At 43.2% G+C, this 288,358-nt stretch overlaps 1 protein-coding gene, 4 non-coding genes and 1 pseudogene across 5 annotated transcripts; all 6 read left to right on the top strand.

Annotated features, from left to right (window-relative positions):
• Positions 1-30,435: 30,435 nt before the first annotated feature.
• Positions 30,436-210,748, top strand: TUSC3 (tumor suppressor candidate 3). The gene is made up of 10 exons (XM_030191432.1): positions 30,436-30,571; positions 75,446-75,615; positions 105,669-105,786; positions 107,235-107,375; positions 116,247-116,387; positions 125,858-125,947; positions 144,136-144,199; positions 166,865-166,939; positions 201,490-201,580; positions 210,459-210,748. Exons 1-10 carry the CDS (start codon positions 30,476-30,478, stop codon positions 210,472-210,474), a joined length of 1,002 nt encoding a protein of 333 aa, XP_030047292.1. The 5' UTR covers positions 30,436-30,475; the 3' UTR covers positions 210,475-210,748.
• LOC115463894 lies at positions 36,583-36,721 on the top strand. The gene has a single exon (XR_003941158.1). It is a non-coding gene; the product is annotated as a U4 spliceosomal RNA (small nuclear RNA).
• Positions 39,465-39,605, top strand: LOC115463899. The gene has a single exon (XR_003941161.1). It is a non-coding gene; the product is annotated as a U4 spliceosomal RNA (small nuclear RNA).
• LOC115463895 lies at positions 40,011-40,151 on the top strand. The gene has a single exon (XR_003941159.1). It is a non-coding gene; the product is annotated as a U4 spliceosomal RNA (small nuclear RNA).
• LOC115463897 lies at positions 40,451-40,591 on the top strand. Its single transcript, XR_003941160.1, has one exon. It is a non-coding gene; the product is annotated as a U4 spliceosomal RNA (small nuclear RNA).
• Positions 55,622-55,773, top strand: LOC115463896 (annotated as a pseudogene).
• Positions 210,749-288,358: the final 77,610 nt, after the last annotated feature.

A 288,358-nucleotide genomic window follows, 5' to 3' on the forward strand; every position in this document is an offset into this window, starting at 1 on the left:
GAAATCAAGACTCTAAATCGAACAACAGCAAAGACCTTCCACAGACCTGTCACTAAAGTGGTGCTCCTCATGCTTCATAAAAAGACATGAACTTTGTAGACTGTTGTCCATTTCATAAGACTCTGAGATATATTCATTTTCTCTCTCTCTCTCTCTCTCTCTCTCTGTCTCAAAACCATCATATGTCAAAGACTCCATAGACATCATTAATTTTCTGAAACAGTACAAGATTAATGAAGAATGCCTATTAGTTACACTTCAAGTGGACTCGTTATACACTAACAACCCTCAAGATGCTGCATTAGATATCATTAGAGACAGTTTAAGATTGAATTCACATTTTAGAAATATTCCTGTATAATTTTTAGTCAGTTTAGCAGAAATGGTTTTAAAATATAATTGTTTCCTTTTTAACAACAGATTTTATTTACAAATTAAAGGGACAGCTATGGGCTGTACCATGGCTCCCTCAATTGCCAATTTGTACAGGGCCAGATTTGAAACGATGTACTTTTGATATGGGCAGGCAATGAAAAAGAATTGATCAACTTTTATGACTGGATTAATGTACAAGATGACAACATACATTTTATAATAGAATGTAATGAGTCTAGCATTCCTTTTCTAGATGTGCTTATATCTCAGAGAACTGGCAACTTCTATACAGACATATACAGAAAATCAACCGATGTCAACAAGCTCCGGGTCTGTAAGAATAAGGATTTTGTTTGGACTTTCAGTGTCTGCTTTTTGTTTATCTCTTCTGCTGTTGCAAGGCACTCAGCGCCTCTTTGCTGTTCCAGTCTTCTTTACAAATACATCCATCTTAGAACCATTTTTGAAAAGGAAACCCAGATATTTTTCCTGTTTGAAAATGGCTCTAAGATGGACATTATTTTTGGATGTAATGAGCTAAATATCCCAATTCTAAGTTGGATTTTTTTTTTTTCAAAAATGCCCCCCACATAAAGTGTGCCATGGTGATCAAAGCAGATATCTGTTTCATGAGTATTTGTTCCACACTGTCTATTATGATGTGTTCTTTGTACTCTGCTGATATTTGACATATTTCTATTATACGATTGTTCTGCGCTGTTTAATGTGTACATTTTTTATACTTTATCATGTTAGTTCCATTTCGGATTCAATGCATCATCCACATGTATCTTATTGATTGTATGTATGCTTATGTTCAGTCATTTCAGTATTGTCATATTGTTAACAAAATTGTTAAGCCGTATAGATTGTACACTGCATTGGATAAATCTCTTTATAAAGGCAGTTAATAAAATCCCAATAAATAGATATTGGGTGATAGTTTCTGGCTAAGTACTACTAAATATCTGCTCACATCTGTGGTTTAACAGGGAGGAGCCTCTCCTGTCCGGTTAAACCCTGATGAATATCAACCTCATAATTGGCATGTGGTATTTTCTTCCCCTGAGGTCTGTACTGTCCCAGGAATGCCTCCACTAAAAGCTAAATGCTGTGTACCCTATTTTATACTCGTGGGCTATGTGGCATTTAGCTCATGCTAATGTCCATTAGTGCATGCTAAGCTTTAGTAAAAAAAAACAAACCCTTATTCTGATAGCAGGTTGAATATACTCACTATTCAGATAAGTTCTGGCACTGCCCTGACTTCACCCGTGCTCCACCCTCACCCTATCTGGAGAGTGTCAAGACAGTCTGTAAGGATACTTATGTAGATGCACTACCCAGATCAGTGACACGTAGTGGATATTGGATGCTGCTATCTGGATAAGTGCTTTTGAATATTGATCCAGTGGTTGTTATTCAGACTACTCTTTAATCTATTAGTGTGGACATATAAGAACTTAATAGCCATACTGGTTCAGATCAATGATTCATCTAGCTCAGTATCCTGCTTCCAAGAGTGGCCAAACCAGGTCACAAGTACCTGGCAGAAAACCAATTAGTAGCACCATTCCATGCTACCAATCCCAGGACAAGCAGTGGCTTCCCCGTGTCCATCTCAATAACCAACAGTGGACTACTGGAGTATATCTTTGTGTTTGAGATTTTTCATGTATAGATATATTCAAACTGTAAAACGTTTTGATATGTGTTTCACTGAATAGTTGTTCAATAGTTGTTGACTCTTTCCAACAGAATGAGTGTAAAAATAATTACAGAAAACTAGTAGAAGGAGCTATAACAAAATTAGAATTAGCTGCAGCATCCACAATATACTATTAAAAATATCAAAATTAAAATTAAAAAACAAACAAAAAAATCTCAGGTGGCTTTCATGAGAACCATAACAAATCTACAGAGCCCTGGTCACAGTGAGCTGCTACAATCCCTAAAAGTCCCAGTTCTACATCACGTTCTGTAAACAGTATGGAAATACTACAACAGCTTCCGTAAAGAGACCATGATCACTGTGACATATATGAAACATACACACATACAAGAAATAATTAAAGGGTTCCTTTAACTTTCCCATTTTAACTGCAAACATTGCATTTCATCTGGAGCCAAATGCAAAATGTGTAGAGACATTACCATTAAGGCATGAGAATGGGATTTTCTTCTTTCCACATCATCTCTGTTTATTGAAAATAACATGAGTAATAGTACATTGAAATAGAAATACACCACTAAACTAACATGCATGAAAAGATCAGATGGTACATTTTTCGATGTTCTACTCTAAATTGGTTGAGACAATTCAATTTTAGCTTATTTTCTTTTACTTAACAAAACTCTAGCATAAAATTACATTTTCTCCCACCCTGTGCTTGAAAATATTCATTGAACCATAAGAATGATAAAGCTAAAATCTCATCACAGGTTTAGGAGCTTTTTTTTTTTAATTTGGAAATAGAGTAACAATTCCTGAAAGGTGTTTACTTATATAACACAAGTTTATTAAACCATTCAATTATTCCATATTTTGCTTTATGTATTAGGATCTCAGTGGTGCACATATTTGCCGATGTAAGACATTTCATCAATCTTAATTTCATTGTTAAACCACATTGAAATTCTAGCTTGTAATATTAGATTTTCCCTTACAGGCCATTTCTCTCGTCCTTAGATTTTGGTGTTTTTAAATAGTGCCTCCCATGTGTTATTGAGGATTATATTGCAATACAGTAACCAAACTGTAATAATGTTTAAAAATGCAAACCAGGGCCAGATGAGAAAAAAAAGAACCTTCTGCACTACTGCCGTGTACAAATTATTTAGTCTTCTGAAAAAAAAATATTAGCTGGGGCTGATCTTGGGTTAACCATGAAGTCAATGGCACTTAAAAGATTTTAAACACTAGCTCATCAAACAATATCAGAAAGTTTATTTATTTAGAAAATGTATACCCCACACAATCTACAGTTCTGGTCAGTTTACATAATCACAACATGGTTTTACGAAAGGGAAATCGTGCCAAACTAATCTCATTGAGTTCTTTGATTGGGTGACAGGAGAATTGAATCAGGGACGAGCTATGGACATAATCTACTTAGATTTCAGCAAAGCTTTTGACACAGTTCCCCACAGGAGGCTCTTAAATAAACTGGAGGGGCTGAAGATAGGACCTGAAGTGGTGAACTGGATTAGGAACTGGTTGACGGACAGACGCCAGAGGGTGGTGGTGAATGGAATTCGCTCAGAGGAAGGAAAGGTGAGTAGTGGAGTGCCTCAGGGATCGGTGCTGGGGCCGATTCTGTTCAATATATTTGTGAGTGACATTGCCGAAGGGTTAGAAGGTGAAGTTTGCCTACTTGCGGGTGATACTAAGATCTGTTACAGAGTGGACACCCGGGAGGGAGTGGAAAACATGAAAAGGATCTGAGGAAGCTAGAAGAATGGTCTAAGGTTTGGCAATTAAAATTCAATGCCAAGAAATGCAAAGTGATGCACTTAGGGATTAGAAATCCATGGGAGACATATGTGTTAGGCGGGGAGAGTCTGATAGGTACGGGCGGAGAGAGGGATCTTGGGGTGATAGTATCTGAGGATTTGAAGGCAACGAAACAGTGTGACAAGGCGGTGGCCGTAGCTAGAAGGTTGTTAGGCTGTATAGAGAGAGGTGTGACCAGCAGAAGAAAGGGGGTGTTGATGCCCCTGTATAAGTCGTTGGTGAGGCGCCACCTGGAGTACTGTGTTCAGTTTTGGAGGCTGTATTTTGTTAAGGATGTAAAAAGAATTGAAGCGGTGCAAAGAAAAGCTACGAGAATGGTATGGGATTTGCGTTACAAGACGTATGAGGAGAGACTTGCTGAACTAAACATGTATACTCTGGAGGAAAGGAGAAACAGGGGTGATATGATACAGACATTCAAATATTTGAAAGGTATTAATCCGCAAATGAACCTTTTCCGGAGATGGGAAGGTGGTAGAACGAGAGGACATGAAATGAGATTGAAGGGGGGCAGACTCAAGAAAAATGTCAGGAAGTATTTTTTCACGGAGAGAGTAGTGGATGCTTGGAATGCCCTCCCGCGGGAGGTGGTGGAAATGAAAATGGTAACGGAATTCAAACATGCGTGGGATAAGCATAAAGGAATCCTGTGCCGAAGGAATGGATCCTCAGGAGCTTACTCTAGATAGGGAGGCGGGGCTGGTGGTTGGGAGGTGGAGATAGTGCTGGGCAGACTTATATGGTCTGTGTCAGAGCCGGTGGTGGGCAGCGGGACTGGTGGTTGGGAGGCAGGGATCGTGCTGGACAGACTTGTACGGTCTGTGCCAGAGCTGGTGGTTGGGAGGTGAGGATAGTGCTGGGCAGACTTATACGGTCTGTGCCCTGAAGAGCACAGGTACAAATCAAAGTAGGGTATACACAAAAAGCAGCAAATATGAATTATCTTGTTGGGCAGACTGGATGGACCGTGCAGGTCTTTTTCTGCCGTCATCTACTATGTTACTATGTTATAAGAATTTTCACATAGAAACACAAACTCTCTGTCACTGTTCCTCAATCTATTTCACACATACGCTACTCCATCTCTGGCATACACATACACTTGAGTTAATTTTCTTTCTCAGCCCTTCCAGGCAATCATCTCATTTTCTTCTCCAAACTCTATCATACTACTGTACCAGCCATTCTCCCTTTCATCTCCCAGTTCCTCCTCACCACTGAAACCAGTCCTCTTCTCAATGTCCCTGAAGTTCATCACACCCCAGCCTTACCTCCCAATCCATACCTTTCTCACCACTACTGATATGTGATAGCTGGGTCAGGAAGAGAGCAGTAGTGCCACAGCATGAGAACCCACTGCTCTCTTCTTCCTGCTGACAACTCATATCATCAATGAGCAGGCAAACAGACAGTCAGGTGATAGACTACACAAGTCTTCAGCTTTGCAGAATGAACTGTCAGGCCTTGTGAGGGGGGGGGGGGGGGTGGAGCATCTCTCCAAATGGGTTATTATTGCACATCCAAGAATGCAATCCTATCAAATGAATACAAAGTGCAAATTCTCTAGCAATCACAGAACAGTTGAGAGACATTAACAAACAAGTATATTTTTTTAGGTGAAAAGAGCCATGTTCATACTAGATTAACAGCACTACATAAAGATCAGCTGTTTTCAGAGATAATCATCACATAACAATAAACCAGCATAATAATGCAGTCCATCAAGAATACCAACCAAATCAATTTATGCTTAGCTCATTAAAAAGGGTATCTTCAACATTCAAAAGCAAGCAAGGAAGAAAATACCTCTGGTTCAACACTCCTACAAAGGCTATGCTTTGCTAAGAGGCTTCATCAGGAAGGCACAGCAGATGAATATCACCGTACAAAAAGAGGTTTTGAACAACATGAGTCATTCCAAGCAAAAGAAAAAAATAACAAAAATCAAAGAATGTCAAAGTGTATAGCTTCTGCATGCAACTGTGAACATATGAAATAAAATTAAATCAGTTTACAGAAGTAAAGGGAAGAACTTAGAAGTTCTTTTATAAAAGCATGGTAAGTTTTTGCACTTACTGTGCATTAGCTGCAAAACTTAATGCATGTTATATGTGAAGCCTGTGTAGTAAATGCAGGGGGCATACCCAGCATATGCCTTGCATCTCCTGCACAGGGCAGACACTTACCACACAGGCACTGCTCCCATACTATCTGCTACTGCATGTATCATGCTGCTGGCCCACTCCAAATGAAAAATAAACAAATCACAACCCTTATATGGAAGGCTGACCCCTAGCAGTATTACTGTGAAACCAATGCTATGGGATAACAGGTGACACTTTGCATCCAGAGCTAGACAGGTTGGGTGCAAAGAGGGACAGCTTCTGTCCCATCCCACTAGACTACAAGGAATGACCCTTAGGGAAGAGAGTGTGTCAGGGTGTGTAGGGGGGGGGAGGGTCAGGTTGCTGTGTGGGGAGGGGTATTAGATGTGGATTCCTGTGAATGTTATGGTAGGGCAGAAGGACCTGTTTAGGAGGGTTAAAATGAAGGGGTGTCTCCTTCAGATTGGTGGAGGTGTCTCAATTGGGGGGGGGGGGGGGGGTCAGATCAGAGGTGGGTCTCATTTGTGGAGAGGTTGGGTCAGAGGAGGGCTCATATCAGAGGATCAGCTGCTGCAGGGGCCTTGTTGCTTTTACTGAAGTAGCTGCACTATAGGAGAGCAAGACTGCACCTACCGCCCCATCTTGAGCACTGTTCCCTCCAACTGTATTGCCACTAGTAGGGGTGGTGCTTCATTGTTGTATTTTCAATCTTTAGGGACAGGCAGGTTCCCTGGAGTCTGCAGAACTTGCCTGTCCCTCACTATTGAAAATGTGATAGTGAAGCAGCACAGGCTGGACTGTAGATAGAGGATTCCAGCTCATCTTAGAGGGAACAGTGGATTAGAGAGATGCTAGAAGCATGGCAGGGGGTAAGTGCAGTGCTGAACTTGATGAGGAAACAGAGGGAAAAGAGAGAAAGAGAAAGAGAGAGAGCAAAGAGAATGGGGAAGAGAGGGGGAGAGATATTGGACTGGGAGATGGAAGCATGCAGAGGGATGAGAGACCTGGAGCATAGGGAACGGGGAAGAGAAGGGAGAGATGCTGGACTTAGGTGGGGGAAGCAGATAGAAGAGAGAGAGAGAGATATCCTCAAAGTGAAGGAGAGGAGGTACAAAGAGGGAGAGATGATAGACCTAGGGAAGGGGATGGAAACAGAGGGTAGAGAGAGAAACCTGGAGCAAAGAGAAGGGAGAAAGAGGATAGACAGATGCTGGGCATGAGAGTAGGAGGGAAGCAAGAGAGAGAGAGAAGAGACCAGGAGCAAAGGGGAGGGGGGGGGGGGGGAAGAAAAGGGAAGGAAAAGCAGAAGAGAAAGAGAGAGACCTGAAGCAGAAGGGTAGAGATGCTGGACCTGGTGGGGGGCAGAGGGAAGAGGCAGAGATACTAGACTGGGGAGAGGAGGAAAGAGAGAAAGAGAGAGAGAGAGGAATGGACTGCGGGAGAGAGAGGGAGAGATGCTTGTTTAATGGAGGGAGGGAGAAAGATATGCTGGACCATAGTGGGGGTGGGGGGTGCAGGAGGAAATGAAGAGAGGGGGAGAAAGTGGACATGGGGAGGGACAGAGACACAGAGAATAGATGCTGGGCATGGAGAAAGTATAGGGACAGGGACACAAAGTGGTGATGCTGGACAAAAGAGGAGGAATATGGACACAAGGGGGAATGCTGGACAGAGTAAGCTGAATATATAGTGAGGATAACGACACTGAGCAGGCAGATTATAAACATGGGGTAGGACAGGGACACATAGGAGAGACACTGAACGGGATGGATAGGAATACAGAAGAAAGATGGATAGTGGGCAAAGAGAGAAAAGAAATATCAAAAGAACAGGAGACCCTGGAAAGAGAGTTATAGTTTATAGTTTATTAAAACTTGCTATACTGCCTGGGCTAACTAGCATATCTATCTAGATAGTTTATAATCTAAAATCACATTTAAAAGAAAAGAAAGAGAACTACGATTATTGGTTTTAGGATAGGAAAGAACATATCACTCATATCAAGGTCATTCAAACACTGGGGGGATTGTAAAAGGACAAGAAGGAGGGAATGTGGAGAATTAGATAGTGGGAGTTGGGTAGAGGAAGGGTGGTTCAAAGGTAGTATTTCATAGTAAATTGCAGTAGCAGCAGATCTAGAGGGATTATATGCTTGGTGGAAAAGCTAGGTTTTATGGCTATCAGGCTATTTTAGGCCTGCACTATTTTTAGCGTGTGGGTTTCCCATGCACACAGGCCATTTTTAGCACAGCTGTAAAATGACTGAAGTTTCTATTTTTCCATTAATGGACATGCGCTAATTTCCCAATTAGCACATGGCCATTACCACATGAACCCTTACTGCTACCTATTTTGTAGGTGGTAAGGGCTCACATGCTAATCCCGTGCTAATCAGAAGCTCGTGACAATTTGACTGCACTAAATAATTAGCACAAGGCACACCGATCCCAGAAATACTGCAGGATGCCTGAGTGCATCCCGTGGTAGTGCCTTTTTAGCACGCAGAAAGCGCATGTTAGTGCTTACCACCACTTTGAAAAAGGGCCCCTTAACAATTTTTGAATGTTGGCTCTGTGCAAATATGGAAGGGGAGAGAATGCCAAAAAATGAGGCTGCAAAAAGAAAGCACAGTGTCTAGTAGATTCCAACTGTGCCAGTTTAGGCTTGGGATAACTAGGCGATGGTCATTTTATGGATCGAAGGAGGCGAACCGGTAAACAGAGAATATTAGGGGTTGCTAAATAATGAAGAAGGCCTAACCTGAAGGCTTTAAACATGAGTGTTAATAGTTTAAACTTATCTGTTGAATTATAGGAAGCCAATGATAAAAAAAACAAAGAAAAGTTTTTTAAAAAAAAGACACTGGGATCAAAGCAATGCTTAGACATCAAAGGTAGAAAAAAGTATTTTTTTCTGAATGTATTAATTGTAATATATCAGCTTTGGGAAATATTCATCTTTGATATCTTGCATTTCAGTTTCTGTTACTATGATAGGTTTTCTATATAGTTCTGGAATGTGTTTGCTTTTTGCAGGGTTTGTTTACTGGAGCTCTGAAGGGATTCCACCTTCTCCCCCACTCCCCCAGTCCCCATTACCTTGAGAGAGTTAGCGTTATGGGTCTCATGTTAATTTTCCACCCAGGGCCCATTCTATGTTTGCTTTTTGCAGGGTTTGTTTACTGGAGCTCTGAAGGGATTGCACCTTCTCACCCCCCCCCCCCACCCCAGTCCGAGTTGGCAATATAGGGGTCCATGTTAATTTTTCCACCCGGGGCCCATTCAGTCCTAGGTACACCACTGTTATGAAACCTTCTGTGCCCAACATATAAGCAGATGATGGACACAGGAAGACACATCTTCAGGCACATAAGTCCCGAAAAGAAGGTCCAAGACCAGGCATTATTGTGGGGAAATGTGACAACATTACAAATAAGTAGATATTTGAGGAATCATTTTTCACTGATTTGTAAAATTGCCACTAGGAAACAATTCAAAATTAAGTAAAATACAGTATTTTTTCCTTGTTAATATGAATTAAAATATACACATGTTTCCTGGAATTTTAAAATGTCCATATCTTAAGAAGCTAAATTATGATATTTCTAGAACCTTTATAAAACAAACAATTTTCAAATAAGTTTTAGACAAATCAGGGTCTTTTCATTTTTAAAGTGTTCAGCATGGAACACTGATGTGCTGCCTAACCACTTTCTAAAGTCTAAGGCAGAGGCAACAGATATTTACTGACTAGCAGAATAGCTCAAATCAAAACCTTGATGCTCCACTCCAGCACCTCATATTTGTCCATAAATACTGTCTCAGAAATCACATTAACAAGTTGTTCCTTACTTGTCACCACCAGCATTGGTGTCAAAAATATGTCTGAAGAGATGATTCTTGTTTGCTGTATATCTTATAAATGCTTAATTGTAAACCTCATAAAATGATCCTGAACTAGTTTTATGGGATGTAAATGGAATAAATAAATAATGCTATTATCACACAGATTTTAGTCATTTATAATTTGTAAATGTAAGTGCTTATATTCCTGTTAATTAGGGATTCTTCTTTGAAGGTACAAAAATTCTGTGCTTTTTTTTCCCAGTGTTTTTGCAAATCAGGTATTATTGTTGGGTGCTTTTTCCAGTTGAATCAAATACAAACCCTAACACAAATGTACTGCTCAAACAAGTACTCACATTCTCCCAGATGTTAGCATATGCTGTCCCACAACTGGCCCTATCATCTTTCTCCCTAAATGCCTTCCCTCAGCTTTCTGAGGCCCTCATGATCCAAAGCCCCGCGCTGTTCCAAACAGCGCTCTAAAAATAGCGCTGGAACAGCGCAGGGCTTTTCTGCATCGATGATCAGAGATAATGCATGCAAATTTAAGCAGAGCAATTATCTCTGATCAAGGGGTAGAAGTGCGGGAGAATTGTACCTGAGCATGCGCTCAGCACAATTCTCCCGCTCTTGTTTGACAGGTCTGGGCTGTCAAAAGCCCAAACCTGTCAAACACAGGGGTTGGAGGTCCATGGGACCACCAAGCCCTGACTACCCCTCCCCCGAGCAAGGCAAAACGGGGGCTGGAGGTCCGACGGACCTCCGTTCCCCCGACGATCTCACCCCCCAATGTTCAGGGAGGGCTGGAGATCCGGTGGGTCTCCAGCCCCCCGAACCCCAGAAAATATCAAGTGGCCACTGCCGGCCAAACCCTCTCCCACCCTCCCACCCAGCGAGCGACAGGGGGGGCTGGAGGTCCACCCCAACTCCCCCCCCCCGCGTTGTTGCACCAATCCCTGGTGGTCCAGCGTGAGTAGGAGTAGTGACAACTCCCTCCCTTCCCCTACCCTCTCTCACCCTCCCACCCAACTAGCGAAGCCACCCCAACTCCCCCCCCCCCCCAGCATATACCAATCCCTGGTGGTCTGGCGTGAGTAGAAGTAGTGACAACCCCTCTCCCGGCCCCCCCTACCTTTAGTTGGAGGAGAGACACAGCCTGCCTCCCTCTTCCAGTGGACGACATCGCAAAATGGCGGCGCCCAGCCCCGCCCATTGCATCCTGGGTTGCACGGGGCGGGGCTACAGACCATGTAAGGGAGCGATTCTCTTACATTGTTTGTAGGCCCGCCAAGCGTATCCCAGGATGCAATGGGCGGGGCTGGGCACCACCATTTTGCGATGTCGTCCACTGAAGAGGAGGGAGGCAGGGAGATATTTACAGATAGGCAGTAGGGATGGCATGGTGTCTGTTTCACAAGTGGGTGATTTGTTTCTAATAGGAAAGGGGATAAAGGAGGATGGATCACTGATGTCTAAGGGTTTCCTCAAGCTCTTTGGGCTATTAAAGGGTAAAGGTCATAGATTTGAAATACTGCCTTTCTGTGTACAACCAAGGCAGTTTACATATATAATATACAGGCACTTTCTCTGTCCCTAGTGGGCTCATGTACCCTTTGTTATACTGGAGCCCTGGGTAGGAGAAGTCCACTTGAGAGTGCCCTAATTCGTGGAATCTCAGTGTGCGGTGATAATTACTATATAAGGAAGAACAGTATTGTAGAATTTGTCCTTGGTAGCCTGTGTTTTGAGAACGTCTATACCCCCACCAAGTGACCTGGTGGAAAGAGAGGGGGGGTGCCTGCTGAGCCAACCCTGACATTGGAGTGGGATCAGGGTCATTGCTGTTAATCCCCTTAGCCAATAGAGGAGCCAACCTGTGGGCTGAGATTAGGCAATGCAAAGGGGACCCAGTGCCGCAGATTTCTCTCTCCTGCTCCTGTCAGGATGCGATCACCCGGGGTCCCGTCAGAAGCAGGAGAGAGAGAGACCCCAGCGCCAGGTCCCCCTTGGAGGCTAGGGCCCGGGGAATTTTGCCCCTCCCCCCCATCTCGGCAGCCCTGCCTGCTATGCGAATATTCCATCACTGTTTTATTATTGCTACCAAGTATTACATATTTGGGGCATTTGCTTAAAACTTTGATGGTTTTAATTCACTTATCCAGACCTTACATGCACATGGTATTGCTTTTTAAACCCAAAGGATATACCTAAGGATGGTTGAATAGTTAGGTATAAACTGTGATGTTTTGGACCGCTTTGGGTCCTGCTGATCTGTACATCTGCTGTCTGGAAGATGGAAAAGAGAAAATAAAAAATAAATGTTGGATGTACTCTAACTTGTTGTTTACTTTTGCAGTTTCTGTATATGGATATCTGTTCTGGTGTGTACATGTGATAATGTCTATTCTTATGGCTATGATTTCTGAACATGTGGCATTATTAAGGACAGTCTTTTTAAATGCCTGGTTGGGTATATATGCTAATCTCAACATTGTTAAATGTTTCAGACATATTCATCGACTTACTCCCATAATTTTGTTATCATCCAGAAAGAAGAGATAAGAGTTTTCAGTTTTGGCGCAGTATAAGTCATCACAAGAATAAACTATCAGAAAACCAATGGACTGCATTACAGCCCATTTAGTTATGCATCAACAAATGAGAGAACTGCATGGAACAAAATATTTATTTTTTTTATTATTTTGACTTATAAAACCACTTGTCCCTGAAACATGCTCAAAACAGAAAAATCCATTTGTGCATCTAAAATGTAAACCTCTACAAAAGAGATGAAAATGAAGATGTGATTCCATGTGCCCCAATGAAAGGAGAGTTTAATTTTACTTCCATTTAATTTCAATATATTCCATCTTTATAACACCAGACTTCCCAAGACAGATTGCAACAACAATTAAGAGGACCTATCAGAAAACAGGATATCCACACTGAGATTTGGCCATGTATTACTGTATTGTATATTATAGAATAGTGTAGAAAAATAAGCACAAAATATAGAGAGTTTATTACTGCTGTGTCTACTTGCTACAATAATCTTTAATTCTTTTTTAGTGATTTTCAATTGTATTTTATTTCATAATATATACACACACATATGCACATTATATATATTTTATTTATTTATTTATTTATTGCATTTGTATCCCACATTATCCCACCTATTTGCAGGCTCAATGTGGCTTACATAGTTTTGTTAACATTGTCATTGCAAGGTGACATATACATTTAATGTTGTGTAGAAGTTAAATGAGGGTGAAAGAAGAAGGAGAAGAGTGATTTAGGTAGCTATAATAGATGAGTTATCTTAATTGAGTGGATTGTCGGGTGGATTATTGTGGCTATTAGTTCTCATTGTGTGCCTTGCTAAAGAGATATAACAGATTTGCGAAAGATAGTTGTTTCGCCTATTGTTCTCAGATCTATAGGCAGTGCATTCCACACTTGCGTGCCCAAGTACGAGAATGTGGTCGCATGCATCTGCTTGTACTTTAGTCCTTTACAACTGGGGAAGTGCAGGTCGAGAAATTTGCGGGATGATCTTGTGGCGTTTCTTGGAGGTAAGTCTACAAGGTTTAGCATGTAGATTGGGGCGTCTGTGTGAATGATTTTGTGTACGATCGTGCAGATCTTGAACGTAATGCGTTCTCTAAGTGGGAGCCAGAGTTTTGCACTTTCATATTTAGTTTTTCCAAATATGAGTCTGGCGGCAGTATTCTGGGCAGTTTGTAGTTTTTTGATAGTCTGTTCTTTGCAGCTCGCGTACAGTGCGATGCAGTAGTCCAGATGACTTATTACCATTGACTGTACCAGGGTCCGGAAGATGTATCGGGAAGAAAGGTTTTACTCTTTTAAGTTTCCACATGGAGTAGAACATCTTTTTTGTCGTGTTTTTCACGTGGTCATCTAGAGTGAGGTTTCAATCAATGGTGACTCCAAGAATTTTCAAGTTTTTTGAGACCGGGAGAGAACAATATGGTGTTGTTATGGTAGAGAAGTGTTTTGTGTTATGTTGTGATGTGAGTACAAGGCATTGTGTTTTTTCTGTATTTAGTGTTAGTTGGAATGCATCTGCCCATTATTTGGAGGCTTTGGTTGATCTCGTTGGTGATTTCACTTAGATCATGTTTGAACGGGATGTAGATTGTGATGTCATCTGCATATATGTGGGGGTGGAGGTTTTGATTGGCTAGAAGTTTGGCTAAAGGTATCATCATCAGGTTGAATAAGGTTGGCGAGAGGGGGGATCCTTGGGGAACTCCACATTCAGGTGTCCATGGGGGTGATCTATCCGCGTTCGTTGTTACTTGGTATGATCTTGTGGTCAGGAATCCTTTGAACCATTTGAGAACTGTGCCTCCTATTCCGAAGTATTCTAGTATATGTAATAGTATTTCATGATTGACCATGTCAAAGGCACTGGACATGTCGAATTGTAGGAGGAGTATGTTGTTACCAGTTGCAATTGTTTGTTTAAATGAGTTCATTGCAGATACTAAAACAGTTTCAGTGCTGTGATTTGATCGAAATCCTGATTGAGAGTCGTGCAAAATTGTTTATTTAGGTATTCAGTGAGTTGTTTCGTCACTATGCCTTCCATGAGTTTAGTTGTAAGTGGGATAGATGCTACTTGGCGGTAGTTGGTTAGGTCCATTGTGCTTTTCTTAGCATCTTTTGGTAACTGAGTAAGTAGGATGTTTTCCTGATCCGTGGGGAAGAGCCCATTCTGAAGTCTGTAGTTGACGTGGTTCGTGAGGTCTGTTTTGAAATGTTTGGGTGCGGATCTTATTAGATTATTATATATATACGTATATATATATATATATATATATATATATATATATATATATATATATACACATACACACACACACGCAGACACACACAGACACATATGGGAAGCTTTCAAAAAGCTGTCAAATTTTAAAAAACACACACATTGTTAAGTAATTAAATTACGTGTGCAAATCCAGATTATGACTGGATTCGTGCACGCATTTTCGGTTCCGCTATATAGAATTCGGGGGATAGCGCAGCACTAAAATCCACAACACAGCATCGCAAATAACAAAGCAAGCTCTGGAGCACTGACATATGCATTTTGAATATAACCCTCCCCCTCACAAATCCCTCAAAAACTCCCTCCCCCCCCAACTCCCCTTGCATCCCCTCCCCCCATCCCCTCGTAAGAGATTGCAAACTCTAGGAGGTTTAATAAAACAGTATAAACCTCACTGCATGTGGCCATTAATGAAAATTAGCATATGAGCCTTTACTGCCACCTATTTTGTAGGTGGTAAGGGCTCATATGTTAATCCTGCACTGATTAGCGTGTGACAATGCTGATTAGCGCAGAAATGCCCCCTCTCTGTCCCCAGGTATGCTCCCTTGACCAAAAAAAATATATATATTTTTTAGCATGTAGGTAGCATGTGCACATTTGAAACTTACAGTGAGACGCCTAAGCATCTCCGGAGTAGCCCCCACACTCTGGAATGCACTGCCTAAAATGCTCCGCTTAACACAAGACTATCTCTACTTCAGGAAGCAGGTGAAGGCTTGGCTCTTCAACCAGGCCTTTAATAGAAGAAGTAACTATATTGGACATGTTTATCCACTCCTATTGTAGCTGAGATAATATTTAACCATCTCTCTGACCTCATGTGCAATTTTCTTCAAATCAGTCACCTTACTTTCTAACTCTTCTGACTTTCTAACTCTTCTTACTTTCTTACTCATCTATATGTTACAACTTTGCCTTACCCTTCACTATCAATTATAATGTTCTATTTCGTACAGTGTTGACATTGCAAATAGTATACCATGCCATATTTTGTATTGTTAGTTGAATATTTTTACTGCTGTAACTGCCTGTTGCTCATGTTTGATCTATTCTTACTGTACATCGCCTTGAGTGAATTCCTTCAAAAAGGCAGTAAATAAATCCTAATAAATAAATAAAACATAAATAAGTGCACCCTGCGATAAGTTCTTTTAAGTTGTGGTAAGCACACAATAGTGTTTACGGCAACTTAGTAAAAGGCACCCTAAGTGTAAGTGTGAGAAATCAAGGCAGGAGCTAGGGGACAGAGCTGGGGTGGAACCCGGGGCCCCTCCCCAGCCAAAAAGGATTCTACTGTAGCTGTTTATTCTCTTGTCTTTAATAGATTGTTTAGAGTTTTTTTTTTTTTTTTGTTACATTTGTACCCTGTGCTTTCCCACTCATGGCAGGCTCAATGCAGCTTACATGGGGCAATGGAGAGTTAGGTGACTTGCCAGAGTCACAAGGAGCTGCCTGTGCCTAAAGTGGGAATTGAACTCAGTTTCTCAGGACCAAAGTCCACCACCCTAACCACTAGGCCACTCTTCCACAGCTTTAAATGTCACTGTTCAATCTAAATGTTAGTTTGGAGGGTCTCAGGCTGTGTTTGCTACCTTAGACAGAAAGACTAATGCAGCACTTATTAAACTTTCTGTGGCCATGACCCTATTATTGTGACCACAGAAAGCACACAACTCTTGGAGGTGCGAGCCTATGATCTCTCAGTGTATATCCCACCTAGGTTGTGACCCCAAATTTGGGTTTTCTGTCTCTATTTGTGGTTCTGATCCACAGTTTGGGAAGTCCTGAACTAACAGCTCTGTGAAACTTCAGGAAAAGAGAGTGCAGCTTGAAAACACATGGCTCTCTGCTTGTAAGCTTTCTTCCCATACAAAATCTTGGATTGTCTGCCAGTAGAGCAGTGATAATAGCTTCTTGTAAGATGTCCTTACCCAGGCAGGGCTAAGAACTGCTAATGAAATGTTAACCCTCATTAGAACCTTCTACCAACATAATGCCAGAAATCTGTAAATCTTCAGATAGAGCTGCAGGTACCAGTAAATACCCTTTTTCCTGTGCTACCAAGTGTTTACTGCTAGATAAGAAATGTCTGTTTCACATCACTGCACAGCCTGACAATGTTCTCTAGGCAACCATCCTGGATTGTTTATATTCCTTGTAAGAAAAGAAAAGTCTGTTAGGTTACTTACTCTGAATATTGTTTCCCCAGGTACAGTCTGGATATTTCGTTTAACCAAGTTGTCTTAGCCTATACAGACTGAAAACCTAAATTGCTTCAGAAACTTCGAAGGATAGATCACTTTGGTTACACTGCAAAACAAAGATAAACCCTCACTAAATAAAGAATAAGCAAACATAAACTACCAGGAAACACCAGAAGCAAGACTTTATATGCAATGAAACACCAGAGAAATAGAAACAGATGCATTTCTTTCTGAATTGTCAAAATACAAAGATACAGAGATACACATTTCTAGAAGCTGATAGATGCAGAAAGCCATGCAGTACAGTTGCAGGCTGATAGCTCAGTATGAGGCTTCCACAGTGAAATTAACAACAAATTAAACCATAGTAATGCGGTAAGCTAATGAGATGTAAATTCAAAGTGTGCAGAACTTGTATGCTAATCAGAGAAAGCCTGCTGGACACAATCACATGCTCACAAAGGTTCTGCGGTGAAGGCAGCTTCACTGTGTGCAAGTCTGGACAAAAAGAAAGTACTAGCAAGCATCTGCGCATGAACTGGAATGTCGGAAAATTAACTGGACAGCTTTGGTTAACTTTGTCAGGATATTACTCAATCCTTATCCACATGATCTAAATATATATGGCTGCCTGCCTGCCCTGTCTATTGTGTCAGTTCAATATTCCATGTGCAAAGAAGGTCAACTGAGACAACAGCTACCTACCCATTTTCCATTGTGAAGGCTTAAGGCTGGCTCTGTTTCCAGGGACACTGAGAGCCGGGACAAAATTGTGCTGGTAGGGTGCTTCTTTGGGCAGATGTGAGGCAGTGTTGGAGCACAAGAACTGCCGAAAGCCACAGAAATGCTATAGTTGTTGCTTCAAGTACTGTTTACTGATAGAAATGGAAGATGTGTCTTATATCAGTTACTATTGGGACAGGGCCCTATGGGGACCTGTTGCTCCCATAAAGGGTGAGAAGCACTGTTCTCTCTATGCTGAGAGGGAGTCCTCCATTTACAATCCTACCAGTGGGGGGTGCTGTTTCACTATTAAATTTTCAATAGTGAGGGACAGGCAAGTTCTGCAGGATTCCATGGAATCTGCCTGTCCCTAGAGATTGAAAACACAACATTGAAGCACCACCCCCTACTGGCAGCAATGCAGTTGGAGGACACCCGCTCAGCTTAGAGGGAACAGAGGTTAGAAGATTCACTGTGTCCCGCCCTCTGACATAACTTCCTATTTCCACAAGGGCGGAACACAGCAAGGGAAGGTCGGCCGACGAGGCGATTTTTCTTCTTTTACAGGCAGACACGAGGCACCGCTCCGCCGCTTCGTAGATTTTTTTAAAGGCTGGGTCATCACGGTGCCGGGTGGCAGGAGAAGAGGGTCGTCAGCACGGAGCTGGTAGGCAGGTGGGGACTGGGTTGGGGAGGGGGACTCAGATGGGTATGGGTGGCTGGAGGGAGGGGGAGCAGGGAAATGAGGATAGTTGCTGGATATGGGTGGCAGGCAGGGGGGACAGGAGGGGTTGCTGGACATGGGTGGATGGTAGGGGAGGGAAGGGGGGACAGGAGGGTCGCTGGACATGGGTGGATGGCAGGGGGGACAGGGGGGTTGCTGGACATGGGTGGATGGCAGGGGGGACAGGAGGGTCGCTGAACATGGGTGGATGGCAGGGGGAAGAGAGAATCGCTGGACATGGGTGGATGGCAGGGGGACGGGGGTTGCTGGACATGGGTGATGGTAGGGGAGGGAAGGGGGACAGGAGGGTCGCTGGACATGGGTGGTTGGCAGGAGGGACAGGGGGGGTTGCTGGACATGGGTGGATGGCAGGGGGGACAGGAGGGTCGCTGAACATGGGTGGATGGCAGGGGGAAGAGAGAATCGCTGGACATGGGTGGATGGCAGGGGGACGGGGGTTGCTGGACATGGGTGGATGGCAGGGGGGGACAGGGGGGTTGCTGGACATGGGTGGATGGCAGGGAAGGGCAGGGGGACAGGAGGGGTCGCTGAACATGGGTGGATGGCAGGGGGAAGAGAGAATCGCTGGACATGGGTGGATGGCAGGGGGGACGGGGTTGCTGGACATGGGTGGATGGCAGGGGGGACAGGGGGGTTGCTGGACATGGGTGAAGGGCAGGGGGAAGAGAGAATCTCTGGACATGGGTGGATGGCAGGGGGGACGGGGGGTTGCTGGACATGGGTGGATGGCAGTGGGGACAGGGGGGGTCACTGGACATGGGTGGATGGCAGGGGGGGACAGGGGGGGGTCGCTGGACATGGGTGGATGGCAGGGAAGAGAGAATCACTGGACATGGGTGGATGGCAGGGGGGACGGGGGGTTGCTGGACATGGGTGGAAGGCATGGGAGGGCAGGGGGACAGGAGGGTCACTGAACATGGGTGGATGGCAGGGGGAAGACAGAATCGCTGGACATGGGTAGATGGCGGGGGGACGGGGGTTGCTGGACATGGGTGGATGGCAGGGGGGACAGGGGGGTTGCTGGACATGGGTGGATGACAGGGAAGGGCAGGGGGGACAGGAGGGTTGCTGGACATGGGTGGATGGCAGGGGGGATGGGGGGTTGCTGGACATGGGTGGATGGCAGGGGGGACAGGGGGGTTGCTGGACATGGGTGGATGGCAGGGGAGGGCAAGGAGGACAGGAGGGTCGCTGGACATGGGTGGATGGCAGGAGGGACAGGGGGGTTGCTGGACATGGGTGGATGGCAGGGGGGCAGGGAGGGTTGCTGGACATGGGTGGATGGCGGGGGAAGAGAGAATCACTGGACATGGGTGGATGGCATGGGGGACGGGGGGGTCGCTGGACTTGGGTGGATGGAGGGCAGGGGAGAGGAGGGCTGCTAGACATGGGTGGATGGAGGAGAGGGAAGGGAGAGAGAAGAAATGCTGGACATGGATGGAAGCGAGGGAAGAGTGAGGAAGGAGATGAGATGAGGGACAAGGAAGAGAGGAGAAAAACTGCACATGGATGTAGAAAATAGGCAGAAGCTGGATCCACTGGACAGTCAAGTCTGTGGAAGACCCAGCTTTTACTTACAAATGTAGGGCAAGAAATGAAGAAGAAAGGAGGAAAGTAAAGAAATAAATGGAAAGGAAGCTCTGGAAACTGAGTTATGAGGATAGATATCAACAGAATCAGATACTGAGCCAGCATGATCAGAAAAACAAAGTCACCAGACAACAAAGGTAGGAAAAAATCATTTTATTTTCATTTTAGTGTCTGGAATATGTCCAATTTGAGAATGTATATCTGCTGTCTTATTTTGCACTGGGTATACTGGAGCTGTAACGGCTTACAGAAATTATTTATAATGAAAAAAAATCAAGTTATTTTTTTCTCCTATACTAGTATAATATTTTCAGTGATGTCTGTTTATATGCGCTATGGCTGGTATAAGGGGAGTGGCAAATGTGGGTGTGGCTATAATAGGGGTGGGGTCATATGTGGTGACTCCACCCACAATGAGTACCGGCACCTTTTTTTCTACAAAAAAGCACTGTGTATAACTGAAATCTGGTTACAGGAAGTGGATATTGTACTGACTGAGCAATGGTCCTGCAGGGAGGGTAAGCGTTGCTGTCATCTTTGGATCAGATTTATGGCTTAAGAAATGTGAAGTATCAAATGTAGGTTCAGATGATGTTATTATGCTACAGATTTTTGACATTTCAGTATGCACCATAGGCGTAGACTGGGGGGGCGAGGGGGGGCAATGCCCCCCCAAACGACGCGAGGCGCCACCGCGCCATTAGTTAAAAAAAAAAAAAAAAAACACATGCAGGCACGCGCTCCTCTCAGTCCGCTTGGCTTCCCTGCCCTCTCTATCTGCGTCCCGCCTTCCTCTGACGTCATTTCCTTTCGGGCGGGACGCAGACAGAGAGGGCAGGGAAGCCAAGCGGACGGAGAGGAGCGTGTCCGTCTACCCCTCTCTCTTCCTCCCTCCCTCCGGCGCAGGCAGCAGTCTTCCAGCGTTCCTGGCAGCGGTAGCGTTGTACACGCTGCCTTTGGCTCTGCCCCGAAGCCTTCTCTTCAAGTTCCTGTTCCCGCATAGGTGGGAACAGGAACTTGAAGAGAAGGCTTCTGGGGCAGACCGAAGGCAGCGTGTACATCGCTACCGCTGCCAGGAACGCTGGAAAAGCTGAAGACTGTTGCCTGCACCGGAGGGAGGGAGGGAGGAAGCGAGGGGGTAAACGGAGTCACCATCTTGGACCTCGGGGGGGGGGGGGGAGGAGAGGGAAGATGGATGGGACTGGGAGGGGTGGGAAGCAGAGGGAAGGAGCAAGAGATGGATGGGACTGGGAGGGGTGGGAAGCAGAGGGAAGGAGCAAGAAATGAATGGGACTGGGAGGGGTGGGAAGCAGAGGGAAGGAGCAGGAGATGAATGGGACTGGGAGGGGTGGGAAGCAGAGGGAAGGAGCAAAAGATGGATGGGACTGGGAGGGGTGGGAAGCAGAGGGAAGGAGCAGGAAATGAATGGGACTGGGAGGGGTGGGAAGCAGAGGGTAGGAGCAAGAGATGGATGGGACTGGGAGGGGTGGGAAGCAGAGGGAAGGAGCAGGAGATGAATGGGACTGGGAGGGGTGGGAAGCAGAGGGAAGGAGCAGGAGATGAATGGGACTGGGAGGGGTGGGAAGCAGAGGGAAGGAGCAAGAGATGGATGGGACTGGGAGGGGTGGGAAGCAGAGGGAAGGAGCAGGAGATGGATGGGACTGGGAGGGGTGGGAAGGAGCAGGAGATGAATGGGACTGGGAGGGGTGGGGAGCAGAGGGAAGGAGCAAGAGATGGATGGGACTGGGAGGGGTGGGAAGCAGAGGGAAGGAGCAGGAGATGGATGGGACTGGGAGGGGTGGGAAGGAGCAGGAGATGAATGGGACTGGGAGGGGTGGGGAGCAGAGGGAAGGAACAGGAGATGAATGGGACTGGGAGGGGTGGGAAGCAGAGGGAAGGAGCAGGAGATGGATGGGACTGGGTGGGGTGGGAAGCAGAGGGAAGGAGCAGGAGATGGATGGGACTGGGTGGGGTGGGAAGCAGAGGGAAGGAGCAGGAGATGAATGGACTGGGAGGGGTGGGAAGCAGAGGGAAGGAGCAAGAGATGGATGGGACTGCGAGGGGTGGGGAGCAGAGGGATGGACCAGGAGATGGATGGGATTGGGAGAGGTCAGGCACAGCAGAGGGAAGGAGCAGAAGATGGATGGGACGGAGGGATGGTGAACAGAGGGAAGGAACAGAAGATGGATGGAACTGGGAGGGTTGGGGAGCAGAGGGAAGGAGCAAGAGATGGATGGGACTGGGAGGGTGGGGAGCAGAGGGAAGCCTACTGTAAAGAAGACACTGCATAAAACAGAAGACACTGGGATCAAAGCGAATAGAAAAACTAAATGATCAGACAACAAAGGTAAATAAAAGTATTTTATTCATAATTTATTAATTGAAATGTGTCAGCTTTTTGAAATGTGCATCTGTGATATTTTGCCTGTAAATTTCATTTCCTTCCTCCATATTAGCATATTCATTTGCATATTTATATATGCAAATGATATGCTAATATGCTCCGCCCATTCTTTGCCCCCCCCCCCCAAATGAAACAGTCAAACTACGCCTATGGTATGCACTGTATATTGTTCCCTGGGCTTCTTAGATCTGACTGTTCATTGTTGATAGACTTCATTGTATCCTACCTGTGGATCTGGCAAGTTATGTATGACATTTTAACATTCCTTTTGACTCCTTAGTTCAGGATCAAGATCATGTATTTTTTGGATGCTTTTTCAGCTTTAGGTTTTAAGCAAATCGTTCAGTGATCAACACATTCAGCAGGACAATGTTTAAATTTAGCTTTTTTGCTTCAAGAAATGATGGGTGGGGGTGCTATGAATATGACTTGTTCCTAGAGGGTAGTCTGACCATTTTTGTGTTACTTTTCAGCTACACTTGGAGAAGACCAGGCATTCTAATAGGGCAGGTGAGGATATGAAAACTATTAGATCAAATCTTGAAGTTCAGATGTTAGGTGAGAATTATGTTTCCCTTTTGAACAATATTCTAGCTATGGATATAGAGGCTCTGTTCCTTTATGGAATGCACTCCTTAAGAACACATTAGATGCCATTGCACCTGAGAACAAGGTTCCTATTTTCTCTAATGAAGGGAGTTGTCCCTGGTTGTGGCTCTGTGACAGTTGAGAAGAGAGCTTAGACATGTACAAAGGTGTTGGAAGAAAAGCTTGACTAGTGAGGATCAAGAGTCTTACTTTTTAAAACTGGATGAGTATGAATTTGTTGTTCATTCTCTCAGGAATGAAATATTATCAGAAAAAAGATTAAGGAAGCCATTAATCGGCCTAGAGAATTATTTCAGTCAATTCAATTTTTAACAGATGCTGTGAAATTTGTACTTAAGTTAGACTTCCTTACAGGTACTGATTTTAGTACCTACTTTATTAAGAAGGTTAATGATCTGGTTCAAAAGTTCAGTACTTGAGTAGATAATATGGGGTTATGTAAGTTGCTTAACTTGACTTGAAGTTCCTTTGACATCGTGGGAGAAAACAAAGTCAACAGTAAATTGAATTTGTTTAAACCATATGTGCTCAGTATTTGTGCTTAGCTTTTAATGCAGATAGAACCAATCCTTGTAGCTATTGTTAATTCTTCACTTACATCAGGGATTATGCTGAGCTTGTTAAAATGTGCTACAATCAGGCCTCAAGCAAAGAATGCCAACATAACAACGTAATAACATAAGCATTGCCATACTGGAACAGACTGAAGGTCCAGTATCCTGTTTCCAACAGTGGTCAATCCAGGTCACAAGTACCTGGCAAGATCCCAGGACAGTAAAATAGATTTTCATGCTGCTTATCCTAGAAATAAACAGTGGATTTTCTCAAGCCCATCTTAATAATGGCTATGGACTTTTCTTTTAGAAAAGTATCCAAACCTTTGTGAAACTCTGCTAAGCTAACTGCTTTTACCACATTCTCTGACAACAAATTCTAGGGTAAGGGAAAGGGAATTGATATATATATTGAGCCCACATAAGATGGGAAAATGTGGGATACAAGTGAACCAAATATACAGCCTTTCTGAGGTTTTTGCAACTACATTCAAAGCAGTTTACCTATATTCAGGTACTTATTTTGCACCAAGGGCAATGGAGGTTTATGTGATTTGCCCAGAGTCACAAGGAGCTGCAGTGGGAATTGAACTCAGCTCCCCAGGATCAAAGAACACTGCACTAACCACTAGGCTACTCCTCCACTCTGCATAACTTAGCAAATTGTCAGCCTGTGTCATTATTACCAGTTTTGGTAAAAGTTATTGAAAAGGTGGGTGTGATGGAATGGGTGGTACATGGCTGGGTTCCCATAGGATCACTCCCTCACCTAGACTGAGAGTGAGCCACCTTAGGGTAGATGGAGTTATACCTGCTGAGTCAGAGGAGATGGGTTCAGGCAGGGAGGTGGTTAAATGCCCTGAGGTAGAACAGATTAGAGAGACCCTGAGGCAAGAGGTGTACAAGGGAGTAGTGAGAGAGACCTGAGTCAAGAAGCCTCTAGGGAGCAGTGCTGAGTGAGGACCTCCAAGCAATGATACAGAGAAAGAGAGAAGGCTACAGTCCAGAAGGAAGAGGAGTAACCTGAACCTAAGATTTTTCCCTGGGGTGGGAAACTGTAATTAGTCAAATCAGTCTCAAGGAACTGATGTGGACAGAAGACTGCCAAGGTAGGAGATAACCTTGCAGAATATTCCTAAAGTATATGAATTTGGTTTGTGTCCAGAAGGGACTTGAGACAGCATTAACTGCCAGTGTGTGGGCCTGGCCAGAAACCAACCCCATGAAGAGTATTGACTAGGACTATATTATGAGAGAGAGACTCTTCTTAAAAGGACTAAGCTTGTAAAGTAAAAGAGCTGAGTACAGCCTTTTTGGTATACATAAATAAAGTACTTTTGACTTTTACCTGCAATGTGTGTGTGCACCAGATACATTTTCATGACATCCTGCAGCCAGCTATTAGCAGTGCTGCCTCAGAGGTACTATGATAGTTGTGTCAGTTTTTGGAAAAAGGCAGACATTTTAGGTCCATGTCAATATGGATTTTGCCTAGCGTATAGGTTTCAACATTAGATATTTTCAGATGAAGAACAGATCAAAATTATTGCTATGTCCTGGTGTTTCATGAGTTATCAGCTGCCTTTGACATGCTAAACTGTTACAAAGACTAGAGACTTTTGGAATGGTTCTTGAATGGTTCAGCTCCCATCTATCTGCCCGATATAAGGAAGTATGATGAGGTAGTGAGGTAACCCATCTATTAGAAGTTTGACTGGGGTTCCAAAGGGATCTGCCCTATTGGCTGCATTATTTCACATTTATTTGATTCCATTTTGTTAGAATTGGAATATATAGATCAGTACCTGTGTTTTACGCTGTTTCACATATGTAACATGCATTTATGACTAAAACAGCATTACAGAATCACTGTGGAGGAAGCCACAAAAAATAATAACATTAAATAAACTCCAATTTAAAAAATGGAAATGAAATGAATGCTAACAATACAGAAATTTCACATTTGAAACAAGGTATTCCAGACTTTTGCACACAACTGTATCATCTCCACAGTATAATTTTACAAAAGGGAACTTTAAAATAATGCAGGAATGTAAGACCTTTGAAGTCAAAATGATTAAATATTTTGACACCCACCAGATAGGACTTAACAAAGATCTAGGTTTTCTAGCCCATTATAAACCATAAAATTATACTGCTTTGTCACTGTCTCCATGCATATCTCCCTGTCCCTCATCCACCCGACTCTTCCTGTCTCTCACCTATCCACCCCCATCTTGTTAGACTGTCACTGAAATGCTTTGATGTTTCACTTATATATACTGCCATCTACCAACATTTGCTTATTTCCGATCTGACGAAGAAGGGCAACCTTCGAATGCTAATCAAAAAATGTATTAAGTTATGTCCAATAAAAAATATATCATCTTATTTTCTTTTCCATGTTTTATTTTGCTTCTGTTGATTATCTTTAAAAGTTGACTAAGATGGCTACCACACCTCTCTACTACAAAATAAAAAGAAACTTAACTACATAAAATTGTGAGAAAAAAGACCTCATACTTGCCTGATACTTACAAGCACTAGCAAAAAATGCTTTGGCTGGAATGGCACCATGGCAATCCTTGGCCAAAAAACTTTGAAAAATAAATGTCTTTTATATTGAATATTGAATACAGGGGTCCTTCTACTAAAGTACATTTAAGGGGTCCTTTTACTAAGCTGCAGTAAAAGGTGGCCTGCGCTAGCGTCAGCACGTGTTTTTGACACGAGCTGAGGCCCCCTTTTACCGCAGTGGGTAAAAGACTGTCTCTTTTTTTGAAAAGAAATGTCCACATAGTAAATGAACCACTTACCACACAGCCATTTTTTTTTTGGGGGGGGGGAGCACTTAATGCCACCCATTTGAGGTGGTAACAGGGCAGCGGGTAAGCACCAGCACTACAAGTATAGAAAATATTTTTGTAGCGACAGAAATGGCACTTGCTGGGGGTGGGAATTACCACCAGGCTCCTGCGGTAGTTCCGGATTGGCTTGCTGCGTGCCAACCCTTTAGTAAAAGGGCCCCTAAGTTTTGAGCTTAACACATTATAATGCAAGATTGGAACGTGTGGCGGCATTAACTGCACATTAAGGACTGGATTCAATAAATAACACCCAAATTTGGGCGCCGAAAATAATCAATACAGAGCACTGTTCTATAAAGAGTGCTCCAAGATGAGTGCTCTTTATAGAATAACGCTTAGAGCCCATTCCTGCACCTGAATTTGGGCACTGGTATTTACGCCAGCTGAAACTTGGTGTAAATACTGGTGCCTAACTCTTAGAATTTAGGTGCAGGAATGGTAATATTCTATAATCCTGCATGCAAATTTTTAGAATGCCCACTGGCGACACCCCTTTTGAGTTGCGCACCAGGGAATTTAGGGTTATAAAGTAGCATGCAGGAAGATACATGCACAAAATTTAATTAATGCAATAATTAGCAGCACTGATTGATTGTTGACATCAATTTATTGCTAGTTAATAGCTGGCTAGCTGATTAATTTTCGCACGCATCTTCAATCCACATGAAAACATTTTTTTTTTGCCATATATAGAAACCATGGGTAAATGCTTAATACACTTTAGTAAAAGGGCCACTTAGTGAGTAGTCAAGTGTAGCAGGATGCTGAATTCATCAGAAAGGAGTGTTGTCTGAATCCTAGCGCTTTAGAAATGTTAAGTAGTAGTAAGTAGTAGTAGTAGTAATACACCTATAAAATAAAGCCCTCTGATTGACCTCACATATAGGCAGGCAAACTGGGATCCTTTAGGTGAATTTTCTAACTTCCTAACTTTCCAGCAAGTGATAGAAGATGCAGAAAATGTATAGAGTAAAGGAATTGACTAGTTAAATCAGTGAGAGGATCTGGTGGCAGTAGAAATTCTCCTCTGAATATAAAACAGAGACTCCTCCGTATAACAGTGTATTATAAGTACATAAGTATTGTCACACTGGAACAGACCAAAGGTCCATCAAGCCCAGCATCCTGTTTCCAACAGTGGCCAATCTGGGTCACAAATACCTGGCAAGATCCCAAAAAAAGTACAAAACATTTTATACTGCTTATCCCAGAAATAAGCAGTGGATTTTCCTCAAGTCAATTTAATAATGGTCTATGGACTTTTCCTTTAAGAAGCCGTCCAAACCTGAGCATCGGCCTGTCAGTGCAAAAAGGAGAGATGTCAGATGCACTATCTGGATACTAGAGGGATTGGGGACCTCTCTATATCTAGAACATAAGAATATAAGAATAGCCATACTGGGTCAGACCAATGGTCCATCTAGCCCAGTATCCTGCTTCCAGCAATGGCCAATCCAGGTCACAAGTACGTGGTAGAAACCCAATTAGTAGCACCATTCCATGCTACCAGTCCTAGGGCAAAAGTTGTCTTCCCCCATTTCTATCTCAATAACAGACTATGGACTTTTCCTCCAGAAACTTGTCTAAACCTTTTTTAAACCCAGATACACTAACCGCTGTTATCACATCCTCCGGCAACAAGTTCCAGAGCTTAATTAATCTTTGAGTGAAAACATATTTCCTCCTATTTGTTTTAAAAGTATTTCTATGCAATTTCATTGAGTGTCCTCTGGTCTTTCTAGTTATTGAATGAGTAAAAACAATCGATTCACCTCCACCCATTCCACATCACTCACAATTTTGTAGACCTCATCATATCCCCCCTCAGCCATCTCTTTTCCAAGCTGAAGAGCCCTAACCTCTTTAGCCTTTCCTCATATGGGAGCAGTTCCATCCCCTCTATTATTTTGGTCACTGTTCTTTGAACCTTTTCTAATTCTGCTATTTCTTTTTTGAGATTATGGTGACCAGAATTGAACACAATACTCAAGGTGAGGTTGCACCATGGAGCGATACAGAGATATTATAATATTTTTGGTCTTATTTTGCATTCCTCTTCTAATTCCTAGCATCCTGTTTGCTTTTTGGGCCACTGCCGCACACTGGGCAGATGTTTTCAGCTTATTGTCTACAATGACACCTAGGTCTTTTTCTTAAGTGTTGACTCCTAAAGTGGACTTTAGAATCGGATAACTATGATTCGGATTATCCTTCCCAATGTGCATTACTTTGCATTTGTCTATGTTAAATTTCATTGTCATTTGGATGCCCAGTCTTCCTACAATACTAAGACTAGGGGGCATGTGATGAAGCTACAAAGTAGTAAATTTAATATATTAGGAGAAAATGTTTCTTCACTCAATGTGTGATTCAACTCTGGAATTCGTTGCCAGAGAATGTGGTAAAGGCAGTTAATTAGTGGAGCTTAAAAAGGGTCTGGACGGCTTCCTAAAGGAAAAGTCCATAGACCATTACTAAATTGACTTGGGGAAAATCCACTGCTTATTTCTGGGATAAGCAGCATAAAATGTATTGAGCTTTTTAGGGATCTTGCCAGGTATTTGTGACCTGGATTGGCCACTGTTGGAAACAGGATGCTGGGCTTGATGGACCATTGGTCTATTCCAGTGTGACAATACTTATGTACTTTTGTAAATAGATTGATTGAGATTAGCATACATACCCAACTGGGCATTTAAAAGTCTGTCTTTTAATGATGCCGCATGTTCAGAAATCATAGCCACAAGTATAGACGGTTATTCAAACATTATCACATTGCAAAATTAAACAACAACTTCTATACAGTACATCCAAAACTTAGGACCCTGTTTACTAAGGTGCGCTAGCGTTTTTGGCATGCGCTAAAAATTAGTGTGCACTAACGCTAGAGGCACCCATAGGAATATATGTGTGTCTCTAGCATTAGTGTGCACTAAAAATGCTAGTGTGCTTACAGCTTGGCTTAGTAAACAGGGCCCTTAATTTTTATTTTCTCATTTCCATCTTCCAAAATTCCAGACTGCAAATGTACAAATCAGCAGGACCCAAATCAGTCCAAAACAGTTTAAACCTAATTGTTTCATCACCCGTAGAATTCACTTTGGGGTTTAAAAAGCATGTAAGGACCGGATAAATGAATTAAAACAAAGTTTAATTCAAATGCCCTTAATATGTAATACTTTGTAGCAATAATGAAACAGTGATGGGATATTCCCATAGCTAGCAGCCTGAGCCAACAGATTTATGTTCCATGGAACATAATTAACTTTGTATGTACTTGGCAGCTAACAGTGTGATGAACTGGACAATGCTGGCACATTTAGACTGACTAGACTTCTAATGATGGTAGCTTTTCCATCCCTATTCAATATCTGTCTTTTAAACAATAAAAACATATCAAATGCATTTTTATAGTATACCAATCCACAAAACAAAAGGAGCATGTTCCTACATGCCCTCTTTTTCTTTTGATATAGACACAAGAAAAAAAAAAAAGATTTTAAATGCTTCGAGGTTTCAACCTAATTCTTGTTTGATGTGGGGTATAAATGTCATAAATAAGTAGATAGATAAATAAATAGCTAGAAACTGTAAATATTTAGCACCTGGTTCTCATAACCGATATCTGTTTTAGTGGTCCTTTATCAGGAGAAAAACAAATCTCTGCACGAATATAACACGTGACAGGGTGATCCTATAACCAGCCCTTCGAAAGACACACTGATTACGATTTATAAGAAATTACTACTCTACTTATGAAAAGTTATTCCGTTATTATATTTTCTCTGCTTACATTCGTATATAAGTGAGATTAAGTAAAAATGCTACCAACAATGAAGAACAACAATGTGGATGCAGCAGCTCATAGGTTTGTTTGCTTTGTTTTGAGTGTACAGGGATGACGCTCGTGCGAAATAGAGGCTACCCTAATTGGCTTCAACTTGTTAACGTCATTCCGACTAATCTCCTTGGTAAGGGTACTCCATTGCCCATGCTGCATGCGTCTCCTAGTTCGCTACCATTGGCCAGTGAGAGAGGAGGATGCCTTCAGCGCAGGTGCCGCGGGTACCGCAACGACAGACATGCCCAGGTCTTCGAATATGTACATGTCTGGTGGATATTGGTTGCTTATCCTGCTCCTATGTCTGCATTCCGGCGGAGGACAGAAGAAGAAAGAGGTAGAGTGAGGCAGCTTCGTAGCGTTTGGCAAGAAATCGGAGCCGTTCTGATGCGTTGCCCTGACAAAGCTTGGGGATGCTCGGAGGTATCCGGAGAATGCTCGGGCTCCGGGTATTCTAATTAAGTACAGGCCTTGCATGTGTTAGAATGAAAATGTTAGGACAGATTTCATCCCCCTTCTAGCCTTTGCTGTGTTTATTTGTTTACAGCATTTGTAATGGCAAAATATGGAATTTAATTTCTTTTCCAAAATAATATTTCTCTACTGAATTTAAATTTGAAACGCTTTAGATAGAAGTTATTTGTTATTTTTCATTTCATATACTATGAAATATACTTCCATTAGTAAAGTTTAAATTTAAAGATAATATATGTTCGCCACAGTTCATGAGGTATGTGTAGTCATTCTTTGGAAGTAGTTTGAATTTTTTTTTTGTTTGTTTGTTTGTTTAAGATAAGAACTTGTTGCATGCAATCATTACTCAATAGGCTGCATGTTTTGAAATTTATGAAAAGTGTTCTTTATTATTCTATACATTTTGATGTTTTTCTTTTGATGAGCCCATAATTCTTGGGGGGGGGGGGGGGGGGGCTATTTCACTGTCACATTTTTAATAGTGAGGGGCAGGCAAGTTCTGCAGGACTCCAGGGAACCTTTCCAGCCCCTAGAGATTGAAAACACAATGTTGAAGCACCATCCCCTACTGGTAGCAATGCTGTTGGAGGACACTTGCTCAACTTACAGGGAACAGTGGCAGAGAGTGGGCATTCTTGCGCTGGCCAGTTAGTGTATCTACACTACCACGAGCTAACTGATTAGCACACAGGTAACAAAATAGGAGGCAGTAAATGGTCCAGCGTTAATTTTTAAAAATGGCCATGCAGTAATGGCAACATTTAGTGCATGGCTATTAATGCAAACAAATAGAAAATAGGCCATTTTATGGGTACGGTAAAAATGGCCTTAGCGAGTGGGAAAGACCTACGTAAGGGCCCTCTAAGGCCATTTATTACCGCACCTTTGTAAAACTTCCTAAATTCTTTATTAATTTGAAATAAAATCATCATTTAGAAATGAGTAGTATGCAAACAGTACTGCTTATTTAAGGAGAATAATTGTCAAGCTGCTTTGTGGCTATAATTAGGGCTTAATTTGTTCCAGAATGGAGCAGAACACCATTTCGGCACTTTAGGCTCGAAGTGATGTCATCAATTGCTGACTCTTATGTCCCCCGCGGTCTGGCTTCTCTCCCTTCTGTCCCCTGTCCAGCTGTTGATGGCATCTACCTTTGTCTCTCACACCCTCCCCCATGTACCTTTTCAGAGCTGTATTTTCTTCTACTGGTCGTCAGCAGCAAGCAACGATTAACATGCTGCTGCTTATGCCAACCGCAGAGACTTCTCACTGATGCAGCTTCTTGGGGAGTGTCGGCGAGATGGCTCTGAGGTTGGCTTGAGCAGCAGCGTGTGAATCGCTGCTCACTGCCGGCGACCAGGAGAAGAAAAGATAGCTTTGAAAAGGTACTTGGGGGGGGGGGAGGGGAGAGAGACAAGGAACGATGCCATTGCCAGTTGGACAAGAGACAGAAGAGCGAGAGATCATATATCATTGGGAGATGGAGGAGAGAAGGTGAAATGCTGGACTAATGGCGAATGGGTGGGGGAGGAAGGAGGAGAAATATTGGAGCAATGGTGGTGGAGGGGAGGAAGAAAAATATTGGAGCAGTGGTGGTGGAGTGAAGGAGGAGAAATATTGGATTGATGGTGGGAGGAGGAGAAATGCTATATAGGGAGGCGAGGGCAAAATAGGGACAAGGGGAGGGAAGAGACAGTGGGACTGTAGATATGAAGTGGTAAAGAGTGGGGAGATGCTGACTATTAAGGGAAAGGAGAAGAATGGGAGATAGAGAATGAAATGTTGACTTGGGAAGAGGGAATGAAGTGGAGAAAGAGGGAAGGAGAGAGAAAGGGAGAAGCTGCACTATTGATAGGGAATAGTGCTGTCCAATTAGCAATTTGAATTGATTCACCGTTTTTAGCGAATCAATTCAGATCAATTTTTAATTGGATAATTCGATTCCCCCTGTGTACCTTTTAAAACTGTTCTTCTTCGCTGGCAGCGAGCATGAGTAGCCAGCGACACTGTTCGCACTGGCTGCAAGCTTTCCCACAACTTCCTGTTTCTGCAGAGGCACAAATATACCACAGGGAAGGCTGTGGGGCCTGTGGTAGCAGTGAACTTGTTGGTTGCTCCTGTTCGCAGGTACAGAACTGTATTCATGCTCAGCAGTATGATGTATGCCAGGCTTTCTGATAAAGACTGGGACTCCAGAATCCCTTCTGTATAATTTTGTGCACAGAGCTTTCCAAAATATGACCATTAGTGTGAATTCTTGTTGAACTGGAGCCTTTTCCAGTAACACTGCTGCAGCTGAATAGGAATTATGAGTGTAAAGTCAGCACAGATTAGGTGGGCCGATGGGTTTTTCTCTGACCTCTTTTACTGTGTTACCCAGTAATGAAAAGGAGGCCTGTTAGAATTTATAATTGTACCTCTTATTTAGGTCCATACCATAACTTTCATCATATAGAGCTGCATCTAATCCCAGTACCATGATTTTCTGTCATTTGTGGCATATTAACTTCCTGGGACAACACTGGGTCCAGAATATCCGTACAGAGTTTCCAAGTTACCTGGTTCCAGGTGGGAGATTTTTGGGCCAGCCCTGGATTTCTGCTAACCTAATCATGGTGCATTATAGGACTTGCAGCACATTTCAGTGGTAGAATCAGGGACTACAAATCCCACATTGCTTTGGCATATATTCTTAAAACTAGAACTGGCCAAAAAGTCTCCCTCCCGGAACTGGTTAGCTTGGCATTTCTGGTAGGACTTGCCTGGTTCTGTATCAGGATATATCCAATGCTGGCTTGATGAATAGGAGGTGGAGGAGTAGCTTTGTTTCCTTAGCGTATGCATCAGATGAATCCAAGAACTGGTGGGTTGTGTCCATCTACCAGCAGGTGGAGATAGAGATTACAAAGCTGAAGGCAGTGATACAAGATGGTCAGCTCCTCCTTCACTTCAGTATATGTCTCATCACCAAGCAGAATCAGACAAGAAACCAGGAAGACTTCTTCACCAACCAAACACCACAGAAACTCGTCAGTCTGACTTAGAGAAACCACAACTGCGATGGACTCCTCTTCAGTGTTCTCTCTCTTCTGTTCTTTGTTTTTTGGGGTTTTTTTGGTTTTGTGTTGTTTTTTGAAACTGAAGACCAGGACAAGAACAGACAGGCAAAACAATCGAGGCTGACAGAGGGCGGAATCCTGGATTCATCTGCTGCTACTAAAGGAAAGAAAATTATCAGCAGGTAAGGCATAATTTTACCTTCCTTAGCATATGCAGCAGATGAATCCAAGAACTGGTGGGATATACCAAAGCAATCCCTAATTAGGGTGGGAAGTTGCTGCTCGCCAACACAGAACCGCCACTGCAAAGGCAGCATCAGAATAGCGAAAGCACACCCGTTCCGCCCAAGAGGTAGACAGCAATCTTGTGAAATGAGCCTGCAACGCCATCGGCGGGATGCAACCTTCCAAAAAATCCACGGAAACAAAGTATCTACAATCCAAAGAGAAAAAGTTGGATCAGACGCCACCGTCCCACAGCAAAAACCAGCGACATCTGCGAATGCCGGAGGAGAACCCTCAGAATATTCAGAAGACGAAGCGCCGGGTACTCAGTGTGAAAATCCCTTTCCCAAAAGGAGGAAAGAAAGAGAGGCTGAAAAGAAAGAAAAGCCAAACCACACCCAGAAAGAAACAAACCTTTTCCGGAGACGGGAAGGCGGTAGAACTAGAGGACAGAACTGAGGGTAAAGATGGGCAGACTCAGGAAAAATGTCAGGAAGTATTTTTCACGGAGAGAGTGGTGGATACTTGGAATGCCCTCCCGTGTGATGTGGTGGAGATGAAAATGGTAACATAGTAACATAGTAGATGACGGAAGAGAAAGACCTGCACGGTCCATCCAGTCTGTCCAACAAGACAACTCATGTGTGCTACTTTTTGTGTATACATTACTTGGATTTGTACCTATGCTCTTCAGGGCACAGACCGTATAAGTCTGCCCAGCACTATCCTCGCCTCCCACCACTGGCTCTGGCACAGACCGTATAAGTCTGCCCAGTTTTGTAAGGTCCTCGTGTAATTTTTCACAATCCTCCGATTTGACAACTTTGAATAAATTTGTGTCATCAGCAAATTTAATTACCTCACTAGTTACCCTTCTCCATGAGCATTTAACCCTACTCTCTGTTTTCTATCTTTTAACCAGTTTTTAATCCACAATAGAACACTACCTCCTATCCCATGACTCTAATTTCCTCTGGAGTCTTTCATGAGGTACTTTGTCAAACGCCTTCTGAAAATCCAGATACACAATATCAACTGGCTTACCTTTATCCACATGTTGGTAAACCCCTTCAAAGAAATGTAGTAGATTGGTGAGGCAAGATTTCCCTTCACTAAATCCATGTTGACTTTGTCTCATTAATCCATGCTTTTGAATATGCTCTGTAATTTTGTTCTTAATAATAGTCTCTACCATTTTGCCCAGCACCGGCGTCAGACTCACCGGTCTATAATTTCCTGGATCTCCTCTGGAACCTTTTTAAAAAATTGGCTTTACATTGGCCACTCTCCAATCTGCCAGTACCACGCACAATTTTAAGGATAAATTACATATTATTAACAATAGCGCCGCAAGCTCAATTTTCAGTTCTATCAGTACTCTGGGATGAATACCATCCGGTCCCGGAGATTTGCTACTCTTCAACTGCCCCATTACGTCCTCCAGGTTTACAGAGAATTCATTAAGTTTCATTATTAGACGAACTTTCCTTCCTGTAACCTAATCCACTCTGTATCCTCTACCTAAACTATGTATTTCTCTTCTCCGGAACTGGTATTTACCGTTTATGGAACTATGTAAGCCACATTGAGCCTGCAAATAGGTGGGAAAATGTGGGATACAAATGTTATAAATAAATAAAAATAAATAAAAAATAATATGATTACCAGATGTGCCAAAGGTTCTTGTATCTTTATCCTCATTTTATAAGATTTGCAAGGGGAAGGGAGTCTTTAGCTTAATGATTCACTGAGGCTTGATGCTCAAAACTCCAACACTGCTCCGAATAGTGCGATAAAAATACAGCCGAACTGCGCAAAACAGCAACGCACTAAAGCTCAATGCTAATGAGTTGCAAATATAGGCACACTCATAATGTTGAGCATTAGGGAGTTCAGCAGGACTGTGCTTGGAATATGTGCAGAAAAGTTCTGTGTTAACTTCGGCTCCTGTGCACATAAACCTGGTAAAATCCAAACCTGAAGCATACATTAGCATCTGTTTTCTGGGCCTAAATATGAGCTTTTATTTTATGGTAACAATTCAAAAATGCGTGGGATATACACAAAGGAATCCTGTTCAGAAGAAATGGATCCAGAGAAGCTTAGCGGATATTGGGTGGCAACACAGATAATTGGGAAGCAAAACTAGTGCTGTAAAGACTTCTACAGTGTGTGCCCTGAAAATAGCAAGGACAAATCAAGGTCAAGTATACATATAAAGTAGCACATACAATGAGTTTATCTTGATGGGCAGGCTGGATAGACTGTACGGGTCTTTATCTTCCGTCATTTACTATGTTATATATGTTATATGATACCCAGCCGTGATAGCTTGAAAAATCATTGACAATTTTTGATAGTCTGTTTTGAGGCTGTTCTTTGATTTTACATTGTTGACAAATTATGGTTTTAGAATTGTGCAGATTACTGATTGGCAATGTGTGAAATTTGCATATGGGATTTTAGTTGGGAATGTATTTTTAGATGATGATATATAAACAGATGTGAGTGGACGTAACAAAGTAATTGGTCACTAGAACTTTGAAGTATGTGACTTTATGTGAGTCGAGGAGAAAACAGGCCTTTGGTTAGCATTGTGCAGAGGCATTATCATAGCCATTGAGGTTTAACCGAGGCGTTGTAATTGCTAGTTGAAAACTTTTCCCAATACCCAGCCGTGATGGCTGAAAAATAGCAATCATTGGCAATTTTGATAGGCTGTTCATTGATTTTATATTGTTGACAAATGATGCTTTTAGAATTGTGTTGATTACTGATTGGAAATGTGAGAATTTTGCATATTTGACTACTAAATGCAGAATGGAGAAATTAGATCTTACCAGCTAATTTGCTTTCCTTTAGTCCCTCCAGACTGGCCCAGCCCAGGAATTGACTGATATGTTATGCACTCCTTCCAGCAGGTGGAAACTGAGAACTCTGACTCTAGAGAGCCAATAAGAGCCCTGGCCAACTAGCCCTAGATTCAGTATATAAGTAACAAAGAAGGAAAAGATGAAATAAAGAACCCCCTTCTGTGCCACCGGGTATCTGAGCAGCCACCCAATGAGGATCATAATGTGCAGGCAGAGACACAGGCACAACTGTGCTGCACAATCACTGAGTCATTTGGCAAATAACGCCTTTTTTTTCCACAATAAATCAACACACAAAGCAGCTCCATCCTTAAACCAAAAAACGGAACCAACACGAAACATGACAACCAGCAAAGTCTTCAATACTATCAACAATGAAAACGGGCAGGACCTGGGCCGGTACGGAGGACTAAAGGAAAGCAAATTAGCAAGTAAGATCTAATTTCTTCTTCCTTACCGTCCCTCTGGACTGGCCCAGTAACTGATTGATGGGAAGTAACAAAGCAGTGCTCTTAAGGGAGGGACCCCAGCAATCCTGACATGAGAACCCTCGCACCAAAAATTGCATTCTGAGGACACTGGACGTCCAGCCTGTAATATTTTGAGAAAGAATGCAAGGAAGACCAAGTCAGTGCCTTACAAATGTCTGAAGGCAGAACCAATGAGAATCCCGCCCAATAGGCCACCTGCCCCCAAGCAGAGTGGGCCTTGACCCCATCCGGAACCTGTTTGCCAGAGAGAAGGTAAGCGGGCACTATCATCTCCTTAAGCCATCTTGAGATGGATGGTTTAGAAGCTGCTAACCCCTTATGGAAGTCTCCAATGAGCAGTAACAGATGATCTGAATGTCTGAATTCCTCCATAACCTTCAGATAGTGCTTAAGAACTTCCCTGACATCAAGAGTCAGCAAACCTGCACTGGTCTTCAGAACCAGAGGAAGAACCTAAGAAAGGCAAAACTACTGACTGAGAGACATGGAAACGCGAGATGACCTTAGGAAGAAAAGAAGGAACTGGACGCAACACCATATGCTCTTTAGAGAACTCCAAAAACGGTGACTTACAGGAAAAGGCTTGCAACTCTGACATTCGTCTAGCCGAGAAAATGGCTACCAAAAACACAGTTTTGAGCATCAAATCTTTAAGAGAACTAAAAGATAAAGGCTCAAAGGGCGACCTAGTAAGGACTGACAGAACCATATTAAGATCTCAAGCTGGAAAGATAGCCCTAAAAGGAGGATGAAGAAGACCTACTACCTTTAAAAAACAAGAAACATCTGGATGGTTAGCTAAGACTTGCCCTGAACGTGTCTGCGAAAGCAAGACAAAACTGCAATTTGCATTTTAAGCGAAGCAAGAGCCAAACCCTTATCAAAGCCATGTTTCAAAAACTCCAGAAGCTCTGGAACGGAGGCTCGTAAAGGAGAAATGTTCCGATCAGTGCACCATGACTCAAAAGTTCTCGCAAGTCCTAACATAATTCAGAGCTGTCGAATGGCGATGAGAATGAAGCATGGTGGAAATGACCTTAGAAGAGTAACCCCTCTGTGTCAACCATGCCTGCTCAAGAGCCAGGCCGTAAGACAAAATCGAGCCGGGTCTGGATGAAGAATCGGCCCTTGAAAGAGTAGGCTGGGATTCTCCGGAAGCCTAAGGGGAAGGGCAGTTTGAAGACGCACGGGGTCCGTGTACCACGGTCTGTGAGGCCAGTCTGGCGCTACCAGGATCACTAGACCTCTGTGCGCCTCGATGCACTGGATAAGCCTTCCCAGAAGATGCCACGGAGGAAACATAAAGAAGTTCCGAAGGCCATGGCTGAAGAAGAGCATCAACCCCTTCCATTCTTGGAGCCTTTTTTTGAGTGCTATTGTGGAGCAGTAAACTGCATTCAGGATTTTGGTGTTCTCTATCCCCTGAAGAAGCCCTATTGTGAAATGGGTCCGTCGGGTTTGGATGCCTACCTGGGATGTTGCATGCAGTCAAGCTCAATCAGGTAAGTTGCATTTACAATACTATCTTTACAGCAATGTGGTGGTGAATATTTATTTTTCAATTTAACGTTATTTTTGCACACTGAAGCATATAAGAAAAACAAGATAAATTTCAAGCACTACTAGAATACGGAGAAGCTGGATCGGGGTTTTTTTAGACCAGTGATTAAAGAATAAGAACTGTGACTGTTAAGTTTGAATTTTCCAGCTTTGTTGCTGGGGGCCACAACTTTCTGAGATCTTTTCCCCCGTTTTTAAATTTTTCGTATGTTGAATCCATACAGCAATTAGACTCGCTTTAGTTGATTTTTTGTGACTTACACAGGCTCTAAGCGAGCCTTCCATTACCTTTTGTTACGTAGATTACTCATTGGAAATATGTGGAATTTGCATATATGAGTGCTAAATGTAGAATTTCACATTTTTCAATTAAGCACTTGAGTTGATTTCGCCACGTTTTGTTTCTCCGATTGTTGGTTTTTAGTTGGAAATGTATTTTTTGATGAAGATATATAAACGGATATCAGTGGCAATGAAGGAATAATTGATCACTAGAACTTTGAAGTGTGTGACTTTATGTGAGTCGAGGAGAAAACATGCCTTTAGCTAGCTTTGCGCAGAGACATTATCATAGTTGATGAGGTTTAACCGAGGCGTAGTAATTTCTAGTTGAAAACTTTTCTCAATACCCAACTGTGACGGCTTGAAAAATAGTAACCATTTGCAATTTTTCATAGTCTCTTTTGAGGCTGTTCGTTGTTTTTACATTGTTGACAAATTATATTTTTAGAATTGGGTAGATTATTCATTGGAAATATGTGGAATTTGCATATTTGACTGCTAAATGCAGAATTTTGCATTTTTCAGTTAAGCATTTGAGTTGATATCCCTCTGTTTTTTTTCTCTGTTTTTTATTTGGGACTGTATTTTTATATGATGATATATAAACAGATGTGAGTGGAAATGATGGACAAAATACTTTTTTCAGTTGGTATTGCCGTGTTTTGTTTCTCCAGTTGTTGGTTTTTAGTTGGAACAATATTTTTATATGAGGATATATAAATAGATGTGAGTAGAAATGACGGACAAATTGGTCACTAGAACATTGAAGTGTGTGACTTTACATGAGACGAGGAGAAAACAGGCCTTTAATTAGCTTTGCGCAGAGGCTTCATCATAGCCAATGAGGTTTAACTGAGGTGTGGTTATTGTTTGTTGAAAACCTTTCCCAATACCCAGCCGTGATGGCTTGAAACATAGTAATCATTGGCAACTTTTGATAGTCTATTTTGAGACAGGTCATTGATTTTACATTGTTGACAAATGATATTTTTAGAATTCGGTATATTACTGATTGAAAACATGTGTACTTTGCATATTGGACTGCAAAATGCAGAATTTTGCATTTTCAATTTAGCATTTGAGTTGATATTGTTGTGTTTTGTTTCTCCGATTGTTGTTTTTTTACTTGTGGTTGTATTTTTATGTGAATAGATATAAAAACAGATGTGATCAGAAATGACGGACAAATTGGTCATTAGAACTTTGAAGTGTGTGACTTTACATGAGGCGAGGAGAAAATAGGTATTTGTTTAATTTTGAGCAGGGACATTATCATAGCCAATGAGGTTTAACTGATTCGTGGTTATTGCTAGTTGAGAACTTTTCCCAATACCTAGCTGTGATGGCTTGAAACATAGTAATCATTGGCAATTTTTGATAGTTTCTTTTGAGACTTGTATATTTCTTCCTATACTAGGTATTAGGCCTGTAAGATGGCCCTGCTGGCTCTCAGTTTTCCTAGCCTTGCTGTCTTCAGCATATTTTTAGTTTATTCTTGCAGCTGCATGTAAGTTACAGTTCTTTCTCAGGAAATGGAAAGTACATGTTACATGTCAAGGTGACACTTGGAAGGGACTGAGGCTATGTTGTCCATATATGGCAGGAACATATGGATATAACCTTGGTGGTGATGAGAGACTGAGGACTCTGCAAGCCCAAGATGTTCCAACGGAAATATGTGTTCAGAGAGGAAGGACACCAGAAGGGGCATAATCGAAAGGGGCGCCCAAGTTTTCCTGAGGACATCCTTGCAGGACGTCCTGGCGAAGGGGCGGGGAAACCTGCATTATTGAAACAAGATGGGCGTCCATCTTTTGTTTCGATAATACGGTCGGGGACGCCCAAATCTGGAAATTTAGGTCAACCTTAGAGATGGTCGTCCTCGATTTTTGGCCATATTGGAAACCAAGAATGCCCATCTCAGAAACGACCAAATCTAAGCCATTTGGTCGTGGGCGGAGCCAGCATTCGTAGTGCTCTGGTCTCCCTGATATGCCAGGACACCAACCGGGCACCCTAGGGGGCACTGCAGTGGATTTCACAAATTGCTCCCAGGTGCATAGCTCCCTTACCTTGTGTGCTGAGCCTCCTAACCCCCCCCCCCCCCCCAGAAAAAAAAAACCATTCCCCACAACTGTACACCACTACCATAGCCCTAAGGGGTGAAGGGGGGCACCTACATGTGGGTACAGTGGGTTTGTGGTGGGTTTTGAAGGGCTCACATTTTCCACCACAAGTGTAACAGGTAGGGAGGGGAATGGGCCTGGGTCCGCCTGTCTGAAGTGCACTGCACCCCGTTAAAACTGCTCCAGGGATCTGCATACTGCTGTGATGGAGCTGGGTATGACATTTGAGGCTGGCATAGAGGCTGTCAAATATTTAAAAAGTTTTTTTTAGGTTGGGAGGGGGTTGGTGACCACTGGGGGACTAAGGGGACGTCATCCCCAATTCCCTTCGGTGGTCATCTGGTCAGTTCAGGCACCTTTTTGAGGCTTGGTTGTAAAAAAAAAACTGGACCAAGTAAAGTCGCCCAAGTTCTCATCAGGGACACCTTTCCTTTTTCCATTATCGGTCGAGGACGCCCATGTGTTAAGCACGCCCCAGTCCTGCCTTCGCTACGTTTCCAACACGCCCCTGTGAACTTTGGTCATCTCTGCGATGGAAAGCAGTTGAGGACGCTAAAATCGGCTTTCGATTATGCCGATTTGGGCGACCCTGGGAGAAGGACGCTCATGTCCCAATTTGTGTAGAAAGATGGGTTCCCTTCTCTTTCGAAAATAAGCCTGCAGGTGTTTTATATCTACTAGATTGCTACATGGTTATTTGCACGCTGGGAGCACGCTGTACTGATAAGGAATTAGACAGTTTCCACAAAGTGTGCATGTACACACAAGAGGAGAGGATGATACAATGTAGGAAATTGCCATATATGTATACGTATAAAAAATAACAGAATATTACAGGAAAATTCATATATGATCACAAGTTAGTTTAGGAGAAATCAAATGATTTAGGAGAAACGAAACTTACAACAGTTTATATGTGATAACTAAGAGACATGGGCTAGGCAGACTTTGTTATTCAGTCTTTGCTTCTGGCTTTTTCTGTGTGACAACCTGCTCCAGCGAGAACAATTATTTTGTATTGTCTTAGTGAGATACTAATAAAACTTTTTACTGGTTGCGCCTATATCTAAGTCTGATTGTCTCTGTTATTTCCAGCCCCTAGGGCTGAAGTGTCCTCTCCTCCCAGGGGACAGAAGGGACTGACTATATATTTTGGTGCCCTCGGATAGGGACTTGTTTGCCCCAACAAAAGAAGCCCGGGCTATTCTTGCAGCTAGTCTCTAGAGCTGGCAAGTTGTGAAGTGGTATTGAATCCTGTGGGGGAAGCAGCAGGATGTGGTAAAGTTCACTGGCATAAGCGCAGTGAGTGGTGTTGACGCGTCAAAGGCACAATTGGTGCGTGTACGTAACTCTGAAGACGTCTGCTGTAAGTATTGCTATTTTTAATTTTGATTTTTATGGGGGAAAATAGGTTTTGGATATATACCGCTTTAGCTTGTTTTTTTTATTGCTGGTTATATTCTTTCTCTTATTGTATTTTTATTGCAACGCTGGCATTTGCTGTTTAATTAGAATTATTGATTTTAGAAAATGGATAGTGCATTTAAACTTGTTTGTACCAGTAATCCTTTATTGGAGAAAGAAATTGTAAAATATAATGAGAATTGGGTGGAGTTGTCAAAGAAAGATCCTTTTATTGATTGGCCAAAGACAGGTAGCCTAGACACTTCTGCTTTGCTTAGTTTGTTACAGTTGTTAGAGAAAAATAAAAAAGGAGGAAGTTTGGTTGAGCATTTGAAATATTATGATATGTGGAAGAGAGAGCGTGATAAGAAACTTGTGAATCAACCCCCTCCTTGTTCAAATGCACAGGCTGGACTGTATCCAGTACAGCCGACTGAAACTGCAGTTGAAGTAGCAGAGGGATTTAAACCTATTCCTCTTTACCCACAGCCTTCTGCTGAACTGCCAACCCCTCGCCCGGAGCCTTCTGCTCCACAGGAGACTGATGGACAGTTAGATTTGACTCCCCGGACTAGATGGATTTATGTTTCTGGTCCAGTACAGAGTGTGGATTGACCTAATCCTCGCCGGTATTTCCACACATTATTAGAACCTGACCAGCTTAGTCCCATTCCCATTGACAATAGTGATGGGGAGGATGATGAGGATGCTCCTCAAAATCCCCCTCGAGTGTATGATCAGCCTGGTGTTCATACAGTGGATAGACTCAGGGATGCAGTGGCTAGGACATTTGTGACGCAGGTGCAAGTGAGTACCTCTAAGCAGATTTGTTTTTTAAGGAGAACATTCAGATTATTTTGTAGATCCATGGGTGGATAACATAGCGGGGTGGACAGAATCTATGGCTACGCAGGTGACTCCTTACCCTTGAGAGGGATCTTTTCAAACTGTGCATATGAACACTGCACGGCTGTGTATTCGTGGGGGTTCTGGAGACCCTAAATGGGATATGAAGTACATGCGGGAAGGTTTACTAGTGTGGGAAAAATATGGGAAGAGATTTAATGGGACTTTACAGAAATGTGGAGTACAGTGTACGCGAGGCTGGGTTCATAATACAAAGTTGGATAATTCTTCAGCCAAGATAAGTACTCTTTCCAAGCCTTATAAATTGTGTTATTTAGGTCTCCTTTACAAGTGTTTCTAGAGCATATGGTTAAGCCAGTGGCAAAAGAGTTTTGTGGAGTTTTTTTTGAAGATATATGACTGATATGGTTCCCTCATTATACAAAAGGCTTGTCCTTTGACAAAGAGGTGTTTCTATAATATCTGATGTCTTTTTTTTCTCCACGTTTTCGCTTTTGTTTGTGTGATTGTTAAATTTTTTCGCCCAGGGGATGCCATAGTTGCTTGCAAACACATTGTATACAAGGTAGAAAGGTATATATTTTTTTGTAGATAAGAGATTTAATGACCAATTTCCACAGATATTTGGTAAATGACAGCCTGGGCAGAATAACCCACCCATGAAATATGTGCCCTGGACTTTTACTGATTTTTACTCAGTCACTGGCTGACTACTTCCGCAACAAGGGGCAGAAGATCAACCTCAAATTCACTACCAAGCCACCTCCTCCTCTTCACCCTTTAAACCACTCCCTCAACCAACCAACCCAGGCCTCCTTCTCCTCTTTTCCTGATATCACCGAGGAGGAAACCACCCACCTTCTTTCCTCCTCGAAATGCACCATCTGTTCCTCTGATCCCATCCCCACTAACTTACTAAATACCATCTCTCCTACTGTCACCCCCCCCCATCTGTCATATCCTCAACCTCTCTCTCTCCACTGCAACTGTCCCTGACACCTTCAAGCATGCTGTAGTCACACCACGCCTCAAAAAACCATCACTAGACCCTACCTGTCCTTCCAACTACCGCCCCATCTCCCTCCTACCCTTTCTCTCCAAGATACTTGAACGCACCTTTCACAGCCGGTGCCTTGATTTTCTCTCCTCTCATGCCATCCTCAATCCACTGCAATCCGGTTTTCGCCCTCTACACTCGACAGAAACGGCACTCACTAAAGTCTGTAATGACCTGTTCCTTGCAAAATCCAAAGGGCACTACTCCATCCTCATCCTCCTCGACCTATCCGCCGCTTTTGACACTGTCAGTCATAATCTACTCCTTGCCGCACTATCCTCATTTGGATTCCAGGGCTCTGTCCTCTCCTGGTTCTTCTCTGATCTCTCCCACCGTACCTTCAGAGTACATTCTCATGGATCTTCCTCTACCCCCATCCCGCTCTCTGTTGGTGTTCCTCAGGGATCTGTCCTTGGACCCCTTCTTTTCTCAATCTACACCTCTTCCCTGGGCTCGCTGATCTCATCTCATGGTTTCCAATATCATCTTTATGCTGATGACACCTAGCTTTATCTCTCCACACCTGACATCACTGCGGAAACCCAGGCCAAAGTATTGGCCTGCTTATCCGACATTGCTGCCTGGATGTCCAACCGCCACCTGAAACTGAACATGGCCAAGACCAAACTCATTGTCTTTCCACCCAAACCCACTTCTCCTCTCCCTCCAATCTCTATTTCAGTCAATAACACCCTCATCCTCCCCGTCTCATCTGCCCGCAACCTCGGAGTCATCTTCGACTCCTCCCTCTCCTTCTCTGCGCATATTCAGCAGACAGCCAAGACCTGTCGCTTCTTTCTCTATAACATCAGCAAAATTCACCCTTTCCTCTCTGAGCTCACCACCCGTACTCTCATCCACTCTCTCATTTCCTCTTGCCATGACTACTGCATCCTACTCCTCACTGGCCTCCCACTTAACCATCTATCCCCCCTTCAATCCGTTCAGAACTCTGCTGCGCGTCTTATCTTCCACCTAGACCGATATGCTCATATCACCCCTCTACTCAAGTCACTTCACTGGCTTCCGATCAGGTACCGCATACAATTCAAGCTTCTCTTATTAACCTACAAATGCACTCAATCTGCAGCCCCTCATTACCTCTCTACCCTCATCTCCCTTACGCTCCTACCCATAACCTCCGCTCACAGGACAAATCCCTCCTCTCAGTACCCTTCTCCACCACCGCCAACTCCAGGCTCCGCCCTTTCTGTCTCGCCTCACCCTATGCTTGGAATAAACTCCCTGAGCCCATACACCAAGCCCCCTCACTGCCCATCTTCAAATCCTTGCTCAAAGCCCACCTCTTCAATGTCGCTTTCGGCACCTAACCATTATTCATCTATTCAGGAAATCTAGATTGCCCCAATTTGATTGACTGCACTTTTTTGTCATTTAGATTGTAAGCTCCTTCGAGCAGGGACTGTCCTCTGTGTTAAATTGTACAGCGCTGCGTAACCCTGCTAGCGCTTTATAAATGTTAAGTAGTAGTAGATTTTCTCACTGCCACCTATTGAAAAGGGAGCAAATCAGTGGTTTGCAGTTTTTGAGAGGAATATCCAGGGACATCACTTGTGTATTGGAGATATTAAAGCATTGCTAGCAAATTGCCTGGTGTTGATATGGAGGCAGTTTTTAAGAGAGCAGGATTGAGTTCTGTTACTTTGATTTCAACTTCACATGATGGGGCAGCTTTTGGTGCTTATAGGCAGCGGGTGTGGCAAGCATTGCGAGATACGTTCCCTACACAGAGAGATTTTTCTTCCCTTATGCACAAGACCTGGGACCCCCATATGGAGTCCATACATACGTTTTTGACAACTTTTCAGGAAGAATGGCGGAGGCAGACGGAGCAACCTTTTGATGCACCGGGCATGCTGCCATTATTCTTACAATCACTAAAGGGGGCATTGCCATTGCCTGTGAAAAAGATACTTGAGAATATTGTTGCTTTTGAAGGAAAATCTTGGACAGTAGCATATGCACACATTGTACAATTTTTGTCAGCAGTATAAATCAGAGTCCGAGAACCCAGAAAAGGATCTTGTGCAGATGCAGAGTAAGTTATCTAATCTTCAGCTTCAGGAACAGAAAAAGGACAGTGCTAAGTTGAAAAAGAAAAAGGTAGTTTCCAAGAAGGTAAAAGAGTGGATGTCAGATCCAGATTCTTTTTTTTTTTTATTTTTTTATTTAACATTTCTTTATTAATTTCAAATTAAACAAAGATAAACCTCTTTGATTAGATACATCCAGTTCAAACAACAGAATTAAAAGGAATAATCTATACATCAATCTTATATTGAAAATGGATTTTATAGTCCACTAGAATAGTATAAGGAGATCAAGGTGGGTTGAAAAACCAAAGGAAGTTGGCATGGCCAAAGTAATTAAAGGAAAACAAGCATTAGTTTCTAAATTTTAAAATTTAGATCCAGATTCTGACTGTGAACTGAGTGAGGATTCAGAGGAGGAGCGTGATATGTATAAGGGTTTAATGAGAATGTGTTTTCAAGGGACTCAGATAAACTGGCAGTCAGGATCCCAAAGAGGGAGAGGTTTTGCCGGGGGGCCCATGACTAGAGGAGATCGTGGATGTAGTATAGACAGCCCAAACCGTAGATTTGGTGGAGGTGAATTGTGGTACGCAAGGACATTATTCTTTTGCATGCAGACAACCTGCTGCTAGACTTCGCCCCCCTCCAAGAGGGAGGGCTGGTGTTCCTACTTACTGGGACCCAGAAGAGCGCCTGCGCACCTTTCAAAATAATGGTGTATCCTGACTTATTGCAGTGATGCAGGTTCGTGCAGGTGTGGAGGAACCTTTTGTTACTCTTACTGTGAATGGGATGCAAATGCCTTTTCTTGTTGATTCTGGTGCTACTCACTCTGTAGTTACTTGTCTGTCCCCGGTCGTGAATTTGTCTTCTGTTTCAATTGCAACTACAGGCTTTACTGGTCTTGATCAAAATACTCATCTTACTATGCCCTGCACTATGCAGTGCGATAGGGAGGCTGCAGTTGCCCAGCTTTTATATGCACCCCAATGTCCTGTTAATTTACTTGGTTGGAACTTATTAACTGCTTTTCAATTTTCTGTCTCTTTTGTTCCTTCTCCTGCTCCTGCATCGCCTGTTTTTCAATTGTTATTGCAAGAAGCCAGATGGGTGGCTGCCGATGAACCCAACAGTTATCCTTTACCTAATCATGATGCCGTATGGGCCACACCTGATAACCCATATGGAAAAGTGAGATCTGTAGCCTCTGTTACTTTAAAAACTAAACTTGAGGGTGTGGGACCTAAACGCTCTCAATACACTCTCAGTAGAGCGGCTCTTGAAGGTATTTATCCTGAAATTCAAAACCTATTGGCACATGGTATCATTGAATTAAGTGATTCTTCTTTTAATACCCCATTGTATCCAGTCCCCAAGGGATCATTGTTGATGATCTGTGAGGACTTAATGAAATGTTGAAAATCCTACTATTTTACAGTCTGTTTCTCTGGGATCTTTTCTCACTGTTCTAGATTTATCTAGTGCATTTTTCTGTGTTCCCCTTCATGTCCAGAGCAGGCCCCTTACGGCTTTCCAGTATGAGGGCCAAACTTATCAATGGACGAGGTTGCCGCAAGGGTATGCCGAGAGTCCTTCTGTTTTCTCTAGGGTGCTTTCTCATGATTTGGCGGCATTTATTTCCTTTTTGCCGGATGATGTCACTCTTCTCTCTTATGTTGATGACTTGCTTCTCTCTGCTGCCTCTGCTGAATCCTGTATGTATTATACTCACAAGCTGCTTGATGTCTTACAGGACTGTGGTATTTAAGGTTAATCCTAAGAAGGCTCAAATTTGTCAACGTAAAGCTTCCTTTCTGGGTTTTGACATTGGATTGCAAGGTAAAACTTTAACTTGTACTTTTCAGGACACCCTTTCTCAATTAAGCTATCCAACTACTGTTTGGCAGTTGCGAGGCTTATTGGGACCTTTTAATTTTTGTAAATTGTGATTGTCGGAGCATAGTAATCTGTTGCATAGAAACCTGCAAATTATGATCAAAAACAGAAAATTCATCAAGCTTGCAAGGTGGTATAGGAAATTGAGATAAACTGTGGATTCCTGCTTTTTCTACACGTACTTTGCCTCTCCGCAGACATTTACGTGGCTCTCCTCCTAGTTCAGCTTTACTATCTCTCACTGATTCTGATTTACAGATAATCACTGATCTTTCAACTCTTCTTCTGGATTCTCCTTTTTTGTCTTTTGTTGATCTGTCTCAGCCTGTACATCTTTGTGTGCATCATGGTGCAAATGGTTGGGCCGCAGCTGCTGCCCAACTCCCTTCCTGTAATCCAGCAGTTTACTTTTCTGGTTCCTTAACTCCAGTAGAGCTTGCCTTTTCTCCTTGTGAACAAGGCTTAGTTGCAGCTTCTTCTGCTGTTCTCAAATTGCATGCTCATATTCCAGGTATTTCTATCATTCTTCATACTACCCATGATGTGTCTTCTCTATTAGCTCACTCTCACCTTACCTTTACTTCCTCATCTCTTGGTTCCTGTGTAGCTACTTTTTTGAATTCTGCTGTAATGCTTGTTTCTATTCGTAAGTCAGATCCTTTCTCCTTTCTTCTGGATCTTTTGGATTTCCCTTCACCCCCTACATATCTTTGTGGAATCCAAACCCTTCCCCTTCCTTTTAATCTCACATTGTCCTCTGATCCTCTTTCGACTGGTTCTTTCTGGTTTACTGATGCTTCTTTGTTAGATTCTACTGTTTGGTTTGCATTTCTTCAGTTTACTCCTACTGAACAGTTGCTTGCCTGTCATCAATATCTTCTGCCTCATGGCTATTCTGTCCAGCAAGCGGAACTTGATGCTGTGGCTGCTACTTTGTTGATTGCACCTCTTGATGAACCTCTCACTGTTATTTCTGATTCTCATTATGTTGTTTCTTCCATTCATGCGCATTTGCGGAACTGGAACCGGCGTGGTTTTGTTTCTTCCTCTGTTTCCCCTATCCAGCCTTTTCATATTTGTTCTTTAATTCTTGAATCTTTAGTTGCTCGCTCTGACTCCGGGCAGCCTACTGCTATTTGTTGGCACCCATCTCATACTGCTCCTACTACTTGGATTGCCAGAGGTAATGCTTTGGCTGATATTGCTGCCAAATATATTGTTTCTTCTGCTCCATCTCCTTCCTCCACTACCACTATTTTTGTTTCTACTCGTTCAACGCCTACTCCTTTATCTTCTTTTCCTTCTATAGGGGATTTGCAACGTTTTGCGTCTACTGAAGAAATTGCCCGCTGGAGCCTTTTGGGAGCTACTAGCACTTCAACAGGAGGGTTTGGTCCAACTGATCTTCCTTGTTGTCCATCTGACTCTTTATTGCTTCTTTGCATGAATGCCATTATGATTCCCATCGTTCTTCTCAGGTGATGTATGATTTCTTATCTACTTTTCTTTGGGCTCCTAATCTTAAGAAGCGCTGTCATTCAGTTGTTCAATCCTGTGCTATTTGTACCACCTCTGTTCCCCTTAGGGGCCCTCTAATTCCATCTGGACACATACCTAAGCCTTCTGGTCCTTTTCTTCAATGGCATTGTGATTTTGCTGATAAGCAGGTGTCATGTTCTGGCTATCTTTACCTTTTAGTGGCAGTCTGCGCATTTTCTCAGTGGATAAAGCTAAGCCGTGCCGCTCAGAGTCTTCTGAGGTGGTGGCATGTTTCCTTTTAACTGACCTTGTTCCTCATTTTGGTATTCCTCAGCGCATTGTTACTGACAATGGGACGCATTTTTGTAACACTCATGACTCTTTTTTTTCTGTAGATCTCCCCTTTGATTGGCGATATGTTTCTGTGTATTCTCCCACTTCTAATGGCCTGGTGGAGCGCTGTAATGGACTTCTGAAGACTAAGCTTAGACAACTGACTGCATCTTATTCTCAATCATGGCTTACTGCTCTTCCAGCGGCCGTATATGCTTTGAGAAACTCTCCACTCCGAGTTTTTAAATTGACTCCTTTTGAACTCTGCACCTGGAGACTATTAGCTCTTCCTCCTCTATCTCAATTTCCTATACCACCTTGCAAGCTTGATGAATTTTCTGTTTTTGTTCATAATTTGCAGGTTTCTATGCAACAGATTACTACGCTCCGACAATCAGCTACTACCCATGATATCGTATCCCCAGTGACTTATCGCTATCAGCCTGGAGAGACCTGGTTTACGGCAAGAATTTTACACACAAAGTTTGGACTGCTCCTGTATATTCTGGACCTTTTCACATTGTGACCCTTACTCCAACATCAGCTTTACTTGAAGGAGATTCTTCATGGACTCACTTATCTGGTCTTCGCCCTTCACCTGCTGTTTCTTCTGGAACTTGAGAAGGACTAGATTTCTTTTGGACTTTGCATTTTGGACTTTGCCATAATGAATTATTTGTTTATTATTCTTTTGACTCTTTGCCATTCTCCTATTCTTTTTGCTCATTTTCTCCCATCTTATCCCTCTTGTTTCTCTTATTACTCTTAATGCTACTCTTAATATGTCTGCTGCTGCTGTTGCCTGGTCTTCTAATGCTTGGTACCATATGATATCTTCTGCTGTGCAGGTTAACTACTCCTGTGTAGCATGCGTGCGTTCTTTCTTTGATCTTACCTCTTTCTTTTGTTCTTACTGAACCTTTACCTGTCCATGAAGTCTTTTGTTTATTGCATGCTGATACTTGTCAACGCATGCCTCTACATCTTCAAGTTCAGGCCACTTAGTGGACCTTGTATAATTGTGAGCATGCTTGTGGTCCTGATCCTTATGATATTATTCTTTGTTTTATTTTTGAAATTCCCCCGCCACCTGTGTCATCTTCTTGTACTCAGACTTTCATTGGTGCTTCCCTTAATGTCTTTTCTTGTTATGCACGTAATGGTTCTGCTGTGGTATTAACTGTTAGTTTCCAAGATTTTTAAAACTTCTTTTGGTTTTCTTTCCTCTAACTATTCTATCTGCAAGACTCCTCATATTTCTCCTTGGTTTGATACCCCAATTAATCTTACTTTTCCTAATTGTACTGAATTTTTCATGTCGTATTAATCGTCCTTTGTCTCATTCTTCTATACCTCTTACTCCTGTTTTTGTGGCTGATCCTCTTATTTCTGCCCCTCTCTGTATTTCATTTTCTGGCACAGGTCAACACTTAAGTATAGTTTTGTCTTGTGTCCGGACTATTCTTTTTAATTCTTCTCGTACTATTTTTCCTTTTATGAATATTTTTTGGCAGTGTTCCACTAATTTATATCAATATATTCCTCGAAATGCTTCTGGCATATGTGCACCTGTCCGCCTGTTTTCACCTGTTGCTGTTTTTCCTGTTTCAGATTTTCCTTTTATTTCTAAGCAGACCAAGCAGTCTAACTATTTTACTTCAGATGAAACTGCTATTCCTGATGAATTTCGTTTATTTTCTAGCACTGAACTTGGTGCTGCTTCTTTCTTTACTCCTGGCTTACAGATGTCAGCAAGTGCTAAGTGGCTTCAGAAAATTTGTTATGATATGTTAAAATTTATTAATTTATCCACTGATGGACTCAATGCTATTTCTGAGCAATTAGTTGCTAATACTGAAATGACTTTACAGAACCGCATAGCCCTTGATTACCTTCTAGCCAGTCAAGGTGGAGTCTGTGTCCTTTTTAACTCCACTTGTTGTACATATATCCCCTCCCATTCCTCTGCAGAAGGTAATTTAACCAAAATAATTGCTGAACTTTGTAATTTGGAGTACAGTATGCGTACTGTTGCTCACCCTGTTGATTTTTCAGCTGATGCTTGGTTTTCTGGCTTATTCTCTTGGTGGTCTTCTTTAGGTGCCACTTTCAAGGGTATTCTTTTTGCTTTGGTTTTCTGTGTATTGCTTTCATATTTTGCTGCTCTGTTTCCTGTCTTGTTTCCTTGTGTAAGAAATATGCCACCAAGGTTTTAATTGTTAATGGTCCCACTCTTCCTCATGAGACACTTCCTTTAATTAATTCTACTTCTTTGTAATATCAACCTCTCCTACCCATCATTTTTGTCCGGTTATTCTTATATTTTTATTATTAATTTTAGCTATATCAGGGTTTTTTTTTTAACCCTTGTGTCCTTTGTCTCTGAGCATTTGGTATGATACTCTCTGAAGAACCCAGTCCCTCACCACCTTGTGTGTTGAAGGCCACAGGCTCTAAGCCCTTTTGACCTTTCAAGATGGAAATGTATATTCCTTCCTATACTAGACCTGTTATATGGTACTAGGCCTGTAAGATGGCCCTGCTGGCTCTCAGTTTTCCTAGCCTTCCTGTCTTAAGCATATTTATAGTTTATTCCTGCAGCTGCATGTAAGTTCAGTGCTTTCTCAGGAAATGGAAAGTACATGTTACATGTCAAGGTGACACTTGGAAGGGACTGAGGCTATGTAGTCCATGTATGGCAGAAACATATGGATATAACCTTGGTGGTGATGAGAGACTGAGGGCTCTGCGAGCCTAAGATGTTCCAACAGAAATATGTGTTTAGAGAGGAAGGACACCAGGAGGCTCATTTTCAAAGCACTTAGCCTCCCAAAGTTCCATAGAAACCTATGGAACTTAGCCTCCCAAAGTGCTTTGAAAATATGCCTCCAGGTGTTTTATAATATCTGCTAGCTTGTTACATGGTTATTTGCACGCTGTGAGCACGCTGTACTGATAAGGAATTAGCCAATTGCCACAAAGTGTACATGCAAGAGGAGTGGATGATATAATGTAGGAAATTGCCATATATGTATACTTATAAAAAATAACAGAATATTACAGGAAAATCCATATATGATCACAAGTTAGTTTAGGAGAAATCACATGATTTAGGAGAAACGAAACTTACAACAGTTTATACAGTGGGGGAAATAAGTATTTGATCCCTTGCTGATTTTGTAAGTTTGCCCACTGACAAAGACATGAGCAGCCCATAATTGAAGGGTAGGTTATTGGTAACAGTGAGAGATAGCACATCACAAATTAAATCCGGAAAATCACATTGTGGAAAGTATATGAATTTATTTGCATTCTGCAGAGGGAAATAAGTATTTAATCCCTCTGGCAAACAAGACCTAATACTTGGTGGCAAAACCCTTGTTGGCAAGCACAGCGGTCAGACGTCTTCTGTAGTTGATGATGAGGTTTGCACACATGTCAGGAGGAATTTTGGTCCACTCCTCTTTGCAGATCATCTCTAAATCATTAAGAGTTCTGGGCTGTCGCTTGGCAACTCGCAGCTTCAGCTCCCTCCATAAGTTTTCAATGGGATTAAGGTCTGGTGACTGGCTAGGCCACTCCATGACCCTAATGTGCTTCTTCCTGAGCCACTCCTTTGTTGCCTTGGCTGTATGTTTTGGGTCATTGTCGTGCTGGAAGACCCAGCCACGACCCATTTTTAAGGCCCTGGCGGAGGGAAGGAGGTTGTCACTCAGAATTGTACGGTACATGGCCCCATCCATTCTCCCATTGATGCGGTGAAGTAGTCCTGTGCCCTTAGCAGAGAAACACCCCCAAAACATAACATTTCCACCTCCATGCTTGACAGTGGGGACGGTGTTCTTTGGGTCATAGGCAGCATTTCTCTTCCTCCAAACACGGCGAGTTGAGTTCATGCCAAAGAGCTCAATTTTTGTCTCATCTGACCACAGCACCTTCTCCCAATCACTCTCGGCATCATCCAGGTGTTCACTGGCAAACTTCAGACGGGCCGTCACATGTGCCTTCCGGAGCAGGGGGACCTTGCGGGCACTGCAGGATTGCAATCCGTTATGTCGTAATGTGTTACCAATGGTTTTCGTGGTGACAGTGGTCCCAGCTGCCTTGAGATCATTGACAAGTTCCCCCCTTGTAGTTGTAGGCTGATTTCTAACCTTCCTCATGATCAAGGATACCCCACGAGGTGAGATTTTGCGTGGAGCCCCAGATCTTTGTCGTTTGACAGTCATTTTGTACTTCTTCCATTTTCTTACTATGGCACCAACAGTTGTCTCCTTCTCGCCCAGCGTCTTACTGATGGTTTTGTAGCCCATTCCAGCCTTGTGCAGGTGTATGATCTTGTCCCTGACATCCTTAGACAGCTCCTTGCTCTTGGCCATTTTGTAGAGGTTAGAGTCTGACTGATTCACTGAGTCTGTGGACAGGTGTCTTTCATACAGGTGACCATTGCCGACAGCTGTCTGTCATGCAGGTAACGAGTTGATTTGGAGCATCTACCTGGTCTGTAGGGGCCAGATCTCTTACTGGTTGGTGGGGGATCAAATACTTATTTCCCTCTGCAGAATGCAAATAAATTCATATACTTTCCACAATGTGATTTTCCGGATTTAATTTGTGATGTGCTATCTCTCACTGTTACCAATAACCTACCCTTCAATTATGGGCTGCTCATGTCTTTGTCAGTGGGCAAACTTACAAAATCAGCAAGGGATCAAATACTTATTTCCCCCACTGTATGTGATAACTAAGAGACATGGGCTGAGCAGAGAGAACAATTATTTTGTATTGGCTTAGTGAGATACCAATAAAGATTTTTACTGGTTGCACCTATATATCTAAGTCTAATTGTCTCTCTTATTTCCAGCCCCTAGTGCTGAAGTGTCCTCTCCTGACAGGGGACAGAGGGGACTATACAGACTGTTCATTGATTTTGCATTGTTGACAAATGATATTTTTAGAATTGGGTAGATTACTGATTGGAAATATGAATTATTTACGTATTTGATTGCAAAATTCAGATTTTAACATTTTGAATTATGCATTTGAGTTGATATTGCTGTGTTTTGTTTCTGCAATTGTTTTTTTAGTTGTGGCTATATTTTTATGTGAAGATATATAAACAGATGTGTTCGGAAATGACGGACACATTGGCCATTACAACATTGAATTGTGTGACTTTACGTGAGGAGAGGAGAAAAGAGGCCTTTAGTTTTGCGCAGAAGCATTATCATAGCCAATGCGGTTTAACCGAGGCATGGTTATTGCTAGTTGCAAACTTTTACCAATATCCAGCCATGATGGCTTGAAACAGCAATTCTTGGAAATTTTTGATAGTCTCTTTCAGTGGCATGCCAAGGGGGGGGGGGGGGGGCGGTCCGCCCTGGGTGCATGCTGCTGGGGGGGTGCCGCACCGCGTGCCTGTTGCCCTGTCTCAGTCCGAGAAAGTTCGCAATTCGCATGTGTTCACTACTCCCTCTGAGTCTGCCCCGGAACAGATTACTTCCTGTTCCGGGGCAGACTCAGAGGGAGCAGTGAACACGTGCGAATTGCGAACTTTCTCGGAGACGGGGCAAAAGACTTGCGCCACGGCACCCCCCCCCCCCAGCGGCATGCACCCGGGGGGGGGGGGGTGTCATTTTGCTGGGGGGGGGGGGGGGGAAGAGGTGTCATTTCGCCGGGGGGGGGGGGGGCGCATCGGCAATCTGCCCCGGGTGTCAGCTAGGGTCGGAACGCCACTGGTCTCTTTTGAGACTGTTCATTGATTTTACATTGTTGAGAAATGATATTTTTAGAATTGGATATATTACTGATTGGAAACAAGTAATTTGCATATTGAACTGCAAAATGCAGAATTTTGCATTTCAGTTTTTGCATTTGAGTTGATATTACCGTGTTTTGTTTCTCCGATTGTTTTTTAGTTGTGGCTGTATTTTTATATATAAACAGTTGTGATTGGAAATGACGGACAAATTTGTCACTAGAACTTTGAAGTGTGTGACTTTACGTGAGGTGAGTAGAAAACAGGCCTTTAGTTAGCTTATACAATATACAGCTGTGAGGGCTTGAAACATTGCAATCATTGGCAATTTTTGGTTGTCTCTTTTGTGACTCTTTATTGATTTTACATTGTTGATTAATGATGTGTTTAGAATTGGGACTCCCCATAGGCAGGCGGTGGTGCCGATGCGCTGGGGAACTTGTTGTCGGGAGCCTCAGTGCAGGTGGTGTTGCGTGTGCCGGCAGGCGCCATTTTTTCTCTTCAGATGCGTCCGGTCCCGCACGTGGCACTCGAGCAGCCGACAGCGGAGCTTTCTTCGGCAAGACCTGATCCCAGCAGGGGGTGGTGTCTCGGCTGAGGTTTATGAAGTGGCGGCTGAGCAGTTTTCTCCAGAATTTGTTTTACTCATGCGTAATTCCTTCCTTCTAAAGCACTCAGGGGGTCCTCTGGAGACGGCCTTGGGCAGGGTCCTTCTTCTTCAGCTTTGCAGTCCTTACTGCCTAAGTGTCCCCGGGTCGATGTTTTTGGAAGAGAACTCGGACTTAGATGAATCAATTTTGTCTGAGCGTTCTCCTTCAGGGTCTGTGGACTTCACAGAGGAAGCTAATATGCCTCTAGAGGACGGCGATGACCCCACTGTGGCACGCCTGTTCCCTAGGGAGGAACTTCCCTCCCTTATTGTGCGGGCACTAGAAAGTTTGGACATTTCCCCCCTGAAGGCCTCTTCGGGTCTGGCTCCTTCTTCCTCAATTATGTCTGGCACTAAATGCCCACCTAGATCTTTTCACGTTCATGACTCTATGAAGGTCCTTATTTCGGCTGAATGAGATACATCGGACAGTGGGCTCAAGGTGGCTAAGGTGATGTGTCGCCTTTATGCTTTCCCAGTGATGGATTTGGAGTCCCTTAATTTACCCACTGTGGATTAGTTGATTACAGTGGTCACAAAAAAGACCACTCTCCCGGTGACAGCACTTAAGGATCCTCAGGATCGCAAGTTAGAGTCCTCCCTTAAGCTTTCTTTTGAAATAGCAGAGCTCAGCCTTCAAGCTTCTGTTTGTGGGTCCTATGTGGCGCAGGCGTGTCTCTCGTGGGTTCAGAAGGTCTCCTCGGAGGAGCTGATCAATTTTCTGCTGGCACTGGAATCTGGTCTGGCAAACCTTGCGGATCTTCTTTATGACCTTTTGAGAGAATCTGCAAAAGGGGTTTCTCTCACAGTCACATTGCACCGGTGGATTCGGTTGTGGCATTGGGCAGCGGACGTAGCATCGAAATCGTGTCTGGTGAGGTTGCCTTTCAGGGGGAAGCTGCTTTTCAACGAGGATCTCAAGAAGATTGTTAAAGCCCTGGGTGACTCCAAAGGCCAGCGCCTCCCAGAGGACAAGTCTAGACCGTTGAGGGCAGGAGTACCCCGGAATAGGTTTAGGGACATACGGCATTACTACTCTGGCCGTGGAGCCTCCTTTCAGAAGACCCGCTTTTCCCAGAGGCCACAGTCCTTTCGCAGTGACCACCGAGCCGCAGTCTCGGGATCTAGAAATCAGCCAGTGGCCAGAACTTCCCAATGATGGGGCCCTGGTCCATCCCCTGCCAGTCATCGGGGGATGACTGTTTCTCTTTCTGGGGGCGTGGACCAGGGTAACGTCCGATGAATGGGTCTTGAAAGTCATCTGAGATGGCTACAAGCTGGAGTTCGCACACCCACTTGTGGCTTTCCTAAGTCTCTTTGCAAGTGTTTCGCCAAGGTCATTTACATGTATACATGGCCACATATGTGTGTAAATGACTAAAATACCCTAAAATGGAAGTATGTTAGTGCCCTCTTATAAAATTACTCTCCACATTGAATAAGTGCTTTTGAATATTGATCTGTGATTTTTTTTTTTTAGGGATCCTTTTACTAAGCTGTTGGTAGAAAGTGATCTTAGTGTGTGCTTATGTGGATTTTTCCTGCATGCTATGGCCATTTTTACCACAGCAGTAAAATGGCCAGTCTTCTGTTTTGTTTTTTTTTCAATTAATGGCTATGTGCTAATGTCAAATAGTGGTCAAAACAGCGTGACAATAATTTTCTTTTCCTTTTTTGTTATGGAGGAAAAAGCCTCTGTAGCCCCGGACTCGAGTTTGTTTTATTCTAGTCTACGGTGTGAAATCTTCATTGGCAAAAAACCTCCTGAGTTCATACTTCATATGAATCATTCTTAAGGCAACAAGCACTTATCTCAATTTTCAATCGTTCCGACGGGGTCCCGTTTCGCCTTGTTAGCTTTTTCAAGGAACTGCCCTCGCACTTGTGCTGAAAATCTGTGGAGCAGAAAACCGTCAATGAAAAACAGCCAAACACATTTCTCAAATATTTTCCTTTTTGATGTATCAGCTTGTAGGCACACTACTCGTTTCCCAGCGTTGATTATTCTGGCAGCTGATCTAAAGATGGTGACAGCTTATATCAACGCACATTAATGCAATCCTTGCATTCACGAAGTTCTATTGGTCTGTGTGTACACGACATTATTTAAAGGGCCACTGTTGCCTAACTTGTTAAAGGGCCAATCCTAAAAAAAACATGACCCACTGAATCATAGTGTTAAGACCATTAGGTTCTAAAGACCTTAACCGAAAAATCCACTGTTGTTCTAGTTGCAAAAGGCGTTTAGTTCTATTGCCTCCTCTTTCATTGATTTTCACCTGATCAATCGCAAAGCAACTAAACTGGGAAAATACATATTTTGTAGTTCCATATCATCAAGCTGATCAATCCATAGACTGGTGGGTTGTGTCCATCTACCAGCAGGTGGAGATAGAGCGCAAACTTTTGCCTCCCTATATGTGGTCATGTGCTGCCGGAAACTCCTCCTGAGTATGTTCTCTATCTCAGCAGGTGGTGGTCACACACAGCAGCAGCTCTGGCTAGGCCTCCAAGCCTAATTTTTAGGTTTTGTTGAGTGCCTGGGGTTGAGGGCTCTTTTGAGCAAGTGCAAACCTGGTGGTGCCAGGTCCCTCCTTTTCTCCCCCCTCCCGCTGGCTCCGTTAAAAAAAAAAAAAAAAAAAAAATTTTGAACGTCCTTAAAGGCGTTTATTTCGACGTTTATTTAAGCGTCTATTGCAGCTACTCACTGGGACACCAGGTCGTTACAACTCGGAGCGGACAGCAGGTAATTTTTACCTTTTTATAGCGGGCAGGGGGTTCCCCGATTCTTCTCCTCGTGGCATATGGCGTCGGAGGGCGAGGGCGCAAAGGGTCGCTTGAGCGCTTCTAGAGGGGATGCGGGGGTCTTAAAGCCTGATTCGCCCTTGTTGGCTGACAGTTTCGTGACCGATGAATGTCCCGGTCCTTCCTCCGGCGTGGCGGTTTTTCCCGCCATAAACGCCCATCCCCCGCTCCTCGCCTCCGCCATCTTGGCCGGCCACGCGGCTCGGACGGCTTCTTCTTGGGCCGCCCTTGAGGTTGGAGACATTAATGCCATGAACGCCCTTAATTTGGGCGACGGCACAGAAGCGGCTAAAGTTAAGAGCCGTTCTTCCCGCGCGGCTCCTTCGCGGAGTTTCGCGCTGGACGCCATTTTGGATGCGCAGCATGTCTCTCCCCCGCTGTTGCGAGCGCCGGTTGAGGGTGCGTCTAGGGCTGTTGCCCAGGCTGCGGAAGTGCACAGTCTGGGGGGTTTCTCCCCCGAGTTTGTTTTGCTGCTGCATCAGGCCTTCCTCATGCACAACGCTGCCCCTGCTCCCTCGTCTGGTAAAGAGGTTGAGGTTCCCAGAGGTAAACGCCCTCGGGTTGATTCCCAGGCCTTGGAGGAATTTGTCTCCTCCGATGTAGATGAGGGCAGCGTGTCTGAGGTCTCCCAACGGTCCTTTGCGGATTCCTTGGAGGAGCCGGATCCCCGCTCGGATGGAGCGGATGACCCCTCTGCAGCGCGGCTTTTTAGCCCAGAGGATTTGCCCAACCTGTTGTTACAGGCCATGGACACTTTGAAGATTTCCTCTCCGGAGGACGTCTCTCCCTCAGCCCCTGTTGGCTCTGCCATTATGCTGGGGACGAAGCGCCCGCCTAGAACCTTCCACGTGCATGATGCCATGCACACCTTAATTTCGGCTCAATGGGATGTCCCAGAAGCGAGCCTTAAAGTGGCTAGGGCTATGTCCCGCCTCTATCCTTTGGCTGTGAGTGAACGTGAGGCCAATCTGTGGCCTACCGTGGATTCTTTAATCACTGCGGTTACTAAGAAAACGGCGTTGCCGGTGGAAGGTGGCACGGCCCTAAAGGACGCCCAAGACAGAAGATTGGAGGCGGCCTTAAGGTCGTCCTTTGAGGCGGCTGCTTTAAGTTTGCAGGCCTCAGTTTGCGGCTCCTATGTGGCCAGGGCGTGCCTGACTATGGTGCAGCGGGCTTCCCCCTCAGATCATTCCTTGAGGGCTGATTGGCCGGCCCTGGAATCGGGCTTAGCCTATTTGGCAGACTTGCTGTATGATGTCTTGAGGGCCTCAGCGAAAGGCATGGCTCAGACAATCTCTGCGTGGCGGTGGCTTTGGCTGAAACATTGGTCTGCTGACCACGCCTCTAAATCCCGCCTGGCTAGGTTGCCTTTTAAAGGCAAGCTGCTCTTTGGGGTCGAGCTGGACAAAATCGTGACCGATCTCGGCACGTCTAAGGGCAAGAAATTACCAGAGGTCAGGGCTCGGGCTAGTACTCGTCCCGGTACCTCCAGAGGACGGTTGCAGGAAGCCCGTCGGTACCGCCCGGGCAAGTCGGGTTCCTCTGCCCCCTCTTCCTTCAAGAGGAATTTCTCCCCCAAGCAGCATTCTTTTCGCAGAGACCGCCGTCCCGGAGGTGCTTCCTCCGGTCCTCCCCCAGGGTCTCGTACCCAATGACGGGGCCTTGGTCCACGCCCCAGTGCAGATTGGAGGACGGCTGTCCTCGTTTCTGGGCGAGTGGACCACAATAACTTCAGACGCGTGGGTGCTGGAAGTCATCAGAGACGGCTACAAGCTAGAGTTCTGCCGACCCTTAAAAGACGGGTTTGTACTCTCTCCCTGCAAGTCTCCGGTCAAAGCTGTGGCAGTGCAGCAGACCTTGGACAATCTGATCCGCCTGGGCGCGGTCGTTCCTGTGCCAGAAAGTCAGCTTGGCAAGGGACGTTACTCCATTTACTTTGTGGTACCAAAGAAAAGAGGTTCTGTCCGGCCTATCCTCGACCTCAAAGGGGTCAATCGGGCCTTGAAAGTGCGGCACTTTCGCATGGAGACTCTCCGCTCTGTTATAGCGGCAGTGAAGGCAGGAGAGTTCTTGGCTTCCTTGGACATCAAGGAAGCGTACCTGCATATTCCCATCTGGCCTCCTCATCAACGCTTCCTGCGTTTTGCAGTCCTGGGACGACACTTCCAGTTCAGAGCCCTCCCATTCGGGTTGGCTACTGCTCCGCGGACCTTTTCCAAAGTAATGGTGGTCATCGCGGCCTTCCTACGAAAGGAAGGGATACAAGTCCATCCTTATCTGGACGACTGGTTGATCCGAGCCCCCTCTTATGCAGAGTGCGGCAAAGCTGTGGACCGGGTAGTTGCTCTTTTGAGCTCCCTGGGATGGATCATCAACTGGGAGAAGAGCCAGCTGCATCCGACTCAGTCCCTGGAGTACCTGGGAGTTCGATTCGACACCCAAGTGGGCAGAGTGTTCCTGCCAGACAATCGGATTGTCAAACTTCAGGCTCAGGTGGACCAGTTCCTGGGAGCCTCTCCTCTTCGGGCTTGGGACTATGTGCAGCTGTTGGGCTCTATGACGGCCACGATGGAAGTAGTGCCCTGGGCCAGGGCTCATATGAGACCACTTCAACACTCCTTGCTGCAGCGCTGGACTCCGATGTCGGAGGATTATGCTGTGCGACTTCCCTTGGACCCAGCAGTGCGCAAGGCGCTGAGCTGGTGGATGCAGACAGACAAATTGTCTGCGGGAATGCCTCTGGTGACCCCAGAGTGGATTGTCGTCACGACGGACGCCTCTTTGTCGGGCTGGGTAGCCCACTGCTTGGGAAGGACAGCGCAGGGGCTCTGGTCTCCTGCAGAGGCAAAGTGGGTTATCAACCTCCTGGAACTCAGAGCCATTCGGTTGGCGCTTTTGGAGTTCATCCCGGTACTGGTGTGGAAGCCTGTACGGGTCCTGTCGGACAATGCCACGGCTGTGGCCTATGTCAACCGCCAGGGAGGTACCAAGAGCGCCCCTCTAGCCAAGGAGGCTATGTATCTTTGCCAGTGGGCGGAAGCGAACCTGGAGCAGCTTTCAGCGGCCCACATTGCCGGAGTCATGAATGTCAAGGCGGACTTTCTCAGTCGCCATACTTTGGAGCCCGGAGAGTGGCAGCTATCTGCTCAGGCGTTCTTGGACATCACGAAGCGCTGGGGCCAGCCGAGCCTAGATCTGATGGCGTCATCGGCCAATTGCCAAGTGCCGCGCTTCTTCAGCAGAGGACGGGACCCTCGATCCCTGGGAGTAGATGCTCTTCTCCAACAGTGGCCGACACAAGAGCTCCTCTATGTGTTCCCGCCCTGGCCCATGTTGGGCAGGGTGCTAGACCGGGTGGCAAAGCATCCCGGCAGGGTAATCCTGGTGGGTCCGGATTGGCCCAGGCGTCCCTGGTATACGGACTTGATCAGGCTCTCAGTGGACGATCCTCTGCGACTGCCAGTGGAACAGGGCCGTGGTGATGGAGGATCCCTCCCCCTTTGGTCTTACGGCCTGGCTATTGAGCGGCAGCGTCTGAGGAAGAAGGGCTTCTCAGACAAGGTCATCGCCACTATGCTGAGAGCGAGGAAGCGCTCTACTTCTACTGCTTACGCCAGGGTTTGGCGTATCTTTGCAGCGTGGTGTGAAGCAGGCTCTCTTTCTCCCTTCACTGCTCCAATTTCTTCAGTGTTGGCGTTCCTGCAAGAAGGTCTGGAGAAAGGCCTGTCGCTCAGTTCCCTTAAAGTCCAGGTAGCGGCTCTGGCTTGCTTCAGGGGCCGCCTGAAGGGTGCTTCCCTGGCTTCACAGCCAGATGTGGTGCGCTTTCTCAAGGGAGTTAATCACCTGCGCCCTCCTCTGCACTCAGTGGTGCCTGCGTGGAATCTCAACCTGGTACTAAGAGCATTGCAGAAGCCGCCTTTTGAACCCTTGTCGAGGGCATCTCTGAAAGACCTGACGTTGAAAGCAGTCTTTTTGGTGGCTATCACTTCAGCCAGAAGAGTTTCCGAGCTCCAGGCGCTCTCATGTCGAGAGCCTTTTCTGCAGTTCACTGAGGCAGGAGTGACTATTCGCACAGTGCCTTCCTTCCTGCCCAAGATTGTTTCTCGCTTCTATGTGATTCAGCAGCTCTGTCTCCCTTCCTTTCGTAGGGAGGACTACCCAGAGGAGTACTCTGCTCTTAAATATCTGGATGTGAGACGAGTCATCATCAGATACTTGGAAGTGACCAATGATTTCCGGAAATCGGATCATCTGTTTGTCCTGTTTGCAGGTCCTCGTAAGGGTCTGCAGGCTGCTAAGCCTACAGTGGCAAGATGGGTCAAGGAAGCCATTGCAGCGGCTTATGTGGCCGCGGGGAAGGTGCCGCCTATCCAGCTGAAGGCTCACTCCACGAGAGCTCAGGCGGCCTCGATGGCAGAGGCCGGATCCGTCTCCTTGGAAGAGATATGCAAGGCGGCAACTTGGGCTTCGGCTCATACATTCTCCAAGCATTACCGTTTGACTGTGGCTGCACGGGCGGAGGCCCGGTTTGGAGCTTCAGTGTTGAGGTCAGGGATTTCAATGTCCCGCCCTGGGTGAGTACTGCTTCGGTACATCCCACCAGTCTATGGATTGATCAGCTTGATGATATGGAAGGTAAAATTATGTATAATCATACCTGATAATTTTCTTTCCATTAATCATAGCTGATCAATCCATAGCCCCTCCCAGATATCTGTACTGTTTTTATTCTGGTTGCATTTCAGGTTCAAGTTTAGTCTTCAGTTACTTCAGAAAGACTTCGTGTTCAAGTTTTTTCACTTGGATTCTTCAAGAGTTAAGACGAGTTTGTGTTACAGTGAGCTGCTGCATTCCTCTCCCCTCCGTTTTACGGGGCTGGATTGAGACTTAAAATTCTGCCGGCACTCCCTCCCGCTTCGTGCGGCTGTAGGGCAGCTTTGTACCCCTCCCGCTTCGGCGGTGTTAGGGTCAGTCAGCTCCTCCCGCGGTTGCGGTTGCAGGATAAGCCAGATCCCCCCGCATCGGCGGGTGTGGTGTCCCTCCCCCGCTCCGCGGGGATGAGCTGGACGGATTCCCCTCCCCCACTTGTGTGGGGATGAGCTGGGTTAATTCCCCTCCCCCGTTTCGGCGGTGGTGAGCTGGGCAGAGTGTCCCTTCGTGGGTGTAATTCTCTAAGTGCTGAGTCCTGCGGATGGAGCTTTGATATCGACATACTGAGGAGTTTCCGGCAGCACATGACCACATATAGGGAGGCAAAAGTTTGCTCTCTATCTCCACCTGCTGGTAGATGGACACAACCCACCAGTCTATGGATTGATCAGCTATGATTAATGGAAAGAAAATTATCAGGTATGATTATACATAATTTTACCTTCTACAGTGTGCTACCAGGGGGGACCCCCAACTGTAATTTATTTAAGCAGGATTTGTGTTCTAATAACTGAACATGTAACTTCCTCGTGGTTTTCCCTACATATAGTTTGTTGCAGGAGCACTGCATTATGTAAACCACATGGTCAGAATCGAAATTTGTGGAGGATCTAATTGAGTACACTCTTGAATCAACTGGATTTATGAAATTGTTGCCTTCTCGAGTAATGGTGCATGTGCTACATTTGCCACATTTATAATGACCATTGGGCTCTCTAGCCCCTACTCCCATTTTCAAAACTGCAGAGCTTAATCTTTCCTTCAGATTCCTTCCTCGTGAGTAGGCTGTGCGTAGACTTTTCTTCATGAATACAGGTGGCATTGCATAATATTCCAGTTTTTTCTCACGATGTCACCTACCACTTCCTCTCCTCGTGTAAATTTTAGAATAAAAGTCTGAAAATCGTCATTGCTTCCTTCTCGGGTCTGGTTGTCCAATAGTAGATGATTGCGTTTACTATACTTGGCTCGTGTGTAGGCTGTTTTAACGATTGTTGCTGGGACTTCCGGCGGAGCTGCTGGCCAAGATGGCCACTGTAAGCTGAGCTCCGCACAGTCACGATCGTGAACTCTGAAGAAAACCGATGTTACCTTCCCCACCACAGCATAGTTAGAGGAAAACCGCGGGGAGGTAATCGAGAAGGAGATCCGACCCCCGGAAACAAAGCAGCGGCGAAAGCAGAGTGAGGAGAATCGGCAGCAGCGATCTACCCCTCCCCCATACCACGAGGCGAAAGGCCAGCACCGAAGAGACACTGGAACGAAGAGCACTCTCTGGTCAGAAGCTAAGATCAGACCGAAAACAGTTCCAGCCTGCTGACAGAGTGAGTTCCATAAAGAACAAGGGTGAATCCAGGACGGGGGGGGGGGGGGGGGGGAATAACGAGAGAGCTGTTGCCTTAGCAAGCAAAACTGAAAGTGGGGGTTGGAGGAACTAACAGAGTGGATAAACAGCAGCATAAATTATGTAATCCGTTGTAACCAGAGCTCAGAGCTGGTGCAGCAGGGTCAGAACATTTAAGGAATAACAAAAGCTCGGCTGCAAGAAAGGCAATTTGGTTTCGAGAGTACAGCATGGATATTTAAAGAGACAGGGGCACCCTTCTTCAACTAATCTAAATTTAGCCGAGGAATAACTGTGGGTGAAGTACAGCACTTAAAATCCCAGCAGGTAGGCTACACTAGTGGTGCAGAACTTGTCTTATACTTTACTGCAGAAGCAGCAGAGCTTGGGAAGTTCCTAGACACCGAAAAAAGCCATCTCAAAAGTGCTACTTTACTATACTGTGTATGGCGACCTATGGATCCAAAAAAGAGCCAGAAAAATCCAAAGGAGGAGGCTCCAAGATGGCGGAGAAAAGCTCACTGTCACCGTCACCGTCGGTAAGTTTCGCATGGGCCTCGGAAATTGTGATGGAGGTTAAGGTGGCGGTGGAAGACACCATGAATCACCAACTGCAACAAATAATTGACAAGCTGGATGGCATGGATCACCGGTTTACAACTTTTACAAAAGACTTTCAGGATGTCCAGCAGCGGCTAGGAGAAGTGGAAACATCGACGCAGGAATCTTCCACAACCATAGTAGACCTTACAAGAAAAATAGCAGTTTTGGAAGATGAAGTAGATGATTTAGAAAACTGTTCTCGACGGAATAACATCAGACTAGTAGGAATACCAGAATCTATAAAGGATGGTGATCTGAGAGAATATTTGGAATCCTGGTTAGCTAAGCTACTGCCCACTGCAAGCACAGCAGGCCTCCTTAAAATAGAGCGGGCACATCGGGTCCCAGGAAAGCCCCTAATGAACGGCCGAGGGTAGTCATAGCGCGGCTGCTACACTACCACCACAAAATAGAGATCTTTACAGCGCTCAGGAAAGGAGCATCTCTCGAGATAGAGGGTCACAAGATACTGTGTTTTCAGGATTATTCCACTAAAGTCTCTCTCCAGCGTAAGCAATATTCACAAGTCTGTGGGAGACTGCATAAACTGCAAATCCGTTTTGGCCTATTGTATCCAGTGAAATTACGGGTCCAGCACAATGGAGCAGTGAAGTTCTGTGAGACTGTGGAGGCGGCCCAGGCGTTTGCAGACCAAATGGAGAGAGAAAGACCGAGTCCGTCTAAAAACAAGTAGACTGTGTTGGTGAGATGGGAATCCTGAGTAAATACGGGAAGAGTAGTAGAAGAGATGAAAAAATCTTATGCTGGGATAGAGTTAAATATCTCTGCTTAGGTTAAAGCGGTTAATGCTGTTATAAAAGTTATGTTGTACAAAGGGGGGGCACACGGTTACATAATTTGCGACACATTTGTTAAAGGGCGTCCCTGATCGGAGACACGGAAGTCGAGCACCTTAGGTGCCCAGGAGGTCCGAGAGTAAGGGGAAGGAGGTACGACAGGGAGAAGGAGGGACGGAAGTAGAACACATGGGTGCTGCAAGGCAAGGGGGGAGGCGGGGACGCCAAGGAGGGGATGGGGCAGGGCAGAGGGGGGAACATTGAGGAACAAACATTTTATGGTTCAAGGAGAACAGGAGAAAGTCGATAACATCTTAGAAATGACACGGAAAGCATATTCTTGTAGAACACTGTCTGGCCACAGGTGGTAGGGGTATAGGCTGGGATGCCCCTCCTGCCCAATTAGCGAAGATATTGGGATCCTGTACCCTAGGTCTAAAGATCATACGTGATGACCCTTAAAGTAGTGACCTGGAACGTGGGAGGGATCTCATCGCCATTAAAAAGACAGAAAATACTCCATGCACTTCATAAACAACAGGTCTCAATAGCAATGCTTCAAGAAACACATTTAAATGCCAAAGAGCATGAGAAATTATGCCGCTGGTGGGTGGGCTCATATTATGAATCTCTGGCACAGGCTAAAAAAGCGGGGGTCATAATCTTGATTAAGAAAGGGGTTCATGTTATGACACACAAAATTATTGCTGATGAGGAGGGCAGGTTTGTACTGGCACATTTAACAATAGAGTGTCAACCTGTAGTCCTGTGTAATGTCTATGCTCCCAATACGTATAGCAAGGTGTTCTACAAACAACTTTTGCGCCATTTAATAAGTTTTGAAGGAACTCCCCTGCTGGTTGGAGGAGATTTCAATGCAGTGGGAGACCCTAAACTGGACAGGTTGCAGGGGAAGAAAAGGGGATTGGGAGCGGACTCCAGAGGCATAGGAATGTTGAGTGAGGTCCTTGACCTGGTGGATGTGTGGAGAACCCTGCATCCATCAGAGCGTGACTATACTCATCTGTCTCGCGCACACGCCACCATTCAAGGATTGATTACATATTCATTTCTCGATCCCTATTTACAAAAATTCGTGCAGCAGGAATAGGCCCTATCAAAATATCAGACCATGCCATGGTAACGGTAATTTGGGAAACATCAGAAGGAGATCCTGGCCCATTTCAGTGGCGATTTTCTATTTGGCTATATAAAGATCAGAGTTTTCAAGAATTCATACTTTAAAAATATAAGCAATTTCAAGACACTAATCAGGTACACAGGACGACTCCAATACTCTACTGGGATATGGCCAAGGCCGTACTTAGAGGGGAGATTATTGCCTATACAAGTCACCAGAAAAAGACATGGGAGAAGGAACAGCTTCGGTTAGAAAAGGAAGTAACACGGGTTCGGCGAGAATATGGACGCCATCATACCATAGCACTAAAAGCCCAGCTTTTGGAACTGCAGCAAACCATGAATGAGAGGCTGCATAGCAGGGCACAAAAAAGTTATGCCTATTATAGATATCATTTATACAAGCATGCCAATAAAAGTGGAAGAATGTTGGCTAGATTAGCAAAACCTCGGCAAGGCCCCTATAAAATAAATACATTGTACTCACCTACAGGAACCTTGGAAAATGAGGATATCCAAATTAATAAAATCATGCATGAATACTATAAGAAATTGTATGCCATTCCAGATCCACCCCTGCTAGACAGTGAGATATATTTGGATGGGCAGGATCTTCCGCATATAGATACAAAGAGCCTAGACATGCTAAATGCTCCCATAACAGTAGAAGAAGTCTCATGGGCTATACAACAGGGGCCATTGGTGAAAGCTCCAGGCCTGGACGGGTATAGAGGAGAATTCTACAAACTATTAAAAGAAGAAATAATAGCACCTTTTACCTCAATGTTTAATACCATAGTGCAGGAGAAACAAATGCCCACCTCCTTAAGAACAGCACAGATCATAGTGATCCCGAAACCAGGGAGGGATATTCAGAAACCTGAATCTTATAGGCCAATATTGTTGCTTAATTATGAGGCTAAACTATTCGCTAAAGTCTTATCCAATCGCCTATCTCGAATACTGCCAGACATCATTGAGGAATCTCAGGTGGGATTTGTACAGGGCAGAACTATTACCAAAAACATTGGAGAAGACGTCCACACAAGCCATGCCGTCGGTATTAGTTAGTTTTGATGCCGAAAAGGCGTTTGACAGGGTAGTATGGGGCTTTCTGTTTGGAACTTTAGACATCTATGGTATAAAGGGATTGTTTCAAGAGGTGATTCGAGCTTTATACTATTTGCCACAAGCCCAGGTGTGGGTTAATGGTATTTTGTCTTCTCCCTTTCCCATATATCGGGGAACTAGGCAGGGCTGCCCACTGTCGCCCTTATTATTTGTTCTGACCCTAGATCCATTGATAAGAAATATCCAGCAGACACCCGATGTACAAGGTGTTCAGATGGGAACAGAAACTTTCAAAATAGCAGTGTTTGCTGATGATTTACTAGCCCACGTAATTTATCCAGAAGCATCACTGATGGCTCTCTTAGAGTGTATGACAGAATATGGCGACTTCTCTGGATTTAAGCTCAATTTAGAGAAGTCTGAAGTTTTGCAGAGGGAGGGAGACCAACTAAGAGATAGGCTGGGACGGTTACCGTTAAAGTGGGCAGAGGAATCTTTTAGGTATCTGGGAATTCGTCTGACAATGGACACCACCAAACTTTATAAAATCAATATAGAAAAGCAATTACAGGATACTAGACGCTCTTTTGAAAGATGGAACCATTTACCGATATCATTAATAGGTAGAATAAATCTATTTAAAATGATCATATTCCCAAGATGGCTCTACCTCTTGCAGGTACTGCCAATACATTTGATCAGTAAAGATTTACGACAGCTGAATAGGATCTGTAGGGGATTCCTATGGGGGGGGGGGGAGAAATCCAAAGTGTGCTTTGAATATTTGAATGATGGATGGGCACGGGGTGGGCTAGGATTACCTTGTATTAAACGATACAGTCAGGCATGCCTTCTGAGACATCTTAGGGATTGGCTGTTTAACACAAATCAATATACCCCACTTAGTTGGGAGCGGGCACTATTTAGGCCTTGGCATTTGAATTTCTTATTACAAGCAAAAACAAAAAGCTTACCACCTAGCATTCGGAACAGAGTATTGCTTCAACCTCTGAGAAGTGCTTGGAGATTTCTTATGCAGTCTTGGAAATATAACCCCAATGTTAGTGATCAGCTCCCATTGCTGGAGGGAATGGGGACTTTCCACCGGGGCTGGAGAAGAGTTTATTTGATAGATGGTCGGCACAGGAGATTACTTTGCTAGAACATTTAATGAATGAAGAGGGTGTTCTGTACAGTTTTCTGGACCTGCAGCAGAGATTCTCTTTAGCCACTAAAGATTATTACACATATTGACAGTTGCATCACTATTGGTTCAGTATGGACCAAGATGCACTAGGCACGAGGTTGGGCTCCAGGCTTCAAGATTTTTTGAAAGGGGATGCACAGGGACAGGTGTCAATATCGAGTTTACATAAAATATTGGAGTCCCTTAGCCCCCCCCGGTGCCTATGAGATACTTGAAAAGACATGGAGCAAAGACTTGGGCTATAAGCTGAAAGCAATAAATTTTGCAAAATTGATAAAAGATATACCAAGACAAGTGAGAGGGGCGGAGCTGCAGGAGAGTCAATACAGGGTAATTCACAGGGGGTACATATCACAATCACAAGCAGTAAGGGCAGGATGGATATCAGATAATAACACTTTTTTGCATGCATTTTGGCGATGTGATCGAATGGAAAATGTTACAGAAATATCTTGAACAACTATTGGGACATAGACTGCTTCCCTCCTGGAGGGAGTGCTTTTGAATAAAAGCAATGCTTATGGGATCTCAGACAAAAATCAGGAGTTATTCTTGTGTAAGGCCCATGCAGTGGGGAAAAATGTATACTCAGACATTGGCTGCAAGCTGAGCCACCCTCCTTTTGGTACTGGAGAAATAGGTTCCATGAGCTAATGCTCTGGGAGGCCAGGGAGGCTTATGGTAACCCAAAGAAAAGAAAGATCTTTGTTATTATATGATCTAAATATTTATAAAATATCTCCGACAAGGCTAGAAGTGCAGTGCTTAACAAATTGGATACGTCCTAGATAGTGAGACATCCAGCAGATATTTGCTCCGGATTTTGGACTGGTTAAGATTGTAAGCTCTTTGAGCAGGGACTGTCTTTCTTCTATGTTTGTGCAGCGCTGCATACGCTTTGTAGCGCTATAGAAATGCTAAATAGTAGTAGTAGTAGTAGTAGTAGTAGTAGTAGTTAAGACCTGTAATAGATATTGCTAGTATAATTGCCATGAAATAAGTAGATAAAGGTAAAGGAGTAAAATAAGGGGGAGGTTGGGGGGGGGAAGGGGAAGGAAAGTATGTAAAATAATGATGATGATGTTAGACTAGATGCATATGTACAATTAATGACATGACTTAATGTTTACAAAATGTTTGACTTTATTGATTTTGTTTGACGTGATACATCATCAATAAAAAAATGTTGAAATATAACGATTGTTGTTGGATACCGTCTATCTTCCAAACTATGTGCAAGGCTCTTGGCCTGTGTTTTAAAGTCTTCCTTATTTGTGCAATTTCTCCTATATCGTAAGAATCGTGAATATGGGAGACTATTTCTTAAATTCTTAGGATAGCAACTTTGATACTGCAGTAGTGTGTTCCTATCTGTTGTTTTTTTAAAAACCGTGGAGAGGCATAATCGAATGGGGGGCGCCCAAGTTTTCCTGAGCCAAGGGACGGGGAAACCCATATTATCGAAACAAGATGGGCGTCCATCTTTCGTTTCGATAATATGGTCGAGGACGCCCAAATCTCAACATTTAAGTTGACCTTAGAGATGGTTGTCCCCGGTTTTTGGCGATAATGGAAGCCGAGGACGCCCATCTCAAAAACGACCAAATCCAACTCATTTGGTCATGGGAGGAGCCAGCATTCGTAGTGCACTGGTCCCCCTGACATGCCAGGACACCAACCGGGCACCCTAGGGGGCACTTTAGTGGACTAACTGATGCACTAACTGAACGGAAAAAGCCCTTCCGTTACCGATCCCTTAGCGATTTGGAAAGGAACGGGCATGTATGAAGGAAATCGCATGCAAATGAGCTGCTCACTGTTAGATCATTTGCACGCGATTTCCTTTCTAAGGAAGGGAAGCCAGTGCAGAGCAGCCAATTGTTATGCGTGGCTGCTCTGCCCCTACCAAAGACGGCTTCATACACGCAGACAAGCTGCGTGTATAATTGCCATTTACAACCTTAGAAAAATACAAGTCCAGGTCAAAACGTCCAAGTGCTTGTCAGGGACGTTTTTTTTTTTTTTTTAGAGTATGGGTGAAGGACGTCCTTCGCTATACCTCTGTTCCTGCGATGGCAGTTGAGGACGTCCAAAATATGGATGTTTCTGTGAGAAGGACGTCTATGCCTGGATGTTTCTGTGAGAAGGATGTCAATGCCTGCTATGCCTCTGACACCCCCTTTATTTATTTGGATTTTGGATCACAAGTAGCAGCAGTGGGATTTGAACTGGCCACCTCTGGATTACAAGACTAGTGCTCTAACCACTAGGCCACATTTGGTCGTCCCTGGGGGGGGGGGGGGGCAGTTCAGGATGTCCAAAATGTTTGAAAGAAGGACGCCCACGCCTTCGCTATGCCTCTGCTGACACACGCATACCTCCCCTCCCAGGGACCTGCATACTGCTGCGACGGACCTGAGTATGACATTTCAGGCTTGCAAAAAAAAGTTTTTAAAGTTGTTTTTTTCAGGGTGGGAGGGGGTTAGCTACCACTGGAGGAGGAGTCAGGGGAGGTCATCCCCGATTCCTTCCGGTGGCCATCTGGGCAGTTTGCGCACCTTTTTGAGGCTTGGTCGTAAGAAAAAATGGACCAAGTAAAGTCGGCCAAGTGCTCATCAGGGACGCCCTTCTTTTTGCCATTATCGCTCGAGGACACCCATCTGTTAGGCACGCCCCAGTCCCGCCTTCACTACGCCTCCGACACACCCCCGGGAAGTTTGGTCGTCCCCGTAATGGGAAGCAGTTGGGGACGCCCAAAATCGGCTTTCGATTATGCCAATTTGGGCAACCCTGAGAGAAGGACGCCCATCTCCTGATTTGTGTCGAAAGATGGGTGCCCTTCTCTTTCATAGTAGATGACGGCAGAAAAAGACCTGCACGGTCCATCCAGTCTGCCCAACAAGATAAACTCACATGTGCCATTTTTTGTGTATACCTTACCTTGATTTGTACCTGTCTTTTTCAGGACACAGACTGTATAAGTCTGCCCAGCACTATCCGCGCCCCCCCAACCACCCACCCCGCCTCCCACCACCAGCTCTGGCACAGACTGAATAAGTCTGCCCAGCACTATCCCCTCCTTCCAACCACCAGCCCTGCCTCCCACCACTGGCTAAGCTTGATAGTCTTCCAATTCACACCTTCTGTCCGAATATTTACATCTAAAAAATGAATTTCATTCTCTGAACTTTCATAGGTGAATTGTATTCAGCCACTGTACAAACATTGATTAAAGCTTGTATTAGGTTGAGTGGAATAGTCCGTTGAATTGGTTAAAGGTATCTTTATGTGCTAATGTCACCATTAGTGTACAGCCATTAAAAACACTGCGTGAGCACTTACTGCCTTCCATTTTGTAGGTAGTAAGGGCTTACTTGATAATGCTGTGCTAATCAGTTAACATGCTGTAATGTAGATGCGCTGATTAGCACAGAGATGCCCACTCTTCACCCCCAGACACGGTCCCTCAACTAAAATATAATTTACAGTGGATGGGTAATGTCAGATTCAGGAATTTCCACAGGATACCTGGAAAGTCCATATTATGTCAGCTGGGGGTCAGTCTTATCAAGGAAGAGATTTTTTCAATAGCAAATAAGTGGGATAGAGCATAGAATAGCTTAGGGGCCAGAAAAAGCAGACATCCAATCTTCTGGGGAAAGCCCCTATGATGTCAGCCGGGGGGGGGGGGGGGGGTTGAGAAACAAGCAGACAGCCAATTAGCTGGGGAAAGCATCTATGATGTCAGCTGGGGAGGGCTTGCAGAATCAAGCAGATAGTCAGCTGGGGGAAAGTCCCTATGATGTCATCTGGGGGTGCAGAAACAAGAAGACAGCCAGTCGGCTGGGGCAAAGCCCCTATGATGTCAGCTAATGGGGCTTTCAGCAAGGAGGAGATTCCAAAGCGAAATCATCAGCGGCAGCCTGAGGGAAGGCAAGTAAACTGCAGGAGGAAGGTGGAGACAGCTACCGCCAGCTCAACATGGACGCCTGCAGTAGTTTCAGCTCCAGTGCATGCCATTTCCCATGCTAGGGAAAATAGTGATTATTTTTTAGCGTGTCGCTAACACGGCGGTAATTGGGCAGTACTGCACGCTACGTGATTACCACCAGATTAGCGCAAGTGCCCTTACCGCCATCTCAGTGGAAGGCAATAAGTGCTCCCCCTCGCATGGCCACGCATAAGATCAATCTTACCACACGGCCATGGCTATTTTCAGCATTTTTTACCTACTGCGGTAAAAAGGGCCACAGCGTGTGACAAAAATAACCCCCGTTACTAGCGCATGGCCCTTTTTACCACAGCTTAGTAAAAGGGCCCCATGGACACTTACCGAGATGTGCTAGGTGCTTTCTTTACCAAGCTGCTTGCTGAATTTACATGAATCTCATTTGCATGCGATTTTCTTTGTACATCGCTCGCTATTTCAAAATCAGTAACTTTTACCATGGATCTAAACGCACACAGTTTTTAACAGGGACTTTTGAGCTTTTGCCCCTCAGTTTCCTAAAAGCTACCAAGCATAGAACATAGTAAATGACAGATAAAGACCTGCATGGTTTATCCAGTCTGCCCAACAAAGTGTAGCGTGCACTCTCCACTCTGTGCAGGTCATTTGCCATGCATCACTTATTCATTTCTTAATCCTATTTGCAATTAGTTTTAGCATATTAACTTTTGATTTGACTTGGAATCTACATCTTGTTTATTTTGTTTGATGTATACAGAATCTTTTAGCTGAAAAGGTGGAACAACTAATGGAATGGAGTTCAAGGCGCTCTGTTATTCGTATGAATGGAGATAAATTCAGAAGGTTTGTGAAAGCACCACCTCGCAATTATTCAATGTTGGTAATGTTCACTGCTCTCCAGCCTCAAAGACAATGTTCTGTATGCAGGTAAGATTATGACACTCTTTAAATATCAAACATGAGTTTGCTTCTTAGCAAAATGATCTCTTTTGAGAACACAATATAGTAATAGAGGTTTATTTAATAAGCATAGAAACATGCCAAAATGAAAATATAATTTAAAAAGCATCTCACAAACCTGTTAAAGTTTAGAATATCCAGTTGTTAATCAACTGCAGTTCAGTCTTTCCTGCCAGATTTTAGTTTTTTTTAAAGTGATAACACATGTACATATTTATTGAATAGCTTGTAATCAATCTAAACTGCTAAGCAATGTTATTATTTTGCTCTAGTGTAATAATAAATTGTGAAGGCTTTTCCCATTTACCCAGTCAAACTGCTTACCTGGTATTTTAAAGTTTACAAAAATGATTTTCTTTTTAGTTCAAATAATTTTTATTGATTTCCATAAACACAAAATATTATATAATGAAAGAACATAACATCCCCAAACAGAATCATACCCCAACCGTTATGAACAGAGAACTATGAAGGAACACTGGGCAGTAAGCATCTCACCTATCACTGCCCAACCCTTCCTGCACCCATCCTGAGCAGAAATGTGAACCAGATGAGAGCAAAATGAAGAATGTATACAAAGTTTTCAAAAAGGCAGGCATTAATAACTGGACTATATAAAATACTTTGGTTTAAGGCAACAGGTCCACATAATGTTTGAGCGGAGACTGCACTCTCCTAAACTTGTCTACGAGTTCTTCTCTTTCAGCTAAGATATACTCGTATTTGTAAATAAAACATAATGAATTGCACCAGAAAAAGTATTTAAATTAGAAGTATGCCTTCAACATTTTCTGATCATCTGAGAAGCTACTGCAACCATATAGCAGTATAATTTCCATTGGTCCTGTTCGTCACTGCCATTTTGCAAATCAGGTGGTAAAAAGAGATTAGCAGAAGACAAAGAGCAGATCACATGTAACACCTCAACAATCTTTTGCCAAACTTGGCTCCAGAATTGAAAAACAAGAGGGCAGTAAAAAATTATATGGTTTATTGTTCCTGTAACTGAGCCACATTTCAAGCATAGCTTGGACACCTGTGTAGTCTTGATGGGGTCCATAGACTCCTGTGGACGATATAGAACATAGTGTGTCGATGAGACGCTGACTTCAAATATCTGATACATCAAGTCCACATATTAAACTACTGATCATCAGTAAATGACACACTCAGTTCTGTGTTCTACACGTCTCTCAAACCTGCAGAAGAGTGTAATTTAGGTTAAGAGTGCAGCTGTTTGTAGAGCGTTGATGCAGTGATACCAAGTTGTGTGTGATTTCACACAAACTGAAGAATAACAGGTATCTTAGGCAATTTGGCAAAAGCAAAAGTTTGCAAACAGAGCAAGTGTTTGAGCATGAGCCATTTAAAATAGTGAGAAAAGGGAACTCCTAATATGGACCTCAAGGCTGAGAAAATCACGAGCTTGTCATTTTGTAATAAAGCATTCAGAGACCATATACCACACATAATCTACTCCGTCCAGTAGATCTTCTTCTGAGCCAGGCGGAGATGAGGATTGTTCTATAATAGAATTATGCTGGAATCTCTGAATTTAATCTTGAACATATTGTCTAGAATAACCAGAGCTCCGAGTGTAGATTTGAAGATTAATTAGTTTTGAGCCTACCAGACAATGAGGCATATAAAAGAAAGCACAGCTTATAGCGTAAAACAGCAACTCTTTCAAGCAGGAGCCAAGCTAGGGCAGGGTTGTCTGTAACTTCTGAAAGCGAGAATGTAGCTTGTTGCAAAATAAATGCTGGATGGTAGTGAAAAAAATGAGGAAATTTAACCCCTCCAGATTCTCTACCACGTTGCAAAATAGGCAGTGCAATTCTAGGATGACAGCTGTTCTGTAGAAAATTCATTATCATTCTTTTTGAGTATAAAAAGATTAAGGGAACAATATTGGAAGCATACTTATGCGGCACATTAAAATAGGAGCAATTGACATCTTGAAAAGTTTTACTCTATCCCACCATGTGAGCATCAGTGGAGACCATCTAGAGCACAGATCATATACCTTTTACAGGAAGACTTTTTCATTTAAAGCAGTGGTATCAAGAAATGAGGGGATCAGTTTAATACTCAGATATTTCATTCATTTGATCTTCCATTGGAATGGAAAGGTTGCCACCAGTTCTTTGGTACAAACTGTGTGGGGTTTGGGGTTGTCTTCTCAGTTACAGGAATATATGAGGAGAGTCAGTTTATGGATGGTTGACAATGGTCTTGTGCTGAATTTAGCAAAGACAAAGGTTATGATTGTCGGCATATCTAAAGAAGATTTGTGGCCTGTAGTGCTTGTAATTGATGATGATCTACTTGAAGTGTGGAAAGAAATAAAATTGTTGGGTGTTTTGTGTGATTCCAAGCTCACTATGATGAAACAGGTAGATAATGTTACCGCATCAAATACAGATATTCCACCAGCAGACGAACTTGCCAAATACTTAAAAAAAAATTTGTCAACCTACGCAAATTCATGCCTCAGGAGAACACTAACCTTAATACCTTCCTCGATGAACTAGACTCACACTCAGGAGAATACCCAGCAGACCGAATCTGGTTAAATTTCACCCAGATCACAGACGAAACAGTTGCACAGATGACCAGTAAGCTATCCACTGCCTACTGTCAATTGGATGTATGTCTCAACTATTTAATGAAATCACCCCCCATCCGATTCATTGCAGATCTCACATCCCACCTAAATTACATGCTCCAACAAGGCCTATTCTCCAAGGACAAAGGCATCATCTCACACTGTTACCGAAAGACACCAAGAAGAAAACAAATGAAATCACCAACTATCGTCCTGTAGCATCCATCCTACTGACAACCAAACTGATGGAAGGCATTTTAGCCAAACAACTCACGGAATACATCAACAAATTCTCAATCCTGCATGAATCGTAATCTGGTTTCAGGTCCCTCCATAGTACAGAAACTGTACTAGTTACTCTCCTGGCCAAATTCAAGCAGGAAATTGCACTAGGTAAAAACTCCAATTCGAGTGCATTCAATATGGTAAACCACAATATATTACTAAGAATACTAGACAAGATAGGAATAGGAGGGAATATACTCAAATGGATCAAGAAATTCCTAACTGCAAGATCATATCAAGTAAGTCAAACTCAAACATTTCACCACCCTGGAAAACCAATTGCGGAGTACCACAGGGATCCCCCCTTCTCACCCATTCTATTCAAGCTAATGATGACCCGACTAGCCAAGTCAATTTCCAATCAAAGCCTTAACCCTTTTCTGTATGCAGACGATGTCACAATATATATACCTTTCAAATCGAACCCATTAGAAATCACCAGTGTAATAAAGAACAGCATAAGCATAATGGATTCTTGGACATCGGCATTCAAACCAAAACTCAACAAAGAAAAAACACACTGTCTCATTCTTTCATCCCAACATAGCACAAACCACCCCACAGCCATACATACCGAGGAATAAACTCTCCCAATATCAGACAACCTGAAAATCCTTGCCATTACCATAGACAACAACTTAACTCGAGAGAACCAAGCCACTGCCACTACAAAGAAAATGTTCCACACAATGTGGAAACCCAAACAGGTAAAACAATTCTTCCAAGGGAAATTTTTCGTAATATGAATCAAACACCTGAAACCAGCAGTGTTACAGCTGGGTGCAATTTTCTTTCTTAGATTTCCTTGTAAATGTGTGGTAAAATACCAATCCCTTAAATATGTTTTTTTTGAACCAGCTCAGCTAACAGCTTTTTCAGTGTCTAGACAAAATAAGGAAACTTGAAAATGTCATCTTCCCCTTAGATATAGAAAATTTATAACACCGAATAGTGTAACCTGTAAACTTCTCAAATTAATGTTCTTAGAAATGTATTTCTGTTTGAATAATTCCACTTTCTGTCACCTTGAATCCCATATTGTGGACTTGAGTGGGGATTTCAATTTAATATTTTTTTTTCTTTTCATTTCAATTAGTTACTACTTAAATTTGAATATATGATGTGAAATGTATCACTTTTCAAACAAGTTGAATACTTGAATATATGTGTAAAATTGTTATAAATAAAATAAAAAAAAAAATATGATTCAAACAATGGTATTAACCCACATAGATTATTGCAATGGAATATATGCGGGATGCAAAGAACAGATCTTAAGGAAACTTCAGACCACTCAGAACATGGCTGCCAGGCTCATTTACGGAAAAACAAGATTTGAAAGCACAAAACCCTTTCGCGAGAAACTGCACTGGCTATCTATCAAAGAATGTATTGCCTTCAAGATTTGTACTTTGGTTCACAAAATAATCCATGGCTTAGCTCCGGGCTACATGACTGAACTAATTGACTTACCAATTAGAAACACAATTGAATCAGCAAGAATGTATCTAAACCTTCACTTCCCAAGGTGCAAGGGCTTGAAGTATAAATCAACATATGTGTCCAGCTTTTCCTACATATGCACAAAGCTCTGGAATACATTACTGAAAGATCTAAAAACAATGAATAACTATCTAAACTTCTGAAACAAACTAAAGACTCCCCTTTTCAAAAAGGCATACCCCACAGAACAGACATACTAATGAAACACAACAATTAAACTAGGAAATGGACAATACCCAATTCCTTGCCGCATATCCCACTCTTGCAATCTGCATGGGACAAACCACCCCAATTCTAATTAATTGAACTAACCACTCTATATTGTTCACACCGGAGTCTGTAACCACCTCTCCGGAACTATGTAAGCCACATTGAGCTTACAAATAGGTGGGAAAATGTGGGATACAAATGTAATAAATAAATAAATAATGTGATTCAATCTGCTTTTTTTTTCATGTGATTCAATTTGCTTTTTTTTTTTTTCAGTTACACCTGTTGTGTATGTTGTGGTCAGTGTTACTGAGATCTGATTGCTGATGTGTAGTACAGGCCATTGTTTTGAGTAAATTGGACTACTGCAGTGTCCTGCACCTGGGACTATCGAGTGCTCGATGCAAGCCATTGCAGATTGTCCAAAATGTAGAGGCCAGATTGGTGGCTGGATTTCGAAGACCGCTCATATGTCTCCAGTATTAAGACAGCTCCATTGGCTGCCAGTGTTCTGTAGTACAATCACTGATTCATCAAGTGGAATATTCTCAAACACCACAGTATTTTAAAGATGTTGTTTGTGTATATCGCTCGGAAGGTGTAATACGTTTATCTGTAGTCGCAGTGGTTCATTATGCAGATACACGAGTATCAGCCCTTTCCATTGCTGGTGTTTTCCTTGGAATGAGCTGTCTGGCCAAATACGCTTATGTGCAAATAGACTGAACTTTAGAAAATGACTTAAGACACACGTTTGTTGCAGTATTTAAAAAAAAATGTCTGTCTAATGAATTTGTAGAAGGTGGAGCAGTATTGAAGTTTAATTTGAATGTATTATAGCTGCATGTTTTATGTTTTTACTAGTAAGAAAGGCCTGTTTCTCAATCAAATGAAACAGGCGCTAGCAAGGGTTTTATCTATTTGTGTTTGTTTTGACCTGAACTGTTTTAATATACGTTTGTTTGTTTTTTTTATTGATAGTTTGTGTTTGAGTGGAGTTCCTAAGTGTTGTACATCATTGTTCTATTGACAGAGGAGGGGTAGTTGTTTGTGTAGTTATTGGCTTTTTCAGGGTGTGTGCATATGATTCAGACAGTAACTGTGTATGTGATAGTTAGATTCTGTGTGTGTGTTTCTGACAGTGACAGTGGTGGAGGTAGGTTTGATGAACTGTGATGGTGCATGAGTGTGTGTGTGTGTGACAGTTACCTTGTGGGGGGGTGGGGGTGGGGTTGGGGAGCTGTGTGTGTTGTGTGTCACAGAGAGAGATTGTGTGTTTATGTGTAAGTGAGACGGGAGGGTTTTTGAGAGGGTGGTACAGTTTTTTTTCTCTGTCAGAATGAGAGAGGGGGGTGGGGTGATGGGTGTGGTGAAATGGTCTGTGTCGGTGTTGGGCTTGTATTGGGGTTCCGAAGTGTTCATCATTTGTGTTGTATTCTCCAAGGAGGGGTCAGTGTGTGTGTCTATGAGACAGACAGTGATTGTGTATGTGAGAGAGCTATTGTGTGTGTGACAGTGCCAGAGGTGAGGGTTACATTTTTTTTCTCTGTCAGAATGACAGAGGTGGGGGGGAGGTTTTAGATGTTGCATGAGTGTATGTGTGAGTCAGTAATTGTGTGTGTGTGTGTTGTGTGTCACAGAGAGAGATCGTGTGTGTATGTGTGAGACAGGGGAGGTTTTCTGACGGGGTGTTACATTTTTTTTCTCTGTCAATGACAGAGGGAGGGAGTTTTAGATGTTGCATGAGTGTGTGTGTGTGAGCCAGTAATTGTGTGTGTGTGTGTGGGGTGGGGAACTGTGTGTGTTGTGTGTCACAGAGAGTAGTATGTGTGAGACAGGGGAGGTTTTCTGATAGTGTGTTACTTTTTTTTTTCTCTGTCAGAATGCTGCTGTTGCTTGGGCTCTCTGGATGATGTCATCCGAGGCTTCAGTCCCAGGCACAGCCAATCAGAATGGAGGCACGGACCCAGGCAGCTTCATGGAATGTTCATGGTGCAAATTATTATATAGGATTGTGTATATATTTCTGTAAACCGCCTAGGTGGGGTATAAGTATTTTTAAAATAAATAACTCCCAGATTCTATAAATGGCTACTAAAGTTCTTGCACAAATCTGCAAGCGTAGCCAATTTGTGTGCGCAACTTAATTGTTTAACAAGCTAATCAGCTCCTTTAAGTGGCCACTAACAAGCAATTAGCACTAATTGGCACTAATTAACAATTTACACATGCAACTTTCTAAGCATATTCTGTAAAGTGGTGCACATAAATTCCAATGCGCGGATCACAAAAGGGGCATGGCCATGGGGGGGGGGGGGGGTCATGGGTATGTTGAGTGTTACAGAATATGCCCGATCTGCACGTAAATAAGACATGGACATTTACACCAGGTTTTAGTTGACATAAATGGCTGTGCATAAATTTTAGTCACGATATGGCTGCTATGCATATTTATAAACCGCATCTGACTTTATGCGTGGTTTATAGAATAATGCAAAGTGCATTTTTTAGGCACCAATTTTTTTGGTGCCATATATAGAATCTGGCCCTATGCGGCATCAGTTCTGATTTAGATCAATTAATCTTATAACCGGACAAACTTCCAAAATTGTCAATTAAAATAAGGAAGGGGAGGAATAGTGGACTCTGGGTGTATGAAATAGAGAAGAGCATCATCTGCATATACAGAGAGTTTAGATGTTTTCTCCCCATTGGTAATGCCCTCCATAAGTATACTTATACTTACTTTGATGTAAAGCACAGAGCAGTCAAATGCCTTCTCAGCGTCTAGAGAAACCAAGAAGGCAGGTTTGTCAAGGTCATGTACCATATGTAGGAGGTGAATGCATAAGCATGTGTTGTTAGAGAACAGTCTACCCTTAATAATCTCTGACTGATCAGGGTGAATAAAATATTGCAAGAGCATAAGGAGACGACTAGCTAGTACTTTAGTGTAGAGCTTAGCAACTACTTACATGGGATCACAGCTGGGCTTGAGCAGTACTAAGGTAAGAGCCTCCATAGTAAAACCTTCCATGTGTCCCTGCTCTAAGAAATTAGTAAAATGGATATGTAGTTTTGGCAGTAGAGGAGTCTGGGAAGCTCAGTAAAACTCTGCAGTATAGCCCTCTGTACTAGCGGGTTTATTACACTGAAGGATTTAAGTTCATCTGTAAGATCTTGTAATCTAATAGGGGCATCTAGGTTTTCTCTGTCCTGCATGAAAAGCGTAGTACCCATTGTAGAGTAAAAAAATTTAGCATATGCTGAATTTGACATTACATAAGTAATGCCACATTGGGAAAAGACCAAGGGTCCATCGAGCCCAGCATCCTGTCCACAACAGCGGCCAATCCAGGCCAAGGGCACCTGGCAAGCTTCCCAAACGTACAAACATTCTATACATGTTATTCCCGGAATTGTGGATTTTTCCCAAGTCCATTTAGTAGCAGTTTATGGACATGTACATTCAGATTGATGAAGGTGATTTAAAACTCATAGAAGTAATCATTGATTTGTGCTTGTTTATAGAATGTACCATTTTCCTATGTTTCCTGACTTTCAAGTATTTGGGAAGCACACTCTCAGTCTTATTGCTAGATTCTTAGTAAGAGGCTTGTTGAATATGGAACTCCTTGCCAGCAATTGTACTCATGATTGATTATATTGAAATTTAAGTCTCATTTGTGTTTAAAGCGTGAGATTATCCCACTTTCCCTTGAAGAGCCTTTTCTAGACTTTGGGTTTCATGTTCTAAAGACTGTGTCTCTTTCTGCTTCTGTTTAGTTTTGTTTGCATTGTATGCAATAATATCCCCACAAATGGTCGCCTTAAAGGCATCCCATCTGACCACTTCAGATATGGGGACTGCTTAATTTAATGAAAAATATTACTCGCTTTTAGCTTAAATATATGTGATGAACTGAGGGTTTTGTAGCAAACTATTGTTAAATGGCCATAGAGTCCGAGGAGTATCTTGACTATTGCTTTACCAACCAACTGGATTAAATCTTTAGTGGTCAAAAAGAAATCTGTTCTAGAGAAGGATTGATGGACCAGTGATTGAAATGTAAACTCTTGACCATCAGGGTTCATAATTCTCCATGGGTCAACCAGCCCTATTGGAATGAGATAGGTATTTATATCTTGTGGGTAGAAAGAGGCCTGTTTCCTTGGTTCACAATCTAGCCACAGTTCTTGGACTTGATCAATGTCTCCTGCTATAATCAGGGAAGTTTGGACCCTTTTCACCAAGGAAGTTTGATAACAGGAGATGGCATGATGTTACAAGGTTGAAGCCAATCTCCACGCACTCCACTCAAGGAGGTTTTAATTCTCCCCAGTACAGCCACCACCATCCTGGAACACCCAAAACAATGAAATTGATAGGGCAACAAACTTCGCCTACCTGTTTCAGCTCATGTAATGAGCCAAGTAAGCTCATGCCATCACCTGTTATCAAGTCTCCTTGGTTTCAACCACTAAAGCAGCGGAGTGAAAGAATGTGGATGATTTGCCATTATGAGCATACATATTAGTTAGTGTGAATGCTTTCCTGTTCAATGAGACGGTAATCAAAACGCACTTCCCATGTGTCATTACAAATCATAGAAACCTGGGACCGAGATCTGAATATTAGCAGTTTTATTTATTAAAATGTCCATCCCAGTATTTTAGAGACTGTTGAAGCAAAGAAACATTGACAGACCCACCCAACCATATTGCAGTTTAAGAGATTCATTATGGTATAAAGGTGTCTCTTGAAGGCATTGTGTCTGCTAAGCTGAGTGGGTGTCCTCCAACTGCATTGCTACCAGTAGAAGGTGGTGCTTCAATATTGTGTTTTCAATCTCTAGGGGCAGGCAGGTTCCCTGGAGTCTTGCAGAACTTGTCTGTCTTTCACTATTGAAAATGTGACAGTGAAACAGCACTTCCCACTGGCAGGACTATAGATGGAGGACTCCCGATCAGCTTAGAGGGAACAGGGCCTGAAGGAGGCCTATATCCACTTGTGACTTTTAAAGAAATTCAAGACCTTTTTACATTTTAGGGATGTTAAGACTGTTCACACACCAAGAATAAAGTCTGAACCTACCCATAAAGAATAAAAAATACAATTGCCATCAAGGTCTCAGGAACCAGAAAACAAAACAGACGAACCTGATGTTAATAAACAGAGCCCAGTATAGAAGATACCAACATTTGCTGCCCTGGACTACCCACCCTTGAAAACCTGTCCCAGCCCCCCTTCCACCCTTGAAAACCTGTCCCAGTCCCCTTCCCCAACTTGTATACTGTCCGCAGTCATACATCAACCAAACACACCAAATTCATCCACCCACCAGACATGCTCGCATTTACAGTCTCCTGCCATGAGGACAAAAAAATACTAAGAACGTTCTGCTGTATTAAACATTCAACAGAAAGTAAGTTCAGAGAAAAACACTGTGTATGTGATTTACATAATAAGATGAGTAAAGCTAATATCAGTAACAAGATAACCAGTAGATCCTTCCTGTACAAAATGTAAATGGAACTTGTCATCCATAGTCCAGTCCCGACTCAAGTGTACCTTTGTCAGTCTGCAGTAAATTTCCCAAGGCCCTCAAAATTCTGAATGTGATTATGAAACGTAACCCGGAATCTTGCCAGGTAGAACATTCCATTTTAGGCTCCCAGAGTTTTCAACTGCGGTCTACATACTAGCAGTTGTTTGCGCTTTTAAGCCTTTGTCAGCATAAGATCAGGTAAGATGAGCAATTTGGCATCTTGCCAGCACAGATCAGTTTGCTTCTCTCTTTAGTAATGCTTGAGTGTACTGTAGCACCTTAAAAATAAAAGGTCATGGTCCATGCTCCACAATCAGCCTGTTGTGCAAAGGTCTGTGTAACATGAAGCTCCAATAACTGTGGTATCTTGGTTATGATAAAGTCAATAGGTTTTGCCCCTTCCACTCCTACAGGCAAACCAATGATATCCACAAATTACACCTTCTACTCTTGTTATTTCTGTCTTCTAGTTCTCTTTGAATTTGAGTAATTAGTTTGCAGTCTCTCTGTATCTTTAGGAGGTCTCCTTCCATGTCTAGCACTCTGCCTTCCAAGTATGGTAGATTTTCTCTGCAAGCTTGAAATTACATTTCAGTATTAGCCACTTCAACCCGAAGGCCCGTATATTCACTGTGCTCTCCTGCATCAGGGATTTCAGTTGCCTGAGCTGTTGAATTATTGGGTCCACCAGCTACTGATATTCACAGGTCGCACTGTTTCCTTTAAGCTGAGTGGGAGTTCTTCAACCACACTGCTGCCAATGGAGGGTTTTGTTTCAATATTGTATTTTCAATTGCTAGCGACAGGCATGTCCTCTAGAATCCTTCAGAACTTGAAGTCTTGTGAGGCCGCTTGAAGTCTCGGCAGTCATTTTAAACAAGTGACGGCAACGACACGGATCAGCAGCAGTGGGCAGGAAAGAGTGGGGATCTTTCCTGCCCCAAACCAGGCCACTGGACCACCAGGGTGATTTCAGGTATGTGCGGGGAGGGAAAGCATAGGTCAGTTCTATTGTGTGGCTCTGTGGGAAACCCGCAGGATCTGAGTCTATCCCCATGGGATCCCTGTGAACCTCAGGCCATCTCCTTAGACCTAAAGGGGATACCCGTGGGATTCCTATGGTACCCACTCCCGTGCAGCTGTCTAGGCCCAACCCCGGCAATTCCATTTGCCCAGTACCCTCCTTTCGAAGGTGCTGCCTGGAAAGGGATCCTGGATTGTACAAGCTATACAAAGACTACACAACACACAACTTTTATTGGTGATACCTGTGGCTGTAGCTTTTTTGGATACACAAATGATTTTCATTACAAATCATAGAAATGTGGGTACCTGAGCCAAACTACGCCAACTGGTTCAATCAATAACATACCAAGATCATACCACAAGGCTGAATATTCTTAGGCACCTCTTGCGGGATGCCCTGCCACTCAGCAAGGAGTCCATCCAAGGCTCAGGTATCCCAGCTGCATCCATCACAGGCACAGTGATCCCAGCTGCACCAAAATGTCATTACACATAATCCATGCAACATCAGTAAACCAGGTTTGAGCACACCCACCACAAGCTTAGCTTAATTATTTGTAACTTGCCCCAGGCAACCCTCACCCAGCTGTGTCCAGTTGTGTTGAGCCAGCGTTGACACAGGTTCTATTCTGGAATTGCTTGCAATTCATTGTTGACCAGTAAGATCCAATGTCAGGCAGTCATCTTCCCAGGAACCCCCTAATTGCATTGCCTAAATTGAGATCTGCCACATTTACTTTTTTATGATCATGCCTCAAATATTATACAACCTGCAAAATTGAAAAGAGGGGTGAAAACTGAACCATGTAGTACCCGAAGATTGGAGGGTGGCTAATGTAATGCTGATTTTTAAAAAGGGTTCCAAGGGTGATCCAAGAAATTATAGACTGGTAAACCTGATGTCCATGCCAGGTAAAATAGTGAAAACTATTATAAAGACAGGACAGGATGCTGGGCTCGATGGACCCTTGGTCTTTTCCCAGTGTGGCATTACTTATGTATTTATATACTTATGTACTTATGTAGATCAGCATGGTTTAATGGGACAGAGTGAGTATGGATTCGGCCAAGGGACGTCTTGCCTTACCAACTTGCTTCATTTCTTTGAAGGCATAAATAAATGTGTTGATAAAGGTGATATAGATTGATATAGAGGGGCATTTTTGAAAGAAACATCCAAGTTGCAATTTGGACGTCTTTGCAAAACGTCGAAATCCAGGGGTGGGGAACCCCGTATTCTCAAAAAAAGATGGACATCCATGTTTAGTTTCGAAAATACCATCAGAGATGTCCAAATCCTTAAATTTGGATGTCCCTAGATTTGGACGTCCTTGGATCTGGTCGTTTCTGACTTTTGGCGATTTTCGAAACCAAAGACATCCATGTCAGAAACGTCCAAATGCAAGCCATTTGGACATGGGAGGAGCCAGCATTTGTAGTGCATTGGTCCCCCTGACATGCCAGGACACCAACCGGGCACCCTAGGGGGCAGTGCAGTGGACTTTATAAATTGCTCCAAGGAACATAGCTCCCTTACCTTGTGTGCTGAGCCCCCAAACCCACTACCCACAACTGTACACCACTACCATAGCCCTTATAGGTGAAGGGGGCATCTATATATGGGTACAGTGGGTTTGTGGTGGGTTTTGGAGAGCTCGCTGTTTCCTCCACAAATGTAACAGGTAGGGGCGGTATGGGCGTGGGTCCGCCTGTCTGAAGTGCACTGCAGTACCCACTAAAATTGCTCCTGGGACCTTCATGCGCTGTCATGGACCTGAGTATAAACAAAAAAAACAGCACCACGGGCCTTTAAAAATGGAACACAGTTCTTTAATGAATGAGCCTTGACAAAAGACCCGACACGGGCCGTGTTTCGGTGACTAGCACCTGCGTCAGAGGTCACAGTGATGACGTGGAAAACTTGGGGAATAACTCGAATATATTCCTCTACCCCACGTCTCATGTAGTAAAAGCTACAAAGCACCAAGGCACTTTCACTTTCTGTATCAAAATCAGCAATTTGAAATAAAAAGTCTGCCCTTCTCAATTGAGATATCAGAGAGATATTAATTTTTTTTACAGAGAGTGGGTCCTCCCTGTGTCAACTTTGTTGTATCTGTGATGTTACCCTGCGCTGTTCAGTTTAACTCACCACAAATATGAAAGTGTGTTTTATTGAAAATTCAAAAATGGGAGTTTTTGACCAATGATTATTAGGAAAGGTATGGAAAACAGGTGTGAGGATGTTATAATGCCGTTATATTGCTCCATGGTGCGACCGCACCTTGAGTATTGTGTTCAGTTCTGGTCGCAGCATCTCAAGAAAGATATAGTGGAATTGGAAAAGGTGCAGCGAAGGGCGACTAAAATTATAGCGGGGAAGGGACGACTTCCCTATGAAGGAAGACTAAGGAGGCTAGGGCTTTTCAGCTTAGAGAAGAGACGGCTGAGGGGAGACATGATAGAGGTATATAAAATAATGAGTGGAGTGAAATAGGTGGATGTGAAGCATCTGTTCACGCTTTCCAAAAATACTAGGACTAGGGGGCATGTGATGAAACTACAGTGTAGTAAATTTAAAACAAATTGGAGAAAAGTTTTCTTCACCCAACGCGTAATTAAACTCTGGGATTCGTTGCCGGAGATCGTGGTGAAGGCGGTTAGCTTGGCAGAGTTTAAAAAGGGGTTAGACGGTTTCCTAAAGGACAAGTCCATAAACTGCTACTAAATAGACTTGGGAAAAATCCACAATTCTGGGAATAACATATATAGAAGCTTGCCAGGTGCCCTTGGCCTGGATTGGCCGCTGTCATGGACAGGATGCTGGGCTCGATGGACCCTTGGTCTTTTCCCACTGTGGCAGTACTTATGTACTTATGATAGATAAAGATCTTGGTACAAGAGGGACTAATGACCATTGCTGAAGGTCTTTGAGATCTTTTTTCCCCACAAAAAAGAAATTATACAGAAAAGTTTTAAAACAATTAAGGTTATCAATAGAAATAAAACAAATAAAACATGGAAAAGAAAATAAGATGATACCTTTTTTATTGGACATAACTTAATACATTTCTTGATTAGCTTTCGAAGGTTGCCCTTCTTCATCAGATCGGAAATAAGCAAATGTTGGTAGATGGCAGTATATATAAGTGAAACATCAAAGCATTTCAGTGACAGTCTAACAGGATGGGGGTGGATAGGTGAGAGACAGGAAGAGTTGGGTGGATGAGGGACAGGGAGATATGCATGGAGACAGGAGGGTGACAAAGCAGTAGAATTTTATGGTTTATAATGGGCTAGAAAACCCAGATCTTTGTTAAGTCCTGTCTTGTGGGTGTCAAAATATTTAATCATTCTGACTTCAAAGGTCTTACGTTCCTGTATTGTTTTAAAGTTCCCTTTCAGGATCTTACCATGAAATCACTGGTACAGTGTTCTGGTTTTGTAAAGTGCTGTCCCACAGGCGTGACATCCTTATTGGTACTAGCGTTTTTCATATGGTGTCTATGTAAATTAAATCTCTTCTTTAGCTTCTGACTTGTTTCTCCAATGTAGCAGCCTTTGTTGCATTTTTTACACTGATTGATATATACCACATTGGAAGATGAGCACGTGAAAGATTCCTTAATGTTGAATATTTTTCCTTTGCGAATGACTGTGGGGTCCTGTGAAATGTTTTGGCATAGTTTGCAGCTGGATATATTGTAAGGATGTGTGCCATTCTTTCCTGTCTTCATTCATATCTCCCTGTCCCTTATCCACTGACTCTTCCTATCTCTCACCTGTCCACCCCCATCCTGTTAGACTGTCACTGAAATGCTTTGATGTTTCACTTATATATACTGTCATCTACCAACATTTGCTTATTTCCGATCTGACGAAGAAGGGCAACCTTCAAAAGCTAATCAAGAAATGTATTAAGTTATGTCCAGTAAAAAAGGTATCATCTTATTTTCTTTTCCATGTTTTATTTCTATTGATTACCTTTAAAAGTGGACTAACACGGCTACCACACCTCTCTACTCAAAACAATTAAGTGAATAGTAGAATGTCTCAGGGATCTGTACTGGTACCAGTGCTATTTAACATATTTATTAATGATCTGGAAATTGGAACAAGTGAGGTGATTACATTTTGCAGATGACCCAAAACTATTCAAGGTTGGGATCATTGAGGCAGCACTGGTGAAAGATTTTGCTGTGTGCCTAATCCAGAGCCCCCACTACATGAGTTCCTCTCACCCCAGTTTGACCTTGGAATCCTCACGGGGTTGCTCAAAACTGCCTGCTTGGACAAAGGAAACTAGTACTAGTCAAGCTCCAAAGTGATGACATGGAGGTGGAGGGCAGCATAAACTCCCAAGGATGAGGGTTTATAAATATAATGAGCAGCAGGGCTACTGGAGACCAGAAATCAATGTGGGACGAATGATGTACTGTTCACCATCTGATCAAACTAAGTAGCTCTGGCGCAAAAGAAAGCTCTGCAAGGGTATTTGAGTGCTAATTGCTCTGAGTCTTGTGTCTGCTGTCCTTAGACAGCAGATAGCTGCTGTAAAAGGTAGGGGAAAGTGAAGAAGTGACTAGAGAGTTGCACGAGGACAGAAATCTTACCCATCCCCGCCCGTCCCTGTTGGAATGTTACCCATCCCCACCCGTCCCCACTGGAATCTTACCCATCCCCACCCATCCCCGCAAAAATTTAAACCATTCCAACCCGTCCCCACCCGTCCCCGCAAGAATTTAACCCATCCCCACCCATCCCCGTAAAAATTTAACCCATCCCCACCCATCCCCGTAAGAATTTAAGGGTACATAAAAGACAATTCCAGTCAGCTCCCTCAGTCTCTCTCTGGATTTGAGCCACAGCACTGTAGGCAAGGAAGGAACGGAAGTTGGAACTTGGAACACTCTGGTGCACGCATGTAAGATTTGTCTCTGATTCACTGGCAGTGTGTGCTGAGAGGTCGCCACTTGCACACGCCAGTTGGTCAGGTGACATCTGATTCTCGTGCCTGTGTTAGAGCTGAGGTCTGTGCACCAGTCTGGGAGCAAAGAGGATTAATAGTAACATAGTAAGTGACAGCAAATAGACCTGAACGGTCCATCCACTCTGCCCAATAGTCACACTCATGATCAATTCATCATTAAATCAACGAGTGTGATATTATATACTTGATTATGGTCTTTCTTTCGTGTTTCTGGAACAAAGACCACAGAAGTCTATCTGGCCCTATTCTTATGTTCCAACTGCTGGAGTTGCCATCGAAGCCCACTCCAGCCTATTCAAGTTCTCATTTGTGGGACACAGACCGTAAAAGTCTGTCCAGCACTGTCCTCATGTTCCAGCCACTGAAGTTGCTGTCTAAGCCCTTTCCAGCCCATCCTACACCAGATTGCCATGTATGAGACACAGACCATACAAGTCTGCCAGGTATCAGCCCTAGTTCATCACAGCCTGAGTTGCCATCTAAGTGTCACTTGACATCCACACACATGCAGCCATTTAAGGTTAGCTTTTATATAACTTCCATTTTCTAATTAGAGATCCTCTGTGTTCATCCCACGCCTTTTTGAATTCCGTCATCATTTGTGACTCTACCACCTCCTTAATGGAAGACTTTCCACATTTATGCTGTTAAAGCAAGGAAGAAGAGGAGGAGGAGGACAGCACTCAAAGAAATTGGTATTCGGTAGATGAGAGGCTGGTGCAGGTGCAGCATACACTTCCACGGGAAGCCCGCAGAACTGCTTCCATCCCTGCGGGAACCCCGCAGGAACTGCCTCCGTCCCCACGGAAATCCCGCGGGCTCAGCGGGATTCCCGCGAACCCGTCCCTGTGCAGCTCTCTAGAAGTGACTCCCAGGCAAACTGTTCTGTTAAATGCCTAACAGTATAAGCTCTGAAGACAAATATTTGAGAGATTGTGGTGTGCTTAGGCAATCCTTCTCTTCTGGGTTTTGTTTTGTAGACAGAAAACACTTTCAAATCAGTGAATCTGAAAGAACACTTTTAAAGCTCTGGTTAGGAGAATGCAGGATTGTGGCTGAAACTAGAAGTCAAACAAAGGGTTATAAAATGGCTTTGTTTAATTGTTGAGTATATGCTTAGAAGTGACATATTCATTAAAAAAAACAGTTTCTTTAAGCTAAATTTTTAAAATATTTCCTATAGGAAACTTGTATGTGCCTAAAATGGGAATGCACTAGGGAAGGAAAGATTTAGAGCCCAACCGCACCCAGGATCTTTGATTTCTGCCAAAATCAAATCAGTGACTGAAATTGGCTGCTCAGTTTTGGCAGATGCCGAAGCTTAGAATGAAATCAGCCAGGCCCTGGCCCCCGCTGCCACTGCTACCACACACATCCAGCCAGCTTCCCTTCTCACCCCTGCCACCACCGCTGCTGCCCACTGTTCCCTCTGAGTTGAGTGGGAATTCTTTATCTACAGTCCTTCTAGTTTCAGTTTCAGCCTTAAATGCCTGGTATTTTCATCCAAAACTGAAAACAAAATTCAGTCGGCCTCTAGAAAGAGTAAACATTGCAAAGATAAAAACTATATTTGCACCCTGGGCAAGTCACTTAACCCTGCATTGCTCCAGGTACAAATATAGATCGTGAGCCCAGTAGGGACAGATAAAGTACCTGCATGGAATATGTAAACCGCTTTGGTTGTACCACAAAAAGGTTGTATATGATGTCCATGATCCTTTGATTGCTGTAATGACTTATTGATTCAGTTACCTAGAAATTCGTTAATAGCTTTACAAGTTGCTCAAACTGGTGTAGCGAGGATTCGCACCAGGTGTTCATGATTTGCACATACTGCTCCAGTGCTGAAGCAATTGCACTGGTTGCCCATTGAACAGAGGATTAAATTTAAGATCTTATTAGTTTTTAAAGTTTTATAACTGTTATTATTGTCTCAAGTCTGTGAATTTATCAGCCGCCAAGGGTATCTTCTTTTCTTACTGAAAGACTAGAAGAATTTTGATCCTCAATTTTCTATATAATTGACTCTAAGTTATGAAATACCTTTTTTTTACTTTTTCATATAAAAGGATGGGGTTTAGACTGTTGTATCATTTATTTATATAAGTATGTTAGTTTCCATTACGTTACTTCTCACTATTCCAGGACTTGTGGGTAGTCATGTCCATTAACCAGCAGATGGAAATAGAGAATACAGAACTGATCACCATTACATAGCCCCTTGCTAGCAGCCCAGTTCCTCAGTGTCTTTTGTCTCCAGCAGTTGATGGACAGACTACCTCTGTCTCTGGTTCTCAGGCCTTGACTCCTGATCCAGTTGGTCAGCTGGTCCCCAGTTGAGCGTAGCGGACAGTTGTAGAGCTGACATACCTAGTGGTGCTGGATCCCTGTCATACTTCCTGCCTGGGGTGTTCTGGACTTTTCCCCTGTATCTACTCTTCTTCCCTTTGTGTGGGTGCCTGTTCAGTAACTGCACCTGAATAAGAAAAAAAAAACAAAACTAAGTTGCAGGCAGCACAGAATGTTTAAGCGGGCCGGTTGTGATGCTGTGCCCTGTCATTGCAGGGGAGTGGCTATGGCCCTTGAAGCATGGACCCATTGCACAGAGTCTTCCCTGGTGTGTTTGGGGCCTGGTGTAGTTGGGGGCGCAAAAAAGAGGAAGGAATAATTTTGCAATCTTCGTTTGGCCTGTGCTTCAGTTTAAAAAAAAAAAGCACGCTTCCATAGCGTTCCACAGATCCATCCAGAGACTTTTGGGTTATATCCCTCTACAAGCAGGTGGAAATAGAGAGAACTTCAGAGGCTTGGTATATGTGGCCACGTGCAGCTGCCAGAACCTCAGTGTTCTCTCTATGTAGCAGGTGGAGGGTCCATATCTGTGCAGCCCTGAATTGACTGGCTCCTTTCCCATCCCCCAGGAGTAGTAGTAGCCTATTTTTGTGGCTTGAGGCATTTTGCTGGGTACACCTGGTGGTGCCGGGTCCCTCCCTCCCCTCCCCCCAACAGTCCCACATCTGGTTGGGCTTCTGAAGATTACTGGCCTTTCTCCTTCCTCTCCTGTCTCTAAAAAAAACAAAACACAACCAGAAGTAAGCTGCAGCATTTTAGCTTTAAAAAAAAGGAAGTCTAGCCAGGACCAGCTCTACTCGGTGGTACTCTTAGCTCTGGTAGGGCTGGTGTGAAGGGGGCACGGCATTGCCTACATCTCAGCTAGTGTCGGTGTAAGTGATGTCTAATCCGTCTGAGACGATTAAGTGCTGCTCCCGGTGTGGGAGCTGGCGAGCAGCGTCGGGCTCATGCAAATTTTGTGCAAGGAGGATCCGCGCAGGCGGTGCCAGTAGAATCAGCTGAGAGCCCCACTGTGAAAGATAGCACAGCGGTGGAGTCTTTTTGGCAGGAACACCAGGCTTCTCAGTGGTTTTGCGCTTCAAGAGCTGAGGTTTTTTCTATACAACAGCATGCAGTGCCAAAAGCTGACTTGAGTGTGCAAAAGCCTGCTTCCTTAGAGTCCCTCCGCACCGGCCCAGGATTGGACTGATGAGTTGTGCACTCCTTCCAGCAGGTGGAGACTGAGAAGTTCTGACTCTGGGAGCCAATAAGAGCCCTGGCCATATGACCTAGATTCAGTGTTCTTAGTCTACAGCAGGTGGAAGGAGGTGAGCCCTTAGTCTCCTCTCTGTTTCTCTCTCTATTTTGTTTCTGTCCTACAAAAAAAATAGTAAATAGGTACTTTTTCTTTTGTGCTCTGGGTTTCTGTTCTTCTGAGGGGTGTTACACCCTGGGGTTCTGGGTCCCTCTCCCTCCTTCCTTCCTTCCTTCTTGTTCTCCTGCTGCTTTGGCTGTTATTATCAGGGAAGAGCTTTATCCTTTCAGAGGAAGGGTGTTTTAGCTTGGGAGAGGCAGCCACTTTACAAAAAAACCAAACAAACCAGTGAGCAGCCATTTCTCCCCTCAGTGCGAACGATCAGAGTAACTCCGTCAGCGCCTCGGGCGGCCACTCCATTCTGTCTCTCACCCTAACTGCGGTAGTGTGGATAAAAAAAAACAGCAAGGAGAGTTCGCCGCGATGGCAGACAAGCTCCGTCGGTGTGGTGTGTGTCAGCGACGGGGAATTGGTGCGTCTGTCACCTGCAAGTATTGTACTGCAGTAGATTCGGCGTCGACTCCCTCTCTGTCAGCTTCATCAGCCGCAGCTCCTCTGGCGCCTGCAGTTGCAGCAGAAGAGTCGGTCTCTGTTTCTAGCTTGGCGGGAAGAAAACACCATTTCGTCAGGGCCTGCTTCTAGTGCAGGTCGGGTCTGCCCTGCTTGTTCTCAGCCAACAGAAAGCTTGGTGGTGGCTGTGCCTCAGGGCTTAGGACATCAGTAGGGAGGTTTCGCCCAGAGTTTGTCCTACAAATGTATCAGGCCTTTTTGTTGAAAAAATCTGGCATGGAGGCTGCTGCTGCTGCTGCTTCTCCTTCGGGAGGTGTCCAGGCAAGGAGTTTGGCCCCTGCAAAATGGGCTCGGGGGGCATGGGATCTCCAAGAAAACCAGCTTTCTGAACCAGATGTAGATTTGCCTTCCTTGAGATGGAAGGCATGGAGGATCAGCAATTGGAGGATTCTCTCTCTGCTGAACCAGGTACGGAATCTTTACCTCTGGGAGAAGACCCTTCAGTGGTGTGGATCTTTCATAAGGGAGATCTTCATGAACTTATTTCCCTAGTAGCTTCCACCCTTCGTTTTGAAGATGACCAGCCTTTGATTCCTGAGGTCCGCAAGGTTGACCTGCTGGTAAAGGGCATTAGGCGGTCAGGAAAGACCTTTCCTATTCACCAGGATGTCAAGGACATTATTCAGGCTCAGTGGGATGTGCCGGATTCTCCTTTTCTCATAGCTAGATCCATGCGGTGGCTTTATCCAGTTCTGAAGGAGGATAGGTCTCATCTTAAGATTCCCATAGTGGACGCGGTGGTCTCGGCAGTTACTAAGCGTAATACAATCCCTGAGGATGGTGGTATGGCTCTGTGAGATGTCCAGGATTGTAGAGTGGAAGCTCTTCCACTCTTTTGAAGATTAGCTTTGACGTCTCTTCTCTGGTTGTGCAGGCGGTCATCTGTGGTTCCTTGGTAACTTAGGCCTGCTTCCGCTGGGCTGAAAGAGTCTTAGACAGATCTTCAGATGATTCCACTTCTATAGAAGCCGAATTGGCTAAGATTGAGATGGGCTCGGCCTTTTTAGTGGATGCCTTGTACGATTTGTTGAGAGCTTCTATGTCCATGGCTTTGAGGGTAGCAGCCTGCCGTTCCCTTTGGTTGAGGGGTTGGACTGCAGTCATGGCATAAATACATAAGTATTGCTACACTGGGACAGACCAACGGTCCATCAAGCCCAGCATCCTGTTTCCAACAGTGGCCAATCCAGGTCACAAATACCTGGCAAGATCCCGAAAAAGTTCAATACATTTTATGCTGCTCATCCCAGAAATAAGCAGTGGATTTTCCCTAAGTCAATTTAATAATGGTCTATGCACTTTTCCTTTAGGAAGCCATCCAGACCTTTTCTAAACCCTGCTAAGCTAACCGCCTTTATCACATTCTGTGGAAATGATTTTCAGAGTTTAATTACACGTTGAGTGAAGAAAACTTTTCTCCGATTCATTTTAAATTTACTATTTTGTAGCTTCATCGCATGCCCCCTAGTTCTAGTAATTTCGGAAAGATTAAACAAACGGTTCACATGTACCCATTCCACTCTACTCATTATTTTATAGACCTCTATCATGTTTCCCCTCAGCCGTCTTTTCTCCAAGCTGAAGAGCCCTAGATACTTCAGCCTTTCCTCATAAGGAAGTCATCCCATCCCCTTTATCATTTTTGTCGCCCTTCTCTATACCTTTTCTAATTCCACTACATTTTTGCGGCAACCAGAATTGAACACAGTATTCGAGGTGCGGTCACACCATGGACCGGTACAAAGGTATTATAAAGTCCTCACTTTTGTTTTCCATTCCTTTCCTAATAATACCTGACATACTATTTGCTTTCTTAGCCGCCCCGCCGCAGCACACTGTGCAAAGCATTTCAACGTATCATCAACGACGACGCTGAGATCCCTTTCTTTGTCGGTGACTCCTATCGTGGAATCTTGCATTATGTAGCTGTAGTTTGGGTTCCACTTTCCCACATGCATCACTTTGCACTGGCTCACATTAAATGTAATTTGCCATTTAAACTCCCAGTCTCCCAGTCTCGTAAGATTTTCTAGCAATTTTGCACAGTCCTCTTGCTATTTAGCAACTTAATAACTTTGTGTCATCAGCAAATTTAATTACCTCACTAGCTATTCCCACCTCTAGATTATTTAGAAATATGTTAAAAAGCAGCGGTCCCAGCACACACCCCTGGGTAACCCCACTACCTATCCTTCTCCATTGAGAACACTGACCATTTAACCCTACTCTCTGTTTTCTATATTTTAACCTGTTTTTAATCCACAGTAGGACATTACTTCCTATCCCATGACTCTACCATTTTGCCCAGCACTGACGTGAGCCTCAGTGGTCTATAATTTCCAGGATCACCTCCCAAACCTTTTTTAAAAATTGGTGTTACATTGGCCACCCTCCAATCTTCCAGTACCATTCTTAATTTTAAAAATAAATTACATATTACTAACAATAGTTCTGCAAGTGTACAGCGGTAGTTAAGAAAACAAATAAAATGTTAGGAATTATTAGGAAAGGAATGGAAAACAAATGAGAATGTTATAAAACCATTGTATCACCCCATGGTCGACCACACCACAAATACTGTGTGCGATTCTAGTTACTGCATCTCAAAAAAGATATAACGGAAATAGAAAAGGTACAGAAAAAGGCAACGAAAATGATAAGGGGGATGGGACCACTTCCCTATGAGGAAAGGCTAAACTGGCTAGGGCTCTTCAGCTTGGAGAAGAGACGGCTAAGGGGAGATATGATAGAGCACATAAGCATAAGCACACAAGCACCACCATACTGGGAAAAGACCAAGGGTCCATCAAGCCCAGCATCCTGTCTCCGACAGCGGCCAATCTAGGCTTCAAGAACCCGGCAACCCCCCCCCCCCCCCAAAAAAAAAAAGTAATAATATTCAATGAACTTTTTCTTCAGGAATCTGTCCAAACCCCCCTTAAACTCCGTAAGGCCAGCTGCTGTCACTACATTCTCCGGCAATGAGTTCGAGTCCAACTACATGCTGAGGAAAGAAAAACTTTCTCCTATTTGTTTTAAATCTACCATATTCTAGCTTCATCTTGTGTCCCCTGGTTCTATTATTGTTTGAAAATGCAAACAAACGCTTCACATCTGTGCGCTGTACTCTGCTCATTATCTTGTAGACTTCTATCTTATCACCCTTCAGCCGCCTTTTCTCCAAGCTGAAGAGCCCTAACCGTCTTAGCCTTTCCTCATAGGGAAGTCGTTCCATCCCTTTTATCATTTTCGTCGCCCTTCTCTGCACCTTCTCCAATTCCTTTATATCTTTTTTGAGATGCGGCCACCAGAATTGGAAACAGTATTCGAGGTGCGGTCGCACCATGGAGCGATACAACGGCATTATAACATCCGTCCTGTTTGTTTTCCATCCCTTTCCTAATAATACTCAACAGGTCTATAAAATACTGAGTGGAGTAGAACAGGTAGATTTGAATTGCTTGTTTACTCTTTCTGAAAATACTAATCTACTAAGTAGTAAATTTAAAACAAACAGGAGAAAATATTTCCTCACTCAGCGTGTAATTAAACTCTGGAATTTGTTGCCAGAGAATGTGATAACAGAAGTTAGCTTAGCAGGGTTTAAAATAAGTTTGAATAATTTCCTAGAAGAAAAGTCCATAGGCCATTATTAAGATGGAGCTGGGGAAAATCCATAGCTTATTTCTAGGATAACCAGCATAATAACTATTTTACTGTTTTGGGATCTTGCCAGTCTGCTTCTTGCTGGCCTCCCACTTAGTCACCTCTCCCCTCTCCAGTCGGTTCAAAACTCTGCTGCCCGTCTCATCTTCCGCCAGGGTCGCTTTACTCATACTACCCCTCTCCTCAAGACCCTTCACTGGCTCCCTATCCGTTTTTGCATCCTGTTCAAACTTCTTCTACTAACCTATAAATGTATTCACTCTGCTGCTCCCCAGTATCTCTCCACACTCGTCCTTCCCTACACCCCTTCCCGTGCACTCCGCTCCATGGATAAATCCTTCTTATCTGTTCCCTTCTCCACTACTGCCAACTCCAGACTTCGCGCCTTCTGTCTCGCTGCACCCTACGCCTGGAATAAACTTCCTGAGCCCCTACGTCTTGCCCCATCCTTGGCCACCTTTAAATCTAGACTGAAAGCCCACCTCTTTAACATTGCTTTTGACTCGTAACCACTTGTAACCACTCGCCTCCACCTACCCTCCTCTCTTCCTTCCCGTTCACATTAATTGATTTGATTTGCTTATTTTTTTATTTTTTGTCTATTAGATTGTAAGCTCTTTGAGCAGGGACTGTCTTTCTTCTATGTTTGTGCAGCGCTGCGTATGCCTTGTAGCGCTATAGAAATGCTAAATAGTAGTAGTAGTAGTAGTAGTAATCTTGCCAGGTACTTGTAACCAGGATTGGCCACTGTTGGAAACAGAATACTTGGATGGATGGATTGATTGATTGACTGAGGGTTTCAATGTATCATCAGTGATGACAGCTAGATCGTTTTCCTTGTTGGTGACTCCTAATGTGGAACCTTCAATCTACTTGCTATAGTTTGGGTTCCTCTTTCCCACATGTATTACTTAAACATCATCTTCCACGTGGATGCCCGATCTTGTAAGGTCCTCTTGCAATTTTTCACAATCATCTTTCTTTTTAACAACTTTGAATGTCTAATTATTTAAGAATAGCCTTCAAAGGAGACATTGTTCCATAAAATTCGCTCAGAAAACTGCTAGCATCCATTTTCATTCTTTTGTTTGGGGGAGGGGGGTGGCTCTTCCGTAGATGTGACAATATCTGGGAATGTGAATTATGGAAGATCCTAGGTTGTTGATGTAGGACTTGAGCCATCCATCGATCTGATTTGTGTATAACCTTCTCAAAGATTTGGTTGTCTGTGTGTTTACATCATCTGGGAAGATAATTGGATTGTCTTTCAGAATGAGTATAGAAGAGAACCAACACTGTGTAGTGGATGAACAGGAAAATAAGTGTCAATTAAGCGTTGGAAATGCTCCACGGTGCTAGCAACCAGATGAAAGGGGAAACAGCAAAAACCGTAAATTGTGAAGCAACAATGGATGAATCTGTTGCAGTAACAGTAAGATGCTTGAGCAACTGGGCACATGATAGAAGGACGTTGCAGATGGTAGGAGTCCGATCAGCAGACAAGACACAAATGATGTAATTTAACAGTGTTTCATTTAAATTCAAAAGCAGTTTCTGCAGTTTTGTTTTGTTTTTTTCATTGAATTCAGTTGCTGATTGTCTGAGATGTGTTAAGGTTTTACATATTGATACTAGCATTTTATAGATGTTATTCCATCTAGTTTGGAACAGCCTGTTTAAGGCTAGTCTAAAGCTTTTAGAGAATGACACAGTGACGAAGTTTGTCCTGTACGAGTACTTTCCTGCTATCTCACCTTTGCTGGTCTGGGGCCTATACAAGTCTGAACCATTCTTTTATAATCAATATGGATTCTACAGCCTGTAGCCTGAATATATCTGAAATCATCAGAAAACAGCTTTTCTACAAAGGAAAATTACTGCTGGGCATACCATGATGACTTCATCCAAGGACACAGTGTTTACTGCACATTCGCCTCCATTTATCTCCTGGGAAGAGCTGAGGAGCATACCTCACAGAGACAGATGGCTCCAGGAGTAAATGAGAATTAAGAGGGAGGTTTGCTTGTCTGGTAAGACTTTCTTTGCTAATAACAAGGCCTCTTCATGACCATGACTTCTGCTGGACAGAATTACACCATTTGTGATTGATCCATAGGTATCATGTGACCCAGAAAGATGCCAATGTTGGACTGAAAAGGAAGACGAGAAAGGAGAAGACCAGAAGACTTGTTGGTGGATAGATGGCTCTGAGAGGAGCGAGAGACTAATTTTCTAACCACACTAGTGAACTTCATACCTTATAACAAACTGATAAGATCAGCTACAGTACTAGGCCTCGCCCGAAAGACTGTGCTATCAGTATTAGAATACAGACTTTGGATTTTGTTCCTGGACTGAGAGACTTGCTGGGGCTTCAGCTTGAGTCTGTAGGAGTATTTGCTGTGATCTCACCCACCCTGAGTGCATATGAGAGCACCTTTACAGACAAAATGGACGCTGCAACCTTTCACCTATATGTCTGGCTACCCACTGTGCAGAAGGCAGCATTTCAGCTTGTAAGAGATTTACTGAAGCCTGCACCACCTCCAAGGTCACTCTGCATCGGGGGAGAATGCCTGTCCCAGGGAGAGAGCTTACGAGATAAGACGGACAAAAGGAAGCTTCATACAGATGCTGGGAGTACATGGGGGAATTATTTCTGATTGGCTCCCAGAAAAGGGATTGATCTGAGAAGCGGGAACAGAAGGACTAGTTCCTGAGAGTTCCAGAGAGGAGAGAGAAGAGAGAAGAACTAAGAAGAAGAACAGAAGAGGAGAACACTTGCATATCTGCAAGCACCTGATTTTCCTAAGAGACTTACTGATAATACCTGGCAAAGCTTTTCCCCAGGTTACAGCTGTCTAAAGGATCTATACTGCGTCTGTATCATCTGTGGCTGATCAAGACAAGTGCATCACCTGAGCTTGTGTGACCTCGCTGAGACCTTCGGCTGAGGCATTGGAAGGAATCTGATCTGGAAACCGGGACGGTGAGATCATAGTTTACTTCCTTCAGGCTGGGTTAGGTAATTAGTCTGGGCTCGGACCCATCAGATGTGTGACGTCAGGATTTATGATCTCTAGTTGCTGTTAGCCTAGTATAAGATTTGTGTGGTAATCATTAGGATCTTGGTATTGTGTTATCTGTCATTACAGATTTAGCCAATAGGATAATCATAGTTATTCTCTATTTTTGGTATCATTGTGCATGCAATCAGGAATTGCTGATGCTATAAGCTGATAAGAGTTTTCTATATTTTTGTATATAACGCTGTATAAATAAACTAATATATTCCATTGGTCTGTCCGTTATTTTCCATGCAGCTAATGTTGGGCAGAGGCCACGCCCCCTAGACATAAGCGAGTACATAGGTAGGAAATTGGCCTCTTACAAAAACATATATATAATCCCCTACAAATTGGGGGCTCGTCCGGGATTATATATATGTTTTTGTAAGAGGCCAATTTCCTACCTATGTACTCGCTTATGTCTAGGGGGCGTGGCCTCTGCCCAACATTAGCTGCATGGAAAAAGTGAAAACGGAATAAATTGTTGGCAAAACTCTGGTTAGAGGTAATTACAAACGTCGTTCATCTGATGTCATCCAGTTCCACATGTCCACTCACGTTGTCATCCCACTTTGACCATCTCGTGGGTCATCATGCTCCTGTGTGCTGTAGTGTTTTGGAGAGACCTTCGTCATTTACGCTATCGCGTAAACACTTTGTCACCTACGGCAATGAGATTGCAAGACTTTATGTAATTACCTCTAACCAGAGTTTTGCCAACAATTTATTCCGTTTTCACTTTTATGTACTAATATGCTTTGCTTTGCATGATGTGATTTTCATGATCTATGTGATTATGGTTCATGACTTGTTTGATTAATTTCATGTGTTAAGACTTTTTGCCTAACTGCACATGCGGGTTCTATTATTCAGTATTTTGCTGTATTAGCATTTGTGATTTCCTTGTGAACATTATTTTGCTTAATTGAACTGTTTTGAAGAGTGTTAGTTTGCATTAGTTAAGATTTACTTTGAAACTTTTTGTAGTTTTGACCATGAAGTTTGTACCTGAATCCTGACTGAACTGTCTGGCTTATTTTTGTAGTTAGGTTGGAGAAGGCCTTTACTCCTTTGTAGTAATTTCCATCTCCAAGGGGGGGAATCTGTAGGAGTATTTGCTGTGATCTCACCCACCCTGAGTGCATATGAGAGCACCTTTACAGACAAAATGGACGCTGCAACCTTTCACCTATATGTCTGGCTACCCACTGTGCAGAAGGCAGCATTTCAGCTTGTAAGAGATTTACTGAAGCCTGCACCACCTCCAAGGTCACTCTGCATCGGGGGAGAATGCCTGTCCCAGGGAGAGAGCTTACGAGATAAGACGGACAAAAGGAAGCTTCATACAGATGCTGGGAGTACATGGGGGAATTATTTCTGATTGGCTCCCAGAAAAGGGATTGATCTGAGAAGCGGGAACAGAAGGACTAGTTCCTGAGAGTTCCAGAGAGGAGAGAGAAGAGAGAAGAACTAAGAAGAAGAACAGAAGAGGAGAACACTTGCATATCTGCAAGCACCTGATTTTCCTAAGAGACTTACTGATAATACCTGGCAAAGCTTTTCCCCAGGTTACAGCTGTCTAAAGGATCTATACTGCGTCTGTATCATCTGTGGCTGATCAAGACAAGTGCATCACCTGAGCTTGTGTGACCTCGCTGAGACCTTCGGCTGAGGCATTGGAAGGAATCTGATCTGGAAACCGGGACGGTGAGATCATAGTTTACTTCCTTCAGGCTGGGTTAGGTAATTAGTCTGGGCTCGGACCCATCAGATGTGTGACGTCAGGATTTATGATCTCTAGTTGCTGTTAGCCTAGTATAAGATTTGTGTGGTAATCATTAGGATCTTGGTATTGTGTTATCTGTCATTACAGATTTAGCCAATAGGATAATCATAGTTATTCTCTATTTTTGGTATCATTGTGCATGCAATCAGGAATTGCTGATGCTATAAGCTGATAAGAGTTTTCTATATTTTTGTATATAACGCTGTATAAATAAACTAATATATTCCATTGGTCTGTCCGTTATTTTCCATGCAGCTAATGTTGGGCAGAGGCCACGCCCCCTAGACATAAGCGAGTACATAGGTAGGAAATTGGCCTCTTACAAAAACATATATATAATCCCCTACAAATCTCAATGGAGGAATCCGATTCTTTACCATTGGAAGTCTGCAATAAAGACGGTGAGGTGAGAACAGGATTTATTACCTACAGTCAGAATAGTTAGTCCATGGTTTTATCTGTGACAAACTTTTTTTTCAGGACTGGTGGTCAGTGAATTACTAGCGGCTAAATGTGTATTTTACACAAGACATATTAGCTGTGTAAGTGCTCATAATCTCCTTAGGGTTTTAGTGGTGTGATTAATTATATTATCACTTATCCATACAGAGATATAGAGTTATTTGGCTAATCATCTATCTTTGTGTATATACGTATACACACACACACATACACACAGATATAGATAGATATAGATCTTGGTGATAATCTAATTTTGGTAGTGCAAGCTTATTTTTGTAATTTGCTTTGCATTTGCCACAGTATTTTTTATACCTAATAAAATAATATATTTCATCCGTGGCATTGTTCCTTTCATTGGTATAGCTAGCTTGTCAGAGTCTAAGGGACAATTAGGTACTATCATATCACAGTTTGTGATATGACAGTACCTAATTGTGTGATTATCTGGTATAGAAGTACCTACAGTCCCCACCCCATGGGCTCTGTCCCTATCCTGCAGATAACCACATATCCACATCCCCATGTCATTCTCTAAGCAGGACTTAAGGAAAGGAAATTATCGGTTAAGAACAAATTTGGCCTTAACTCTGTGTTTATGGCTCTGCTTTATTAACTATATATACTAATGTGTGCTTAACCCATTGTACTTAACAGGCAAGCTAACGAAGAATATCAGGTGCTGGCTAACTCATGGCGCTATTCATCTGCCTTTTCTAACAAACTCTTCTTCACGGTAGTGGACTATGATGAGGGGGCAGATGTTTTTCAACAGGTAACAATTATGGGTTATGCTCTTGAAAGTATTTAAATTGTTGAATTTGATTGGTTTTGTAGATTTTCTTTCAATGTTGTGATGGTTATTGTACAGTATAAAACTAGTAATTAATAAGAATGTTTTAATGACTGGTTAGTACCTAAAACAAAACTGGCTATTTTGGGCGCTTTCTGGAGGTGGCCACTTAACTGGCCAAGGTCACTATATAAATAGGACTGCATACGTTATTCCTGAATGTCTCACTTAACTGGCTCTGATGTGGCCAGCTCCACAAACTCAGAAATTCAATGCCGGAGCCTGGACATTATTATTATTATTAGCATTTGTATAGCGCTACCAGACGCACGCAGCGCTGAACACCTGATACAAAGAGACAGTCCGTGCTCAAAAGAGCTTACAATCTAAATAATACAAACAGACAAGACAGTTACGGGTGAGGGAATTAATGGGAGCTAAAAAGCAGCAGTGAAAAGGTGGGTTTTCAGCATAGATTTGAAAACAGGTAGAGATGGAGCTAGACGTATAGGTCCAGGAAGTCTATTCCAGGCATAAAGTGCCACGAGAGAAAAGGAGCGAAGCCTGGAGTTAGCAGTGGAGGAGAAGGGTTGCGACAAGAGAGATTTGTCCAGCGAGCGGAGTTCACTGGGAGGAATGTAGGGAGAGATGAGAGTGGAGAGTAGACATGGCCTGGCATTGAATTTCCGGGCATAACGCTGGTGGCAGTCAGCAAACATTGTACACTGCCGGCTGAGTATCGACCTTTTAGGTGTTTATTCTCCAGCTAACTAGTGGTTCTTTATGGGGTACAAAAATTATTCCCCAGATATTCAAAACTATTTAACCGGCCTGGAACAGCTCCTAGCCGGTTAAATAGGGTTTAAGCACCTAACTGCAGATATTCAGCAGGAGATAACTTGTTATTTCCTGCTGAATATCCCGGTTAGTGGCTAGCCACTAAGTGGCTATATCTTGATATAGCTGGTTAGGCGTGGATATTCAGTGCCAAACCAGCTATGTTGATTGGTTAAAATTGGCCGCTTAAATAACAGGCCTATCTTTGATTGCTAAAGTTAACTGGTTAGTGCTGAATATCAGCATAGCTGGTTAACTTTTTAGCGGTCAAAATAAACCCACATATTCAGTGCCAGTCGCCAGCTGTAGCCAAGCATTGAGTATCCGGGTTTAACGCCGGCAGCGGACAGCAAACGTGCTGCCCGCCGCCAGCTGAATATCAGGCCCTCTGTGTTTTCACACCACAAGTACCATTGCTGGGGTTCCCTTTTCTGGTGAAATTTGACAGTTCTGTGTCTAAATAGTTCTCTTGGATTTCTATGATGCTCTAACTTTTGTATTCTACTTTCTATTTGTAAATCTTGCTAATTTTTTTTATACATTATAGTTTTGAGATAATTAAAATATAATGGTGGGTTTTCTCTTTCTTCTAGCTAAATATGAACTCTGCTCCAACATTCATGCATTTCCCAGCTAAAGGGAAACCCAAGAGGGCAGATACCTTTGACCTGCAGCGTATTGGATTTGCAGCAGAACAACTAGCTAAATGGATTGCGGATAGAACCGATGTGCACGTATGTAACTTTCTACTATTATTGATGAGCATAAATTAAACTAATCTTCAGTTCCATAGTGTCCCACAGATCAATCCATAGACTTGTGGGTTATGTCGCTCTACCAACAGGTGGAGATAGAGAGAATTTCAGAGGTTTACTATATGTGGTCATGTGCAGCCACCTTAACTTCAGTATTCTCTCTGTCTAGCAGGCGGATGGTCATATCTGTGCGGCTCTGGATTGATTGGCTCCTGGCCTGGTCCCCTGGGTCTAGTCGAGCTTCTGGGATTTGAATTCACTTATGATGGATTTCATAGAAAAACGTCTAAAAATTGGTTTTAAAAATACCAATTTGGACATTTTTATGAGAAAAACATCCAAATGCAGATTTTTGCCACTTTTTTCTCTTTTGAAAATGAGCTCCTTGGTACTCTAGATCGTTCTGCTTCAGCAGATAAAATGCATTTATTTACAGAATTATATTTCAGTGGCTTGAATCCTTTTTAATAAGCAAATCCTGCAGGGTTAGGCCATACAAGTCCTTGACTGCTGCAAACTGGACGGGTTTTCAAGTTATCCATATTGAATATGCATGAAATGTATTTGCATGCACTACTTTCATTGTCTATAAGGGCATCTCATGCATATTCATTGTAGGTATCTTGTGAACTTGACAGGCTGTAGCACTCAAGAGTTATATCTATTGTACATATGCTCTACTTTATCAGATAGGATAGCTTCTTTTTAGCATTTCATATGGAATGCCTGAGGGGTCAATATCATCCCTGTCACTATAATTTATACATGAGTCCTTTAAGTGAAATAATATGCTGCTATAATGTAGAAAGTCATCTGTTTGCAGATGACATTCAGTTGTTTGTCCGTGTGAATGATGGCTAGGATATAATATTGGCTAGGCTGAACTCTAGTCTTCTAAGAAAAATAGATTTAGGTGCCACGTTCTAAAATCTAAACCCTGCCAAGTCAAAGTTATTTTAGATGAGTAGAAAGAAAGAGTCCTTATAGTTTTTTCATCCACTTTGGGCACCAAGCTCAGAAAAACCATGGTTATTTTATTTTTTTAATTCTTCATGTATTTATATAAGTAAGATGTTTATAATGCCAAAAGAAATTTACAAAACAGTACATCACCACCACAGAATAATGTAAGAGTGGTGACTAAGAAGAAATTTAATTGCAAGAGACAAAAGAACATCAAACGGATAGTAAACCAGGGATATTTTAGTTGAAAGTTAGCCGCATTTGATCTTGTAGATCATACCATTTTACTTCAACACCTTCATTGTATTAGTATTACCGATCAGGTCTTAGACTGGTTTAACTCTTATCTATCTACCAGAGAATACCAGGTGTATCACCAGGGCATATATTCTAAGGCTCATTCTCTTATATGCGGAGTTCCACAGGGCTCTGTACTTGCTCCAATTCTCTAACATTTTAATGGCCTGCCCCGTCTTTACTCTTTTGCAGTCTGTAGGTCTAAGAGATTACATCTGTGCAGATGATTTTCAAATACTAATGCCTTTAGACCCAACCAATTCTCAGGAAATCAGTTCTCATAATGACAAATTCTTGCAGGTAGCAGCCTGGCTCAGAATCACCTAATAGGACATTCTCTACACCTCTCCTACCCAGTGGTATACAGACCCCCCTAGTCTCTTCTTTAAAACTGCTTGGAATTATCCTTGATAACTGTCTGACCTTCCAACCACAACTCTCTTCTCTGATCTGGCGGTGCTTCTTTAAACTCTACATGATTTGCTCTATCCACTCACTTCTCCATTCATCAGTTCTCAATATATTGGTCCATTCTTTGGTGGTATCATGGATAGACTACTGCAATTCGTTATACAAGGGAATGCAGCAAAGATCTGTGGGGTTTGCACCTACCTTAGCCAAACCCCAACTGATTACTGCTAGAACACCCATGACTCAGAAGTGAAATAAAAAGAAAAATGTATTCTGGAAATAAGCTTATAGCAAGTCTGAAATACAGAAAAGAAATAGAGGGAGACTTCCCTATTCCCATGCCAGTTCACTGTCTTGGGGACAAGGAGCCTGATGTACATAGATTTTTCTCATTTTTATACAATTGATTTAGTACATGTTATACAATAATGCAGAAACTAATTTCCATTTTAGCACATCCCACAAACCAATCATCTACTTTCCTAATCCAACACATCTGATTTCTATCCTATCAATTATCAGTTCATACCCTAATTCCTAGAATAGCAGTTACGCCACTCCACCTGACTATGAGTCACAAAGCCATGCTATCTTCACCCACCATACCGTGTGTCACAAATTCCAAGCCCATCTTCTCATGCTACTTCACCAGTTTTTTTTTTTATATCACATATTCAAACTATACACCAGCTGACCTTGTGGTTAAGCTAGCAGACTGTTCCCAACTTCCTCTTTTTACTGTCCAGATACAATGTGGTTTCAAACTGTATGTAATTCCTTAAACTCCTCTTCCATGGCAAATTCAAACCTTTAACATTCAGGGTTCTCACGCTAACATTTGTGCTATCCATGCTTCCCAACAGTCATAAGAACAAAAACAACACAGCGCCTTTTCCATGTAATGAGCATCTCGCTGCCAGAACCCTCCCTCCCAGCCACCCCCTGCCTCTCTTTCTTCCCCCCAACTCCTTCCCTTGCTGGTGTAATTGGTCCCAACAGCATGTGTGCTATATCACGCAACACGTGGGTGCAATTCACAAAGGCCTCTGGGACCCCTCTAATCCAAATATTATTTTGGCGGGACTGGTTCTGAAGGTTCTCTGCCTTATCCCAAAGCTCTCTCAGTTCTCTGGAAGAGGTCTCTATACCTGTTTTAATCTCAGCAACCTGTGCTTCACATGAGTCCATTCACTGTTCTGCATCCTCCTGCCTCACCATAAGTCCTTTTTTTAAATATCTTCCACTGCCTCTCTAATGACCTGTCGTACTATTTGGAACTCCTTCTTAAGGTCCATTTTGAAATGGATCATCCAACACGATGCCTGGCGCAAACCCGCTGTGCTGCCATTAGACTTGTCGGATAGTATTGGTGTCATCTTGTCTTAGCACGTGCTCCGCTATCAATGCTCACCCAGCTTCTAGTACTGCCAAGCAACTCCGCACACAGGATACAGAAGCTCCAAGTGCTCCAAAAAGGAGTTAGCAATCATGTACCACTCGGGAGGGTTTAAGATCTGAGGTTGGGATAAATAAAATTATTAATCCATGCCGCGCCCAGGCACAGCTCCAGCTCAAAGCAGCCATCAGGAGCACTGACATCACTTCCATTTCCACTATATCAGTATTCAGGTTTCTAAGTGGCTAAGTAATTAGATAAATTTAGGACAGCAAACATGCTGTCTTACCTTTGTTCACTGAATTAACTTGGCACTGGTCAGTATCGGCCAGTACCCGGTTAACTTTCACATTGCTGAAGTAATCTGGATATTCAGTGCCAGAGGTCTGATGTGCCCTGGCATTGAATATCTGGGGTTAATTCAGCCTGTGGCTGTGAGCAGCTCACAAGTCGCTTACTGCCATGGGCTGAATACTGGACCTTTTGAGTATAAATTGAGGCACCAAAACATAGTCAGTTCTCAAAGAGGCTAATTTAGAAGCACAGCTTTGAGGCTGCTTTAAGTGGAGGAGTGGCCTAGTGGTTAGGGTGGTGGATTTTGGTCCTGGGGAGCTGAGGAACTGAGTTCAATTCCCGGCACAGGCAGCACCTTGTGACTCTGGGCAAGTCACTTAACCCTCCATTGCCTGCCGCATTGAGCCTGCCATGAGTGGGAAAGCGCAGGGTACAAATGTAACAAAAATAAAATAAATAAAGCGGGGTATAAATGTTCTGAAATAAATAAATAAACTCTCAAAGCTAGGAGTATAAATGCTTGGAATATTGGCTGAATATTTTATACCCCATATTGTGGTATTTCCTATGCCACTTCCACCCTGTTCCATCTTCACACCCTGTCATTCTCTGTTGTTGGTCTTATGCATCTTCACTACTGGATGTTCTGTTTCCCAGTACCCAAAACCAAATTCTTGTTTGAGAGGATAAGAATATCCATTTTTGATTTTCTTGCCTCTTTGTGTTCTCACTGGAATAGGGTATTTATCTGCCTTATTGTTCTGAGAATTTGGTCAGTAGCTCAGCATAAAATCAAAACCAAGAAAAGATTAAGTGAACAATGTGCATGTGTGGAGCTTATATTTTGTGTTGTTTTTAAGGAATTCCAAGATCTTGAGGTCTGTGAAAATCTGCACTTAATGGCAAACCCTTTGTAGAAAATGGAGTGCTCCCAGGCACATGGTACCTTTGGGTATATATGATTTATCCCCTTTGTAGAGGGATCCCCTAAACTAGTTTTGCCCTGTTCCTTCTCCAGCCCCTGTTACTACCTGCTAGTAGTGATTTAAATTATTGGTATTAGCTCATAGAGCATATCATGAGGATGTTCCATCTTATTTTGCTAAGATGGTTATACCCTATGTACCTAGACTATAAATCGATGATGTCATCTCTCATGAACTCGTTGGGAATCAATTTGTGTAACTGTGTTTTTTTGGCTTGTGCCTGTGCTTTAGAATAAACTTCTTAATGTAATTCTTGCAGAAGGATCATTGAAAAAATTTCAAAGTTTTACTAAAAGTCTTTTTTCCTCCACTGCATTTGACACACAGGATCCAGGGGAATAGTGTGATTTCATTGAGGGATACGTGTAGGTTCTTAACTATTATGTTTAGATGTTTATATATAATTATTTCTGGGTGATTTTGTTAGATTTATTTTCTATTATGTTAATGGAAGACTCAGTATTCAAAGCAATTTAAGCAGTTGAGGCTCTTGCTCAGTAAAATCACATCCAGCTGGTCATCCACCAATATTTAGCAGCACTTAACCTGGTAGTGCTGCTTAATAACTGGCACTAACCTTGCACCGGGCAGTAGGGGGCATTACAGAGGCAAAGTTGAAGAGGAGCTGGCAGTTATTGTGGGTTTTGGTTGTATTCCAGTGCTGCATAGCTATGCAAGCAAACAGGATCCCACAAAAAAACAGTCCTGCTTAGCTATGCAAGGGCCAGCATTGAACATCTGCCAGCATCTGCATCACTTCCAGGTACCGGCCTGAAGATCATAGCTGTGCTCTCCTCCCTTTCACCCCCCATCAAGTTCCAACTCCCAACCCTCCCCATATGCCTGTATGACCCCTCAATATGACACAACCTCCCCAGCCCCCCTCTTGCAAGACTACCACTAAAGATTGCAGTGGCCATTTTGCATTTGTAGCTTCCAAGGACAGAAGTGAGTGGGGTTTGTTCTTGCCCCAAAGGTCCACTAGCCCACTAAGGATGTCCAGATGAGCCCAGGGGGAGTGGCCTGCTTGGATGTGGGAGGGAGGCTACTCTTGGGGGTGGACCTGGAGGAGACCTTTTCTGGTGAACAGTGTCAGGAGGGGGTCCACTCTTGGGGCATGGGGCAGGAAGAGGGTTACATCATGATGGGGTGGAAGGGGGACAGGTCATGTTGAGGGGGGTTGGGCATGTTGGGGGGGTAGGGTCAGACCATATTTGAGTGGATGAGAGAGGAGATCAGAATTGGGGAGGAGGGGAAGAACAAACCCCAGATGCAGATCCCAGCTGAATATTGACCAGGAGCCACGTAAACTCAGGCATTCAAAACTTGTCCAGCCAGACCCAGATATGCATTGCTAGTGCCCGAACATGACCCATCTTTGAATGTCCTTATGATGGACTTCAGGAAGACCACTTGACCAACAAAGGTGTGTCTTCCTGGACTTCATTGTATCATGGTCTCAATATAAGACAAACTCTGTTCTGGAGGTGTGTTTACCACTGTACTTTACAGCATAGCTCACTAGATAACTTTTTCCAGACTTCTGTGTGACTCAGTAGTCTCAGTAGCTCTGTTGCAATTCTCTAGCCTCAGCTGACCAGGGATTGATCCTTGTCAGCTTTGACACTGATACTTTGAAGCACTTATCTGGAAAGCAGCACCTGCTATCTACGTTGTGCAACTGAAAATTATTACTGACCACGCTAGCAGTATCCGAATAGTGCAAGGGCAGAGTGTGGACAGAGCATGGGTGGTCCTAGGAATTATCTGGATAGCAGCAATTTTCAGTTCACTATTTAGATAACTTAGAATAAATATCACCACTTTCTGCTTTCATATCTGGGTAGTACCAACAGTGGCCACTATTCCACAGTTGATGATTAGAAAAATTACTAACCACGGCATCTAAATATTGACCCAACAATCTACGTTCATTCCAACAGGCAGTGTTATTGGTTTTTCCACTTTCAATGGCCAGTTTAGAGATTACCTGTCAAACTTTCTTCAGTTGGTGTGTCTCAGCTTTGAGATCTTTTTTCCACTTAACATTTATTGAGAGCCTCTATACTTGTCTTGTAGGATAAGTTGGAAGGCTTGGGTTTTTGAACAAGCTTTTTAGGATCACTTACTTTAAAGTTCTTCAAGTAAATGATTGTTCTACATTGTGCTAACAGGCAAATATTTTCCTAGATTAATTGCATTTATTATAATTCATATTTGTTTTGGATATTCTATTTATCTTAATTGTTACCCACTTTAGAGCTCCAGCAATAAAACAGAAAGGGGCTCATTTTCATGACAACTAAGTCACAAAGAGGTGCCTTAAATGACCACTGGAAGGATTAAGGCAAGCCCCCCCCTTTACTCCCCTAGTGGTCACTGACCCCCTCCCATCGTACATATCAGGCTCTATGACAGCTTTAGATGTTATAGCCGGTCCTGTTAGAGAAGCAAGCAGGTCCCTGGAGTACCCTAGTGGTTGGTGCAGTACACTGTAGAGAAGGGGAACCAGGTTCATAACCTACTCTAACTGTTACACTTGTGGTGGAAAGTGTCAGCCCTCCAAAGCCCACCAAAAACCTGTACCCACAAACACTTGCAGTCATAAAAGCTATTGTAGTGGTGTACAGTTGGGTACGGTAGGTTTTTTGGTGGATTTTGGAGTGCACACCATACAATATAAGGGGGTAACGGTGAGATATGTACTTGGGACCTTTTATGTGAAGTCTACTGCAATGACCCCTAGGGTGCCCCACTGCTGTGCTGGGATATTTGTGTCCAGTCTACTAAGAATGCTGACTCCTCCTACATCCCAATGGCTTGATTTTGTGCATTTTTCATGTGGATTCTTTTTTTATTTTTTTCAAATATGGTCCAAAAAGATAGACACACTGAGCACAGCAACATTTAGCAAATGGCCATTTTTGAAAAAAAAAAAGATGTTTTTCAGGTTTGAAAATGGCCATGTTCACAACTGGATTTTTGGACATTTTACGCAAAAAGTCCAGTCAGATTTAGGCATCATATCAAAAATGCCTCTATACATCAACTTCAAATAGATAAATAAAATGTTTAATTTCTGAACTACAATAAAGTAGAGTCCTTAAATTTCTACAAGAATTATTTTTGCTTATAATCAAAGACTTTTGGAAAGAGTCAATAACGGATGCTTCTTGTGTCTTTGGGCAAGTCACTTGAACCGCTTATTATCTCAAGTACAAGACTTGGGGCCTTGTTTACTAAGGCACGCTAGCGTTTTTAGCACGTGCTAAACGCTAGAGACACCCATATATTCCTATGGGTGTCTCTAGCATTTAGCCCGTGCTAATGTTTAGAGAGAGCTAAATATGTGCGCCCTTAGCACAGCTTAGTACAGTGTTTCCAAAACTATGTGCTGCGGCACCCTGGTGCGCTGCAGCATATTCACAGGGGTGCCGTGCAAGGAGATGGGAGATAAGGGCATGCGTCATGTGCACACTACCAACATGCAGCTGGCCTGTAGCTTGGGAGAAGGCACAAGACTGCAAGAGCAGCGAATCCTTGCTTCCCGCCGCTTCCCGATACACAGTTCACCCAAAGCTGCAGCTGAGAAACAATGCAGCAGTGATTCATAATCATTGCCTGCACCGGCCCTGCAGGTTTCCCTCTGCCACGTCCCACTCTGACATCACTTCCTGTTTTCTCATGGTGGGATGTGGCAGAGGGAAGCCTGCGGGGCTGATGCAGGCAGCGAATATGAATTGCTGCTGTGGCCGGTGACACCTCAGAGTGGGACGGGGTTCAGTGAGAGAGGCAGATGCCATGAAAATGACTCTCCAGCAAGCCCAGTTATATTTCATACATTGCAAAGCTGCCAAAGCCACTCGCAGACCTTCTGTCTCAACTTCCCACATCCATCCTCTCCCTCAATGCCCCACAAAATCTCCTCCTGTTTTCTCCATGCTCACTACCCTTCATCCTCCTCCTCCTCCTTCCCCACTCTCTTGAAAGCCCCTATCTATCCCTCAAATGAGCAGGCTTGGGGCTCAGCCTTGTTATTGGCCCCTTGCCTACTACTCATTTAACCATCCACATAGGGGCCCTAATATATATGATTTTAAGACTAAATTATATTTATGAACGTTATCACATTGCACTCGTTTTTAATAATATCAAAATTTTGACGGTAGTATGCATATTGCTTGCCTCTGACGTAGTAGCAATAAGTCACTGGCAGCCGGGGGAGGGAGGGGGGCTGGGGCAACTGTTATATATTTCTTTTGACTTAGAGGTGCCGTGAAAAAATGACTGACACACTAAGGGTGCCTTGAACCGAGAAAGTTTGGGAACCACTGATTTAGTAAATAGGGCCCTTAGATTGTAAACCTTTCAGGGACAGTGTAATATTTTGCATACCTGACTGTAACGCCACTGGAAAGGATTGAGTTTAATGTAAATAAATAAATAAACAGATAAATAAATTTCAAGCTAAGTAGTTTGTTCTCTCTTTTTATTATTCAACAGATTAGGGTATTTAGACCTCCAAATTACTCGGGCACAATTGCATTAGCCCTCCTAGTATCGCTTGTAGGTGGATTGCTGTACCTGAGAAGAAATAACTTGGAATTCATCTACAACAAGACTGGCTGGGCTATGGCAGCACTGGTATGTCAATTTCATTTTTCATTTTCATGTTATTAAATTAATAAAGTACTAAGAAACCATTAATAAAGTAAAAAAACAAAACAAACAAAAACGAGACAATAGAAAACAAAAACACAGTTGGGCCAGTATTCAGCTGGGGAGGCCAACAGTTTTTTTGTAAATGCCAACTGCAGCATTTAAACACATTCAGCATCACTGCACATATACCCTCGGATTCTAAATATGGCGCTCAAAATTGCATGTGGAAATTTGGGTGCATGCTCAATTTCTGCACACAATTTAATTGAATAGCAAACCAAAGAATTACAATAATTGGTCACTAATAATCAATTATCAGCGCTAACTGGCAACATTTAGAATTTATTTGTGCTTCTTGCTAAGCATAGTCTATAAAGATGCACGCATAAATTCTAGTGCACAGATCTGAAAAGGGGGCATGGCCATAGGAGGGGCATAGGCAAGTTATAAGCATTCCAAGAATTTGCACACACCGATAGAATATACCTGATCTGTGCTTAATTTATACCAGGTTTGAGTTGGTGTAAATTTAGGCTCAGATTCCAGCACTAGGCGCTATTCCATAAACAGAATGGCATTTATAGAATAGCACTTAGCACTCATTTTTTTGGGTCTGATTTTTTGGTGCCATTTATAGAATTTAATCCATAGTAAGTGGTGAGGAATATACATGGAGACTGATGATCACCACCAGTTATATTTGGCTGCTAAACATTTAGCTGAGTGGTTTAGTTTAGGATAGCCTTTTTTGCTGGCCTAAACTAAACCATTTAACTATATGTATTGCAGCAGAATCATTACTATACATATAGTTAAATGGAATGCCCTCACTCTAACCTAATTCTTCCCTATCGCTGCTCTGGCAATATCTTTGTAGTGCTTGGAAGTTTAGAGGAATTTTTGGTGGCATTATGGGGATAATCCTGTAAGGACTGCCTAGATTTAGGTGGCAAGAACATGGCATAAATGCTGGTATTCTAGTCATTTACATGCATAAGTCTGCATATATGTACTTAAGTGATCAGTTTCTGGCTAAGGCAGGGGGAGGGTTTATCAATGTGGGCTACTGTTAAGATATTGTTATGACTGGGGATGTGTGAGCCCTTGTGCCCCGACTGAGCACAGCGAAGATGGAGTAACACCACACTCGGTCAGGCAGCCAGACTACCCCTAGCTTCACCTGCACTTAGCCACTGCCCCCCAGGAGTTGAGCCCCTGGGTTTGAGCGACCGGCAGGACTTCCGGAACAGGCGGGGTTGCACGACTACTGACCAGACAGGTGGGCAAGCAAACACAGTCCTGAAGTCCGTAAACAGCAGAGCAAAGAATAGTCATGAAACAGTCCAAAGTCAAGGCAGGCAGCAACACAACGCATAGTCCAGAAACAAGCCAAGGTCAGGAACACTGGAACACAGGAACAGAACACAAAGAGCACCGGCATGGACCTCAAACACAATTGAGGCCGAAGCAACGAAGGACTGGAGGCCGGGCTTTAAATAGTGTTGAAATCACTCTCAAACAGGTGCAGCTGATTCAAGATGGCTGCCCCCATCAGCAGAGATGCCTACGTCCAAATATGGGCTTCCTTCCTGACCTTGTTACTCCAAGATGGCTTTCCAGGACCTGATCTAACCAAGATGGCTGCGGCCATTGATCCAACCCAGATGACGGCTGCCAGAAATAGGAAACAGAAACAGACCCTCCTTCCTTCCTGAAGCTTAACCAACACCAAGATGGCCGGCTATCTTCGCCGGACCACAACTCGCTGGCGAATTGGCCGCGCAGGCCTGGCACCAGGTGAGGAACGTAACAGATATATTATTTTACTGTTAACCCCAGTTATTAGTAACTAGGTCTCACACCCAGATGCAGTAAACCTAATGAGCCAGTAACGTAGTTTTTATACCAGTTCTAGCTGGTTTAGCAAGCGAGTAAAATGAGACATGCACAAAAGAGTTCTCCAAGCCCTTTTCCTATCACGGTAGCAGCTAACGAAAAGGGAATGAAAAAATATTATAATGAGCTAATTACTATACAAATGTGCATGCAAGGCAATGCACAGCCGTTTTCCAACCCGATGCACAGAAGTAGTCCCTTCCTTTACTGTAGAAAATCTAACGGGAGGTCTGGAGCTCTTGGTAATGTCTGACTGGGGCTGTTGTAAGCTGTGGGCCGTCTGTTACTAGTGCTGGTTCTGGTGCAAGGAAGCTGATCTGCTTTGCTTTGCTTTGCTTTGCTTCTTTCTCCCCTCTTCTCTGTTTTCTCTCTCTGGTGAAACAACTGCCCATCCCGTCCTGCAGGAGCGACTACTGCATAGTTTACCATTCAACTCTGCTTTCTCTCCCAAAAGTTGATTACATCCCCAGAAGAGAAATAAGCCACAACCTGCTCTCTTTTGCATGTCCGCGCCGTACACCTGCTCCCTTCTAGCTGGGCGCCAGGTTCTGAGCTCTGGCTGGTGATCACCCACTGCAGCTTCAGAAAGTCACTGCCCGGCATTATTCTGAGCTACTGGGAAGCATGGTTTGGGGATTTTTATTATTATGAGTGAATATGGTATTATTGCCTAACGGAAGGCTGTGAAAACGTTCACCGCTAATTTACCTACCCTAGTGGATCACACTGCCCTGAAGAGGAGAGACAGGACTCTTCACCCTCCCCCAGACACACCCACTTGCTATTCACTCTAATGCCGGGAGCTGCCTAAGCTGTGCCGAGCTGAGCTGCCGAAGCTGTGTTGGGCTAAATTCCAGAAGCTGTGCGATCTCTCCCTCCCCATAAAAGAAAAAAAAGGCTACCTCTGCTATCATACACACAGCTGGTCTGCGTGTATGACAACCGTCTGTGGCATGCGCAGAGCAGCCATTCTTAACGATGGGCTGCTCTGCGCATGCTCAGCTGGCCAACTGGCTTCCCCCCATATCACATGCAAATGAGCCTGTTCGCAAAAGCAACGAGCAGCACATTTGCATGTAATTCTCTGTGGGAATCTCTCTGTATTTCCAGGGACCTTTGTTCATTTGGATATCGGAAGAGAAGGTTACAAGCTAGAATTCTGCTCTACCATCGCAGATTCTTTCTTGGAGGCTCAGTGCACCATGGCATCCAAACGTGAGGCAATAGAGGCCAGATTGCAGTCTCTGCTGGATCTGGGGACAGTAATCCCTGTGCCCCAACTCGAAGTTTGGTCAGGTCGGTACTCCATTTATTTCATGGTGCTCAGAAAAGAAGGATCCTTCTGGCCCATGCTTGATCTTAGGAAGGTGAATCAGTTCCTGAAGGTCTGGCATTTCTGCATGGAGACCTTCCGGTCCTTCATTGCAGCAGTGCAACCAGAGGAGTTTTTGACAATGCTGAACCTCAAGGAGGCTTACTTATATATCCCGATTTGGCCTCCACACCAGCGATTCCTTCGGTTTGCGGTTCTGGGGCTCCACTTTCAATTTCGGGCCTTGCTGTTTAGCCTCGCTACTGCGCCCCGCACTTTCTCCAAGGTCATGGTAGTGGTAGCAGCATTTCTGCAGAAGGAAGGGATATGGGTGCTTCTCTATCTCGATGACTGGCTGATCCAAGCAGCGTCGGAGCAGGAGAGTCGGCTGGCCACTGATAGGGTCGTGGTGATCAACTTTGCCAAGAGTCACCTGGTTCCGGTTCAGACTTTGGGTTATCTGGGGGTACACGGTTTGACACTAGACTGCTCTATCAGGTGTGCAGTCTGTTGTGGTTGTGAAGCCCCCCGGCCTGGAATTATGTTCAGGTGTTGGGCTTAATGGCAGCCATGCTGGAGATGGTGCCATGGGTGAGGGCTCATATGCGTCCCTTGCAGTACTCCCTGCTGAGCAGGTGGTCACCAGTGTCCCAGGAGTATCAGCACCAGTTTCCATGGCTGCCACAGGCGATACACAGCATGAGCTGGTGGCTTTTCAACTCCAACTTGCTGCGGGGGATGCTGACCGCTCCGCAGTGGGTTGTGGTAGTGATGGATGCCAGCCTTTTGGGTTTGGGAGCCCATTGTCTCCATAGATGTGTGAAGGGGCATTGTACAGTGTCAGAAGCAGGGTGGCCCATCAGTTGGCTAGAATTGAGAGCGGTGGTGAATGCCTTGCAGGCCTTGTAGGATTTATTGGAGGCCAAAGTGATTTGAGTTCTATTGGGCAACACGACGTTGGCCACCTACAGCAATCGGCAGGGCGCCACACAGAGTTTCACTCTGGATGCCGAGGCATGCCATCTTCTTGAATGGGCAGAGAACCACGTTTTGTGCCTGTTGGCGGCACACATTGCGGGTCAGAGCCATGTCCAGATGGACTTTTTCAGTCGGCATCTCCTGGATTCGGTGGAATGGGAGTTGTTAGCTGAGGTGTTCCTTCAGATTTGTCATAGGTGGGGAACACCAGAGATTGACCTAATAGCTACCTGGGAGAATGTAGTGGCCAAATTCTTCAGCAGAAGAAAAGAGCTCAGATCTGCAGGATTAGATGCCTTGCTGCAGCCATGGCCGGGTCGGCGCTGCTGTATGTCTTTCTCCGTGGCCCTTGATAGGGTGAGTTTGTCCCAGGATTAGGTGTCTCAGGGGCACAGTCATGCTGGTATGTGGACTTGGTTTGTCTACTGGTGGAGCCACTTTTGTGGTTTCCGGTGTCGCTGGATCTCCTGCCTCAGGGTCCGGTTCAGATGGACAACCCCTCCCGCTTTGCACTTACGGCCTGGCTCTTGAAAGGTTGAGATTGAGAAAAAAGGGATATTCGGACGCACTAATAGCTATGTTAGTTCAGGCTAGGAAGTGGTCTACCATGGAGGCTTATGCTCGGGTGTGGCGGACCTTTGTGGCATGGTGTGCAAGTCACAGATGGTCGCCTTTGAAGGCATCAGTTTCTCAAATGTTGGCCTTCCTACAGGATGGGCTGCAAAAGGGGTTGGCCTATAATTCTCTCCGAGTTCAAGTGGCGGCCCTCACCTGTTACAGGGGGAGCATATCAGGGTCTTCTCTGGCAGCTCATCTGGATGTGGTGCGCTTTTTGCAGGGGGCTCTTCACCTTCGACCCCCACTTCATTGGCCATATCCAGCTTGGCATCTGAACCTGGTACGTCAAGCTATGCAGGTGGCGCCTTTTGAGCCTTTGCGCAGGGCTTCTGAGAAAGATCTGACAATGAAGACGGTGTTTTCAGTGGCCATGGCATCAGCCTGTCATGTCTCAGAGATTCAGGCATTGTCGTGTCGTGACTCCTTTCTTCAGTTTTCTGAAGTGGGTGTCACTGTGCGTGTGGTCCCATCCTTTCTGCCGAAGGTCCTGTCAGCATTTTATCTCAATCAGCCTCTGTTTCTCCCTTCATTTTGGCAGGAGGATTATCCAGCAGATTTTTCAAATCTTTTACTGTTGGATGTTCAACAAGTTCTCCTTTGCTATTTGCAGATGTCTAACGAGTTTCAGCATTGGGATCATCTCTTGTGCCTCTTGGGGACTCAAAGGGGCAATGCAGCATCTAAGGCGACTGTTGCTCACTGGCCTAAGGAAGCGATTGCTTCAGTGTACATCTTGGAAGCTCGAGCTCTGCCTGAAATCTTGCATGCTCATTCTATGCGGGCACAGGCAACCTCATGGGCAGAAACAGGTGTTTTTCCACTGGAAATTTGTCAAGCTATCTGGGCTTCTCGACATACATTTTCAAAGCGCTACTGAGTGGACGTGGCTGCAAGGGTGGTTGAATATCAACAAGTGAAGAGTCCAGTGTATGTGCTTATTCAAATTATCAACACGATGTATTTAAAATTTCAAATCTTCCTTTATTCTCAAACATACTTTTCTTTTTCTATTTTTGTACATAATAAAAAGTTGTTGAGCACTTAGCTATGGCTTGATGGCGGCCAAACCCGTTTCACTTTACATGCTTCATCAGAAGCCGTGCATCAGCATTCTTACAATATCCAAAAAGATGATATCACATATTCTTGTGATCACATTGCATCTTGTCTAACCCCAATTTTTCAATGCAGCATTCTTAGCTATAAGAAAGTTGATGCACGGCTCTTGATGAAGCATGTAAAGTAAAACGGGTTTGGCCACCTTCAAGCCATAGCTAAGTGCTCAACAACTTTTTATTACATATAAAAATAGAAAAAGAAGAGTATGTTTGAAAATAAAGGAAGATTTGAAATTTTAAATACATCGTGTTGATAATTTGATTAAGCACATACACTGGACTCGTCACTTGTTAATATTTAATTATTTGCGTTAGAGTCACAGTAGCCTACCTCTTTTTGCTGCTGCAAGGGTGGTTACACATTTTGGAGCAGTGATTTTGTCTCAGAGAGTGGCGGCTTCCCACCCTATTTAGGGAATGCTTTGGTACATCCCACCAGGTTCTGGATTCATCTGCCTCAGAGACTAAGAAAGGTAAAATTATGTCTCACTAGATAGTTTTCTTTCCTTTAGTCGCAGCAGATGAATCCAGGATCCCCCCTGTTGGTCAGTGTTCTGTTCTGCTCGTTGTTTTGCCGGACTTTTTCAGTAGCCTTTGACTCTATTTCAGGTGCAGTTGATTAAAAAAATTAAAAGAAGACAGAAGAGACATGTTTCTTCCAAACTGATCAGTAGCTGTCACGCTTTGATACTCTGGTTCTGTTCTACCTGTTGAATTGTGGTCGGGAGGAAGGTTTTCAGTTGTTATTTCCCTACTGCTTTCTGATGAGACATATACTGACTGATGGAGGGGCTGGCCGTCCAGAATCACTGCCTTCAGTTTAGCTTATCTCAATCTCCACTTGCTGGTAGTCAGATACAACCCACCAGTTTCTGGATTCATCTGCTGCAACTAAAGGAAAGGTATTGGTTATTTAGAGAATATAACAGTGTATTCTTAATAGAGAAATGATGTTTTTATATTTATTCTGCTTTTGATTATAGGGTTGAGAAAGATAATTTTTGTATGCATATATTGTCTGTTTTGTTGTAACCCGCTCTATATGATTTGTTAAACTGAAAGTAGTGGAGTATAGTAAATTAAGAGCCCTGTTTGCAAAGGTGGGCTAGCGTTTTTAGCTTCAGGAATGAATATGCAGATTGCCTAAAAGTAGATGCTATCTTCCATGTGCCTACTTTTAGCACGTATATGTCCCTGTACAATTTTATTAGAATTAATTTCTGTGTACAGAACATGCTTTATCTATGGAAATAGTTATGAAATTACTCTGACAGTTCATGTCATTAAACTTTGAATGGGCACCGTTGGCATTGCTGCACGGGAACCACTAGCGCGACTTGATAAAAGAGGCCCTAAGTTATCCAGCATAATTTTGATTGGTTTAATTAATCATATCAAAACAGAAATTTTTGTTTAGCTAAAAATGAGATTGAATCTAGCTGGTCAAAAGCTGGCTGACTAAATCTGAGGTGGTCAAACTGAGCCCCATAGCTTTTAAAGAGATCAAGTGAGAGAGAGGGTGTTTTAGTTGAGAGCATTGTCAGGCCACCTACTTTTTAAAGAAATTAGATGGGGCTGTTCACTAGCTCCAGAAGTCGAAAAATTGGCTGGACTTGCATCATTAATCTCTGTGGCTAAATCTGGTTGGGCAAATTAGGTAGCTATCACTGAAAATCTGTTCTAGCAAGATGAATTCTCTCCCAGACAAACTCCTGCCCTTGAGCTGCTCAGTTTTTGAGCAGCCAAATTTAATCACACAACCCTAGTAAATTTTTCAAGGGTCTGATTTAGATTTCTGACTTCAAATGGTAAGTGCTTATTTTAAAACTGGGCTTTTTCATTACTTGTATTCTAAAAGGTTTGTAGCAGATCTTGTATGACTTGCCCCATAGTAGTCTGTGGCTCTCATTTTTGAAGCAGATGGACATCTCAAAATGGCCAAAAAAAAGTCCATCTGCTGAAAACATCCAAGTTATGATTTTGGAAAGGCAGAATGTGGACATTTTACATTGCAATTCCAAATAGCAAGGGGGAGGGCATGTTGGTGTATTTTGGGTGGGACAAGGGCAGGCCCAAAATTAAGATGTTTATCAGTGATGAACAGGAAGAAATGTCCAAGGCAAAAGAGAAGGACTTTTTTTTATCTAGACCTGTTTCAGTCGTGTTCAGGGTACAAAATGGTGCCCTGATTGAGTAGCCAACCACTGGAGGGATACAGACTTGACCCATCCTTAATCTCCCAGAGGTTACTGACCCATCCCCACCCCCCTAAGAAGTGAAAGTGACAGTGGATACCAGGTTCTATGACAGCTTCAGGTATTATGGTCATTCCTAATAGAGGAGCAAGCATGAGGAGTAGCCTAGTGGATAGTGCAGTGGACTTTGAACAATAGGACCCAGGTGTAATTCCCACTTTAGTTCTTTTATTTCTGTACAAATATGTGAACCCTCCTGGAACATAGAAATACCTACTGTACCTGAATTTATAAGACACTTGCAAGCATGATGGCTATTGTATTGGTGTACCTTTAGGTACAGTAGGTTTATATCTATTCCTGGCGGGCTCACAATCAAACATATAAATGGCAAGAGGCGTACTCACTCGCAAATGCGCAGTAGAGACCCTCTCTCTCCCGCCCCCGCGTCAATACGTGATGACGGGGGCGTGACAGAGAGGGAACCTGCGCATCTGCGAGTGAGGGAACCGCCGTCGCCCCGTTCCCCCCCCCCAGGGTTGCCGCCACCGCTCCCCCCACCCACCCGGAGTCGCTGCCGCCAACCACCCTCCACCCGGCCCAGGTACCTGGCTTCACTATGCAAACCGCCGGAACGCAGCACACAGCTCATCTGAGCTGCTGTTGGCCTTCCTTACCTGCCTGTGTCCCGCCCTCGCCGACATTACATCACACGAGGGTGGAACACACGCAGAGAAGAAGGAAGGCCGACGGCAGCTCAGATGAGCTGTGTGCTGCGTTCCAGCGGTTTGAATAGTGAAGACAGGTACCCGGCCCGGGTGGAGGGGTGGCGGCGGTGGCGACTCCTTGGAGGGGAGGGGCGGTGGCGACCTATCCGGGGGGGCCTTTCAACCCCCCCTTCCTTTACTAGCCCGTTTTTACGGGCTCAACGGCTAGTAACATATAAAGGAATTAAGGTGGAATTTGTACCTGGGTCCTTTTTGTTTAAAGTCCACTACACTCACCACTAGGCTGCCCCTCTACTTTGCAGGGATGTCTGTGTAGCCATTTTGGTACAATGATGCCAGACAGATGTTTTTGTGCCCGCTTTTTAGGCATTCATATTTTGGTTGTTTCATTTTGAAAAATGGCTGTTCATTTTGGATGTTTTCAGTGCTAGAATACCCTTCTCACATATTTTTGAACGAGAAATCCCAATGTTTTTCCTGTTCAAAAACGGCTATGAAATAGATGGAGTTTTTTGACATTATGAACAGGACATTCTTTTGAAAATACTCCTCCACACTTTTGGCACTATACTTACTTGTTAGATAATGAGTTTATTTTGTCTTTTAGTGTGTTGTATTTGCTATGACATCTGGACAGATGTGGAATCATATCCGTGGACCTCCATATGCCCATAAAAACCCCCAGAATGGACAAGTGGTAAGTCATTTTATTGCAACAATTTCTAGATTTAAGAATGGGTACCATATATTCCTGGAGCTTAATGATGAAATATTTGGGAAAAAATGGCAATTAAGAAACAGATTTTTTTTCATGATACTGCAGTAAGCTGCAGTAAATGCAGATGCCACTGATGCACTTACTTCACTATCTACCATTTACTTTGTGATAAATATATGCCTTGTGCAGTAAGTACAGGGCAGATGTCCCTAATAGTTACAGCAAAGACTGTGTGCCTACTGTGGATTAATTTTTGCAGCTAATGCATGGTAAGTACAAAAACTTATTCCTCCTGATATTCAAAGCTATTTAACTGGCTAGATATGGCCGCTGACTAGTTAAGTAGCATATCAGCGCCTAACCACGGATATTCAGCGGGAGATAACAGGATTTTTTTACCCTGCCTAGTTTAAGGGCTGTGCACTTACCTTAGCTCCCAGTGCTGCTCTTTTTCTCTATATTAAAAATATACATATTGCACACATACATGTCCCTGTATGGGGTTGGGTGGCAGTTTTCAATGGTTTTGTTTCCTTTTGAAATTCTTTTGATCATTGCCACTAATATGGTATCAGGTTATTTTATATATAACAAAAGAGAGGGAACGAAGTACAAACTAAAGGCCCGTGGTGATCAGGTTATTTTACACATGGGATTAACTATCTTATACATTCCCTCTCTGGACCTTGACTCAGATAAATGTACCTACATTTTGAAGACGGCCTGATATTTAAACACCACGTTTGGTGTTTTTTTGTAAACGCCGGCTGCAGCACTTATGTTATGCATATAGGTATCAGGCGTTGCTGAATATACATGTAGAGTGGCAAGTGCCACCGCTATAGAGAGAGTGATGAATTCAGTTTGCTATTTGGATAGCCATCAGGATAAGGCTAGGACAGCTTTTTATCCTGTCCTAAAGTAACCTGGATAGTTACCCAGGTAACAGAACATTGTCGCCCTTTTTAACTTTACAGAACACCTATGTTCTGCCCTAGCTCCATTCCAGCACTATCCAGATGATGTCAGGACGGGCTGTAATGTTTTTCAGTGGCATCACCCTGTATTTGTTCACACCGGAGCCTGCAAAGGCCTCTCTGGTACTATGTAAGCCACATTGAGCCTACAAATAGGTGGGAAAATGTGGGATACAAATGTAATAAATAAATAATACCACAGAAAATCCACACATACATTATTATGTCGGATTTAGGAACTGTTTCTTGGCCTAAAGATACATTTTTATCTTCTTATGCTGATAATAGTTTTGCTTTGGCTCCAGTCTATTCCGATTTATTTCTGATGTTCTCCCAATGCAGCAACACCATCTTGTGGCTAAAACCGCCTTGAAGATCCAAACTCCTCATTCATGACTCCCCCCCATAATGGAAGCAAACACTCGCACATATTGGCAATAACCCACCATGTTTCACCCTTCCAGAGAGGCCCCTAAGGTTTAAAGTCCTACAGTGTACCCTACCCAACTGATCCCCCCCAGTCACACTCCAGCATTACTGGGAGTCCCTGGGGTCTAGTAAGGTGGGAGTAAATGGGCATCTCTACCACCCCACTGAACCACAGAGACTCCCAGTATGTCCAGGGTATAGATTTGAATGAGGGATAGGGGGAGTGCATCATGGGAGTTTCAAACCTTGGGAGGCTTTGGGCCTTGAAGGGAAGGTTACGTGATGAGTGGGGACGGGGTTTTTTGCTGCAGGGGATGCTTGCATCAGGGGGGTTGTGAACTGGTAGGGTGCTTTCATTGGGATGTTGTGGCTGTGAAAGGGGGTCTTCATCAGGGGGTGGGAACAGATGCTTTGGGTGGCAAGGGGGATTAGATGTCAGGGAGAGGGTTCCAGGTGTCATAATATACTGCTGCTCCCTACAGCAGGCACTTATAGTGCCTCAGGGCAGCTGTAAATATTGATGCCTACCTTTTTCAGTACAGACATGGATTCCCTATGTGAAATTGGAAATCCACCTCTACATTCTACCTTGTTTTCTTCATTATCATTTTTTTTTTGCTCCCCTTAGAGTGCCTAGTAAATTTTGTCCTGTTTTAAGTTTCCTTGATTGTTCGGCTCCGTGGGCCCCCTTAGACTCGAGCTCTGGTTGGGTTGCGTCAAGATTTTTCGGGGGTGAGTGGCATTTTTTTCACCCTCACCATTGAGCCATTTGATTTGGTGTCTACAGTTTTTACTTCTATGTCTCAGAAGGTTCCCAGTGGCTTTAAGTGCTGTTCCCAGTGTAATCCAGTATATCTGGGAATACTCCACATAACTGGTATCTCCAGTATTTATGGCCAGACCTTGATGCTCATTCTTGTGTCCCCCACTGCTTGCGTATGCAAAAGAGGACCCAGAGAACCAGGGAGATCCAACACAAAAAAGTTTTGGTGCCATGTCTGGTCCATCAAGGTCAGCATCGGAAGCATTAGGCCTGATGGGTGAGAAGCGCTAATGTAATTTTTAATTGCTACATGCTAATGGCAACATTAGCGCATGGCCATTAAAAAAAAATAGAAAATTGGCCATTAGCTGTGGTAAAAATGGCCTTAGCATGCGGGAAAAATCTGAATAGAGTCGCGCTAAGGCCGCTTTTTACCATAGCTTAATAAAAGGACCACTTAGACTCACATGTTATATTGTAGACCCACCCTGGGGTAAATAAAAACAGGAGTCTGTACCATTACTATGCAGACTAAGCAATGACTATGTTTTTGGTGACTTCCAAAAATATACATATATATAAAATAAATAATTTAACCAAAATACTGAACTGAAATTCCGAAATAAGATTGTGAAAAATGTATATATACAAATTAACCCCCATCCCCCTTTACAAAGCCAAGCTAGCGGCTGCCAGTACAGTATTGCTGACACAACCCATTCGATGTGATTGTGAATGGGCTCTCTCGGCATTACTACGTGGCAGCCGCTAGCACGGCTTTGTAAAAGAGGGGGTAAATTTATATTATTTCTGTATTATTTAGCCAAAATATATTTGAACATTTTTAAAAAATATTTCTAATAACTTATGATAAACAATTTAAAAAGAAAAAATACATATGATATATAAGAATTAACCTCTGTTAGTTGCAGGAATATGACTTTTTTAATGTTAGGGAGGGAATTAGCTCATTTAAAACACCTCTGACATTACATGTCTGGTAACACAATAAAGATACTTTTTTCATCATTGTTTTTATTTCCATTTCAAAATTTGTTTTTTTTTGTATCTGAAATCTGCTTAGTAGCTGAGGGAGGAAGTTATCAACACTGGCTACCGTTAAGACGTGTTATTTTACTGTTAACCCCCATTATTTGTAAGTAGGTCTCATTGCATAAAATGGATTCTGTGCTAAAATAGCACAAGTTAGTGCCTTAAGTGTAGCCCATATTAATAACATAAGAATAGCCATACTGGGTCAGACCAATGGTCCATGTAGTCCAGCATCCTGTTTCCAACAGTGTCCAATCCAGGTCACAAGTACCTCGATAGCATTTCCCATGTGTGTCTCAATAGCAGACTATGGACTTTTCCTCCAGGTACTTGTCCAAACTTTTTTTAAACCCAGATACACTAACCACTGTTACCACATCCTCTGGCAATGAGTTCCAGAGCTTTACTGTTCATTGAGTGTAAAAAAACTATTTCTTCCTATTTGTTTTGAAAGTATTTCCAAGTAATTTCATTGCGTGTCCCCTGGTCTTTGTACTTTTTGAAAGAGTAAAAAATTGACTCACTTCTACTCGTTCTACACCACTCAGGATTTTGTAGACCTCAATCATATCTCCCCTCAGCTGTCTCTTTTCCAAGCTGAAGAGCCCTAACCTGTTTATGTGAGGAGTTCTAGCCCCCTTATCATTTTGGTGGCTCTTCTTTGAACCTTTTCTAATTCTGTTATACCTTTTTTTGAGATAAGGCAACCAGAACTGAATGCAGTACTCAAGGTGAGGTCGCACCATGGAGCAATACAGAAGCATAACTCCACCTCTTTATTTTGTCTGCATGTCTCTTAAAGGCAGTTGACTGACTTTGCTTTTATTGCAACCTCTCTATCAGGATATCCTAAGTTCCCATGTTAATGGTATCATAAATCAAATATAACTTACTCCAAACCATGTGCTCCTGGGTGAGTGTTGGCTTTGCACTTGAGATTTGAGCAAGGTAAATGCTGCCGCTACTTAGAATCTACTATGGTCCGTTTACCCTGATGAAGCTATATTGCGAAACACACTGGTCACCGGCAGTTGGACCATCTGTGGAATTTTGAAATTACAGTTAAATTTAAGATGTGTTCTGAACTTTTGTGTATTTTTTTTGAAAGTGCATGTTTACAAAGGGTTTTTTCAGCTTGTGATGTAACTTAGCCTTTCAAGTTTTGAGATTAACTATATCTCTAACGGGGTTCTGAGGCTTTTCTCCTCTTGTACTATTACACTGTTTGAAAGTTTATGCATTAAGTTGATTTAAGAATCTTGCATCAATATTATATTTGAATGAACCTTGTGTTTGATGTTATTGAATTGTGTTTCGACTGTTGGCTCTCCCCCAGGTTCTAGTTTAAAAACTATTCTATCTCCTTTCTAAACATCAGCTCCAGCAGCTTGGCTCTGTCCTATATTTTTGGAATAGGCTCCTCCTTTCATAGAATGTTGCCCTGGTCCTGCGTTGGAACAGGGAACATTTCTGAGAATCAAAGGGTCATGGACTTGATCTCCTTTCTGTGGTACAGTGCTGGTAACCAATGTACCAAGACAACAGGCTCCTCTGTAGCACAATCTAAAATCTAGGTGACAGGTGAGGTCTGTCACCTTTACACCAGAGAGGCAGGTCACCAGCCACACAGCTATCGACATGTTCAGTGATCAAATCTCCAGTTAAAAAGTCTATCCTAACCTTTCCCTCTGGGGCAGAGGCTCCTTGAGGCACATCCTTGGTGCAAGAGAATATTGTATCCCATAGAAGGCAATTCCTAGCTACAGGATCATTTTCTGCCTTCTTCAAGATGATGTTCTCCTTTCAAGTGACCTCTTTTCTTCTAACGCAGAGTTAAGATGGAACTTCTCTGCTATGTAACTGTAGGTCTCCTCTGTATAACTTCCTTCTACCTGAACTCCTCCAAGTCTGCTAATCTAGCCTCCAAAGATTAAACTCATTAACTGAGAACTAGAAGCTGTTTGCACTGAGCGCACACATATGACTTCTTACCAACTGGGAGCTAATTATATATGTGGCACTCAATGCGATAGACTAGATAGCATCCATCTCATTGCTTGACTTCTTCTATAGCTTATGGTGAGTTGTTTAGTAATTTAAAGTTTGTAAGGAAGGAGGGATACCTAAACTAATAGAAAGGACTTATTTTATGCTTCAGTTTTGTGTTTGCCTCTCATTGAACTACAAATAATTTCTTGTTTGTGGTGAATTATTTGCTGATGAAATTACCCTTTGGTGACAAATTTTCCTCTTATCGTCTTAATTGGGAAAATTCACTGTAAATTAAAAGATGTGCCTGGAGTAGGTGGAAGTTAGGGAAGGTGGGTGGAAAAGAAGACTAAACTAAGGGAAAGATTAATTATAGATTCTAAATACCTATCTTTTAATGTTTTAAGGCTGTAACAACTAAGGGCTGAAAAGCAGCATTACTTAGGGGGGTAGTTAGCAGCAGCATTAGGGCTTTGAGTCATGTTATTTGCCTTAACGTTGCTTGACCCTACGGCCCTAACTCTGCATGACTAAAAATGTCACAGAGATATTTCAATCACTGTAGGTTACACAGTAATGAGATGCCAAATACACAAATACATGTTTTACATCTCATTACTATGTAAATATCCTAACACAAGTTGCAGTGATACACTATAAGTCGCATTAGGGCCCTAACATTGTGGGGTTATTTCACCACCTGGGAACATTGGGCTGAAAAGCCATGGTCTGATACTCCTGGGCCAGCACAGCAGGGTCTTGGCCCCCCCCCCCCCCCCCCCCCAGCAGAGTGGCCCGGGGGGAGGGCTGGGTTCACCATTTTTCTGAATGCACCAGACTGGGCAGGAGCAACTGGGCTTCACACCCGCCTGAAGACCCCTGAACCACCAATGTATTGAAAGGTAGCCTATGCCTATGTGGGAGGTGGGGAGAAGCTGGCTTCAGCTGAGGGGCCTGTGCCAAGGGTGGGGGAACCTTGCTCTACTTGGCCTGGAGCATTGGGCTGTGGCTTTACAGCACGATGATCCTGGGCCACAAGAATAATGCTGCTTGTAAGGTGGCTCACAAGCAGTGTTATTATTATTATTTATTTTTTTTATGGGATTCAGCAACCTAAGATCATATAGATTGGTAAAAGGCAATCTTCTTCCACACTTTGATAATGTCTCCCCTTAATCAGGTAAGAGAGGCTGCTTACCTGCTTAAGTAGCACTGGCCAGGTCATGCCTGGATTTTCAGCAGCACATATAGTTCCATTAAAAAGCCAGGTAGACTGCAGTAGCACTATCTGGTTAATGTTTGCTCAGTCTGATGATGGAGTGTGGGTAGATCCAAGGGTTACCCTGGCTCTGTGGCAGTGCCTGGATATCTATCCAGGTCATTTAATACAGCCAAAAAGGATATCCTAATTTAATTGGGCAGCTATCTGAGTGTACTGCCATTGAATATCTGTAGTGTGGGGGTAACTCCTGGCAGCCACATTGTGCCCAGATATGGCCCAACACTGAATATCAAGGGACAATTCAGCTGGTGGCAAAATAACTTAAGACTCCCCTTAATCAGTCTAATACCTACTAATACCTACCTTTTAATGTTCTAGGGTTGCAACCACTAAAGTTAAACAAGGCATGTGAATGTTAGAATCTTTAAGCAAATTAGTAACTAACTTTTGCTTTGTAATAACAACAAACAAAATTTTATCAAGAAACCCACAACATTTTCTTATAGATCACCAAATATCACATCAAAGTAATGTTCACTTACCCAGGCCAGAGAGGCAACTTCTGCTTTCCAAACTTCCTCCAAAAAAAGGAAGAATCACTGAAGCATCACCGTTTATTTTTTCTCTTACTAAATCCTTTGGTTATAATAATAGTTAAAGAAATGTTATAACGCTTTGAGTCCAAAAATAAATATCATAAAATCTGAGGAAGCCAAAGAACTGAGATCCCTAATCATCTATTAAAATCTTGATAATACCCCTTTCTTGTTTAATATAGTACTGTACAAAGGTTCTATACTTTCTAAGTTTATGGTGATGTAGATGTTTACCAGCTCTCCAGAGAAGTTTGAAATGGCAAAGCTATGTAGCTACCAAGTAATAAAACCTTTATATTAATATTTATTTCCAGTGGAACTTTAAATCATTAGAATAGCTGCTTATTACAACAAAATGGTCTGTTAATTAGCTACCCATATATCTGAACAATATATTAGAACTTTGACTCTTCTAGTTGAAAATGCACCACATTGCATTATGGATATAAAGTTTTAAGAAGCAGAAGAACATGAGAGGGTAATTCTGTATAAATTGCCTGAAGTTAGGTGTAGGGATGCTGTGTTCTAAACACAAATTTTGTAATTTGTGTGTGCAACTGCCATTATAGAATACTAGTGAAAGTCCACATTTGTGCACCTACTTTTAGGCGCAAGTACTTATGCTAACTCAGTGACTGGAGTAAATGCTTCCGTCTAACTGTATTCTATAACCTGTGCATTGCACACATAACTGCCTGACAGGCCCCTTCCCCTCCCAGGCCACGCCCTCTTGAAGTTATATGGTATGGAATTTGTGTAAGCAACTTATAGAGTACAGACTAAAGTCAGATACATACATAATTGCCAATTGGAGCCAGTTAACACCAATTATTGGTTAAGGCCAATTATCAGCTAATTAAATTATTAAGGGGCCCTTTTACTAAGCTGTGGTAAAAAGTGGCCTGTGGTAGTCTGGATGCATGAATTTGGCACGCACTGGGCATTTTTTAATGCAACTGGGAAAAAAGGGTTTTTTTTAGTGGGGCAGTGAATGGCTGTGCGCTAAAATTAAAAGTAGTGCATGGCTGTTTACTGCCTGAGCACTTACCATCACCCACTGACCTAGCAGTAAGGGCTCACACACTACTCGTGCAGTAATCAGTTAGCACATGCTAATGTAGCCGTGCAGCTGATTACTGCAGGGAATGCCCCCACAATAAAAAATTAAAAATAGTTTTATCTCAGGAAACCAGCACACGCCAACTTCGAAATTATTGCTGGGTGCCCTCGCTACCCAGGCGATAGTTTTGATTCGGCACACGCTACCCGCATGCTAGCTCTGCAGCAGCTTAGTAAAAGGGCCCCTAGCTTTAAGGGAAGGAATTTTAATATACTGTCTTTCTATGGTACAGTCATACTTTTTTTGTCCCTAGAGGACTAACAACCTAAGATTTTTTTTTTGATACCTGGGGCAATGTAGGATTAAATGTCTTGCCCAAAGTCCCAAGGAGCTGCAGTGGGAATTGAACCTAGTTCCCCTGGTTCTCAGGCCAGTGAACTAACCATTGGGCTACTCCATGCAACTGACCTTATTCTATAAGTTGTGTGTGCAAATTTGGAAGCTAGTTGGAAATTTGGGTGTGCAACGTTCTACAATTCGGGGGATAGTGGGTTATTTTAGAAGAATTCCCATTTGCACATTGTGATCACATACATGTATAACAGGTAATTTCAAAAAGCAGCTATTTAGGCATGGAGATCCACACATTTCGCAGATTTTCCAATGAGACATGGATTGGGCATGCCTTGGGAGGGAATACAAATCTACATGTGCATTCTCCATTTTACAAAGGAATACACATATGTGGGGGGGGGGGGGGGGGGAAATAAGCATTGAATTTTGGCACGCATACATTTTTAAAAAGTGTTTGTTTAGGACAGAGTTTTACATGAAGGAATAAAGGAGCAATTCTCCTTAAGTCACCATGCTGTATTTCTCCAAACTGAAAAAAAACAAATAAAAAAGTGTAGCCTCATTACTTAATTGGTATCATTCATACATAGAAGTTGTAGTTCCTAGCTATTTGTGGAAACTGCTAGGTTTGTTTTTTTCCCAATGTGTATGTATGAAATGGCTGCTCCCGCTGTGTGTGCCTGCAAAATACGTTTGCTTCTGCACATCCTAATTGTATTTTATAAAAGACTCCACATTTGGCAGAACATTTAGTAAAACATCACCGAACTGCATATACCCCTATTTGGACATCTCAATTCCAGTCTTAACATCCTATGTGAAATAGGCATTATAATACTATAAAATTAGATAGATAGATAGATAGATAGATAGATAGATAGATAGATAGATAGATAGATAGATAGATAGATAGATCTATTGTCACCCCCTGCTGGTCAGGATGCATATGTGGATCCTGCTACCGTGGCTTGGTTGGTGGGGGATGGTTAGAATCTTCTTTCAGAACAGGGTTCTGCTTGCTTCAGCTGCAAGACAGCTCTCAGGATAGGATACTACAAAAGTCTCATGTCTATTTGTCCGATTATGTTTCCGTTTTGAATGGGAATAGTCTTAGAGTAACTATAAATTGCTTCACACTTGCTTTTCCTTCTGCCAGACAGGTGAAGGCTTTTCGCCTCCTTAAGGCAGTGGTTCCCAAACTTTTTTGGTTCACGCACGCTTAGTGTCCGAGCAGTTTTTTGCAGCACCCCCCTCAGCCACATAGATCTCCACACACCCCCAGCTACACAGTTCTCTACTGCCCACCCTCCCCCACATCATGTTCAATATTTCTCCTTCTCTCCCCCTTGCACCATCTCTCTTCCCTCCACGCTGTGTCCAACATTTCTCCCTTTCTGGCCCCTCTCCGAAGCAGATGAAAAAATAATTAAAGCTGATTTATCTTTTTCCACTGCTCACCTTCACCTGGAGCAGCCATTGGGGGGGGGGGGGGGGTCCCTTCCTCTCTTGTTCTGTCTCTGCAGGGGTGGGGAAAGGCTCTTATGTGCTCCCTCAGTGTCAGGGCATCCACAATCCTCTTACCACCCCTATCTTCCAGCTCTCAGCACCCCTCAGCTCTGCCGCACATACCTGCTGGGCTCCTCTGCAGTCTCCAGCTCCACTTCAGGCTCCCTGCCATTGCTGCTTCTGCTGCTTCTGTAGATGAGCAGCAGTAGTGGCAAAACAAGCTGCAACCATGCTGGACCATCACCAGACTCTCCATACACGCGCTGCTGGCTGTGCCTCGGAGCAGGAAGTGATGTTCGAGGTGGGCAGGATCATCAGCCGCTTGTATGAAGAGTCTAGCCCCTTGTAGCTGCAGCTTGTTTTACTGCTGCTGCTGCTCGTCTAGAGAAGCTACAGCGGCAGGGATGGGTGGGTGGGGGGGTGCGAGTATAGAATGGAGGCAGATGCTGGATTGGAGGAGCAGTAGCAATATGGGTGGTGGGGTGAGGGAGGTCAGGATTTGCCACAGCACCCCTGAGAGTTTTGCTGTGATGCACCAGGGTGCCACAGCGCACAATTTGGGAACCTCGTGCTAGACAATGGAAGAGAGAGAGGAAGAGAGAGATAATGGACCAGCATTGAATATCTGAGGGTTTTTTTCCGTTTCTAACTTAACCGGCTTTGTGAATATTCAGTGCTGGCTGGTTAAGTTAATAGCAGGCAAAGATAGGACTGCTATTTTTGTGGTCCGATTTGCCCGCTAAACTTAGCCGGCCAGTGCTTGATTATTCGCAGATATCCAGCTATATTGCGCAATATAGCTGGTTAGCCGCTATGGACCAGATTCTATATATCACACCTAAAGAATCGGAGCCAAAATGAAATACGCATAGACGTATTCTATAAAGTACACCTAATTTCTGCACGGTTTATAGAATACCCTAAGCACCTGTCCACGCGTCTAAATTTAGTCGTGGGCATTTACACCAAGTAAAACTTGGTGTAAATGTTGATGCCTAAATTACATGCAGACTGGGTGTATTCTGTAACAATGCACGTAGATTTTAGAAATGCCCATGGCCCACCCATTCCACTCCCATGACCATGCCCCCTTTTAGCTATGCGACTTAGAATTTACCCACATCACATTATAGAATACACTTAGACATTTCTGCACATAAATTCTAATTAATGACAAGTAGTGTGAATAATTGATTAATTGGCAATTATCGGTGCTGATTGACTTAACTAAGTTTATTTTTATTTATTTATTAGGATTTATTTACCGCCTTTTTGAGGGATTTCACTCAAGGCAGTGTACAACAAGAATAAGTCAAACATAAGTAATAGACAATTACAGCAGTAAAAATATTCAAACAACGATACAGTGTGAACACAATACACAAAATATTTTAATAGACATCATAGGGTGTAAGCAAAGATAGAACATATAGATAGATAAGATAGAGTAACTGGAGAAAGAAAATAAAGGACTAGTTAAAGAGAGTTGTAAATGAGGTCAGAAAGGTACTTGAACATTATCTTGGCTAAAGTAGGAGTGCATAATCATGTCCTGCTATAATATGTTACACTTGAACTTTATTCTACCACTACATCACTTTCGGCTTTATTTTCGAAAGTGATGGGCGCCCATATTTCGACCTAAATCAGGAGATGGGCGCCTTTCTCCAGTGGGCGCCCAAATCGGTATAATTGAAAGCCGATTTTGGGCGCCTCCAACTGCAATCTGTTACGGGAACGAACAAAGTTGACAGGGGCGTGTCGGAGGCGTGGTGAAGGCGGAACTGGGGCGTGTTTATCGGCTGAGCAGAGATGGGCGCCCTCGGCCGATAATGGAAAAAAGAAAGGCGTTTTTAGTGAGAATTTGGGTCACTTTTTCTGGACCCTTTTTTCTCACGAACAAGTCCCCAAAAAGTGCCCCAACTGCTCAGATGACCACCGGAAGGAATAGGGAATGACCTCCCCTGACTCCCCCAGTGGTCACTAACCTCCTCCCACAAAAAAAAAAGAACTTTAAAAACTTTTTTTTTGCCAGCCTGTATGCCAGTCTCAAATGTCATACCCAGCTCTATCAAAGCAGTGTGCAGGTCCCTGGAGCAGTTGTTAGTGGGTGCAGTGGACTTCACCCAGGTGGACCCAGGCCCATCCCCCCCCACCTGTTACACTTGTGATGGTAAATGGGGGCGCTCCAAACCGCCCCCAAAACCCACTGTACCCACATGTAGGTGCCCCCCTTCAGCCATAAGTGCTATGGTAATGGTGTAGAGTTGTGGGCAGCGGGTTTGGGGGGGATTTGGGGGGCTCAGCACCCAAGGGAAGGGAGCTATGGACTTGGGAGGTATTTTACTTTTTTTTCTTTAATTGTTACAAATGCCCCCTAGGGTGCCCGGTCGGTGTCCTGGCATGTGAGGGGGACCAGTGCACTACGAACCCTGGCCCCTCCCATAACCAAATGCCTTGGATTTGTTCGTTTTTGAGCTGGGCGCCTTTGATTTCCATTATCGCTGAAAAACGAAACTGCCTAGCTCAAATCCGCACACATCCGATGCATTTACCCGGCACAAACCGTATTATCGAAAAAAAAGATGGGCGCCCATTTTTTTTCGAAAATACAGTCTGTCCCCCACCCGTTCTCAGACATAGACGCCCATGGAGATGGGCGTTTGCGTTCGATTATGCCCCTCTAAGTGTACTTATGTGCTCTTTTACCCCTATTTTGGTGCTCAGTTGCTGTTATCTCCTGTTTGTGAAATTAACTTAGGGCTTCCTGTATAGAATTATCCCCATGGTGTTCTTGTCTGTTTCTGTACTTCCTTTATTAATCTTCCTTTTACCCACAAATTCTGTGGAAGTGCTACTAAATCCCTGTCTTCATTGGCAATAGGACTATGAAAGGCCTGTTACAGGCAGCACCAGTGGTGTAGCCAGACACCCAATTTGGGTGGGCCTGAGACTAAAGTGGGCATCAGAAACTCGCCCCTGCTGGCATTCCCAATCCACCACAAGAAACCCCCAGCACATCCCAGGATGCACTAGGCAGGGTGTCGCCATTTTGGGGAGGGGGAGAGGATGAGTGTTAACTGCTCTGATCACATAGGCAGAATACCAGAGAGCTACATCTAAATATAATTTAAATGAGCAGAGCTCATTTAAATGTATTTTAAATGAGCTCTGCGGTATTTCCTGCGCACTTGCACCAGACACCCTCTGATCATCTGCGCTAGGTAAATGCGGGCACTGGATAAATATGGGCAGTATTCTGGCGCTAGTGGCCTCTAGCACCCGCATTTACTTTTGATCATCAGGCTGTCAGTACTTCACTATCATTTTGGGTATATTTGCATAAGTGTATTGTCTCTGGTTTACACTGTTTTAACTGCTACCAAACAATAAATTAGCTTCTGTATTTTTCTACAACATCTGAGCTTTATGTTTTTCTAAGTACTTTGGGTTATAAGAATTTTGATCTGACCTCAGTGGGGCTGCTTATTCTAACCAGAGTGCTACCTTTCATATTTTTTCTTATCTTCCATATGTCTGCTGATTGCCTGACCTCTACTGGAGGCTACACTTATATACTGATGTGATTTGTTGCTACTAATCTGATGAAGGGTGCATAAGTCTTAAAGCTAGTCACCAGTGCATTAAATTTGTCCAATAAAAAAGCATCACCAACAATTTATTTGCTGTCTTTTGTTCCCTTTTACCACTTTGAAATGGATGCACTGACAGATTTTGTTTTGCCCATCTTGTATCATGGGAAAAGTGTTAACCATAAGTACATAAGTAGTGCCATACTGGGAAAGACCAAAGGTCCATCTAGCCCAGCATCCTGTCACCGACAGTGGCCAATCCAGGTCAAGGGCACCTGGCACGCTCCCCAAACGTAAAAACATTCCAGACAAGTTATACCTAAAAATGCGGAATTTTTCCAAGTCCATTTAATAGCGGTCTATGGACTTGTCCTTTAGGAATCTATCTAACCCCTTTTTAAACTCCGTCAAGCTAACCGCCCGTACCACGTTCTCCGGCAACGAATTCCAGAGTCTAATTACACGTTGGGTGAAGAAACATTTTCTCCGATTCGTTTTAAATTTACCACACTGTAGCTTCAACTCATGCCCTCTAGTCCTAGTATTTTTGGATAGCGTGAACAGTCGCTTCACATCCACCCGATCCATTCCACTCATTATTTTATACACTTCTATCATATCTCCCCTCAGCCGTCTCTTCTCCAAGCTGAAAAGCCCTAGCCTTCTCAGCCTCTCTTCATAGGAAAGTCGTCCCATCCCCACTATCATTTTCGTCGCCCTTCGCTGTACCTTTTCCAATTCTACTATATCTTTTTTGAGATACGGAGACCAGTACTGAACACAATACTCCAGGTGCGGTCGCACCATGGAGCGATACAACGGCATTATAACATCCGCACACCTGGACTCCATACCCTTCCTAATAACACCCAACATTCTATTCGCTTTCCTAGCCGCAGCAGCACACTGAGCAGAAGGTTTCAGCGTATCATCGACGACGACATCCAGATCCCTTTCTTGATCCGTAACTCCTAACGCGGAACCTTGCAAGACGTAGCTATAATTCGGGTTCCTCTTACCCACATGCATCACTTTGCACTTGTCAACATTGAACTTCATCTGCCACTTGCACGCCCATATCTGACCCAATGTATATAGTACATTGGCAACACATTTTGGTACAAATTTGTCTTTCCAAAAACATTTCTTGAATCTTGTGGCTGAATGGCAATCTGGACAACAGATCATTTGTACAATACATTTAAGACCTCAGCAAGAAAAGATAGCTAGCCAAAGTTATATGAAAGTTGAGGCAATTGAAATATAGAGATAATTTGAAGTAGGCAAAGATAGTTGAGAGAAAGGAGGACAGGATGCAATTTTCTGCTATATGACATTTCAGTTTAAAAATATTTCTCATGTGTAGTGACATTTGTAGTATTATTTATTATGTTACGTTTAATGTTATTCATAATGTCTCAACAAAACAAGGAAGTGCTGAAGTATGATCCCATGGCAGCAATAACTCTGCAATGTCTGACTTTTGGATGTATAATGAAAAAATAATAAGTGTCTCTTTTAATCTTTTACTGTACATAATTAGGATCTTGCTTATCAAAGATTCTGCTATAGGCATCAAGTAGGGAAAATTATTTTTAAATTGGTTCAGCAGTATCTATGACAAGTTGTAATACTTGTTTTGATCTTCTTATCACAAATAGTAAAAGTTACAGTTTTCCTAGATGTACAAGTATTTTGCACATTTCTATCAAATACAGTGCATTACCCCCCCCCCCCCCGAAATCATTGTACAGATTTTAAATGTTTTATACATGATGATCCCCACCCCCTGACACAAGGGTTAAGAGGTCAAAATATTAACTCTCCCCCCACCTACACACCATTTCCTTACACGCTATCATAAACGAACTCAGTATCCTGACTCAACAACCCTTCACTCTCCTTCCCTAGAGAAAACATCAAGGAACTCAACCCTACCTCGGACACAGTATCAAGGAGCAGTGGTCCAAACTAACCTTAATACCCTGGATCAAAGACTACTACTGGTTTGACTGTCCTCCTGGCTATATATGCAAATCCCCCTCCCATTCTTACTCCTTCCTGTGAAGACCAGTGGAAGATTAAGATAGGAGAAAATATATCTTTCTTCCAACCTACTGCTTTTAACTTTCAAAACTGTACCTTGCACAGGGAACCATGAGTAGTTAGTTGGCACCATTTTGAAGGTCAGTAGAATCAGGGTGGGAGGGAGCCATGCTGTGTCTTGCTCTGATCTTCTACTGACTTTCAGGCAGGGCTTCATTAGACCACTATAATCTCTGAACTGGGGTCAGAGAGATGATGGAAACTGTGAGGGACAGTGAAGCTACTAGGGCCATTGATCCATCATTAATGGGAGGGTGGATATTGGGGAATTTTGTCAGCCATTGAGTATATCGATACTCTGTCTACAAGAGTTACTGTTGAGGCAATTTCTCCAAATGGGTTAGTTTTGTGCATACTATGACAGGAATGAATCTCACACCTAAGCCTGAAGCTAGGGGGTAGGATGGTAAGCTATAGGGGACTGCTACAAGCAGTGTTCATCTGGTCAGTTCGGGCACCTTTTTGAGGCTTGGTCGTGAAAAAAAATGGACCAAGTAAAGTTAACCAAATGCTCATCAGGGATGCCCTTCTTTTTTCCATTATCGGCCAAGGATGCGTATCTCTTAAGCATGCCCCAGTCCCGCCTTCGCTACACCTCCAACATGCCCCCGTGAACTGTGGTCATCCCCCCGACGGACTGCAGTTTAGGGCGCCCAAAATCGACTTTCGATTATGCCAATTTGTGCGACCCTGAGAGAAGGACGCCCATCTCCCGATTTGTGTCAGAAGATGGGCGCCCTTCTCTTTCAAAAATGCCCCTGATAGGGAAACTACTGCTTGCTCTGGGATTGGAAACATGGAATGCTGCTGCTATTTGGGTTTCTGCCAGGTACTTGTGACCTGGATTGGCCTCTGTTGGAAACAGGATACTGAGCTAAATGGACCATTGGTCTGACCCAGTATGACTACTCTTATGTTCATATGAAATTCAAATAACTGAGATATAATATGATGTCAGCTTAATACTAATGAAACACCTAATAACCACGCATTAGAACATTCAAATGACATAGATATGATGCTCATGCTTTTCTACAACACAACTTACCATGTAGCCGAGGTACCAAGTGCAGATATATAGGTGGGGACAAGATGGGTGGTACAGAGTCAGTTGGGATAAATAGATGGGTGGCTAAACTCAAGGCAAGTTCTTTGTACAATTAAAGAAGATATAAGGAACTGGTCTAAGTTGCAGTGTGTGTAGCTAGCTAGTCCAGGTAGAGAATGAGTGGATATGTCCTAAAGTACAAATCTTCTGGTAAGAACTACTGGATCAATGGAAGCAAACCAAGCAAGTCTCCTATCCTTTCACTGCAGGTTGTTATTTGTTGCTTTTTAAGCCACCTAGTGCAAAGAAAGACGTACATAAACTGGCAGCGCAACTTTTTACCGCTGGCAAGTTCATGCTGGCAAAATACTGGAAACAAACACACCAACAATGAACATAATACTCTCTAAGTGTTGCTTTATTTGTTTGATGTCTAAATTGACAGTTGAAAAACGCATTGCATTCTTTCACAAAGTATGACCGAACACTGACTAAATGTCACCCATATTATTCTGGAACATTATTACAAACCTAGTTTCTATTCAAGGGTATTGCTTTGCTTATAATACTGTTGGGGGAAGGGGGAGTGGATGGAGGGATGGGGCAGGGGTTTTAAAGGCTAAGCTGTTGCTGTACTGTATGGTGTATTTGGACAGGCTGTTTCATTTGTAAGTCTGTTTCATTAAAAACAACTTAAAATGGGACTTTAAACATATTAGTTAGCTGGCAGCGCAAACTGCACAAATAGTTTAACTTGAAATGTCTAACTTAGTTCATGTTATACAAGTATATTTAACAGTGCCACCTAAATGGATAGCGCCACTGAATACAAGTACAATTGAAAACATCTAGGTTAAATATTTCAAACTATACCAGTGTCGGCCTTTATGAGGGCAGGTCTATAAAGTATCAAGCAGGTGCCTTTGTGGAGTCTGTTCTATAAAGTAAAGTAGGTACCTACTTTATAAAATACTAGTGTAACTGAGTATATGTGTGCATATGTCTTTAGGTGCAATCACGTATGCCAGCCATAGAGCTGGCATAAATACTCCTGCCTAGGTTACGGAGATACGCATACCACTTATCCTATTCTATAAGTTGCACTCATTAGTGTATGCCTACCTAATTTCATCCAGACTTTGTCCATGTGAATGCCCACCTGTATAGTATGCACCATTGAACATAGGCGCATACTTACAGAATAGCATGTTGCCAAATTATTGTTATTTGTGTGCATATGTGTTCATATATGTGCATAAATTACTCGAATGCCAGCATTTACATGCATGCTTGCTGCCTGAATCTACATGGCTCCTTATAGAATTATATTCTATATGTTTTGTTTCTTTTTTATTTTGCCTAGAGAAATTTACAGTTTTCATGATTCTCAATTGCTATTTTAGTAAACTAACATAAGTCTAGATTTGTTGATATTAGTAATTAATCTTTGATGTATTTTCTTATTTTGCAGAGCTACATACATGGAAGCAGCCAGGCTCAGTTTGTTGCAGAATCACATATCATACTATTACTGAGTATCCTTTATATTGATGGTTCTGTAAACCTCAGGCCATAGTTTTTCAGAAAATATTCCTCTCTGAAATAAGTGTCCTATATTACTTACACGCTGTAAACTGTTTTCAGAAATGTATGATTAAACTGCATGTTTTTTGCAGTTAAAGATGTATAATGCCAAATGTGTAAAAAAAAAAGTATCAAATTTGAAAGTGCACAGAAAATATTCGTTGCCTCTGTAAGTTGTATTTGTTTGGAATTCCTGCTGTATACTGCTTTCTAAGCATACTTTGATTATGTTCCCAAAAGGAACAAGGAGACCAATGATGAGAAGTAGAGAGAGATTACAGCAAAAGGTGGGTTGAGAAATGAAGATGATTATTTTAGAAGCTCTATTCTTGATTTGGATGTCTGAAAAACGGCATCTAGATATCCTTATTTCATGACCATCCAAATCCCAATTTTACAAAGGCGGGATATGGATATCTAATACTACAGTATATTAATATGGCAAGGGGGCATGGTTTGTGTCTGTTTTGGATGGGACTAGGGAGAGCTCAAAATATGGACTTCCAACTCTAATTACAGAAGGGGAAGGGACGTCCCAAATCAAAAATAAGGACATTCGCATTTAGACCTGGCACTTGTGATGTCCAAGTTACAGGAAAGTGCTCTGATTAAGCAGCTGTCTAGTGGAGTAATTAAGGTATGATGCCTCCTTAATCTCCCAGTGGTTGCTGTCCCCCTCCCTCTCCCCTGAATGTGAAGCTGGCAAGGGATACCAGACTGTATGGCAGCTTCAAATATTATAGACATTCTTAACCGAATAGCATAAAGATCTTAGGAGTAGCCTAATGTTTAGTGCAGTAGACTGGGAACCAAGGGACTCTGGATCAAATCAAACTTCAGCTTTTTTATTTTTTAAATTTCTGAGCCTTCCAGGGACAGAAAAATACTTACTGTAGCTGAATATATAAGACAGGCCTGAAGGCTATTGAAGTGGTGTACATTCAGGTAAAGTAGGTATTTTTCTGTTCCTGGAGGGCTCACAATTAAAAAAAAAAGATGAAGTGGGATTTGAACCTAGGTTCCCTGACTCACAATCCACTGCTCCATTAGGCTACCCCTCTGGTCTGCATTGACCTCTGTGTGGCCATTTTATAAGATAGACATTCTTATGCTGCCACGCACACATATATCCATGTCTCTTGTTTTCCCCCATTCATAATTTGGACAATTCAGTTTGTAAATAGGTGTTCATGCTGGACATTTCCAGTATATGGACATCCATCTCACATATATTTTAGAACAGGCTATATCCTGTTCTAAAATGCATGTGTGAAGGACATCTATTTGTGACGTTCTGACTTGAACATCCATTTTCTCAGTTGGACATCGTTTCTGAAATGCGGCTCTGAGTTTCAGGGCCTAGGCCAGAGTATGAGGGAGAGGCTAGGACCAGGGCAGTAAGATCCAGATAGGCAGAGGAGGAGGAAGAGGTAATTTTGGGCCAGGTTGAGATGGCAGGCAGAGTGTGAGCAGGAACCAGGACTACAAACAGATGACAGCCAAATAATACAACAGGAACCAAGAAGAGAAGGTAGATTGTACAATAGGTAAATTGCAGCAGGTATGAAGTAGGTAGCAACAGTGAAAAGCAGAGTTGGATTCAAGTGAAGTGCAAGATAAGCACTGTTCCCTAAGCTGAGTGGGTGTCCTCCAATTGCATTGCTACCAGTAGGGGGGTGGTACTTCAGTATTGTGTTTTTAATTGCTAGGGACAGACAGGTTCCCTGAAGTCCTGCAGAACTTACCTGTCCCTAGCGATTGAAAATGTGATAGTGAAACAGCACCCTCCACTGACAGGATTGTAGATGGAGGACTCCCGCTCAGCACAGTGAGGACAGGCCCATTGAATTATCCGATAGACCAACAGGGTGTGTTGAGCTGTCTTACTTACATATGGTGGATGCACCCCTTACTGGTCCAGTGGGTTTCAGCCTCTGGGTGCATGGACCTCCTTCCACTGTCTTCTCAAAGGCTCTAGGGCAGCCATCCCCAACCCAGTACTAGGGACATACCTAGTCCCATCAGGTTTTCAGGATATGCACAGTAAATATGCATGAGATAGATTTGCATACTTTGCCTCAATTGCATGCTAATCTAATTCATGAATATTCTTTGTGGATATCCTGAAAGCCCAGTGGGAGTGTGCCACGAGGACTGGGTTGGGAATGACTGCTCTAGAGTCTGGATGAAGGCTGTGCAGAAACTGTTTGATCACCTGTGCTCCTGAAATGTGGGAAAAGTGGTAGTGTGAAAGAGAGCTAGTGAACATTGGAAGATAGGGTCAAAAATGCATTCATAAAGTCAGGTAGAAGGAATATGTTTCTTGGATTTATTTGAAGGGATAGTACTATACTAGAAGTAATTTGAGGAGGTGTGATAGCCTCAGCCCGAGCACACCCTTGAAGCTGCTGTAGCCTCACTGGGGTTGAAGTCTATATGAAGGGTCCTAGTTGGCTCTTCAGACCTTTTTATTGTTCCTCACATCTATCTGAGTAACTCTGCTTTTTCTTCTTTCCATTCTGCTGGCCTGTGTTTTTCTGACTAGGCTGTCTTCCTTATTCAAGAATGACTCCAATTTCAGCCAGGCATGCCCAACCAAGAAAATAAATCTTAAACACCAAAAGAAAAGAAGGCCCCATGTTTTCCCAAGGATCCAAGCCTACTTGCTTTAGAAAGTGCTGTTGTGGGAGTTTAGTGGACTAGCTACTGATTCTCCCTACTGTCCCCGTGTCATTTTCTACTTTGAAGCCTGTTAATGAACTGTACTGTTATTTATGTTTGAGTGATACAGATGACGATATTTTGATTTTTTGGAAAAACAAGCAAACATGCTGGCCACAACTAGCAAAATTTGCATCAGGGATCCTGTACATTCCTGCTACCAGCACATTTTCTAAGAAGACAACTTCTATTGCAGGAAGGACTGTGGAAGACAGGAGAGCTAGACTGAATCCTGAGATTGTTGATGACATCCATAGATTAAAAAAATCATGACAGTGCTTCATAAGGCATATTTTTCCCCCGCTAGGGCATACAGAATGGGTTGTATTTTGTACCCCTGGACATTTTAACAGGGTGGATTAGGATCATTGGTATAGTAGAAGCCAGCTATTCTTTGGGTTGGAAGGTGTGGTAAACCCACGGTGGTTCAGGAGGAAGGGCTCAGGGAGAAGGGCAGAGCAGGTGGATTCTCTCCTCAGGGTCTCAACTACAAACCTCCGGCTCCTGAGGGCAGAAAGGCCACGCCTCCTCAGAGGTACAGGCAACCCAGGATCCCAGGAGGGGAGAAGGACTACCGGCAGCCACCAGGGGAAGCAGGGAGGGAGGGGGAAGGAGAACTACAAGTCCCAGGAGGCTGTTGGGGAAAAGGAGGACGGGAGAATGGAAACTAATGAGGCTGATTAGGAACAGCTGGGGGACATAAGGGGCGAAGAGCTAATAGAATGGGAGGCAGAGCCTGGAGGAGGTGAAGGAGCCCAGGAAAGAGAAGCAGGGGAAAATGAGTCCATGGATATCTGTGCTCTGGCTCAGGTACAAAAGAGGAATTTAAAAGGCTTTATAGCCACTTTGTTGAGCCATTTGAGGGGGGCTTGGGGGAGAGGTTGGCCGCAGCACAGGGAGTGCTGTGCAAGCCAAGTGGCAGGGAAAAGACAGATAACAAGCAGCTCCTTCTGCCTGGGAGAAAGGGGGGGAAGGACTGAGTTGAACTGGAAAGAGGACTTTTTTTTTTTTTTGAGAGTAAAAGAACTGTGTTTCAGGTGCACTGGGAGGGGAGGTAGAAAATCCTAGGTGCAGGCATGCCAACTATAAAAATTGCAGAGACTGGCTGAAGCCTGGGGGAAACCCTGCCTTCATTTAAGGAATGACCCTGGGGGGGGGGGGGGGGGGGTGGAACTCTAAATGGGAGAAATAGAGCAAGTCTCAGTACTGCATAAAGAGAAAAGGGGGGGGGGGGGGAAAGGATTTGTGGAGCTATTCAAGGACTGCATCGAGGCTGTGGAGTGGAACCGAGGAACCCAGCATTCGGGAGTGGAGGAGAGGAGCTGGAGGGGGACCACCGGGGCAGCGTGATGACAAAGGGTAGAGGGTAGTAGTGGGGGGAGGGTAATTATAGTTGCTTATTATTATTTTCTATTTGTGACTTATAAACAACAGTTGCACAGCATATTCTTTTATATACTTTAATAAAAAGATTTAAATATAAAATCATAATTGTTCAAGGTTCAAGGCTTCTGCAGATGAAGACAGAGCCCACAGGGATGGGGCAGGGACGGGGATAGAACCTGCGGAGACAGGGCGGGAATGAAGACAGGGCCCGCAGGGATGGGTTGGAGACAGACAGAACCTGTGGGGATAGAGACAGAACCCACAGGGACAAACTTTGTCCCTGAGTCATTCTGTAGTTCAGGGTTCCTAAACCTGTCCTGGCAATGTCCCAGCGAGTTGTGTTTTCAGAATATCTAAAATTAATATGCATACGATAAATTTGCATATACTGAATGTTAAGTGTGTCTCATGCATATTCATTATGGATTTGGGGAAAATTCCATAGACTTTGTTGACATTGTTACATATTTGGGAAGCCCTGCATTAGTGTAAAACGTTTAGTAATTCCTCCCACCACTGTGAATCCAAATAAAGGAGGACATTATGGTACTGCCTGTCCTCCTCAATCCCCCTCATCCAAAAATTTCACTGATGCATGTACAGAATCAGTGCTAGGGGCAATTTTCAGTATGTCCCCATTGGAACAAGGATCACGCATACTTCTTACCCTTAGGCTGTACACACAATTTCAAAGCAAAAATACTTACATACTATTGCTTTGACAGTTGCAACAGTTTTTTTTTCCTGGTGAAGTTTTCAAAGGGAATACATTCTAGTATTCTCCCACTGAGAGTATGTGCAAAGTTTGCAATAAAAGTATTCACAAGTTTTGCTTCTATCAAGAAATAAAACATTAAAAAAGTGGTTCTTCTGTAGGTTACTGAATGTGCATGCAAGTGGTTTGTAGAGAGTTATATTTTATTCATTCATCTTTCAAATGAACTGTGGAACTTTTTAAAAATGCTATGTCAAGGGCAGTGGCTGAATGGAAAAATAATTATGTGAAATCTAAACTGTAATAAATAAATTCCAAACAAAGTGGCGATAAAGAACATGATCTGACTGAATAAACTGTGATGATCACTCAGCCACTGAATGAAATGAAAAGTCAACAGTTGCTATAAATATGCAATAATGAAAACTAATAGGCAACTAGAAAAACAGTTGAAATGTAATGATTTGGGCATAAAATAATAGACACAATCCCCCCCCCCCCCCCCCCCCAATATTCAAAGCTATTTAACTGGCCAGACCCGGCCGCCAACTGGTTAAATAGCATATCGGCACCTAACCGCGGATATTCAGCGGGAGATAACCAGTTATATCCTGCTAAATATCCACGACTAGCCACTAACTGGCTATATAGTGTGACATAGCCGGTTAGGGGCAGATGTTCAGCACTTAACTGGCTATGTTCAGTGGTTAAAATAGGCCACGTAAATAGCAGGCCTATCTTTAACCAGTAAAACGTTAGTGTGTGTGTGTGTGTATATATATATATATATATATATACAGTGGGGGAAATAAGTATTTGATCCCTTGCTGATTTTGTAAGTTTGCCCACTGACAAAGACATGAGCAGCCCATAATTGAAGGGTAGGTTATTGGTAACAGTGAGAGATAGCACATCACAAATTAAATCCGGAAAATCACATTGTGGAAAGTATATGAATTTATTTGCATTCTGCAGAGGGAAATAAGTATTTGATCCCCCACCAACCAGTAAGAGATCTGGCCCCTACAGACCAGGTAGATGCTCCAAATCAACTCGTTACCTGCATGACAGACAGCTGTCGGCAATGGTCACCTGTATGAAAGACACCTGTCCACAGACTCAGTGAATCAGTCAGACTCTAACCTCTACAAAATGGCCAAGAGCAAGGAGCTGTCTAAGGATGTCAGGGACAAGATCATACACCTGCACAAGGCTGGAATGGGCTACAAAACCATCAGTAAGACGCTGGGCGAGAAGGAGACAACTGTTGGTGCCATAGTAAGAAAATGGAAGAAGTACAAAATGACTGTCAATCGACAAAGATCTGGGGCTCCACACAAAATCTCACCTCGTGGGGTATCCTTGATCATGAGGAAGGTTAGAAATCAGCCTACAACTACAAGGGGGGAACTTGTCAATGATCTCAAGGCAGCTGGGACCACTGTCACCACGAAAACCATTGGTAACACATTACGACATAACGGATTGCAATCCTGCAGTGCCCGCAAGGTCCCCCTGCTCCGGAAGGCACATGTGACGGCCCATCTGAAGTTTGCCAGTGAACACCTGGATGATGCCGAGAGTGATTGGGAGAAGGTGCTGTGGTCAGATGAGACAAAAATTGAGCTCTTTGGCATGAACTCAACTCGCCGTGTTTGGAGGAAGAGAAATGCTGCCTATGACCCAAAGAACACCATCCCCACTGTCAAGCATGGAGGTGGAAATGTTATGTTTTGGGGGTGTTTCTCTGCTAAGGGCACAGGACTACTTCACCGCATCAATGGGAGAATGGATGGGGCCATGTACCGTACAATTCTGAGTGACAACCTCCTTCCCTCCGCCAGGGCCTTAAAAATGGGTCGTGGCTGGGTCTTCCAGCACGACAATGACCCAAAACATACAGCCAAGGCAACAAAGGAGTGGCTCAGGAAGAAGCACATTAGGGTCATGGAGTGGCCTAGCCAGTCACCAGACCTTAATCCCATTGAAAACTTATGGAGGGAGCTGAAGCTGCGAGTTGCCAAGCGACAGCCCAGAACTCTTAATGATTTAGAGATGATCTGCAAAGAGGAGTGGACCAAAATTCCTCCTGACATGTGTGCAAACCTCATCATCAACTACAGAAGACGTCTGACCGCTGTGCTTGCCAACAAGGGTTTTGCCACCAAGTATTAGGTCTTGTTTGCCAGAGGGATCAAATACTTATTTCCCTCTGCAGAATGCAAATAAATTCATATACTTTCCACAATGTGAATTTCCGGATTTAATTTGTGATGTGCTATCTCTCACTGTTACCAATAACCTACCCTTCAATTATGGGCTGCTCATGTCTTTGTCAGTGGGCAAACTTACAAAATCAGCAAGGGATCAAATACTTATTTCCCCCACTGTATATATATATATATATAATGTGTGTGTGTGTGACCTTGATTTGTCCATGCTATTTTCAGGTCACAGACTGTAGAAGTCTGCCCAGCACTAGCTTTGCTTCCCAATTACTTGTGTTGCCACTCAATCTCCGCTAAGCTTCTGTGGATCCATTCATTCTGAACAGGATTACTTTGTGTTCATGCCACACATTTTTGAATTCCGTTACCGTTTTCATCTCCATCACCTTCTTTGGGAGGGCATTCCAAGTACCCACCACCCTCTCCAGGAAAAAAAACTTTCTGACACATATTTCCTGAGTCTGCCCCCCTTCAACCTCAATTCATGTCCTCTAGTTCTACTGCCTTCCCATCTCTGGAAAAGGTTTGTTTGCGGATTAATATCTTTCAAATATTTGAACGTCTATATCATATCACCCCTGTTTCTACTTTCCTCCAGGGTATACGTGTTCAGGTCGGTAAGTCTCTCCTCGTACATTTTGTAACGCAAATCCCATACCATCTTTGTAGCTTTTCTTTGCACTGCTTCAAGTCTTTTTACATCCTTAGCAAGATATGGCCTCCAAAACTGAATACAATACTCCAGGTGGAGCCTCACCAACGAATTGTACAGGGGCATCAACACCTCCTTCTGCTGGTTACACCTCTCTCTATACAGCCTAGCATCCTTCTGGCTACGGCCACCGCCTTGTCACACTGTTTCGTTGCCTTCAGATCCTCAGATACTATCACCCCAAGATCCCTTTCCCTTTCTGTGCATATCAGACTCTCACCACCTAACACACACGTCTCCTATGGATTTCTACTCCCTAAGTGCATAGTAACATAGTAAATGACGGCAGATAAAGACCTAAACGGCCCATCCAGTCTGCCCAACAAGATAAACTCATTTTACATGGTATGTAATACTTTATATGTATATCCAAGTTTGATTTGTCCCTGCCTTTCTCAGGGCACAGACCATAGAAGTCCGCCCTGCACCAGTTTTATTCTCCAAATACCGGCCACCCAATGTCCACTAAGATTCCACAGATCCATTTCTTCTAAACAGGATTCCTTTGTGTTTATCCCACGCATGTTTGAATTCCTTTACCGTTTTCATCTCCACCACCTCCCGCGGGAGGGCATTCCATGTATCCACCACCCTCTCCGTGAAAAAATACTTCCTGACATTATTCCTGAGTCTGCCCCCCTGCAACTTCAATTCATGTCCTCTAGTTCTACCACCTTCCCGTCTCCGGAAAAGGTTCGTATGCGGATTAATACCTTTCAAATATTTGAACGTGATCACTTTGCACTTCTTTGCATTGAATTTTAATTGCCAAACATTAGACCATTCTAGCTTCTGCAGATCCTTTTTTTCCCACTCCCTCCGGGGTGCCCACTCAGTTTCAAATCTTGGTATCATCCACAAAAAGGCAAACCTTTCGGCAATGTCACTCACAAATATATTGAACAGAATCGGCCCAGCACCGATCCTTGAGGCATTAACCGCAACCCTCTGGTGTCTTTCCGTCAACCAGTTCCTAATCCAGTTCACCACTTTGGGTCCTATCTTCAGCCTGTCAAGTTTATTCAAGAGCCTTTTATGAGGAACCGTGTCAAAGGCTTTGCTGAAATCTGAATAGATTACATCTATTGCAAGTCTTCAATTCAGTTCTCTGGTCACCCAGTCAGAGAATTCAATGAGATTTGTTTGACACAATTTACCTTTGGTAAAACTATGTTGTCTCAGACCTTGTAACTTGTTCGATTCCAGGAAATTCACCATCCCTTTCTTCAGCATCGCTTCCATTACTTTTTCAATAACCAATGTGAGGCTTACCAGCCTGTTGTTTCCAGCTTCTTCTCTGTCACCATTTTTGTGAAGAGGGACCACATCTGCTGTTCTCCAGAAGGTTTATTAAACAAATCTTTAAGAAGACCTGCCAGAACCTCTCTAAGCTCCTTCAATATCCTGGGATAGATCCCGTCCGGTCCCATGGCTTTGTCCACCTTTAGATTTTCAAGTTGTTCATAAACACTCTGTTCTTTGAATGGTGCTATATCCGCTCAGTTCTCATATGTACTTTTGCTTTTCAATCGTGGTCCTTCTCCAGGATTTTTTTCCGTGAAAACAGAAGTATTAGTTTAACACATTTGCTTTTTCTTCATCATTTTCCACATAGTGGTTCACAGCATCTTTCAGTCTCACAATTTTGTTTTTAGTCTTCCTCCTTTCGCTAATATACCTCTGAGTTGGTGTAGGGTTTGCCACGGACAGTGTGCCAGTGTTTGGTTTGCAGCTCATTGACCATTGCGGAGGAATACACGTAGCATGCATTTGCATGCTACTTGTGCTAAGAGCCCTGTTTTGCATGTTAGTTGCATTCAGAGCCCGCAAGCACATTGTTTCATGCGCTCGGGGGCTCTGATCATGGGACGTAATCAAACACAGGCGCTAGTATGACGCTAATAGCCTCTAGCGTCTGTGTTTGCTTCTGATCATTGGCCCATTAGTTTGCTGAGCTCCTGTTTTATACTAGCTAGCTGAAGACAGATAGGACAAGCCTTAAGTCACCAGATGGTTTGCCTTGGAACTAAAGCACCACAATTATTACAGAGAATAAAAGTCATCTTGATTGATTGGAATGGGTATGAACAAGTGTACTATGATAGGGTTGACAGTCTGCAAGATTGCCTGTGTATGACTGAGGAGTAAAGTTAATGATTTTTGGTATGTTTATTTATGACTAGTATAAAAGGCCCGTTTCGGTAGGCAATGAAACAGGCGCTAGCAAGGTAATCCCCCCCTGCAGCGTCCCTCCTGTCTCCCCTGCCCCCCCTGCAGCCACCCATCTGGTCTCAGGACCCCCTCCCCACCAACCCTCCTCTGCCCCTGCAGCCACGCATGTGCAGTGGCCCTCCTCTCTCCCCTGCCTCCCCTGCAGCCATGTCCAGCAACCCTCCTCTCCCCCTGCAGCTACCCATGTCCAGCGACCCTCCTCTCCCATGCCCCCCTGCAGCCACTCATGTCCAACAACCCTCCTCTCCTTTCCCCTTGCCCCCCTGTAGCCACCCATGTCCAGCGAACCACCTCTCTCCCCTGTCCCCCCTGCAGCCACCCATGTCCAGTGACCCTCCCTGCCCCCTCTGCAGCATCCCTTCTGTCTCCCCTGCAGCCACCCATCAGGTCTCAGGACCCCCTCCCCACCTCCCTCTTCCCTGCCCCCCCACAGCCATCCATGTCCAGCGACCCTCCTCTCCCCCTGCAGCCACCCATGTCCAGTGACCCTCCCCTCCCCCTGCCCCCCTCCAGCTACCCATGTCCAGCGACCCTCCCCTCCCCCCCTCGGCACATCACCCAAGCCCCTTCCCCTCCCCCCCCTCGGGCACATCAACCCCCCTCGCCACCCGCAGCCGCCAGTACTAACGCTGTCCGGTCGCTGCTGCGTCTCCTGTTGAGCAGCAGCGGCCGGTACAAAAAGAAAAAGCCCAAAAAAATTTTAAACCTGAAACGCGGCTCCGTAGACAGCCATCTGGCATTGGCTGTCATCTCTGCAGCCGCTCCTCCTCTCCCCTCTGACGGTGCTGCGCTCCTCCAGGGTCTTCCTGCAGGGGCAGTGGCATGGAGGGGAGAGGAGGAGCGGCTGCAGAGACGACAGCCAATGCCAGATGGCTGTCTACAAAGCCGCGTTTCAGGTTAAAAATCTTTTTTTGGCTTTTTTCTTTTTGTACCGGCTGCTGCTGCTCCACAGGAGAAGCAGCAGCGGCTGGACAGCGTTTGTATTGGCGGCTGCGGGTGGCGAGGGGGTTGATATGCCCGAGAGGGGGGGTAGGGGCTTTGGTGATGCGCCAGGGGGAGGGTCTTGGGTGATGCATCGAGGGGGGGTAGGGGCTTGGGTGTTGCGCCTGGGGGGGGGCACTGAGAGCTGATTGGTAGGCAGGGGGAGGAGTAGGGAAACACGCAGAGCGTGTTTCCCTACTCCTCCCCCTGCCTGGCTCGCGGTTTTGCAGAGCAGGGGCTTGGGTGTTGCACCGAGGGGGGGCATTGACAGCTGTTTCCCAGGCAGGGGGAGGAGTAGTATTTCCCTACTCCTCCCCTTGCCTTGGAATCAGCTGTTAGTGACATCACTGACGTCAGAGCATTCTAAGCTGCCTAGCAGACCACTTCCGAGGGAGCCACGGTCCCAGGCACATTAGAATGTTGGAGGTGAGAATTATTATATAGGATTAGAAAACCCTGGAGAGGGTGGGGTGTTGGGAGAGTGGGTGGGACTATAAGCCCCAGTGAGTTAGCCAAGAACTACATCAAAAAAGGTTCTCTACCTGTGGCCAGCAGTTATACAGTTTGATAAATTCAGTTTGATCCAGTAATCAAATTCAGCTAGAATATAACTTTCCTTTTGTAAATCTAAATATTCTCAATAATTATAGCTGTTTCATCAATGTAAGATGCAAATTTAAAACCAGTTGGGAGACCAAAGCTTTTTTTTTTTAACCTAGGACTGGCAGAACATGTCCACAGTGTTAGAATGCTACAGCAAGAGTTAACAGGGTGTAGGACAAGAAGCAGTTAGAAAAACCTATCCTCTCTACTATCAGAGCTAGGCAGGAAAAGAAAGAGAGGGGTTTTTTGTTGTTGTTGTTTTTGTCTTTTTTTTTTGGGGGGGGGGGGGTGGGCAGGGTTAGAAGACAAAGAAGTACAACACAATACAGATTCACAGGACAAATTAATTAAGCAATAAATTGTGGAGAATAGATATATCAGGTAGCTAAACCTGTGTCCAGAAAGTTGAGAAATTAAATCACTTAACAGTGTTTTGGTTCAGGTCCAGCACATGAAAGCTACAAATTGGTCTGGTTCCCAAATCAGAGACCAACCCCCCTCCTGCTGTGCAGTGATTACCTTAACAGTGAGTCAGCCAAGTGCTATATCAAAAAAGTTCTCTAGGTGTGATCAGCAATGAATCCAACAATCAAATACAGCTAGAATATAACTTTCCTTTTGTAAATCTAAGTATTCCTAATAATTATAGCAGTTTCATCATTGTAAAATGAAAATTTAGAACCAGTTGGGAGACTACAGCTGCTTTTTTTTTACACCTAGGACTGGCAGAACCTGTCCAGACAACTGGCTTTTTGATTCCTGCCCCCAGGGTTTACTTCAGTTAAATTAACCCTAATTGAATTTTTAGTGAAGGAAATATGTACTCATATTTTCACAACTTATGTACTTTCACTAATCACTCCCTCCCCCCCCCCCCCCCCCCCCACACACATTTTCTATTTCTGTTGATGGCTCTCTCATTCTCCCTGTCTCCTCAGCTCGAAACCTTGGGGTCATCTTTGACTCTTCTCTCTCCTTCTCTGCTCATATCCAGCAGATCGCCAAGACCTGACATTTCTTTCTTTACAACATCCGTAAAATCCGCCCCTTTCTTTCCGAGCACTCTACCAAAACCCTCATCCACACCCTTGTCACCTCTCGTTTAGACTACTGCAATCTGCTTCTTGCTGGCCTCCCACTTAGTCACCTCTCCCCTCTCCAATCGGTTCAGAACTCTGCTGCCCGTCTCATCTTCCACCAGGGTCGCTTTACTCATACTACCCCTCTCCTCAAGTCGCTTCACTGGCTCCCTATCCGTTTTTGCATCCTGTTCAAACTTCTTCTACTAACCTTTAAATGTGCTCACTCTGCTGCTCCCTAGTATCTCTCCACACTCGTCCTTCCCTACACCCCTTCCCGTGCACTCCTCTCCATGGATAAATCCTTCTTATCTGTTCCCTTCTCCACTACTGCCAACTCCAGACTTCGCGCCTTCTGTCTCGCTGCACCCTACGCCTGGAATACATTTCCTGAGCCCCTACATCTTGCCCCATCCTTGGCCACCTTTAAATCTAGACTGAAAGCCCACCTCTTTAACATTGCTTTTGACTTGTAACCACTTGTAACCACTCGCCTCCACCTACCCTCCTCTCCTCCGTCCTGTACACATTAATTGATTTGATTTGCTTACTTTATTTTTTGTCTATTAGATTGTAATCTCTTTGAGCAGGGACTGTCTTTCTTCTATGTTTGTGCAGCGCTGCGTACGCCTTGTAGCGCTATAGAAATGCTAAATAGTAGTAGTAGTAGTTGTAGTATTGCAGCTTGATTGAAGGAGTAAACTACACACAGCAAGCAAACAAATAGAGGGCTGTCAAAGTTGCAGATGCCAGCGACATACGTTTTTTTTATTTTACAAAAGTAACTTAAAAACAAGGTTACAACAACCTACATGCATAGTGACCATTGAAAGGCAGGCCAAATCACTTTCCGTGAGTCCTGTAGTGTACAGAGCTAAACAAAGCCTGATATGTTTTGTTGCATCCACCTGCCTCAAGGCCTTGTAAAATCAATTTTCAGCTATCTGGGTACACCAATGTGGCTAAACCTTAGCGGCAAGGGGACAAATCATAAGGGAAAGGAAGGAAGGAAAGGAAAGGAAAAAGAAAAAAAAGACAACAAAGCTACAACTAGGTATCTTTAACCCCATTTCTCTCTCAAAAAGAAAAACAAAAAAATGTTAATAAGTTAATTAAAAACAGGTCAATATTTAAAGCGAGAGCTGTAGCATAGTGCCAAGAGGAAAGTGAGTGGCAGACCCTAACCTGGCCAAGAGGACCTATTTACACAGCAGAAGACATCACTTAATACATCTGAAAACAAGTGATCTGAAGAAATTCATTATTTATTTATTCAACATACATCATCCTAATAGGAGGGAAAGACTTCAGCAGTCAAATGCTCACCATCAGTGGCTATTGTTGCAAGCCAGTCTTAAAAGGTGGCAGTTCTATGATTCCTTTCTCATTCATCGGTAAAGAAAAACCTCCACGTGCTTTTTCTTATTGCACTTAAAATCAAACCGATTTAGCTAATACATGCATCCACATTAATGTTTAATGCATCTAAGGATTACACTCATTGTTTTTTATAACAAGGATTACACACTTATCTTTTCATATAGCTCTCACTTATAAATGCTCCTTTATCTTTAATCCCTGCTGTGGCCTGCTGTTTCACTCCCAGGCTTCCTCAGGGGACAATATTTGTCACAACCAGTGTAAACTATGAATTCAGGTTAACTTTTGATTGATTGAATGTGGTAGCTCACAATAGCTTGTCATTATTCTTTTCCCACTGACAAAGACTGACAAGCACTGACTAAGAACTTGCACACAACTGTACAGCACAATCCAACTGCATTTATAAAAGTGTGCATGCATGTTTGATGATACATGTTCATACTGGTGTTATAAAATATATGTCTATATTTTGGAAACATGCCTTCAACACACCCCGTTAACACACATACGCAGTTTCATGCAAATTAGTCATATATTTTGTTTCTTTTTTAATACTGTGTCATGTGCATATACTTTCTTCTGTGTATCTCCTTTTCTCCGAGGACAAGCAGGCTGCTTGTTCTCACTGATGGGTTGACGTCCAACGGCAGCCCAGGACCAGAAATTCTTCCCTAGCAACAAAAGTTTGCTAGCCTCGTGCTTTCGTGCGCACTGCACATGCGGGCTATCTTCCCACCTGAACGCGAGCGTGCTCGGCAGTCTTCTTTTTTCCGTGGTTCGGGAATGCTACTTTGCCGCTTCTCTGCCCAGGATCCCTCTTGTGCTTTTTGTTTGTTTCTTCGCCCGTTTTCGGCGATTTTTCCTTTTTGAGTCTTTGACTTTTCTTTAGTTTTCTTAGTTTTTCCCCGTAAGTTTCCTTTCTTTTTTTGCTCGCGGCCATTTTGGGTCGCCCGTGCGGGTCTTTCTCTTTTTTGGTGTCTTTTTTTCAGGCACCATCACGTTCGACCTCGCCGGCGCGATTTTTCCGCCCATGTCCTCGAAGCCTACCAGCGACTTCAAAAGGTGCACGCGGTGCAGCCGGACCATCTCCCTTACTGACAGACACGCTTCGTGTCTTTGGTGCCTAGGTGAGAGTCATCGACCTGACGCCTGTCTCCAGTTGAAGAAGCGGACTCAGGCGGTGCGTTTGGCTCAGTGGAACGTCTTGTTCGGAGCCCGGTCCGGTCCTTCGACATCGACGGAGCCAGCGGTACCGAGGTCATCGCAGGTATCGATGTCGGCATCGGAGGGTGCATCGTTCTCCGGAGCACAGGTAATGGTTGTCCAGAGACCCCATGCTGGTAGCAGTGAGCCATCGAGTGGGTCTCCACCTGCCTCGAGGGCTCCACTGGGACCGACCTTCTTTGGACCCGGCCCCGAGGAGTTGTTTGGATTCGACGTCCTCCTCTTCGGCACCGGGAGGTACTGGTACCGAGCTTTGAGCTAAGGCCAAGAAGCATCGGCATCGGTCACCGTCCCGACACGGTGCTGAGAGCTCCGGGGCGCAGAAAGAATCGGCACCCGAGAAGCGCCGATGCCGGAGGGACCGCTCGCCCTCTGTTCAGGAGGTGTCGGTGCGCTCCATCTCCAGACAGCCCGGTACTGCCTCCGTGCTCCAGACAGGTTCTTACATCTTCTTCTGTACCGGCGCCTTTGCCTTTTTCTACAGCCACTCTCAATGAGAGCCTCCGAGCCGTTCTCCCAGAGATTCTGGGGGAGCTGTTGTGCCCATCTCCGGTACCTTCGGTGCTTGCACCGCTGGTACCGTCTTTTTCGATACCGTCAGTGCATGTGCCGCTGGTGCCATTGAGGGAGGCGGCGGCTGGCTCATTGCCCGTGGTGCGGTCTCCGACTCCAGTACCGCTTGCGGTGCCGGGGACGAGTGCCACCCAGGCTGATTCCCCACCGTCATCGATGGAGGGAGCTTCATTGCCTCCGGCGCGGGAGTCTTCCTCTCGACGACACCACGATGGACATCGGTCCTTGGAGTCGAGACGGGCTAGGCTTCGGACTGAAGTTCATGAATTCATGTCCGACTCCGCAGAGGAGGGCTCATGGGAAGCAGAGGCGGATACCAGGTACTTCTCGGACGAGGAGTCTTGTGGTCTGCCCTCTGACCCTACTCTCTTGCCCCAGAGGAAGCTTTCTCCCCTGGAGAGCCTTTCCTTTTCATCTTTTGTCCAGGAAATGTCTACGGCCATTCCCTTCCCGGTGGAGACTGTGGATGAGCCCAGGGCTGAGATGTTCGAGGTCCTGGACTATCCATCCCCTCCTAAGAAATCGTCCACTGTTCCACTGCATAATGTCCTGAAGCAGACATTATTGACGAACTGGACGCATCCATTAACTAATCCCCACATTCCCAAGAACATTGAGTCCCAGTACCAAATCCACGGGGATCCGGAGTTGATGAAGACTCAGTTGCCTCATGACTCTGGAATTGTGGATTTGGCCCTTAAGAAGGCCAAGAGTTCTAGGGATTACGCTTCGGCGCCCCCGGGGCATGAATCTAGAACTATGGATTCTTTTGGGAGGAAGGCCTATCATTCTGCTATGCTCGTGTCCAAGATTCAGTCTTACCAGCTCTACACGAGCATCCACTTGCTCCACTTAATGTGTGGCAGTTGGCGGGTTTGGTTGATCAGCTCCCGCAGGAGCAGGCCAAGCCATTTCAGGAGGTGGTCAGGCAGCTGAAGGCGTGTCGTAAATTCCTGTCCAGGGGTGCTTACGATACTTTTGATGTTGCATCCAGGGCTGCCACTCAAGGTATAGTGATGCGCAGACTCTTATGGCTGCGTGCCACTGACCTCGATGGTAGAGTCCAAAAGCGTGTTATGGATGCTGCTTGCCGGGGGGATAATATTTTTGGTGAGAAAGTCGAACGGGTGGTAGATCAGCTCCACTTTCCCGACAGCCTGCTCAGGCTAAGCCCCAGCGCGCTCATTCACGTCAACAGCGTGCGCCTCCTCAGGCCCCTGCGGCTCCCCAGCAAAAGCAAGGGATGGGCTTTTGACTGGCTCCAGCAGAGCATAGCCGAGATATCAGTATCTGTGCTGGACGATCTGCCAGTCCAGGGGAGGTTAAAGTTCTTTCACCGAAGGTGGCCTCTTGTAACCTCCGATCGGTGGGTTCTTCAGATAGTCTGGCTGGGATACTCCCTCAGTTTGATATCAAAACCTCCAAATTGCCCACAGGTACTTGCAGAGGAAATCTCCGCCCTTCTCAGCGCCAATGCAGTCGAGCCCGTGCCACCGGGGCAAGAAGGGCTGGGATTCTATTCCAGGTACTTCCTTGTGGAAAAGAAAACAGGGGGGATGCGTCCCATCCTAGACCTAAGGGCCCTGAACAAATATCTGGTCCGAGAAAAGTTCAGGATGCTTTCCCTGGGCACCCTTCTTCCCATGATTCAGGAAAACGATTGGCTATGCTCTCTGGACTTAAAGGACACCTACACTCACATCCCGATATTGCCAGCTCACAGGCAGTAACTGCGATTCCGTCTGGGAACACGGCACTTCCAGTATTGTGTGCTACCCTTTGGTCTTGCCTCTGCGCCCAGAGTGTTCACGAAATGCCCGGCTGTAGTAGCGGTGGCTTTTCGCAGACTGGGAGTGCATGTGTTCCCTTATCTCGACGATTGGTTGGTGAAGAACACCTCAGAGGCAGGAGCTCTACAGTCAATGCAGATAACTATTCAACTCCTGGAGCTGCTAGGGTTTGTGATAAATTATCCAAAGTCCCACCTTCTTCCAGTTCAAAGACTAGAATTCATAGGAGCTCTGCTGGACTCCCAGATGGCTCATGCCTACCTTCCCGAGCCGAGAGCCAACAATCTTTTAGCTCTCGTCTCTTGGGTGCGAGCGTCCCAGCAGATCACAGCTCGGCAGATGTTGAGATTGCTCGGCCACATGGCCTCCACAGTTCATGTGACTCCCATGGCCTATCTTCACATGAGATCAGCTCAATGGACCCTAGCCTCCCAGTGGTTTCAGGCCACGGGGGATCTAGAGGATGTCATCCTACTGTCCACAGAATTTCTCAAATCCCTGCATTGGTGGACAATTCGATCTAATTTGACCCTGGGACGTCCCTTCCAAATTTCTCAGCCACGAAAAGTGCTGAGGACGGATGCATCTCTCCTGGGTTGGGGGAGCTCATGTTGATGGGCTTCACACCCAAGGGAGTTGGTCCCTCCAGGAAACCAGTTTTCAGATCAATCTTCTGGAGTTACGAGCGGTCTGGAACGCTCTAAAGGCTTTCAAGAATCGGTTGTGCAATCAAATTATTCAAATTCAGACAATCAGGTTGCCATGTATTATATCAACAAGCAGGGGGGACACCGGTTCTCGCCCCCTGTGTCAGGAGGCTGTCAGAATGTGGCTTTGGGCTCGCCGGAACGGCATGTTTCTTCAAACCACGTATCTGGCAGTCGTAAACACCAGTCTGGCTGATAGGTTGAGCATGATCATGCAACCTCATGAGTGGTCTCTCAACTCGAGAGTAGTACACAAGATCTTTCAAGCGTGGGGCACCACTTTGATAGATCTTTTTGCCACTCAGATCAATCACAAGGTCCCTCAGTTCTGTTCCAGACTTCAGGCCCACGGCAGACTAGCGTCGGATGCCTTTCTCCTTCATTGGGGGGAGGGCCTCCTGTATGCGTATCCTCCCATACCTTTGGTGGGGAAGAGTTTGCTGAAACTCAAGCAGGACCGTGGAACCATGATTCTGATTGCTCCTTTCTGGCTCCGTCAGATTTGGTTCCCTCTTCTTCTGGAGTTGTCCTCCGAAGAACCGTGGAGATTGGACTGTTTTCCAACCCTCATCACTCAGAACGAGGGGGCGCTTCTGCATCCCAACCTCCAGTCCCTGGCCCTCACGGCTTGGATGTTGAGGGCGTAGACTTTTTTAATTATTTTTTTATTTATCATTTTACTTAATTACATTCACATTTATCACATAAATGTAAGGAAATAGAGAAATTAATATAAAAAGGAAAACATTTTCTCTCAACAATATATATTTACATAATTGTCCACAATTGGAAGATCCAAGATCAGGAAAACAATCTTAAAGAAAATAAGAAAAACTCAAAATGGTTAATCTTACACTTCACATTTTCTGAGGGAGGAAGGTTAATCGGTTATTGCAGCCGGTACAGTGGTAACTGAAGGAAGTTACTGCAGAGGATTCTTCATCTGTTTCCACAAACTCTTATAATTTCTTAGGTTCAAACAAATAAGTAATAAGGAAATAAAACACTTACAAGGGAATCGTGCTAGGAAGGTCCCACCTAGGGCAATGATTCCTGGCTTAAAAGCCAAGACTTCACACCTTCCAGTCTGCGATTCCCTTGAAGTGCCAGGAAATATATGCATCTTTGAACCCAAAAAACTATCAACCATGTATCGGAAATACAATTTCAAAACATTGTTCCTATCTAAATCAAAGACGAAAGTCACTAATAATATAACTCTATCTATAACTTCTGAATTTTCCAAAATGTCAGTTAAACTTACATGTCTTTTCTCTGATAAAAAAGATTTTAAAGGAAATATAATTTTAGTCACCAAAAGGTGGCTATCAGAAGGTATTAGCAAAGTATCAGAGAAATATTTCTTCAAGAATTCAGTAGCTGATATATAGGATATTATAGGTAAATTTATCATTCTCAAGTTATTTTCCCTTAATTGGTTCTCCAGAAATTCCAATTTTTACAAGAAAGATAACTATTCTTCATTACCAAATTATCTGATTTTCATAGAGAAGCCATTTCAGTAATCAAAGTCTCTATTTTTTATATCTTGGACTTCCACTTTGTTAGATAAGTATTAATGTAAATTCTTTAACTCACATAGTGAAAATTTGTAAACATCTGAAGAAGAGAGTTATTCACATTCTGCTGCAGTTCCTATAGTATGGCCGTTATGACATTATTGGCTTCACCAAGTCCAATTTCTGACAGAAACCACTCCAGATATCTTCGGGGGGAAGAGCTCACTCTCCAGTCCCCCAGTTGGTTTATTATCCAAGTCGATGCAGCGCCAGGACCTCCTCGTGTCATGTGAAAATCCTAAACCACTTCGGTGGTTTCCATTATTGACCTCCATAGCGAAGCATTACTATTTCCAGGTCTTGGAGGGGTCGTGCCAACAGGGGGACTCAAAGTCACTCCCTCCACTGAGATTCGGCAATAAAGCCTTGCTGTTCCCCGAAGCAAGAACCGATATCCCCGACATTATGACCCTGAATCTCTCCAAAATAGACTGAGAAGTGGTGGGAACCCCAGCCGTGTTCGAGGAGGACAGCACCATGGCTTTGCCTTTTCTCTTCCCCATTCTCTGGGGAGCGCGCCCTCTTCTTCAGGCATTCTGGTGTAAAACAGGAACTCAACTAGCGTACGTCCTCCCTCAACATCATCTTGGATCCTCCAGGTTGGGACACTCTTTGTCTGGTTTCTCCTCAGAGGCCTGTCTGATATGGGTAACCCTACAGCATAGCCCTCTGAGTCATTGAAACACGGAACCCCCTCCACCACTTACAAGGTGGTGTCCCTTCGGAGGGGGAGGGCGTAGACTTTGCCTCCTTGGGTCTCTCGGAGGGTGTCTCCCGATTCTTGCTTGCTTCCAGGAAAGATTCCACTAAAAAGAGTTACTTCTTTCTATGGAGGAGGTTTACAGTCTGGTGTGACAGCAAGGCCCTAGATCCTCGCTTTTGTCCTACACAGACCCTACTTGAATACCTTCTACACTTATCCGAGTCTGGTCTTAAGACTAACTCCGTAAGGGTTCATCTTAGTGCTATCAGTGCTTATCATTACCGTGTAGAGGGTAAGCCGATTTCTGGACAGCCTTTAGTTGTTCGCTTTATGAGAGGTTTGCTTTTGTCAAAGCCCCCTATCAAACCTCCTACTGTGTCATGGGATCTCAATGACGTTCTCACCCAGCTGATGAAACCTCCTTTTGAACCACTGAATTCCTGCCATCTGAAGTACTTGACCTGGAAGGTCATTTTCTTGGTGGCAGTTACTTCAGCAAGCAGAGTCAGTGAGCTTCAAGCCTTAGTAGCTCATGCTGCTTATACCAAATTTCATCATAACAGAGTAGTCCTTCGCACTCACCCTAAGTTCTTGCCAAAGGTGGTGTTGGAGTTCCATCTGAACCAGTCAATTGTCTTGCCAACATTCTTTCCCCGTCCTCATACCCACCCTGCTGAGCGTCAACTGCACACATTGGACTGCAAAAGAGCATTGGCCTTCTATCTGGAGCGGACAAGCCCCCACAGACAGGCCGCCCAATTGTTTGTTTCTTTTGATCCCAACAAGAGGGGTGTGGCTGTAGGGAAACGCACAATATCTAATTGGCTAGCAGATTGCATTTCCTTCACTTACGCCCAGGCTGGGCTAACTCTTGAGGGTCATGTCACGGCTTATAATGTTAGAGCCATGGCTGCGTCAGTGGCTCACTTGCAGTCAGCCACTATTGAAGAGATTTGCAAGGCTGCGACGTGGTTTTCTGTCCACACATTCACATCTCATTACTGCCTTCAGCAGGATACCCGACGCAACAGTCGGTTTGGGCAGTCGGTGTTACAGAACCTGTTTGGAGTTTAGAATCCAACTCCTCCCCCCTAGGCCCATTTTTATTCTGTTCCAGGCTGCACTCTCTGTTAGTTGTTAACATGTTAGGTCAATCTCAGTTATGTCCTCACCGTTGCGAGGCCCAATTGACCATGTTTATTGTTTTGAGTGAGCCTGGGGGCTAGGGATACCCCATCAGTGAGAACAAGCAGCCTGCTTGTCCTCGGAGAAAGCGAAAGCTACATACCTGTAGAAGGTATTCTCCAAGGACAGCAGGCTGATTGTTCTCACAATCCCGCCCACCTCCCCTTCGGAGTTGTGTCTTCCCTTACCTTAGCTATGTACTGGACTGACGAGCACGCTCGCGTTCGGGCGGGAAGACGGCTGCGCATGCGCAGTGCACACGGAAGCGCGAGGCTAGCAAACGTTTACTGCTAGGGAAGATTTTCCGGTCCTGGGCTGCCGTTGGATGTCAACCCATCAGTGAGAACAATCAGCCTGCTGTCCTCGGAGAATACCTTCTACAGGTATGTAGCTTTCGCTATATGCATCTATACCCTACCCTTTTAAAATTACCGCTTCTCTTGTCGTATTTTCAAGATTTGAAAATATTTTTCTTGTAAGTTTCATAAATTTTACATACTTATCTAAACTTTAAATGAATATTAGAGCCTTTTAGTATTAGTTTTAATTGCTTTAATTAATTATAATAAACAACTTGCAAAATTTTGCAGCATCTGCAAAGTAGATGAGTATAGTGTATGTAAATTATACAGTGGAGATTATCTTGATGCTAAGGATTTGTAGGTCTACATTTTGCTTACATTTTAACTCTATTAACGAAATAATGTTTTTGACACATTTGGTTCATAGAAAATGAAAACCTTGGGTTGTAAATGGTCTACTTTGACTTTCTAAGGGATCTATGTTGCTCCTGTTTCCTTGACAACAACTGCAGATGCTGCTATCACTATGGGAATGGTTCTTCTTAATGAAGCTGCTACCTCCAAAGGAGATGTTGGGAAAAGAAGAAGTAAGTTGTTCTGCTAAAAATATGTTAAAAATGAAATTATTTTCAATTACTGTTATTTAGCAAAATATTACATTAGTTTAGCTGTCTCAACTCCACACCACAAGTTCTTTTAAATATGCTTGCCTATACTCTGTCACGGTTGTGGCCGTGCCCTTATGTCCAGACCTACTGTTTCTGTGTACCTGTGACCTCTGGAGAGGTTCTGTGACCTCTCCAGTCTTCCTTTTTTCCCTGTTGTTGTTCTTCCTGTTAGCCAAGCCTAACTTTGGTGTCCCTGAAGCCAAGCGTCGCTTTGGTCTTGCTGCTTCTGTTTCATTTCCTACTTGTGACATCATCAGCCTACTCCTTTATAAGGACCCAGGGACCTATCCAGCGTTGCCTTTGCAGCAGGTCTATTTTTCCCTTTTCTTGTTGTACTGTTGTTTGATTCTGAGGGAACTGGTCTTCTTGTTAAGCTGTGTCTCTGGGCACAGCCCTGAGCCCTGTGTGTGTGGTTTTGGTTTGAATCTATATGGATTACTTTCCTGTTAGGTTTGCTCTCAAGCAAAGCCCTCTTCTGTTTCCCTGTGTGTCTGGTTCTGGTTTAAACCTGTATGGATTACTTGCCTGTTAACTTTGCTCCCAAGCAAAGCCCTGTTCTGTTTTTCTCTGTGTGTGTGGTTCTGGTTTGAACCTGAATGGATTACTTCCTTGTTATCTAGGCTCTCCAGCATAAGTCTGTTCTGTTGCCTTGTGTGGTTTCCCTTGTTACCTTTCACTGTTCAGAGAGCCTGTTGTTGCCAGCCCAGCTGCTTTCCTTGATTACCTTGCTTCTGTGCAGCTGTGTGTGCTCTGTCTGCTCTGTCTCTGCCTGCCTTTCCTTTCCCTACCTGGCTGTGGGTGCTGGCTGCATTCTGGTATTTGCCTCCTGATTCTTGTGAGCATTGCGCCTTATCTGATTTGTGTATGTAAATGCAGTTTTCCCTGTTTGCTTGCTTTTTCCCTTTCTCTAGTGTCTGTTATTTGACTCTGTGGTCCAGCCTTGTGTATTTTTATGAGTGGCTTCCCTTTACCCTTGAGTGCTGTGTGGCATTGCCTTGTGTATTTTTATGAGTGGCTTCCCTTTACCTTTTGAGTCCTGTGTGGGCAGCCTTGTGGTTTCCCTTATCCTCGAGTGTCATGTGGCACAGCCTTGTGTATTCCTACAAGTGGCTTCCCTTTATCATTGAGTGCTGGGTGGCACAGCCTTGTGTATTCTTTTGAGTGGCTTCCCTCTTCCCTGAGTGCTGTATGATACAGCCTAGAGTGTTCCTATGAGTGGCTTCCCTTTACCCTTGAGTGCTGCGTGGCCAGCCTTGTGTATTCCTATGAGTGGCTTCCCTTTTTCATTGAGTGCCTGGTGGCACACCCTTGAGTATTCCTTTGAGTGGCTTCCCTCTTCCGTGACTGCTGTATGGTACAGCTTAGAGTGTTACTTCATGAGTGGCTTCCATTATCCTTGAGTGCGGTGTGCATAGCTGTGAGTGTTCCTTTGTGTGGCCTTGTCTTGAGTTTTCCCTGTGTGTTTTCTGTTTGAGTCCGCTCTGTGAGGTTTCTGTTTTGAGTTTGAGTGGGTTGCTCTTCCATTTAGTTGTGACTACTAGCGCAGCCTTGAGCGGTCTCTCTGTGTGGCATGAGTGGGCTGTTCTTCCTTTTAGCTGTGTCTACTAGCACAGCCCTGAGCATCCTCTCTGGTTCTGTTTGAGTGGGTGGTTCTTCTGTTAGCTGTGACTACTAGCTCAGCCTTGAGCTGCTTCTCTGTGTGGCACGAGTGGACAGCTCTTCCGTTTAGCTGGGACTACTAGCTCAGCCTCGAGCTACCTCTCTGTGTGATTTCTGTTTGACTTGGTTAGGATTATTTGTTTATAGCTGTGCTTCTAGCATAGCCCTGAGTGTCCTCTCTGTTTGGTTTTGTTTGTGTTTGAATGGGTGGTTCTTCTGTTTAGCTGTGACTACTAGCGCAGCCTTGAGTGGTCTCTCTGTGTGGCACAAGTGGGCCATTCTTCCATTTACCTGTGCCTACTACCACAGTCCTGTGCATACTCTCTGTTTGGTTTGTGTTTGAGTGGACGGTTCTTCGTTTAGCTGTGACTACTTGCACAGCCTTGAGCGGTCTCTCTGTGTGGCCCGAGTGGGCCGTTCTTCCATTTAGCTGTGTCTACTAGCACAGTCCTGTGCATCCTCTGTGTTTGGTTCTATTTGAGTGGGTGGTTCTTCTGTTAGCTGTGACTACTAGCTCAGCCTTGAGCTGCCTCTCTGTGTGGCATGAGTGGACAGCTCTTCCATTTAGCTGGGACTACTAGCTAAGCCTTGAGCTACCTCTCTGTGTGATTTCTGTTTGACTTGGTTAGGATTATTTGTTTATAGCTGTGGTTCTAGCACAACCCTGAGCGTCCTATCTGTTTGGTTCTGTTTGTGTCTGAGTGGGTGGTTCTTCTGTTTAGCTGTGACTACTAGCTCAGCCTTGAGCTGCCTCTCTGTGTGGCACGAGTGGACAGCTCTTCCGTTTAGCTAGGACTACTAGCTCAGCCATGAGCTACCTCTCTGTGTGATGTCTGTTTGACTTGGTTAGGACTATTCATTTATAGTTGTGGTTCTAAGCCCAGTCCTGTGCTGCCTTCCTGTGTGGTTTTCTTATCTTTTACTTGTGGTTTCTACCATGTGTGTCTAAGTGGGGTTGTCTTTTCCCCTTCAGTTTCTTTGTGCCTGTGTGTAGGGTCTTTTGACCCCTTGTTTGTGGGTCTGTTTAGTGCAGTGGGTGTGCATTGCTTGAGTAGTACTTTCTCAAGAGATTCCATTCTGTTTCTTTTCCCTTCCCTCTGGTATGATTTGGTTCCAGTTCGGTCGTAAGGCCCGTACGCTTGGACTCTGTACGAGTGGGTTCTGGATCGGCCTTGCAGCCTGCCTGAGTGGTCTATCTCCCTTTTCTGGTGGTGCTTGTTGCTTGTCTTGAGTGTGCTCTGTCTATTTGCCATGTCTGGCATCTTGTTTGTATTCAGTGCCTGGTTTGCCTCTGCTCTGCGCCTCCCCAGAGGACTTGTCTGCTGCAGCCTGGCTGCAGCCCAAGGGCTCACTATCCCGGGTTCCGTGACATACTCATTGTACCAAAGTGAACCAATTAGCAGTTTTAATTTTTATTGCTGAAATATGAAAAAATATATATTATCAAATGACCATTATGGATTTGTTCTTGTGTTAAAGCCTAATTGGAACTAGCCAACAAAATTCCTTATTTGTCCCAGTGTAACAGCATGCATCTTAGAGCTTGCTAAGAAATTCTGAATTGGTTATTGAACATATACTCAAAATTGTATAAAATCCCAGAATTCTCGGAATTAATTCATCAGCATTATTTAAAGTGTACTGCAGCTGAACATGCCAATGACAATTACATTCTGTATTGACAAATATGGCCTAAGATTTGTCATGCTGTGCTCCTTGAGCAACATTTTTGATACTTTTGATTCCTTTCTCAGTACCAAAAGTACAGATACGTTAGAGAAACTGGAATATCAAACATATTTGTAGCCAAGTCTGGGAACAAATGACTTGGCTAGAAATAGCCTCTGAAGTGCAGAGAGACTTCCAAATTTTGGGAAAGAGACTTAAACCCATTCTCAACACTGTAGCATTTTGGGAGCTTCTACCTGTTGATGGTAAGGGAGAAGAGAGGCTGCATCACACAGCCAGCTTTAATACATGACTCTAAACTTGGTAGAAGAAAGAAGGCTTTAAATATATAGGCAGTTGGGGCAGGAAGAAGGATCCTAGGTGAAAATTCAAGCAGTATGTGGATATGTGTTTAAACTAGAAAGATGGGGTATCAGTGGAAGAAAGCCCTCTTAACTCACCATAAAAAAGGGGGGAAGAGGAGATGGAAATGAAGTCTATACAAAATCCATTCAAGCCAAACAAAGAGAGTGCACGTGCTGATAGTCTAGGCAACAAAATGCCTGATCTGGAAAGCCTGATGATGGAAATTGTCTTGAACATTGCTCTATGAGTCTCGTTTATAGGATATCACCGTACCTGGCTATAATCTATTTAGGAAGGGCAGGGAATGCAGAAAAGAGGGGGAAGTAACCATCTATATAAAAAACAATACTAAAGTGGCTGAAATGCAGTAGGTGTGGGGAAAGGGGGGGCTATTGATAGTCTTTGAAAGAGAAGATGGTAGTTCCAACCTCAATGAGATCTGAACAATGATATCATAAAAGTGAGAATTAAGGAAGAGGAGTTAATATTGGGTGACTTGTATCTACCGGATATGGATTGGAGTATCACATCTTAAAATCTGGAGAAAAGTAAAAAGATTGTGGATGCCTTCTAAGGGTTTTTTTTCAAGGAAATGATGGTGGAACCTACTAGGGGAACATCAACACTAGATTTAGTAGTCAGGAATGGAGAAAATGAGTATTAAGTCCAGTTGTGTGCCCACTTATTCATCAGGGATCATTACAGCGTGGATGGAGAAGCACCTCACAGGAGGCTTATAGGTCAACTGAGTGCCCTGTGGGAGGGCTAAAAGTGGTGAAATGGATCAGAAATTTGTGGTAGTAAACGGATTTCACTCGGATGAAAAAAAGGTGAGTAGTGGTGTTAATCAGAGAATTTGCTTGGAAGAAAGAATGGTGAATAGTGGAGTGCCTCTGGGATCAGTCCTGGGACCGATTCTATTCAGTGTCTTTGTGATTGATACGACTAAAGAGTTAGGAGCAAAAGTTTGCTTTTTGTGGATGATATGAAGATTTGCAAAAGAGTGGACTCCCTGTAAGAAGTAGACAATTTGAGAAGTGATCCAAAAAAATTAGAAGTGTAGGCTAAAGCTTGGTAGTTAAGCTTTGATACAAAGAAATACAAAATCATTGAGATGCCTGATTTTGCTGTGGCTATTTTTCCCATGATGTCCCAAAAAACGGTTTTAAGAGGTGTTCGGTGTATTAAGACTATATCTTGACTGACCCAAATGACATATGCCTATTATATCTGGGCCCTGATCATGACAAGTCCTCTGATTGTTCTCTCTGTTAAAATACAGAAAAGAATTTAAAAAAGTAGAGAGGCTGTACGTGAGAGACTTTTCAGTACAAGGAAGTCCGATACATTGTCTTTGGCATCAAGAGTATCAGTTCTTATGACTTCTGGAGCTGCACCAGACCCTGGTGAAACATTAATGCTTAGGAGATCTCCCCTTCTTCAACACTGAGCACTGGTAACGACCATTCAGAATGAGCATCCTTGGACCTGACTCCAAGGATTTACGTGGATTCCACATCATCCTTGTCAGCACTGAGAGACCCTGATGCCAGGCATCAAGCAAAGGTGAAGAAGCACTGGCTTTGGTCCTTCTCGAAGCACAGTGCCGGGAGTTCCGGGACACAAGCATTGTCTGTACCCAAGAAGCATAGGTGCTGATTGGACTGCTCTCCCTCTGTTCAAGCGGTACTGATACAGCAGTCTCCTTGAAGCTGGGACCCTGCTTTTGATTTGACACTGACATCTTCACAGACTGTCTCCACACTGGCCCTGCCTTTCCCAATGCCTGCCTTCAATGAGTGGTTCCAAGCCATGTTGCACGTACAATTGGGGAGCATCCTGCAGGAGTGTGGCACTGAGGCACTGAGAGGTTTGCACCACCTACGGTACCACTCCAGCCCATCTCGGAGGCCTGTGCCTTGCCTGTTGGATGGTCATCAACACTGCTGCTTCATTGGATATATGGTGGTTGGCACCTACTGATGCAATGTTTTTTTCCAGCACATTGGAGGAAGAAACTACCCCAGAGTCCTGGAGAGAACCCATACCTTTCCGCTCCCACCCTGAGCCTGGACATCTGTCCAGTTGACCAAACCAGGTGCAGACTCAGACCTCCGGAATATTTTGCTGAGTCAGAGATAGACCACTCCTGGGCATCTGAAGATGAGCCAGAGGACTTCTCGAAGGAGAGGTCCATTGGCCTATCCTCTGATCCCTTCCCAATGCAGGAGAGAAGAAAATCTTCGTTATACGAACTCTCCTTTGTTAATTTTTTGAGGGAAATGGCAGAAGCCATTCCTTTTAAGCTGAAGGTCGAGGATGAGCCCAGGGCCGAAATGGCTTTTCTTGTCTGTGACTCTTCCCCTAGGAAAGCTGTGGCAGTGCCCATTCACAGCATTCTGAAGGATGCACAGATGAAGAATTGGAAAACCTCTTTGTCTGTGCAGGTGGTACTTAAGAAGGTGGACTCCATATATAAAGTTCAGAAGGCTCCCGGATTTGAGAATCTACAGTTGTCACGTCACTCCATGGTGGTTGAATCCACTCTCAAGAGAGCCAGAAGTGCGAGGACCCATGCCTCAGCTCCTCCAGGTTGAGGTGCTCATACTTTGGAGTATTTTGAGAGGAAGGTTTTTCAAGGCTTGATACTCATTTCCTGCATCCAGTCCTACCAGCTCTACACTTGTGCTGTGGATGGCGAATACAATCCCACTGGAGCAGGCCACATGACTTTGCCAGGTAGCCAGTAAGGAGAAGGAGGGCAGAAAACACATAGCTCAGGCCACTTTTGATACTACACAAGTACCATGAGCTGCCATGGCAGCCATTTTCATTGGGAAGCCACAAGGGGCTGGAGCGAAGGAACTTCGCTTCTGCCACCTGCACCCTCATAAACCACCAGGGACATCAGGTAAGCCCAGAAGCGGTGTTCAGGGAGGAGGATTATCATGGCGGTGAGCTGGAGGAGGGAAGGCGGAGGATTTTTCAGGGGCCGGGAGAGATATTGGGGGGTTTTAAAAAAAGAAGAAAAGAGTTATGCATAAGCCCCAGCGGCCAGTGTTGGTCAAATTAGCCATGAATATTCAGTTCTGTGGCCCAGACATAGCCCAGCACTGAATATCTGGGCTTAATTTAGCCAGCTACATTCAGTGTTTTAAAAACCACTGACCGCCGGTGGCTGCATCATAGGAGCCAACTTTTCAAAATGACAGGTGGTGCATTCCCCACCCCCGCCCCCTCTCCTCCCCTCTCGTCCCCCTCCCTCCGCTTTTCAGGCCCCCCCTCTCCCACCCTCCCTCCAAGTTCCAGTCCCGCCCTCCCTCGCAGTTCCAGGCACCTCCCTCCCTCCCCTCTCTCCTTTCCCTCCCTCCCTTCTCTCCCTCCCTCTCTCCCTTCGAGTTCCAGGCCCCCCTCCTCCCTTCCTTCGAGTTCCAAGGCCCCCCTCCCTCCCTCTCTCCTTCTGAGTTCCAAGCCCCCCCGCCCTCCCTCTCTCCCTCCCAGTTCCAGGCCCTCCCTCCCTCTCTCTCCTTTCCCCCCCCCCCCCTTCTTCTCTCTCCTTTCCCTCCCTCCCTCTCTCTCCTTTCCCTCCCTCCCTCTGAGTTCCAAGGCAGGCCCTCCCTCCCAGTTCCAAGGCAGCCCCTCCCTCCCTCCCTCCCTCCGAGTTCCAAGGCAGGCCTCCCTCCCAGTTCCAAGGCAGCCCCTCCCTCCCTCCCTCCGAGTTCCAAGGCAGGCCCTCCCTCAGAGTTCCCAGGCAGGAAGGCAGGCAGGCCGTCCCTCTCTCCGAGTTCCAAGGCCCTCCCTCCCTCCGAGTTCCAATGCCCCCCTCCGTCCGTCTGAATTTTAAAAGCCCTCTTCTTACCTCGTCAGTGAAAAGCGTGCACTGCAGGCTCGGCACTTCAGCCTTCCCTTCTGTCTCTCGGCTCTGGTCCCGCCCTCATTTCCTGTTTCCGAAGGGCGGGACCAGAGCCGAAAGACAGTAGGGAAGGCTGAAGCGCCGAGCCTGCAGTGCGCGCTTTTCACTGACGAGGTAAGAAGAGGGCTTTTAAAATTCGGACAGACAGATGGATGGAGGGCGGGCCCTGGAACTCGGAAGGAGGGAGTGACGAACAGACAGTCCTGGAACTCTGAGGGAGGGAGGGACTTTTAAAATTCTGGCTGGGCTGGAAGGGAACTTCCGGTGCGTAAAATATTGGGGGTGCTTGAGCACCCACAGCACCCACGGAGTCGGCGCCTATGGGCTGCATATCGGCAGGATAATCTATAAGGCCCATACCATTTTAGCTCTTGGGGTATACAATTGTGGAATACAATGATTCTTATCAAATTACCTAGTAGGCAAGGCCAGTGAAGCTTTAACTAAAGTATGTTACAATTTGGGGCTAATCTACAATTTCAAAGTTGTGTAACGGCACCTAGCAAATTTGTATCTTATTCTGTACAGCTTTTATCATATTTTGTTGTGCTGAAACACTATGAGGCTCATTTTCAAAGCACTTAGACTTACAAAAGTTACTTTTTGATATGACGTTTAAGTCCGACTTTTTACGTTTTGCACAAAACGTCCAAAATCTGAATAGGAGATAGTTTTTTGTTTTTTCGTAAATGACTATCTTTTTTTTTTTTGTAATACTATTTCAAACAAGGTTTTGTGCTTTGGACGTTTTGGTTTTTTTTCCATTTTCGAAAAAAAAAAAAAAAAACTAGTAGGTGCAAAATGTAGAGATTCATACCATTGGGATGTAGGAGGAGCCAAAATTTGTAGTAGGCTGGTCCCCCAGACATTTTATTTATTAGGATTTATTTACTGGCTTTTTGAAAGAATTCACTCAAGGCAGTGTACAGCAAGAATAAGTCAAACATAAGCAATAGAGAATTATAGCAGTAAAAATATTCAAACAAGTATGGCAGTATGCTACATTACAATCAGATCAAAAAAGACAAAAAAATAGAACAGGAGGGTAACAGAAGAAGTGGTTTATTACAAGTTACCCGACGTGGCCACGTTTCGCCCTCAGGCTGCGTCAGGGGTAAAAAAACTACAAAATAAAAATACATAATGAGTAAAACATAAACTTCACCATTGTATATTTGATAATAAAACATATCTAAAAACACTATCACATCATATAAAATAAAAACAGATCAAATCTAAAAACATAATACAATAAAATATAATATCAAATCAATATCAGTTAAAAACATTCAGATTAAATATGCATGCAATAAAATAATAATTTTAATACAAGACATGATATCAACACAAAATATAATAATATCAACACTAAATGTATATCAATAGAACTGCATCGGACAGATAGGTGGAGATATACAACACTAAAATAACTGAATGACCATACATACTAAATATCACCTACCTAATAGGGGTAAAAAGCAAAGTGAACCCCTAAAAGTAGTCATACAACCACCTAAAAAATACAAAATAAAATAAATAAATAAAATCTCACAATGCTTGGCCTCAATTGCCGTCTTTTATGCACATTCAATTATCTAAAAATATTGAAATTAATATTCACTTTGTTAAAAAGTGAGAATCAGTGGGTTTCCATGTTCTAATAGATAACAACTCAAATCAATAGAAATTGATACAAAGTACCTAAAAACATCATACTGTTCTATGACAATCACATGTATCCTGATGATGATATCATTCAAAAGAACTCCACAGTGGCCATGAAAAAAACTGATTACAACTCATAGGCAATCCAGCACTCATTGCTGTTTTTTGAAAGTACAAACATCAATTGAAATTGTGCTGTTGCAACGCACAAAACGTACTTACCCTGATACTTGTGTCATTAGAAAAAACTTTGTAATGGATGTAGCTATACTGATTCAGAGGCGCTCAGCCAAACTCACAGGCAATCCAGTGCTATTTAAATGGGTGGATATCCATTCATAAACCCTAATGATTTTATCATTAGAAAGAATTTAGCAATCCCACTCAGCACAACTGGCATGTAATGCAGTGCTCTTTACTGATACTTGAATAGGTAGATATACAATCATCTGTTTCAATCATAACTGTGGCAACATCCTAAACCCCCTCTAAGTATTGAAGCTAACAGCACTAAGCTGATCAGATTACACAAACAAACAGACATGGAGCAACAAGCAACTGGCTTAGAAAAAAATAACTGACTAAGAATTTGCACTGACAAAACATATTTAAAGCAAGCCAAGCTGTTTAAACAATACACACCACCATCTAAATTCCATATGGAGTATCTTATATCTTACCTTACATAAGTGCTTCCCAAGCTTACTCAGCAAACTTCACAATGCTATGTTGACTGGCAGTATTATAACAAACACTCTGATTAGTCCTTTAAATATCCCCTTTGAGAGTTCAAAGGTCAAAGAAAATTCTAGAACAAGAACCCACTAATCCAAATAAAAGTGTATATAAAATACTATGGACATCTCAAAAACAGAATAGTAAAAGTAAAAATGGAAAAAACAAAAAAAACTTTAAGAAACAGAGATAATTATTTTTAAAAAATCTGTCATGTGACATTTCCAGGCAAAGGATATGGAACAAGCATTGGAGACATGTAGTACTTCTTCCGTTAAAGGCCTGGTTGAAGAGCCAAGCTTTCAGCTGCTTCCTGAAGTAGAGAGAGTCTTGTGTTAAGCAAAGCCTTTCAGGGAGTGCATTCCAGAGCATGGGGGCTACTCCGGAGAAGACTTGCTTGCGGGTATCACATCGTGTGATGTCCTTTGGAGAGGGTGTGGTTAGGAAAACTCCTTGAGAGGACTCTAGTGACCTTGAACGTGTGTAGAGGGTGATCTTGTTCTTCAGGTACTCTGGGCCATTGGTCAAACATAGAGTTTTAAATTTGGCTCTGTATTGTACTGGTAGCCAGTGAAGCAGGCTCCCAGGAGAGCAATGGGGCACCGTAGACGGTACTTCTGTTCACATCTCATCTTTGCGCCCTTGTTTTGTCCCCTGAGCCCTCCAAAACCCACCAAAACACACTGTCCCCCACTGTTCACGACTACAGTAGCCCTTATGGTTGAAGGGGGCACCTATATGTGGGTACAGTAGAGTTTTGGTGAGTTTGGGAAGGGTCACAGTTTCCACCACAAGTGTGACAGGTAGAGGGAGATAAGGACCTGGGTCTTCCGCTGTGTACCGCACTGATCACTACACTACTCCAGGGACCTGTATGCTGCTGTAATAGACCTGCCTTTAACATTTTAGGCTCTCATAGAGGCTGATAAGTCATATTTTTATTTACATTTTTGGGGGTGGGAGGGAGTCAGTGACCAGTGGGGGGGGGGGGGGGGGATATTGGGGGTTCATCCCTGATTCTCTTCAGTGGTCATCTGATCATTTAGGGCATCGTTTTGTGCCTTATTAGTTCTGAAAACAGGTCTAGACTAAAATGTCTTGTTTTAGTCCTGGATGTTTCTGTTTTGTTCCATTATGGCTGTAAAATGTCCAAGTGTTAGGTACGCCCTAATCCCACCTTTGAAACGCTCTAACATGCCCCTTTGTGATTTGGACACACTGCAGATGAATTGCTTAGATACACATCTACGAAATAGGTTTCATATATACCAATTTGCAAAATAGGTTTCATATATACCAATTTGCAAAATAGGTTTCATAAATACCAATTTTGGACGTTTTGAGAAAAAAAAAAGTCCACATGGTACTTTGACACTTTTTGGATGTTTTTCTCTTTTGAAAATGAGCCCCATAGCTAACTAAAGAATGAGGCACTGTCTTTTGCTGAATAGATCAGTAATGCTGTCATGGTCCACTAAATCACACAATTCTCTCTCAAATGATAGAAGTGATAGATTATGGAGGCAGCTGGTGAGCATGAAGGCCCTTGATGCTGTTTTGATCCTGTTTGCAGTAGAAAAGAGTCTTTCCAGAGTGCAGGTTGGCATTGGCAGAGTGATAAGTGCTCTTAAAAGAGCATTGACATTTGGGAAAATGTCCACAGTGCAGTTGTCTAACACTTCAGTTAATGATAGATAATTTTTACCTTCTGTTACTTTGCGTTTTAGATGCTGAACAAGCACCATTAATTCAGCTTCTTTTATGGTGATGCCATTCAAAGTGCACAGTCTATAGACTCTTCAGCTAAAAGCCTCACTTGTTGGCATACAGGCAGCAAAAGTGATCATTATTTCATAATCATTATCTTGAAAATGATTATCCAATTCAGTTATCTGACTCAGATTTCAGAAATAGAGGGGCAAAACCTGGACAAACCTAGTGCGGTCCAAGAGGTGGAAAATGCCATTAAGGTATTGAATTCCCATAAAGCATTTGGAATGGATGGCTCTCCTGTTGAATTCTATAAATCATTCAGCAAATTACTGACACTCAACAAATGGAATTGTATACTTCGCTGCAGACTAATCCAATGACTGGACATACATTTTCAAAAATTATGATTGTGTTTTCAAACCAGACAGCGATCCCCTTGAGACTAAAAACTATAGACTAATATCTCTGATTAATGTAGAAGCAAAAATATTAGCAATTAAACTTAACAAAATTCTTGCATCCATAATTCATCTAGATCAGACCAGTTTCATTTAAGGACAACACTCATCATCAAATACCAAACTTGCTACATATACTGCATAGTGTGAAAATGGTCTCCTCATCCTTGGCTGCAGTATTCTTAGATGCCAAGAAAGCATTCAGTTGCATCAAGTGTTTGCATCTCTTTAAGATTATGGCCTGGTATAGACTTGGTCCTGGATTTATTTGAAGGGTACACAAACTCTATAAGGCACCTACAGCCAGAATTTGGATAAAATCTGAGCTTTCTCAATTGTTTTCATTTGACCAGAGGTATCCACCAAGGATGCCCTTTTTCACCACTTGTTTTTGATCTAGCATTGGAACCTATAGCAATAGCTATCCGCCAAGCTCCCTTGTTGATAGGTATACAATTACTTAACATAGAAACTAAGGTTTCATTTTATGCTGATGATATGGTGCTATCAGGCTCATTTTTAAAAGAGAAAAACATCCAAAAAGTGACATGTCTGCATTTGGACGTTTATCTCACAAAGACGTCCAAATCAGTATTTTTGAAACCTATTTTTAGACATCCTTCTCTGAAGTCCGTTAGAAGGACGTCTAAATCTCAAGGGGGCATGCCAGGGGTGTGTTCAAGGTGGGACTTGGGCATTCCTAAGACTTAGACATCTTTCAGCCATAATGCAACAAAACAAAAATGTCCAAGACTAAAATTTAGATGTTTTGTAGTAGACCTGTTTTTATAATGAATAGCTGCAGTGAGACTTGAACCCACTTCCCCAGGAGCAAGGTCTGCTGCACTAACCACTAGGTTACTCCTCTACTCCACACAAGAGGTGCCCCAAGTGACAAATGACCACTGGAGGGAATCAGACAGCACCTCCCCTTACTTCCCCAAATCACAAAACATTTTTCCAAACAGCATTTTCAAAAGGAAAAGATAGACTTTTTTTTGTAGAAAATTACCTTTCCTTTTCTGATTTTGGACATTTTACAAAAAATGTCCAAATTCAGACTTAGATGTCATATCCAAAAATGCCTCTTGTGCATTTGACTTGCCCAAAATCACAAGGAGTAGCAGTGGGAATTGAACCCATGTTGCCAGGATCAAAGCCTGCTGCACTAACCATTAAGCCACTCCTCCTCCTCTGTTTTGAACAGCTTGCATTTGGATGTCTTTTGTTCAAAAAAGGAACAAAAAAAAGGATGTCCAAATCACAAGATGCCCATAGCATTTTCGAACAGAAAAGATAGATGTCTATCTTTTTCGAAAATGACCTTCTTTCCTGTTCATACGTTCTATCGAAAATGCCCCTCCACATCTCTCAGATGTGGAGTCATTGTTACCTCAACTGATTTAATGCAATCATTTTCAACTATATCAGATAAACTAGGAGAAATCCATCTTGCTATCACTAAATATATTTTGTACTAAGTCACTCCTTGAGAATTTCAGTCTGCAGTGGGGATCAGTCGGCATCAAATGCCTAGTTATCAAGTTTGATAGTGACATGAAACCACTCTCATGAAGAAAGAAAATGGATTGTGTTAATAATATTACTGTGCATTGATCTCCCTTGCATCTATCTTGGTGGAGTCAACTTGATGTTAGTGTCATTGGTCAATTATTCTTTAAAGTTGCTTCCATCCCTTCCACCTCCTGGATTTTACACTCAATTGGAGCATACGTTTAGCCAATTTTAATGGCTTAAAAATAGCCTAGAATAGTATTAAAGAAATTGAAATCCTTATGTTACAAAGGAGATGTCAACTTCCTGAATATCCATCTCTTATCACATTACCTTTATACCTCAACATGGGCTTTGGTGGTATGAAGAAAAGTGTAGTAAATCACCACCAGGATGAGTATCGATAGAAGAGTAAATTTTATCTCCTTTGCAACTATATTGCCCAATTGACTGCACACTACCTGCTAAATAGAAGTATGACCCAGTCCTTGGTCTCACTCTGTAGGCACTGGAATATGTTGATAACATCTCTTCAAAAATCTTGACTGTGCTCACAATGCCAGTCCCTATGGTATAATCCTCGGATATCTGTCAACAGTTCCCCAGTCTACTGGTCTATGTGCAGCATGCCATAACCACTACTGGTTTACGACCTTTTTTTGAACTTCAAATCAGTTTCGTTTGCCGACCTCTCTGTAGTACTAATGACTTCAATTACATCTTAGCCTACATAATAATAATAATAATAATATAACCCTTGCTTTTAATGCCCCTCCCTCTTTACTAGAGCTCTTTAAAACACTTCATGTGGCCAGTCATTCGGGTTTGACTATCTACAAGGCATTATCAACTGGCAGATCTAGTCCCATGAAATCTACTCAAGTGGATCTGTTTTGGGATAGAGCTCTTGGCTCAGTCACTATTCTGTATTACATACTGCGTCATTTGGACACCTGTTGAACTTTTCAAAATTTGTCATATAGCTTCTGATAAATGTTGGCATTGTGCCTCAGCGGCTGGTACCTTGTCTCGTGTGTTATATAAATGCCCTAAACTTGAGTCTACTGTCCAAGACATTTGCAAATTCTGAGATCCTATTTTGCTTGCTGTCATTATTTGGCATTCTATCAGCCTACTAGTCATTTCTAACCCTAAAATGGGTAAACATTTTGATTTAATGTTTGCTCTAGCCCTTGCTAACAAACTAGAAGGAAGTGGAATCATATTCATTGCATACAATGGTGGAACTTTCTGTGTCTTACTAGAAAAATGGAACTGGCCAGTGCAGTTAAACTTAACAGAACCAAGGCTGTATGTAAATTCTGGCATATATTTGATGAGTATCTGTCCATTTTTCAATTTTGTATGATATGTGCAATGATAATGTATATAGAGTGCTGCTGTGACTATTCCCTAGTTGAACTGCTCATTTGTCTTGTTGCTGTATTCTGTTCTGTTTTGGTCTCTGAAGAATTTCTAATGTGTACATTTTATACGTGCTTTGTTTCTACATCTTAAAATCAATAAAACAAAGTGAACTTTAAAAAACTGTGTTAACAGAGGGCTATACTTTAGATGTTGTAAGGAGAACCAGATTAAGGCAATGAGAATTAAAGTTCACATAGACAGTCTGCTAAAACAAGCAATTCATGTGAGTACTTCCTTTCTTCCCAGACATTGTAGATGGTCCATCAAAATTGAATCCAGTGCACAACTCAGGATCTAATTCAAGCACTTTTATGATTTTATCAGAAATCCCATTTGCTGTCATGTCTGCAATATCAACAAATCCAACTGTCCTTTCCTGTTTTGCCATCTTCCATAGGTATCTGATGCATACTGCAAAAAGCTCATGTTTGGAGTGATCTTTGCATTCATCACCCAGAATTGCATAGTACGTGTTATTAGTTTCATATATTGCAAATTAGATTTTCTGTAACAGTGGAAAAGTGGCAGACTCCAGCAGCTCATTTTGAGTATCTGGACTTATCAGAGTTGCATTCTTAGGTAGTTTTTCAAGGCGGCTTTGTTTATTGTTGTTGTATTTTGCTGATGAGTTTAAACATTTCCAAAAGGTTCCCTTTATTTAAAGCATCATCTGTGTCTCTGTGTCCAGGTAGTGGAATTTCTTGCTTTGCACAGAACAGCACGGTATCAAGCAGTACTTTAATATAGTTTATGTCATCTTGGTTTACCTCATTTAAACTGTTTCCCTGACCTCTCGGTAGTCTTCAGATTTTTCCAGTACCAGACAGCGTGCCTTGCTTAATTTATGTTTTGAGTAGCTCTAAGTCATATGCTTCCAATCTTTAAAGTCAGTTAAGGGAGTGTTTAACAAATAGCAGTAGACAGCATTTCTATCTGCATCCTTGTCATGATCTTTGAGTTGTTTCTTTTTAAATACTTTAGCAAAAATCTTTGTTTCACCATGGAGGTAGACTAAGGAACACTGTCAGGCAGTGGCATTCCTAGGTTGGCTGGCACCCGGGGAGCCACCCCCCCCCCCCCCCCCCCCAGTGTATCACCCCCTCCCTGGCACAACACCTCCCCCCTCCCCCCCCCCCCCCCGTCTTACCTCCTGGGGGTGCTAAGAGCAGTCTTCCTGGGAACCGGCAGCTGAGCGGCTGACCCTGCACCCCCTTGCAGTGTGCACCTGGGATGGACCACCCACACCACCCTGCCCTCGATATGCCACTGCAGTCAGGAAATATTTTTCTAGGGAACTTTGTCTCTCTTGGAAGCTAAAATCATAATGAACTCCCCTTGTGGTGAGCACAGTAGATCCTTACTTCCAAAAAAGTGGGTGTTGGAAACATGATATAGTAACACAATGGACATTAGGGATAGCATTCATCCTGATCACCACTCCTCTCTCCACTCAGATCCACAGTCCTTTTTCTTTCTCTCCTCCATGCCCCTCCCCATCCCACATTCTAGATCAGTCATTCTCAACTCTTCTTCTTTTGGGACACAAATGTCATTTATTGTACTTTAAAAGAAGATGCAAAAATAAATATAAACTATTCTAACAGAATTTACTTTGATTTCAATAACAGTTCATTTGCACAAATTATAAAATTTAACTTTTTCACAAATTTTGATCCTTGTCTACCATTAAATCACATAGCAAAAAACCATATGCAGCTCATTCGTCCCAGATTTCTCACTGATGATGTGAACAGTGTGAATTTGCTTACTTCAAGATATTTTTTCCAGCTACTGTGCAGTCTATCACATACAGAGCATTGCTAGGACGTTTCTTCTCACAGCTTTCCATAGAAAAAAAATTTATTCAAATTCTGGTAGCATTTCAATAATAGCAACAGAAAATCCCTTCACTGCCAGATACTTTGTGAAGTAACACTAAATCCTGCAAAGATGCTTCTCAGAGCCGAGCCTATGTAGCAAACCAATTCTCAATACACAAATACCAATAACTGAAAAGGCAGCAGTGAATATATAGAACACTAATATTGTTTCTATTGGAAAAGGCAGACATGTCAGTTGCTTATAGATCCTCACACAAATTACATGCCAGCAGAATCTCTTACCTCAGTCACACAGAACACAAATCAACCCTCACTAATTAACATAGCATAATAGCCTGCCATTGCCCCAGGTACAATATGTAACTTAGATTGTGAGCCCATTAGGGATAGTGCAAAGTACCATAATATTTGTTTATTATAATTTATTTACTACCTTTTTGAAGGTATTCACTCAAAGCGGTGTTCAGTAAGAATAGATCAAACATGAGCAATAGGCAATTACAGCAGTAAAAATATTCAAATAACAATACAAAGTATGGTATGGTATACTACTTACAATGTCAACACAATACATAATAGAACATTTAATTGATAGTGAAGGTTAAAGCAAAGATGTAACATATAGATAGGTAAGAGAGTAAGAAGAGTTAGAAAGTAAGGTGACTGATTTAAAGAAAGTTGCACATGCATCAGAGAGATAGTTAAATATTATCTCAGAGTAGGAGTGGATAAACATGTCCTGCTACAGTATGTGCAGCCCAAGTCACTCCTTGTGTGTGTGAGTGAGACTAACAAGTTAGTTATTTCTTCCATTAAGGGCCTGGTTGAAGAGCCAAGCTTTCACCTGCTTCCTGAAGTAGAGATAGTCTTGTATTAAGTGGAGCCTTTCAGTCAATGCATTCCAGAGTGTGGGGGCTACTCCGGAGAAGGCTCGCTTGCGGGTATCATATCGTGTAATGTCCTTTGGAGAGGGTGTGGTTAGTGATAGCCCTTGAGACGACCTTAGTGTCCTTGGCAGTGTGTGGAGGATCATCCTTTTCTTCAGATACTCAGGGCCATTTCCTTTCAGGGCCTTGAAGATCAGACATAGAGTTTTAAATTTAGCCAGTGAAGTTTTTGCAAAAATGGTGTGATGTGGTCACATCGCTTGCACCTTCTATGAGTCTTGCTGCTGCATTCTGAATCAACTGGAGCTGGTGCAGGCCCTTTGTAGTCAGACCATTGTATAGTGCATTGCAGTAATCCAGTCTTGTTGTTATCATGTCATGCACAACTGGGATAAGATTTACCTTCTCAATGTAAGGAGAAAGGAGCGTAGCTGTCGCAAACAGTAGAAGCAGCTCTTGAAGTTTGCTTGGATTTGGGGAATCAGAGTAAGTGTTTAATCTAACTGTATTCCAAGGTTCCTGACTTGTGATTTGAGGGGAGTTCATACTTCCCAAAAGGGATTTTGATGTCAGGTATGTATCCACTTGTGTTAGGGACCCAGAGAAGCTCGGTTTTACTTGGGTTCAGGCAACGTTTGTTGTGTTTAGCCCATTCTTGAATTGATATTAGACAGGTAATCAGTTTATTCAAGGCCATAGGTAAGTCAGGTTCAGTGGGTATGAGTAGCTGCATATCATCTGCATAGATGTAGAACTGAGTGTCCATTGACCAAATCAGCTCAGCTAGTGGCTTGAGGCAGATATTGAACAGAATAGGTGACAGTATTGATCCTTGTGGTACCCCACAGGTCAGTGTCCATGATGGTGATGAGTTGCTGCCAAACATTATGGATTGTTGCCTGTCTGATAGATAGGATCTGAACCAGGCAAGTACTGTTCCATTTTTACCTATTTCTGTCAGTCATGCTAGCATGATATCATGATCCACAGTGTCAAAAGCTGCTGAGAAATCTAGCAGTACAAACATTGAGGCAAATTCCTTGTCTCGGTTTCTGTGAAGATCATCTAGTAGGGATATGAGGATCCAGATTGACATGGATCTAGCCAGTTTCTCTCTTCCAGCCAATCATTAAGTTGAACACAGACTGTTTGTTCTATGAGTTTCCCTAGAAACGGGATGTTGGATACTGACCTGTAACCTTCAAGTTTGTCCTGGTCAAGGTTGTTTTTCTTTAGCAGAGGGCAAACCACTGCCTTTTTTAATGCTGTTGGTAGTTGCCCGTTAGAAAGAGAGGTGTTCACAATTTTTGTGGTGCCTTCTATAAGGCCCATACTTGACTGCTGCACTATCTTTTATGGGCAGGGGTTGAGGGAGCAGGTAGTTGGTCGAAGGTCTCTTAGGATTTTGTCAAGGCCCTCCTCTGTCATTGGGATAAAAGTGCCCCATCTGTCTCTGTCAGGAGGGGGTGAATTTGTACACCCCTGGTTGACTGGTTGGGGACTGGATGGGATTGCCTGTAAATCTTGGTTGAGACTTTTAATTTTAATGGCAAAGTATGCAGCAAAATCATTGCAGTTCATTTGTGACAGGGCAGGCTGGATCTGTTGTGGGGGTTGCAGTAGGCTGTTTACTATACTGAACAGCTGCTTGGTTGAATTGACAGCCTGTGCAATGCATTCAGAGAAATACTGTTTTTTTGGTTGCTGTTAAGGCTTGGCAGTATTTTGCCGTGTGCTTCCTACATTTTAGCCTGTCTTCATCCAGGCAAGATTTCCGCCATCTGCTTTCCAGTTTTCGTCCTTCACATTTAAGGATACGAAGTTCTGCAGAAAACCAAGGTGAGTGTTTGTTAATGGAGCATAAGACCTTTTTTTTTAGTGGTGCTGTTTTCTCCAAGGTCTTGGATAAGTGTGTATTCCAGATGACAACTGTTGTCTTTTCTTCCACATGTGGATAGTCCAAAGCCTCTAGGAAATTCTCAGTGGTCAGCTTTTTTTTTGTCTCTCATCTCCGTACAAACTCTGGGAGGTGCCATTTGTTTCAGGTGGTCACTTACGGAGAATTTAATTAGAAAATTGTCTGACCTTGGTAGGGCTGTTATTTCAGTACTGTTATCCCAGAATTGTGGGATATCCACCCCTTTGTAGAAATACCAGGTCTAGTATGTGACACTTTTCGTGGGTTGGAGAATTGATCACCTGTGTAAATCCTAGTGCTGTCATCGTGTCCAAAAAGGCAGCTGTGGTGGTATCTGAGGTTTCGATGTGCAGATTGATGTATCCCATGATCACCAGCCTAGGGTAATTCAGGGTCACATGAGTCATCAGGTCTAGGAGTTCTTGCACAGATAATATGTTGTTGTGAGGTGCTCCGTGTACCATGAGCAGCCAGATTAGTTTCTCCTCTTCAAGTTGGATTAAAAGACATTCTGATTCATGTAGCTAGGGGATGGATATTCTGCGCAGTTTGATTGTATCACAGTTCAGTTCAAGACTGCTACCCCTCCATCCCTTCTTCCTGGTCTTGGTTGATGTTGAATGTTGAAACCTGTTGGGCATAGTTCAGTCAGTGGTAAACCCCCACTTTCATTTATCCAGGTTTCACTTATTCCTAGGATGTCAAGATGCTGTTCATTTATGGCATAATGGATCACTGAATATTTCTTTGCACTGATCTGGCATTCACCAGTCCTATAGTTCCCAAGGGTGGTCTGGGTGTGCTGGGGGGTAGCTTTGGTGTGGCAATGAGGTGATCTTTTAAGTACTGTTATGTAGGTGTTTTACATCTTGCACTTTTGCCTTCTCTTTGGTTTGTGGGGATTAGGGTTTCCTCTCCCACACACCACTGGGATGCTCTCATGGTCTTTGGGACCAATGCACATTTTTTTGTGTCAGGAGCTAGTTAGGCAACATTTCACTGGGTGGCACTTTAGTTCACCCTGTGGGTCAGCATTCTTACTAGTTGTTAATGCAGGGTTAAGGCTTTAAATAATCTAAAAGAACATACCTTTTTAAAGTTTTTTTTAAAGCTAACAGGAGACAAATTAAAGAAGAACCCTAACCCAGAACTATTCCCCCTCCCACCTCCTCTGCACACTACCATTATACAGGACCCGGAGCAACTACTAATCTCAATAGCTCAAAGGAAGTCGAAATTACATAAACACACAAGACCAGTACACAAAATCCCATCGCAAAGAACAAAGCCCTATCAAGCACCCTATCAAACACGGCATACTAACAGCCCAAAGTAAATTGATACCATAATGAACACCGTCAATCTACTCCTTATCTCTGATCCACCTAACACTAACCACCCCACTCGCAGAAAGTAACATAATACCCATACTACATAATCATCAAAGACTGTTCAGATATACCACACCTCATCAAACTGACAACAACCAAAACAAAGGAAGGACACCAACATGTGGACAACCTCAACAGAAGGGAAAGAAAGGTCATAATAAACCCACACTAACATAGAAATGACAACTGACAAAAATCCACACACCAACCAAAGAAGACCTATACCAAAAAATCCAAGTGGGTTACATCAGTGCCAGATCCATTGTAAACAAAACAATAGTAACAGACTGGATCATGTCAGAAAACCTCAACCTACTTTTCATTAATGAAACCTGGATCCATGATCAAGAGGATCCTATAATCCTAAACCTATGCCCTCCAGGATACAAAATCACTCATTGGACCAGAAAGGAAAAGAGAGGCGGAGGCATAGCACTATCTATCGATCTCACTTTACCACCGAAACCACTGCCGAGCCCATAACAACCCAACGTGAAATTGCCTCAATCAGAATCCACCACAAAACCCTGCTTAATCACCTAAACTGTGTCCTGTTTTATAGACCACCAGGTAACTGGAATGAAAGCCAGTCAAACTTCATGGACTTCATTTCAAACACCTGTGTAACCAACTCCAATATACTAGTATTAGGAGATATTAACCTTCAACTAGAAGACCCAAACTCCACCAACGCACGTGATTGCAAGGAATTTCTCCACTTATGGGATCTTAAATGGCCACACATGTAAGCAACCCATGTCAAAGGGCACACACTCGACCTCATCTCACACAAACTGTCCACAGACCAGAACCTAATAATAACAGAAATTAAATGGACAGAAACCCCTTGGACCGACCACTACAAACTAAATCTATCCCTAAAATGGCGGAAAAAGAGTCCACACCATATACAAGAACACACAACCTATAGCACAAGAGGCCAAATAGACTCGGACACATTCTGGCAACAGATATACGAGAACAAATGGACAGCACAAACGGACTCCATCTACTACCTCTCAGAATGGGATAAAAGATGCATAAGCATACTGGACGAAATAGCACCCTTACGAACAAGAACCTCACATAGGCATAACTCGATACCGTGGTTCAACGAAGAACTGAAAAAAATAAAAACACAATCCAGGAAACTTGAACAAGCTTGGAATAAAATAAGATGAACACACACTCAACGCCTGGAAACAAATACAAAGAAAATACAAATATGCAATAAAAAAGACCAAAAGATCATACTATAAAACTAAAATAGGACCAGATTACAAAGACACGAAGAAACTATACCAACTCGTGAACAAACTACTAGACACCACCTTGGTCACCACATCCAATACAGACATCCCATCTGCAGACAATCTTGCTAAATACTTCAAAGAAAAAAATTGCAAACCTACGTAACACGTTACCTCAGGACAACACCGACATCGAACATTTCATCAATGGTTTGGACCCAACCCCTGGTGAATACCCAGCGGACCAAACCTGGTCAAAATTTGCTCTCCTCACCGTCGAAACAGTTACCCAGGCAATTAAAAGGTTCTCCAACACTCACTGTAAATTGGATATTTGCCCCAGCTACCTAATAAAATCTGCCCCCCACCGCTTCATAGCAGACCTCACATCCCATTTAAACTACATGCTTCAACAAGGTATCTTCCCTAAGAAAAATGGCAACATCCTACTCACCCCAATACCAAAAGATACCAAGAAAAAAATAAATTAAATCACTAACTACCGCCCAGTAGCATCTATCCAATTGGTAGTCAAATTGATGGAAAGCTTGGTAACCAAACAACTTACTGATTACGTAAACAAATTCACAATATTACATGAATCACAATCAGGATTTCGCCCCCTCCATAGCACTGAAACAGTACTAATTACTCTTCTATCCAAATTCAAGCAGGAAATAGCAACAGGTAAAAGCATACTTCTCCTCCAATTCGACATGTCTAGTGCGTTCGACATGGTAAACCATAAAATACTATTAAGACTCCTAGATTACTTCGGGATTGGTGGAAATATACTTAGCTGGATCAAGGCTTTCCTAACCACTAGAACATATCAAGTGAAATCAAGCTGAAACATATCACCACCGTGGAAAGCAGACTGCGGAGTACCTCAAGGATCACCACTATCACCGATCCTTTTCAACCTAATGATGACCCCACTAGCCAAGTCCTTATCCATGCAAGGCCTTAACCCTTTCATCTATGCAGACGGTGTCACAATATACATTCCTTACAAGCATGATCTGACAGAAATCACCAACAAAATCAAGCTCAGCTTGAACATCAATTAAAACTCAACACAGAAAAAACACACTGTCTTATCCTCTCATCCCAATACAACACGAACAAACCCACAAACATAAACACACCAGATTACACCCTCCCTATCTCAAACAGCCTGAAATTTCTCGGCGTTTCAGTCAACCGTAACCTCACACTAGAGAACCAAGTGAAATCTACAACAAAGAAAATGTTCCACTCAATGTGGAAACTCAAGCGTGTGAAACCATTCTTCCCAAGGGAAACATTTTGCAACTTGATACAATCAATGGTACTAAACTATGCTGACTACTGCAATGGAATTTATGCGGGTTGCAAAGAACAAATCATAAAGAAACTTCAGACCACTCAAAACACAGCAACCAGGCTTATATTTGGAAAAACACGATTTGAAAGTGCCAAAACCCTCCAAGAAAAACTGCATTGGCTCCCAATCAAAGAACGTATTGCTTTCAAAATCTGCACCATGGTTCATAAAATTATCTACGGTGAAGCCCCGGGATACATGACAGACCTCATAGACCTACCAACCAGAAACACAAAAGGATCATCACGAACATACTTAAATCTCCACTACCCAAGCTGCAAAGGACTCAAATACAAATCAACTTATGCATCCAGCTTTTCATACATAAGCACACAACTATGGAATGTACTACCAAAAGCCATGAAAACAATGTATGACCACCAAAACTTCCGGAAATCACTAACAACTAACCTATTCAAAAAGGCATACACTACCGACCCAACTTAAATGCCTGAACCCTGCAACACAACGAAACTAAAGCTCCACGATTCCTTAATGTGTCTGTTACACATGAACCTTATTCTACCAGAATATCACTTTGTATTTTTTCATACCGTAAAGGGCGAACGCCTTTACAGTACTATGTAAGCCACATTGAGCCTGCAAATAGGTGGGAAAATGTGGGATACAAATGTAACAAATAAAAAAAATAAAATAAAAGTTGTAAATTCAGACCAGGCCTGTGAGATCAAAGGCTTCCAGCAATAGAGAAACAAATGGCTGTACTTAGCACTTCTACATAATCCGCAGTCGCCTCAGGGATCATTTGCAGTATATCAAATGCTGGAAATAATAAAAGAAAATAGTAGCATCATAGATTGGCAGATAAAGACCTGTATGGTCCATCCAGTCTGCCCAACAAAATAAACTAATAGTATAAGATATGATATGTATACTTGATCCTGATTTGTCCTTGCCATTTTCAGGGCACAAACCGTAGAAGTCTGCACGGCACTGGCCTTGTTCTCCAGTTATGGAAGCTGAATCTGTCCACCCGCGATCAGGGCACAGATCGTGGAAGTCTGCTCAGCACTGGTTTTGCTTCCCAATTACTGGTGTTGCCATCTAATCACAGATAAGCTTGTTTGGTTCCATGCCTGCAATACAGGATTCCTTTGTGTTTATCCTACGCATTTTTGAATTCCGTTACCATTTTTTATCCTACGCATTTTTGAATTCCGTTACCATTTTTTTTCATCACCACCTCTTGCAGGAGGGCATTTGAAGTATCGACCACCCTCTCCATGAAAAAGTACTTCCTGACATTATTCCTAAGACGGCCCCCCAAGTGCATCACCCTGCACTTCTTGGCATTAAATTCTAACTGATGAATATATCCATAAACCATGGTTCAAATCAACGTACTAAAAATATGAATTTGTGCAAACTCAAAAAATAAAAGAATAAACAAAAAATTATAACCACTGTTTAAATAATTTTGTGCTCAGTTTTTTTGGTGTGTTACTGTAACCCAAAGAGTTGAGAAGCATATACACACATTACTCACATCATTGCACACCCTACCTCCAGCCAAATATTGTCATTTAGTAGCAAACATTTCAAACACTGTAAGAACAAGTGTTAAAACTACTTAGCTTAGATTGGGTGTGGACGGAACTACTGGTCTTCACTCAATTCCCAATATGTGAGTGCAGCGCCTCAGTGAAACATAATATGTGGACGCTGCACTGAGTCAATGTTTACTGTAACACTTTTTCATCTGAATCAGTGCAAAGGTGAATTTTCAAAATTCCCTGTTCCCAACATAGGCCATGTTTCGCCAGTAAATCGGTGTCTTCAGGGGAACTGATATACAAAAGTAAAATAAAAACATTAAAAACCCCAAACAAAAACCAAACTGTATCTATTAATAAATCAAAAAAGAAAATCTAAACTAATAATCTAGATAAACTATATCATTAAAGAACTTTTTAAGCAAAAATTATAGTTTACTCACTGTTCAGCAAAGCCAGGGAGGGACCACGTCCAACCCGGTCAAAAACCTACAAAAGAACGCCCACACATGCGCAATGGTTATATAGGAAAACAGCTGATATTCAAGCGCGGGAAAAACAAAATTAGATCAGTGTTTGCCACTCAATTTCCCTATTCAGGCCACTAGGGGCCACCATCTGCCATCGGTAGATAAATTCCTGTTCCTTTCTAAGGAGAATTCACGGTACATCCCCCCCTAAAGGCAAGTAACTTTGTAAAAGAACAACAAATCTCAAATCCTTAATATCATGTTGAGTTTGCTGCCAGTGGTCTACGAGTGGTGCCTCTCGCTTATTGTTCCTCAAATTACTCAAGTGGTCCCCAATCCTTTGTTTGATCTTTCTATTAGTGTGCCCAATGTACCATTTGGTACAGGTGCATACTGTACCGTAAATAACTTGGGAAGAATTGCAATTTGTGGAGCCCTTAAGAAAATAAGGTTTCCCCGTACCAGGATTAATGACCATAGTAGTTTGCCACGCATGCTGACAATATACACATCGGCCACAACTTGTATGGCTATTCATTCTAAATGTATCATACGTTTGAGAGGGATTGTTAGCAGAAGACAAAATTTCCCCTAAATTTCGGTCACGTGTGTAGGCAAACATAGATTTTTGGTCAAAACCATGGGAAGCAAGCATAGACCAGTGTTTGTTGATAATCTTCCTGATGGCAGTTGTTTGACGGGAGTGTGGTAATACACAAACAAGTCTTCCATTATGTTCTGGTGGTTTAGATGGTGGATTCACCAGCCAATGTCAATTGACATTTGTAGCTCTTTTAAAGGCTTTCCTGATGACTTTATTAGGATAGGCTCGATTCTTAAACCTATTATATAGATCTACAGCAGATTTCTTAAAGCTCTCATCAGAAGTAAACAATTTCTTAATACGTAAAAATTGACCCATTGGTATGCCATTTTTAGAAGCCATTGGATGATAGCTATGATAGTTAGAGTGTTAGAGTCTGTGGTTTTTCGGTAGACCTCTGTCATGAACCTCCCTTCCTGGATATGGATGGCAATATCCAAATAGTTAATGGACTGATCTCCAATTGAAGTTTCAAACTTAATATTTCTGTCCACTGAGTTTAAATAATGAAAACATTGTTGGAGCTCCGTTTTTGTACGAGCCCATATGAGAATTGCATCATCTATAAAACGTTTCCATAAAAAAATATTGACTGCAAACCTAGAAGGTACACAAATTTCTCCTCAAAATTAGCCATATATAGACAGGCGGTGGTAGGGGCAACAGTAGCCCCCATCGCTATTCCATGTTTTTGTAAGAACAATTTTTTATCAAACTGAAAGTAATTTTGTTTAATTACAATGTCAGTTAAGGCATTGAGGAATGTAATTTTTTCAGAAGACATTTCAAGCTATTGAAGATGACCATTAACCAGGCTACAAGCTTCATCATGTGGAATGCTGGTATATAATTATATGACAATGAGAGATACAAGAGTGAGAGAATGATTCAACGATTGGAATTCTTGCAAGATTTGTAGCAAATTAGCTGAGTCCCTGAGATAAGAAGGTGTCTGGTGCACTCTGGGTTGTAGATAAAAGTCCAAATATTGAGATAGGGGTTCATTAAGAGATTCACATCCCGAAACAATTGGACGACCCGGAGGGTGTTTCAATCGTTTATGTATCTTTGGCAAAAAGTATATAAATGGTGTACGTGGGTATGGTTTAGCCAAATATCGATATTCTTTATTTGTTATAGTGCCAGCCCGAGCTGATACCATTAATATATTATCTACTTTTTGCTGAAATTCTAGCCCAGGGTCATAATCTAAAGGTTGGTAGAATTTTGTATCAGATAGTTGACGATTTGCTTCCACATAATAATCTTCAGTATTTTGAACGACCACTCCTCCGCCTTTGTCTGCTCGTAATATCATAATACTTTTATCTGCTTTCAAGCTGTTAATGGCTGTTCTTTGAGATCTAGAAAGGTTTGAGGGCACATATTCTAATTTTTGTTCCATAACGTCAAGATCTCGAAGTACCAGTCATTGAAACACTTCAAGCAGCACATCTGGTGGTCCCGGAGGCACCCATGATGAAGGTAGACGATAGGATGACATAAAAGTTTGAAAATCTACCTCAGTATTGGTCTGTTCTTCTTGGTTGAAAAACAATTTAAGCTTTAGTTTGCGGATAAATCTATATAGTTGTTTGCGATTGGAACAGCCATCATACCATGAGGTGGGAACGAAGGATAAACCTAGTTCCAGTACACTCACTTGGGAATTTGTCAAGACCTTATCAGATATATTGAAGACAATTCTTTTTGTTTCCCGGAGTTGTCGCTGTCCCCTGTTCGACTTGGCCAGCGTTTCGCTCCCGCTTAGATGAGCAATGCTGCTTCAGGATCCACAATCCGAGGCTGCAAAGGGAAAAAAAAAAACTGTATAACTGCCGCATCATTGAAATGGTAATCACATAATCAATACTTTTTGTAAGAACAAATACTGTGTCCTTACAAAAACAACAGTATCTCAGCAAACCTCCACTGTCTGATGACACTGCAGGCGCAAAAAAAGGGCGACTTTTAAAACTTAGCGTGACGTCAGACACTAGACCTGGACATAGCCAATCAAAAAAGGTTTAGACAAAATGACACTATTCTGTTCTGGAATTTAACCCCTTAGGTTCCAGAGATCTTAAAAGGAAGATCCATTTCTGTTCTGTTTGAAGCAGTAATTTCTGAATGCCCCCCCCCCCCCCCCCCTGCAGTTATGCAGTTTTTTTCCCTTTGCAGCCTCGGATTGTGGACCCTGAAGCAGCAGTGATCATCTAAGCGGAAGCGAAACGCTGGCCAACGTTGGTCCTGATTATTGCCTCGAGCGGAATAAGAGACTGCAAGACAGACGTTGGCCAGTGTTTTGCTCCCGCTTAGATGAGCAATGCTGCTTCAGGGTCCACAATCCGAGGCTGCAAAGGTTAAGAACTTCATAACTCCGGGGGGGGGGGGGGGAACATTCAGAAATTACTGCTTCATCGGTCCTGATGATTGCCTCAAGTGGAATAAGAGACTGCAAGACAGACAACTGTATTAAGTTCTTTATCCCTAAGCTTTGGACTGAGCATGTTTTTGGAAATATTGGAGTATTTGATACCCGAAGTTATTGGGAGGTGATTTTGCATGTCTTTCTATAATTTGTGAAGCAGAATATTGGACAACACAGGAAGGTTTTTTAGCCAATGATGAGGAATAGATCACATTGATCGCTTTATGGGTCATTTTGATCACCTGTAGCTCTTTAGACTGGTAAGTCTTGAGCTCCTTGTGGCTTTTTCCTTCCTTTAGTTATAACTAGTAAAAAAGGCCCGTTTCTGACACAAATGAAACGGGCGCTAGCAAGGTTTTCCTCGGAGTGTGTATGTTTGGGAGAGTATATGTGAGAGTGAGTGTTTGAGAGTCAGAGTGAAAGTGTGAGTCCAATCCATGCTCCTCTGTCACCTGGCCCCTCCATTCATCCCTATCCAGCAATTACGCTGTCTCCCTGATGGCTGCCCTGCAATCCATATGCATCCATGGCCATCTGTCCCCTCCATTCATCCCTATCCAGCAATTACCCTCTCCCTGAGTCCTGCCCTTCCAATCCATGCCCATCCATGCTCCTTTGTCACCTGGCCCCTCCATTTTTCCCTATCCAGCATTTCCCCTCTCTGCCTGAGGCCTGCCCTGCAATCCATATCCATCCATGGCCATCTGTCCCCTCCATTCATCCCTATCCAGCAATTCCCCTCTCCCCGAGTCCTGCCCTTCCAATCCATGGCCATCCATGCTCCTTTGTCACCTGGCCCCTCCATTTTTCCCTATCCAGCATTTCCCCTCTCTGCCTGAGGCCTGCCCTGCAATCCATATCCATCCATGGCCATCTGTCCCCTCCATTCATCCCTATCCAGCAATTCCCCTCTCCCTGAGTCCTGCCCTTCCAATCCATGCCCATCCATGCTCCTTTGTCACCTGGCCCCTCCATTTTTCCCTATCCAGCATTTCCCCTCTCTGCCTGAGGCCTGCCCTGCAATCCATATCCATCCATGCCCATCTGTCCCCTCCATTCATCCCTATTCAGCAATTCCCGTCTCCCTGAGTCCTGCCCTTCCAATCCATGCCCATCCATGCTCATCTGTCACCTGGCCCCTCCATTTTTCTCTATCCAGCAATTGCCCTGTCTCCCTGAGGCCTGACCTGCAATCCATATCCATCCATGCCCATCTGTCCCCTCTATTCATCCCTATCCAGCAATTTCCCTCTCTCCCTGAGTCCTGCCCTCCCAATCCATGCCCATCCATGCTCCTCTTTCCCCTGCCCCCTCCATTCATCCCTTTCCAGCAATTGCCCTCTCTCCCTGAGCCTTGCCCTCCCAATCCATGCCCATCCATGCTCCTCTGTCCCCTGCCCCCTCCATTCATCCCTTTCCAGCAATTGCCCTCTCTCCCTGAGCCCTGCCCTCCCAATCCATGCTCCTCTGTCCCCTGCCCCCTCCATTCATCCCTTTCCAGCAATTGCCCTCTCTCCCTGAGCCTTGCCCTCCCAATCCATGCCCATCCATGCTCCTCTGTCCCCTGCCGCCTCCATTGATCCTTTTCCAGCAAGTCCCCTGTCTCCCTTCCATGACCCCCCCTTGCATCCATGCTCCTCTCTCTCCCATGTCCCAGCCTGGCCCGCCCTCTTCTCCCCCCCCCCCTTCGCATCCATGCTGTCGTTTGTCCCCTGCCCTCCCGCTCCCATTGTTGTTCTTTAGTGGCCACCCTCTTCTCTCCCCCCAACATGGGTTTTGTTTTTTTTTCTTGTTTTTAAATTTACCTCCGTGGCGGTTCCGGCAGCGAAGCGTCAGGGAAGGAGGCGGTGCTCCCGACGTCTAGGTTTCCCTTCGCTGTGTTCCGCCTTCTTTTGACGTCATCCTTGACGTCAGAAGAAGGCGGAACACAGCGAAGGGAAGGCTAGACGTTGAGAGCGCCGCCTCCTTCCCTGACGCTTCGCTGCCGAGCGTTGCGATTGGTTGGTGTCATTGCTCCGCCCTCGACGTCATCACGTTTGATGCGTGGGCGGGGCAGACACAATGCGATCTCACCCCCTTCACTTTTGGCTAACAGAGGCTTCATTCGAACGTTGGAGGTGTGTTTTATATAGAGAGATGTGCTTCACTTTCACATATACTTGTTTGCCTCTATAGTGGGTCATTTTTGTAGTTTATGAGTTTTTTGATCTAATTGATTCCACATCCACCTTGTTGACTTTGTAGTGAATCCAACAAAATTATCCATTGTATATTAAAAAGAAAACCTACTATAGTTATATCATGATATACAATTGTAGTGAAGGGGGTCAGGGCAAGTTCTGATCATTTGGGGTCAGGTGGAAATGCTTTAGAGAAGAGGTAGACTTTAAGGATAGCCTTAAACCTTAAAAATGAGAGTTCTGTTTGTAAATGGACTGGAATACTGTTTCAGAGGGTAGGGGAAACCACTGAAAAAGAGGATGTTCTAGCAGAATGTGAGCAAATTTGAAGGTATTTAGTCACCACTAAGTGGTGCTGCTGGGAGGTCATAGGGAATAGTTCAGGGAGTAGGGGGTACGGTGCTTAAATAAAAAGAGGAGAAGACCAGAGCAAACAACTTGCAAGGTTTGATGCTGTCTGACGAACATCCACTTGTGACTGCTGTATTAGGTGGAGAAACATACCCACTTACGTCCACAGAGAAAGTATGTGCATCCATGGAGCAGGTGGGCATGTTTATGTTGTGAAAATCTGTTTCTTTTACATGTAATCTACATGTATGCAATCCAGATATACCGCCACTTCTACGTGCTAGTGACCATAATGGCTGTTGGCTTTTACATGTGCAGATGGCAGCCACTCCAAGATACATATGTATATAAACTGTGAGCAAAATCCAAATAATAAATATCCATTCTCTCTAAGTAGCAAAAGAGAGGGTCCAAAAGTACACAAACCAAAGCAACAAATAAAAGCCCTCAAGACTGGAACCATGAAGAATCCTTAGTGCAATAGACCCCACACAGGTTGTGCTTTGATGCAAAAATGTGCTGCCTCGAGGGTCAAATTAATATTCTCTGCAAAGGTAAATAAAATCCAAAAATTTCTTTCAAACAGTACTGCATCAACTTTGGCAGCAAAACAAACCAAGTGCGTCCAAACACAAAGATGGCTTCCAACCGACTGCCAGAAAAAAAAAAAAAAACATTCTTCACCCTCTCTTCGGTACCTAGATCTATATGTAGATGTCATCCTGTTTTGGGACATTTCTACTTGTATGTTCTGCAGAACTTTTTTTTACTCATGTATTCCTGGAGGGCAGAGAGAGAGAGAGAGCAAATTTTACATCGGAACTACATTAGCAGACCTACCCTTCTAAAATAATGCTTTAGTCTCTATTTTACACTTCAGCAATGATTTCCTCACATAAATGAAGTATCTAAAATTTGCCTTTAGGTATATTGAGAGTGGTGAAGATATAAGTTAGAGAGAAAAGTCCTGCATAGTACAACATGAAGAAAGAAACTGCTTGCTCAAGAAAAGACTGCCTTCATTATCTTTAAATAAAGAAAAAAGGACTTCCTGTTGAGTATTTGTCAGCTTTTCCCCATATCTCTGCTTTCACTTATATTCAGTCCTGAAGAATGTGAACAAACTCATTGGCGCTGGCAGGAACATGAAAGAGATCTAATAGGCAATTAAAAATACAGTTCTAATTTTGAGAGACATTAAGAGTGCCCTTGGCTCATCAACTTTTCTTTAAAAGGAAAATTAGCTAATTAGCCTATTTAAAACAAATGTTCAAATTTTCCATAAAGTGCAGTGCACTAACCATCTGCATATTAAACGAAAATAATTGGAGTCCAATTTTCACAGTGATTTCTATGGGTAAAAAAATCTTTTCTTTTTTCTTTTTTTTTGCACATACCTGGATCCACTGTAACTGATAGTTCATGCTTCCCAACCCCAAGAGGTAAAATAAATAAAAATAAAATAAAATTGTATATCTCAGTAAATAGGCCCTGATTTTTTTTTTTTTTGGGGGGGGGAGGGTCCAAGGTCTTCACTAGGTGCAAATCCTCTGCACAAAAACAATGGTTCACTCAGATATGCACTTTTAAAATTTAAAAGTTACCTTTTATCCTGATAAGATCTTCAACTTAAAATTGTACACAAAAGACTCAAAAATATTTATAAGGCAATCAATTTGTAGTAACTAAGGGGCCCTTTTACCAAACTACAGGGGTAAAATGGCTGAATTTTCTATTTTCCCATTAATGGCCACGCATTAATTTTCTTATTAGCGCCTGAGCCCTTAACGCCACCTATTTTGTAGGTGGTAGGGACTCATGCACTAAACCTACGCTGATTGGTTAGCACTATCAGGCTTATTTTCGAAAGAGAAGAGCGCCCATTTTTCAACACAAATCGCAAGATAGGCGTCCTTCTCCCATGGTCGCCCAAATCAGCATAACCGAAAGCCAATTTTGGGTGTCCTCAACTGCTTTCCATCGCGGGGACAACCAAAGTTCACGAGGGCGTGTCGGAAGCATAGCGAAAGCGGGACTGGAGCGTGTTTAACACATGGGCGTCCTCGGCCGACAATGGAAAAAAAGAAGGACGTCCCTGAAGAGCACTTGGCCAACTTTACTTGGTTCATTTTTTCTTGCAACCAAGCCTCAAAAAGGTGCCCAAACTGACCAGATGACCACTGGAGGGAATCGGGGATGACCTCCCCTTACTCCCCCAGTGGTCACTAATGCCCTCCCACCCTAAAAAAAACTTTTAAAATACTTTTTGCCAGTCTCAAATGTCATAACCAGCTCCCTGAGAGCAGTATGCAGGTCCCTGGAGCAGTTTTAGTGGGTGCAGTGCACTTCAGACAGGTGGACCCAGGCCCATCCCCCCCTACCTGTTACACTTGTGGTGGTAAATGTGAGCCCTTCAAAACCCACCACAAACCCACTGTACCCACATCGAGGTGCCCCCCTTCACCCCTTAGGACTATGATAGTGTACAGTTGTGGGGAGTGGGTTGGGGGGGTTGGGGGGCTCAGCACCCAAGGTAAGGGAGCTATGCATCTGGGAGCAATTTCTGAAGTCCACTGCAGTGCCCCCTAGGGTGCCCAGTTGGTGTCCTGGCATGTGAGGGGGACCAGTGCACTACGAACGCTGACTCCTCCCACGACCAAATGGCTTGGATTTGGTCGTGTCTGAGATGGGCGTCCTCGGTTTCCATTATCGCTGAAAACTGGGGACGACCATCTCTAAGGACAACCATCTCTAAGGTCGACCTAAATGTTGAGATTTGGGCGTCCCCAACCATATTATCGAAACGAAAGATGGACGCCTATCTTGTTTCGGTAATACGGGTTTCCCCGCCCCTTCGTGAGGACGTCCTGCGAGGATGCCCTCAGGAAAACATGGGCGCCCCGTTCGATTATGCCCTTCCACATCTTTTTTGAGATACAATAACCAGAACTGAACGCAATACTCAATACTATTGTGATCCCGAGGATCTGTATCGTTTAACAGTAGATAAAGGGGTTTGTGAGCTTGAGACCAGTAATCAGGTATGTTTGTTCTCTAAAATGTCACCTGTTGCCCACACACATAGAAAAAAATAGGTTAAATTAGGCTATTTTCATAAGTAACAGCACTTTCCTTTTACTTTTCAGTAATCTGCCTCGTGGGACTTGGATTAGTGGTCTTCTTCTTCAGCTTTCTGTTGTCCATATTTCGCTCAAAATATCATGGATACCCATATAGGTAATGTTGAATCTAAGATTTATTAAATTTAAATATTCCCAAGTAGAATTTTATTCTGTTAAGGACTAAAGAGAGATTGTATGTCATTTTGACTTTGTAAATACGTAGAAGGCGATATTCAAAAGAATTTAACCCTTCTGAGCTGGCCATTCCCAGATATTCAGCAGCACTTAACCAAATAGTGCTGCTGAATATCCCTTCTGACCGCCGAAGCAGGGATAATCAGCCCACTAACTAGTTAACTGAGTGGATAAAGACAGAACAGCTCAAAGTCTGTCCTACCTTTATCTGCAAAGCTAATAGCACCCCGGTCTGAATATTGGCCGATATGCGGTTAGATTTCATGTTGTCGCACTAATTCGGATATTGAGCCCTGGAGCCAGACATGCATTGAATATCTGGGGTTAACACAGCTTGCAGCTGTGAACATCTTCACGGGCTGCATATTGACTCCGTAATGTCTTATTTATAGAGAACACATTTGCTTACTGAATGTCAAGATAACATAACCTAGTATCTTCAAACCAGACTTATAAGAACAAAAGAAGAATTCTCAGTAACCTTGATTGTAAGAAAGTTGCAAACAAATGTGTGGTCACTACTGCAGATGGTTTCTGGATCTGGTAAAGAGATTTCGATCATACATCTGTGGGTCCTCTGTTATCTCTGAGATGCAAATATATGGTGGTTTAGCTCCAATAGAAAAACTGTTTCAAAATATATTTTATTTTTATAGTAAGATATCGTCAACATGACATTGGAACAGTTTGTGGACTAAATCAAAAGTCAAGATTTATATGCCTCAAATGGTTGTGTTGTAACCACAACTAACATATTGCACCATTCCCAGTGTATCCCAAACCATGCCTTCCATAGTCCTAACAATTCATGTTTCGGTGAGAAAAGCTGTAACACCTCATTGTCATTCATAATGCTGCTGCCTTGCTCTGTTATAATCAAATTCCTTTTATGTTAATGATACAAAACTTCAATAAATTTCTGGATGAAAACTATTTTTCAACTTCAGTGAAAAACAAAACCTCACATTACATGTAGAATTGACTTAAAGGCCCTGAGTATCTTGGAAGAAATGCATAAGCTATTTAGAAGCATTTTTGAAGTTATTGGAAGCCCTTTTTTCTATTATATGCTACAAAACATCATATATTCTAAGAGCACTCTGATTATTACATCAGTCACCAGCCTAAAATGAGTTCTTCCTTTCTACCTTTATCGGGATGTATTCATTAGCAGATGTATAAGACCTGGTTAAAGTTGTCTGGATAAGTTGCCCACTTATAAGTTCTTTGAATATAGAACTCATACGGACCAGAATTTAAATACTGCAGTTGGAGTTCTTTGTAAATGTTGGCTGTGGTACTTAAATTATGATTGTATATTCAGCACAGGTATCTGGATAGTAGAAGGTTCTGAATGTACATGCAGAGCAGCAGGAGTGGCTTAATGGTTAGTGCAGCAGGTTGTGGACCTGGTAGTCAGCAGTGAGTTGAGATTCTGGGGAACCAGGTTCAATTCCCTCTGCGGCTCCATGTGACCCTGGGCAAGTCACTTAGTCCTCCATTGCCCCAGGTATAATATAACTTAGATTGTGATCCCATTAGAGACAGTGCACATTACCTGTAATAGAAATTTAAAACTGCATAGTAACCTCAGGGATCACTTGCAGTATATTAAGTTCTGATAATAATAATGTGCCACCATTATTTGGATAGGAGAAATAGTCTGCTATCCAGATAATTTTAGGATAGCTTTTTCCTGTTCTAAAGTTTTCTGGATAGTGAACTTCATAATACTTCTTTTTGGATAATTTAAAGGAAGGTCTAGACTTTGGCTTTGCACTGCCCCGGCACTACACAGATAGTCCCAGGCATTGTTCACTGTAACCTGAGCAGGAGTCCTCCATCTGCAGTCCTGCCAGTGGGGGGTGCTATTTCATGATCACATTTTCAGACTCCAGGGAACCTGCCTGTCTCTAGAGATAGAAAACACAACATTGAAGCACCATCGCCTACTGGTAGCAATGCAGTTGGAGGGCACACGCTCAGCTTAAAGGGAACAATTGTTTCAGTGCACTCTGTAAGGATTTTCAGCTGCAGTATCCAAATACTGCTGCTGAAAATTAGAGGATATAACTGGCCAGCAGCACTTATCCACATAGCAAGTGCTGCTATCCAGATAAATGATTATCAATGATGATTTTTGTATGTTTTTGGTCTGTTTGTTTACATATCTTGTAGTATTTAATCTCCTTTTTTTATGTTTAAATCTGTTTATTGCAAATGGAATACAAAATGTGAACAATGCAGAAAATCCATATTTGTAAACAAGAATAGGAAAAGAACATATTGTCAATAAATACACCATTTGAGGTGTAAGTTTTTCCTCCTCCCCCTCCCCCCAAACAAGTCATGCACACGATAAAGGACTTTGCAAGAGGCTTTAATCATAGGCGGTCGGTGACCCAACTGTTTGGGGAGGCTAAAGGGGGTGGGGCCAGGGGTGGAGCGTAAATCCATAATTGTCTGATAACACACAGAAAAAATAAATAAATAAAAATAAAAGTCACAATTAATACCTTTTATTAAATTTAGATATTAGATATGTATCATATGTCAAAGAATAAAGTGGTTGCTCAAAGCATATTCTAAGCACAATCGCTCAACTGCAAAACACTATGCACAACTTTGTGCAAAAACACACTCAGAACCTTGCTGTACCATAAATATTACACTGGGCAGAACCTAATACACAATTCTCATGTAGAGCCACAAAACACCCTAATTCATGTTTAATGTGGGATAAAATGCCATAAATAAGTAAATAAATATAAACTTTTAATGTTGAGCTCCTGATTCTCAAAGTGGACATATTCCAAACACTATAATGAAAATAAAATGATCTTTTCTACCTTTGTTGTCTGGTGACTTTTTCTGATCATGCTGGCCCAGTGTCCGATTCTGCTGCTATCTGTCCTCAGTGCAGGTCAGGAAGTCATCCTTGTTAAATATCTCCCTGGCAACCCAGGACACCTCCAGCCAACCCCCCCTGCTCTTCCGGCAGTAAGGTAAACAAACCATAAACCAATTTCTACAACTGGTTACACAAGGCTAGAGGGCTTTCACTGCAGCTCCTGCTGTGAGGATGGAGGTAAATCAACAATTTAAACCCCTCAGAGCACAGCAGGGGAGGCTTAGCCTCTCCAAGCCTCTTATACCGGGCGCCTATGGCTTTAATTCTTATAGCCTCCCGTGTTCTTATCAAGGAACCCACCACCGTCCCTCAACCCAACACCCCACCCACCCTTCCATCTTCCCAAAAATATGAATGTAGATGATCTTCAATATATCACTACAAGGATATGACATTTTAATACAAGGCTCCTCGCATTAGGGGAAAGATCTTACATGTAAGGTTCCCAAACCATCCAAAATTGTCTCTTTTTTTTTCCGTAAGGCAAGCATCACCAATCTCCAACAACATAAGATTGTGTGAAGCACACCGCCATTGCCAATATGAAGGTAGTGTCTGTGGGATCCAGTGTTGAAGCACACATTTTTCCCCCACTATATTTGCATTGCCCAACAAACTATGATGCCCCCCCAGACCCACAGAGATTCAACTTGCTAAATAGCAAACCTACAGGAGAGGCTATGATTATTCAGAACTCTGCCCAGTTAAGCGAGAAGTCCAGAGATCCCCAGCAAACTGTAGAGGTAAAGACGTTTTAAAGTAGATATGGGGTTTGAGGACGTTCAGAAAAATGGAGAGATACTGGATCATGGGGGCAAAGGGGAGGAAGAGAGAGTTGCTGAACAATAAGAGAGAGGGAGGGAAGAGCAAGAGAGAGAGCGATTGGACCCAAGAAGGAAGGGAGAGGTGCTGGACAATGAAAGGGAGGGAAGAGAGAGGGAGCGATGACAGACCCAGGGGTATAAGGCAGTGGCATAGCTACGTGGGGCCAGGGGGCTTGGGCCCCCGTAGATTTGGCCCTGGACCCCCGTAGATTTGGCCCTGGACCCCCCTGCCGACAACCCTCTCGACCCCCCCCACTCCCGCCGCCAACCCGCCGTCGCCTGCCTTTGCTGGCGAGGACCCCAACCCCCGCCAGCCGAGGTTCTCTTCTCGCAAAAGGCTTCCTTCTGTTTCTGGTGTCCTTCATGTACAACGTGGGCCTCGGCTGGCAGGGGTTGGGGTCCCCCACCAGCAAAGGTAGGCGACGGTGGTTTGGCGGCGGGACGGGGGGGGTCGAGAGGGTCATCGGCAGAGGGGGGCAAAGTTGGCGGCAAGGTCAGCAATGGCGGGGAGGTCGGCGACGCCAGGGGGGGAGCTAAAATGTGCCCCCTCACCTCGGGCTCTGGACCCCCCTCCTGCCGAAGCCTGGCTAAGCCCCTGGTATAAGGGAAAGAAAGATGCTGGGCAGTGGGAGAGAAAAGAGAGAGAGAAATATTGATGCTTGACCACAGAGAAGAGCAGGAGGGAAGAAAGCGAGAGAAAAGCTGGACCACGGATATGAGACTGAGGGAGAGAGCCTGGACCCTGGGGAAAGGGAGAAAGAAGTTGCAAGACCATTAACCTCTATGCCAGGCATCCTCAAAGTGTTGCACTAGAGCAGTGATTTCTCAACCAGGGTGTTGTGAGGACTCAGAAGATATCTGAGGGTTGGCACAAGCAAAGCAGTAGCTCTAAGGAGGCTGTAACAGCAGGAGACATGGCTACACAGGCCCCAGCAACAGTCTTAATTTGTTATGAGCTGCACTCCTTCCTCGGGTCAAAACAGCAAGTGATGTTTAATATGCTTTGACTCCTAGTACACTATGCACACTGGAACTAATAACAAAATAAGTGCCACATGCTGCTACAACCTGAGGAAGGAACACAACTCACAACAAATTAAGGAGAATGCTGGCACTTGGATGGTTATGTCTTATGCCACATTAGAGAGGAGAGATGCTTTAGGGGGGAAAGGAGAAACTGGAAATGCAGCACTTTAGGGGGAGGGAAGACAAGAAATACCACATTGTTGGGAAAGAAGTGGGTACAGGGAGATGTTGGATTGCGGAGTGGGGAATGGAAGATAGATGGGTAAGGGAGATGTTGCCTGCAGAGTGGGGAAGGTAAGCGAGATAGGACAGGAAGATTCTAGAGGGGGAGGGAAAGGGACAGGGAGGTGTCAGACTACAAGAGTGGAGTGAGAGAGGAGGTACCTGGTGGAGGGAGGGGATATGCTGGAAATGGTGGAGAGACCATGTGAGGTTCTGAAGAAAATGAGTGAGAGGAGAAGGAGAGTAGTTATTGCAGAGTGTAGAAACATGGTAATGGTGAGTAGATGAAATATAGAAGGGAATAGGAGGCTGGGGAAAGAGTGAGATGGAAATGGGAGAACTACAGGATAAGGAAAGGAGATGTATAATCAAAAGGTGAAAAGTGAAAAGAAGGAGATGGAGAACTGGAGAGTGAGAAAAAGGGTGAAATTTCAGCGAACAGGGGCAGAAAAAAAAGAAAGGGAGGAAAGCGCTAAAAGGGAAAGATTAATTTGTTAGAGACAGATGTAATAAGGGAATAGAACAAGACAGGAGGAGAGAGGAGAAATGATAAATGAACAGCAGCCACTGAAAAGAGAATTAGCAGAAAACAGGCAGGAAAGCAGAAAAGAGAAATTGGGACCAACATGATTAAAAAAATAAAATTCCCAGACAACAAAGGTAGAACAAAAATGTTTAATTTTGAATTAATTAACTGAAATATGTTAGCCTTAGGAAACATGCACATAAATGTCCTTGTAATGTACAAGAGGAAATAAATTTATTTTTTATTTCACCAGTATTGCAGTGCATACCGAATTTGACTTCTTGGGGGTTCCCAATTCAATTTTTGTCTTCATATTTCTATTTCTAATTTGGGATCTTTTGTTTTGTATTTGGTGAGGGTCTGTCTGTGTTTTGCATGTGACCAAAGTGTGATATTCTGTTTACGTGTAGTTTCTGTGTATAAATCTGTAACAGGCTCACTTGTTCATTTTACCTGTAGTAGGTGTAGGGGTGTTTTAGGGTCCAGTGTTATATTTGTAGTGCTGCCTAGTCATAGGCAGGATTCTTGTTGTTTGAATGCTAGGATTGGAACTACTGTTGTATAACATATTTGCTATATGCATGTTGAGTTAGGGTTTTTGAAGGTTATTGCTGAGATGACATGAGAAATGGACCCTGGGGAAAGGCTTCCATGGAGAAATGTCTATTTCTGATCTAGACCTGTTGTTGGAGAGAGGTGTTTTTATTTTTGTTTGTTTGTTTGTTTCTCCTAAATACTGAGCATATTTACATTTAACTCATAAGAACTGCTATATATATGGTTTCCAATATCATCTTTATGCTGACGACACCCAGCTTTACCTCTCCACACCAGACATCACTGCCGAAACCCAGACCAAAGTATCAGCTTGCTTATCCGACATTGCTGTCTGGATGTCCAACCGCCACCTGAAACTGAACATGGCCAAGACCGAGCTTATTGTCTTCCCACCCAAACCCACTTCCCCTCTCCCTCCACTCTCTATCTCAGTTGATAACACCCTCATCGTCCCCGTCTCATCTGCCCACAACCTCGGAGTCATCTTCAACTCCTCCCTCTCCTTCTCTGCGCATATCCAGCAGATAGCCAAGACCTGTCGCTTCTTCCTCTATAACATTAGCAAAATTTGCCCTTTACTCTCTGAGCACACCACCCGAACTCTCGTCCACTCTCTCATTACCTCTCGCCTTGACTACTGCAACCTACTCCTCACTGGCCTCCTACTTAGCCATCTATCCCCCCTTCAGTCCATTCAGAACTCGGCTGCACGTCTTATCTTCCGCCTGGACCGATATACTCATATCACCCCTCTCCTCAAGTCACTTCACTGGCTTCCGATCAGGTACCGCATTCAGTTCAAGCTTCTCCTACTAACCTACAAATGCACTCGATCTGCAGCCCCTCCTTACCTCTCTACCCTCATCTCCCCTTCCGTTCCTACCCGTAACCTCCGCTCTCAAGACAAATCCCTCCTCTCAGTACCCTTCTCCACCACCGCCAACTCCAGGCTCCGCCCTTTCTGCCTCGCCTCACCCCATGCTTGGAATAAACTCCCTGAGCCCATACGCCAGGCCCCCTCCTTGCCCATCTTCAAATCCTTGCTCAAAGCTCACCTCTTCATTGTCGCCTTCAGCACCTAACCACTACACCTCTATTCAGGAAATCTTGACTGCCCCAACTTGACATTTCGTCCTTTAGATTGTAAGCTCCTTCAAGCAGGGACTGTCCTTCTTTGTTAAACTGTACAGTGCTGTGTAACCCTAGTAGCGCTCTAGAAATGTTAAGTAGTAATAGTAGTATAAGAACTGCTATACTATGTCAAACTAAAAGGTCCATGAGGGTCACATATGCAGTGTATCACATATGCAAGCGTCATCTGTCATGTGTGTCCCAACTGAAAAAAGGTTAAGATCCACTGCCCTAGAGCTTCGGTAGTATTTCAAACACAAATGCAGAGCTTTCAGATTTATACCTCAGAGGCACTGCAAGAAAATCTTACTCACTGGCCTTCAATCTCAGTCACCGTGATGGTGGATCTCACTTTTTGAGATGTGTCACACTTGCTGTCCTTTCATTCATAAATTAATATTGTTTGAAAATCACTCTTGTGTATGCATATATAGTATTGTATGGGGGAAGTAACTAAGCTGGAGTAAAATAGCATATTTTACTAAGCAGTATTTTACCTCAGTACCACAGGCTGGTGACTCCCACGGTAAATGCATGTAATAGGTCACAAGTCAGGCATGCTATCTTTTATAGACACTGTGGTTTTCTAATTGTTGCACCTACCTCTGATCCCCCTTCCAACTAAGATTCCCACCCTGATCAAAGCCCCCTAAAACAGATACCCCATTGTCTCCATCCCTGGATACAGCTCCTGCACACATGCACACACACTCCCCAAGAGAACCTCACCCTCTGTTTCATCCCCTCTACCCTGGAAGAGAGACACTCTCTTGAGAACAAAACCCCCACCTCCCAAAAGATCATCCACTGCCCTTACCATTCCCCCCCTCCCCCTCCCGGACCAGCCGGGCACATTCCTGATATCTAGTGGTAGGCGACAGAAGCAATACCCAGTCACTTCTGATCCATAGGCTTCTGGCATCAAAATGATGCAAGTCAACCCCTAATAGGGATCTCATGGTACTACCTCTAGGAGTCAAGCTGCCCATTTTTCATGAATAATGTACCATGAAAATTTAAACACAAGCTGTGTTATTTGATTTGCATAATAATGTGGTATTTTACATGCATTATTCCCACCTTAGTAACTCTTCCCACCACTCACACACGTGTGTCCAAATGTCCACGTAGATACAGAAATATTTATGCTTCTTTTTGTTTGCATATGGTACTTTAGAGCAGCTTATTAGATTGTAAGCTCTTTGAGCAGGGACTGTCTTTCTTCTATGTTTGTGCAGCGCTGCATATGCCTTGTAGCGCTATAGAAATGCTAAATAGTAGTAGTAGTAGTAGTAGCTTAGGGCATAATTTACCAAGACTTTTCTCCTATTTTGTCTATGGGAAATTAACTTGATCATTCGATCTGTGCAGCAGTGATAACTGAGCTTACTCTCTCAAATCATGGTTTCTCAAATCATGGATGAGAAAAAAAGATGCTAGGTTTGTTCTCGTTTTCATATTTGTGTTGCATACTGTATATTTTTTAAAAGAAGTTACAGCTTCTCAATTTGTGGAGTAAAATAGAACTTACATTCTTAAATCCCTATTTAGAAATAAGTTATAAGGCGAACAATTTACTTTTTTTCTTTTTTCTTTTCAGCTTTTTAATTAAATGAAATCAACTGGGATTGGCATAAAGCTTCTGTTTCCTGTGAAGATGAACTATATTCCTGGTAGTAGTCATTCTACAGTATATTTTGTTCTAGCTTATTGTGCTGGTTCATCTGTTTTTTGTGATAAGTTGCAGTATTCCCAGAGAACAATAGTTTGTGTTTTGTACATTGTAACTAAGATCAACCCTGTATTTATAGAAAGGCCATCTTGGCACATGTAATATACCCTGAAGTAAAAATCAAAATAAGTAAATTTTGTGCTGTTGTATTTAAATAAACATTTTACTCCAACATAAAGGCTTTTGTACTTATTATACAAAATCTTTCTTATATATTTACATATAAAATAGCAAAGCAATTACAATTCTTTTTTTCTTTCAGCAAAAGGTTATTGCATACATTAACTTCATAGAGAAAACCTGAAAAACCTACCATACATAGAATCACAACAGATGGAAGTTATAATTATAGTGCCTGGCAAAAAAAAGTGGCCATCAATAGCATCTGCTTTTGAGCAAGTGGAACACAAATGTTGAATGATCTTTGGAAAATATATAGGCATGGTCTTTGTGAACTGTAAATGCTAACAGTATTGAACATATTTCTTGAGCAAGTGCCAGATTTCTTACTAGAAAGCTATGGTGGGGGGGTGGGGGGGGGGGCGACAAGAGGTTTCCCAGAAGAACTGAACAAATTGTACTGCAAATTCTGACTAGCAATATGACATCTAATTTAGGGCGGTGGCTGTAAAATTATACGTGGCTTTTCTCAGATATAGACATTAGTCCTTTGCTGTTTTGCCTGATAAGAGGTTTATGATCATGTTTACAGCTAGATTTACTAACATGCTTTAACAATGTTTTGCATTTTAATGCGATTTAACACACACTAGCTCTTATTTTAGAAGCATCTCCATGTGCAAATAGCAGTATTTACATGTGTAGATTTCATACACATTTAAATAGTGATTTTAGAAAGCCATTATTTATACATGGAGATCCGTAACATATAGATATTTCAAGGGGTGTGCTGGGGGTGTGGGTTGGGTGGGGTATGCATGGGGCAAAATCTACAAAAGTATTCTGCATTTCATAAAGGGAATATATATGAGGGAATATATCCCTGTTGGGTTTTACACCAGCTCAGAGCCATGCACAGATATTAGAAAAGTACTCGTTTTGGCCAGGGCTTTATAGAGCTGCACAAGGATATTCAACACCCTAGGTGAACCTTAAACCATTCACCCTCCCATGTGCAGCTATAGGCTTTAACACTCCTCCCCTCCCATAGTTCAGTATCTCCCCTTCCCCTTCTTATGCCCCCAGTTTGCCAACATCTCCCCTCCCCTATTCAGCTCCCCCCACTTTTACCATTATCTTCCCTTCTCCCCCCATCTAGTTATCATTACCTCTTCCTCTCTCTATCCCACCCCTATAGATAGCCAGCATCTCTCCTTCTCCTTTAACTCCCTCCCCACCCCAAGTTAGCTATTTTTATCCCTACCCTACATCTAGCATATTGCCCTCCCCATCCACACACACACACACCTTTGGGCCACAGCCAACACCTCCTATCTTCTCCTATACCAGCCCTGAGCATAAGAAAGATTCTGCACTGCATGTGCCTTGTAGATAAAGGCCTGCGTTGAAGCTGTTCCATGTCATGCCTGTCTCTGACAGGAAATCTACTTTGGGGTAGGGAGCGAGGAGATAGCACTTCAGCGCAGACCCTTCTTGCAGAGACAGAGGAGGAAGTGGGGGATGGCAGCAGCAGACCTAGAAGGAGGAAGGCTATCGCAGGCACCAGAGTTGTGCTGCTGCCTCCCAAATTCTGCTGCCTTAAGTAGACACTAAGGGGCGTAATTATTAATGCAGGCTACTAGTCAGACGTGTTAGTTTACCAGTGACTTGTTCTGTTTTAGCACAGATCCCATTTTATGCAATGAGACCTAGTTACTAATAACTGGGGTAACAGTAAAATAACACATCTTAACAGTAGCCACATTAATAACTCCCTCCCCCCCCCCCCCCCCCCCCCACACACACACACCTTAGTTCACCTAGAAACAGGGTTGGCCTGATTCTCCTTAATCCCCTGTTTTTTATTTCCCCTTAACCAAATTAAAACTGTGGTCTCTTTATATAATTAGCAGCACTTACATGGGTAGGGTTGTAAAATGGGGCAGCTACTTGTGGGGAGCTACTTCCATGTGGAAGCTTCAGGGTAAGTGCCGTTCATTATATCCATGTGTATATTTCTAAAATGGATTATCTCTCAATTTATGTTGGAAAATGCGCATGCACTCCAGCAGCTATTTAAGAAAAGGCCCTGTGTCGTCAGAGCCTTTTCTAAATTACTGCCAGAACTGAGTATTTCCAGACCTGGATGTCTCAATTCCAGTCTCTACATTCTTTGTAAAATGGGGTTTGTTGTTTACTAACCCTCTCATTCTATAACTGGTCACTTTAAATATAGGCGCAGTTTGTGCTCTTACATTAATAGAAAACTGCAATTTACTCAGGAAAATGTTCACTTATGCAAATACATAGCAGCAGCGCGCTCAGTGCTATTTATAATATAGACATGGAACTTGCTTAGTGGGTGAAGCATACTATAAGAATACTATAATTTACACATGTAGCTTGCTACACTTAAGCGTGCCCATTTACACCTGCCATTGGCATAGCATAAGCGGGCATCCAAATGTAGTTGCTTCAATGCTGCCTTACGCTAGTATTCTGTAAGGACCATGAGCACTGTTCCCTCTTAAGCTGAGCAGGGGTTCTTCAACTGCATTGCTACCAGTAGGAGGTGGTGCTTCAATATTGTGTTTTCAATCTCTACAGACAGGCAGGTTCCCTGGAGTCCTGCAGAACTTGCCTGTCCCTCACTATTGAAAATGTGATCGTGAAACAGCACACCTCCCCCCTCACTGGCAGGACTGTATGTGGAGGTCTCCTGCTCAGCTTAGACCATGAGACTGCCGATAGAGGTCACAATGATAATTTTGAGGCCGGAGCTGCAATGGGCTGGAGCTCTTAGGACCCCTAGCAAACTAAGGATATCAAAGGTAGGCCTGGTGGGGCCTACAGGGGATGGGGGTCTGGTCGAAGACTTGTTTTGAGGGGGATGGGATCAAGGAGAGGAGAGGGCACCAGAAATCCTTCATGCTACCATCTGAAAGATCATCGGGCACATTCAGTCAGGTGCCCGGTTAGCTCAGCTGTTAAAGCTAGGACAGTGTTTTTGCTGTCCTAACTTTAGCCACTTACTCAATCAGTTAGCAGTCTGAATATCGGCACTAACCTGTTAAGTACCAACTCCACTCACGGACCACTCCAGCACTAACCAGACAGTGCTGGGGCAGTTAGTGCTGATAGTCAATGGCATGTCTGGTTAAGAGCTGCTGAATGTCAGCGAATAGGCAGACACAAGCGATTTAACCAAGCAGGAGACTTTCCTGTCTGGTTAAGTCACTTTGAATATGGGCTTGGGCCCTCTCTATTTTATGTCAAAATAAGCTTATTTATAGTTTAGATATGAGAGCATGCCTCTGATGCAGGTGTATGCTGAAATGAGGCTGCTTCAAGCAGATCATCAATAAAGTGTTCTTCACCATACTGCTACGTGTTTCTGATGTCTAACGTCTGGTGATGTATATTCATTGCTATACAACTGGCTGATTATAACCACAGGTGTAAAAAAGATTCAGCATTTCTATTTTTGAAAACCTTCTTTAAGCTCACATGTTAACATTGTAACGTAGCGAATGATGACACATAAAGACCAAAATGGCCCATGCAGACCCTTACATTTGTACAGATCTGCATATTAATTCCCAAATGCAGCCTAACCCAACTTCCTTTCCCCACATTTTCCCTGACTTTTTCACCTACCATACTCCATTTCCTCACAAATACACATAAAATGTGCTTCTGTAATGATCTTTACCACCCCTGCTGGTAGGCCGCTTCAGGTCTTGCAGTCTTCAGTTTCACTTCTGACAAGATCAGCACCCAGATATACTTCCATGTTAAGATTTATTCTTTTGAAGTTTTGGCCCTTATTTTAGAAGCTCTGTCCATTGCTGGATGTCTGAAAAACGGTATTTAGATGTCCATATTGCATGGATATCCAAATCCCAATATTTTAAATCCAGGACATGGACATCTAAAACTATAGTATATCCTTATCACAAGGGGACTTCATCTGGGCAGGACTAGGGAGAGGCCAAAATATGAACATCCAACTCTGATTTCAGAAGGGGAAGAGACATCTGTGTCCAAAAAGACTGCAGTGGGGATTTGAGCCTAGGTGCTAAGGACCCCTGGTTCTCAGCCTGCTATTCTAATCATTATACGACTACTCCACTCTGTATGGATGTTTATGTGACTATTTTATAGCATACTGTTTATCTTTGACTTACTCAGTGACAAACTAGGAATATTTAGTCACAACAGTGTGATAAAAATATAATTCTCAGATGAATACAAAACATTGAAAGATCTCAACTTTTCATCTCTATTGAGATTTATGCACCTCCTTGGTCATAGGTCTGAATTTATTTATTTATTTGTTACATTTGTATCCCACATTTTCCCACCTATTTGCAGGCTCCGGTGTGAACAAATACAGGGTGATGTTGTGGTGAGATCACGTTCATGTGGCACAGCCACATTAGGGAATCGGAGAACGGAAGAGTTGTGTTATGTCCATTACGTGCTTTAGTTTGGTTGTGTTGCAGAGATTAGGCACCACCATCAACGTACCAACTTGGACATCCTTTTGAAAATGCCATTCTTTGTGTTTACTAGTCTGCTGGTTATCAGGGTTATAACTGCCATTCTGTGATGGTTATCCCAGTGGATTCATGGAAGCCCACCATGGTGCCAATTCTGTTTTTGGTTTGTAACTGTTTCTCCATGCAGATAATCTCAGTGCCTTCTTGAAAGCATAGTGCTAGTATGAATTATACTCACCAGTTTGTGTAGGACACCCAGGGTTTCATTCCCATTATTTGTGTTGACTAGCTACTTGTATATCAGACCAGCATTGTTGCAACCAAGCAACTGCTGAAACCTAGCACCCATAGCTGCAGCAATAGCTGAGAATCCTGGCACAGTAGCACATCCAGCATTGTCCACCTTGTAGACCACAAGAAACCCTGGAAGGCTCACTTTAACAGAACCAGAGACATGTATACATGATGTTGGCTATGCCTTGGAGGGCTCAACAATGATCACACACATTACGAGCTCTGTTCACTATATGTAGCACACAACCTGACAGTTTCACATCACCTTGCACTAAAAATTAAATATTACCTTCATGGTGAAAAGCCTTGCTTGACTAGCTGGCTTCTATGTGAGACCACAGCAGCTGTATCAGCCTCATTGTCTGAGTCCTGAGTGGCACCTTCAGGAATCTCCCTTTTTGACACTGATACACCATGTTGTGTAGTAAGCAGCATACAATGACTGAATATCTTGAGCATCTTTTTTTAGGATTATACAGTAACGCTCCCCCTGTTTCATCTAGACATCTAAACTGTGTCTTGAGAATGCCAAATGTTCCCTCAGGCACAGCCCTTGTTCTTTGATGAGCACAATTGTACTGCTCTTCTTGAAGCATTTGGGTTGTCTATTTGGTGTGAGTAAACACTTTTTTGAAGAGGGCAGTAACAATCAGGGGTGTAACCATCAACCATGTTTTTTTGGGTGGGAGCACTCATCTTCACTGTTCTCTCACGCACACCCCCACTCCTACCGGCAGGGCCATGCCTAGGGTCTCTGGCGCCCCCCTGCAGACCATCAGTTGGTGCCCCCCTGTATGCGCGTGCGCCCCCCTCGCACTTTAAATTTACTTCTCTCCACCTCCGGCTCTGATGTCTGTGCAGCGTCAGTGAAAGCGCTGCCTAACGTCTCTCCACCAGCTTTCCCTTCACTCGTTCATTCCCTCTGTGTTCTGCCCTCAAGGAAATGACGTCAGAAGAAGGCGGGACACAGAGGGAATGAACGAGCGAAGGGAAGGCTGGTGGAGAGACGTCAGACAGGCAGCGCTTTCACTGACGCTGCGCAGATATCAGAGGCGGAGCAAGGTAAACTTAAAGCACCGGGGAATCGGGGACGGAGCGGAGGACTAAGGTTTTTTTTAAAAAATACAACTTGACGGCGTGGTGCCCTTGAAGGCAGGCACCCCCCTGCGGCACTTACCGCGCTTACTATGTTGGCACGGCCCTGCCCACCGGTTAACAATTGTATCTTTGCTGACAGGGATGCCCAAGCCCTGCAAGCTGAAGAGATGTGCAGCCTGAACCTCCCCTGGTGCAAATAAGTCAATAGTGTGCTTTCCAGCTGCTGATGCCAGCACTCCTCATACACGCTGAGTTCATGTACGTAATCTGATCATGCACGAGGAGTGCTGGCTTCGGCAGCTGGAAAGCATGCCACTGACTTCCTTCAGGGTAAGTTCAGGCCACAGAGCTCTTTGGCTGGAGGGGCTTGGGCAACCCCATCAGCCATTCAGGGTACTGCGGTTTGGGGGGCTCAGGCCCCCAAGGCCCCTTCCCCCACCTCACTATGGCCACAATCACCTGTCGTGAAGTTGTTCTTACTGTAGCACCATTTGGTTTGGATGTGTACAAGGAGGAGTTCCTGTTTGTCTTTAATAGACTAAGCTCTGTCAAACAGGGATTATTACATGTTTGTGTGCGGGTAGTAAACAATAAAAATGTTGGGGTCAATATTCAAAGCAGTTTAACCAGCCAGAAATTAGAAACTACTCCAAACACTGCAGCTAGACTGATTTACAGGGTCGCTAAATTTGAAAAAGCATCCCCGCTCTTGGTAAAATTGTACTGGCTCGCTATAAAGGATAGAAGCACTTTTATAGTCTGTACTTTCATGTACAAAATACATGAAATGGCACCCGATTATATGCTTAACCTGATCTTCCTACCAGAAATGCTAGTCATGACTCTAGATATTCTCATTCTGCACTTCCCCAGCTGCAAGAAGATTAGATACATGTCAGTCTTTATAAATGGATTCCCCTATATAAGTATAAAATGGTGGAACTCATTTCCGAAATAAGATGCATAACTAACTACCTATCTTTCTGCAAATATTTAAAAGCATTGCTTTTTTTTTTTTTTAATTCCTATATTTGAATGTCAAGCAATCTTAAGTAACACTAATGGTTCTCACAGTACTCTTGTTTAATACGTTTTATTCAGTACTCTTGCTAATCTCTCAATCTAATTCAGTGTAATATTTCTAATATTATATTATGCATATCTAAGCCGCATTGAACACATAATTGATTTTGAATAATATGGGATATAAGTACCAATAAATAAATATTCAGCGGCATTTAACCAGTTAGTGCTGCAAAATATCACCAGATACCCCTAAAGTGAAAGCTAGCTATTTTATGGGCAGTCCGGGGGCAGGTTCGGCACAAATATTCAGTTAAGTGATGATACTCAGCACTTAACCACCTAAAGGCCCTGTTTACAAAGGAATGCTAGCATTTTTAGCACATGCTAACTGTGTAGATGCCCATAGGGATATTATGGGCATCTACACAGTGCACGCTAATTTTTAGCATGCACTATGGGGTCATTTTACTAAGCCCAATGCATGCCAAAATGGAGTTACTGCCCGACTACCGCGTGGCTCTCGCGGTAATTTCATTTTTGGGTCAATGGCTGGTGGTAAGGTCGCAGACCCAATTTTCATTTTGCCACACGTCCATTTTCGGCAACAATTTTAAAAAAAGGCCTTTTTTACAGCAGGGGCTTAACCAGACCTCATGGTGGGAGGGGGGCCAGAGTCCGAGGTGGGGGGGCACATTTTGGTCTGTCGCTGCCGCATCCCCCACCACCTTGCCGCTCCTTCCTGCCGCCCTGCAGCTTCCCACCCACTGCTGCAGCAAATACCTTGGCTGGCGGGGGTCCCCAACCCCCGCCAGCTGAATCGTTGTCCAGCTCGGGTGCCAGGCCACCGCATTGCCTGCCCTGCTCTGTCTTCCCTTCACGTCCTGTATGCTCCTTTTAGTGAATGCTCAGTTTGCCGGACGTGAGGGAAAGACAGAGCAGGGCAGGCAACACGGTGGCACCAGAGACCGGCGCTGGACAATTCTTCAGCTGGCTTGGGTTGGGGACCCCTTCCAGTAAAACCAGGGGCCCACAGGAAATTTGAGGGGGCCCAGGCCCCTGTGGCCACACGTAGCTACGCCACTGTTTTAGAGGCGCACTGAAGAATGGATCGGCGCACCCAAAACCTGCGCCTACACTACTGCAAGCCATTTTTCAGTTTGCCTTAGTAAAAGGAACCCTAAAAACACTAGCACCTTTGTAAACAGAGCCCTAAGTTAATTGGCCCTATCGGACTGCATAAAAGTCAGTACTGTCTTTATGTGGTGTTACTTAGGTGATTTAAGTGCTGAATATTGCACTTAACTGCATAAGAGACAGCTGACCACATAACCCGGATATTCAGTGTTGATGCCCAGACATGGTGCAGCATTCAATATGCCGGAATAATGCCAGTGGCATCTAAAACAAAAATGCCACCAGCTGAATATTTACCCCATTAAGTAGGAAGAGGAGAAGGAGGAGGCGGTGCACATATGAGTGCAGTTTGGGAGAAGGGGCTTGTAGACATACATAAAGTGCAAAACACAAAAAGGGTGGATGAGGGAGGTACCACACACCTGTCCCTAATACTACAGAGTGCAAAGACAGAATTACTGTGGATTGGCATGTCAGATAGAAAGTAACAGTGATAAAAATGTAGCCACCATGTGTACATATTTTGCCTGCCCCTCTCCCACATATGTGACTGTCACAGAGTTGAGAATGACATGTGAATAGCTTGTATATTGTACATACCTAACATCCAGCCCGCAGAATGCCCCCAAAATATCCAGCTTTGCTTTAAGCATTATCTAATTGTTTTCAGTGGCATGAACTGGTTAAGTGCTACTGAAAATGAAAACCTGCCTCAAAAATTCCAAATCTAATTATATAACCTATCAATGTCCTTTCTACCTCCTAAATATGAACCATAATTGCAATTCAACCAAACTGTAAATTGTAAGTCACTTTGAACCAAAACCTGTTTTTTTATAACAGTGGGATACAAGAACACATAAATAAATAAATAAATAAATAGCCCCAAACAGGTGATTTAACTGGCCAGGAGCTATTTCTGGCCAGTTAAATCACTTTGAATATTGACCCCTGAGTCTTCAATGTATTGTTTGTATTAACACTTAAATTATTTTCCTGGATGGTGAATGTTAATATGAAGCCCAGCATCATGTACCTATAGTTATAATTATTTTTTTACTTAGATGCATCACTTTGCACTCATGCACATTAAATTTCAACTGCTATTTGGGTGCTCAGTCCCTCAGGTCTTTCTGCAGCTCCTTACAATTTCTTTGCAATTTAACACTTGAATAATGTTGCATTATCTGCAAATTTCCTTACCTCATTCACTGCTCCATTTTCCAGATCATTTATAAATAAGATCCCTAGGATACCCCACCATTTGCCTTGCTTCATTGAGCAAAAATGGCAGTTTTTTCCTACCTTATTATATGTGTCCTATTTTATAGCCATTTCCCAGTAAGACATTGCCTCCCATTCCATGACTTAATTTCTTCAGTAGTTTCTCATGAGACACTTTATCCTTTTGAAAATCCAGATAAACTAAGGGGCTCATTTTCAAAAGAGAAAAATGTCCAAAAAGTGTCATAAAGCACCATTTGGACAGCTTTTTTCTTAAAATGTCCAAATTGGTATTTTTGAAACCTGTTTTACAGACATCTATCTATGCATTTTGTCTACAGTGTGTCCAAATCACAAGGGGGCGTGTCAGGGGTGTTTCAAAGGCAGAATTAAGACGTGCCTAACACTTGGACATTTTACAGCCATAATGGAACAAAACCAAAGCGTCTAGGAAATAACAAATAAGACACAAAAAGGTGCCCTAAATGACCAGATGACCACTGGAGGGAATCAGGGATGAGCCCCCCTATTCCCCCATTGGTCACAAACCATTCCCACTCCCCCAAAATGTGAATAAAAATAGTACTCACCAGCCTCTATGACAGCCTCAGATGTTATAACCAGATCCATTAGAGCAGCATGCAGGTCCCTGGAGTAGTGCATTGTCCACCAGTGGACCCAGGCCCATACCTCCCCCTACCTGTTACATTTGTGGTGGAAACTGTGAGCCCTCCAAAACTCTCCAGAAACCCACTGTACCCACATATAGGTGCCCCTTTCACCCATAATGGCTATTATAGTGGTGTACAGTTGGAGGTAGTGGGATTTGGAGGGCTCAGCAGACAAGATAAGGGAACAACGGTGAGATGTGTACCTGGGAGCATTTATATGAAGTCCACAGCAGTGCCCCCTAGGGTCCCCCATTTGTCTCCTGGGATGTCTGTGGGACTAGTCTGCTAAAAATGCTGGCCCCTCCAACATTCCAATGGCTTGATTTTCTACATTTTTCACTGCTTTGTTTTGGGTTTTTTAATTGCCTGAAAAGATAAACGCACAGAGCACAAAACTTTGTTACAAATGGCATTTAAAAAAACAAAAACTAGATAGACATTTTGGTTTCTTGAAAATGGTTACATTTGCTATTTGGATTTGGATGTTTAGTGCAAAATCCAAAGTCCGACTTAGACGTCATATCGAAAATGCCCCTCTGTACTGACCAGTTCTCCCTTTTTGATACATATATTATTAACGCCTTCAAAATCAATTTGGTAAAACAAGACTTTCTTTTGCTAAATTCATGTTGACTCTTTCCCTTTAAGACATGTCTATCCATATGGCAAGTAATTTTGTTTTTCAGGCTGTCTTCTACCATTTTGCTTGGCACGAATGTGAGACTTACCAGCCTTTAATTGGAGCCCATTCAAAGACTGGATTTATGTTGGTCCCCTTCCAATCCTCAGATATTTTAGCCACTTTGGGGGTAATATTCATCCCATGGTGGTTGGCGTTTTGTTTTTTAATGCTGAAAGCTGCTAGCAGAATTAATCCCAGATATTCAGTGCCATGTCTGGGCACAAGCACTGAATATCTGGTTCTAATTTAAGTAGGGCTGGTCGCTGGAACTTGTGCAGGTCCAATATTCAGCCGGGGCCTGTATAAGACCAATATGTGGGACCCAGCTGAATATTGGCTGAGACCCACATTAAAAAAAATGAATTGACCTATTTCCCTCTAATGCCACCTCCAAACCCCCCCCCCCCCCAATTAGGTCCATCGCTCCCCAACTTGCCCTGATAAAGCAAGATCCCCCACCCCTTCACAGGTCCATAACCCCTCTCATCCCCAACCCTTCACCCCAACTCAAGATAGGTTCCCCCCCCCCCCCCACTGGATCTACCTGAAGTCCTTGGTGGCCAGTGGGGCAATGGGGCAGGAGTGAACCCCACTCGCTCCTGCCCCTAGCGATTGCCTTGACAAAATAGCTGCCGCAACCTCTTGTGGCAGCCTTGCAGTTATACTGAAGTACTGTAAGGCTGTTTGTAGAGGCTGCGGCAGCCATTTGTCACGGCAGCCACTAGGGGCAGGAGGAGCAAGTGGGGTTTGCTTCTGCCTCCATTGCCCCACTGAACCACCAGGGACTTCAGGTAGATTGGCAGGAACTATCCTGTGTTGGGGATGGGTGGGTTGGAGATGAGAGGGGGTATGGACCTGCAGAGGGATGGGGGGGATCTTTTTTCATTGGGGTGGGTTGAGAGGGGGGGCTGTGGATCTAATTGGGGATGGGAGGGGGATTGGAGTGAGACAGGTCAATATTTTTTTTTCTGTGGGCCCCAGCAGATATTCAGTGCCAGGGCAAGCATAGCTACCTGGGTGAACTTAGAACAGCTTTGAAACTGTTCTAAATTCACCTGGTTAGCTATGTGGGAGCTGGCACTGAATATTGATGACACCCGCATAACTGCAGGCTCCTCCCCAACACTTGTACCACCCCTGACCTGCCTATCTTTTTATGGCCAGTCAGAGCTGATATTCAGTGCACTGCCTGGTTAAGTGCTGCTGAATATCGGTGATTGGGTGTCCCGGAGCAATTTGAGTGGGTCAGAGCCTCTCCTGCCCTCTTAAATCACTTTGAATATGGAGTGGTAAATTACTAAACTAGTAAGAGCCAAGTTACATTGAAGGAGTACTGTCACCATCAAATGCTCCATTTACAGATATTAAAGGAGCCTAAGTTATATTTGGAAGATTCTGGTTTTGAGGTAAAATGGAATGTCATTTTGAACAAATGTTCACTAGATTTGGTGAAACGAGCTATTGAAAATAATAAGATTCAAGTATTTACTATTAAAATCAGAGCTTCCCAAACTGTGGGTCAGGATTCCAAATGGGGTCACATCAACAGCAGATTGGGATCATAGAAATAAGAGTCTTCCCTCTCCCTCTAGTCCTCCACTTTGACCTCTGCCTAACAGTGGCAGAATGGAACCCATGAGTCAATAAATGTCCACAGGCCCTGCCTCTTCTTCCTGTGAGGGCTTCCTATTAGACTAGAAATCCTTTCAATGTTTTAGGGTCTGTGACCCTCTGCTGACTGCTGCTACTGCAGCTGCTATATTCCTACTTTGGATATGTAAGGTAAAGAAGATGTCAATGATAGATGGGAGTGGTGAGCTGCTATTTTGTTTTCATCACTACCTGAGGTCATATGAATTTTTAAGTGCTGAATTCAAGGTCATATTGGATAAAAGTTTGGAAAGCAATGTAATCAATAATAATTAGGAGAACAGCTACGCAAGTTATTTGATACCTGTGATTATGAAGTTTATGAGAAACCCTATGAGAATTTTAAAAAAAGATATAGAATGTCTCAAATATGATACATATAAATTTAAAGGTGGTAAATTTCACAGAACTGAAATGGACTATGATAAAGGATCCATTTATTCAAGGAGCAGAGAGAGACTTCATCAGCAGCACGTAAATCTGCATCTTTTTATCATTCAACAGAGGAATCATCAGGGCAAGGAGAAGATGTATCTAATAGAATGTTTGAGAATTAAACCAATTCGTCATCTTCCTTTTTTTAGAGCTCAGGATTTTATTTTCTTTATTTGATATACCACCAATTGCCTGAAGGCAGCTAGGCGGTTAATTTCCAGGCATAATGCCAGTAGTGGGCAGCAAAACCATGAATGTCACCAGCCGAATATCATCCCCTCAATAATTAAAAGCTTTTAGTGGGAAAGTTATTAACATGGACTACCATTAAGATGTGTTATTTTACTGTTATACTAGTAACTAGGTCTCATTGCATAAAATGTGACCTGTGCTACAATAGCCTGAGTTAGTGGTAAAATAACACATCCTAATGGTAGTCCATGTTGATACCTATGCCTCTTATTTGGGTAGCAATACCTGCTACCTGGATAAATTATACGGACTTGGGCCAGTCACTATTTTCAATGGCATTATCTGAATAGTGCAGGGATGGTCTCTGGGTGAAGCCAGAGAATATGTTTATGTTATTTGTTTATTTCCAAATACTGTCATTTGAAATAAAAATTACATTATGATGACATATGAATATTAACAGAAAACAGCAAATAATCAGTCAAAATCCAATATATAAAAGAAAACAATCACATAGTAGTGACAGAAAAAATTGAACAGCACAACAATATATGATGTTTTCAGATGTAACACATCAGAACACAAAAGAAGGGATGGAGCAAAATTTTGAGGAACCATACTATACCAAATATAAGTGCCATTTTACTAAAGGGTTACTCCACGGCAACGGGCTTGCATGGCAACCTGGAACTACCGCCGGCCCAATGCGGGTTCTGGCGGTAGTTCCACCCTCAGCAAGTGCCATTTGTGGAACTTTTAGAAATATTGAAAAAATATTTCCACAGGGGGTTACCTGGCAGTAATTGGGCAACATCACGTGCTGCCCGGTTACCACCAGGTAGCGCGGAAGTCCTTACTGCCACCTCCCGAAATGGCCATGCAGCAAATGCCAACTTACCATACAGCCATTTCATTTTTGGCTATTTTCACCCTGCTGCTGTATAAGGGGCCCTGACATGCGGCAAAAACAGCTGCTGTCACTAGCACAGGGCCCTTTTTACTACAGTTTAGTAAAAGGACCCCATAATTGCTTGAATAGCCATGTCTCAATATTTGCCTTAAATTTAGAGTCAAAGCTCTCAACCCACAAACATGTGGCCTTCCAACATGAAGGGGCTGGAAAACACAAATACGTACTACAAGACGTATCAGATCTCAAGACTATATAGGAGATGGTATGACCTGCGATGACTATAAAGACCATGAAGGATTATATGAAATAAGTAACGAATGTGGTTAAATTGGAATCCATGAGAAGACCTTGGGCAAGTCACTTAACCCTCCATTGCCCCAGGTACAAAAACAGATTGTGAGCCTTCTAGGGACAGAGAAAGTACTTGCATATAATGTGTACAGCGCTGCATACATCTAATAGCGCTATAGAAATGATTAATAGTAGTAGTAGTAGTTACCTTAATATCTTAAATTTTGATCCTGCACATCATGATGGACAGCCAGCTCTGCTCCATCAAAAGCAAAGTAATGTGATATTTACATTATATAATAATTTTACAGCTGTGTTCTGCAAGAGCTGAAGTATCTTCAAATGTACATTCAGTATTTCTGCTAGTAAAGAATTATAATAATTCTCAAAGCTCTTAAATTAAATGATGAATGAAGGAAATTAATTGTTCTCAAAGCAAAAAAATAAAAGACTTTCTGAGAAAAGTGATATGAAGTATAAAATAAAGTCTGACAGCAAATCCAGTGATGGAATAGTGGCTTTTATTGCAACATGAAGACCCAAAATAGAAGGTTGACAAAATTGACAAAATGGAAGATCATATTTCTAGTAAATCACATCTTCCAATTTTGTAGGGTTCAGTTTCATTTGATGTGATATAAGGCAATCTGAAATCCTTTGAAACCAATGGTTAATACTTGAAGAGTTGTGTCCCAGCAATTGCTAGCAATAATAACTTGAATGGCATCAAAGAGTAATGTGTAGTCAATTAAATCAAAGGCAGCAATAACAAATCCTTTCGAGCATCTGACTGTACAAGGATTTCATTCAACATGGTGAGTAGTGAAGTCTTAGTGCTGTGACCCTTCTTAAATCCTCACTGCCTTGAATGGAAGATGTTAGTAGCATCACAGAATTTCAACAGTTGTTGAACCACTGCCTTTCAGTCAGTTTAGCTATGGACAGCAAAAAAGGTGTCCCTGGTTATCTGGATACCTGTACTGAATATCATCATTATTCAGATAACAATGATGGTCACCAGCATACCTGGATATTCAGTGCTGGGAGCTGGACAGCAGCTGGTGCTGAAAATTTGGGTATATCTTAAATGCCATGGCCAGCATATAAAAGAAATGCTGACCACATAGTTTAAAAATTGATCCATGACATTTGCACTCAGTGTGCAGCAAGGGTCAAAAATTTACATCAGTCATGCATGCTGTTCAAAACCTTCTGGTTTGTGTTTAGACCGACATACAGCGATTGGCAGAGATAGGTGCAGTGACCCATCGCATATGATATCTCTGTTAACATTTTTTCATTGAAAGTCATCTGATTCCCAAGGTATTTTTCATGAAAGGCTAATAGACCCCTGACGCAGGCCTTCTCGGCCGAAACACATCACATGTCGGGTTGCTTTATTGATTTGAATAAAGACCTTGATTAGAAGGACGCCAACTGTGAGAGGTTTTTATTGGATCCACTGTTGTTCGTTTGTCTTTGGTTCTCCTGTGGAGAGATCACCTTCTATGGGTGTTTGCTTTGCTGTTCAAAAATACCATCCTGGAAGCTCAGGCCAAATATATTATTAAAAAAGGAGGGAGGAAGACCAAACGACAGACGGCATGGTTAAAAAGTGAGGTTAAGGAAGCTATTAGAGCTAAAAGAAAATCTTTCAGAAAATGGAAGAAGGAACCAACTGAAATTAATAAGAAACAGCATAAGGAATGTCAAGTCAAATGCAAAGCGCTGATAAGGAAGGCAAAGAGGGACTTTGAAAAAAAAGATTGCATTGGAGGCAAAAACACGCAGTAAACATTTTTTTAGGTATATTAAAAGCAAGAAGCTGGCAAAAGAATTGGCTGGACCGCTAGATGACCGAGAGGTAAAAGGGGTGATCAGGGAAGACAAAGCCATAATGGAGAGATTAAATGAATTCTTTGCTTTGGTCTTCACCGAGGAAGATTTGAGAGAGATACCGGTGCCAGAAATGGTATTCGATGCTGATGAGTTGTAGAAACTGAATGAAATCTCTATACACCTAGAGGATGTAATGGTGTAATCTGACAAACTGAAGACTAGAAAATTTCCTGAACTGGATGGTATTCATTCCAGAGTACTGATAGAATTGAAAAATGAACTTGTGGAACTATTGTTAGTAATATGTAATTTATCTTTAAAATCGAGCATGGTACTGGAAGATTGGAGGGTAGCCCATGTAATGCCGATATTTTAAAAAGGTTCCAGAGGTGATCTGGGAAGTTATAGACCAGTGAGCCTGATGGTGCCGGGCAAAATGGTAGAGACTATTACAAAGAACATAATTACAAAGCATATTCAAAAGCATGGATTGATGAGACAAGGAGGGGCACTTTCGAAAGGGACATCCACATTTCGATTTGGACGTCCTTGCAAAATGTCCCAATCCAGGGGCGGGGAAACCTGCATTTCTGAAACAAGTTGGTCGTCCATCTTTCGTTTCAAAAATACCGTCAGGGATGTCTAAATCCTTAAATATGGTCGTCCATAGAGATGGACGTCCCTAGACATGGTCGTTTCTGATTTTTAGCGATTTTTGAAACCAAGGACATCTATCTCAGAAACAACCAAATGCAAGCCATTTGGTCATGGGAGGAGCCAGCATTTGTAGTGCACTGGTCTCCCTGACATGCCAGGACACCAACCTTACCTTGTGTGCTGAGCCCCCCCAGCCTCCCCTAAAACCCATTATTATTATTTATTGCATTTGTATCCCACATTTTCCCACCTATTTGCAGGCTCAATGTGGCTTACATAGTTTTGTTATGTCATAATCATTCCAGGATATCAGATACAATTAGTAATGTGCAGAGATTGAGTAAGGGAAGAAAGAAGGAAGTGATTAGGCGGGTAATTATAGAAGGTAGACTTTCATAGCTGGGTGGGTTGGTAAAGTGGATTAGTGAAGCTATTGGTTATGCAGGAGGAGAAAAGCATTTCTTCTTGAGTCTCTAGGATTTCAGACACTCTTAGCAACATGACAATATCCAGTTAAATTCAGTATGGGCATTATTTTATTATTTTGCTGTGAGTAAATTCCATTTTATTTATAGAATATGGCTTTTATAAAATTGCTAAAAGAAATAAGCAGGGGCATCTTGTGTGGCAATAGCAAACACCTAATTAAATTACTCATATTTTTCAAAACTCAGAAATATCTTTAGATACAATAATTTTATCTTAAATATCACAAGCATTCAAAGGTTAAAATACGTGTTTTAGTTACTTTTTGAGATGATACCCATCATGCACAGAAATGTCACAGAGGGGCATAATCGAACGCAGACGCCTATGTGTAAGAACGTCCATCTCCGAGAACGGGTCGTGAAGGGGTGGGCCGAATCGTATGTTCGAAAAAGATGGACGTTTATCTTTAGACTCGAAAATACGGTTTGTGCGAGGCAAATGCATTGGATGTGGATGTTTTTGAGATTTGGTCGTTTGTTTGAGCTGGGCGTTTTCGTTATTCAGCGACAATCGAAACCGAAGCGTCCCAGCTCAAAAATGACCAAATCCAAGGCTTTGGGTCATGGGAGGGGCCAGGATTCTTAGTGCACTGGTCCCCCTCACATGCCAGGACACTAACCGGGCACCCTAGGGGGCACTTTTAAAAAATAGGAAAAAACATTAAATTACCTCCCAGGTGCATAGCTCCTTTACCTTGGGTGCTGAGACCCCCAAATCCCCCCCAAAACCGATTCCCCACAACTCAACACCATTATCATAGCACTTAATGGTGAAGGGGGGCACCTATATGTGGGTACAGTGGGTTTTGTGGGGGGATTAGAGGGCTCCCATTTACCACCACAAGTGGTACAGGTAAGGGGGGATGGGCCTGGGTCTGCCTGCCTGAAGTGCACTGCATTACCCACTAAAACTGCTCCAGGGATAGGACTTGTTGCTGCTGTATAACCTTGGCACAGCAGTTCACACCGTAAGACTAATCTCGCTGAAAACGTCCTTTATTTCAATAACCGCGTTTACTCACAGTTAACTGCAGATCAGAGGTTGTGCCCCACTGTTTCTGTGAGTCTGACATCCTGCACATACAGCATGCAGGACGTCAGAAACAGAATGAAGCCTTCCTCGGGAAGCAAGAGGACCTCGGCTGGAGGGGGTTGGGGTCTCCCACCAGCAAAGGTAGCCCACGGTAACAGCGGGGGAGGGTTGACGACGGGAGGGGGGTCGAGAGGGTCGTCGGCAGCAGGGTCCAGAACCAAATCTATAGGGGCCCAGGCCCCCGTGGCCCCATGTAGCTACGCCCCTGGTGGTTAGCACATGCACATTCAAAAACTACCACATGACACTGTATCACATCCCATAGTTGTCCATTTTTTGCTGCATTAGACATGCATTAGCACTAACACTGCTTAGTAAAAGGGGCCCTGAATTTGTTGAGACAATCAAATGCTGTATTTGTTATAAACCTCTTGAAATAAACAGACAACAATATGAAGTACATTTATATTGATCAAGCACACAGATATGTTTCTATTTACAACTGTATAGAGATTTTCTATATAGTTAATGAATGCTTTGACAATGGATTAACCGATCTCTGCATCACTTTCAAAACTGCTGTGTCAGCAGTGGTATCTTCTTCCAAGTTAGTATCATAAAAATCTAGGGCTGCTTAGGGCCTTTCCAAGTTATTTTCCATTAAAAGTATTACTTCATATCATTCATCAAGTTTTTCCATTTCCTTTGGGCTTCTATTACTATACCTGCTACGCCAGTCTCAAGATAGCGGCAACAAAGATTTATCAAACACATTAAATCTGCTGTATCTCTAGCTGGCATAACATCTTTTTCAAATACTGAAACCTTGGGTGACTTTTTTAACTTACCCTCCTCATCATTTTAATACAGTGTCATGCTCCTTTTGAGAAATAAAATTCACTTTTTCGTAAAGGTCTTTTTTTTTGGTAGTATAACATGTAATGATGATACTATAGCAAAAATGACAGGTTTAATGAAGAAACAAGGTGCTGCTATTTCTCATCTGAACTACAAATACAGTTTTACAGTGTAGGTTCAGATATAAATTCTAAAGGATAAATACACATAAAATTTAAGAGCTCTATTCAGTCCTAGAGTTTCTCCTGGGTAAAGAACAAAATAAAAATTATCTGTCTATCTAGATATAGATATGGATATACAAATATCTACTGTTGTAAAAAAAAAAAGTCTAAAATAATTGAAGTATAGGAGGTGGAGCTTGCAGTTTCAATCCATTATTTATTTATTTAAGAACATTTATACCCCACTTTTTTCCACATTAAGCAGACTCAAAGTGGCTTACAATGTACAGGAATCAAACACAATTACATGAGGTATTGGGATCTTCTGTGGCCCTGCCCCACGAGGTTATTTGCCCACTTACGTATGCAGCTTTTCTTCATCTCCCCAAGACCTCTACTCTGAATGGAATAATCCTGCTTTGGACAGAAATAATACTAGGTGGTCTCCCTTTTGTCTGCTTAGCTCCCATGAATTTCTAAGGGGGAAATGCTTTATTTCATACAGAACATCACAGAGCTGGCCCATGTCACCCATTTTCCTTTTGCACTCTCTGGTTCTATTAGACCAGAATCAGAAGAATGCATTTCTCATGGTTGGGAAAAAGAAGTTCCATTTTGAAACCATTTATTACTCTGTTTAAAGGACGGTAATGCAGCTGCTGCAGCACCCATACCAGTCTGAGTGAAGCAGATGGAGGAAAGCAGATGGTCACTTGGCACAGATGAAACATATACCATGCTGATTTCTCACAATTAACAGCAGCCTGTATGTAGTGGAAGCAATAATGTGTTGAAGGGCATGTGTGATGTATGGGTGAAGAGTGAGGGGAAGAGTGTAGGGATATGAGGATGTTCAGAGATATTGGGGTTATTAAAAAGGCAGAGAAACAATTGCTTACATGAGCGCTCACAATAACCTGCTGGTTTCTTAAGAGTTTTGAGAAGTAGTGAACTGACACTTTGAATTGCATTTTGATATGAGTTCACTAATAATTTTTTCAGACCATTACGAATGGAAGTATTTTTAGTTGTGCTTCCTTGGAGAAGTGTTACAATAAAGATAATAATAATATTCATAAACATAGTATAATAATAAGTACATGATTTATTTAGGTAAAACATACTTTGGAGAGTGGAAAGTGAGGGTTAAACAGTTATGTGAAAAGCAGCACTAAAAAGCTACTGACTGAAGTTAAAAAGGAAGGATTATTTGCAGTAATGGAACCTAAACAGGAATATATAAAGCAACAACTTAAAATGAGATTAGAAAATTGGAAAACCAAACCATTCCATGGGCATTTTTGAAAGATACTGAAGCAAAATTAAGACAATACAGCAGTGACTTAAAAATGCTACATTAAAGAAGGAAACAGAGGAATTGATTTTTGCTATCCAACAGCATTATGCATAAATGTCATCAAGGCAAAAACAGAAACAGCCAGCAATGCTGGTTGAAATGGAGCTGAGTATGTGAAAAAGTGGTAATTGAAGACTGGGTGAGGATGAAAGACAGGAGAAAGTGACTGGGAGGAGAGGACCAACAGGGAAGGAGCTGGTATGGTGATGGGGTGATATAGACAGAGGAATGTAGATGAGAGCACACACACACACAAAATTATCTGTGCAGAATTCTTTAATCCAAATTAAAATGTGTGTGCTATGCATTATGATAACTTATGCTGTGACATAATTGTAAACAAAATGACATTGCGAATTTTATTGCAGTATGAAGTCTTACATTATATAACTGAATTTAAGTGATCACAGTTTTCCCCCTCCTATCTTTAACATTCACTCATTCTGAATAAAATCTGTCCAGATTTAATATTCCCCTATTCTGAAATAACTCTTAATACATAATAGTATTTTCAAATCTTCCAACTGAAGCCTATTCCTCAATTTCATTTTTAAATTGTTCATAAGGCCGAAGTCACGCTTACAGTGTGCACTTGATGCAAAGAATGTTCCGCCAATATCCAGCAATTTTCCAAAACTGATCATTCAGATGAAAGTTAACATGGAACTTGTATCCACTGGATCGTTTTCTGAAATGTCACAGTTAATGATGCTTGTTCAGATAATACATTTCAGAACTTCCATTTTATTAAGGTCAAGATTATGGGACCCTTTTACTAAGCCACGTAAGGCTCTACACATGCCCAATGCGCACCAAAATGGAGTTACCACGTGGCTCTTGCGGTAATTTCATTTTTGGCGCACGTCTGATACGTACGGCTGAAAAACCATTTTTATTTTCAGCCGCGCATAATGGACGCATGCCAAGTGGAATTTGGTGCACTTAAGTCATTACTGCCCGGTTACCGCGTGACACTTTACTGCTAGGCCAATGGCTGGCGGTAAGGTCACAGGCCCAAAATGGATGCGCGGCAATTTTGATTTTAACACATGTCCATTTTCGGCAATAATTTAAAAAAGGCATTTTTTACAGGTGTGCTGAAAAATGATTCTGCACGCCCAAAACCCGCACCCACACTACCGCAAACCATTTTCAGTGCACCTTAGTAAAAGAACCCCTATGTTTCTTATAGAATTACCTGACTGCCATGATTATTAACTTAGCATCACACCCTTCCAACTGTAGCATTCCATGAAACGAGATTTTATACTAAGTTGAGTTTACTGGTCTATACTTATGTCCAGTATTTGTTAACTGAAATGTCCATGCTTTCATCGGTAGTTAGTGTATGAAACATTGCTGAAGCAATTTCTACCATGACAGCATTTTGAATAATGCTGTCCATAATTTCAAGAAATCCATATGCATAGTTTTTACTTCTCCAGCTTTCTGGTATGTGCGTCATGTGCTCAATAATATCTTTAACAGAGAGCAAGGAAGCATTCATGTTAATAGCCAACAAAACATTCATTTGTTTTGGGCTAGAATGCTCCTGTTCATTACTAATTTGCCTGCTCTTTTTTTTCTGCTAGTCTTTCAAAAACATGCTAACGATTCCTGCTCTTAAAGAAGGATTTTTATTCTTAAGTCGATTTATACTGACTTGAAAGATGGCATTTTAAGAAATTAAGTTTCCACACATTATCACATACTTTTCCAGTTGAGAACTCTCCGGGTGCTTTAGCATCTTGTCAGTATAAGCAAACCATTCCATTATCTTTGTCATAGGTAAATTTTTGATGCAATTGAAAATGCACTGTGCTTCAGGACTCTTAACAGTTTCTTCCAGCCACTCCGGCTTCAAAGCTGCTGCAGTTTGCTTTCATTTCAGATCTCATCTCGATTTTGACATATTAAAGTTAATGCATGGAAGGGCAGTGAAGTGACCCACAGATGGTACACACAGACAGAGACCAGTATCCAAGCAAACAGATTTTATTGGGAGACCTAACATGGTATTTTAAACACAAAACAGCTGCAACATACAATAATAAATTTTCATTTAGTAAAATCATTATAAAGATATTCCGGCTGATATTCAAAACCATTTAACTGGCCAGGAATGGCACCTGGCTGTTTAAATGGTACTTATTTATTTATTTATTTATTTATTTATTTATTTATTTATTTAGTTAGTTAGTTAGTTAGTTAGTTAGTTAGTTTTCAAACTTTTATACCGCTTAAACCTAAGCAGTTTACAAAACACATACACATCTGTATTAAAATGAAATACAATAACAAAACATAACCTGCTAATACACTCCAATTACAGCTGTTCTAATCCCAGATCACATAAATGCCTTAACAAACAAGTATGTCTTCAAATAATGTTTAAATTCTAAAATCTGTGTACATTAGTGTAGCTGCCCCTTTAAAGAATTCCACATGGAATTTGTAGCCAGCTTTCTCCTGTTGAATATTGCCGGTCAGTGCTTAGTGGATAGCTGGTTATATCAAGTGATATAACCAGCTATCCGCCTATTTTTAGCACATCACTGGCTAAGTTTTGTGGCCAAATCTGGCTGCATCCATTCCAGGTCTATCTTTGGCTGCTATGAATTTAGCTGGCCAGCGCTGAATATCAACATGGCTGACTATGGGGGTCTTTTACTAAGTGGCGGTAAGCTCAATGTGGGCTTGCCGCTTGCTAAACCGGACGTACTGCCGGGCTACTGCAGCAACCCAGCGGTACTTCCCACCTCCAATGTGCGCCACTTCTGGTGGTACAAAATATTTTTATTTTTGTAGCACTGGTGGTTACCTGGTGGTTATCGGGTAGTGCCGCATGCTGACCAATTACTGCCGGGTTTGCGCGGGAGCCCTTTCCGCCACCTCAATTGGTGGTGGTAAGGGCTTTCCCCTAACATGGCTGCGTGGCAAGTGCTTCACTTGCCACATGGCCATTTCTTTTAAAAAAAAAACAGCCTTTTACCTGCTGCGGTAAAAGGGGGCCTCAGTGCATGTCAAAAATACGCCCTGACACCAGTGCAGGCCCCCTTTTGCCGCAGCTTCGTCAAAGGACACCTATGTTTTTAGCAGTGAAGGATAAACTGGATATTCAATGCTGGTCACTGGAAACAGCCCAGCATTGGCTCAGCACTGACCACATGAAGAAGCCTGGCTACCTCCTGTGGTCTGAATATCGGGCCCATTGTTACATAACACATATGGCTTGATAAATATTTCATATAAAAACCTATAAATATGGCAGTAACTGATCACTTATTCTACAGTTCTGGACTATGGCATTTTTATGTCTCTTAGGGGTCCTTTTACTAAGCTGGGGTAAGCACTAACAGTGTTTACTGCAGTAAAAAAAAAAAAAGGCCTTACTCAGGCATCTTACAGTATTTTTGGGACTGTCGTGCACAACCCACATGGGGTGGGTCTGGGGAGGCGAGTGGGCATGTTCTGTGCTAATTGGTTAGTGCAGCTACATTGTCATGCACTAACTGATTAGCACATGATTTGTGCACGAGCACTTATCAGCTACAAAATAGTTGGCGGTAGGGGCTGATGTTCTAATGGGAAAATTAGCACATGGCCATTAATACATCAAAGAACAAAACTGGACATTTTACCCTGCAGTAAAAATGGTTTTAGTGCATGGGAATGACCTGTGTAAGGATGTGCTAAAGCCCGATAAGATATTCATTCTTAACTGTACTGAAATTACGTTATAATTTAAGTACATATAAGTACATAAGTAATGCCACAATGGGAAAAGACCAAAGGTCCATCGAGCCCAGCATCATGTCCACGACAGAGGCCAATCCAGACCAGGCCAAAAGACAATAGTGATATATTTCTCTTTATTGGACACATTTTACGCAAAAAATGTGATTATATAGAAAATTTTAAAAATGAAAAACACAATTCATGCTGCTTCTCTAATATATGTTTTTAAATATAATATTCAAAAATGAATTAAAATATATTTTACACCCTATCCAATTGACCAGTTTAAACTTCAATAAAATATATCACATGCAATACCAAAAAAAAAAGGAAAAGAGGTGTCAATCAGTATCAACTGCCCAATAGGATGCTAATTTGTCAAATATTAATACCACCTTATCAAAAAGATATGTGGAGGGGCATAATCGAATGGGGCGCCCAAGTTTTCCTGAGGACGTCCTCGCAGGATGGTCTTGCAAAGGGGCGGGGAAACCCGTATTATCAAAACAAGATGAGCGTCCATCTTTTGTTTCGATATTACAGTCAGGGATGCCCAAATCTCCACATTTAGGTCGCCCTTAGAGAAGGTCGTCCTTAGAGATGGTTGTCCCCGCTTTTCGGCGATAATTGAACTCGAGGACGCCCATCTCAGAAACAACCAAATCCAAACCCTTTGGTCATGGGAGGAGCCAGCATTCATAGTGCACTTGTCCCCCTCACATGCCAGGACACCAGCCGGGCAACCTAGGGGGCACCTCAGTGGACTTCAGAAAAAGCTCCCAGGTGCATAGCTCCCTTACTTTGTGTGCTAAGCCCCCCAACCCCCCCAAACCCCACTCCCCACAACTGTACACCACTACCATAGCCCTTAGGGATGAACGGGGGCACCTAGATGTGGGTTTCTGATGGGTTTTGGAGGGCTCACATTTACCACCACAAGTTTAACAGGTAGTGGGGGATGGGCCTGGGTCCGCCTGCCTGAAGTGCACTGCAGTACCCACTAAAACTGCTCCAGGGACCTGCATACTGCTGTCATGGAGCTGGGTATGATATTTGAGGCTGGCATGGAGGCTGGGAAAAATATTTTAACATTTTTTTGAGGGTAGGAGGGGGTCAGTGACCAATAGGGGAGTAGGGGGAGGTCATCCCCAATTCCCTCTGGTGGTCATCTGGTCATTTAGGGCACATTTTTGTGGCTTGGTCGTAAAAAAAAGGACCAAGTAAAGTCGGCCAAGTGTTCATCATGGACGCCCTTCTTTTTTCCGTTATTGGCCGAGGACACCCATATGTTAAGCACGCCCCAGTCCCGCCTTCGCTATGCTTCTGACATGCCCCCAGGAACTTTGGTCAGCCCTGCAATGGAAAGCAGTTGAGGGCGCCCAAAATCAGCTTTCGATTATGCCGATTTGGGCCACCTTGGGAGAAGGATGCCCATTTCCCGATTTGTGTCAAAAGATGGGCGCCCTTCTCTTTCGAAAATGAGCCCAATAGTATCCACAGAAAGAAATAGAAAGAAAGAAATAGCAGTATGTTTTAGAAGGCAACTGTTAACTAAATAATATTTTAAAAATGCAAATGTGTACAACTATGGAAAAAGTTAAAATCTACTATAATAAAACGCACCCTCAACGTTCTGAGGACACTGACGTCACTGCAGGCACTCAGACACCGGTTCGTAAGTTCATGGTGGTGAAGCCAGAACACTCACCATGTCTCCATGCCCCGCCCTCGCGTCACACATGATGACGTCGAGGGCGGAACATGTACACAACGATGCGTGTTTCCCTACTTCTCCCCTTCCAGTGAATCGCAGCCGCCAAGGACGTGCCCATCACCCCGCCCCTTTTGCGCCATTGCCCCGTCCCTTTAACGCTAGCACCCCGCCCCCGGTCGCCCCTCTTCCCTCCCATCACCTTCCCTCCCCCGTCACCTCCCCTTCCCTTATGCTACTATCCCTGGTGGTCTAGAGGTACCTGTTCGCTCGGGGCAGGAAAGAAAGAGCCCCCGCTTTCCTGCCCGGAGTGCTGCTGCTAGCTGCCCTGATGCATCCTCTGTGAGTCGGGCTCTCGGCATTTCAAAAAGGCCGCCGAGAGTTGAAACAGCCTCGCGAGACTTCAACTTTCGGCGGCCATTTTGAAACGCCGAGAGCCGGACTCGCACAGGATGCAGCAGGGCAGCTAGCAGCAGCAGCGCTACGGCCAGGAAAGAGGAGGCTCTTTCTTTCCTGCCCCAAGCGAACAGGTACCTCTACACCACCAGGGATACTAGCGTAAGGGGAGGGGAAGGGAGTCCCGTGCCCGCTAGCGCCCATTTCATCACAGGCAGAAACAGGCCTTTTTTACTAGTATGTTATAATCCTAAAAGTATTTTTAAACTTCAAATTGGGACTTCATTTGTAAATAAAATTCCCACAAGAATCATAACATCATTACTTGCTAAAACCTCACGTTGTGTATTTACCACCAGCAAATTATTTATATTTCTGAGTTGGACCTCATACATATTGGTCTTACCAATAACTTATGTAAATAATTAAAGCTTTGAACTCTTTTGTGAAAAACATATATATGATCATAGTGAAAGTATTGTATCATCAGATCAGAATTAATAATAAAACATTGTACCGTTCGGTCCAAAAGAGAAGCTAAGGCTAAAACATATATTCAGCTGGGGTACCGATAAGAACCACATAATATTCAAGGGGGTGTTCAGTCCCTCTGATCCCCCCTTCCACCCCAGAATAACCCCCTTATGATCCCCCCAGGCAAGGATAGACTAAACTCCAGGTCAAAATGTGCCCCCTGGGCCTACCTAAGAACCATGGTGGTCTGGGGGGGTCCCCTGAAAACCCCCCCTTCCAGTCGCTCTTCCCCAGCAAGAATAGGCTACCCTTCCAACCCCACCAGAGTTACAATAGACCCCTCACCCAGGCCTCCCTAAGGTCTCTGGTGGTCCAACAGGGGCAAAGGGGACAAGAGTGAACTCCACTCACTCCTGCTCCTAGCTACTGCCTCAACAAAATGGTACTGTGAGGCTGCCAAGAGAGATCATGGTATCCATTTTGTTGAGGCAGCTGCTAGGGGCAGGAATAAGTGGGGTTCACTCTTGTCTCCATTGCCCCTGCTGGACCACCAGAGATCTTAGGTAGGCCTGGGGGGGGGGGTCTATTGTAACTGGTGGGGTTGGGAGGGGGACCTATTCTTGCTGGGGGAGTGGGATTGGAAGGGGGCTGTTCTAGGGGAGTGGGAGAAGGATTAGAAGGGGGATGTGGGAGGGGGATAAGAAGGGGGGGCAGACTCAAGCCTTCTGTACCATTTCCTGGAGGTTAATCAGGCACTGGCCAATATTCAGACTGGTTCCTGGTTAACTTCACCACTTAAAAGTAGGAGAGCCTTTTTTCTGTCCTAAATTTATACAGTTACCTAGCTGGTTAATAGACTGAGTATCACTCCGTTCCTGGCCTGCCCCTAACCTCACTGATTAGGGATGGCCAATTAGTGGGAATATTCAGCAGCACTGTCCGATTAAGTGCCACTAAATATCCCCACTTAGCCCTGTACAAGCGACTTAAATGGTCCGGAGCATCTCCTGGCAGTTTAAATCGCTTTGAATATTTACCTCAATGTGGTCTTTATTTCTATATAGTATTCTTCTTGTGTGCCTATAGAAGAAGACTTAAGAGGTATTATATTTTCCTGTTTTATTAATACAGATTAATGAGGCATTTATTTGTTATCAAAGAGTTGAATGTGTGCTAAATAATGGTAATCAGTCTCTCATAACATCAGATGGCATTTTAGAATATTTTTGAATATTTTGTGGGGAGATAATTGTCTTTTTAGCAGCTTGTACTTGGTCAGGTTAAATTAAGTTACAGGACACCGCTTCTTTATACATCTTTTAAAATAATTATTCTTCTATAGCTGTGTATGTGGGTTAGTGTTGGTAAGAGCTTGAAAACAACTGAGTTTAAAATATGCAAAGTGTCATGCACAATGCATGACAGCTGTTGCAGGCTCTTAGAAATCCTTTTTTCAAGTGCACATGAAGGCATTACTATATTTCTCAATAAAAATGTAAGTTCTATGGCTCAGACCTGTATCCCTAGTGTGTCCCGTATTCACCTTGGGCCCCTCCAGAAAATTTGTTCTGGCTACACCACTGCTTACGTGATTTTTCATCTTGCTTTAATGTGCTTTCTTTCTGGTGTTGTAGAATTTATGTATTTTAGCAACAACTATGGGATTATAATGTTATCCATTTGAGATACACATTTTAAGAACTGAAATTTAAAAAAAATAAAAAAAGATATTAACTTTATTCTCCTAAGTGTAAACCTTTTAAGACTTGAGTGGTTATAATAAAGCTGTCTCAGTGCCATAACAGCTGTTCTCACATTTACAGCACAATTTATTATATTGATACATGAAGTACTTATAACAGGAAAAAGTGCTCTAGGGTGACATATGTTCCAAAGCATTACAGAAATGAAAAATACAACCCAAAACAAAATGTCTCATAATGCCACTAAACTAGGGGCACATGGTTCAGTGTGGAGTATCCTTGAAGGATATTATTGAAACAAGACATTTAGGGGCCCTTTTACTAAGCCGCGTAGAGGGGTAGAATTGAACATCGCCGGCCAAATAGGTCGCCAGCGATCTATTGTGGCGGCGGTGCTACAGTTGGCCGGAACCGTATTATCGAAAAAGATGGCCGGCCATTTTTTTTTGATAATACGGTTTAGCCCGGCCAAATGGCTTGGATTTCGCCGGGTTTGAGATGGCCGGGTTTGTTTTTCACCGATAATGGAAAAAAATACCGGCGATCTCCAACCCAGCAAAATCCAAGCCATTTGGTCGTGGGAGGAGCCAGCATTTGTAGCGCACTGGTCCCCCTGACATGCCAGGACACCAACTGGGCACCCTAGACATGTGGGCACAGTGGGTTTTGGAGGGCTCCCATTACCAGCACAAGTGTTACAGGTGGGGGGGGGGATGGGTCTGGGTCCACCTGCCTTAAATGCACTGCCGTGCCCACTAAAAGTGCTCCAGGGACAGGACTTGTTGCTGCTGTATAAGCTTGCCACACCAGTTGACACCTGAACACTAATCTCTTTGAAAAAGTCCTTTATTTGAATAAGCACGTTTACTCACAGTTAACTGCAGATCAGAGGTTGTGCCCCACTGGCAAAGAGTCTTCCTGGTACTGAGATTAGCAGTAGGTCAGAGCTGGCAGAATGGTGTACAATGCCCTCTTTCAGCCACATTCAAGGTAAGAACTAAGTTCTCTAACGTGGCTAACACATGAAAGGGATCTAAAACTGGCTTACAAACATGGCCACTACCTCATGGACTAACAGAAGTAAAACAGGGACTCTGACCCAGTTAGCAGGGGGAAAAGCACCATGGGAGTACAGCCCAGTACCCTACACCCACCACAATGCATTGCTGATGTGACTCTGCAGTGCACCTAACAGAAAAGGTGTCACACTCACCCGAGAGCCACATCACAACCAGGGAAAGGCTGTCGGAGGATAGAACATATTCTGCCGTCATGGAGATGGGTACAGCATTTGAGGCTGGCATACAGGCTGGCAAAAAAGGTTTTTAATTTTATTTTTTTAGTGTGGGAGGGGGTTGGTGACCACTGGGGGAGTATGGGGAGGTCATCCCCATTACCTCCGGTGGTCATCTGGTCAGTTGGGGCACCTTTTTGAGGCTTGGTCGTGAAAATAAAAGGCCCAAGTAAACCCGGTGAAATACTGCTTATCACCGGGTTATTTTTTCCATTATCGGCGAAAGCCGGCCATCTGACAGCCATGCCCATGCCCGCCCATGTCCCGCCTTCACTTAGCCGGTGACACGCCCTTTGAACTTTCACCGGCAAGGCGACGGAAAAGCGGCGATGCTGTCAAAAACGCAGCTTTCGATTATACCGATTTCGCCGCTTTTCTGAGATCGCCGGCCATCTCCCGATTTGTGTCGGGAAATGGCCGGCGATCACTTTCGATTATAAGCTGGGTAGGTGCTAATGCATGCCAATTTATAGCTACCACCCGGCTACCATGTGGCCCCTGCGGTAATTTCATTTTTGACGAGCATCCACTACGCGCGTCCAAAAAATAATTTTTACTTTCTGACATACATCATCTACGCACGTAGGTCATTACCACTGTGCTAATGCATGAAACCTTACCGCTTAGTCAATGGCTGTTGGTAAGGTCTCAGACCCAAAATGGATGCATTCCAATTTTTATTTTGTCACACATCCATTTTCAGCAAAAATAAAAAAAGGGGCATTTTTTACAGGCACGCTAAAAAATGGATCTGCCCACGCCCATGACCCACACCTACACTACCACAGGCCATTTTTCAGCTCACCTTAGTAAAAGGAGGAACTGTAAGTTAGTGATAGGCTGATATCCTTAATACTTTAGCAAGTTTTAAATTACGGAAAAACTCAAAAAACACTAAGAGGGAGTCAGCAGTCCAGCAGCGAGAGGGGTGCTATCCAGTCTTTTGCATTGAGTGTCACATGTATGATTATCTCCCAATTGGTGAGGTGTCATATGTGTGTGCCCGATGCAAAGAGCTCCTAGCTCTCAGAGAACGTGTCCGTTCTCTTGAGGCTAGAGTAGCAGACTTGATGGAGCTGAGGGAGACAGGCAGAGCTCCAGAGTCTCAATGCGTGGATGAGACGATGGTGCAGGGAGGAGGGCTTTAGATTTGTTAGGAACTGGGCAACATTCTGGGGAAGGGGGAGCCTATTCCGAAAGGATGGGCTCCATCTTAACCAGAGTGGGACCAGGCTGCTGGCATCGGCGTTTAAGAAGGAGATAGAGCAGCTTTTAAACTAGAAATGGGGGGAAGGCCGACAGTCGCTCAAAAGAGCATGGTTCGGGATAAGGTATCTTTCAAAGATATCACCATAACAGGGAAGATAGAGTATCCTGATAGTGAGGTTGCAAAAGAGATTGTAGTAGATCGGGTATCTTTAAATAACAATAAAAATCAGACAAAAGATTGCCAATTAATACTGTCAAGTACTAAGCATGATGTACTTAGGAACAACAAACATAGTTTGAAATGTCTATATGCGAATGCCAGGAGCCTAAGAAATAAGATGGGGGAGTTAGAATATATTGCACTAAATGAAAAATTAGATATAATAGGCATCTCTGAGACCTGGTGGAAGGAGGATAACCAGTGGGACACTGTCATACCGGGGTACAAATTATATCGTAGTGATAGGGTGAATCGGATTGGTGGAGGGGTAGCATTGTATATTAACGAGAGCCTTGAATCAAATAGATTGAAAATTCTGCAGGAAACAAAACACTCCTTGGAATCACTGTGGATTGAAATTCCATGTGCAAAGGGGAAAAGGATAGTGATAGGAGTGTACTACCGTCCGCCTGGCCAGGACGAACAGACGGATGCGGAAATGTTAAAGGAAATCAGGGACGCAAACAAACTGGGCAACACAATAATAATGGGGGATTTCAATTACCCGCATATAGACTGGGTTAATGTAACATCTGTACACGCAAGGGACATAAGATTTCTTGATGAAATCAAGGACAGCTTCATGGAACAGCTAGTTCAGGAGCCGACAAGAGAAGGAAAAATACTAGACTTAGTCCTTAGTGGTGCTCATGATCTAGTGCAGGGGGTAACGATACGAGGGCCGCTTGATAACAGTGATCATAATATGATCGGTTTTGATATTGGCATTGAAGGAAGTGAAACTAGGAAATCAAGTACGCTAGCGTTTAACTATAGAAAAGGTGATTACGACAAAATGAGAAAAATGGTGAAAAAAAGACTGAAAGGAGCAGCTCGCAGAGTAAAAAACTTGCATCAGGCGTGGATGCTGTTTAAAAACACCATCCTGGAGGTTCAGGACAAATATATTCCACGTATTAGAAAAAAGGGAAAAAAGACTAAACGTCAGCCGGCGTGGCTAAACAGTAAGATAAAGGAAATCATTAGAGCCAAAAAACAATCCTTCAGAAAGTGGAGAAGAGAACCAACTGAAAGTAACAGGATAGATCATAAGGAATGCCAAGCCAAATGCAAAGCGGAGATAAGGAGGGCAAAAAAGGACTTTGAGAAGAAATTAGCGTTGGAAGCAAAAATACATAGTAAAATTTTTTTTAGATACATTAAAAGCAGGAAACCGGCCAAAGAGTCGGTTGGGCCGCTGGACGAAAATGGTGTTAAAGGGGCGATCAAGGAGGACAAAGCCGTAGCGGAGAAATTAAATGAATTCTTTGCTTCGGTCTTCACCGAGGAGGATTTGGGGGGGGACACCGGTGCCGGAAAGAATATTTGAAGCGGGGGAGTCGGAGAAACTAAACAAATTCTCTGTAACCTTGGAGGATGTAATGGGTCAGTTCAGCAAGCTGAAGAGTAGTAAATCACCGGGACCTGATGGTATTCATCCCAGAGTATTAATAGAACTAAAAAATGAACTTGCGGAGCTACTGTTAGAAATATGCAATCTGTCCCTAAAATCGAGTGTAATACCGGTAGACTGGAGGGTAGCCAATGTTACTCCGATTTTTAAGAAGGGTTCCAGAGGAGATCCGGGAAATTATAGACCGGTGAGTCTGACGTCGGTGCCGGGCAAGATGGTGGAGGCTATTATTAAGAATAAAATTGCAGAGCATATACAAAAACATGGACTGATGAGACAAAGTCAGCACGGATTTAGTGAAGGGAAGTCTTGCCTCACCAATCTAATGCATTTTTTTGAGGGGGTAAGCAAACATGTGGACAATGGGGAGCCGGTTGATATTGTATATCTGGATTTTCAGAAGGCGTTTGACAAAGTGCCGCACGAAAGACTCCTGAAGAAATTGCAGAGTCATGGAATCGGAGGTAGGGTACTATTATGGATTAAGAACTGGTTGAAAGATAGGAAGCAGAGAGTAGGATTGCGTGGCCAGTATTCTCAGTGGAGGAGGGTAGTTAGTGGGGTCCCGCAGGGGTCTGTGCTGGGTCCGTTGCTTTTTAATGTATTTATAAATGACCTAGAGATGGGAATAACTAGTGAGGTAATTAAATTCGCCGATGACACAAAATTATTCAGGGTCGTCAAGTCGCAGGAGGAATGTGAACGATTACAGGAGGACCTTGCGAGACTGGGAGAATGGGCGTGCAAGTGGCAGATGAAGTTCAATGTTGACAAGTGCAAAGTGATGCATGTGGGTAAGAGGAACCCGAATTATAGCTACGTCTTGCAAGGTTCCACGTTAGGAGTTACGGATCAAGAAAGGGATCTGGGTGTCGTCGTCGATGATACGCTGAAACCTTCTGCTCAGTGTGCTGCTGCGGCTAGGAAAGCGAATAGAATGTTGGGTGTTATTAGGAAGGGTATGGAGTCCAGGTGTGCGGATGTTATAATGCCGTTGTATCGCTCCATGGTGCGACCGCACCTGGAGTATTGTGTTCAGTACTGATCTCCGTATCTCAAAAAAGATATAGTAGAATTGGAAAAGGTACAGCGAAGGGCGACGAAAATGATAGTGGGGATGGGACGACTTTCCTATGAAGAGAGGCTGAGAAGGCTAGGGCTTTTCAGCTTGGAGAAGAGACGGCTGAGGGGAGATATGATAGAAGTGTATAAAATAATGAGTGGAATGGATCGGGTGGATGTGAAGCGACTGTTCACGCTATCCAAAAATACTAGGACTAGAGGGCATGAGTTGAAGCTACAGTGTGGTAAATTTAAAACGAATCGGAGAAAATGTTTCTTCACCCAACGTGTAATTAGACTCTGGAATTCGTTGCCGGAGAACATGGTACGGGCGGTTAGCTTGGCGGAGTTTAAAAAGGGGTTAGATAGATTCCTAAAGGACAAGTCCATAGACCGCTATTAAATGGACTTGGAAAAATTCAGCATTTTTAGGTATAACTTGTCTGGAATGTTTTTACGTTTAGGGAGCGTGCCAGGTGCCCTTGACCTGGATTGGCCACTGTCGGTGACAGGATGCTGGGCTAGATGGACCTTTGGTCTTTCCCAGTATGGCACTACTTATGTACTTATGTACTTATGTACCTTAGGCAATCCCAGTAGAGAGGTTTCAATAATGGCGAAAGAAAGCCTTGAGTGTTTAAGGGGAGAGCAGAGAAAAGGATGCATTTATCCTTCATTTCATTTATTACTATTTGTATACCACCCTTATCCACAATTCAACTTCTAAGCAGCTTGCAGATGCAAAGAAGAAACATAATTTGAAGTGTCTGTATACAAACGCTAGAAGCCTAAAAAAATAAGAAGGGAGAGTTAGAGTATATAGCATTAAATGAAGAGGTAGATAAATAGACATCTCAATAACCTGGTGGAAGGAGGACATTGAATAGGACACTTTGTTAATAGGGTACAAATCATTTCACAATGATAGAGTGGATCAAATTGGGGGGGGGGGGGGGCTACAGTATATGTTAGAGGGAATTGAGTTAAACAAAATAAACATTATCATCAAACAGATAGCAGTGTGGAATTCTTATGAATAGAAATTCCACATGTGAAGGGAAGGAGTATTCTGGTAGGGATGTACTACTGTGCGCCAGGACAGAACAAAGTTGAAGAATATTTTAACAGAAATTAAGAAAACTGGCAAATTGGGCAACTATATAATAATGGATGATTTCAATTACCCCAATATTGACTGGATAAATGTTACATCAGGGAATGCTAGGGAGGTAAAATTCCTAGATGTAATAAATGACTGCTTCTTGGAGCAAGAATTCCAGGAAACAACAAGAGGGGAGCTATTTTAGATCTAGTCCATAGTGGAATGCAGGGCATAGTGTGAGAGGTAATAGTGTAGGGTCCACTGGGAAACAGTGATCATAACATGATCAAATTTGAACTAATATTTGGAGTGAAGTCTCAAAAGAAATCTACTGTAGCAGCATTTAATTTTTCAAAAGGGAGACTATGATAAAATGAGGAAATGGTAAAAAAGATGTTAAAAGGATCAGCTGCAAAGGTTAGGACTTTAAAACAGGCATGGACATTGTTTAAAAATACCATCTTGGAAGCCCAGACAAGATGCATTCCATTTATTTACAAAGGTGGAATGAGAAACAAATGACAGCCAGCATAGATAACAGGTGAAGTGAAAGAGGCTATTACAGCCAAAAGAATATCCTTCAAAGAATGGAAAAAAGGACCTGAATGAAGAAAAATAAGAAGCAACATAAGCCCTGGCAAGTTAGATGCAAACCATTGATAAAGAAGGCCAAATGAGAATATGAAGAGAAGCTTGTCGCAGAGGCAAAACTCACATTAACAACTTTTTCCAAGTACATCATGAAAGAGCAAAAGGGTCATTCAGGGAGGACAAGGCCATAGCGGAGAGACTGAATGAATTGTTTGCTGTGGTCTTTACAGAAGAAGATGTAAGAGATCTACCTGTTCTAGAAATGGTTTTCAAGGGTGATGATGTAGAGGAATAGTGAACCTGAAAGACATAAGGGTTCTTTTACGAAGGCACACTAGCGTTTTTAGCGCATGCTAAAAATAAGCAAATATTTCAATGGGTGTCTCTAGCATTTAGTATGTAGTAAAAACACTAGTGCGCCTTTGTAAAAGACCCCTATACGGAGCCAAATTGACATTAATGAGCTGGAAATCTTAACTGCCTTTTTAGCGACTTCTCTATATGGCATAACCTCTAGACCCACGCTCCTGGTTGATTTTTTTGTCAGAATTGGAAAAGATTACAGTTTTGAAGAATTACTTTAAAAAGAAAGATTTATTTTTTTGTGTGGAGGGAAGATTCAGGTTTTTTTCCTGATGTACCTAGGGTTACTCAGCTAAGGCAGAAACAATTTCTTCAATTTAAGTCTAGAGTGTTAGTGTTAGGTACTACTTTTTCTTCAAATTTACCTCACAGTGTTTAATTACTTTATTTGAGGTAAAATATGCTTTCTTTGAGCCAGAACAATTGAAGAGACTGATATTAGATAGGGAGAATAAATAGTATCATTATGGGTGGGTTAATAGTTTAAGAACGCCTAGTTAATTGTGACTTGTCTTAGTCTTGGGGCCCTGTTTACTAAGCCGCGCTAGAGGCGTGTTAGTGCTTTTAGCACGCACTAACCATTAGCACGCGCTAACTCTGTAGGCGCCTACAATATTCCTATGGGCACCTACACGGCACGTACTAATTTTGTGCATGCGCTAAAAATGCTAGCGCACCTTAGAAAAAGGACCCCTTGGTTTCTTAAGAAGGTATTATTTCCTTTATTATTTCTCCAATAATGTGGACTAGATTGTTTTCTTTAACTTTGTTTGTACTTACTGTTCTAAAAGTTTAAATTAAAAAAATAAAGAGTAGTACATTACCTGAACCAGATGGCATATACTCTAGGGTACTTAAAGAACTCAAACATCTGCTGTTAGTGATCTGTAACCTGTCGTTACAATCGTCTGTAATATCTGAGGATTGGAGGGTGGCCAATGTAACAATGATTTTTAAAAAAGGTTTCAGGGGTGAGTCAGGAAATTACAAACTGGTAAGCCAGATGTTAGTGCTGGGCAAAATAGTGGAAACTATTATAAAGAAGAAAATTATGGAACACATAGATAAACATGGTTTAATGTGACAGAGTCAGCATGGATTCAGCCAAGGGAAGTCTTGTCTCACCAACTTGTTTCATTTCTTTTTGAAAGCGTGAATAAACGTGTGTAAAGGTGAACCTGTTGATGTAGTGTATTTTCAGAGAGCTTTTGACAAAGTTCTTCATGAGAGACGCCTAAGAAAATTAAAGAGTTATGGGATAGGAGGCAATGTTCTGTTGTGGATTAGGAATTGGTTATTGGACAGAAAACAGAGGGTAGGGTTAAATGGCGGTTTTTGTCAAAGGAGGAGGGTGAATAGTGGAGTAGTGCAGAGATCTGTACTGGTACCGGTGCTATTTATCATATTTATAAATGATCTGGAAATTGGGATGACAAGTGAGGTGATTACATTTGCAGATGACACAAAACTATTCAAAGTTGTTAAAACACATGCGGACTGTGAAAAATTGAAGGGAGACCTTAGAAAATGGAAAGACAGGGCATAGAAATGGCAGATGAAATTTAATGTGGACAAATGCAAAGAGATGCACATTGGGTAGAATAATTCGAATCATAGTTACCTGGTCTACCTTGTGAGTCAGCACCCAAGAAAAAGATCTAGGCATCATTGAACACAATATGCTGAAATCTTTTGTCCAGTGTGTAGCGGCAGCCAAAAAAGCAAACAAGAATGCATGAAATTATTAGGAAAGGGATGGTAAATAAGACCAAGAATATTATAATGCCTCTGTATCACTCCATGTTGCAACCTCACCTCGAGTATTGTGTTCAATTCTGATCGCCGTATCTCAAAAAATATATAGCAGAATTAGAAAAGGTTTAAAGAAAAGTGAACAAAATGGTAAAGGGGATAGAACTCCTCTTATATGAGGAAAGGCTAAAGAGATTAGGGCTCTTCAGTTTAGAAAAGAGCCTGCTGAAGGGAGATATGATTGAGGTCTACAAAATCCTGAGTTGTGTAGAACAAATAGAAGTGAATCAATGTTTTACTCTTTCAAAAAGTACAAAGACTAGGGGACACTCAAGGAAGTTACATTGAAATATTTTTCAAACAAATAGGAAATATTTTTTCACTCAATGAATAGTTAAGCTCTGGAACTTGTTGCTGGAGGATGTGGTAAGAGCAGTTAGCATATCTGGGTTTAAAAAAGGTTTGGACAAGTTCCTGGAGGAAAGGTTCATAGTCTGCTATTGATATAGACATGGGGAAGCTACCACTTTGCCCTAGGATTGGTAGCATGGAATGTTGCTTCTATTTGGGTTTCTTCCAGGTACTTGTGACCTGGCTTGGCCACTGTTGGACACAGGATACTGGGCTAGATGGACCATTGATCTGACCCAGTATGGCTTTTCTTATGATTCTTATGTTATTAACCTAGAGAGGATCATTTTAAAAGCTATTTTGACAGATAAAGTAGTGGTCTATGTATAGAAATAGACACTTACAAAATTCTACATCTGATATGCACGGAAAGATACAGGCATACAGCCTGCGCACACATAACTTTAAGTTGAGTTTTATATAGGTAGTCTACATCAGAAAAGGGATGTCCAAGTTGGGCTGCTCACAGTTTGCAGTGATATTTATAAAAGACTCTTGAAGTTAGCAGGAAAAATATTCACATTTTGCAGCAGATACACAGGGAATGGCCATTTTACATTCAAAAACATATTTTTAAAAAAAGAGTGACATCACTCGTGCACATGTGAGCACTGGGTTTTGCAAAACTGCATGTGAATGGGGATCAAACTGGCCCTTCTGATGGATACACATGTAAGTAGTGCTTCTAAAATTGCTATTTATATGTGCATGATCATTTAGGGGTTATTTTAGTAAGGTGTGATAATGGATTTAGGAATAAAATGAGCTTCTTAGCATTTATCGTGTGTTAATCATTAGCTCACACTAAATCCATTAGCATACCTTTGTAAAAAGGAGCCCTTAATTTGTAAATGATATTTGTAACAAATGTAAACCTTCTAAAATTGCCTCCTTTACCAAAACTAAGTGGAAGTGTCTATGGGGGCGTGGCAAAAAAGTGCATTGGCAAAGATGTCCTTCTGAGCTGCCCCAAGGAGCACCAAAGGAGTATGACCTGTATCTTGTATATGCTCCTGTGGTACATATCACTATACTATGTTCTGCTGCAGGTGGTGCTTTAAATTATTGCCTTGGCTGATATCACCTTAGACAGAACAGAAAGTAGAATTTTAGACAGGTAGAGGGGCTTCAGTGCTGAGAAGAGAGGATCAAGCCAGGGAATAACAAAAAATGAATACAGATTAGAAAATAATCTATAGTAGCAGTCTAAATACAAACAATCCAGAATGGCACTGTGGGTACTGCTTTAAATTAATCACCTTAGGTAGGACAGAGGGCAGAGTATGAGATTGGAGGCGAGACTTCAGCATCTGGAAAGCCTGGATAAAGAGAGAACAAGCTTAGGAAGAGCAAAGAAAGAATGCATATCAGAAAACAATTTGTATTAGCAAGCTAAATACAAACTGAAATGCAGCTCTTCATTTATGGATAACAAACAGCCAGTGAATGAGGGTAGAAGCATAGGAATAATATGGTGCTCATTTTAGTAGATGGACACCTGAAAATACCTTTAAAAATGTCCATCTGCTATAATCATCCAAATCTTGATTTTGGAAAGCCAGAATTTGAATGTTTCACAGTGCAGTTTGTCCAAATAGCAAGTGGGCGTGTTGTGGGCGTGTTTTGGGCAGAACTAGGGCCCAAACATGGGCATAGTTTGGGGGGTGAGGGGGGAAATGCCCCCCCAAACGCAGGGCCGGTGCAACCCGGCTGCAGGTAGCTCTCGGTCTCTCCTTCCCGCCCTCAGCTTCCCAACAGCCCTCCTCTCTGTTCCTGCAATCCTGCATTTCAACTTTTTATTTTAAGTTGCAGCGATGGAACTGGAAACAGCACAGTGAGGTCGCATCCAGCCTTTCCCTTCCCTCTCAGTGTCCCGCCTTCCTCTGGAGGTGAGCCCGCTGTGTTTCCAATGCTGTTGCTGCGACTTAAAATAAAAGATTGAAACGCTGGACTGGTGGGGCTGGGTTGGAATTGAACTCAGGGACTGAAAAGGGGGAGCTGAGGATGTCACTGGACATGGATGAGAGGGGAGGATAGGGGGCAAATGAGAATCGTTGGACATGGATAGGAGGAGAAAGCAGAGGAGAATCGCTGGACATGGATGGGAGGAGAGGGCAGGGGAGAGAGGAGAAATCGCTGGACATGGATAGGAGGGCAGGGGAGAGAGGAGAATTGCTGGACATGGATGGATGGAGGGAGCAGGGGAGAGAGGAAATTTGCTGGATATGGATGAATGGAGGAGAGCAGGGAGAATGGAGAGTTTCTGGACATGGATGGATGGAGGGAGGGGAGGGGAGGAAAGACAGGAAGGAGATGTACATGGATGGAGGGGAGGGGAGGGGAGGGAAGAGAGGATGGAGGAGTGGCCTAGTGGTTAGAGTGGTGGACTTTGGTCCTGGGGAACTGGGTTCGATTCCCATTGCAGGCACAGGTAGCTCCTTGTGACTCTGGGCAAGTCACTTAACCCTCCATTGCCCCAGGTACAAATAAGTACCTAAGCCGCATTGAGTCTGCCATGAGTGGGAAAGCGCGGGGTACAAATTAAAAAAAATGCTGGATATGGATGAAGTGGGGGGCAGGGAAGAGAGGAGAAATGTTGGACAAGGATGGAGGGAAGGAAAGACAAAGGAAGGAGATGCACATGGATGGAGGGGAAGGGACAAAGGAGAAATGCTGGACATGGATGGATGGGAGGGAAGACAAAGGAAGTAGATGCACATGGATGGAGGGGAGGGGAGTGAGGAGAAATGCTGTATATGGATGGAGGGGAAACTGCTGAATTTAAGGACTGGATCGGAACACTTTGAGGGCAGATGCTGAAACTGGAGGAAGGATAGGGACAGGGCTACATATGGTAGAAAGGACGCATGAGGACACAGGAGGATGGTGGACTTGGTGAGAGGAAAAAATATCAAATGGAAAGAAGACACAGCCCATCCTTTGCCCCCCCCCCCCAAAAAAAAAAAACAGTCAAACTACACCCATGGGCCCCAAAGTAGGACATCCAACAGCAATTTTGAATGGAAGAAATATACATGTTACAGAACGGTGCTCTAATTGAGCAATTGACCCACTGGAGGGTCAATTGCCCATGCTCACTTCATACATTTCAAATTCTTGCTGACCTCCTTCCAATCTGCTCTTTTACTTGCCAAACAGGACTATTACATCCAGTTGACAAATTCTCTTGGCTCAAACCCTCGACGTCTCTTTGCCACACTGAACTCTCTCCTCAAAGTGCCATCACCTCCAACGCCCCCTTCACTTTCCCCCCAGACTCTAGCTGAGTACTTTCATGATAAGGTTCACAAGATTAAACATGAATTCTCAACCAGGTCACCTCCACCTCTCCTTCCCTTAGTCCATTCTCTCAAACCTCCAGCCCCTGCCTCCTTTTCTTCCTTTTCTGAAATCACTGAAGAGGAAACTACACATCTTATTTCCTCCTCGAAAATACCTACCTGTTCCTCTGATCCTATTCCCTCCTATCTACTTAACACTATCCCTCCTACTGTCATCCCTTTTATCTGTCATATCCTCAATCTTTCACTGTCCACTGCGACTGTTCCTGATGCCTTCAAACATGCCGTAGTCACACCACTCCTTAAAAAACCTTCATTGGACCCTACCTGTCCTTCCAACTATTACCTCATCTCCCTTTCCTATCCAAGATACTTGAACATGCTGTTCACCACCGTTGCCTTGACTTTCTTTCATCTCAAGCTATTTTTGATCGACTTCAATCTGGCTTTCGCCCCCTTCATTCAACTGAAACAGTGCTTGCTAAAGTCTCCAATGATCTGTTCCTGGCCAGATCCAAAGGCCTCTATTCTATCCTCATCCTTCTCGATCTATCTGCTGCTTTTGGCACTGTTGATCACAGCCTACTCTTTGATACGCTGTCCTCACTTGGATTTCAGGGCTCTGTTCTTTCCTGGTTTTCTTCTTATCTCTCCCAGCGTACCTTTAAGGTATACTCTAGTGGATCCTCTTCTACTTCTATCCCACTGTCAGTGGTGTACCTCAGGGATCTGTCCTGGGATCTCTTCTTTTCTCCATCTATACTTCTTCCCTTGGTACTCTGATCTCATCCCATGGTTTTCAGTATCATCGTTACATTGATGACTCCCAGATCTACCTCTCCACACCAGAAATCTCAGCTGAAATCCAGGCCAAAGTATCAGCCTGCCTGTCTGACATTGCTGCCTGGATATCTCAGTGCCATCTGAAACTAAACATGACCAAGACTGAGCTTCTTATCTTTCCCCCTAAACCAACCTCTCCTCCTCCCCCATTCTCTATTTCTGTAGATAACACTCGCATCCTTCCTGTCTCATCAGCTCGTAACCTTGGGGTCATCTTCGACTCCTCCCTCTTCTTCTCTGCACATATTCAGCAGACCGCTAAAACCTGCCGTTTCTTTCTCTATAATATCAGCAAAATTCGCCCTTTCCTTTCTGAGCACACTACCAGAACCCTCATCCACACTCTTATCACCTCTCGCTTAGACTATTGCAATTTGCTTCTCACAGGTCTCCCACTTAGCCATCTCCCTCCTCTTCAATCTGTTCAAAATTCTGCTGCACGACTAATATTCCGCCAGTGTCGTTATGCTCATATTAGCCCTCTCCTCAAGTCACTTCACTGGCTTCCTATCCGTTTCCGCATACAGTTCAAACTGTTCTTATTGACCTATAAGTACATTCATTCTGCAGCTCCTCAGTACCTCTCCACTCTCATCTCTGCATTTACCTTCAGCTGATTTCTACCACGAATTAAAAACGCTACCAAGGGTTAGTAAAAGACCCCCTTAATGATTTAGTGCAACTTTCTCTGTTATCTTTACCAGAAAAGACAGTGACAACACAGTATGATAGCTAGTTGAATCTGCAGCATTCAACAACTTCTTTTTCAGTACTGACCAAATGCTGCTGTGCTTTTGAACAGAAGGATAAAAGGCAGATGAAAGAAAAGCATTCACTAGCTATGCCAAACTAAGGCAAATATGTGTTTTCAAAGTTTTAAAAATCAAAGGGAACATGGACCCAAAGGACTACAAGCAGAGTTTGATGAACTAATAATTGACAAAATGTTACTGTCTGAACTTGAAGTCAAGGCAAAGTTCTCCCTATTAGTGCCCATACTCACAAGAGGTGAAGAATCTGGTAATAGTAGATTAAGAAACCACCTACTAACCTCAACTATTATGGGGTCAATATTCAAATTGATTAAGAGGCTCATTTTCAAAGCACATAGCCTTACAAAGTTATGTAGGTTACTATTGGGCTCATTTTCAAAAGAGAAGGACGTCCATCTTTCGACATAAATTGGAAGATGGACGTCCTTCTCCCAGAGACGTCCAAATTGGTATAATTGAAACTCGATTTTGGACGTCCCCAACTGCAGTCTATTGCAGGGACGTCCAAAGTTCAAGGGGGCATGTCGGAAGTGTAGCGAAGGCGGGACTTGGGCATGCCTAACTCTTGGACGTCTTTGACCCATAATCGAAAAAAAGAATGTCGTCCCTGGGACATTTTCACCCACTCGTGTTTTTCTTACAAATAAGGCACAAAAAGATGCACGAAATGACCAGATGACCACCGGAAATAATCGGGGATGACCTCCCGTTACTCCACCAGTGATCACTAACCCCCTCCCATCCTCAAAAAACATCTTTAAAAATATTTTGTGCCAGACTCAAATGTCATACTCAGGTCTATGACAGCGCATGCAGGTCCCTGGAGCAGTTTTAGTGGGTACTGCAGTGCACTTCAGTCAGGCGGACCCAGGCCCATACCCCCCCCCCCCCACTTGTTACATTTGTGGAGGAAACAGCGAGCTCTCCAAAACCCACCACAAACCCACTGTACCCATATATAAGTGCCCCCCTTCACCCGTAAGGGCTAAGGTAGTGGTGTACAGTTGTAGGTAGTGGGGTTTGGAGGGGTTTGGGGGGCTCAGCACAAAAGGTAAGGGAACTATGTTCCTGGGAGCATTTTATGAAGTCCTAGGGTGCCAGGTTGGTGTCCTGGCATGTCAGGGGGACTGCATTGGGACGTTTTTAACTGGACGTCTTTGGTTTCGAAAATCGCTGAAAGTCAGAAACGTCCATGTCTAAGGACATCCATCTCTAAGGATGACCAAATTGAAGGATTTGGATGTCCCTGACGGTATTTTCGAAATGAAAGATGGACGTCCATCTTGTTTCAAAAATACTGGTTTCCCCGCCCCTGGATTTTGCCATTTTGCAAGGACGTCCAAATCGCAACTTGGACATTTCTTTCAAAAATTGCCCCTCCACGGGGCTCATTTTTGAAAGAGGAAAACATCCAAAAAGTGTCATAAAGCAGTATTTGGATGTATTTGTTCTCAAAACGTCCAAACTGGTATTTTTGAAACGTACTTTACAGAGGTTTATCTATGTAATTCATCTGCAGTGCGTCCAAATCATAAGAGAGCATGTCTGAGGCAGAAGCGGAGTCAGCTTGAAGGCACGGGGAAGCGAGAGTGGAATTCTGCCAGTGCCGGCGTGCATTTTAAATGCAATACGTTAAGTAAAAAATAGGTGCTGGCGCCAGCGGAAATCCATTTGGAGGAGTGGCTGCTCCCTTGGCACCCCCCTAGCTATGCCACTGGTTGGAGGCATTTCAGGGGTGGGATTAGGGCATTCCTAACATTTGAACATTTGATAGCCATAGAGGGGCATAATCGAACAGAAACGCCTATCTCCATGGGCGTTTATCTCCGAGAACGGGTCCGTGAAGGGGCGGAGTGAACCGTATGTTCAAAAGAAAAAAGACGCCCATGTTTTATTCGCCAAGGTGTGAGCTGGGCGTTTTTGCTTTTCAGCGATAATGGAAAATGAAATCGCCCAGCTCAAAAACGAATAAATCCAAGGCATTTGTTCGTGGGAGGGGCCAGGATTCATAGTGCACTGGTCCCCCTCACATGCCAGGACACCAACCGGGCACCCTAGGGGGCACTTTTACAAAACAAAAAAAAGGTAAAAGAGCTCCCAGGTGCATAGCACCCTTCCCTTGTGTGTTGAACCCCCCAAATCCCCCTCAAAACCCACTGCCCACAAGTCTACACCATTACTATAGCCCTAAGAGGTGAAGGGGGGCACCTACATGTGGGTACAGTGGGTTTGGGGGGGTTGGACGACTAGTAGCATTAAGCAGCACAATTGTAACAGGTAGGGGGGGATGGGCCTGGGTCCACCTGCCTGACGTCCACTGCACCCCCTAACAACTGCTCCAGGGACCTGCATACTGCTGCTTGGGAGGAGGGTATGACATTTGAGGGTGAAAGTAAAAAGTTGTGAAACATCATTTTTTTGTGGTGGGAGGGGGTTAGTGACCACTGGGGGAGTCAGGGGAGGTCATCCCCGACTCCCTCTGGGGGTCATCTGGTCATTTAGGGCACTTTTTGGGGCCTTATTCGTGAAAAAACAGGGTCCAGGAAAAGTGCCCTAAATTCTAGCTACAAACGCATCCATTATCGGCGAAAGGCGCCCATCTCTGTTTGCCCGATAACCATGCCCCAGTTCCGCCTTCACCACGCCTCCGACACGCCCCCGTCAACTTTGTCCGCATCCGCGACAGAGTGCAGTTGAAAGCGTCCAAAGTTCGGCTTTCGATTATACCGCTTTATTTGTTTTTGTGAGAAAAACGCCCATCTCCCGATTTAGGTCGGAACTTGGGCGTTTTTCTCGTTCGATTATAAGCTGGATAGTACAACAAAATGAAAATGTCTAGGGCTAAAACTTCAATGTTTTGATCTAGACCTGTTTTTTGTTTTTAAAGATCAAATAAGACACAAAAAGGTGCCCTAAATGACCAGATGACCACTGGAGGGGATGACCCCACTAACTCTTACAGTGGTCACTGACCCTCTTCCATGCCCCAAAGATGTGAATACAAATAGTATTTATCAGCCTCTATGACAGCTTCAGATGTTATAGCCAGTTCCATTAGTGCAGCAAGCAGGTCCTTAGAATAGTGTAGTGGTCAGTGCAGTGGGGAGAAGGGAACCCAGACCCATATCTCACTCTACCTGACACACTTGTGGTGCAAGTGTGAGCCCTCCAATACTGACCAGAAACCTACTGTACCCATACCCTTCACCAATACCCTAACGACCATACTTAATCCTATCACCCCACCTACACTACTCCTGCTCTGGCACTGACATTGACTCTGACACCGATTATACCTTTGACCTTCTCCCAAATCTTATCATACTCATCCTCCAATCCATTCTTCTCCATCTTCCCATACCATACCCCTCCCAATCTCCTTTCTTTTTGCCTATCCTATCCTTACCTTCCCATATCCAAATCATTTATTCTTAAAACCTTATCATTATAATGTTTATTACAGCTTGTAATATTCTCGTACAGAACTTGTATTATTTTTTTATTTATTTATTTTTTACTATGTAAGCTGCATTGAGCCTGCTATGTGTGGGAAAGTGCGGGGTACAAATGTAATAAAATAAATAAATAATAAATAGGTTTTGGGTAGGTTTTGGAGGGCTCAGCAGACAAGAAGGGGGTAATGGTGGGATGTATACCTGGGAGTTTTCATATGAATGTAACCTGGGTCTCATCCAATTCTAGCTCTCCTCCCGGGCAGATAAACATGCATTGCTCATTCAGGCCGTTCTCACCCAACTCAGGCTTGCAATCAGTCTCTAGTTGAGCTGGGAGTGGGTAGATGGTCCAGAATAGTGATACATGGGGTTTGGGAGACACTGGACCATTCAGGGTTCCATTCGCTCTGTGGTCCAGGAACCACACTGCACTCCAACGGCTTAAACAATAACTCAACTTTTATTGAACTTTCTGCAACAGGCAGGTGGCGAATTAAATTTATCTCCAACCAGTCATTTAATTAGCTCCTAAATAATTGAAATCCAGACTTCCATTGCTCCCAGGGGAAACACCATTACCTCTGTCCTTCTTGGGGTTATTTACAAGGATATGTACATATCAACAACACCACCGTCCATGCCTATCCTGGAAGCCAGATGTACCTCAATTGCTATATTTCTCCCTTCTCAAATCTCTCCACCTCCACCAGGCACAGACTCTTTTTCTGGCAGTCCCTCTTCCATGGATGTACCTCATAGGGCTACACCCTGGCCTTGAGCAGGCACCTTCATGCCCTGAACCCTGCTTGAGGGCAGGACTCCCCAATCCTCCTGAAGCTCTAACTCCTTCTCTAGTTACTATGAATGGGACAATAACTGCTCCTTAATTTCAGCCCAAGCTTTACTTTGTAATCTAGGACCCCTTTTCTCCTCATTGGTCACTTGGTAGGGGTTTGCAGGTGATCCTAAGACCTCTTGGCAACCAAGTACCCTGTGCTTACACAGGCAAAAACTTTTATTTCTCCAAACTGCTCCCAGAACTGTCACTCACCCCGACATATGCATTTTCTTTCTGTATCTTATTCCCTAATCACTCCCACTGAGCTGGGGCTTCCTCCCACACAGGGACCTCCCAGTCACTCCCCTCTGTGATTCTTTACCAGAGACTCACTCTCATTAGTAATCCCAATTTAACAGGGGATTTGTTCACAGCAGTGCCCCCTAGGGTGTCCCATTGATCTTGCTCTCATGGGATGTCTGCGTGGCCAGTCTAAGGTTGCTGGCTCCTCCTACATCCCAAAGGCTTGATTTTCTGCATTTTGCAATTTGACTTTTTTTTTAAATGGACCAAAAAGATAAACACACAGAGCACAAAGTCGTCTAGCATGTGGCCATTAAAAAAAATAATAAAAGATAGACATTTTCTTTTTTCAAAAATGGCTATATTTCCTATTCGGATTCGGAATATTTAGCGCAAAACGTCCAAAGTACCATTTAGACATCATATCGAAAATGCCCCTCCACGTAACTTTGTAAGTCTATGTGCTTTGAAAACGAGCCAACCAGAAATGGCTCTTGGGCAGTTAAATTGCCTGTTTGGGTCTAACCACTAATTTTCAGCAGCACTTAACCGGTTAGTGCTGCTGAAAATAACCAGTTAGCGCTGAACTGAAAACCGTCCATTTTGGGAGTGTTCCAGGAGCGAAATCAGCACTTGGCCAGTTAAGTGCCAAAATTCAGCCCTTAACGGGTCAGGATGGCCGCATAAAAGTCAATCCTATCTTTATGCGGTAACCTATGGCTGGTTGAGTGCTGAATATCACACTTAACTGGCTATGTGCTGGCCAGCTCCAGCAATCTGGAAATTCAATGTTGGTGCTTGGACATGGACTGGCATTGAATTTTCGGGTTTAACACTGGCGGTGGTCAGCAAAACATTGTTCGCTGCTGGTTGAATATCAGGCCCCTTATGTTTAAAGGACTCTGCAAATTTCCTTTCTTATCAAGTTGTAAGTATTCAGAGCAAAATAGACTTTCACAGAAATGCTTTAGGGCAAATTTTCTCTTGAGACAAAAAAATTTTCATTATCTTCTTCATCAATATAAACTCTTAATGAAGCATTGTAGGGAACAAGATTACTCTCTCAGTAGGCATCTTCCACTAACACTTCTCTGCTTGATGAAGCTCACATTTACATTAAAGCAAAGAAGCATTGTGCCATGGTTCAGTCTTAGCATTTCTTGACACTAGGGTTGCCAACTAGATCCAGAATCGCCCAACAGGATTGATCCAGACCTGGGCTTACCCCATTGCTTGCAGGGACTTGTGGTTCTGATTTTCCCATTGCATTCCCTAAGAAAAGCAAGGCCCAAGTCCCTGCATGCATTGGGGTAAATCCAAGACTGGATTAACCCTATCGGGTGGATCTGGATCCAGTTGGCAACCGTACCTGACACACATTACCTAAACAATGGATCTAAAGACTGCACTAGTAGGGCAGACCAAAGGTCAATACCTATTGCAGGTCAGAAATATCTTCAGTGCACATCTTAGGTAACAAAACTTGCTGCAGCCTTTTAACTTCAATTTTACCCCTGCTCATCCTGAAAGATGAAGAAGGCTGTTGAGAAGGAGCTTTCTCAGCAATCTCCAAACATTTTAATAGTGATCTGACCATTTCACTAGGTTAGCAAGCAGTCAGTCACTTAGGAAAATCAAGTCTAGAGAATGACTTGTGAGCAGGGGTCAACCCCAAAGCTAACACTGCTTGTAAAAAATCACTACAGGCTGCTGAGAGGGTAAAATAGCACATCTTAACAGTAGCCCATATTAGTGGTTAAGATCCCCAGATCAGGTGCCCGGGACCAGGATTCACAAAATAGATTGGTACTTCAGATGATCTCGGCGTAGGCTGGTGCTGGGCTTAATCCCAGTAGGCTGAAGGGTTCTCTCCCTCCTCCTTGGGATACGCAATAGTCCACTCACAAAAATGACCTGCAGTCTTGGTAAGTAACTTCATTCCTTTTACTGAACAGCAAACTCAAAGCCAGTTCATGTAAAACAGTCTAATATATACCGTTCAAATGCATATAGAGGCCATAAGTCAAATTCAAATAATTTTTCATCTCTGTCTGTCCTATCCGGATCAGGGTTTCTGCCAGATACTTGTGACCTGGAATGGCCACTGTTGGAAGCAGGATACTGGGCTAGATGGACCACTGGTCTGATCCAGTATGGCTATGTTCTTAGGATTGTTTCTGAGCACTGGCAGTGTCCCACCAGAAATGAGGCTCTTCCACTCTCATTATTCTCCTGCCTGTGGTGTTTTCTTCCACCAGGCACTCTTTCCCTTAAGACTTCCCACACTGGGGAAACCAGGTGCAGGCACCCTTTACCATTAGGCAAAGATCTCATCCACCAGTAACTACAGGTTTTCACCCACTTTGTTTCAGGATTTCCCCCTCGGTACTCAGGGTCTCAGTGGGGGCGGGCGTCCAAATGCACCGTTTCAACAAACACAACCCTTTTTATCTGCTCCTCACCCTACCAGCAGGGCTGGGGAAGTGGTGCTCCTAGGTCGACTGCCACCTGGGGCGGATTGCTGCTGTGCCCTCCCCAGCAAATCACCCCCCCCCCCCAGTGAATTACCCCTCCTGCAAATCACCCCCCTGTAAATCAAGACGCCCCCCCCCCCGGTATATCACCTCCACTCCCCCCCAAGCACATTGCTCTTACCTCCTGGTTGTGCAAGGAACATTTGTGTGGCTGTCGGCTCTGCTGGTTCCCTGCCCCGAAACAGGAAGTAACATCAGAGGGAGCGGGGAATTGGCAGAGCTGACAGCTAAGCAGTTGCTCCCTGTACCTCCTTTCAGCATGCACCCGGGGCGGTCCGCTCCCACCGCCCTGCTCTTGGTACGCCACAGGCTGGGACTCTGTATCCACACACAGCGCTGTCTCTATCCATCATTGTCATAGTGACCCTGAGAAGATTCTCCCTCCTCTCAGCTTTGAGCCAAAGTAATTGTTCTGGGGGGTCACATTAGTAAATACACCCCTAAGATAGAAAAACTACTAATAATAGCAGTGAAAAAGAATAAATTCTGTTCATAAGGCTACTTCCCAGAATCTGTCCCCCTAAAAAGATAGTGAATCCCACCCTTCTTCATTGCAGGACCCTATGGTGTCTATTTTAGAAGCACTCTTTGGCTTGTAGATGCTCATTAATTGGCAATTAGACATCCATATTGCATAGACACCTAAATCCCAATTTTACAAAGCCAGGATATAAACATCTAAAACAGAAGAATGTGCCTCTAACAAGGGGGTGTGGTCTGAGCATGTTTTGGGTGGGCTTAAGACAGACATTCATTTCTTGTTTCAGAAGTAGAGAGGTGTGGTAGCCGTGTTAGTCCACTCTTAAAGGTTATCAATAGAAATCAAACAAAATAAAACATGGAAAAGAAAATAAGATGATACCTTTTTTATTGGACATAACTTAATACATTTCTTGATTAGCTTTCGAAGGTTGCCCTTCTTCCTCAGATCGGAAATAAGCAAATGTGGTAGCAGATAGTATATATAAGAGAAACATCAAAGCATTACTTTGACAGTCTGACAGTGTGGGAGGGTGGGGGTATGCATGGGGACATCAAAGCATTTCATTGATATTCTAACAGGATGGTGTGGGAAGGTGAGAGGAGTTCCATTTTTCTGCTGGCTGCCCTACCAAAAAAGTGCCATCCTTCAGTTCCTTGTGATTCTGAGCAAGTCACTTAACTCTCCATTGCCCCAGGTACAAAACTTTAAAAATTGTAAGCCCAGTAGGGACAGAAAAAGTACCTGCATATTCCCCCAGATTCTATATAGTGTGCCTAGAGATCCGCACCAAAATTGAAGCTTATTCTATAACAACGCACGTAACTTAATTGGTTTAACAAACTAGTCAGTATTGATAACAGCTCTTAACAAGCAAGAATGAGTACTAATTGGCAATAATTAGAATTTAAGCATATAACTCGCTAAGCGCATTCTGTAATGCAGTGTACCTAAGTTCTAACATGCACAGGCAAAAGGGATGTGGTTAATGAGTGGGGCAAAGGGTGTTTTTTGTGCATTCTGAAATGTATGTGTGTAATTATAGAATATGGCCCAGTGCGCCTAAATCTATGTGCCAGACTTTACGCCATATTTTCATTGGTGTACATATAGGTATGTAGTTTTAATCACTGCTATATCGGCTAAGAGTATTCTATATACCATACTTAAATCTAGGCGCCGTTTATTGAACACACTTAGTCGGCATTAATTTCAGTGCCGGTTTTTAAGGCGACATATACAGAATCTCCCCCAGTATGTGTAAACTACTTTGATTGTACCACAGAAAGGTGTTATATCAAGTCCATGACTCTTTGACACCCTCAAGAGGTTCCATGCTTATAACTCTCCAAGAGGTCCTCTTCCCCCAGACTCTAAACCCTACCCTTGGATAGATACTGTGTGCCCCCCCCCCCCCAAGCTGTACCCTCCCCCAAGCTCAAACATCCTGGGCTCTGAATTGGTTGTTCAATGGTCCCAGGTAACAGCATTGTCCCTTTGGTGCTGCTCAGTATGGCACTGTAATCCAACATATTGCTTTTCTCCACTAGTGGTAGTACTGTGAGACTACTGCTGGGGAGGAGAGGTGCTGTATTGGATCCCAGGGCCATCCCAGGCAGCAGCAAAGAGGCACCACTGCCAGACAGGACCACTGCAGTAACAGTGTAGGCCCTGGGAAGGTTCCCAGGGGGTTTGGGAGTGGTAGGAGAATAGAGCTTTGAAGGGGGGGCATGCATTTTGCATCCAAGTGTGGGGTTTGGAGCCAGGGGAATAGAACCTCTTGGAGTCTGGTGAGGGTCAGCAGGATTAAACTTTTGAAATGGAAGTTGGCAAGGATAGGACCAATGCAGCCATGCTAAGAGACTGCTGGTAGCATCATTGCACCTACCGGTTCTGTGCAGAAGTGCTCTTAGCAGTCATGAAGCTAGCCCATATTAATGACCTGGGCTGGCTATCACACCAGGTTCTGTAACAAGTTGGGCTATGTTGAATGCCTGTATCACTATTTCACAGCATCAATATTTATGTGCTGGAAATATATGCCTGTTTTTCCTTATCCTTATTTTGAAAAAAAAAAAATTCTAAAATGGATGTTCCTGCTGCACGTAACCGGCACATAGATGTCCATTTCTCCAAGTACAACTCTGTATTGGCAGGTCCTGTTCTAAAATACTAGCACAACTTGAGACGTCCTGATCTGGATGTCTCAGTTCCCCTTTGTCATTTCTAAAATGCTTCTCTATATTTCCCAGATATATTCAAAGAACCAATATTGATTAATAAGAACCATGTTCATTTCTCTTGCCCATGATTCAAAGTGAGTCTGGATAAGTCTTTTGCAACATTACTTGTAGATCGTGCCTTAATCATTTTACCTTAATCATTTGCAGAAAAATTTGAACAGCTTCAGCAGAAATCTGAGAAATTAACTTCAATGGAGGAGCAAAAATTACTTTCCTCATTTTTTTTTTTTTGGGTGGGGGGGAGGAAGTGTCACAACTTAGCTCTTTGATGGAGTGGAGGAGTAGCCTAGTGGTTAGTGCAGTGGACTTTGATCCTGGGGAACTGAGTTCGATTCCCACTGCAGCTCCTTGTGACTCTGGGCAAGTCACTTAACCCTCCATTGCCCATGGTTCAAAATAAGTACCTGAATATATATAAACTGCTTTGAATGTAGTTGCAAAAACCTCAGAAAGGCAGTGTATCAAGTCCCATTTCCCTTCCCCTTCCCTTTGACAAGAATGTGATAATCACAGAAATAAGATGTGCCTCCACAATGTAAACTGTTTAAAAAAGTCCCAAATAGCTCTATCTACCCTTCTTTCAACACAAAGCTCCTTAGTTGTATACCTACATTGACTTAACATAGCTTACAATTTCCTTTGACATGGGTTGCTAGTGCTGGCAGTATTATCCTTGTCTGTTCAATCTGATGGGGGGAGGTGATGTCATCAGGGAGGCATTGCCAACTCAGCTAGCAGGCTGCTCAGAATGCAGGCAGTGGCTTGGGAGCAGTTAACCTTAAATGGCTCCCTTTGTAGGTGGTGGATCTCCTCTCCAAATATTGACCTTATCTTTTACTTATCTGATTTCTATCAGTACAGTACCTAAGGCAGCATAATTACCACTCTCTACCTGAGCAACAAAGATGATGATGAATACTTGAATAACTACTTCAGGGTATATACAGTAACAACTACTGTATATACCCTGAAGAATTGTACGTAATCTAACTGGTTACTTCATATACACATTTTGATTCCTAGTTTATTTATTTATTTATTTTATTTATTTATTAGGATTTATTTACCGCCTTTTTGAAGGAATTCACTCAAGGCGGTGTACAGTAAGAATAGATCAAACATGAACAGGAGGCAATTAGAGCAGTAAAAATATTTGAACAACAATACAAATTATGGCATGGTATACTACTTGCAATGACAACACTACATGTACTAGAACATTATAATTGGTAGTGAAGGGTAAGGCAACGTTGTAGCATATAGATGAGTAAGAAAGTAGGAAGAATTAGAAAGTAAGGTGATTGATTTGAAGAAAGTTGCACATGAGGTCAGAGAGATGGTTAAATATTATCTCAGCTAAGGTAGGAGTGGATAAACATGTCCTGCTGCAGTATGTGCAGCCTGAGTCAATCCTTGTGTGTGTGAGTGAGATTAATAAGTTAGTTACTTCTTCCGTTAAAGGCTTGATTGAAGAGCCAAGCTTTCACCTGCTTCCTGAAGTAGAGGTAGTCTTGTGTTAAGTGGAGCCTTTCAGGCAATGCATTCCAGAGTGTGGGGGCTACTCCAGAGAAGGCTCGCTTGTGGGTATCATATCGTGTAATGTCTTTCGGAGAGGGTGTAGTTAGTGAAAGTCCTTGGGAGGAGTTTGTACAGTATTGGTTATTGGGAGATTAATCCGACTGAAAAGACCTGTGCCATATTTATATTATTGAAAGATTAAATTGTAGATTTTATCCCTTTGATTAAAATGTATCTATCTTGGATTATGTCACTACATTTTCACCTTCCATAATAAGTAGTTATTAAAGCATTCATCTTCTGGATTTTTCACACAGAGCTTTTGACTAATTATAGTAGGAGTGTTAAACATAAGACCTGTGGGCTGTTTGCAGCCCACCCAGCACCTTCATCTATCCTGTACTAAGTCTGTGTCTGTTTTATTTTTAAACTCTCCTACTTTCACTAGTGACAAGGGCTGGCTGAAGGAGAGCAGGATGTGTAGACATGGACATGTTGGCATGTGTAGACAGGACAAAGGAAAAGGTGCCTGGCGTTTGTTTAGCCTAGATACTAGGAGGTTATCATGATGAAGTTGCTCTGCAAACTGAAGGTCTGAAATCAGAGGTTCTGAAGAAAGCAAACTGTAATAATTGCCAGGTTTTCCTTGCAGCCCTGATTAGAAGTTAGGGACCTCAGAGCCAGAGCTAATTGACTCAGCTGTGTGCAATGGGTCTGGAGAAACTGTTGGAGTTTTGTGGGACTTGTGCTGCATTTTAACTGAAAGCTTATGTTTGCTGCCTGCAGTCCTGAACAACAGAAAATCCCTGAGTGGATGGAAACTTGTTTTCCCAGTGGAATGGTGATGGTGTTTAAAGATTAGTTAATTGAGGAGTTTATGGTGAGAATTCTTGGGACTGTGTATAAATGCCCCAAGAGCTAAGCCAGTCTGCGCTTGGAAGCTGGGATGGCTTGAGAAGTTATCTAATGCTTGATAATGTCCAAGTGTTGCCCTGAAATGGAAGGCTGCATATTATTTGTGTTTATTTGGAGCTTGAATAAAGCTAATGCTGTGGAAAAGGAATATGGAAGTTTGTTTAGTATTCAAACATAAATGCTCTGAAAGTAAAATCCAAAAGGTGGACTGGAGTGAAACCTCAAGTGGACTGAACTGTGGAAAGAATTTAACTAGTTATTCAGGGAGAATAAGAACCCCAATGCTATGCTCTTCACTATCCCATGACAACATACATAGTTTTATGCTGGTCAGTATTTTATTTGAGGACATTTACTTGTGTATATGACCACGTATGGACAAAAAAGACTTTATAAAGTTACTGCCCACCCTCTTCATTCTTGCACTTAGTTGGAAAATGTCCATTTTGCCAGAAGGAGGCGCCTTGTTATTTGTAAATCTGTTACTGATGTCTCCTTTTGCAGATCTCCTACAAAGTTACAGTAGATACCCATTGAATTGCCATTGAAGTAGCTCCCTGTGTCATGCTCGTTTTGTGATGTATTACAGAGCGAGTTCAGTGAAACATTATCTTAAGCTATATTTTCCCTGAGGAAGCCTTCAGTGAAATGGAAATCCCCATTGGGATGCAAGATAAGTGCTGGATGTTTGAACCGCTTACTTTTGATTAGATAATAATTTGAAGTTTGTTTTGACGTGCATTAATTTGATACAGATAGATTATGAAAATATTTAAATGTTATATTATTGTTATTCTACACACATTATGCAATAGGACGGTAGAGCACATATTTAGAAGTGTAGTAAATGCAGTTTGTGCATGTTTCATATTATAGGAGTTTTTCAGGACATATGATTATAAAGGGGCCTAAAAGCTGACTTGTGGAAAGCTGTTTGGCTATTTAAATCTAAGCATCTGGACATATGAGGTCCTTTTCTCCTAATAATATAAAAGCATTTAAAAGTCTCTGTTTATTCCATACATATTAGTGAATAGTGATATTCACAGTATATACTGTTCCCAAAGAAGAGGGCATACTGTTTCAGTTCACAGTTTATTTTCATTTGATATACTGCTATAAAGAGAGTACCTACATAACTGCTTATAATAATCATGAATACTTAAAAGAAAGTGAAACTAAAGCATAGAGGAAAAACAAAGATTAAGATGCAAAATGGTAAACTTGTGATGTGTTCCAGTCCCCTAGCTAACTCCACTAGTCTGCACCAGCAAGTTTGCTCATCAGGGTAGTCCAAAGGCATCTTCGAACAGGAAAGTCTTTAGACCCTTCCTGGAGGCTTGATAGGATACGTCAGTCCTCAGATATTGTGGCAACCTGTTCTAGATTGAGGGGCTTACTACACTAAAGACGGAATTATGGATTGAGTCATAACATATGTGACGGAATGAGGTTATTGTCAATAGATTCTGCTGGGATGAATGTAACACACATGATGTAGAGTATGGGATGAGGTATCAAGACAATGAGAGAGGGCTCCAAAATGAGTAATTTTGTACACAAGAGTTAATATCTTATATGTGATTCTATGGGAAACTGGAAGTCAGTGTTCTTTTTGTAAGAGTGGAGTTTCCTGAACTTAGTTTCACCTTCTGTGTTCTGCAAGATCTGAAGATGGTGAAGGTTGAGTAAATGAATCTCTTTGAGCAGGGAATTACAGTAATCCAGATTACTTATTACAATGGAAATAGTCAATTTTATTAATGCTTCACTGGAAAATAGCAGCTTCACTGAATGAATCAAATGTAGCTTGAAGAAACACTTTTGTGATACATAGGATATATACGGTCTAAAGTAAGGTTTGTCATCTAGAATTACTCCTAAAATCTTTAAAGTTGAGACCCAAGTAATTAGGGAGCCAGACATAAATATAGGTGGAACTGGGATATCTGATTGCACTCTTATTAAAAATCATCTCCCTAGTTTTCTCATGGTTCAATTTCCTTTTGTTCTGAGCTAGCCAGCATGTGATTTTATCAAGCTTAGAAGTGAAAAAGGCTGTTGCCTGGGTTGCAAGTAATTGAAAGTCATCAGTGTATGCAAAAGCTGTAACCCGAAGAGATCTTATTAATTCTAACAGTGGAGACATAAAGATATTGAAAAGTGTAGGTGCCAGTAATGATCTCTGAGGCACTCCATGGGAAAATGTGGAAGGTTTGAAATAAGATCCATCAAAAAGTACCCTGTATGCCCAGAAAGATATAATTGAAATCAGCCTAAGACAGCATCATAAATCCCTATTTCCCCCAATCTCTTATGTTTTCAAAAAGTGTGCACTCTTTCCTGAAACACCAAGCACTCTTAAGGACATTGCTGTAGCACTGAAAAAATTCCCCCCTGAAGAAAACAAAAATCCCTATAATCAGCACAAGAATCACAATGACATGAATTTTTTGGAGTGCACACCCCTACCTCCAGCTACACTCAAGGATTGCAGCCCAGTCAGAGACTGCTCCAGATACAGTATTACAGCTCTTCTTTCAAGATAACCTGAGATGTTTCCTATATTAATCCTTCTCTCCCTCCCATCCAATTTTGTCACTGCAGAGAAACTGTTCTGTACCCAGGGTCACTATTCCCTTCAGAACCCAGCATAAATGTGAATTTAAGTCAATCAGTAGGTGAAGCTGTTGAGCAAACTCAAGTTTCTTTCCAAAGGTTGTGAATACCACTGTCAAAACATCAGAGAAGCCTAGCCCAGGAACAAAAATCTGAATTTCTCATACAACAGTGCAGCACTGCCACTGGTCTATCTAAAGGCCTGAAAAATTGTTTTAAAGTGGGTAGAGCTCATATACTTTCTATGATTACCAAAATGCCTATCTGTGAATTATATATAAAGAGAACTAAAATCTGCTTTCAATATTTCTTACATCATGCACATTAAACCCCTAATTCTCTAAAAGTCACCAAAAATTGTGTACGCAAATTTGGACATGTGCTCAATTTGTATGCATAATTTTATTGAATAATGAGTTAATTAGCACCAATAATTGGCTTTTTAACAAGCAATTATTGACACAAATTAGATTTAATTACAGTTTATGGCATAAATTTAGGCATGGGATCTGTGCCTAAAGTTTATGTATGATCTGAAAAAGGGGGTGCGGAAATGTGCCTAATTTAGGCATGTTCATTTACACCTCATTTAAGTAGTACAAGTGGCTGTGCCTAAAGTTAAGTGTAATTCCTGAGCATAAGCGCTATTCTATAAACTGTGCCTAACTTTAAACATGGTTTATAGAATAGCAATATTTTTGGCACCATATATAGAATCTAGCCCTATAGGTTTCCAAATAACAAAACTCAAGTTACAAAGCATTTAGGTAAAATACTTAGGGCCCTGTTTACTAAAGTGTGCTAGCGTTTTTAGCACGTGCTAACGCTAGAGACACCCATATATTCCTATGGGTGTCTCTAGTGTTCTAAATATTTGTAAAGCAGATGTTAATTTGCCAATGAGGGAAAAGTCTCAACTGCTATGGCTATTGTTTACACATAAACATTCGTTGTGTAGCCCATAGAAAAAGTCATCATCGACTTAAAAACCCTCGATTATTAATTTTTTAATTTTATTCAATTTTACTATATCAATGTCTGTGCATATATAATTCAGCCTTAAAACTTAATGGCCATATCAAAATATATCAAAAAATCAAAAATGATCACTTATCTTGCCCAGAAATACAGAACGATGTTGTTCTCTTAGTGCTTTCAATGTTGTATTGTGTTCAAATTATCTGGTAAAACGCTAGATCCAAACAATGAATAAATGCAAAGGTTCCAACGGTCCCGTTTCGAATGTCTTCATCAGGGAACCTGCTTATTTATGGAACACTGCGCCGTCATAACTGTGTTCGCTATGATTTTCAACGAAAATTATATCTTCTGAAAAAAGATTATATCTTCTGAAAGATATAATCTTTTTTCAGAAGATATAATTTTCGTTGAAAATCATAGCGAACACAGTTATGACGGCGCAGTGTTCCATAAATAAGCAGGTTCCCTGATGAAGACATTCGAAACGGGACCGTTGGAACCTTTGCATTTATTCATTGTTTGGATCTAGCGTTTTACCAGATAATTTGAACACAATACAACATTGAAAGCACTAAGAGAACAACATCGTTCTGTATTTCTGGGCAAGATAAGTGATCATTTTTGATTTTTTTGATATATTTTGATATGGCCATTAAGTTTTAAGGCTGAATTATATATGCACAGACATTGATATAGTAAAATTGAATAAAATTAAAAAATTAATAATCGAGGGTTTTTAAGTCGATGATGACTTTTTCTATGGGCTACACAACGAATGTTTATGTGTAAACAATAGCCATAGCAGTTGAGACTTTTCCCTCATTGGCAAATTAACATCTGCTTTACAAATATTTAGATCATCTATGATAGCCAGCAGAGAATCTGTTATGCAAGTGTCTCTAGTGTTAGCATGCACTAATTTTTTAGTGTATACTAAAAACAGCACGCTTACAGTGGCTTAGTAAACAGTGCCCTTAGGCCTGATTTACTAAACTGTGTTAACAACAGCACACTTACAGTGGCTTAGTAAACAGTACCCTTAGGCCTGATTTACTAAACTGTGCTAAAAACAGCACGCTTACAGTGGCTTAGTAAACAGGGCCCTTATGCCTGATTTACTAAACTGTGCTAAAAACAGCACGCTTAGTAAACAGGGCCCTTACTAAGTAAACAGGGCTTAGTAAACAGGGCCCTTACTAAGCCACTGTAAGTGTGCTGTTTTTAGCACGCACTAAAAAATACTAAAAAACTGTTTATGGGGTCCTTTTACTAAGCTTAGATAAAAAGTGGCCTTAGTGTGCCTTTACATGATTTTTCCCATGTGTTAAAGCCATTTGTACTGCAGCTAGAAAATGGCTGATTTACTATTTTCTCTGTTAATGACCATCCACTAATATTGCCATTAAAGCACAGCCATTAATATGAATTACTATGTGAGCACTTACCGACACCTGCTACTTTGTAGTTAGTAAGGGCTCACATGCTAATCCTGCATTAACCATTTAGCACACACTTTTGAGGAAGCCAAAACAATTGCATCTGAAGAATAGTACGTTTCTGTGTATGCCTTCCACCTCTGTGCCCTCAGAAAGAATTTTTTCTGCTTCTGGATAAATTATAGCTGCAAGACGCAATTGTCTGAAGCCAGCCAAAATGGACAAAATGATTTTTCTTAATAAAAACTGGAAGATGTAGGACTTGACCAAACTTCACTTTTCACATGATGTAGCACTGCATGGCGTGCTCATAGTAAAGTTTGCCTTTGTTCATTTCCTGCTGCCTGTTTTTTTTTGTTTTTTTTTTACCCTGTGTGTTATAATATTAGCATGTGGGCCTCACTATTTCAATCAAGTTAAATTGAATCAAATTGAATTGAAAAACCAACTTTTTTGAAAGAATCGAATTGTACTGAACCAAAAATATTTTGGCTGAGTCGGACAACACTAGCACACAGTAATGTAGCTGCAGCAACTGAGTAGTGCAGCAAGGCCTACTCTCTATCTCTAGACATGCCCAGCCCAGCCTACAAAAATGTAAAATATTTTTTTTTAGTGCATGGTTAGCATATGCTGATTTGGAACTTACCACAGGACAGCTGAGCGTGTCTTGCAGTAAACAAATTTCACTTGCGGTAAGCGTGCATTAGCGTTTATTCCATTTTAGTAAAAGGGGCCCCATGTAACTATAATCAAATATCTGATCCAATTATAGGGATCAAACTTATATCAAAACATGAAAACAATCAAGCCTGTGTTAAAGTTTTATTCTTTGTAGGACTGTGATTTCATCAAGGAAAAATGTCTTATGCTTGAACTGTTATAATCTAGATTAATTTGCTGAAGAATTAGAAGTAAAAGATAAGTAATATATCTATCCCTGATGCAGTGACATTGAAACATAGTGCTATGTCAGACATATTTTACAGGTAGGAGTATCCATGTTGATATGTTATTGGATTTTAATTTGATAGAATTTTTCACAGGAAGTCTTTTGGAGATATTACTGATTTGAAGATATTAAGTATAGAGGTAATCAGAGAAACTGATTTATTTACAAACTGAGAAACCCTTTCACCAAACTTCAGTAAAAAGTGGCCTTAGCATGCCATTAATGGTCACACGCTATTTTTCCCATTAGCACGTGAGCCCCTACCGCCATCATACGCTAAACCTGCATGAATTGGTTAGCGGTCAGCAATGCCGACATGCTAACTGATTTGCATAGATATGCCCACTCCCCGCATCCAGACACGTCCCCTTGGTGAAAACATTTTATTTTTTACCAAACCAGTAGCACACTGTGACAAGGCAAGCCCCAGAGATTTCCCAGTGAAGCAGTTGAGCCCAGAACTACGGGTCCCAGAAGTCCTTGCAAGAATGAATGAAGAGAGTAGTCCTAAAAGGATGGAACGGATTCCCAGTCCCAGCAGGGGGAGCAATGGCTCGAGGCAGGGTGAGCCTGTTACTCCTTTCCCCACTAGAGGGCAAGGGAAGGATGAAGCTCAGTTTCCCTGGCTTCACCATCAGTATATAATTCCCCCCCCAGCTGTGAGAAGAGGGGAGCAGATTTCCTGGAGACATTCAGTCACCAGGAGAGAGGGGAGACGAATGGAGAGAGAGATTCCATGGAGTATGTGAAGAAAGGAAGTAGCCTGCCACTAGAGCTGCCCAAGGGAGAGGAGCCAGGTACCATGGAGTGGGAGAATTCAAAGGTCGCCATGCCCAGCACTTGAAGGCAGTGGAGGAGGCCACACCGGGCATGGTGCTGAGAGGTGGGAGAAACTGCCAACCCTGCTCCTTACAGGGTTCCCTCTGTGCTGTGAAAAGGCAGGTGATTTGTGGTATTGGTTTGATGTGCAAAGACTGTCCATGAAGATTTGTTCTAAACTGTTGTGCTATATTGGAAGTGTGCTGAGCTCTTACTAAACCCTTAAGAAGGAGGGGGAAGGGAAAGCTAATGCCCTAATAGAAGACCTGAGGTCTTCAGGAGCTGAGCGTTTCCTGAGGGATTTTGGGATGAGGACTGTACCTTTTTTCTTTTGAAGACTATATTAAGAGGGCTGTACCTTTTGTTATGAAGAATTAATTATGATTTTTGGTATGGAATTGCCTTGACAATATACTTTGGCCCTGAGTCCCAGTATCAGCAGTATTCTGTCCTGGAACCCTGGGAGCCCCGCTGGCTTGCCGGCTCCACCCAAGAGGAGGAAGCGGACCCCCTTTACAACACGCACATCTCAAAGGGACTGCAGGATATCTTAGCACACCCTGTGGTACGCCATTTTAAGTTATGGTAAACATATGTTTGTACTTACTGCAGCTTGGTAAAAGAACTCCTAAGTTACATTCAGCAAATTGTGCCTATATTATAGCAGTTTGAGGCTATGATTTATTTTTTTTGATGAAATCACAGTCCTACAAACAGACTTTAGAATAGGGTTTGATGGTTTTCATACTTTCACTGTTAACTTGACTTTAAATATGAAGCTGGGGGTCTCAGCTTTGTGTTGTAAGTTATAAAGAATGCAGCGGCACGATTGATTACTGGGTCATTTAAGCATATGCATGTGACACGCATATTGAAGCAATTACACTGGTTGATGGTGACCAATAGGATCCAATTTAAAGTACTGACACTTATTCACCAAACAATTTATGAGACAGCATCTTCGTACTTTTTACAAATTTTAAAAGTATACCAACTATCATGCTCATTGTTTTCTGTAGACGTGAAATGTTTAAAAGTTATGCCTCTGGGGAAGATACACTATTATGACAAAAGGGTGGATGCGTTTTCTTTTTTTTTTTAATTTTATTTTTATTGAAATTTCAACAGTACATTCCAAGGAATAATTAACTTGAACAGAAAAATAGAAAAAATTTAAACCAAAGGCAAATTTTTCAATGTAAAGGAGAAAATTATCCAAAATTAACATAGTCCACAGCATAGTGGGAGAAGAGTCAATAAAAAAATTAATAGAAAAAAAATACTCATATCCAAAATCAAATTATAATTGCCAACAGCATAGGTACACATCAATTATTATCTAGAGTTGTTGTTGGATCTCTAACTGGCTAACTAATGTCCATAGCCTTGCCCAGGGCCGCCGAGAGACTGGGCCGGGCCTGGGGCAAGGCTGCACCTGCCAGCCCCCCGAGGTCCGTCATCGTCATCGCCTCCCCCCTACGTCCACCAACGGGCCAGGCCCCCATGAATTCAAATCATAGCACCTCACCTCGACTTTGCTCCGTGTGAAAGAAGCGCAGTAGCGGCAGTCTGCAGATCGCCTCCCATCGGGCCTTCCCTCCCCGTGTCCCGCCTTCGTCTGATGTAACTTGCATGAGGGCGACACACAGGGAGGGAAAACCCAAAGGGAGGCGATCTGCAGACTGCCGCTGCTGCGCTTCTTTCACACGGAGTGAGGTTAAGGTGAGGCGCTATGATTTGAATTCAGGGGAGCCCAGCCCGCTGGTGGACAGAGGGGGGTGTGTGGAGGGGACCGTGGTGCTGGGTCCCCCTTGGAGGCCCAGGAAATTTTGTCCCCCCTTCTCCCCCCTCTCGGCGGCCCTGGCCTTGCCACTTAGGAATCCAGAAAGCTGGATGAGTTCAAAGAAAATATACTTGACTTATTTCTACTTAATCACACATTTACAATGATATTAGCCCATAATTGGAGAATTGCAGGACATAACAAAAGGAAAGCCTTTTGAGTCTTGTCAAATCAGGAAATATTCTAACTTGCAAACCCATTCGAAGAAAATCGTAGAAACTAGTCATGATCAGAAGGTAAAGCCAGATTTGCTACCAATGAGACTTTTGATACAGCATCCAGTTCAGGACCCTCCAAGATATCAGACACATTCAGAATGTCCACCTCTCCTGAATGAAGGGGAGTCACGGCAGCCTGAATCTGTGTACTTTTCTTTTTTAAATCAGGCAGATAATAAACAGATCTAAGTGGAGGCAAAGTTTCTTGTGGCACTTGTAAGATTTCCTTCAAATATCTTAGAAACATTTTGAGGTCTGTTTACTAAGCCACGCTAGAGGCGCGTTAGCGTTTTTAGCGTGTGCTAACCATTAGCGTGCGCTGAGTAGGTGACCACAATATTCCTATGGGCGCCTACACAGCACACATTAATTTTGTGCAGGCGCTAAAAACGCTAGCACACCTTATTAAACAGGGCCCTTCTTTTGTAGAAACAAGAGGTAACTTAGGAAAACTAATCACACACAGATTAGAAAATCTTGCCATGTTTTCCAAATTGTCCACTTTTCATCTTAAAAGTGCATTTTCTGTAACCAACATATTAGATAAAGTCTGAACATTTTTTTCTGGTCCATACTGTATGTCTGGATAAAATAGAATCACTCCAGTATTTTACAACCTCAATATTATTTGTATTGGTTTCCACTTGTAAATTCATAGTAGTTATTTGAACAGAAAGCGCCCTACCAAAGATCAGAAACTGCTGCCCATATGGTTTCTAAACTCAGAAGATCTGTGAAGCTGGAACTGCGGCATTTCCATCGAGTTGCCATGTCCCATCATAGGAGGCGTAAGACTCTGCGCCGACTCTGCAGTTATTCCTGCTACTGAAAACCTCCGGCCACAAAGTTGGAGGTTCAGCTGAAACTCCCGGAATCACTGCAGGCATCTTCTCCCAACCTTCAGGAGTTCCAAGTGACTCACACCGAACTCCTGTTGGCAGATCTCCTGTCTTTCTGGCAGGGGTTGCAGTGGGGGCGTCCTCATATCCGGGGTCAAAGAGATGTCTACACTGAAGCCCGACTTGAATCCACTCGGTAAGGGAGTCTGGGCAACCAGTAACTCTCCGGTTGTTGATGGCCACTGTCCTCCATAGGAAACAAAAGAGTACATAGGTCCAGGAAACGGAGTAGAAGGCATCATCGAGGGTTTTGAGGGAAAAACCCTCACTTTGCCCTTCTTCACCATCAGGTAAGCATGAGGGCAAACCACCACTATGCTGCAGCCACCATCTTGGCTCCTCCCTTTAAAGCCCTTCTCAGGGCGGCTGCTTTTTCAATTGCAGGTCCACTCTTTTGTAACCACTTGCCAAGATATTTACATCTATGTGTGAATTTAGTACAGTTTAAGAAACTTTTAAGGACCCATTTTTTTTTTGGCATACCTTGTAGTCTGAAACAGAATGTTGGCACAGTGATGTGGAACATTTTAGTATGCTCCCTTATTTGTTTTCATGTATGTAGTTTCTGATTTGTGTTTTTTAAATTTATTGTATGTATATTTTATTGTAATCTGTTTAGTTTTTAAGTAAAATATAAATCATTAAAACAGTTGAATAAACCAAGAGTCAACAAGGCAGCATAGCAATTCATGCAGGGTAATTTCCATGGTAACCATCTAATGTGGAAAAGAGATGTGAAAAGGACATGAAATGGGCAGGAATGAATTTTATAGTTAATGTGGACATAAATACTGCACATTAACTGTTATTGTGGAAGAGGTGTTGCTACCTACATGTGTTTTCAGCCATTCAGTTAATATGTGTTAAAAAATGTTCTCTGTGTCAACTACAGTTTCCCATTCAGTTAATACAGAGGTTTTCAAATTACCATGTATTGATTTTGACAGTCAGAATGAGGCAATTGCAAAGAGTAAAAAGGCTTCTTAGACTTTTCTTACTGTACTATGCTTTGATTTGATCATTTACTTTGTAATTAACAATTCATTTGTATTGTGCCATGCCATTGTTGCATGTCCTGGAACCAAGATCGTTTATCTTCCCCCATTTATATATCACTTGTGTATATTGAAGAAAAAAACATTTTTTTTCATCTCTTGAAAACTGTTGTTGAAGCAATTACAATATACCTCAGGTTTTAGATTGTTTTTTTGTCTGCAGAGGTCAATAGTGTGTCTGAATGATTTTCCTTTCGAGCTTAGAAAGGGCAATAAATTATTTTTGACAATCTTGCCTTGAAATGATATTTGGAATGCTTGTAGCATAACAAAACCAGGTACATTTGTTTTCTTTTTCTTCTTCTTAAGTACATAAGAAAAGCCATGCTGAGTCAAACCAAGGTCTACTGAGCCTAGTAGCATCCTGTCTTCAACAATGGCCTTTCCGGGTCACAAGTACTCAGAAGATCCCAAAAAGTAGATCTATTTCTCACAGTTCATTTCTAAGGAAAAGCAATGGCTCTTCCAAGTCTGCATGGCTAATAATTTTTATGGACTTTTTCTCCAGAAATGTGTCCAAATCTCTTTTGTACCCCACAGGCAGACTAATTTTCAAAAGAGACAGATGTCCAAAAAGCGATATAAATCTGCACTTGGACGCCCATCTCACAGAGATGTCCAAATCGGTATAATCGAAACCCGATTTTGGATGTCTTTCTCAGAAGTCCGTCGCAAGGACATCCAAATCTCAAGGGGATGTATCGGAGGTGTGTTCAAGACAGGACTTGGGCATTCCTAAGACTTGGACGTCTTTGAGCCATAATGGAAAAAAGCAAAGACGTCCAGGACTAAAACTTGGACATTTTCACCCAGACCTGTTTTTATTACAAACTAGTAAAAAAGGCCCGTTTCTGACACATATGAAACGGGCGCTAGCAAGGTTTTCCTCATAGTGTGTATGTTTTGGAGAGTGTATGTGAGAGTGACAGTGTGTGATAGAGAGAGTGAAAGTGCGAGTGTGTGTGTGAGAGAGAGAGTGAGTCTGGGTGTGAGTGTGTCTGTGAGAGAGTGTGTGTGTGAGAATGAGAGTGTGTGCAATTGCGTATGGGAGACACAGTGTGATAGAGAGAGAGAGAGTGTGTTTCACACAGATACAGTGTGTGCGAGAATGAGAGTGTGTGTGAGGCACAGATTGTCTGTGAGACTGAGTGTATGAGACCAAGCGAGTATGTAAGTGACTGTGTGACACATAGAGAGTGAATGTGATACACTGTGAGACATAGAGTGTATGAGAGTGAGAGACAGAAACTCATTGTCTGTGAGAGAGAGAGAGAGAGTGTGTGTGAGAGAGAGAGAGAGTGTGTGTGTGTGTGTGTGTGTGACAGAGATACCTCCCTCCCTCTCTCTCTATGGTGTCAGGCCCCCCTCTTTCTCTGGTGTGTGAGATTGCTGCCACTGCACCTAAGCAATTGGTGTGCTGGAGGAGAGGAAGAGAGAGAGAGAGAGAGTGTGTGTGGGGGGGGGGGGGTGGGGGTGGGGGGATGTGTTGGAGGGGTTCAGCTTGGAAGAAGAGGGGTGTGGGGGATTCAGGATGCGCTGCCAGATGAAAGTGAGAGAGTGAGTGTGTGTGTGTGTGTGGGGGGGGGGGTTCAGGAAGCAATGGCAGATGACAGAGTGAGGGAGTGTGTGTGGGGGGGGGGCAGGGGGGTACAGGAAGCGCTGCCAGATGAGAGAGTGAGTGTGTGTGGGGGGGGGGGTAGGGGGGGTTCAGGTAGCGCTGCCAGATGAGAGATAGAGTGAGTGAGTGCGTGTGTGTATGGGGTTTCTGGAAGCGCTGCCAGATGAGAGTGTGGGTGTGTGTGTTTTGGGGATGTGGGGGGTGTGTTGGGGGGGTTCAGCTTGGAAAAAGAGGGGTGTGGGTGGTTCAGGAAGCGCTGCCAGATGAGTGAGTGAGTGTGTGTGTGGGGGGGGGCGGTTTTTCAAGTTTTGCCAGATGATAGTGAGTGTTTGTGGCGTGTGTTCAGGAAGCACTGGCAGATGAGAGAGTGAGTGAGTGTGTGTGTTGGGGGGGGGGGGGTTCAGGAAGCGGGGCTAAATGAGAGTGAGTGAGTAAGTGTGTGTGTGTGTTGGGGAGGGGGGGTTCAGGTACGGCTGCCAGATTAGTGAGTGACTGTGTGGGGGGAGGGGTGGCAGGGGTTTCAGGAAGCACTGCCAGATGAGACAGAGTGATTGTGTGGGGGTGGGGTGCGTGGAGGGGGGGTTCAGGAAGCGTTGGCAGATGAGATTTTGTGAGAGTGTGTATGTTGGAGGGGTGTGGGGGGGGTGTGTTGGGTGGTTCAGTTTGGAAGAAGAGGGGTGTGTGTGGGGTCTGGAAGCGCTGCCAGATGAGTGTGGGGGGGGGGGGGGGGGGTGGTTTATCAAGCGTTTGCAGATGAGAGTGAGTTTGTGTGTGTGTGTGTGTGTGTGGGGGGGGGGGGGTTCAGGTAGTGCTGCCAGATAAGAGAGAGAGAGAGAGAGAGTGTGTGTGTGTGTGGGGGGGGGGGGGGGGGGGTTCAGGAACAGCTGCCAGATTAGTGAGTGACTGTGTGTGGGTGTGGCAGGGGTTTTAGGAAGCGCTGCCAGATGAGAGTGAGTGAGTGTGTGTGTGTATATGTGTGTGTGTGTATACGTGGTTTCTGGAAGCGCTGCCATATGAGACAGAGTGTATGTGTGTGTGTGTGGGGGGGGGGGGGGTTCAGGAAGCAATGGCAGATGACAGAGTGAGGGAGTGTGTGTGGGGGGGGGGCAGGGGGTACAGGAAGCGCTGCCATATGAGACAGAGTGTATGTGTGTGTGGGGGGGGGGGTTCAGGATGTGCTGGCAGTTGAGATTTTTAGAGAGAGAGTGTGTGTGTTGGAGGGTTGTGGTGTTCAACTTGGATGAAGAGGGGTGTGGGGGGGGAGGTCTGGTAGCGCTGCCAGATGAGTGAGTGTGTGGGGGCAGGGGTTTCTGGAAGCGGTGCTTTGAAGATGAGTGAAGGAAGCGCTGCTAGATTGCAGGGGTTTGTTTTTTGCCATCACTGCCTCCTCCGCGCGATGTTCCCGCCGCCATCCCACCCACCACGATAGTCCCGCTGCCGCCGCCATCCCACCCACCGTTGCGTAGTGTTGCTGGCGGGGGACCCAAAATCCCGCCAGCAGACGTCCTGTGTTGTCTGCTGACTCAGCATGTTCTTCAGCATTGCTAGCCTCTGCTGGGCGGGGTTATGTGCATGACGTCAGACGCACAGAAGCCCTGCCTGCAGAGGCTAGTAATGCTGAAGATCATGCCGGTCTGAAGACAGGGACTTATGCTGGCGGGGTTTCGTGTCCCCCGCCAGCAAAGGTACGCGACGGTGGGTGGCTTGGAGGGGGGGGTGTTGCACCTCCTGTTTTTTGTGGGATTTCTTTTCTTCTGTTGAGGTTTGTTGGTTGTTTTGGGGGGGGGGGTGTTGAACCTCGGTCATTCTGTTGACGGGGCTCCATTTTATCTATGTAGCTTTTGGGTGGTTTTCTAGGTTGGTAGCCAACGTTTCCTTGGCAGGGGCAGGAGTAGGGAAACACGCTTCTTTCATTTTTCTGTTGGTTTTCTGCCCTCGACGTCATGACGTTTGACGCGAGGGTGGGGCAGCAAGTCGTTCAGTGGCTTCACCACCACGAACTTACGAACCGTTTTGGGAGTCTGAGTGACTTCAGAACGTTGTCCTCAGAACGTTGAGGGTGCGTTTTATTATATTAGATAAGCCACAAAAAGGTGCCCAAAATGACCAGATGACCACTGGAGAGAATCAGGGATGACATCTCAATACTCCCCCAGTGGTCACTAACCCCTCCTACCCTCAAAAAACATGATTAAAATATTACTTGCCAGCCTCAGATGTTATACTCAGGTCCATGACAGCGCATGCAGGTCCCTGGAGTAGTTTAGCAGTAGGTGCAGTGCACATCAGACAGGTGGACCCAGGCCCATACCCCCCCCCCCTACCTGTTGCATTTGTGGAGGAAACAGCGAGCCCTCCAAAATCCACTAGAAACCCTCTGTACCCACATATAGGTGCCCCCTTCACCTGTAAGGGCTATGGTAGTGGTGTACAGTTGGGGGTAGTGGGTTTTGGGGGGGGGGGGGTTGGGGGGCTCAACACACAAGGTAAGGGAGCTATGTACCTGGGAGCATTTTATAAAGTCCACTGCAGTGCCTTCTAGGATGCCTGATTGCTGTCCTGGCATGTCGGTGGGATCAGTCTACTAAAAATGCTGGCTCCTCCCACGTCCAAATAGCTTGACTTTGGACATTTTAGACATGGACGTCTTTGCATTCGAAAATGGCCAAAAATCAAAGATGTCCAAATCCAAGGACGTCCATGGTATTTTCGAACGCAAAGATGGACGTCCATCTTTTTTCGAAATGACCTTTTCCCCGCCTCCGAATTTGGACATTTTACAAAGACATCCAAATTCCAACTTTCTTTTGAAAATGCCCCTCTATGTTATTTGCCTTGACCATGTCCTCTGGCATGGATTTCCCCCGTTCAACCAGGTATGGAAAAATGCTTTCAACAATTTGTTTTCAAACTGCTGGTTTCATTGAGTGTCCTTTTGTTTGAAAGGTTAAACCATTGTTGCCTAGTTAACTGTTCTACCTTACTTATGAGTTTATAAACTTCTCTCTGTCATCTTTTGTACAGGCTGAAGAATCATAACCTGTTTAGCCCCTCTTCATAAGAGAGGCATTCTATTTCCTTTATCATTTTTGTTGCCCTTCTCTGAATATTTTCTAGTTCTGCCACATCCTTTTTGGTATGGTGCAACTAGGACTGTGCCCAGTATTCAAGGTGGGGTGTCACCCATGGACCTATACAGAAACATAATGATATTCTCAATTTTGAATAATTCTTAACATTTTCAACAGTGATTCAAATTATTTAGACATGTTTACTTATATGTGAATGTCTTTTGCTAGTGATGCATCCATCTACTTACCGGTATGTTCATCTGTCCTTACACATTGGCACATATATGCAAGCGTGGTTAGGTGACAGAGGATGAGCAAGAGACTGACATGGTGTAGCAGGGAACAACAGTGTGCCAGTGTGGGTCTTCAGGCCTTAAACATTTAAGACCTACAATAGCATGAACACAATCATAAGCAAGTTGGAGAATGCACACTTTAGAGGTAAGTATATAATGGTTTTTTTTTTTCATGTGGGGATCCCCTGCCAGTGCAATCACTTCCTCTGCCTACCTCACACCTTCAGCTGCATGGGCCTGGAATGGTGAGAAAACTAAAAGGTAACTTTAAAACAATACAGGAATATAAGACCTTTGAAGTCAGAATGATTAAATATTTTGAAACCCACCAGACAGGACTTAACAAAGATCTGGGTTTTCTAGCCCATTATAAACCATAATATTCTACTGCTTTGTCACCCTCTTATCATCATGTATAGCTCCCTGGCCCTCATCCACCTGGTCCTCCCTGTCTCTCACCTAACCACCTCACCCTCATCCTGTTAGACTGTCTCTGAAATGCTTTGATGTTTCACTTATATATTATTTTATTTATCAATATTTGCTTATTTCTGATCTGACGAAGAAGGGCTACCTTCGAAAGCTAATCAAAAAATGTATTAAGTTAGTCCAATAAAAAAGGTATCATCTTATTTTCTTTTCTATATTTTATTTTATTCTATCTCTATTGATTAGCTCACGGTAGAAATCAGCTGGTGGTAAACACCGAGACACCATTATATTCCTATGGGCATATCGACATTTACCGCCAGCTGATTTCTATCGCAAGCTAAAAATGCTACTGCAGTTTTGTAAAAGACCCCCCTCCCCCCCTAAGCTAAAGCTGCTTGAGGTTCTGGGCAGATGGAACTAGGCACCAGTGTCATGTAATATCTGTGTTGATTGTAGACCTATTCTATCACTGATGATTGGAATATCTCTTTGTTTTTCTGTTATGATTTTTTTTGTAAACTACTCTGTAATGCCAAAGGTAGTATAGTACATCCTGTAATCAATATAAACATAAGCACATTCAGAAGTCCCACAGAACTATTTAACAACTGTGCTACAATAGTCTTTTTCAGCACTTCACATTCTCTACTTAATTCCTTATTTGTAGCTACACATAATTGCCTTCCTCTATTTTTCTGCAGTAAGAATATAAAAGGGGTGGGGGCTGTGAATGTTCTACTAGGCTGATGAGAGAAATAAGGCCTGAAATACTACACCTCTTCTGTAAAAGCTGTTTAGCTTGGGGGGGGGGGGGGAGTGGAAAGTTGTTTGGAATGTGTTTTTTTTCCTCTTCAGGTTGTTTGCTCATTGTACCTCTGCTATCTGTAAGCAGGATACTGCTGTCACATTTTGCTGGCAAGTTTAACAGGGGTCAAACGCACAGAATGGTTTCTTAACCCATTTCAGACTTTGCATATGCTTTCTGCTAGTAAAGGAACTGAGAAGGGGTTTTTCACACCTCACATGCTCTGTGCCAGGATTGAATACCATTTTCCTGTGATGTATGTCCATAGTAACATAGTAAATGATGGCAGCTAAAGATCAGCATGGTCAATCTACTACTACTACTACTTATCATTTCTATAGCGCTACTAGACATACGCAGGACTGTACACTTGAACATGAAGAGACAGTCCCTGCTTGACAGAACTTACAATCTAATTAGGACAGACAAACAGGACAAACAAGAGATAAGGGGATATTAAGGTGAGGATGATAAAATAAGGGTTCTGAACAAGTGAATAAGGGTTAGGAGTTAAAAGCAGCATCAAAAAGGTGGGCTTTTAGCTTAGATTTGAAGATGGCCAGAGATGGAGCTTGACGTACCGGCTCAGGAAGTCTATTCCAGGCATATGGTGCATCAAGATAAAAGGAACGGAGTCTGGAGTTAGCGGTGGAGGAGAAGAGTGCAAATAAGAGAGTTTTTCCCAGTGAACGGAGTTCCTGGGGAGGAATGTAGGGAGAGATGAGAGTGGAGAGGAACTGAGGAGCTGCAGAGTGAATGCACTTATAGGTCAATAAGTGGAGTTTGAACTGTATGCAGAAACGGATAGGAAGCCAATGAAGTGACTTGAGGAGAGGGCTAATATGAGCATAACGACCAATGGTGGAATATTAGTCGTGCAGCAGAAGTTTGAACAGATTGAAGAGGAGAGAGATGGCTAAGTGGGAGACCTGTGAGAAGCAAGTTGCAATAGTCTAAGCGAGAGGTGATAAGAGTGTGGATGAGGGTTCTGGTAGTGTGCTCAGAAAGGAAAGGGCAAATTTTGCTGATATTATAGAGAAAGAAACGACAGGTTTTAGCAGTCTGTTGAATATGTGCAGAGCAGGAGAGGGAGGAGTCGAAGATGACCCCAAGGTTACGAGCTGATGAGACAGGAAGGATGAGAGTGTTATCCACAGAAATAGAGAATGGGGGAGGAGGAGAGGTTGGTTTAGGGGGAAAGATAAGAAGCTCAGTCTTGGTCATGTTTAGTTTCAGATGGCGCTGAGACATCCAGGCAGCAATGTCAGACAGGAAGGCTGATACTTTGGCCTGGGTTTCAGCTGAGTTTTCTGGTGTGGAGACATAGATCTGGGAGTCATCAGTGTAAAGATGATACTGAAAACCATGGGATAAGATCAGAGTACCAAGGGAAGAAGTATAGATGGAGAAGAGAAGAGGTCCCAGGACAGATCCCTGAGGTACACCACTGACAGTGGGATAGAAGTAGAAGAGGATCCACTAGAGTATACCCTAAAGGTATGCTGGGAGAGATAAGAAGAAAACCAGGAAAGAACAGAGCCATGAAATCCAAGTGAGGACAGCGTATCAAGGAGCAGGCTGTAATCAACAATGTCAAAAGCAGCAGATAGATCAAGAAGGATGAGGATAGAATAGAGACCTTTGGATCTGGCTAGGAACAGATCATTGAAGACTTTAGCAAGCGTCTAGTCTGCCGATTTATGTCGAAAGATGGGCATCCTTCTCTTTTAAAAATGAGCCCAATAGTAACATTTATAAAGGTATATTAAAAGCAAGAAGCCAGCAAAAGAATCAGTTGGATTGCTAGATGACCAAGGGGTAAAAGATGCAATCGGGGAAGACAAAGCCATAGCGGAGAGATTAAATGAATTCTTTGCTTTGGTCTTCACTAATGATGATTTGTGAGAGATATTTGACAAACTGAAGAGTAGAAAATCTCCTGGACCAGATGGTATTCATCCCAGAGTACTGATAGAATTGAAAAATGAACTTGCGGAACTATTGTTAGTAATATCTAATTTATCTTTAAAATCAAGTGTGGTACCGGAAGATTGGAGGGTGGCCAATGTAACACAGATTTTAAAAAAGGTTCCAGAGGAGATCCAGGAAATTATGGACCGGTGAGTCTGGCTTCAGTGCCAGGCAAAATGGTAGAGAGTATTATAAAGAACAAAACTACAGAGCATATTCAAAAGAATGGATTAATGAGACAAAGCCAACATGGATTTAGTGAAGGGAAATCTTGCCTCACCAACCTATTACATTTCTTTGTGGATAAAGGTGAGCCAGTTGATATTGTGTATCTGGATTTTCAAAAGGTGTTTGACAAGATACCTCAAGAAAAACTCCGGAGGAAATTGGAGAGTCATGTCCTATTGTGGATTAAAAACTGGTCAAAAGATAGAAAAGAGAGAGTAGGGTTAAATGGTGAATATTCTCAATGGAGAAGGGTAGATAGTGGGGTTCCCTAGGGGTCTGTGCTATAACCGCTGCTTTTTAATATATTCATAAATGATCTAGAGATAGGAGTAACTAGTGAGGTAATTTACATTTGCTGATGACACAAAGTTATTCAAAGTTGTTAAATCACAAGAGAATTGTGAAAAATTACAAGAGGACCTTACAAGACTGGGAGACAGGGCATCCAAATGGCAGATGATGTTTAATGTGATCAAGTGCAAAGTAATGCATGTGGGAAAGAGGAACCCAAATTATAGCTACATAATGCAAGGTTCTACATTAGGAGTCACTGATCAAGAAAGGGATCTAGGCGTCGTCGTTGATGATGCATTGAAACCCTCTGCTCAGTGTGCGGTGGCAGATAAGAAAGCAAATAGAATGTTAGGTATTATTAAGAAAGGAATTTAAAATAAAAATGAGGATGTTATAATGACTTTGTTGCGACTGCACCTCGAATATTGTGTTTAATCCTGGTCACCGCATCTCAAAAAAGATATAGTGGAATTAGAAAAGGTACAGAGAAGGGCAACAAAAATGATAAAGGGGATGGGATGACTTCCCTATGAGGAAAGGCTAAAGTGGCTAGGGCTCTTCAGCTTGGAGAAAAGATGGCTGAGGGGATATATGATAGAGGTCTATAAAATAATGAGTGGAGTGGAACGGGTAGACGTGAATCACTTCTTTACTCTTTCCAAAAATACTAGGACTAGGGGGCATGAAATGAAGCTACAAAATAGTAAATTTAAAACGAATCAGTAAAAAGTATTAAAGTATATATTTATTTTTACTTTTACTTAAGTACTTTGACCTAGTACTTTGAAAAACATTGGAAATTTCATGAAACATACAGGCAAGCATTGGCAGCAGAATCAACAGCACCGCAAGATACAAAGTGTGGGGTGAAGTGGCACAAAGGATGGCAGGATGTCCCATGGAACAGCAAGAGCAGCAAAGTAACCAAACACAATCAAGGATGCCTCATGGCTTAATGGAGTAGCAAAGTGCATGAATAGTGACATGAAAACCCCATGGCACTGTGAGAAGGCTAAAACAGTAGCAATAGTGGCAGAAAAACCCCAAGGCACTGAAGGTCAGAGCAGCATCAAGTACAGTGAAGAACACATTAAAAATATACTCAAGTGAAAGTAAAAAAGTTATTGCTTTATATAGGGGTCCTTTTACTAATCAGCGGGAAAAAGGGTCCTGCAGTAGTGGTGGGGGCCTTTTTTCCCATGTGCCAGGGCCCTTTTTATCACAGTGGGTAAAATGCCCCCCCCCCCCAAATGGCCACGTGGTAAGATAACTCTTATCGTGTGGCCATGCAGTGGGGAGCACTTACTGCCACCCATTGAGGTGGCGGTAAGGCTTCAGCAGTAACCCAGCGGTAACTGTTAGCGCCACACTACAAAATGCCATGCAGTCGAGCTGGAGCTACCTCTTGCAGCCTCGTTGGGGTGATAGTACCAGATAGCATGCAATAAGCCCACATTGGGATTACCCCTGCTTTGTAAAAGGTCCCCATAACACTTTTTGATTAGAAAGTAAAAGTATCACAACTACAATCATTAACATTTTTATCCCAACAACTTTATTGCTCTACAATTCAATCCACTTTGTCTTTAATAAAATGTTTTCTTCTTCAGACCAGAAATGAACAAATGATGTGGCCTAGTGGTTAGGGTGGTGGACTTTGGTCCTGCGGAACTGAGTTCGATTTCCACTTCAGGCACAGGCAGCTGCTTGTGACTCTGGGCAAATCACTTAACCCTCCATTGCCCCATGTAAGCTGCATTGAGCCTGCCATGAATGGGAAAGCGCAGGGTGCAAATGTAACAAAAAAAAATAACAACAGAATATATATGTAAACAATAAAAGCATTCCAATGACAGTATCATGGAAAAAGATAGGGGTGGGTGTGAGAAGTGAATGAGTGATTGGTGAGTGTCAGAGCAGTATAATTTTATGGTTTATGTGAAAGGAAACCCAGATCTTTGTTAAGCCCAGTGTAAAATGTATTGGATATTTTCCTGTTTTAATTATGCCTGAAGTGTATTTCTCCTATTTGGCCAGCAGATGGTGCATGTTTATGCTTAAAGCTGTTACAGAGAACTGACTTCTCTTTCTTTTATTTGGCACACAGATAATAGGAAGTGACTGTAGTGATGTAGCCAGTTTTTATTTGAAACTTGACTGTTCTGGGCTCTGATTGGCCTGGAGTTTTGAAATTACCTAGCAGATGTTGGCTGTTGATTCAGTCTTAGCCCAGAAGGAAAGAACGACAGATCTCTTTATGAGGCTCAGTGAATTATATGTCCTGACCTTCCCAGTTATTGTTTAGACAGTATACAAATGTTTAGTTAGTTTTCTAAGTGATCATTTTTCAGTTACTTGTTACTGATTGTTATTTGCACACTTCTGTCCACTGTTCAATATTTTTATGAGAATAAACACAATTGTTTGTTCATTCTTGAATTTTCATCCAAAACCTCCCCACCTCTCTCTCCCTTAGTCCTCACCCCCTACTCTCCTTCCTCTCCTTCTTTTTCATCCTTCTCTGAAGTGTCTATTGAGGAAACTGCCCTTCTTCTTTCCTCCTCTAAATCTACTACCTGTTCCTCTGATCCCATCCCCACTTATCTACTTAACACTATCTCTCCTACTATCATCCCAGTCATCTGTCACATCCTTAATCTTTCACTCTCCACTGCAACTGTTCCTATGGCCTTCAAACATGCTGTGGTCACTCCACTCCTTAAAAAACCCTCACTTGACCCTACCTGTCCCTCCAACTATCACCCTATCTCCCTTCTCCCTTTCCTCTCCAAATTACTGGAAAGTGTCGTTCACCGCCGTTGTCTTGACTTTCTTTCTTTGCAACCTATTCTTGACCCACTCCAATCTGGTTTTCGCCCTCTTTACTCTACTGAAACTGTACTTACCAAAGTCTCTAATGACCTACTACTGACTAAATCCAGAGGTCTCTATTCTATCCTTATCATTCTTGACCTATCTGCTGCTTTCGACACTGTTGACCACACTATACTTCTGAAT

This window comes from Microcaecilia unicolor, chromosome 2 (genome assembly GCF_901765095.1).
Source record: "Microcaecilia unicolor chromosome 2, aMicUni1.1, whole genome shotgun sequence".
NCBI lineage: Eukaryota > Metazoa > Chordata > Amphibia > Gymnophiona > Siphonopidae > Microcaecilia > Microcaecilia unicolor.

Excerpts from the sequence above, each read along its gene's own strand:
- TUSC3 (XM_030191432.1), top strand. The coding sequence starts at position 30,476 with ATGCCCAGGTCTTCGAATATGTACATGTCTGGTGGATATTGGTTGCTT. Across the intron at positions 30,572-75,445 it reads GAGGACAGAAGAAGAAAGAG|AATCTTTTAGCTGAAAAGGT; the intron begins GTAGAGTGAGGC and ends TGATGTATACAG. Across the intron at positions 105,787-107,234 it reads GGGCAGATGTTTTTCAACAG|CTAAATATGAACTCTGCTCC; the intron begins GTAACAATTATG and ends TCTTTCTTCTAG.